The 274,166-nt window shown below is 39.3% G+C and overlaps 7 protein-coding genes across 9 annotated transcripts; 3 read left to right on the top strand and 4 right to left on the bottom strand.

Annotated features, from left to right (window-relative positions):
- Positions 1–31,587: 31,587 nt before the first annotated feature.
- Positions 31,588–100,815, bottom strand: col4a1 (collagen, type IV, alpha 1). The gene is made up of 52 exons (XM_041806255.1): positions 100,603–100,815; positions 65,645–65,698; positions 60,680–60,769; positions 60,455–60,499; positions 60,140–60,184; positions 59,853–59,915; positions 59,667–59,720; positions 59,492–59,518; positions 57,808–57,882; positions 57,641–57,703; positions 57,425–57,460; positions 57,255–57,293; positions 55,212–55,301; positions 55,067–55,093; positions 54,896–54,955; positions 54,724–54,759; positions 54,573–54,617; positions 54,436–54,468; positions 51,340–51,400; positions 51,203–51,238; positions 50,963–51,109; positions 50,744–50,821; positions 50,543–50,626; positions 50,328–50,398; positions 50,013–50,204; positions 49,444–49,612; positions 49,219–49,311; positions 48,981–49,085; positions 48,739–48,836; positions 48,350–48,500; positions 48,131–48,244; positions 47,884–48,051; positions 47,352–47,441; positions 47,075–47,227; positions 46,885–46,983; positions 46,623–46,712; positions 46,294–46,433; positions 44,939–45,065; positions 44,706–44,786; positions 44,288–44,386; positions 43,427–43,477; positions 43,151–43,336; positions 42,902–43,035; positions 42,728–42,800; positions 41,225–41,296; positions 40,050–40,178; positions 39,858–39,956; positions 39,562–39,774; positions 39,300–39,477; positions 37,837–37,951; positions 36,859–37,031; positions 31,588–35,681 (listed from the first exon to the last, which is right to left on the bottom strand). Exons 1-52 carry the CDS (start codon positions 100,672–100,674, stop codon positions 35,600–35,602), a joined length of 4,905 nt encoding a protein of 1,634 aa, XP_041662189.1. The 5' UTR covers positions 100,675–100,815; the 3' UTR covers positions 31,588–35,599.
- A 117-nt stretch (positions 100,816–100,932) lies between these two features.
- On the top strand, positions 100,933–193,638 carry col4a2 (collagen, type IV, alpha 2). Of its 2 annotated transcripts, none has more exons than XM_041806253.1 (48): positions 100,933–101,117; positions 101,356–101,469; positions 101,565–101,616; positions 128,455–128,535; positions 160,144–160,278; positions 160,375–160,419; positions 161,961–162,077; positions 162,163–162,231; positions 162,335–162,370; positions 162,517–162,570; positions 164,412–164,447; positions 164,570–164,611; positions 165,556–165,636; positions 165,762–165,788; positions 165,886–165,933; positions 167,223–167,258; positions 167,501–167,545; positions 169,144–169,198; positions 172,713–172,826; positions 172,935–173,084; positions 173,187–173,258; positions 173,352–173,503; positions 173,586–173,658; positions 173,801–173,907; positions 174,037–174,220; positions 174,627–174,671; positions 174,969–175,043; positions 177,119–177,217; positions 177,931–178,152; positions 180,516–180,677; positions 180,759–180,929; positions 181,027–181,170; positions 181,251–181,376; positions 181,456–181,637; positions 182,775–182,838; positions 182,923–182,997; positions 183,104–183,211; positions 183,318–183,425; positions 183,518–183,589; positions 183,893–184,018; positions 184,174–184,290; positions 184,706–184,867; positions 187,547–187,645; positions 187,729–187,875; positions 187,959–188,075; positions 188,410–188,601; positions 190,081–190,367; positions 192,472–193,638. In XM_041806253.1, the coding sequence occupies exons 2-48, from the start codon at positions 101,420–101,422 to the stop codon at positions 192,724–192,726; spliced, it is 5,016 nt and encodes a 1,671-aa protein (XP_041662187.1). In that variant the 5' UTR covers positions 100,933–101,117; positions 101,356–101,419; the 3' UTR covers positions 192,727–193,638. The 2 variants fall into 2 exon arrangements, with proteins under 2 accessions (XP_041662187.1, XP_041662186.1); XM_041806252.1 differs by having other exon boundaries at positions 174,627–174,674.
- A 54-nt stretch (positions 193,639–193,692) lies between these two features.
- Positions 193,693–202,844, bottom strand: rab20 (RAB20, member RAS oncogene family). Its single transcript, XM_041806258.1, has 2 exons — positions 202,415–202,844; positions 193,693–196,920 (listed from the first exon to the last, which is right to left on the bottom strand). Exons 1-2 carry the CDS (start codon positions 202,602–202,604, stop codon positions 196,319–196,321), a joined length of 792 nt encoding a protein of 263 aa, XP_041662192.1. The 5' UTR covers positions 202,605–202,844; the 3' UTR covers positions 193,693–196,318.
- A 3,550-nt stretch (positions 202,845–206,394) lies between these two features.
- On the top strand, positions 206,395–212,277 carry naxd (NAD(P)HX dehydratase). Of its 2 annotated transcripts, XM_041806256.1 has the most exons (11): positions 206,395–207,292; positions 207,387–207,821; positions 208,070–208,220; positions 208,301–208,346; positions 208,442–208,530; positions 209,545–209,653; positions 210,106–210,156; positions 210,236–210,340; positions 210,428–210,548; positions 210,704–210,827; positions 211,076–212,277. In XM_041806256.1, exons 1-11 carry the CDS (start codon positions 206,779–206,781, stop codon positions 211,224–211,226), a joined length of 1,896 nt encoding a protein of 631 aa, XP_041662190.1. In that variant the 5' UTR covers positions 206,395–206,778; the 3' UTR covers positions 211,227–212,277. The 2 variants fall into 2 exon arrangements, with proteins under 2 accessions (XP_041662190.1, XP_041662191.1); XM_041806257.1 differs by lacking the exon at positions 207,387–207,821 and having other exon boundaries at positions 206,397–207,292; positions 211,076–212,275.
- Positions 212,278–213,544: 1,267 nt separating this feature from the next.
- On the top strand, positions 213,545–218,992 carry ing1 (inhibitor of growth family, member 1). The gene is made up of 4 exons (XM_041806492.1): positions 213,545–213,669; positions 214,805–214,984; positions 217,168–217,316; positions 218,040–218,992. The coding sequence occupies exons 2-4, from the start codon at positions 214,846–214,848 to the stop codon at positions 218,673–218,675; spliced, it is 924 nt and encodes a 307-aa protein (XP_041662426.1). The 5' UTR covers positions 213,545–213,669; positions 214,805–214,845; the 3' UTR covers positions 218,676–218,992.
- Positions 218,993–221,302: 2,310 nt separating this feature from the next.
- On the bottom strand, positions 221,303–228,396 carry ube2al (ubiquitin conjugating enzyme E2 A, like). The gene is made up of 6 exons (XM_041807871.1): positions 228,218–228,396; positions 225,715–225,795; positions 225,570–225,595; positions 225,090–225,179; positions 224,916–225,004; positions 221,303–222,109 (listed from the first exon to the last, which is right to left on the bottom strand). Exons 1-6 carry the CDS (start codon positions 228,259–228,261, stop codon positions 221,981–221,983), a joined length of 459 nt encoding a protein of 152 aa, XP_041663805.1. The 5' UTR covers positions 228,262–228,396; the 3' UTR covers positions 221,303–221,980.
- Positions 228,397–229,039: 643 nt separating this feature from the next.
- ankrd10b (ankyrin repeat domain 10b) lies at positions 229,040–246,532 on the bottom strand. Its single transcript, XM_041807870.1, has 6 exons — positions 246,148–246,532; positions 245,217–245,369; positions 244,205–244,296; positions 232,647–232,912; positions 231,873–231,980; positions 229,040–229,618 (listed from the first exon to the last, which is right to left on the bottom strand). Exons 1-6 carry the CDS (start codon positions 246,343–246,345, stop codon positions 229,386–229,388), a joined length of 1,050 nt encoding a protein of 349 aa, XP_041663804.1. The 5' UTR covers positions 246,346–246,532; the 3' UTR covers positions 229,040–229,385.
- Positions 246,533–274,166: the final 27,634 nt, after the last annotated feature.

Raw genomic sequence — 274,166 nt, 5'->3', positions numbered from 1 at the left:
TAGCAACAGAAGATGTTGGCCAGTGTGGCTCCGTTACAGAGAGCCTAGCAGGATTTCAGGCACTGATGCAAGGCTTTACAGCTCTGCAGACGTGGTCAGGACAGACTGTAACGACATTGTATTCAAATACATGTACTTGAATGTGGAACTATAACCTCCACTCCTCTAGGGAAGAAGGCTTTCAAAAAGATTATGGAGTATTTCTGTAGGAATTTGTGCCCATTTATTCTGTAGAGCATTTATGAGGTCAGACACTGATGTTGGACGAGAAGGCCTGGCTCGTGGTCTCCGTTCTGGTTCATCCAAAGGTGCTCGATGGGGTTGAGGTCAGGGTTTAGTCAAGTTCTTCCACACAGAACTCATCGAACCATGTCTTTATAGTCCTTGCTCTGTGATCTGAGGCACAGTCATGCTGGAAGAGAAAAGGACCTTTCTGAAACTGTTGCCACAAAGTTGGAAGCATAGCATTGTCAAAAATATCTTGGTACGCTGAAGCATTAAGATTGCACTTCACTGAAGATAAGGGGTCAAGCCCAGCCCCCTGAAAACAGCCCCATACCATTATCCCTCCTCCACCTTGGAGGCAGGCATCCGCCAAACCTAGACTCGGCCATCTGGCTGCCAAACGGCAAAGCATGATTCGGCCCTCCACAGAACATGTTACCAGCACTCCACAGTCCAGTGTTTGTCTGGTTGGGTGCCTGGCATTGGACTAGGTGATCAGCCTTTGGAACCCAATCTATGAAACTCCTTAAGTGCAGTTTTTGTGCTTTCAAAAAAATCAGTAACCTTGCTAAGCAGATGGATTTGCCTGTTTCTGTGTTTGTCTCTGGCGAATCCATCTTGCAAAGTCCCCATCTGAACAGATTGGGCCCTGTAAGAGAGTGACAGGACCAATCAGGAGTAAGAGGCAGTACTTTCAGGCACGGCGGAGTCGTGACGTAAGCAAGAGGCAACAAGAGGACGGTGCAATTATGGCAAAAGAGATTAGCATGGATGCTGCTATAGCGTCATTTCTTTTAGAACTTGACAACATTTCTTAGTTAACGAAGAACAAAGAACAGCATTTTCTTTTCAAAAACGACAAAAGTCATGTACTGACATGTCTACAGTCGCCATGGTTCATGTAATCCAGTTGTCTATGGAGTTACTCCTCGGTAGTGGGGCACACTTTTGACGTCACATGTTTTGTTGCTCTGATCGGCCCATAAAGATATGACAGACTAACCCTGCAAAGCAGATGGAATCGCCCATTTCCGTGTTTCTCACTGGCGAATCCATCTTGCAAAGCTCCCATCTGAACCATTTGGGCCTGGTTGGAAAGTGACAGGACCAGTCAGCGTCGAGGGGCAGTAATTTTGGGCGTGGCGGGGTCGTGACATAAGCAACAGCAACAAGAGGCCGGTGCAATTATGGCGAAAGAGATTAGCGTGGGTGGTGCTAAAGCTCCAGTTTTATCAGATCTTGGCGACATGTCGTCGTTAAAAGAAGTACAAAGAACAGCAGTGATTTGTTTTCTTTTCATCAACGACAAAAGCAGAGTACAGATATGTCTACAGTAGCCATGATTCATGTTATACAGCTCTAATAGAGTTTACTCCTTCCAGAGGCGCTGGCGGCTACGTCAAGTGTTTTGTTGCTCTGATTGACCCATAAAAAATGTGCATACACAACATTCATCCAATCACCCTCCAAGTTTTTTTTCAAAGGCTCTGCCCTTTCCCAAACACAATCTATGGGAGGTTTTCCAGATGGATGTCTGACTTTTACGCACTTTAGTAGTCATTGACCCCACTCTGTGATTTTCATGATCTTCTGCATCGTAGCTCAGTTGTTCCTGAACTCTTTCACTTTCTTTTACAATAATATCACTTGCAGTTGGCTGTGGAATATCCAGCTGGGATGAAGTTTCACGATACGTCTTGTTCTAATGATGGCGTACATCACAGTACCACAGTTAAAGTCACTGAGCTCCTCAGACCTACCCATTATGTTTACAAATGATTTTATACACCTGTGTTAACGGGTCTCACTGAAACACCTGAATATGATGTAAGAGGTGTGGCCAAAAACTTTAACTCATAGAGTGCTTGACAAATTCATTAGACCACCTGTCATATTTGTCTCAGAGACCATGCAGCATCATGAAGTGCTTTAATGCAGACTCTTTCATTTTCAGTGAGCTCTCCACGTTTTACCATTTTGATCAGGAATGAGGAATTTCAAACTGAATTCACTCAAATTTGAGTCGGCTTCTCTGAGAAGTCAGAAATTCATCAAGCATAACATTCAACCACTAAAACTAATTTTTATGTTCAGGAATACAAGTAGATAACTCTAATTTGATATATTAATCAAAAAATATTAATGTGCTTTACTATTTTTTCAGGTTTTTTGTAAATCAGTAAATTTGAAATTTCATGAACAACAATAATAATGATATTTTAGCATTAAAAATCTCATTTGGGTTAACAAGCTTCTACAGATTGGTGTATTAACCATTGCAGAAACATAAAAAATTATTTTGGTAATTACCAATGCTGTTAATTTAGGGCAGCTGCGGCATAAACCTTACTTTGGTTAGGGTTAGGGTGGTCTAATAAATTTGTTAAGCACTGTATATTGCATAGCATCCCAGCTTTTTTGGAATAAGGGTTTGTATTTATTCTCGACAAGTACCTTATATAAAACACCACTACCACCACTTCTAAACTATCTTATGCCATTTCACACAAACATAATTAGAAGTATACGACATATTTTAAATTCTGGCATAGCCTCAAAGCAACATTTGTTCATTTTCAACAGTTTTTCCCTCAGTTCTGTTCACTGTTGTGTATAATTATCTGTATTTTCCTGTTTTTCTATACAGTATGAATGATGACAAAATTACATGTAATGGTACAAACTAACCAGCAGGCCATCACGGTTATTATCTTTATTCCTTAATCATTCTTGTTCTGTAACAGTATTAAGATCTTATTAGTCAGGGAACATGGACCTCAAATAACATAAATAATTAGATGATGGCCCTTCACATACACACAAACATACAACTGCCCCATAATAGCATTTATTTGAAGGGCAACATGCTCTGATTTGAGACATGATGTGTAATAAATTGGACGCTGATAGGGGTTGTAATTTAAATCTCTATGGAGACAGAGGGGGACACATGAGCATGCACATAGACTCTGCTAATGAAAGAATCAGTCATAATAGCAGATGCACTTCTATACATTAGTAAAGATTTTCATCCAATGCTGCAGAGAGAATGTTCTAGCAGATAAAATGAAAAACGAGAGTATTTGCTTTTATGCATTCTAAGGGTTATTGATATGAGCACACCCTCTCTTGGTCGTGCGCAATTAAAGTGATAGTGATAGGTATTATGGATGATCACCGTCTGCACACACATGACGCGTGCGCCATTGCATGAATATGTAACGAAGTCTACTCTGAAATTAGAAAGATGGAGTTTCATATCGTCCCAGCCTCTTCTTCATTTTTCTCACTTCCACTTCTCCTCCCCTATCATCTCTCCTCCTCTTCTCTCAATCAGTCACAGGCCTACAGCTCTGAAATATTTAACATTTCAGAATGATCTGCTTCCATCTTCCTCTTCTACGGTGAATCAGACGGCTTTGCTCCAACCCAGACTCCTCGTAGTGAGAAAAAAAATAAGCTGTTCTTGTAGGCTATCTTTATATAGACTGTCAGATTCAGTGGCGTGTTGGAGGCGGTGGTGGGTGGAGATCACAGAGGATCACATGTGTGTTATGTAGTAGGGTGAAATACTCTGTCTGCATGCATACTCATCAGTCAGAGGCTGGCTGTGTGGGTAGTGGCTAGAGGAGTAGTGGAGTGGTTTTGGCAACCACGGGGGCTGGGAGGATGTGAGGAGGTGGACTGATTGCCAGAGAGCACAGGAAATGTTCTCCTGCACTGGACACCCCCTGTGGGACAGACAGCAACCATCGTCTGCATCCTGAATCAACAATATCACTGCCTAACATTTCAACACTGAGCCATCATCAACTGCAGCATCATTTTCGTGAAATGCCTCCGATTATTCATTCTTAAAACATCATCAAGGCCAGATTTCATAATCATTCAGCTTCACACCAATGAAAGAGACCATTTTCAGAAGTAAAACTTAGAATAAATGCACCAAAATCTGAATGAATCCTCCCACTGACACAGAAACACAATAAGTATTAGTGATGATTGTACGACGCCAATTCCAAAAAAGTTGGGGCGCTCTGTAAGATGTAAATCAAAACAGAATGTAATGACTTACAAACTCATTAACCCATATTGATGCAGCAGATGTTTTCTGTTGTTATAAGGTCTGGACTACAGGCAGGTCAGTTCAGCAACAAGACTCTTCAACTGTGATGCCATGCTGTTGTGATGGATGTGGTATGTGGTTTAGCTTTATTTCGCTGAAATAGTCAAGGCAGTCCCTGAAAAAGACATTGTCTGGATGGAAGCATATGTTGCTTTAAAATCTCTATACACTCTTCAGCATTAGTGGTACCTTTCCAGATTTGTAAGCTGGCCACGCCATATGCACTAATGTAACCCCAAACCGTCAGAGATGCAGGCTTCAGAACTGTGTGCTGATAACAAGCTGGATGGCCCCCTTTAGTCCAGTGGTTTCCAGAAAGAATATTACATTTTTCATATATCTGCTCACAGTACAGTTTTCCAGTTTGCCTCAGTTTGATAATCTAATATTGACCTTCGGCCTTCTCCTTTGCACACAGAGGTTTCTCCAGATTATCTGAACCATCTGATGATATCATGTTATAGTTTGGTGAGCCTCTGGCCATCTTTACTTCTGAGAGACTCTGCCTCTCTAAAATGCTCCTTTTATCCCCTGCCATGTTACCGACCCGTAACCAGTTAACCTAATAAGATGCAAAATGCTCCTCAAGCTGTTTTTCATTAGTGCCACTTACTTTTCCAGCCTTTTGTTGCCCTGTCCCTCCTGTCTTGAGATGTGTTGCCACCATCAAATTCAAAATGAGAAAATATTTGTCATGAAATGGTAAAATATTGCAGTATCATCTATTAGTGTAAGGGCAGGGCACCTTGCTGACACACAAGAAATTCGAGAGGAGTCTGGCTACAGACTGTCCATCTCTGATGTTCACGAGACACTCTTTCTCTTTCAGAATGTAAATACACGCTAAAACATTTAAATTAAACCCCGGTTTTAAGATTAGGGTAAGGGTTAATGTAATACTTTTGGATACCAAAGTTAAAAGTTAAAAACCTGACCTGATGACAAAACGTTTAATAAAGCTGAGTGTGCAGTATGTTTACAGGTAAAAAGCTCCTTGAAAACAGTCTAATGCTCTGTTGGCTGCATAAGCTACTTAGGTAACGTAGCTACATAGCTGACATAGCTAGAGCTAAGCGCACAAAGCAGCAACTTAAGCTATGTATCTATGTCGCTTAGCTAGCTTTCTCTCACTTGCTAAAGTTAACTTAGCTATGGCTATGGCTTATGCAGTAACGTTAGTTACGTAGCCAGTGTAGCTATGTAGCATTAACTAAATCCAACAAAGTAAAAGAAGGCCACAGTTCATGTAACAACTTCCAAAAAGGCTCTACATAATTTAATCTTGCATAATATTTCTGACTTTTTCTCTGTTTTATTTATGAAATGTTGCTAGGTCTGTAATATTTGCAGCTTGTTTATTTGATGAATTCAACTACCAGACTTTGTTTATGGATACATCTGAACTTTTTAAATCTAGGAGTGGAAATATGTTGTACCGGCAAATTACAGCACTTCTGTTGTGAGATGCACGGTGCCCTAGATGAACTATCTGAGAGTGGTCGTCGGTCTGCATCTGAATAAAATCGTCCAGCAAGTACCTTTGTTGTAACAAAATAGAACTTTCAAGACATTTTTACAAACACAAGTGTGGAAAATATTCAGAGTGGGAACCAAATCTAGAAAGCATTAATGACCAATTTACTATCTTCCCTCAAATCACGTTAACGCATTGGTTCTCAACTGGTGGGTCGGAGGTCAACTGGTTATTGGACATGCATCAATACCCTTTCTTTTACCCTGTTTTACTGTGAAATTGTGCAAATTTAAATGTTTGATCAATATTTCAACATCTCCTCTTCTCACAATAAATGGCCACTTTTCCCATGATAATGAAGTAATTTCACAAGGTCTCTGGAAATTTGTCAAAAAAAAATTGGCCCAGTTTTTGTTTGTTTGTTTGTTTGTTTGTTTTTTTATATCAGGTGTTTTGGTCATGCTTCAAACCACTTCATGTACAATGAACTTTGTCATGATCTGTTGTAAGACAGATTGGTGGGTCCTGTTGAGAACAACTGCATTAAAGCATATGCTTGTGTCATATTCTACTTAATTACATTATAAATGAACTAAAACATGCAGTTTACTTTTAAAGTCAGTTAACTGACACATTTGTGAGCTTAAAAACAAAAAAATAATCCTGACAGCTGAAATTGGCTCTTACTAAATGGGCATTGAACTGCATCGACAATTGAACTCTAACCCTGCTTTGGCCCTGGAGCGTCGACTGAGGACCCATATAGAAGCTTTTCTGCTTTTTTTTCTGTTGGAAGACAAAGGAAAACAAAAATGGAAGAAAATAACAAAATACAAAGAGAGGAGAGGAAGCGAGGTGAAAAAGGGAGGGAGTGCTATGCTGCACTCTGAACCTTTAGTTTCTCAGTGATGATCAAACGCAGACAGCATGAAAATTTTATATTTGTAACTTTCTAATGTAGCTGATAAACTTGAAATAAATGATGAAGAAATAAGCAATGATGCTTGATTAGCACTACTGAGCAAATTTAGCTGAAAAGGAATCATATGGAATAATAATAATAATAATAATAAACATCAGAAAATCAACAGACAGAGAGAAACATCTTGAAACAATAAAAGGACACCATGTTCTGCAGGTTTTTATGAATTTTTCATCCTTTAGAAATCACATACTGGAATGTTTCAACTATACAGTGTATACATGATATTAATGATCATTAATCATCATCTCTGTTTTTTAGTTATTAATTGACTCATTTTTGTCACTTTAAAGGTTTTGCACAGGCCTGGACCAGCATGTTACAGCTCGCACTCGCTCACTAGCCTGTAATCATAAACCTGTGCCATATGACCAGCCATTTGTACCACATAATTTCACATCTATCATCAATACTTTGAACACATTAGACCTCCAGCAGTGAGGCAGAGAGGGTATAGAGGGTATGGAGAAGCATGCAGGTCTTGATCATTAACTCAATAATGAAGCCTTGGTTTAATTTAGATGGCCCTAATTGATCGAGATGGGATCTAATTGCGCATACATTAAGCACAATTGTGAATTTCAGATGTAATGGTTTTGTTACAGAATTAAGTGCTATGAACAATGAAATCCTCATCTGACGGTTTGACTCGAGGGGGCAGGGAGCCAGGGGACTACACCACTGAGGTTTTTTACCCCCTTCCTGTAGCTAATAGTGAAAATGTGTCGCCATCGAGTGTGACTGCCTGTGTAGCAGAGCTCTTTATTTGCATACATTTACATTCCAACATTTCACTTGTTCCATTCTCTGTTTAATGGGGTTTCAACCAGACGCCAAGAGTGAGAACTGGTCAGTGAATACCGTATAGGTGGGTAGAAACGTAATATTTTGCATAAATGTATGGCCGTATGTTTGCCTATGTTCATGTGTTTGTGGGTGGTAGAATTTGTATTTGCATATAATGTATAAAGTGCCAGCACGTGATTAGCAGATGCAGGATTTGGTGGACGCATGATCGCCCTTGTGTGCAGAATGAATTATACAGTGAAAGGACACATAGGGGAGTGTCATTAGATACACATTTCTAAGAGATCTGAGAAAAAAAAAGTGGTCTTGCAAGGTGCAGGTTCATGAGACAGGCCTTGACAGTGATGGTGTGCGAGGGCGGCTTTGATATGAAAGAAATTGGGTGGCTGATGATCAGAGCTTTCATGTGTGACGTCCCTGAAATGGGAGGTTTCACCACCGCCCCTCAACGGATACACTTGTCTTCATCAACAGCAGAGCTATTTCTTCTGTTACACGCTGTCACCCTTTAATAAATACAGACCAGACACAGCACGAGTCTGTCAGCGTCAATTCACATCATTTGGGAACTTTCCATCAAAGCTCAAAGCTCATCATGCAGGCCTATGTATGGAAACAACAAAGCAAGTCTCATAAAATGATATGGACATCTCTTAGGCTTCCATTTATAACAGAGGACATTTGGGGAATGATTATGGTGAGAACAATAACCTGGGCCTTCACGATAACACATGGTACAGGAACTGGAAGGAGTAAGTGTAAAAGGAAACCAAAGAAACGTTCACACACAAAATAAAATAGGTGTAAATGTTCAGCATTTGATTCAAGATCCTGTCATTATTATCCAGCTCTATCACCAAACAGCTAACAGTGAGTTAACTGCATCACTGTCTGACCTTCAAGTGTACAATTCAACATTCCTTTAGTTGAATAGGCATTCTCTCCGTTGATGTTGATTTATCAGCTGTAATGTCGGCCCTGTTTCAATCAGTTCAATCAAACAAAGCAGACAAATGGTGCATTCAGGAACTATTCAGACCCCTTTCACTTTTCTCAGTTTTGTTATGTTGCAATCAGCCTCACACACCTTGGGAATTTTCTGCCCTTTTTCCTCAAATTCTGTCGTCTTGGGTGGGGGGTGTGGGGTTCAAAAAAGAAAGTAATGAGAAAGAGCTGAGCAGTGCTGGTCTCAGCGTGCTGGAAATGCAAAGTTTGGGGTGTGAGTTTGGTTGATTGAACTCACAGCCTTTGCCAGCCATGAGAAGACACATCCTGTTATAAAAATGAAGAATTTCTCTATATATAAAACTTTAGGAAGTATTTGAGAATCTGTGAGAGGTTTGAGTTGCTAGTTCAATCGCCCAGACTCAGCCCTGTTACTCCCTACCTCCTGCCCTTAACGTTCCCCACTAGGCATTTCAAGGTCCAGAGATTTCAAAAGTATTCACATTCATTACTCAGGTAGGAGTATAAAGTATCAACTCAAGCTTTTTACTCAAGTAAAAGTGTAAAGGTACTGGTTTAAAACTACTTAAAGTATAAAAGTAAAAGTAATTTAAGGGGGAAAAAATAAAAAATGCCATTAAGGACAAAAGCTTAGGCAGTGCCACAGGGGCCTATAGTGCACTACCCCCCCCCCCCCCCCCCAATTTTTTTTCTAAAGGCCACAATGACTATAATGTTATATTAAAATGTTAATGTTGAAAAATTTGGGATGCACCTGTTTCAGCCGTATTTATGGTCATTGAAAATGAACGCATTTTTGTACAATGCAAAAACATTCAAGAACCATATATGTGGGTGTCGGAATGGTATTATGTTTATACTTCTCAGTAACGAGGCTATTTTTAAAATGTAATGAGTAGAAAGTACAGATAATTGAGTCAAAATGTAAGAAGTAGAGGTAAAAAGTCAGCTGAAAATAATTACTCCAGTAAAGTATAGATACCCAGAATTTCTACCTAAATAAGGTAATGAAGTATTTGTACTTTGTTACTTGACACCTATGTCAAGGTCCCACTGCTCAGTTCGCCAACCTGCATGGTATACTTCCTATTTTATATCTAGGATTATGCTGAGCAAAAATTCTATTCTATTAAGTGGATTTCAGGCAGGACCACGTTATCAACAAACACACATTTTGTGGTTATAAATATTCATTTTATTAGCAGGCACTTATTGGTATTATTCATTTGGCCATGTGGCTGCTCTGGGATCTCCCTGCTCTTCTACGAGCCTCAAGCAACAGCACACATTCCTGCCTTTCCTGTGCCTACCAGGAAAGCCTGAGGCAGTAAGAGAAGCAGCAAAAATATTCAGAGCAGAGCAGGCATCAGTGACAACAGAATTATATTAATAAAGTCAGAAACAGAAAAAAGGAGGAGCTGGGGTGGAGGAGGGTTACAAATAGTAGCTTTCAGAGGGAGACGTAAAGCATAGCCAGGCTAGAGCAGTTAAAATATGGCCACATATGGCTGTCTGCTGATGAGAAGTTGCATAAGATCAGCTGATCTGAATTATATGGTAGCGCTTGACTCTGTGGCCTGCCTAAACTAACACTACGTATATGCTTGATTTACTGAGCAATAAGTGGAAGTTGTTACATTTTTAAATTTTTCATAATTAGGGAGAAAAGCTGTTAAAAGAGGGTCTTTTGATTGATTGAGTTGATATAAAAGTTTTTTAGAAGCCTAAGAATTGAATGAATGTTTTAACAACATAAAGTACAAATTTCCATTCCCCCTCATTTTACAAATTGCAAAAAAATACTAAAATGTCAGCAAAACGTCACTTTTGCTTATTTTAGAGCAGGGGTTCTCAACCTTTTCAGCCCACGCACCCCAAAAATAAAGGTGCCAGAGACCAGGGACCCCCACTGTCCCCAAAGGTGGTTGAACAGCCAGGAACATTCAAGAAAAGTCATGTGCAGACAAGGCCGCTCATAAGGAGGCATAAAGGGGGAGGTTTCTGGGACCTAGCCAAACTGGGGGCCCATGAAGGTCAGCGAAACCATGGTCCGTTGTAAAGTTAAGCTGTGAAAACCATATTTTATATTTGACCAGAATAAAAGCCACTCTTTCCAAAGAAACAAATATCTTTAATTATTCATTTAGCCTTCTTTAGGTGAAAAAAAAACTTAAAGTTGCTAAAATTGATTAATAATGGCAAAAATGGTCAAAAGGCGGTGAAATTGGACTTTTAAAGAACATAAATGGGTTAAAAGTGGCAAAAAATTAGACAAAAGTGGCAAAAAAAATCATCAAAAACTGGTTAAAATGGCAAAAATAGTCACAAAAAGTGGTACAAGAGGATTAAATAGTGTCTGAAATGGCTTTAAAGTGCAAAAAATTGGTGGAAATTAGGTGGAATGGAATGATATTGATATAAAGTGGCAAAAAGGGTTTACTGTGGTTAAAAAGGGCACAAAGGGGTGTAAAAAGTGGTTGATAGAGGCAATAATGGGTCAACAGAGGCAATGATAGGCAGAACCTGGCAAAAATTTGTTTAGAAGGGGCAAAAACAGGTAGTAAAAAGTCATGGAAGGGGTTTAAAGTAGACAAAATTAGATTTTAGGTGGCAAAAATGTGCTTAAATTGGCAAAACCGGTTTTAAAAAGTGATGAAAAAAGGTTTAATATTTGATAAAACTGGTGTAAAGTGGTAACAGTGTTATCGAAAAACTATTCTTGGTTTTTTTTAAGGTCCCTGGTGACCCCCTTTCAGTGTCTCGCAACCCCAAAGGGGGTCCCAACCCCAAGGTTGCAAACCACTGTTTTAGAGTAGTTCTGCAGAGTGTAATGCTTGTTGATGTGTAAATGTGATGTTATTGTGAGCAGACGTAACCCGCACAAATACAAGCAGCAGGTGTGTGTACGAGTGTGAGTGAAATGATGAGGGTGACCGGGTCACTGAATGAATCAAATAGTGGTAAACGGTGTTGTTGTTGATTTACGTAACAGTTAGTCAGCTGATGGAGGAGTCAGTGACGAAGACTGTAAACATGGAAGTTTCCAGAGAGCCGTGAAAGGCCAAAAGTGTCCCTGATCTCTCCAGAGGGGTTCACAGTTACTCTTTTTATAGCTCCCCCCGACCCAGACGCCTTCGATGATGGAAAAGACTCACAGCACAGAAATATAACAGGTCAGAAGCACGCACAAACAAACAGGAGGTAACCAAGACAGGCTGAGTCTTTAGCGCCGTGTTACATCCTTCACACACGGCGTCGTCAAAGGGCCCGGCGTCTGTGATTGTGTGTTTAATCTGGAGTCTCCTGAGACGTTGAAGGACAGCCACGCTCCATAATACTGTTGAGCCAGCATGTGTTGCCATGGTGTAAGCACATTTTCTGACGTGTTCAGGCCACTGCTGAAAAACAACCAACTCCCATGAGGGCCAACCCCCCCCCCAGCCCCTGCCACACACACCCATACACACAACAACTGTGTGGCAGCGTGTGTGCACGGACGTGTGTTTTTGTTGATGCAGGTGTTACTCCAGCCTTTGCAAAGGCTAATGGAGGGGCCCATTAACACCACAACAAGCCTAATAGTACTGTAAATACTCGCTGTCTGCTGGTGTGATGATAGCTTTCCTCAATAATTCAGCAGCTGCACAGAAAACCAACAATCCAGTTTTCTAAAAGAACCGACGACATTGTGAACAATGTCCTTGAATGACCAGGGGCACTGCTCACACCAGACACAATTTATTATGTGCATAGCTTTACTCAGACTTTCACCGTGTGAGCCAGTGAGAGGATAATGGGTTTGTTTGCACTTGTTTGGCCATTTTTGCATTTTTACAAAGCTCTTGTGAGGGGTTTGAGGCTGGTTTTGAAATTCACTCATGTCACTTGGCCTCATTCCCCATTCACCCTTCCTATGAAGGAATTTGGTCTTAGCTGAGGCAAAAAAGCTTGATTTGACAGAATTTTGTTGACATTTTTGAGTGATTTTTTTCCAGGAATACGTTCGCGACCCACTGAAAAGGGTTCCAAGGCCCACTTTTGGGTCCCAACCCATCTGTTGAGAGCCACTCCTCTAGAGCAGGTCTGGCTTTGGGTTCCACCACTAGTTCCATTATGAGGATTCAAGACACACATTTCTGATTTCTGATTTGTCAATAAATCTGATTTATTTAAAAAAGTGACCCCAAATAGAAATATGACAAAGAGACTGAAGAAGATAAGACACATTATATATATATAATTAAGAATAAAATATCAGATAAATTTGAAAATCTTTAGCAAAATTCTCTAATATTTGCTTTCAAAATCCCTGAAATATTACTGGACAAGAATGGTTGAAGTCCCTGAATTTTTTGACAGAAAAGTCCCAAAGAAAAATGTCAAATATTTCTGATGGAATGCCCAAAGAAAAAAAAATCATCATCATGATTAATCTGATTAAAAATTTCAAGTATTATGTACATTCTGCAGAAAGGAGTTTTCTTTCCACAGAAAGTACTTTGAGTTTAAAATACCACATTAACACAAAGCATACATTCTTCGGGGATTCTGCTAGCTCTTTGGCTAACGCATCGCCAAACTTGCAAAATGAAACGCGATCAATATAGATTAAAAATGAATGCTATTTAATCATGATTAATTGAAATTAATCCACAGCAACCCTGTGATTAATCTAGTTAAAAATTTTAATTGTTTGACAGCACTACTTACTTATTTAAAACAATTAAAAACTTTCTCCACAAACAGGCATTTAAATTTGTTTAAATTGTGTTCTTTTATTTAAAGGCATCAGGTTTTATATTCTGTGTGTTTTTATATATATGTCATTTAAAAGCCAACGCTTTTAAAAGCCAGCAAGATCAGAGCAGGAAGTGGAGACGCCGGGATGGAGGTAATCTAAGCTAAAAGTTCTAAAATATTCAGTATTGGCACAAAATGCCCCCCAAAAAACTGAGGGAGTCAAGTGGCCAGTTTCACCAGAGGACGCTGGAAGAAACTCTAAACTTCTGCATGAGAAATCGGTTACTCACTGAAACCGACAGCGAATCCAGCGCGATCAGCGCGTTCATTCATCTGCCCCGGCTGGGCAAGAGGCTAAAGAATGCCGAGAGGTCTCCCTCGTGCGTCGGAGAGAAACAGCACCTGCTATCCAGCTGGATGCATACAGGAATGGCTGCCGAGTGAGCGGTGTAGACCTTGTTCTCCATCTCTGAGTGATGGAGGTAAGTTAACGTTAGGAACCCACTGATTTTTCAGCCAAATTTATCGAATGAAACTATCACTCATGCTCCTGTGATTTCAGAAGCAGACTTGAGAGAAGAGGAAGCCCCATGCAGTTCTACAGCACCGTCTGTTGGCAGAAAAAGAGGTAAGAACAAAAAAAATTCTATATTATAGATATTATTTATAATCTATATAACATATTTCATATTATGTTCCTTCTATAATTTACAGGCAGTGCCAGGGGACACGTAAGTAGGAGAGGACATGGGCGTATAGGGGGGTCACGCGGAGGCCGTCCAGTTGTATTGTGTTGTATTTTGTATTTATTTTACAATAAAATATGTAATACAATTATCAGATGTCTTTTATGCCATTGAAGGCAAAATTCTAACATGACAGACTCTCTTTCACAAAAATGCATTTTTCTCAGCTTTCCAGAAAAAAAGTGGTCTTTTTGGTGAAACTAGCCTCTATTCAACTTTAAATAAATCAAGAACTGAACAAGCTGCAAACAAATGTTTTTTTGCTTGATAAAATAGAGAGTTTCTTCTTTCATTTGAGCTATTAAGTGTTTTCAGAGTCATAGTACAAAATATTCTGTGGGTCTTGAAAGATGACTCAAAATGGCGAAAAACGCTGGCACAAGCCACATTCCATTTTATAAAAGGGCTGGCACTCAATGAGTTAAAAGCCAACTGAAAAGTGAAACCAAAGCAACAGCAAGAACCAATGCAGTAGATTTAGCTGGTTAGCTTTAGCATGCTTGGCTGCTCCTTTTGTTATCACTGTGCTTCTACTTTGCATGAACATCTTTGTTAATGATGCCTGAGGTAAGTGATGACTTCACTCCAGTGATCGAGAGATTCCTGGATCCAGCGTGTAATATTAACAGAGTTAATTTAGCATAAAACACAGTAAAAGGTTATTTACTAAGTATGCTGTGCTCTTATAGATTCATCTGCTGTGTAAATGAGAATGTAAGTTAGGGTGTAGTCTTTTAAACACAACTAGTGCGTGCTGATCAGTGAGCCGAGAACTTTCCCCCAACACTTTACACGCTGGTGTGACATTAAGACAAATAGCGTTGTCACGCATAATCAATTGTGCATTTCTTCCCAACATAAGGTTTAATAATCATTAGTTGGTCATTTACATTATGATGTGACAAGACAATAACAGCTGAAGAGAGTGTAGCCATCAATTTGGTTCATCATGACTGAAATTCTGATCAGTCACAGATGAGATATTCCAATCAAAGGTGCTCACACCACCATGCTGATCATTTTTAGTCCTTTGTGTGTGATCTTTATTCAAATGTTTGCTTTATTACAAGGAGAAAAGTTGTGTTTCACTGGAAATGTAATTTTAACTACGAGTCTTCACACCCTTAGCAGCTAATGTTCACACATCACCCACAATCCTCCTCTTGCACTCTGGAAGAACAGTACCTTATCACTGCTCCTCTTTGGTGTGAAGACTGGACTGTACAGCGTGTACCTTTTCTCTGTGTGCTTAAACATCCCTCATCAAAGAATATAGATGGATACATCCAGACTCTTGAGCTGCTCTCTTTGTCCAGCACCTCCTTCACAGAGCAAATGCAGTAAAGTCCACAGAAAAACAACTCCATGCTGCTTCTCCTCATTTAAACCAACTGTTCTATCCTCCATGTGTAGTTATTCTACTGTGCTGAGGACATGTCATTAATAGGACAGGTATTTCTTGCACCTCTCTCCTCTGTCTGGCACTTCATCCTCATCTCTGTGGCTGGTTTCTATGGTTCCCTTTTTTGTCTGACTTCCACTCTCACCATGTCCCATCCTCAGTTTCACTTCCCAGTACTAGACATGGACAGTTCCACAAGTGCCAACCATCTGATGGTACTAGCGGTCCAGAAGGACTGGGCAGACCATCCTGTGGAGTCTGCCAGACAGTTTACTACAATAATTGTCCTGGAGGATTTGCTTCTTCCTGCTGCAGCTTAGAGGCAAAATGGGTGGGATTTTAGGACAGAAAATGTAAAAGAAATCATTAAATAATCCATTCAATTATCAGTTTAGAGCCCACAGAAGTGCATGCATGTGTAGGGACCAGATACCTTATAGAGAGCATCCATCTAAGTATAAATGATTGGTGTAGCCTCTGCAATGCCGCCCTGTGATTTCTTGAATGCATGAATATTTAGCTACTTCCATGATGGGTTTCTGGAGTCAGAAGTCACCCTAGCCATTGTTATTTAGTTGTACCACTCTATGAGTGGGTGATAAAATGGTAAAAATAGTCTCTGTATTGCCTTAGTTAGTCATGAAGATGATCCTGTGTATTGAGTGCATGTTTATATTGAATGCCTCAAGAGTGTGTCTATTTCTAGCAGCACTGCTGCCTGTGTGTGAAAATGCTGTTAAATAGAAAGATCTTTTAATTACATCAAGCTTGTTTACCAAACAAGAAACCTGTAAGAAAAAAGACTCAGACATGTATCATGGTGTGGCACTGTATATGGAACAGCACGCTGGTCTTCTCTAAAGTCAAAGTGGTTCATGGTTTTAAGGACAATTTAGTTTTTTTTTCTGGGGGTAAATCAGCAATGAGAACTGATCTGAGGTTTTCCCTCGGAGACCGCCGGCATTGTCGTATACAACAAGAAGTGACACAGGTTATTGAAAGTTAAATAACTTTTCAACCATAAATTATATCCACTTCCTTTTAGAGTTGTTCTAATTCCTAAACCACTATCGGAATTACGTCTTATACTGCTTAAAATACAGGTAATGGTATCAGCGAGTACAAGTGTTTATGCACCGAACGATACTGTTTTGTTGAACTTTTTTGTGCTTCATTTAACCATGCTAAGTGTTGGTGTTAAAAAATGGTAATCTATTCTCCTTCGCTGCCAGAACACACTGCATGCACAAGCTACCATGTTTAGAGGAGCAAAGAAGAAGCAAAGGACCCACTGCAGCAGTAAAGAATGTGGCTACGTGGCAGGTTTTCTCTGTATGTGACCGGCGTTGTTGTAAACGACAAGAGGTGATACGGAATCGTTGTGTCTTACTTGTATCTCTTCTTGTAGCTAGCTGGTGTGCAGTCCCATTGCCACTACTGATGCCTTTAAATCCTTTTGAACCGCTTTTAACTACATACTCTAATGATTAAATCCACACCAGTAAACCCGATATTGAACACCTTTTTATCCACATTAACCCAGCTTTGATCATTTGTTACTGTTCGCTTGAATGCTAACATATTGTCTACCCTTTGTGAGGGTCTGTCAGGCAATGGCAGGTTGTTCCGTCATCACGTCTGCCTGAATAGAGCATGATGGAGAGAGAGAGCCTGTATGCAGCCCCCTGTGTTATTGTTAATTTAATATTTAGCAGTAAAACTCAATTATCAACAGGATAAAACTTTAGGGTGCTGTACATTATAATTCTATTTGGTGAGCCATGCTCTGGGTCAAATATAGGTCTAAAATAATTTGCTAGTCTGCACAGTCAGTCCAGAAAGTTCACACTGGTATTGGATTGGTACTCGGTATCGGCTGATACCCAACACCTTGGTATCAGAATCAGGAAGGAAAAATTAGTGTTTGAACATCCCTGCTTCATTTTGTTCTGTGGGAGCCCTCCATTTTGTTGTTCTAATGACATTATCCATGTCTTTGTAGCTCTTACTGTAGCCTTTCTTGTAAGCCAGGAACTTGGGTGACTTTCCAGGGCATTTAAAGATGAAACCCACACCATTAACTCAGACATTAAACATCTTTTTATAATTTGTTTTTTGATCGTTCCTGCCATTAGCTTTAGCCCTAGCCACCATAATGTTTCCTCACAATGCATTGTAACGGGTGACAACCAATGGCAGCCTGTTCTGACTTCCCGTCATGCTATGTCGAAGTGCGCATGCTTCAGCACTTTGAAATCGGACGAGACAGCATGAGGATTTTATAATGAAGAGAACGAGACACAGAGAGGCTGTGATGTGTTCCTCTGTGTCTCTGCAGACAGGAACTCCTCTGAGAAATCCCTTAAAAGAAGTCAATTTCAAAAAGCTCAAGGACTTTGTTTGCAAATAAGTGAATATTTTATGTATTCAAAATATATTTATTTGTTATACTTAATCAAAATCATGTAATTTAGCCCCTTATTTATAGATAATATGAAGTCTCAAGGCCCCCAAAATTCCTTTTTACATTCAGAAATGTATTACTAGGCCTCCTGAGAGTTGACGACTTTATTTGAATTGGTGTGCAACATTCACAGGATATCTCTACTCACAAGGAATTTCCTACTGGTGCATCTTTTAAACTTCCTTTCTCCAAGACAAATATATGTTTTGCTAAATAAGCTTTAGTTGGGTTTGTAGGTTGGCTTTGTTACCTTCAGATAAGTGAGGCTGTAGCACTTGTCTTTGATTTAAATGTTCAACATTTAAAAAATGAAAACATAAACCCTCATATGAACAAAACTCACCTTCGTCTGAATTCCGGAAAATTCACACCAGCAGGAGCAGGTGACCGTAGACAGTGCAGAAAATGACTGATGCAATCTCCTTGCACATAATTAAAGTGCTTCTTATGTATTTCCGTTTGTTAACACCCAACCTTGTCAGGAAAAGTCTCCTGCTGTGGGGTGCATGTGCGGACAACTACCCTGTTTAGACTTGCATTAACATGGATTAATGTCCATTTTGAGCGTATGGATACCAAGAGTTAATCCTTGATGCTGGGTGAGGACACACCTAAAAGCATACAGACAGGCTGAGGTGATCGATGGTATTCCACCAGTAAACAAAACGCATGGCGTTGTTAATGTCCATCCAGGCTCAGCTCTTCTTTTGTTGCTCACCATTTTGAAAAAGGTCTGGAAGCAGACTGTTCATCTCGGACAGCCACACACACTGTTCACCTAACACACTGTATGTCTAAAAAAGGAAGTGCTGTAATTTACCGCTACAGCGTTCTTCCAGTTTCTTTTTTTTTTGTTTGTTTGTTTTTTTTCACATTCAACTTTTTTCATAAGCAAAGTCTGGAAGTTAGATTCATGAAAAGAACACATTGCAAACCTTATAGACCAAGATACAGTTAAAAACTAAAACTGAGAAAAAGGTCAGAGGTCTTAATAGGGATTAAATTATGTATAGACCTGTTTTAGAAGTAGTTACATTAACAATGGCTTGCTTTGGCTTCATTCCCTTTTGCTAAAGCTAACTCAGCTACACTTTCAACGTAATTACAGCCAATGAAGCTAAGTTAGCTTTAGCAACACAAGCTTTAGGAAACATTGCTAAAGCTAACTTAGCTATGCAGATAATATATCTAGCGAACATTGCTACTTTGTGAGCTTAGCTTTAGCTATGTAGCCATGTAAGCTACATAGCTCTGTTATCTATAGCTGAAATAGCTTTAGAAACATGAACTTTAGCAAATGTAGTTAAAGCCAATATGACAATGTATATAAAGTATCTACATAGCTTACAAAGCTTCTTTGTGGGCTTAGCGTTAGCTATGTAGCCATGTTAGCTACGTAGCTCTGTTATCTACAGCTAAAGTAGCTTTAGAAACATGAGCTTTAGAAAATTAAGTTAAAGCTAACATAGCTATGAATATTAAGTATCTACATAGCTTACAAAACTTCTTTGTGAGCTTAGCTTTAGCTACATAGCCAAATTATCTATGTAGCTCTGTTATCTATAGCCAAAGTAGCTTTAGAAACATGAGCTTTAGCAAATGTAGTTAAAGCTAACATAGCTATACAGATAACACATAGCTACTTTGTGAGCTTAGCTTTCGCTACATTTGTAAAGTAGTTCCATCATCTACATATCTTAGACAGCTGCATAAGCTACACTTTTTGCGCTAAAATGTTTTCATGGTGGAAAAGCTTTTTTCTGCAAGCAGACTGTTTACTCAGCTTTATTAAACATTTTTAATCAGATTTTGCTGGTCAGGCTATAACTTTTAACGTTTGGTTTGCTAGCTCTTACATTAACCCTTACCCTAACCCTAAACAGAAGTTTAATCTTATTTTATGTCCTAAGCTTTAGTGTGTATAATCGTTCTGAGATATATTTGGCATCTCAGATGAATGGTCTGTTATCAATGAACAATGAATGATCTGCAGTCAGACTGTGGCCATTTTGGCTTTTTATACACACATTAAAAAGAACTACCTCATTTTTGAGCCATGTATCATTACCTTCTTATCAACTGTCATCCTGAAATCACTTATTTAAATTCAACAAGCACACACACGATTTATTTACTAAATAGCATGTCTCTGTTTCCTTTAGAACATTTTTATCACAAAATCAAGGTGAAAAGCTGTTAAAGAGGCACCATGTAGGGATACCAAGCCATGGTTAACTTAAGAACCATGGAATTTACGTGGACAATTGTTTGCCAAACTGGCGGGTAAGTAAGTTCAGATTGGAGGTCGTCACTTAGGTTACAGTATATTGTTAATGCATACTGTGAAAGCATACAAGTGCTGTCAACTCTGTGTCCAAATGCCCAAAAATGATTGGTTATGCGAAATTTAAACAGGGAAACTATTCCGGGAAAAGTCATGAATTTTTCCGTGAGGTCTTCTCGAAAACTGCTATTGGCCACAGAATGATGCATGGATACTGCCTGCTGTGCAGGCATTGGCTTTATATTTAACCCTCAAGCCCTCCTAGAACCCTTTTAGAACCCTTTTAGGGCACTTTGGTTGTATTTTTTGCCCTTACTTTGGTAGTTATCATGCTAAGATGATGATATTTGACAAATATGTTCATATTTAGTGAATTTTTTAAAATTCATTATCCACACTGTGTTGACAGAATTTTCCACTGTGTAGACAAAAAACTCACACTCCCTCCTAAAGCCCTTTCAGGCCTCACTGACTGCCATTAAAACCACTTATTTTCATTCTACTGCCACTGCAATACAGAAATAAGAAATCCTGTTAATTCCTCTGTAATTCAGTCATTCAGAGGTAAAAAAAAAAAAAAATACTTGCACACCAAAAAATGCTGCCTAATTTTGCCTTTTTTCAATGTTTGCAGAGAGGCATTGTGGGAGATAATGACCTTGTTTGAACTGATATATATATCAGTGACTGTAAGCCATTGGAATTAATTATTTCAACTAAAACAACTTTGGATGTTTTTTATGGATGTCAGAGTCTGGTGAAAAATTAAAATAATGAAAATGAATTCAGATTTGCTATACATGATGAGGACTGGAGTTAAGGACCAAATATTAAAAACGGTGTTTCATTTTTAATACTTTTAAATATATCCAATGTCCTAAAAGGGCTTTAAGAGGGAGAGTGTGATTTTTTTAAAGGAGGGCCTGAGGGTTGATGATTAAGTCTGGATTACAAAGCACAAACACAGGAAAATTCAACAGTGCCAGTTTTACCTGCAAGAGGTAGCAGTCAGGGATGAATAACGTGTGTTTTAGAAGATTAGGAGGGATGTAGTCGGGATGAATCAAGAGAAAAGACAGATTGAGAGTTACACTGGAAGGCCTCCCACAGATTCTCTCCCACTCTTCCTCTCGTGCCCACGCACTCTCTGTTACTGTGACGTCCTCTCTTCCTTTTTACTCCTCCACTCGCCTGTGGAGGCGTTCTCCTCTCCTCTCATTCATTCACTGCCACGTTATTTCCATATTTCTGAGTGGACACTGGACTGAGCTGAAATTTCTGTGGAGGAAGAGGAGGAGTAGGAGGAGGAAGCACCATGTTTGGCTTCATCTGAGCACATCAGATTTCCGATCATGCTGAGATCGTGATCACAGATCACATCCAGGCCAAACTCTGCAGATGGTCTTATGTCATCTTTATGCATGGGGAATTAGGGCAAAAACATGATACAGTCACAGTCTTTAATCACAATGACAGTCACTTTATCATCACAATAGAAGTACAGCTTTGTTGTTGGCCCAAATATATATATATGAAACATTTTTGTTTAAATATGACTGAGTGACAGTTGTCTATTTTGTCGCTTTTGATGCTTGAGACTTGATTTTCAAAAATTATCTTCAGATTTGTTTGTCTTACTTTAACACAAAAACAACTATAGGGCAGGACCAGGGTGATCTCCCCACTCTACAACTGGGCTCCAGAGGTGCTCAGCAGGAACTGTTGGTGGACATTGCACTGCTAGGTGGGGGACGCCACTCTACCTTGACCAGTTTGAGACACATATCTGCTGGGACTGGTGGGAAAACCACTTTGCTGGGACTGGAGCACTGGAAGGCCTAGGTTTGTGGTATGGCACGGCCAAGGCTCCGGGGCAACCGAAGACAGAAAGCTTTGGGGCACCTGAAAGCCAAGGCACTAGGGCAGCAGAGGGCTGAGACTCTGGGGCACCTCAAGGCTCTTGGGCACTGGAAGACCGAGGCTCTGGGACCAGGGTAGGAAGAATTTCTGGGGCCAGGGAAGGCCAAGCTTCTGGGCACTCTGGAAGGTGAAGGCTCAGGGCACTGGAAGACAGAGTTGCTGGGTCACTGGAAGACTGAGGCTTTGGGGCACCAGAAGGTCGAGGCACTGGGGCATCAAAAGGTTCAGGTTCTGGGGACAATAGGAGGCCAAGGCTCTGGGGCACTGGAAGGCAAAGACTCTGGGGCACCAAAAGGTCGGGGTTCTGGGGACAATAGGAGGACAAGGCTCTGGGGTGCTGGAAGGCCAGGACTCTGGGGCACCAAAATGCTGAGTCTTTAGGGCACTGGGATTCCAAAGCTCAGGGGCACCAGAAGGCCGAGGCTCTGGGGCAGCAAAAGTCGAGGTTTTGGGGACACTAGAAGGCCAAGGCTCCCTGGCACTGGAAGGCCAAGGCTCTTGGGCACCAAAAGGCTGAGGCTCCGGGGCATCGAAAGGCCGAAGCTGAAGCTCTGGTGCTCTAGAAGCCTAAGGACTGGGCTGGTCAGCTGGCTGCTGGGTCTTGGGCAGGGAGGCCAGCTGCTGAAGGCTGTTGAGGCACTTGATTGGGCTCAGGAGACAACAAAATTGGGCAGCGTTGAGGCAGGAAACATTTAAAAAAAAGGTTCAGTAGCAAGTTCTCTTCTCACCCTACTAAGCGCTCGTACCTCGTGTCGTGTATGGACATTGCTGCTCCTCCATAGTCCATACAACGTCACTGAAAAATTAATCAACCCAATAAGCTCGTCAACAAGAGTCCCTGCTGGGTTTCTTTCTGAAAACAAAATTATTTGTATTTTAAGTCATTTTATGGTTACAGAATAACAAACATAACACTCTGCTTTTTAACATTCATAAAACAAAAGACAATAGAGAATGCATAATGAACTTATCAGTCCTTTGAAAAATTCTGTTCTCAGTTCCTAAGCTTTAACCACACAGCAGAGCTTGTTACCATCCAAGCAGGCAGACTTGTGAATTAGTTGTTCAACAGCACTGCACTGCAGTCAGTGTCCAAGGCCACATTATGAAAGACTATTCCAACATAAAGAAGAGCCAAAAATAAACCCTCACCATGACGTCTGTAGCCATTCACAACTTCTGCACACATTCAACTGTTTTAGAGAATTGCTGCAGCTATCCTGCAGGTTTTATGATAAGATGTTCTAGAAACTTAATACAGTCGGTAAGGGGCAGAAAATGATGATGAACTAAATGAGAGTCCTTCATGAGTTCAGTCTGTTAAACATTTCAACAACAGTCCTCAAAACATCAAATGTGGAGGAGAGAACAGGAAGGATCCTGTTCTAAAGGTGCTGTTAACCTGCGTCAGAGACAGTAGACAAACAGCGGGGAGATGACAGATCAGTCAGATAGTGAAGACAAGGTTTAAAGACAACCTTTTTTTGTTTGTTTTTTTACCTTAAGTTCAACAAACCATTCAATACTGTATTATCTAGATCAGTGGTTTTCAAAGTGTGAGGCGGGCCTCCCCTGGGGGGCGCCACAGAACCTCAGGGAAGGCGTGGAACCATAAACCAGAAAATAAGGTGATTTGGTTTGCTAACTTCTGCTGTGCATGGAGCAAAAATGGCTAGACTTATACGTACTTTAGGGAATAATGCTTTAGAGTCAGCTGTTCAAGTTAGGATTTTCCTGCATTGGTCCCAATGATGCTCAAGTCACAGTGTTTAATTTGCAAAGATGTACAAGCTAATGACAGCATAAGGCTGTGTAAACCTTGAGGTCATCTTAAGACTGAGCAAAAAGTCTAGTGACCAAAATCAGGGGAATTTTTAACAGGACGTGGATTCACACATCCATCTGGAAAACCTTCCATGGACGGTGTTTGGGAAAGGGCAGAGCCTTTGAAAAAAAACTTTGTGATTGGATGAATGTTCCGTCCGTCACATCTTTACGGGGCAGAGCAATAAGACATGTGACGTCGTAGGTGTGCGCCGCAACTGACGAGTAAACTCCATAGAGAACTGCATAACGCGAACCATGGCGACTGTAAACATCCCAGTACACGACTTTTGTTGTTTTTTAAAAAGGAAAGAACTCACTGCTGTTCTTTGTTCTTCATTAAAAGAAGAAATGTCATAAAGTTCTGTTAAAACTGACGCTATAGCAGCATCCACACTATTCTCTTCTGCCATAATTGCACCGGCCTCTTGTTGCTGCTTGCTTATATCACAACTCCTCAAATGGCGCTTTGCAAGATGGATTCACCAGTGAGAAACACGAACATGGGGCGAAATCATCTGCTTTGCAAGGTTAGTATTCATCCTGTCTTAAAGGATGTAATTTTTGCAAACAATTGAAGCATTGATTTCAGGACAACAAGACACAATAGATTGGTTCCCTAAATTAAGGACAGTGATAGGAAAAAGTTAATATTTCACTGGTATCATCCATTAACTTGCCTTTTGAGTACTATCCCAGTATTCTGCTTTAAAGGAAGATGATTGACAGACAGTCGTAAACAAGAGTTACTGAGTAGTATTTATCCTGTGTGTAAGAAAGCAAAGCCTTTCACTTAATCTCCACCTGTATTTACTACTGGTTGTAGCTGTTTGTGTGTAATCCCCAGACTGCTGCGAAAAGCCCTGGCGTGCATCCTCCGTCTCTACATGTTGCGTGTGAGTGTTTGTGGGTTTTCCCTGTGTAGCTTATGTTGCGTTTTTTGTGTTGCATGCCATGTTGCAAGCTAATCTGACAGGCTAACCAGAGGTCAAGGGGGTATGCCGGAGGTTGCGGCCTCTACGTTTAATCCACACAGAAGAAAGGTTGGGGTCGTACTAACCTCCTGACGCATTCCCGTGTTGTATCGTAAACACATTCTGAGAATGGATTAAATTACAGGAACTTAGATAGAGTCTCCTCATCAGTTTGACTTATACTAATGAATCCTTTTAGATATCAGCCAGGGTCAAGGCAGGTTTCTGAGTAGATCCAGTTTGTGCCTCGAATGCCCTGAAATGTCATTAATTAACACAAAACATGCAATTAGTTGCTCAATTTGCTGTTAGACTGCCAATTTGCTCCCAACAGTCTAGGCAGAATATTGCACTAAAGTTCCCAGTAATCCCAGGTTCTCCAAAGGTGATTGAAAGTCTTAAATCAGGTCTCAACCTAGCAGTGTTAGCAAACAACCAATAGGATTAAAACGTTTAAAGGGGTTAAAGTTTTAACTGAAAGCCCCTGAGCAAAGCTAAGCATTGACCCCCAAACACATGGTGTTTAATGTTGTGTGTATTTGCATGTGAACAGCTGGGCTTATGTATGAGCTTAATTTTTCCTCCGGATGAAAATCACATCCTCGTGCATGTGTTTACAAACAGATTTTAAAATTCCATCCTTTAAATAGCCTTTTGGAGTTTAATTTAAGCTCCTGTGAGGAACTTCTAGTTGTGCTGATTATGGTGCCTTCATTGTCAGTAGTGTTTTCTGATTATTTTATCATAAAAAAAAACAGGCTTTTGTACAGCATAGTGTTAACTAGATCAAAATTGCAATGTCAGCTGAAATTGTGTGGGGATGCTGAGAGTTGAATTGTGGAAGAACTGCTGAAAATAGCCAAAAGCACAAAAATAGCTGAAAATAGCATAAAAATAGCATAAAATGACATCAAAGAGGCTGACAATGGCATTCAATAGCTCAAAAAACGACAAAAATAGCTGAAAGATGATCAATATCCTCACTTGTCACATTATATGACACCTACCCTGCGTCACCAGTTTAAAATACTATTACCATAATAAAACGAAACCAAAAACAATCATGTTGACGGGGATGATCTTGTGTGCTTTGGTAAATCGTACAGAGACATCATAATTCATTTCAGTATTTTTAATTACAAGCTGAAAACTCCTCACAGGAGCTTTAATGTGATTCAAACTTGCCTAACTTTAACTTTAAAATACATCAGGTAGCCTCACAGTCACATTCTGGTGCTAACCGTAGCAAGTAGTGGAATTTACAAAAACTTTATCGGTTATTTGGTCCCTTCTGGGCTACTGTAGAAACATGCAAGATGAAAAAACCAGGATGGCCATGGAGGAGACCCTCCCTATGTATAAACAAAATGCTTATTCTAAGTAAATAAAAATTGAACTTTTTATTTATTCAGGTGATTAATACCTTGATGTTTGATTTTATTTTTGCCAAGTTTGTCATGCTAAATGCTATCAGGCTAAATATTACACAAGCACCTTTATAGAGCAGTGTGTAATATTTTTAGAATGTTTAAGTTAGTGTTTAATCACCTGGATATGTAACTGTGTTAATTTCGTTGACTAAAACTATGACTAAAACTATTCATCGACAGCCTTTTTTTCCATGACAAAAACTAGACTAAAACTAACAAAAATAGATCTTTGATGACTAAAACTGACAAAAACTAAGTTTAGTTTTCAGCAAGATGAATAAAACTAGACAAAAATGTAATTTATTTTTCGTCAGACATTCAGAATCTATGATATTTCTCCACTTTGGGTAAATCTGTCAAAATTCAATGCATCTATAGCTATTCTGCCTCTCAGCTGTAGAAAGCAGGGACCCCAGGTTTGGCAGAGTGCAGAGAACACACTACCATGATTTGGTACCAGATTTTAGAGAGTTTTTGTGGACTAAAACTACACTTAAACTGAAAGGGGTTGCAATAACTAAAATATGACAAACTAAAATGCATTTCATTTGAAGACTAAAACTAAAACTAAAATGAAAAATAGCTACCAAAATTAACACTGATATATAAAAGTCATTTTATGCTTATTAATGTAATGTAAGCCTTTATTCATACACAAAGCCTGACATCAGACATACATAAACAGATGCGCAATTGGACGTCCCCAAACGCTCTTTTAAGGAAAAACTGGACTCGATTATGTGTATCATCCAATACATAAAGTACAGTTGTCAATTGATAGGTTCTTTGCAAATGACATCATGCAGCAGCAGAGAGCAACTGTTGGGGGGCAAGTAGTGATTTCTGCATGGAGAAAAGTTACCAACATTTTTTTGGAGGTTTTCAAGAAGAGGCCAAGCATTCAAAGTATAAAAATATAGACATTCCTAATTCTTAAACTACTTTTGTATACTGAGAGTTGTAAAATATTCAGGAAAAAAATCAACAAAAAAAATAAAAATTTAAAGAGAAACATTAGCAGACACAAATTAATAAAGCTCTGTCAGACGCCTAGCACAAAGTAGTGTGGTTTGGTTCAGTGCAGTTTTGCCATGGTTTAGCATATTAAAGACTGTAAAGTGAAAATAGACCTGTATTTAGGTTTGTTGTATGACAGGTCACTGTGTTATGAACCCCCAGGTCAAATTTCAGGCAAATTAAACATCTCTAAGTTTATAAGATTAGGCTTTAAAATCATAAAAAATAAGGCACTAAAATCTGCTCTAGGATGGTGTGGGCATGTCTGTTGAATGAGATGAAGCCACGCCCACTCCTGAGAAAAATGATCCTCTCAAAATGAAGAAATGCTACAATCTGAATTGAGGAAAGCTCTCATGTCGTTGGCCTGCCCCTTGGATTTTTGTTGACCTTAGAAGAAAGGCCGTCTGTTTTCTGGCTTGAATCTCTGTTATGATACTTTCAATGATCTATAGACTACTGTGGCTGATAGATTTGGCAAATTTACCTCAGAATGAACAGAAAAACAGCATTTAACTGATTGTTAACTTTCAATAACGGCAGTGGCATCAGCTAACAACAAACTGTAGTGAGATGAACTGCTCAGTGATTTTATGTTAGGGGCGGGGTCATTCCCCAATGTGGGCTCGTGACATCATGAGCCCACATATTGGCCCCGCCCAAATTAAACCAAGCCAGGAAAGAGGGGAAAAACTTTCCAACAGTCTCAATCCAAAATTCAGTCACATGTAGATCTCAGTGTTTTCACATGTTTACAGCAACCATATTCCAACATATCTAGTGTGTTAAGACAAAAACTTTGGATTTCACTTTACAGGGTCTTTAAACACTAATCTTATGTTTCCTCAAATGATGTCCGTCCACTCTACTCTGTTGTGACGGGAAATTCATCCAGATCATTTGGCTCAGTAGAGCTGGTTGTTTGGCTCTCAAACAGCTCTTCCCTTTTTAATAGGTAGACTTTTTAAATGATAAACTAACAACAAAGGATGGAGGAAAGGAAACTGGCATTCAGATGGGAGCTAGCTACCGTGGTTCACATAAAAGAGATGTGATGTAGAACTGGCTCATCATCATTGCTCTGCCGCTCATCCCCTTAAGGTTTATTCAGTTGATAGTTTATATTTACTGTTTCAATTAGAAGCGTGTCAATGAACAAAATTAGGCATTTTTAAAGGTGAGGCAAAATCAAAGGACAGATGAGATCCTAAATCCCACCTGACAAACAAACCAAACCTAACAACAGAATAACAGCCCCTCTTAACCTAGTGTGACTAAACAAACATAAAAAAATCTATGCAAAAGTGTGTGTCCAAACTAAACTATCTGGCTCAGTTAACTGAATCAAGTGCCTTGATGTACACAAATACACAAAACATTAGAAACAAACAAACAAACAAACAAACACACACACACACACACACACACACACACACACACACACACACACACACACACACACACACACACACACACACACACACACACACACACACACACACACACACACACACACACACACACACACACACACACACCCACACAAAACAACCTTCCCAAAGATGATAAGAGACAGAGTGACTAGCTGAACATGGATGAAGCGATGCCCCATACCTCAGGGTCCAGGCCTTTAAATGTGTTGAGTTGATTGCTGCTGTCCACTGATTGGCTGGTTGTTTGACTGCAGCTGCACATCATTTAGTTTCACCTGCAGCAGCAGCAGCCCAGGTGCAAAGAATCATCCTAACATAGACCTTAAAGGGGTTTAATTGCCTTTTAGCTCAGTCTCTTGTCTCTCTTCAGCTGATTAGGTGATGCTAGATGCTAGGAGGTCTGCAGGACTGAGCGGTTCATGATATTGATCACCTCCAAGCCAGATAAATGGGTTAGACTGTGGAAAAAAACACTTTTTTGTAAAGTGCAGGGAACATACTCAATGTATGTAGAAATGTTCTGATGATAATTGCAGGATACAAGTCCATTTAGAGCTTCAAAGTGCTAACTTTCCTCCATTCCTGTTCGTTCTCATGGCAGTCCCTCACTACCTTCCCCTCAGCTGACACTTGGGATCATGTGACTGCAAGCAACCCATAATTTAATTTTTCACATTAAAGGAGAAAAGCATTTTTTTAAATGCCAACGCCTTCTGGCTTGCACTTCCAGGAGACGTGAGCTATATGCAAAGCATTTTGGGAGCCTGGAGAAGAGCAAGGAACTTTTAAATTTCTTTTCTCTATCAATATGTGACATTTATCCTCGAAAATGAAATGTTGGTTTACTTAAGAGTACGTACACCTTATAGATTTTTTTTTTTTTTTTTTTTTTAATGAAAAGACACCCCAGTTAACAAAAGACAGTAGACAACAGATGTGGGCGGTGCATAATGCCTTCAACATGTTGGGTGCATTAATATGTTATAATTAGGGCCCAAGTGCCTACTGTGCAAGAGCCTTACTGTATCTGTAGGCGTTATTTTTATGGCAATTTACAGCCTGTTTTGGGGGCCTCAACATGTCCCAAAACTCACCAAGCTTTCCCCAAAATTGTCCCCCAGAGGATATAGCCATCTAGTGGTGGAATTTTGAAAGTGCATCACACAGGGTCCCCAAAAGTGAGATAGGGGACTGAGTAAAAGCTATGAGCATGAAAATAGGTACACATATGTATCATGATTAGATGAAAAAAAAAGTCTCTTGGGGCCATCCTCTAAAATGTACAGGAACCGCACAACAAAAAACAAAAGTTAAAAAAATTATGGTGTTTTTACACTTTGCTCATTTTAATAAACTAGTCCAAGGGGTTTTATCTGATTGACTCCAGATTTTTTTTTTTTTTTTTTGCTTAAACTAGACAACCAGGAGACCTAAAGCTGTGCGAACTGTAAGTTTTCACCCTAGGGTAGGTTCAAAACTGGAGCCCAAACTTAACCTTCTTTTTTGTACATTTTTTACAGTGAAAATACAGCAATAATGCCTTGTTGGTTCAGTGCAGTTTTGCCGTCAAGTTCTGATAAAACTGGCGCTTTAGCAGCATCCACGCTAATCTCTTCCTCCATAACTGCACCAGATCTTGCTGCTGCTTGTTCACGGCATGACTCTGCTGTGCCTGAAAGTACTGCCCCTCGTTGCTGATTGGCCCTGTCACTTTCTAACCGGGCCCAAACGGTTCAAATGAGCGCTTTGCAAGATGGATTCGCCAGTGAAAAACAGGGAAATTGGCATATCAATCTGCTTCGCAAGGTTAAGGTAAAGTTATTTGAAGGAAAACATCTTGCAATGTTCTGTGCTACTTTTAACATAAAAGGTCCTCTTTTCAATGTTAGGGAGTCATTCTGTTTTTTTTTTCAGCAGTTGACGAAGTCCTTGCTTCTAGTATGATTGTTAAATTTGTATGTAAGCATCTGTTTTTCTGTAGCTTGTCTGTTAAAGGAGTCTCTGTCCTGATGGCAGACATCTCAGCCTTACAGCAAATAATCTTGATGGTGGTCATTAGGCCGTTACACCCACTCGTACCTGCCATTTGACCATTTGGCCTTTGGGTGTTTGTATGTATGACCATCCAGTGCGACTCCCACCTGAGTGACCTTGCACTCAGCGGTCAAAGGTGAAGGCCTTGTTAGACATGTTTATGAAGATAGCCACGGGTCGAGGCCTCTGTTTGTCCGTCTCGCGACAAGAGAGGAAACAAGGGATAGGATTCCGGTAATAGATGAAAGACGAGAGTGGAGATGAAAGGAGGGGTTATCTGGTTCTCTGCAGAGCGTATCGATCTGTTTGTGTTTTCAGGGGGGGTGAACGGGTTTGTTGGCCACGGTCCCGGCAGAAGTGCTGAGGTATCGGCTGCAGCGGCCTGTGGAAGTGTTGGTGCCGAGGTTGCACTTAAATTAGGGTTCAGGATAGACTGGAGGTCAGCTTCTGCTCCCTCTTTTTGTAAAAAAAAAACAAAAAGAAAAAAACAGACAAGGCAGTTACAAACAAGAAACACTCAGAGCTTTGGTATCAGCAGGAGTGTTTGCCCAGGACGCCTCAAGTACTCACAGAAAGTGTGCAGGTGCTGCCCCCTTGTGGTAAAATCTTTTAATTACATAAACAGAAAAAATACACGTTTTCTACATACAGTATCATTTTATTGTAGGAATCACCCATTAAGGTGTCTGTAAAACATACAACCCAGATGGAGTTCTGGAAATTAGCAAGGACTACTTCAATTGTGGTCAAGTTTATTTTGATAGCAACACTGCCTATAATGTAAAAACTTCATGGAGCATTTTAACATGACCAAGCACACACACAAACAAAATACAGTCAGAGGAGTAGAAAACTTTGTGTCTTTAAAAGTTCTTTAAGGGACAGAAGCTTTATTTGTGATCCAAGATGTCATCATCCTGATGAAATTAAGTTGAATTCATGCAACTCAGGAGCTTTAAAGTATCAAAACATGTATAGCAAACATAAATACTGTTCTCCTGGGGCCTGTACTACTAATCCAGTTCAGAGTACCCAAACTAACTTCAGTTACCTGGCCCCACTAACCCTGACATAGGGGATCATAACAAGTGAAGCTGGTTATTAACCTGATACGTCTTTGTGAACATGTAGACACATCGCTACAGGAGACTAAAATCAACACAACTGCAGTCACAAAAGGAAGAGATCTCAGGCAGCCCCTGTAAGAGTCTGCAATTTTTGGGGAAATTCAGCTTTAGTCATAAACAAAGTCTGGCAGTTACATTCATGAACTTACCACAGACTGAGACACATTTCATAAATAAAACAGAATAAAGGTTGGAGGTCTGATTTGGGTGTGAATTATGTTTTAGAAGTAGATTCACAAACGGAAGCTCTCTTTACTTTAGCTACAAGGTTAACATTACTTTGTAGGCCAATGTAGCTAAGTTAGCTTTAGCAATGGGAGCTTTAGAAACATAGCTAAAGGTAATGTAGCTACAAAAGTTATGTAGATAAAGTAGCTTTTGTTGCTTATTTTAGCTTTGTAGCTTCAAGAGCTCTAGCTTTGGCTACGTAAGCTACCTATCACTGTTGCATACTGAGGTAACAGAGCTACAAAGCTACATTTGCTACATTTTAACATTTACATAGAGGGGGAGCTTTTTCTGTAACATATTGATTACTCTTTACATTTTATGATAAGGTTTTACAGGTTTCTAACTTTGAACTTTATGTATTTTCATCCTTACCTTAACCTTGCATCCTTACCTAACCAAAAGCTTAGTCCCATTCTACTTTGAAAGTTTTAGCATGTATTTCTATTCAGACAGATGTGATGTCTGTGAGAGATGTACATTCTTTGGTCTTGACAAAAGAAGGAAGGTCTGACATAAGCAAAATTACCAGGTGTTACTGAGCAAATTAAGGTGTATTTTAAACAAATTGATTCATAACATTTTGGGCTTTTTCAGAGCATATATGGGAAGCTCAAATTGTTGGTCTCTGTCTCCCTTCTCCCCTCCTGCATTCAGCTCTCAGGCCTTCATGACATAGAGATCGATAGGCAAAGTGTCATACAGGTTGCCGTAGGGTGAGTTATGCATTACAAGATAACTGGGCTGATTTTGAGCCCTCTCCTCTGACCAATGTCACAAAATGCCTGGTTATCTGATAGCTCTAAGGATTATTGTGTCAAATCATAATTTTTATTCATGTTTAACACTTTCAATATTTACAATCAGAAATCCTGTTGTTTGGTGGAGAACACAAAGCATGCATTGTGTGGTGTGGATTGTAACATGGAATGTGATGATAGCCAATCAGGGAGCAAGCTGACTGAAGAAGGAAGCACAACAAAGACAGCCATGGCAATAATAGTAAACACATTAAGTCCATTGGAATCAGAAATTAAGGACTACTTTTTCGATTCACGGTAACAACACGTTTGTCCTGTCAAACATGCCACATCTGAACCGCTGAGCAGAGAGGAGGGTTAGACACTGTAGATACAGCATGGAGCTAACAGCTAGCTATGTTAGCTTCTTTACTCTGCTTGTCATCTTATTGGACATTATGCTACCAGAACAAAACTTTTAAAGCTTTCATTCTTTGTAGTCATGTATAATAGGTTCAGATTTTAAAACCTCATAGTGTGTGCCAGGCCCCCCATTTGTATCTAAGAAAAGCTAAGTTAGCCCCCCCACCCACTTGGAGAAATTAAACATTAATTTTCAATTGTTTTAATTGGAAAAATCCCAAAATAATAGACCTTCATACATTTGTTCCAGATAGAATATCACTTTAAAAATATTCATTATTACACCAGCATATTAGGGCCACTCTGAAATTTAAAAAAAAGGATCTGAACAAAATTTTCAAGTTTAAAAACTCTTAAATTTACATGGGGTAAAAATTGAATTTTTAACAAAATATTATCTGAACCAAAACGTACAACTTTTGAGATTATGAAGTCAAAAATAGCTGACTGTGTGGACAAAAATCATACCAGATAAAGCTGTTTTTCTTGCACAAGTCCAGTTGAGAGTCTGATTCAATTATACTTCTTGCCGGGAATTAGAAGTCAGGAAATACTTTGGATTTTATTCCAGAATCTTCACATTATCATCTGGACTAAGAGGAGACATTTCTGTAAACTGTGGCCATCAAACCACTGCTTTCAGTCTGGTTTCTCATACGTTTTGACCTACCAGTGTTGTGAAATTATGACTTTAAAAACTTGTCATTTTTGAGTCGACAATGTCAACATGTAAAACTTTTTTCAAAATCACATACGTTGAAATTTTTTCTCGTGAATTTCTTTCCTTTTAAACTCAAAATTTCTTAGTTTGGTTTCCTGCAAATTTACAATTTTTTTTTTTTTTAAAAAGTGTTTTTTTTTCCCAAAAAATTGCAACTTTTTTTCCTAGAAAGTTGGTGTATCCTCATTATCATTTTTAATTTTTGAGGGTGGCTCTTATATGCCATCATACATTATGTTTATTATTGGGATTTTTAAAAAATATATGCATCTAATCTAGATAATGTCAGAGCAGACAGGGCCCCAGATCTTAAGCACCCCCCCAGGAGTGCCTGGACCCATGGTGGAACCCACAGGGAAAAGAGTGATCAATCCTCATAATCCTGAAAACCCAGAGTTAACCCTAAAGTTACTTTGATTACTGAAAATTCTGATTCATAGTACAGGCTCTTTATCTATCTGTGATAAAACAGCTTCACTCTTAATGAAACATGATGGGGAAAAATTAATTCACAAATGGGAACAATCAAGTATACAAGAAAGAGCTACTACATGTTAAGTGTAAGTATATATACATGTGCATTTCTTTGGGATCAGGCAGCTGTTATAAACAATGTTCTGACAGTATTCATGAGCGGAAAATTATCTTTTTTTTTGGAGTTGTGCAACAACACAAATGCAGACATCAGCAAACAAACATCACATCCACACGGCTAAAATCCATTCATTTATGTACACTTACATACACACGCACCCTCATGCATAACCCTGCTATTTCAGTGCTGTACTGCATCTTACTAAGGCGGCATTGTCAGACATGGAAACACTGTTTTTCTATCTTTGAATCTTGGATACAACAAACATAATCTCATAAATCTCATAAATAAAAAAAAGGACTAAATAACACACAATAATAACCTGAGGAGAGTATGTAGAACTATGTTAGAGAGGAATGCATTATATTTACAACAGTGTGATTGTTATATATCTATGTGTCTGGACAATAATGGTGATTTAGGGAATGACATGCATCTGTAGCGAGTGGTAAGTCCCATCCTTAAAATAAGTAAAGAATAAAAAAGTGTGTCAATCTATATAGAGATGCGGCTATATCTTTGAAAGGGGTGGCACTGAGAGAAAGATCGACATAAAAAACAAAAGGGAATAAGGCAGATAAGTAACATTGAGTAGCACCAGACCTACACAAACAACCCTTTCAAAATGAACACCAGTTTACCAGTTTAGGGGCTGTGTATTCAGTGCAGCGGTAAACTTGGTGCCATTCATTAGAGACATTCTGTGATCATGTTAGTAAAGTGTTCTGCACGGAGCAAAAGGCCGCTTGGTCTGGATCGTTGTGTTCAATCTCCGGCTGTTCTTCAAACCAAATCACTGTCCCTTTTCCTCTCACACGTGCAGGGAAATAGCACCATCCTTTGGAAACACGAAGTAAGGGCAAGTGGAGGATGTCAGCACGTGTTGTTGGGATACACAGAAGCCGCTGGTGTTGAGTTTATGTCCTCTTCATACACACTTGACAGCGGCTTATGTGTGTTCGGAGATCTCCTGCTTTTAGTGTTGTTGGGACAGGTTTCCTGGAGGAGGAAGAGAGACAAGTTAAGTGGATATCAGTGAGATGAAATTCCAGTCCAATCCCCTTTATTTATATAGCACATTTTAAAAACATTTAACTTTACCAAAGCGCTGCAAAGTAAAATCACAGCACAAACACCATAGAAGTAAACACATTAGGAGGAAAGAAATACAAGCAGGCAAGAAAAATGACTTTTGATTTCGAGTGGCAATTCGTTTCACAATTTGGGAGCCACTGCAGAGAAGGCTCGATCACCTCAGGTTTTTAATCTGTTTTTTGGGACGACAAGGTGAAGCTGATCAGCAGACCTCAAGGACTGCGAGGGGGCGTTGGCATTTGAAAAATATGAAGGTGAAAACAAGAAAAATAAAATAATAAAAGGGGAGGTCATAAAAACTCGTGAGCTGATTAATGAAGTGATAAAATATATATTTAAATTTAAAAAATGATAGAAATATTGTTACATTTTACCATGCTCATTGTTTTTAATTAATCTAAAGAAAAAGGCCCCAAGGGTGGAAGTCACAAAAAGTGATGATAGAAATTAAGATGATTAAAATGTTAGTGATTTGACTTAAAAAGCATAAAAATGCATTACTAAATAATTACTTTTTATCGTTTAAAACATGTAGTCTTTGTGACTTCCCGTTTGAAAAAACGTTCCACTTCTGCTCAGCTCTGCAGCGATGAGAGCTTTTAAAGACCTTTAGGTAACAATTCAGCACTAAATTACCTTTTGGGAATTTTCGAAGTCACAAATCTATTTTGGATATTGTCTGTATTTACAGTTTCATGAAATTTGGCCTTTGAATCGGAAATATGCACCATTGTTTTAAGAACTGAGAAGCTCCAGGCTCAGCCAGGTGAAGTCCACCAGCAAGCCTGATAAAGACCACTCCTTACCCACAATGACTCAGACCACAGAAGCCAGTAAAAGCATCACAGATCTCAGGCAGGAGGTGTATTTTCACCATAAAAACATCCTTCTTTTGTCACAAGAACTTAAACATTTTATGGAAGTGTTGGTACCGATGCTTGTCTGAGTGAAGAAACTGACATGTCACAGTTTCTTGGTGTGCTCTTGAAAGTCTAACCTCTGTAGGTCAGTGATACTGTAAGTTTCACCTGCCATTAATTTACTCTTCGTAATAAAGAAAACAATGTTTTTTTTGTCTTACGTGAACATCTCACTATCTTCAATGGTGGCGAGCCAGAAGCTGTAGGAGTTAGCGTAATAATTGCAGGTTCCACGACCGTGACACTCGATGAACGGGGCACTGCGGAACTCCTCCAGACAGGATCCAGGAGAGGCCAGAGCCTGGCCTGAACCCTCAGCACCTGCACTGGTGTGCTGCACAAATACAGACATAAAAACAGCTTAATTTGATGCATAAAGGATTACAATAGGTTTTTTCTTTCATTAAAAAATTAAATCTTTTGATAATAATTCATGCACGTGAATGGAGAAATTATTATCGGAGTATGCTTGCACATTTGATCAAACCTGTAGATAAAAAACAAAACATTATGTTTTTTTATTCTAGTAGTTGCTAGGGGTTATGAGAAAGTAGGGTAGTTTGGAGACAGGGGAGATTGCATAGTTATCACTACTTGTACTCAGGGGCGTAGCTAAGGATTTTGGGCCCCCGGAGAGAATGTTACACAGGGCCCCCCCTTAACAAGATTGTCAAGAAACAAATGTTGCATAATTTTTAAAAAATATCTCTGCATCTAATGGATTTTTGAACCATAATTCCCCCATCAAAATTAAATTTACTTGCATTATTTTGCAGTGCTGGACATTTTTAAGGGAGGAGCAGCACCCCTTCAATACTTTGTTTTACACTATTTTATATAAATTTCAGTCTGACCAATTCATTTATTTGCTTTTGATTCAAAAATGACACTATTCACTAAGACAAAAACAAATAAAAACACACATTTCATTGCAGGCTTCTCAAGGGCCCCTCCCTACTGTGGGCCCGGGTAATTAGTACCCTTTTTCCCCCCTGTGCTACACCCATGCTTGTACTCACAGTAACTCTTGTAGGTGGCTCTGATAAAGTCAAACAATACTTCGATAAACAAAATATCAACAAAGGAAATAAAAAAACTGCACTGAATGTGTATGATCAGCTTGTTTCTGTTTTTCTTACCATGACAAAGGAGTAGCCGATCCACAGAGAGTCCCAGCCCTGAGGGCATGATGGGATCATAATGGTCTGACTGTGAACCGCTATCACCATGGCTGGAGCTTCACAAACAGCACACCTGCAGACATGAAAGACAGGGAAACAGTGTGAATGTCAGATGAGCTGTTTATATTAAAAGCATGGCTGCATGGAAATAATACAAACTCTGCACTGCAGGAGAAGTGATGCTCTGTTATCTCTGGTTAAAGTATCATTTAAGTTCAAATTGATCTCTGAATAGCAGACCACAAAACCATCTTGAATTCTTGGAAAACAGCTGGACAGAGATAATAGATGCAGCTCCCTGCTTGAGTAAGGTTCACCCCATAACTGAAAGAAAAAAAACCTTCCCATCATCTTTTATGAATTGTGGTATTCCCCAAGGCTCTGTTTAAGGGCCTCTTGTATATGTGCTGATTCCTTTGTTTTTTTGGTCTGTAGCTATTACCAAAATGGATGATATATGTTTTTCTTGTTGACAACAAACAAAAACAACAACAAAAGAAACTTATTGAATATGGCCTTTCTGGCACAATCACCTGATTAACCGATCTTGGCCTCCTGGCAACAAATTTGCACATGGTCAAAAATCTTGACGCGGGTTAACCCCATGATTATTTCACGCCATTGCTATTTCTTGCTTGAAGTGGTTGTAAACAACATTAGCATTCAGTGGGGGAAAATGCAGAATAGCCAGAAGATACTTGTTTAAAACCTGACTGTTGCTAAGCAGCTCAGAATGTTATATGAACAGAATGTTTCATTTAGTTCAGAAACTTTTATTCACCCTGGAGTTAATTCATACTGAGGTACAAGAAGACTGTCTCCTTGCTCACGTGTGCAGGCATCTCACTAGTTCAGATTCCATAAGATGCCTATAAAAAGTTTTCACCCCCTTGGATGTTTTAACCTTTTATTGATTTTATATATATTTTATATATAAATCATGGTCAATATAATTTGGCTTCTTTGACAAAAAAAGAAACAAACAATTCTTTAATGTCAAAGTGACATTATACACATCTGTGTCTGGACCTTCCAGACACAGGTGTCTTTATACTGCAGTCACTCGAGACACATTCACTGCACTCAGGTGATCCCCCATTTCTCTAATTGTAAGACTACTAGCACCGATTGGCTGGACTCCCGGTTAATTGGGCGAGTCACTTTAAAGGTGGTGAATATTGATGCAGTTACTTATTTCATCTTACATATCTTTGTTTAATTGACATTGCTTTGTAGAAATCTGTTTTCACTTTGAAGTCAAAGATTTCTTTGTAATGTTTTGTCAAAAAGCCCAGTTATATTGAGCATGATAGTTTATAAAATCAATAAAAGGGTAAAAACTCCAAAGGGGTAAGTCGTTTTTCTGCCAGTGTAGTGACTTGTGTTTAAACAGATGAATAAGGATGAAAACATTGATGTACCTGCTGATGAAAGGTTTGATGCTTTCACCAGTGATAGGTGCCATGCTCATAGGCATCGGCTCAGGGGAAGTAAGCCAGTACGAGTAGTCATTGCGGGAGGCAAAGTTGCACACGTTGTTGATGTTACAGAACAGGAATGGCATTGGGCTGAACTTCCTTAGACAGCTTCCTGCTGTACCTAAAACACAGGTAGAGATGACAACTAATAAATACTTTGAACTTTCTGCTTTTTATTCTGTAACATTCTTTGATCTTTTCTTACCTAAGTCCTGTCCATGAGCCCGCTCATTTCCTTGCACATAAAGCAAGGAGTAGCCATCATATATGAGCGATGTTCCCTCTGGACAATAAGGAACCTCCTCTGATTGACTATGACGGGTTACCAGGAAACCATGCTCCATGGAGGAGGGGCCAGGTGGGCCGACTTGACCTGGAACACCATCAGGTCCTGGGGGGCCGGGGTGTCCTCTTGGTCCTGAAGACATAGGGTAATTAATAAGATATGACACTATAACAAACAGCTCCTTCCAACATCATTCATCCCTGTGAGAGTCTCACCCTGTGGGCCCTGCAGACCAGGCTCTCCTTTGGCTCCAGGCCGGCCGTTATATCCAGGAAGTCCATCATCACCTTTTGGCCCTGGGGATCCTATCAGTCCTGTGAGAAAATAACAATAATGGTGAAGTGAGAGAAGACTGAATAACTAGAGGGGATTATAGGACAGAGCACTCTTATGAGCAAAAAAATCACCTTGTTGTCCTTTCAGTCCAGGGAACCCACTGGGTCCTTGAGGTCCTGGTAAGCCTTGAGTTCCTGGGAACCCAATGTCTCCCTTGATGAAGATAGAGGGGCCAGGGGGGCCAGGTGGGCCTACATTACCTGAAATACAAAAAAGAGATGTTTTTATTTGTGCATTTGTCTAATCTCTTCTCCACACATTAATTTAACCCTTAAGAGTTCCTTTAATACCCTAACGCATTTTTCCCTAAAGGACAAGAAATGTCTGCTCCCCTAAAACTGCAGTAACACTTTGAGCAAATCAGTCTTTCAAAACTACTTCAGCCTGAAATATACATATCAAATATTAATCATATTTTTGGGGTTTTTAAACCGTTAAAGTCCAATATGTTCACACAACTCCAATTGTTTTAACAGAACAAAATCACAAAAACTCATATAAAATACACACACACAAACCTACGCTTTTTTTGGGGGGGGGTTTGTTTACACACACACCATTATCCAAAGTCAGTAGTGACACATACTTGCAAAAATAAAAATTTTTAAAAAGTGTGAAATTTTTTGGCATGTTTTGAATGGGAAAAAGTAGCGCCATCTGGTGGACAAATATCAAAAAGAAAAATTGAAACTTAAAATGAAATCTTAACATAAAGAAATGCATTGTGGGATTGTGGGATCAGAAATCAAAATCAAAATTTTTAGTGGTTTTCAATGGGACATTTTTTGTTGTAAGGACCAAATGTGTTGTTTTTTTGTGTAGCCTAGCCTTTTCAGGCTAATATAAGGAACTGAGTCAACAATTCAAATATTCAAAAAGATGATATATCCTCTGGCAAATGTGAGATGTACTCATTCAAGGCAGCCAAAATGGCTTGAAAATAATAAAAAAACTAAATGGAACAAAATGTCCCTGACATCTCTTAAAGGGGAAATTTAATTTAAACCACATTCAGTCCAGGTAAAGATTATCATTGACGATATGGCCACAAGAATATGGCCAACAATAAACAATAATTAAACTTATTTAAATGGTTAAATTCTTTAAAATTACATGCACTGAATAAATCAGTAGTGATATATGGAGGTCAAAGAATGAAACTGCAACAGATGTAAGTACAACTAACAACCATTATTCCAGTTAATTAGAAAGAGATTGATTTAATTTAAAATAAAATGAAACTTACCCTTGACTCCTGGGAATCCTCTGTCTCCAACTTCTCCTTTGAATCCAATTTCACCACTATCTCCCTTTGTACCTGGAGTTTGCAATCAAAAATGCATGACATTTTTAATCAAACACATAAAAATGAGATATTTCCTCTGTCTAGTATGCAAATTACCACACAGGTTTTTCTTCACATGCTCACCATGCACAGTGATTTCTTTATCAATGAATTTAAAATAAAAAAAAAGAAAAATAACTGTGAAGTAAGTATTTAGACGCTTTGCAACAACACTTAAATTTATCTCAGGTTCCTCCCATGTCTCTTGATCTTTGCAGAGATGTTTTCACACCTTGACTGGAGTCCACCTGAGGTAAACTAATTGGATTGGACATGATTTAGAAAGGCACACACCTCACACCTGACAGTCCATATCCAAGCAAAAACCAAGCTATGGGGTTAAAGGAACTGCCTGCAGAGCTCAGAGACAGGAATATTACAAGGTACAGATCTGGTGGAGGCTACAAAAAAAATCTGCTGCACTAGAGGTTCCCAAGAGCACAGTGGCCTCTATAATTCTCTAATGGACACAGTTTGGCACAACAAGGACTCTTCCAAAGGCCAAACTGAGCAAAGGACCTCAGTAAGAGAAGTAACCAAGAACCTGATGGTCACTCTGGGAGCTCCAGAGATCCTGTCTGGAGATGGGACAAATTTACGAAAGGGCAGCCATCACCGCAGCCATCCACTGATCTGGGCATTAAGACAGAGTGGCTACACGGAAACATCTCGTCAGTGAAAAAGACATGAATTGACTTGGATTTTGCAAAAAAAAAAAAAAGCACCTGAAGGACTCTCAAACTGTGATAAACAAGATTCTCTGGCCAGATGAAGCCAAGATTTAACTGTTTGGCCTACATTCTTAACATTATGCCCAGAGGTAACCAGGAACATCCCCTCCCCAATACCATCCCAACAGTGAAACATGGTGGTGGCAGCATCATGCTGTGGGGGTGTTTTTCAGCGGCACCAACTAGAAAACTGATCAGGGTTGAGGGAACGCTGAATGAAACAAAGTAAAGACATATCATCAATAGACACATGTTGCCCAGCACTCCGGACCTCGGACTGGGCTGAAGGTTTTGAGTTTGAGAGGATTTGCAAGGAAGAACGGCAAAAAAATCACCCAATCCAGGTGTGCAAAGGCTGTTGCACAATATTTACAAAGACTCAATGCTGTAATATCTGCCAAAGGTGCTTCAACTAAGTACTGAGTAAAGAGTCTAAATACTTTTGTCAATGTGATATTTCAGTTTTTTCTTTGTAATAAATTAGCAAACATTTCCTATATTCTGTTTTACTTTGCCATTATGGGGTACTGACTGTAGCTTTATGAGAGAAAAAACAAATTTCAGTGATAACAGCATCAGGCTGCAACATAAAAAAACTGAAAAAGTGAAGGGGATCTGAATACTTTCTGATTGTTTAGTACAAGTGCACACACACTCTCTTTGCTGTTCTCACCTGGAAAGCCGTGGACACCCTGCAGTCCCTGCTCACCCTTCTGTCCGTCGATACCTGGAAGGCCAGGCTGTCCCTGTAACCCATACAAAAGAAACATTCAGAGTAACCCAAGATGTTTCTAACCCACTATGTCAGTAAAAATCCTGATTCACAGCAAGAAGTGTCTCGACATACAGGCAGACCAGGTACTCCTGGGTCACCCTTGTGTCCCGCCTCTCCCTGGAAGCCTGGGTTTCCCTGGTTTCCTTTCTCCCCTTTTAGTCCATCTCTGCCTGGCACACCAGGGTGTCCCGGTGCTCCTTGGGATCCTGTTTAAGAATCACAACAAGAACATAAAATGTCTCTCCTAATGGTGATTCTTTATGGTAACATTATGAGCTACAAGCACAAGATCATAATCTGCTGAGTCATATTTATGTTCACCTGCTTCTCCAGGTTGTCCTGTTTCTCCCCTCTCCCCCTTGGGTCCCTCTAGGGAGTTACCTGGGAGACCCCTCTCTCCTTGCTCACCCTGGTTTCCCTGTGGGCCTGGTAGTCCTTTATCACCTTTGATACCAGGGACGCCAGGGTGACCGGGAGTGCCGGGGAAGCCGGGACTGCCTTTATCACCTGCAGAGGCAAAGAGTAGGCTACATGATGAAAGTCTGATTGTTTCCAGTGATTAAAGATTTCACTAATCAGTGATGGTGGAGATCTGACCTTTGATACCAAGAGAACCAGGGGGCCCAGTGAAACCACGACCAGGTATACCTGCAGGAAAGGACAAACATGACCACTTTAGAGAGTTTCATTGTTTTCTGGACTGGTCCAGAAAGACTGGTCTGCATTACTGCTTGTATCGTACATAGTTAAACATTCTATTGACAATCTCTGATTTTAGGCGATGAAACATGTTTGACTTCTCGCCCGAAAGATTTTGTATCCCAGTGTTTAAGTGCCATAAAACCTAACAACACACAATTCCTTAAAATGTTTGTGGATAAGAGTTATAAGAAGAAGCTTAATTTGGTGGCGTGAAGGCATGACTATCCCATTTTAACCCCCTGAGACCTGAGCTTTTGTTTTGAAGGCGTGTTTAGTTTCTTATTTGAGATAAGTAGGGTTTTAGAGTGTATCACTGGTGTTGGGCTTGAAGCTCCCTTTTTTTTTTTTTTTTTTGGATGATGGACCACAAGGACATGTTTAGGCCTAGTATGAACAAAATTTCCAATAAAATGTCTGAATTTCTGTGAATTTTTTTTTATCCCAGAATCTTCACAACTTCTGCACTAAAATCTGACTTTTAGGTCACCCAGGCATCAGTGCAACAACCAACATCAGGGTTTCAAACTTGCACCACGATCGCTTATCATAGCTGCTCTCCATCAAACATGGTCTATTCACAGGAATCACATTTGATTGAGAGTTGGGAGAGAAGGAATCATGTATTTTGCATAATTTATACAACCTGATGTCCTTCACATGTTCAATGTGCCATTTTATCAAGCAAGAGGAAAGATTTATTTTCCTAACTGTGCAGAAACTCAACCATGTTTGATTCCAGCACTCTCTGAGACTGACCTGGCTCTCCTCTCTCCCCTGTGAATCCAGGGATACCATCCACTCCAGGTTCTCCCTTCTCTCCAGGTGGTCCAGGAGGTCCCTGCAAGCCAGCCTCACCTGTAGAAAACATATTTGACCACGAGAATTAATGTTAAGAATGGTCACTGAGCCATAACTTGTCATTTATGATGAGATGGGAAGCCAGTCTCTGTGCCTTAGGGTACCGTTCCCTGTGCTCTTGTTAAAGTTTAGGCTGATCTTGACACTTTCTCACATTTTATCCAAAGAGACACATTTCTGAGACAGTTTATTTCATATTTGCTGCTGCTTTAGTAGTTACTCTTTATACAGACAGACTTTGTGAAGTGGCTTACTAACTTTGACATTCTAAATAAAATGAATGATAAATAAATAGATAAATGATCTTGTTACTTACCAGGTCGACCATCACGTCCAGGTTCTCCTGCCGATCCTGGTAGACCAGGTGTACCCTTCTCACCAGGTCTACCAGGCTGACCTGTGCCATACATAAACACACATAAAATACAATGAGAAATCATTAGAAGATATATTTTAACATAATTTGTAAAGAAAAATTTTTTTTGTTTGATTCCAGATTTCCTATATATATATATATGAGAAAGATTGCAGCGTAAACAAAAATCTGACCTGGATACCCAGTGGTTCCTTTTTCTCCTTTGGATCCCTGCAGTCCGGGCTTTCCGGGCATCCCCTCCTGACCCCTCAGACCCTTCTCTCCAGGAGATCCTGGGAAGCCAGGCTGGCCTGTCTGGCCCTATCAGGGTACAGGGAGGGAAAGTGATAGTAAGTAAGGACTAACAGGTGCTGAGTATTACTCTGGAAAAAAACAGTCAGTAAAGAAGATGTCCATCAATGACATAATCAACAAAAACATTTCCATTACCACCTGTCTCTTTATTGAATTACAGAGAAATTGATTCTGCTCTTCACTGTAAACTTTTTCAGCTCAGACCCAAATAAAATGCTTGGTCCATCACTGGGTCCCAAACTCCCAAAAATACATAATCTATTGCAGAAACCTATATATATTAAAAGTAAAAAAAAAAACTGTCATTATGCTTCTTTATACCCCTATGTTGTGATATTATATATCATTTAATAGTAACAGTGGAGTTTTAGTAATGTGGACCTTGTTTTGACCTATTCTATTTTGCAAAAAATGGTTACAGCTGTTTTAATTAGTAGATGAATCTTTGTACTGTTTAACATTTGGTTTGAGAAAAAGCTGAACGAAAAATTTAATTGGTGCAAAAGGCAGTCAAACTAAGATTAAAAAAACAATATTTTCAAGCAACAATTTATTTTTCGGGAAATTTTTGGTTTATGTTAATTGTTACGTTTTTTGCACTGTCTTGAGCTAAGGTTACTTTCTTACCTGTTTGGATTAAAACAGACTTTTGTTTTGAAAGAGGATCTTGATTGAAAATTTTGACAGCAACCAAGTAAAGACAAGCTTTTACAAAGTTACAGTGTAAATGTAAAGTGTTTAATTTTAGTCACCCATGAAGAGGCATTAAGCTTATACAGCGAAGTTAACCATGAAATCATCAGGTTAAGAGTTGCTTCAATTTGAGATGTTTGTCCATTTTGTCTATTTTCAAGCTTTCATTACTGAATATCTCCACACATAAAACACTGAGGTTTCTCTTCTGCATGCATGTCTGAAGGCTTTGGTGAATCCAACATTTATCAAATCCTCATATTTTCCCCTTGACATCATCGACAAGTGTCACTCAAAGTCCATAGGACGCGACCTAACCACTAGCCTCATCAATTATATTTTAATTAGGAGAATGAATTTTAGGCATTTTACTCTGCCATAAAAACTGGGTCATGTCTTTTAGTTTTGGAAAACATGCTTTACTGTATAGAAACACATCTGTGGATTACAGCCAAAGCCTTGCAAAGTCTTAAGAGCCTTTGTAGAGGTTTTTCTCTCATAGATTTTGTACATTATATAAAAAAGCCATTGTTACAGCTACCTTTTCTCCTGGATATCCTGGGATCCCAATACCTGGGTCACCTGCTGTTCCCTTGTCTCCTTTTGATCCATCAGTGCCTCTGAATCCAGGATGTCCAGGTGTGCCATAGTCTCCTTTAGTACCCTTTGGACCAACAGGACCTATAAAAGCACACAGAGACGCATGTTAAGCAGATATAAAAGAACATGTTTGATAAATTAAATTACATTTTCTGGCAGTTTAAGCTGTAACTTATCTTGAGATATTCTCAGCTCCTCTCCCTATGAAGGAATACATGGAATCTTTTGAAACTAGTTTATGTTCTTGATCTTTTAATGTGAATTTCTTACCTGGTACCCCCATCTCTCCTACACCACCTTTATGACCAGGTGGTCCCATACTGCCAGGTTCTCCAGGAACACCAGGGTCTCCTTTCTGACCTGAGACACAAGAGATATAAAAATATTTTTCATTGTCCCTCCTATGTCACTGTATGGCGAGTTAACGGCAGAGCATTAATTAAAATCAATGTATATTATGAAATAAATAGGATAAGGCAAACTGAGATGATCATGTTTCTTTACACATATACAGTGCAGCACAGTTACTCACCTGGTTGTCCAGGTAGTCCAGGTTCTCCATCTTTGCCTGGCAGTCCAGGGTCTCCAGGAAGTCCACGGTGGCCCTTCTGCCCTGTGTATCCAGGATCACCTGAAAATCAAATGACAATTCATAACATATGTGTAAATGTAAAGAAGGGATATAATCTTATAGCACCAAAGAGTGGTATCCTGTTTTATACCTCTATCTCCAGTGTCTCCCTTCTCTCCCTTCATGTGCTCCATATCATACTCTGTCATGTTTCCGGGAGGACCTTGAAGACCTGGCTCTCCTCTTTCTCCTTTAGGTCCAGCCCCCCCTTGGCCACCTCTTGGCCCAGTAATACCAGGATCACCTGAATCAGGCGTAGGGGGGTGTTAATAGTAACCATAATGCTCTTTGAGAAGAGTTTAAAACACACACATGGCTAAAGAAGTTTGAACTCTAAAAAAAGCGGTGTGTAATTGATCACTTCTTACCTCTAAGACCAGGAGATCCTGGTGTACCAGGTGGTCCTGGAAATCCTGGTACACCAGGTGTACCAATGACTCCCATTTCACCTTTGGGACCTGCCAAACAGAAAAAAAATGAAATCCCTATGACAATGGTGTAAAAGAGAGCAGTTACAAAGCATAAGAAATAAAACATCTAAACTGCCTCTAGAGAGAGGCATCACTAGAAATGAAATATGAAACTTTTAAGGCAACTGCTGCTACTTATCTATTTTTCATTATATGGTAAGAAATTACACCTGAACAAAGTAAAATTACTTCCAGTGATCACAGGATTCTCGCAAAATCAGGAGATCAAATATTTAAAATTGTGAGGATAATATGATGACATCAAGCAGAGTAATTTATTGTTGAAACGTGCTGATTTTTTGTCATATGGTTTATTCCATTTCTTTTATACGTCAATTATATATGACTATTAAAAAATCCACAGACAGACAATGAAGAATTCCAAAACATGGAAAACTGTTTTTCTGAACTTCTTGCAGTTTGTTGTCACCTTGGTTTCCAATCAGCCCATCTCTGCCAGGTAAACCTGGTGGCCCTGGCAGTCCTTTAATTCCTGGTGTGCCTGGGAAGCCAGGGGGGCCCTTCTCTCCCTGAGGTCCTGGCATGTCCAGACCAGGAGGACCTGGGTATCCTTTTTCTCCCTTTTCGCCTCCCCGACCTGTTCAACACAACCATATACATTCGATCAGGATATCAGGTACATAAAGCAAAAGTACTTAAATTTAGTTCTCTCTTACCGAATGGCCCTGGCTCTCCAGGTGGTCCTTGTGGTCCAGGAGCACCGGGGGAACCTTTTCCTGGAGGACCTGGTTGGCCAATTAGTCCTGGAAGCCCTGGTGGTCCCACTTCACCTAATTTAAAGATGAAATAAAAACAATGATGTAGGGAGTTTCAGAGCAGTAACAACCATTTTGACCCTCACTTCAGTCTGAAGTTGTTGCAGTGTTGTGCTGTACCTTTGATTCCCTGAGCACCTGGAGGTCCTGTCAGGCCTTCTCGTCCAGGAACACCAGGTAAGCCAATGTTTCCTTTCTCGCCTGGGAAGCCAGTAATTCCTGGTTGGCCCTGAAGACCTTTTGGTCCTGGAAGACCTCTTCCAGGTTCACCCTACAGTAAATAAAAATAAGCAGAGATTTTCAATGAAACTCAACAGTGAAATAATTATTCTCAAAATAGAACTAAAACTAAAACGGCCCAACTTTTAGGGCGTGTATGTTTACTTCAACACGTCAGTACAATAAGATGTTGAGTCATCTCCAGAAAGTGTGGGAAATTTACCCAAATATCTACCTACTGTATATATAACAAGTTAATACATTTAAATAAACTTGCAGAAAATACAAACTTTTTGTCCAGGTGAACCAGGTTGTCCTGTCGAGCCATCCACCCCTGGTCTTCCTGGCTCTCCTGGTAATCCTGGAGCGCCCGGAATTCCACTAATTCCTAGAAACATAAGTCAAAGACTGTTCATGTGAATGCAGTCTATTATAAAATCATTTTTCATTCATTTTCTTTTGGAAATCTATGTTATTTAATGTCTGCGGAACACTGAAGGAGAAGAGGAATAAACAAGATTTGGTATCCTACCTTTGGGACCAGTTGGACCAGGAAAACCAATACCAGGACTTCCTTGGTCACCTTTAGACCCAGGAAAACCTGGCAGCCCTTGGTCTCCAGGCAGGCCTCTGTTGCCTGAAATCAACAACAAAATTTATCAATATCAACCCATCACTGCAATTATGGTATTTCATTACTGAAAGACAAGATAATGTTCAGATTATGTACTCAGAAAGTGTAATAAGACAATGCAGACACTAGTGTTCACCTTGAATTCCAGGTCTGCCAGTTTCTCCTCGAGGTCCAGGTTCTCCTCGAGGTCCAGGAATGCTCTCACTTTGACCTGGCTCTCCTTTAGCACCTGTTGAATACCAAGGGAGTTATCAACAAACAAGCATACAGCCGGTATATGCACTATGAGCATTTATCTACTGAGTATCAGTAAACATGTGTTTGCTATCTGTGCATCTTTGTGTATAGATATCAGGCCTACCAGGTGCTCCTGGTGATCCAGGGTGGCCTGGTCTACCCTGACTGCCCTTCTCTCCAGGCTCTCCTGGTCGACCATAGCCTGGCAGTCCAGGTGGACCCCTCTCTCCTGTAATCCCAGGGCGACCAGGATCTCCTTGTGGTCCACGTTCACCTTTAATGCCCTCTTTGGCCTAAGTTAGACGAAGAAATGTTCAACTGTTTTCTTTAGTTACAAGCAGATGTTGACTCTTGGGAATGCATTAAAAAATTATTAGAACAAGGTTTGTCAAAAAATGTACCTAAAGCCAGAATTAGGTATTTTTGTCAACTGGCACAAAATAACAGTAAAGAATGCAAAATTATCCTAATAAAAATTGCAAATTACCTGATGAGTATTCATTCTTTTTATTAAGCTTTGTTTTGGGTCTCCTCCAATTTTTCAAGATAATATCTGACTCTTCAGTTGTCAAATGCTTCTGTATGTTGATTTTTTAATAATGTTATTATTATTTAACCTTGATTCAATGCCAAACATTACAGGATCAACAATTTCGCAGCTGCCAATCTTGCAATAGTTTGCCACACACTTACAGGTTCTCCTTTGAGGCCAGGTAAACCGGGTGACCCATCCCTCCCTGGCTGTCCATCCAGTCCAGGCCGTCCGGGTGAACCGGCAAAACCAGGCAGACCTTTGTCCCCCTTCAGACCAGGAGCTACAAAAACATCTCCCGGCTCACCAACAGCACCAGGAGCTCCCATCAACCCAGGGGTACCGTGAGAGCCCTGTACAGAGGGGCGGATTACAGAAAAAGGGACATTGTCTTTTTTGCTCGACATAATAAGGGACAAACTGTGCAAAACATTAAGCTTAGATACACTTCTTTACATCTCACTCATTCTACTCACAGGTCTTCCGGGTTCTCCAGGTGAACCAGGTCTACCTTTGTCTCCCTTGCTGCCTATTTGCCCAGGAGGTCCTGCAAGAGGATACCAATGTTAACTCCTTATAAATCTAGGTGATATCATATTTACACTTTTATTTAAAATGTAAGGTTCACATTTCAGCATTTCAAGTTTCAAACAGAAAAGGAAATTTTGAGATTATAGCCCCAACAACATACCTTGATCTCCTTTAGGACCCTGAAGGCCAGGTGATCCAGGTCGGCCAAAATCTTCACATTGAAGACAGGTGTCTCCTTTGTCACCTGAAAGTAGAGTCATATGGGTACATTAACAATATGAAAACTTGATATAAAATAGTAGATGATGGATTCAGGTTCAGACAACTTGAACTGATCAGCATTAATTGAGCTATTTATTACCTTTCTGTCCCAATTCACCCTGTAACCCTGGAGGTCCAGCTGGACCAGGAGCTCCTTTCTCCATGTCACATATACCGTCTGTATGGTCAAATTATTGCACACAGACACACAACAATTTACATATTATGGAAAATATTTGAATACAAATTCTAAATGTAGGTTTTTTTGTGGTTATTATTTTTGTATTTATGCTTTACTATTAATAAAAATCAGACATACCTAGTGGTCCAGGGGGTCCAGGGGGTCCAGGGGCACCTGGTTGACCTGGGGGACCGACCAAAGACTCTCCTTCTACACCCCTGTCTCCTTTCTCTCCGACGGTTCCCTTCTCACCCGTCTCTCCTCGAGGCCCTTCAATGTGACGGCCTGGTGCATAAAACAAGTAAGCCAGTCAGTGTTTTTCATATTTCTAACTAACACCTGCTGCCTATAATGCAATGAGATATTATGTTATCTGACCTGGTGGGCCGGCATCTCCCTGTGGACCAGGAAAACCTGTGGATTGATGAAAAATAACAAAGAAAAAAGGCATGGATATACTAGGAACACATGGACATGGATATTTGTTGCCATGTTACACTTTGTCCTCACTTTACCTTTGTCTCCTTTAGGCCCTGGGAGACCACGAGGACCTGGACGGCCCGGAGCACCGCCCCCCTAAAAATCACATAATCATAGACATCAAGAAGGAACACTGGATTATAGATAAATTTTAATGTATGATTAACCTAGACTCAGATTAATGAGGATTTTAATGTTAGGGCAAAAGCTGGCACCACATAGTCGCCTGCCTGCTGATCAGCAAATAGGAAAATTCAGTTGCAGTATCTGACTTCAGCCAGTAGAGTGCAGTCACTAGGCATATTCCTGACAATAATTAAACAGTCATTGTGCAGTACATTTGTTTTTCTGTCTCTAGCCTTTACTGAAATATTTCACATGAAAAAAAGAATGAACACATTTTTAAAATATTTTAACAAAAAACTATATGTTATTTGAAAAATTGTCTGCGGTGTGAGAACTGTTTTTTAGGTGAAAACATGTTTTATTTTTCTTTAATACACCAGCAGATATATAAATAGAAATTATAAAAACCAACATAATGTCAAATAAATACTAAAAATCATATTGTGAAAGGCGCTATCCCTTACAGTAATGGCACTAGTGTTACCAGTGTTCAAATAGGTCATTTATTTTGAAACCCTGGGGAAGTGCTGGTTTCTTGCTACCCATCAGTCTTCATAGTTGACTTGTGGAGGCAAATAGCTGGGATTTCTTGACTGAGTCCTGATCCTCTTTGCTGGGCACAAGTATCTTGTGTTTACTCAGAATCTTAAAATCAAAATTACGCTGAGGATTTCACTTGACCTACTCTCCCTTTCTCAAAAAGATCTAAATTTATATAGAAATGCCCTCTAACCCTTCAACCTTTGGAAAACATTCTCAATTATCTCTTCATTTCACATGAAGCTTTTGGAATCATCATTCATGTGACCTCCTTTTATTCTTCAATAAGGGAACTGTACAAAAAATGATTTCACATGGATTAAATGTCATCATTTTGTGAGTATATAATGATGATCAATTTTGTTGGTTACTAGGAAGCGTCATCTGAATATTTAAGGATATACAGACAGTCACATTTGTTTGAGAAGAATGAGGCGTAGTGTCCAACACAAGGGAATGTATTCTTACAGCTGATAGAAACTATCTGTAGCCATGAGGGAGAGGATATTTATTCAATTTTTTGCCAGAACTTGGAAAATGTGTTTGGCGAGTTACCAACACATAAACAGGACTAATATTGCCTCTCAAGAAATAAGTGAAGAATTATGCCTGTCCAAAACTTTTGCATATTTTTGGAGATGTTTTACCAAAACGATAACCTTGCAAAGCAGATGGAATCACTTGTTTCCGTGTTTCTCACTGGCGAATCCATCTTGCAAAGCTCTCATCTGTGACAGGACCAATCAGAGGTAAGAGGCAGTACTACCGGGCACGGCGAAGTCATGACGTAAGCAAGCAGCGACAAGAGGTCGGGGCAAAAAAGAAGAACAAAGAAAAGCACTGAGCTCTTTTCTTTGCGGAAACTAATTCATGTTTTTGCCCTTCTCCCAACTGGATTCAGCAAGAGTTTAATTGTCACGTGTTTTGCTGCTCTGATTGGCCCATAAAGATGTGACAGATAGAACGTTCATCCAATCATCCTCCGAGTTTTGTTTCAAAGGCTCTGCCCTTTCTCAAACACTGTCTATGGGAGGTTTTCCAGATGTATGCGTGAAACAAATCCATCTGGCGTGTCAGATATTAGAAAGATGCATGAACGACAAACCAAGCCAAGCCAAGCTCATTCACTAAGCCTTTCAAATATTTGTTTTTGTATGTTAACAAACACTACTTTATTTAATTATGCCTTCTTAGTTTTCACTCAAATGCTTCTTATCTACTGACAAATCATTTTTTATTTCATATCAAACAGATTAATCTGACAGTATTTCATATCAAGCTGGTAAAAATGTGGCTCTTTGTAGCCTATTAGTTAATTAGCATTATCTGCTAGCACACTATCGTAGGATCTCTCCAAAATCCATTGCAAAAGTTTACATTTACATTACAATATGACTAGACCAGACATGGGTCGGTCAATCAGTTTAATATGAAATACAGCATGATTTATCAGTGGATATGATGTGTCACATAACTTTGACATAACACGACCATTATGTAAAATTTCTTTATTCTGCTTTTGATTTTTCTATTTTCTTGTCCCTATTTGAAATAAAAATAAAGCTAAACATCTATATGTTCTTAGACCGTAATTACCTTTATTGCTTACATTATATACCTTAAAAGAGGTTTAGCTGTTTCTAAAATCAGATACATGGGTTTTTTTTATATGCATTTGTAGAAATGGCTAATAATTATAGAAACCTTGCTGTCTTGTTCTGTAATGTTCTGCTTTATACTGTCCTTGTATATTTAAATACAGGAGGATGTATGGATAGTGTTCAAATTATGAATTTAATGAGATCATTATTTCTTTCAGTTTTGTCTCTTTGGAACATGCCACGCAACAACCCCCCTGGTGGGTTTTGAGGCAACTATCCCGAGAGCTCTCATAGAGCTGCCAGACCCATTTTTGTTGTATGAAATATATATATACATTTAAATGTTTGAAGGTATAATTAGATAAAAACAGATTAGTTGACAAACATCTGAGTGACTAAACAAAGTAGCTTCACTTGGCTTGTTCTGTTATTCTTATATCTTTTAAATAAAATATCTGACAAATATGTTCCTAGCAGGAAACCTTCACTAATTTGGTGACATGTTCTCTTTTTGTCCCAGTAATTCTCCAAAACATTATAAGCAACTGAATGGCAAAAACAGACAAAATGATCTTCTACCTATGGCTATGAGTAGTTTTTATCAGCTGTCTATCAATCTGTAAAAGAGTGCATTTCCAAGTGTTGGACAATACACCCGTTTCTTCAAACATATATTTGATATGTATATCCTTTAGGGGGTCTGATTTAGTCCCACTGAATGGTTATGTGCTGATATCTGCTGGTAGTTCTTTTAAACTCACACTCTGTCGATTAGCTAATGAGAAAAAGACTGAGTGAATGACAGAGGCAGAGAGAGAGGCCAAGAAGAAAAAGAAGTTGAGAGAGAGGAGATAGACTACTTACATGACCTGGTGGTCCTCTTTCTCCTTTTTCACCCTGAAACATGCCAGATAACTCATTATACTTTGCTTACACCTCCAAGAATTTGTCTTACAAAAAGCTCAAAATATGTGCAGAATACAAAAAAGTGCTTTATTTACAGGGGAACCACCGTAGCCAGGAGAACCAGGAAAGCCTTTTTCTCCCTGTGTAAGAAGAAGCATGGACTTTAGTGATAAAGATTTGATTTGATTGGAGAGACAGTTCAATGACAAAGCTGATAAGGTGGATAATAAACTAAGATATAGTTACCTTCAGCCCATCTTCTCCATCCTTGCCAGGTTTACCCTGCAATAACAAAGTCAGAATCACTTTAAAAATACTGTTGACAATATAATCCAAGAGATTTCAACATAAAACTTACTTTGTAACAAATAATGAGTTTCTTTCTTGGACAAACCACTGAGCCATCTCAGAGACTTACCGGTGGTCCTGGTGGGCCGAGTTCACCTTTAACGCCTGTCTGACCTGGGTCACAGTAGCCCTGCATATGAAATTAGAGGTCTTAATGAAGAAGAATTACAATATAACAAACCACCTTAATGCTGTCTACAATCTAAGACAAAATACTCAACATTGACAACATAACACTTACTTTGTCTCCTTTTAGTCCTTTGTCACCCTGTGAAAAACAATGATAGGAAAATCATCAAGGTATTTACTTACAAATAAACATCTTTAATGGCATGAAAAAATACATTAGAACAATAAAATTATTGTTTGATGGGCTGAGGGCATACTTGTGGTCCTGGCAAGTACACAGTGGTGCCTCCTTCAAATTCTTCTGGGCGCCCAGGTGGACCAGGGGGGCCACGATACCCTCTCTCACCCTGCATAGTTTAATAATCCAAAATGCTATATTATCAATTTAATACAGCACACATCAAATGTATCAAAACAAATTTTTTTCACTAAGTTACAACTTTTGAAAAAAAGGGTAAGGTTACACTCCCTGTGGATTTGCTGTTCAGAGCAACAGGATAGCACTTCTTTTAGCTTTTTCTTTCTTTTAGCATAAACCTCTCCTTTACCAACCATTAGCTCTGTCATCCTGTCCTCAGTACCATTTCATACATGGGTTCAATAATAACTGTAGACAAGATACCTGTAATAACATCTTTACATAACCTTGTGCAACAGCTAGTTGTGAGAGAGTATTCTGATTGGACGAGAGACATTCCGTGACTGCTGATATATACAGTGCCTATAAAAAGTATTCACCCCCTTGGATGCTATACCCTTTGATAGATTTTATCAATGAGTCATGGTCAATATAATTTGGCCTGTATGACAAAAACATCAGGATAAAAAACTCTTTAATGTTAAGTAAAAACAGACTTCTACAAAATAATGTTTATTAAATAAAAACATGTAAAACATGTAAAAGTGACTGACCTTATCCAACCAATTTATCATGATAGTCTCACAGTTAGTGAAATGGGGATCACCTGAGTGCAGTGAATGTGTCTAAAGTGACTGTAGTATAATGACACCTGTGTCTGGAAGGTCCAGTCACTGGTTAATCAGTATTCCTGGCTACCATTACATCATTAAGGCAAAATAACACTCCAAGCAATGCAGAGAAAAGATTATTAAGATGTATAAGGCAGGTGATGGACATTAAAAAACCTCAAAGACACTGAAAATCCCCCAGAGTTCATTTAAACCCACAACAGAGGTATAGAAGGAACATGGCACATGTGTAAATCTGCCTAGATAAGACCGTTCTCACAAACTAAGTGACTGTACAAGAAGAAGACTGGTGAGAGAGGTCACCAAGACACCTATGACTACTCTGAAGGAGTTACAAGCTTCAGCAGCTGAGATGGAAGAGACTCTGATATATAACATCTGTTGGCCATGTTCTTCTCCAGTCAAAGCTTTATGGAAGAGTGAAAGAGAAAGCCACTGTAGAAGAAAACTCAAACTAAATCTTGACTGGAGTTTGCCAAAAGGCATGAGGGAGACTCCATGGTGAAGTGGAAGAAAGGTCTTTTGTCTGATGAGACCAAAATGGTGCCTTTTGGCCATCTGATAAGATGCTATGTTTGGCAGACACCAAAAACACACCGTCGCCACTCTAAAGCATGATGATGGCAGCATCATGCTGTGGGGATGCTTTTTTAGAGCCGGCCCTGGAAGGCTTGTAAAGGTGGAGGGTAAAATGAATGCAGCAAAATATAGGAAAATCCTGGAGGACAATCTTTTTAAGTCTGCAAGAGAACTACAGCTTATATTATTATTATTTTTCCAGCAAGAAAAGGTGCATCTACTAAATACTGACTTCAATGGGGTGAATATTTAAAAAGTCACTTATTTTACATTACATTATATTTATAATTATATTGCGTTTACTTAATTAACATTATTTTGTAAAAATCTGTTGTCACTTTGATATCAAACATATTTTTAGTAATTTCTTTTTGTCAAAAAAGCAAAATCACATTTATATGACTGATTTATAAAAACAATAGAAGGAGAAAACATTGCAGGGGGTGAATACTTTCTAGGCACTGTAGTTCAACATCTCTGAGACCTTTCACAACGTGTATAACTACACAGAATCTAGTTTTCCTGACTACAGTCCTGACTACTGATTTGTGTTTCTGGTACTTATGAATCACAAAACAGACCCATATTTTGTATAATGTAAGATATATTAAACATACAAGCAGACAGCAGCTGGTAGCATCACTTCACTTATCATCATGTGACACTGTTCATAAGAACATATTGTACATAAAATATAAAAAACAACACACATGTAAGAAGGAAAAGCTCACCTTCTCGCCTTTCTCACTCACAAAGGCCAGCTTGTCACCCTACAAGAGTCCAAGAAAAATATTTAAATCCCAGCAGGTCAGCAGGAAAAAACTTTAAAAAAAATTTCTTGTCTGTGTAAAATAACAGATTTTAAAAATTAAACAGTTTTGTGTGCTTTTTTCAGTCTTGCCTTCTCTCCAGGGGGGCCAGGGGGGCCAGGATCACCCTGTAAAAAAAATATTCAAACTGTCAAACTAACTGAAAACAGCAGTTCTGATCAGCGCTCTGTTCAGCATAAACAAAGTTTTATTCAACAATTAACATGCATTCATCAGTGTGCCTAGATGTATAAAGTTGATCAATGTATGTAGCATTATAAACAGTTCATCACTGTTGATTTACTCACTTTGGGTCCGGGATAGCCACGAGGTCCTGGTGGTCCAATTGGTCCAGTAAGTCCATTTGATCCCTAAGAGAGTAAGACATGTAGTTGGGGCAAGATTAAACGAAATTCCGATAATATTTCCCCAATTTGGCTCAAGTTACACACATTAAACATATAATCAAACATACAGGTAATCCAGGTGTGCCAGGGAAGCCTCTGTCTCCTTTAAGGGGAATAATCCCAATCACACCACCAGGGTCTCCCTGTGGGAGAAACAGAAACAGAAATAGTTCAGAGGAGCGTTTGTGTCATTCATCATGCAGATAGATAGGGTATAGTCTTAGACTGGATGTAGGCACTGTGTCTGACTAGAGAAGCCAATAAACATTTGGCTTGAAGCTGGTGTCTTATAATGGGAAGCAGGGGGAAACTATCAGTCTGCTATCAGTCTGTATTTAACGACATAAAAAAAATACTCCACATTTGATTTAGGACCTCAGTTAACATTTCCAAATAATTTCATGCTGTCCTTTCAATAGATCTAAGCCCACTTTTAGTAAAACAGGCCGTGTTGCAGGGTGTGATCTAGCTTGTGACTGAGAAACCACTTCCTCAACAACTTTAAAAATGCTTTGTTCAGAAATCAATAGAACTAAAGACAGGACAGTTATTAGATTTCAGGTAGATAAACTTTGTTTAACACGTTTTTGCTGGCTTGTTGGTGATAGAAAACACGGTAATGTGATTAAACACTGGTGTGTAACATTTTGTCCATCAGACAATAAAAAAAAAAAAAAAAGAATTTATTGGACATTTTTCATCCTCAAACGATGAAAGAGAGTGAAAGAAGAGTTGTGTGTCTTAGTGCCAAAACTATTGAGGAGTAAAGTGGTTAAATGTGAGGCCTGTGTTGTGTTCCAACAGTTTTCAAGCCAGCTATCGCTCTGTTATCAGCTGTAATTAGTCAAACAATCTCAATAAAGAAACACTATATCAGATCCTCTTAATAGAAAATGAAAAGTTAAAAGTTCGCTAGCACAACACAACACCCTCTCAGCATCATCATATCAGAGCCATAATCTCCAGTCATTAATTAATAAATAAAGGCATTAATACCATCCAGCTTGCACAACATTAATTATCTTCTATAACAACTAATAACCCAGAGTTTTTGTCAAAACTACAGCTTCATTTCACGCACTGCAGCCCAGGACATCAGTAAAAAATATTACAAAGCAATTCTATCTATTCTGGGGTCCACAGAATAAATTAATTTCTCTGAGCTGAGGCCCACTCTCCAACCCTTTGCAAACCCCTGGGCTAAAACACATACATGGGTGCATGATCTGAGTTTATGACATCTCTGGCCACAAGGTGGAGTCATTTTGTCATGTATAATGGAGAAAGCCTGAACAGGCATGTTTAACTTTATTTTACCATGATGATGAGCTGTATTCAGAAAGGTCATTTTTTTATGTTTGCCTCACTGCTATCAGACGATGTCTCCAAATAGTATTTAAATAGTACTTGGTTATATTATTTCAAGCTTTTAATGTTACAAAGACAATGTTTCAAATTTAGCCCATTCATTTAGATAGTTTTCAGCCAGAGAGGGATGGGGCCTGGATCATCTGGATGGGTTGTTCTTAGCAATAACTTCATGGTGTTACAGGAACTGTATGGCAATGTTTTCTCTACATTTTTTGTACATTAAAAAAATGTCACTAATGAGATCTTGATTAAAATAAATAACCTTATATTGGCACATTCAAAAGTAAAAATATACATATGAATGCATATACTGTAGGTGTACCAGAACTGCTTGGCATCATATAAACACAAAACATGATAGCGTCATTAATGTCTACTGACCTTCATTCCAGGGACTCCAGGGGGGCCCTACAAGAGGAAAACCAGGGTCACATAACAATAATGTTACATGCTCTCATCACTTTTGGAAACATCAACAAGGGCAATTATTGTAGAATCATTCTAATTTAAACTGTGCTATTTTGATAGTGGTGTCACGTGTGTCCTGGCTGCTTACAAGAGGTCCTTGAGTACCAGCAAACCCCGGAATACCATCTCTTCCTCTGTCTCCCTGAAACAAACACAAAGATGCACAACCAAGTCAGAAAAACACCAACAAAGTGAAGAAAATCTGGTATATATGTAGCAGACCCTATAATAAATCTGCTATGAGAACAAAAAGGAAGTTTAAGAAAACGCTTACTTTAGTCCCGTTGCATCCTGGGATACCTGGCAGACCAGGTGGGCCGTCATTTCCATTGATGCCCTGAGAGTGGAAGTGCACAAATTGATAAACTGAGAAACAATGTTTCTAATGTTTCTAAATTCCTTCCCACAAAAACAATCCAAATTTTAAAAGCAGCATTAAAAGAAACATCATCTTTACATTTTGTTTATAAGGTCATATTTAAAAAGGGGTAACTGCAACATTTCTGTTGACATGAAGTGAATTTATTGGAAAAAAGACTGCATGAATTTGTGGTAACTTACTGGCAGTCCTGGGTTTCCTGGGAAACCGGGCAGACCTGGAGGACCCTGCAAAATCACAATGACCACGCCATCAGTGAAACAAAAATCAAAGGATATTTATGTGGTTTTTGCAAAGTTTGTGCATTTGTGTGTTTTCAGAAGCCAAATAAGTGTTTCATACTTACAAACATGAGGGGCATAATGATATATCCTCAATGATATATCCTTAGGGTTTATTAAAGTATATCTTCTAGAACCATCCCAGAGTAAGATCAATTCTGTAGCTGGGCATTCATTTGTAAAAGTTTCACACTGTAACGACCTTTATCTACTTACCCGCACTCCTTTTAGCCCAGGAGCTCCATGTTCACCTGCATCGCCCTACAAGAAATAAATGTCATTACAGAAGAGAAAAAATAAACAATGCCTGCGATTGTGTGTCATGCTGTTCATTTTTTAAAGGGCTATTACCACTTACAATGTCACGTTTGGACTGCAGTAAAAAAATGAAGGTAAACTGATTGTCACTCATGTGTTTTGTTTGTGTGACAGTTCACTGACCTTGAAGCCCATCGCCCCTGGAGGCCCCTCAGGTCCCTGCATCCCTGGGAATCCCATGTTACCTTGAAGACCTGGAAATCCACGTTCACCCTGTCAAGATGCAAAAGTGAAGATGAACCTCATTGTTTCACAAAGTTGAGAAACTTTACTCAGGATCTTTATTGATGCTGAAGCCATGGAAAGACAACATTCAACGTCACACACAATAAATATGAGGCACTAACACTGGAGTTTAATGACCAAAAGCCATCGTAATGATAAGATTATTACTGTACATTATTACATAAAGGAGCAAGAATATTAGCAACCCATTCTGAAATATTTTAAGGTCCAGAAAATGTTGTGAAAGAGGCCTGTTTTTTCCTGAGAGGCCACTGGTCATTTGAAAGATTGTTGTGATTTTCCTATGCTGTGACCGATGTGCTATTCTATATGACTGCAACCTTGGTCAGGTCGCTCTTGTGAAAAAGATTTCAAATCAAACCACATTTGTTATGTAAGTATTTTAACATTGCTGTTTTTGAAAAACTGCAATCCATAAGTTGTATTTACTAGACAGTAAACCACTGTTTTCATTTCAGGGATGAATGCCACATCAAGATGGTGAAGAGCTGTTAAAAGTGACCTTTCTGTATCGTGCCATGAGCAATCCCAGAATGCTTTGAGGGAGCCTTGCAGTATTATTGTTTTTATTAAAAAGACCCCTACGTGTCTTTAATCCCCCTTTCTGTGAAACAGTAGAAGTACGATTGTTATAAAAGAGTATGATTGTTCTCAGCCAATAAGCAGAGATCAGTCAACAACATGGAAAGGGACATCACAGCATTTGACCAATCAGCAGAAGCCCAGAGCATCTCAAACTTGCTTTTTTCTTCAGAACTCACGAAGTGCAGTTTTACATCTCTTTCAGATCTACACCAATAAAAATCAACAATAACTGTGGTGGGTTAAAAAAGTTCTTACATTATAAAGGTAAATAATGGTGATAACAGTCATGATATGTTGAATGATTTCTAAGAATTACTGTCATAGCTTGAAAAACTGAGGCATCATATTTAATCATGTTTGGGGTAAAATTGTACGTATATTTATGTACAGACATACCCAAAGGTTATAAAGTAAGCCATTCTAAAGCCTGCCTTATAAAACACTAATTATAATGTAGAATAACAGTACTTAACAGTGTTATCAGATCTTTCCACAGGTATGTATAACATTATAAAGACATCCAATGAGAAATTGTACCAATTTATATGCATTTCAAAGGTACAAAAGGCTAATTATGTGTGATTTTTGGCCAATTCTAAAACCCGATAAGAGTTTTATTATATGTATATGGCATATATCTGTTTTAATTTCCACTGTGAGCCCTACCATTTTTTAAATCGATTTAGTAATTCAATATTTATGGTTTTTTTATTGTGTTCTGTTGAAATTATAAGGAAAGGATAAACGACATAAATAATGAAATATGTGTGATTTAGTAGCTCAGCATCTAAACCTCAACCTCAACAACTTCGATGTCTCCAATCCTGTCAAAGGACACAGCAACCATCCCAAAGGACTTTAACTTGTATCTTTCATGATTTATGCCTTATGTTTTGTCAAGAAGGTGCATTTTAATTTGTCTTTAAGGTGTCATTATGTACCTCAGGAATAATTACTTGTGAAAAATAGTATTTCTATATTGAAACAAAATTTCATAGAGTAAGAATATACTCATTTGACTTCACCAGTGGGACATAACCTCCTATCTCCAAAATCACTACTTTTCGGAGAACTTTAACCCCTTAAAGCCTGTTGTATCATATTTGATACATACTTTTACGATACCTCTATCTAATCAATATGATCATAAATTACAAAAAAAACCTTCTGAATACAATCTGAAAAATTTTAAAAATGCCCTCAAGTGGATTATCAGTTACCAAAAACACCTAATGTATCAAATGAGATACAAAAAAAATATATGTTATATTTTATGGAAATTTTGATTTTTTTTTGGATTTCAGTAGAAAGTAAAATAAACATTTCAGTTCCAAAAAATTTGAATTTTCTGGCTATAATTTGTGTTTTCAGGCTTCAAGGGGTTATAACAGCTGTATTATCCAAATAATTAAACACTGAATGGTCGTATTCAGCAGATCTTTGACACTTTTTATTGGTTTGAATTAAAAACCCACTTACAGGTGTAAAATCAGACCAATATTAGTGATTTATGAAAAACATTATGAAAAATTGACATCTGACACCAGTGATATGCTTATTTTGCCGTTATTAGTTATTACTGGTCACTTTGTTAAACTTGATTGGTAACATAATTACAAAAAAGTAAAAAAGATCTCTTTAGATGTCTGCCAATAATACTCTTGAGTTAAAATGTTGAATTTTCAAATATTTAATGAGTGCCATATAAAGGGATATTCCACTCCCAAGATGCCTTGGTGAGCTCATCTTCTTTAGTATTTTAATTGAAAGTTCCCTGGCAGTGGAATTTATGTGTCTTAAGCTCAAGTAACTTAATTGTAATTATTTTAAATTGATTTAAAAAAAAACATGCAGGGCTGGCATAGAAAAAGCCTAATCCATGACCTCACCAGTGACCTTGAATTGACTCAAAAAATGAAATGTACCATTTGTGTTATTTGCAAAATTGTCCACCAGATGGCAGCCATGCTCTGCAAGAGGAAGTCTTGCTCCAGTTCTCTCCTAACCCTCTTTAAGATGTCAGACTCTGACAGAATGATGTGATAAGCTCAGCAGCAGACTAAATGAAACCATATTGAACATTAGACTGATTTCCAGTCCCTGCCCACTGAACACCTGACTCCCATCAGTCAAACCAACACTACCTCTTGAACCATGGGAATTTTCAGGGTTGCCACAGCAACTCCTGTTTTGCAAAGTAGGGAAGTGATGTCATTGTAAAAAAAAAAAAAAAAAAAAAAAGCTCAGAGGAGATATTTCAGAAGACTGGAGTTTTTCTGCAATTCTTCTGAACACAGGGGGCCTTTGAGTCCACTGTGGATTTGGCGTGGCTCCACTGAACACAGTCAGTACATGTGTTGTTGTCGGGTGTGCTCAAAGTTTGGCTACTGTTGCTGTAGGAGTGAGCCATACAAGGCCAGACTGTTGCACTTAGAGGAGAGATAACACTCCGCAGTCGTCTGATATCGCTGAGCCAATAATACACATGTGCACTAAAACAGCTGGAGTGAAAGTGAAAAATAAACCCACCCAAACTGTTTTTGCTTGTGACAACAAAATGTAGTCTTCCTTAAGCCATCTTTTTTTTTTATCTTCATTTGGATCTTAAAGCTCCTGTTAAAAGGATTTCACCAGCTATGAAACATATGAAATCAAAATTAATGCCTGTATATGAGGTACAAAAGCTAACAAGGCCTTAACACTTGAAATCTAGCTCACGTTCCTCACATTTATCTGGATCATTGCTGAGATATTTTATCACACCTTGATAAAGAAAGGCACACAGTTTTATTTTCTTTTTCTAAGGCTTTACAGCTGACAATGCATGTCAGAGCAAAAACCAAGCCATGAGGTCAAAGGAGCTGCCTGCAGAGCTCAGAGACAGGATTGTTGGAAGGAACAGATCTGGGGAAGGCTACAAGTTCATTTCTGCTGCACTGAAGGTTCCTGAGAACACAGTAGCCTCCATAATTCTAGACCAGAATAGGTCCGGTATAGCCAGGACTCTTCCAAAAGCTGCCAAACCTTGTCCCATTCCATGTAGGATCCCTGGAGCTCAGTGGGTTCTTGGGCCCCTCTCTTACCAAGGCCTTTCTCCGCCCATTACTCAATTTGAGCTAAACTTCCTCCATTTGAGAATCATGGAGGCCAATGGGAACTTGGGAACTTTCAGTGCAGCAGAGATTTTTTTGTAGCCTTCCTCAGATCTGTGCTCAGTAACAATCTTGTCTCTGAGCTCTGCAGGCAGTTTCTTTGTCCTCATTGCTTGGGTTTTTGCTCTGATTGGCCCTCCATAGAGAGATGGATGCCTTTCCAAATCATGTCCAGTCAATTTAGTTTACCACAGGTGGAGTCCAATCAAGGAGTAGAAACACCTCAGATCAAGAGAAACCGGAGGAACTTGAGCTAAATTTTAAGTGTTTCTGCAAATGGTCTGAAAACTTCTGTAAGTGTGATATTCATATTTCAACTGAAGGGGGTCTGTATACTATACAGCCTGCCAACAGAACAGGGTGGGTGAAGATCAGGCAGGAACTGAATGTCAGTAAGACACCAGGGAAGTAGAAGTATAAGTCCATGGAAGAGTGCAGCCAATAGGATAGATCAATTGTCTTTCCATCTACCCCAGTGTTAAGGATGTGGGTAATTTTGTGGCCAGTAACTGATCTATTTTTGAATGTAAAAAGGGATGAATTTAGTGCTGGATTTGGTCGTCATCATCAAATTTTGCTAAAAGTAATGAACCATCAGCAGATAAATCCTTAACTGTCTATCTGCCATTTGTTTAGGGGTTTTTATCCGTACATATACAACCAAACTGACAGCTAAAAGGTTTATGGAGAAGCTTTTAGATCAGTTATTAACACCCATGCTCAAGTGTTGACAGCTCAATGGCTGATATCCAGTTCATGGCTGGAGCATCACCACTTGTACATCTGTATCTCCGACCCCCCCTACCATCTGATGGGAATAAGACCATAAGCCCAGCTGTGTGTTTGGACATGCTCTAATTCAAACTGATCTTTGTTCCCGTCTTGGTCTCCGCTCCGTGACTGAGCCTCCTCCTCTGCTCTTCCACCCAGGACGTGCTCCAGTGTTTTCCACTGAGCTGACCCCATCACTCAGGACATAGAAAGAACTATCATGCCTGTTTTTGGTCAGCTATGAACTTGTAAAACCATCATTTGCATGTAGAGTGCGCTGATATGAAAACTAAAATAAGTGAGGTTAATTGACAATGATGAATTAAAATCTTACCTTTGCGCCTTTTACACCACTGCAGTCACATTTTCCACAAGATTCTCCGCAACCCTGAGAAGAAAGAAAAACACAAGCATAAACCATCTATCTCATAAAAGGCAAAACAGCAAACCAAGAAGAAAGTAAACAAAGGGAAAAAGTCCAAGAGATGAAAGTGTTCCTAACTCAATAGAGTGGCGTTCGCCAGCTGAGGGTCATGTAATGTCATCCATCATATGTGTATAAAGTGTTACAAGCTCTTCATTCTTTTATAGCATGCTAGGGCCTCGCTTCTTCCAGATGGCTCATAGATATCCCACTGACACTGTAAATCATCACTGTGAGCTCGGGACAGACTTCTGCTCTGTTTTCATGCACACCTGCTGATCTGCTCCACAGACGAGCATTTATAGGTCAAAACTGTACATTGAGTATAAAAAAATCGGAGTCAAAGGGGGAATCAAGAGAACACCAGCTTTCCGCACTCAGTGGCCTATTTAGAATGTGTGCAGAGGATTTTTTTTCTTGCCTCAAGGGGGCAGCAGAACAAGCTTTGAACACATAAATTCACATATCAATCCTTTTTAGGTTACATGACAAAATAGTTAGCCAAAATCTGCTGAGTCATACAACCTTTAGTTAGAAAGAAAACTTAATAACTCATGTAAAACTTAATTTAAAGCTCTATTTCTGGCCATTTGAGCCATTGAAGATCAACATTTACTATATTTTGACTCAGAGTTTTGTCCCTTCTGATGACTGAGGTAATTACCTTTTAGCCACTTTATGCCAATTTGAACTCAGTTTTGTGTCTAAGTTATAATAACCCTTTTTTATTGTTTTTCATTGACATTAAGAGTCAAGTACAGGATTATTTTGCCAGGTGTGCAATTAAAACTATAAGACAACAGACAACAACATTAAAACATTTAGCCAGAAGGTGCGAGCATGCATATGTGACTCATGGAGTACTTTCACATACTCTCAAACTCTGCAGTTTTGTCAAGCTGTAAGAATGTCTTAAAAAATCTGTAGAACAAAACTGGTGACAGTGTAAATCACTAAGACTAGCTTACTGCAAAGCTAAGAGATGAAACAACAGAGCTGTACTGTACATTCCTGTCACTGAGCGCTAGCTCTGCTAATATTAGCAGCAAACCTAATAAGTCAGGACTGATGAGAGGGTCTGACTGCAGACTGTTCATCTCTAATGTCTAAGAACAGAAATACATGCTAAAACCAGGGACATCACTGGATTGAAAGACAAAGGGAGCTTAGCCACAAGGGTTGCAGGTAATGTGTTAATGTGCACCAAAGTTCTAATTCAATTTAATTAATTTTTTATCAGTTGCAGAGCAATTACTGGGACCTATGTTTCAACTTCTTACCCTACTTTCTTTGGAAGACCTCTATCCTTTTAAGGTGGTCTTTTTTAAAATTTATTTAGTCCAAGCAAGTCAGTATGAGTTTGTGTTTTTGAGAGTGTATATGTTGGCGTTGGTTCATGGAAAAGATGTTGGAAAGTATCCATTAATACAATTAGTACAATTCAACAATTTCAGCATCTACGTGTATAAATCTCTCAGTCTGACTCATGTTTTCCTGATGCCTGACGTCTTTATTTCCTGAGACTTCTGAGATCTAACACCTTAGTCTGAGACAAGAGGATGTCCTTAAATGGACATCATACAGGAGAGGGCATAGTGGCAAGTTTAAGAGTCTGCAGATTCACAAGACATTCACACAGAAATTGATCAAAACATCTTGGAAACCACCTGAAAACATGGTTTATCAAGCCCAGAGGGTTGAAAAAAATCTGAATATGATTTTTACTGTGATTATTGTTGAGGAGGCTAAGGAACATTTGAGGGGTGGTTTAGCAGCCCCCCAAAAAGCCTAACAACATCCATGGTGAAAATGTTCAAAATAAGATCAGATAAAACTTCCGTTTAGAAATAGTGTCAAGGTAAGGATTATGATACCACAATTTAAGTTAAAACCTGACCTAGAAAGCTAAATTAGCTACATTTGCTTCAGTAATAACATTAATTATATAGCTAGCATAGCTGTGTAAGCTTTCGCCAAAGTTAACGAAGCTAGAGTGAGCCACCATTCATGTAACTACTTCCAAAACAGATTGATACATGAATAAATTCAGGATTAGACCTCTGACCTTTATTCTGTTTTATTTCTAAAATGTTACTTCATCTGTCATGTTTGCAGTGTGGTTATTTCATGAATGTATTGTCAGACTTTGTTCATGAAAAACTTGAATTAAAAAAAAGAAACTCTAAAACTGGAAATACTGTGTTGTACTGGCAAATTACAGCACTTCCATTTTTACAGGGACAGCGTCTCACTTAAACGGTCTGTGAGAGGGGCCGTCACAGATGCATGGTCTGCAGCTAGACCGTCTTGGAACTGGCAGGCTGGATAAGCTACACAAAGGAAAAAAAAGCCAGAAGTATTAACTGGTATCACTGAGAGTCAAGAGTAAGATTAAATTGTGTTGTAAACTAACAAACGTGTAAGAATGAGTTTTAAGGGACTAGCTTGTTAACTTAACATGGCTTAAAACATGCAGTATATTGGAATCAACACTGAGGTGCCATCATTAGCCTAATTAGAACCTGAAGCAGCTATAAAGCAAAATGTTGCCCTTTTTATCTTATATCTTCTAACTATCTGAGTGAGTTTCGAGGGATAAAAATTGCCTGCAATTGTTGCTCATACCATTAATGTCTCTAGGGCATCTTAGCTTGCATATCAACTAGCAATGACACCAAGTGCAAAAAGCAAACAAGAGCATCCTGACACGTGTAGAGGATGTTAGTGACACTGGCAGATTTCAGACTGTTTTGACTGACTTTGACAGTCAGTCATATCTACTCACGCAACAAGAAAGACATGCTTTATTCTTTTGAACCACATGAAGAGTCCCTTATTGGCTATGTATAACTATGCAGGCAGACGGACATCAATGCAGCTGTTCTCAGCCCATTTAGTTCCCCCCTCACTCCCCCCGTTTCCTCTCCTCTGGGGTCTCCAGAGGCCAGAGCCTGGGAACTGGCCTGCACTGCTTTGGCTCTGTCTTCCACTACTCTTCTCTTTTTTTTCCCTCAATCATCCAGCTGTTTCCAGACTCACGTGCGAGGCGTTGTGCCAAAAGCCTGTCAGAGCTTTGGACGGGCCTGTTCAGAGACTGAACAGCTACTGCCCACAAATACTTCTCTCTATCTATTTCACGTTCTCACACAACAAATACATTTCTCCGTGACCATTCATCAAAATCAGTTCCCTTTGACATCTCATGCATTAGTCATTCTTTATCCTACATTTTCTATAGCCCATTATCCTGTCTTTCTTCTTACACGCCACCTCCAACATACCTGATAACTGACTCAACATGTGGCTCTAAATCCATGGGAAACAACCAGACCTTTGGCTCTGAGTGCCCCCACCCTCCTATAATGCACTTGTTCTTCACTATTTGTAGTATATAACACGTGTGGTCTGCTAGAGTACGTCATTTCCCATGCTTGCTCTCTTTAACACCTCTACGTCACTCCATCTCACCTCTCTGCTTCTGCTCCTTCAAGTATTTTTCTTTCACAGGATTAATTCCTGTTCAACCACAAGTTAACGCCAGGAACACCTGCTGCGGATCAGATTAGTGTCATAAGACTAACAGAGGAAAAGGGATATTGACTCAAAATGAAGCACATGTGGGTTTTAGCCTGCAGTAATAAAATCTCCTGGAGCTCGATTAACATGATTTTTTTCTTTAACCTTTCACCACAGCAGTTAAAGCATGTCAACACCACAGACTGTACCTCATATTAAAAAGAACAGCGTGACAGTCAACTTGAAGTGAAGAAAAATATGTAGAGCTCCCCCATGTTAACATATGGGCCAAAGGATCAGTTATTTCTGTGACTTCATGTACATTGAAAGTAACGTCATAACTCAAACATGTCAAATAAATTATGATTAACCCAGGATTCTGTCATCAAAATTATTATAATGCTGACTCATGTTATAGTGTTCATTTCTTGGAGTAGTTTTGCTTTGACTGGTTATTTCAAGGTCTCATATCATACCCCTTTAAGACAAGTTTATATTGCTCTCAGAGGTCCTCAAAACATGCCTGTGAACTTTATTGCTGAAAAAACACTCCGGTATTGCATTTTTGCAAGTCTAAAAACCCCTTTGTTTCAGCCCTGCTCAGAACGAGCTTTTTCTGTGTCTGTGGCTTTAAATGTTAATGAGCTGTCTGACTCCACCCCTCCCAGGAAATGGATGTGGCTTAATGGATGTGACTCTTGATCTGAGAGGATCAGGAGAGGAGGGCGTAACTTTCTTCCAAGCAGGGAGGGGCAACCAAACCTGGGGGAGGTGCAAACTCCACACATGACATCATGAGGGGAAAATCTGAGAATGTGTAGTTTCAGCACACATTTTCTGAAAGAGAGGTATAAAAAACAAACAAAAAAAAAGGTGTATAGTGACTACCCTCTACAGGTTAAAACTGTCTGCTGCACCCACTTTTCCCACAACCGTTAACTAAACTCATAGCAGCCAAAACAGAATTACAGGGCTCCACCAATCAGGGACATCACTGTGACACTCAGGATTATGGGTATAAGAGCTGTTTATTGAGACTTTTAACACTTTGTTTTTGTTAAAACACATTTTTTAATACACTAGCATGTTTCTTACATCAGTTGTTCCAAACCATTTTTCATTAGAAAAGAAACGAATAACAGCCTTTTAAAAACGGCTACCTGCAGCATTCTGTCATAGTGGAAGAGGACTTAACAAGAACTGCTAATTGAGTCACTAAACTTTTTATAACTGTCAACGTACGACAAAATAATCTGCTCTGTTGTAGACTGTGGTGAACTAAAGGGTTTCTGATGTTTAACCATTAAGATAAATGTTTGGGTCTGTTTAGTGGAAGGGGTGTGACAATGTGACAATGACTAGTTAGCTCTCATCTCAGCATGTCTTGCTCTATCACCAGCGCAATCACAGCACTGGATGTGGAGATATTTTGGCTTTACTTTCGTACGGAGGAAGATTAAGATATATCGTCCAAATTAATAATCATTAAACGGTCAGCACAACTCATGTCTAACACCAGCTTATGTTTAAAATTGCACAAGTATTCCCTGTTTCACCTGTTTCTTTCTCGCTCAGGTGTCTTTTCTTCTTCTGCAGGTTTCTCCGTCCTCTTTGAGGTGCAATTGAGCTGAGCAGACATTCCTGCATGTTTAAGGGCAAAACCATTAAACCTGAGCCTCTAACCAACACGCTCAAAGATGACCCTATGTGTTCCTGTGTGATGAAAAGTCAGCCATCCTGTGATGTCTACCTCTCCTCTTTCAAACACAGCAGAGTAATCTGCAGGTAGATCAAAGCAGTGCTTCTTTGATTTCTCCTGTTTGTTTTCATTCTGGGCCCGTTACGCACCGACGTGAACCCAAACACCAGATGGGAGATAAAACACAAAGACCAAACTGACATCTGCACAAAAAGAGCATCTTGCTAATGAGCCTTAGAGCCAAATAGTGGATATCAGACTTAAATGTTATAAGGGCTTTGTGAGAAAAAAAAAGAGGGATCTTAAGAGGATTTTATCCTACAGATGATGGAGGCTCTTATTATACAGGTAAACCTATCAGGGAACCTTTTCTGACATTAATTCCATTTCTTAGGCTCATGTTATGAGGGCAAATACAGTGCAACAGCTGTACTAGTTCACAAACAAGCCTAAGATTAAAAGAAGCCACAGGGTTACCCTTTTTATTTGAAATTATATTGCGTGTCTGTTCATCTTTGAAGACAAAAGCTCTTTCAAGTCTCTGCTTTTGTTCTTGCTATAGTTACTTTTTGAAGGGTTTAGGGCTGTCCCATATCTGAATCAAGGGGCATTAGCCCTTTTCACAGTACGTTTTGGCTACAGTGCCATAACAAAACTCTGCCAAAACTAGGCCTAAAGACCTTTATATTGATTCCAGAACATTGGCGTCCCTTTGGGCTTTTCCACTTTAACTTTTGGCCACGCTGATCCAAACCAAGCCGTCATCAGTTTGGCTGTGCTGGGCTATGCTGAGCCACACCCACATCACAGTGGTTCATCATCATCTGGGGACGCCTCACATGCCTGTTAAAGTACACCAAATTCTGACACCTGCCGGATTACCAATGAAGGAAGAAAAAACGTTGAAATAGGAACGATGACCAACTCTTGAAAAAACGATGCTTAATGAAGCACAGCTATTCAACGTCATCAACTCAAATTAGAGCATCACCATGCTCAGTTAAGGTGACAAAAAAAAGAGCTTTTGTGCCGAGTGAAACTGAGTAGAGCCAAGCCGCTCAATATAATGGAAAAGCCCTTCCTGTCTGTTAATTCAAAGTGTGTTACAGAGTTGCAGAAGTGTGAGTGAGCACAGCGCAGTGGGAGCACTACATGCACACACAAGCTGCCTTTCCAGTACCCTTAGAAAAATCTTAATAGCGCAATAAAAAACAGGTTATGGAAACAACTGAAAAACCTCTTAAATGTCACTAAAAATTTTGTACGCTCTCATGAGGAGGTTTTTCAGAGGTTTGATATAGAAATATATCACAAAAGTGCAATGGAAAAACTTTTTCCGCATTAACACGCCACAAGACTTGACGTACTTTGTATACCAGTTTACTCAGAGACAACATGGCAGGTTACGTGTGGACAGAAGAGGAGACCGAGACTTTTCTTAACATCTTACTTATACCCTTACATGTGGCTTTTGCCATACGCACGCACTTTGCCTCTGAACTATGATCTGTTGCCTTCGTCTTTTGTTTAAAATTGTCAGGGCAACCCCTGTAGATGTAATCATAACCATACCAACATGCAACAGGTTTTGAGCATCCAGCTTCCTTGCAGTGGAGTCATGCGAGATGTAATCATAACCATACCAACACGCAACAGGTTTTGAGCATCCAGCTTCCTTGCAGTGGAGTCATGCGAGATGAGATTTTACAAGAATTGCGAGGCTCATGCCCCAAACTCCCTTTAATGGAAACACATTCAAAGCGCAATTGTACTTAGTTGAAATCTAAGAAATATAGCTTTTAATTTGTGACAAACTGTAACCCAGCAAAATTCCGTGCCCCAAAACAGTTGTGCCTATAAACAAAAAGCTGAAGAAGAGGCAACCACTTGGGTCAATATTTTTTATGATCTGTGTAGAGAATGAAGTCCATTCAGAAGGGTACTATAGAGGTTTTTAGTATTGTTAAGCAGCTAACAAAGCCCTCTTCCTATGCCAACATCTACTGTGTTGCATGAGGATAAAACAGGCTCATGCCACATGGAAGTTTTTAAAGAGACAGGAAATGTGAATCAACTTTAAGGCTTTACCTGTGCCTGGGAGAACTTGAGAGCTCTTGCTTGCCACATTCTGCAACTATGGACAGGAATTTGTGTTGTTAAAAGCATAAAGTAATCTGATTAATGCAGTGGTGTCCAAACTTTTTCCACCGAGGGCCACATATTCAATTTATATAAGAGTGGTGGGGCCACTTTTATATGCCACACCTTGATATTAAATCTATGAACCAGTCAAATGTGGATTAAGATATTCTTAGTGATTGAGTGTGCTCACAGTAGTGGCTGACAAGGTAAACAGCCAATCATTTTAAGATTTTGGGGAGGCCAGTCAGATTTCAGGGAGGACCTGGTTGGCCTTGGCTATGCACCTAGAACACTATTGGTGCTACTATTAAGTGGGGTAATTAATTAGAGCATTATAAATCAAGATAATGTTATTACTTCAATATCTTTATCATAAACAGTGTTGTCTTTGTGGAGTCACAAATTAATAAACACATCACTAAATTCTTCTTGTCGAAATGTTTGTTTTCAGAATTAGCATGGTAGCACTGCCTTGTGCTGAAACTAAGAGGTACAATATAGTCAAGCAAAAGCTTCATGTTCTGATTTTATTTTATATTCAAAATTCATTATATTGCTGCTAGCCCATCAAAAGTGGGCCACAGGCCGCATTTGGCCCCCGGGCCATAGTTTGGACACCCCTGGATTAATGCAATGTTTTTGTTTTACAATTTACATATGTTCTAATCTTCAGTTCTTTAAAATAGAGGCTGCTTTTCTTCAAGCTAATCAGAAATCCTGACGGTAAACTCTATTTAAATGCTTGGTCTTTCCTTTTAAAATAGTTTTTTTTAACACTGTGGCACAGTCTGCCTGCACAGTACCGGGATTTCACATGTGAGAGAAGGAGAAGATAAAGATGATGTCACTTGGCCAAACATCCTGATCTTCTACAGAGTAAACACTGAGCAGAGGCCTGAGAGTGTGCAGTCATGAGTGCTGATGTCTGCCTTGTGGATGCACAGAAGCTGGTGAGTCACAGAGCTCTGGAGGATCTGTATCTGATCCAGTAAAGCTCACGTGTTTCTGGATGAGTGTTTATGTGGCTCCTAAGTCTGGATGGCAGGTTTGAAAACCTCCAAACTGTGAAAAATCAGCATGACGTACAGTGGCAGAGTGTTTATGCTAACAGGGCGCCGCACAAAAACAGAGACTTATCATAACCGTGTGTGTATGACAGTGTGTTTGTGGTTGTTTATTGCTGCTGGGGCTGGAAGGGAAACTCAGACCAGAACGTTTGCTTTGACAGAATCTGAGATAAAAACAGAAGATGCCAACAAGGGAGGAGCAGGAGGTTTTATGCACACAGAGGCTTCATACTGTGGATCCATGTATTTCAGTGCTTGGTGTGATGTGTGTGAGGTTACATCAGTTTAGGCCTCATCCCAGAAGGCCCTGAAGTTTCAATAACACCTGCTTGATATGTCTGACATCATCTGAAACACAAGTCCAGCTTTGAGACGAGCCCACCAGAGAGGAAGTGATGACTAACATTAACCCTGGAGAAATCAAGAGATCTAGACATTAACACAAACACTCTAAATGTAAACCAAAGGCTGGGTTAAAGAGCTGTTGCATAACTGGATCCTAGAAAGAGACAAAACAATAAGAGAAAGATTATGTCTGAGAGAAGCATGAAAAAGTCTGCATGGATCAGGCTTACTTATTGTATATTCGCTAAGGAATTTCTGATTTTAACTCAGTGCAGACATTAAAGCTCCTGTGAGGCGTTATTAGCAGTTAAGACTGAAATTTACACTGGCATCTTGTGATGACTCGTAAAAGCATAAAGCCATCAGGGTCAAGATTAAGGGGTTAAAAGTGACACCAGCTAGCACCAAAAGAGCTATTATTTTGAAATCCTGTTGGGATTTGGGCATAGCTCCAAGAGGCTTTATGAAGGTGTAGTCATGATACATATGCATCAAAGGTAACAGATCTGGGCTGGGCAGTTCATTTTTTGAAGGAAGAACAAATTAGAATGAATTCCCTTTTGCCATATAGTGGTGCTGTATCAAAAAAGAGGATTTAGAGGGATGAAAGTTGTACGGAATCTTCGGTATAGGAACAGTACAAAAACAGTGGGAAAATGTGGCCAAATTTGGCCCCTGTCCTGTGGTGAAAAGACATGGGTAGAACAACATTACATTACCAGTTTGTCTACAAAAAATCAGGTGTAAATTGGATAAAACCCCTCAGAAAAGTTCGTTAAAATGTGAAACTTGTGAATGTTAAGGTGTCTGTAGTGCTTCCCTGTGCATTTTAGAGGATGGTCCAAGCAGACATTAACCTTTCAAAGCAGATGGATTCGGCCGTTTCCGTGTTTCTTTTTGGCAAATCCATCTTGCAAACTCCCATCTGAACAGTTTGGGCCCGGCTAGAAAGCGATAGGACCAATCCTCGCGAGGGGCAGTACTTTCGGGCGCAGCAGAGTGGTGACGTAAGCAAGCAGCGAGAAAAGGCCGGTGCAATAACGGCAAAAGACATTAGCATAGATGCTTCTAAAGTGTAAGTTTTATCAGAACTTGATGACATTTCTTCGTCAAAAGAAGAACAAAAAGACAAAAAAGACAAAAGCCGTGTACTGACACATCTACAGTCCCCATGGTTCACGTTATGCAGTTCTCTATGGAGTTTACTCCTTGGTAGGGGCGCACCTCGGTTTGGGGCTACAACATCACGTGTTTTGTTGCTCTGATTGGCCTGTAAAGATGTGACAGACAAAACGTTCATCCAATCAACCTCCACATTTTTTTCAAAGGCTCTGCTCTTTCCCAAACACTGTCTTTGGAAGGTTTACCAGATGGATGTATAAAACAAATCCATCTGGCGTGTCAGGTTAGACAGACTTTGTTTTCCGTGTCATGATACACAGGAGCAGGCCTGCCCACTGATTTGAGTGGGCCCCTGGCAAACCAGAGAAACGACCCTCAGCCATGATCTATCAATAGTATAAATGTAGCATTGGTGCTAGCATGTGTCTTTCCTAACAGTTTCTTCATTTTGGAGCTGAAAAGTGTGTCAAGCTCTTATTGGGTATCTGATTTGAAATTATTTATTTGTGCCATTTTTTAACCCCTTTTCCTTTGTTCAACCATTTTGCCACTTTCCACCCGTTGTTTCTCTTTTAACCCTTTAGCCACAATATAACCCTCTTTTGTTATAAAATTATTTGTTGCTTTAATAAGAGTGGTTACTATTCAGGTTAAATATAAAATATGGTTTTCACAGCTTAACTATGCAATGGACCGTAATTTGGCTGACCTCTTTGGGGCCCCAGAAAGCTCTCAGCTTTATCCCTCCTTATGGGCAGCCTTGCATGGGTGTACTGATTTTCAAGCTTGTAGCACTTTCCCAGTCTCCTGGATGATGTCTGCAGGCTCTGTGTGATAGCCTCATGGCTCTCATTAAACTTTCTGTTAATGCCGTTGTGCACCTTCACTTAATTCTTCTTTTAAAAAAGCTCAACAATGTATGACACCACCGGATTTTCACAAAACTTTCAGAAGTCTCCAGTTTCTAGTGGACAAATGCCATTCTCATGTACAGACAATATCTTACAGACATGACAAGCCTCGCTATGTTCCCCTTAAAGCTGAACACTTTCATCTTGTGAGGAAAAATTACAATATTTCTATCAAATGTCACCCACTGGATTAATTTTGCATACAGCAGTCATGATCAGTGCTGCAGCAGTATGGGCATTAACCACACGGTGGCAGTAAAGTTACCGTCGATGCCTCTACTTGTACAACATCTGTAGCTTTTTTTTTTTGCCTGACTCTATCCTACCATGTTAAGGCAAACTGAAGAGCACACAAACATCTGGTCAATGTCATCTACAGAGCCCTCTGAAAACTACATTACATTCCAGACACATTCCTGCAATAACCTCCTGCTTCTGCTGAAATGTCTAACAACCCCCCCGAGAGAGACTGTGTGGGAGAAATTCATCATATAACATCCTGTCCCTTCTTTACATACGTATGAAGCAAAGGCAGAAACAAGACACGCTCTGACCTGAATATGTTAAAAAAAACCACTTCAGATACTTTAACATGCCCTCTGTAGAGACCTAAGGCTGACATCCTTAGACAAATCATGCAAAAAATTCCCAAGTCCTATTATCAGTACTTTGGAAGACTGAAGTTTTTGTTTTCCAAACAAAAAACTCAAGTTTCCCTTGCCCAGTAGTGTTAAAATCCATGAAGCCAGGAAAAATGATTTGACTGAAGAATTCCCTCTGAGTTTATCTCCACAGAGGAGCCTTCCTTCCACACTGATATGAAAGAGGAAACTAGATAACAAACTCAGCTGTAAAGTTTCCCTTTCTTGACATTCTGAGCTGAAGCTGCATTTTTTTTCTCACACTTTCAATGAGGCTTCGGGCTCTGCAGTACATAGCCTCTACAGAAACCCACATTGAATTGATATATTCCCACAGACAGTGGTTGTACTTCAGACAAAGTTAATGTTCCTCTGAAGGTCATTGTCCATCTCTTTTGTTGGGTGCAAGTTTAAGTTTCTCAAGCTTTAGGACAGCCGTGAATGTAAGGGTCAAGTCACGCAAAACAAGCTACAATGAGTGAAAAATGTGTTATAGGTGATTAAATGACTTACTGCAAACAATAAGGAGAGGGCCCCCTTTTGCAGCTATAGCAATCTCCATATTTCTTGGAAGGCCTTCCACAAAACTTCTGAGTGCTTTTGTTGGAATTTGTGCCCATTCATTGTGAAGAGCATTTATGAGGACAGGCACTGATGTTGGATGAGAAGGCCTGGCTCACCATCCCCGTCCCAGTTCATTCCAAAAGTGCTTGATGCGGTTGAGGTCAGGGCTCAGTCAAGTTCTTCCACACTGAACCCATCAAACCATGTCTTCATAGCCCTTGCCTTGTGCACTGCGGCCCACTTATGTTTGACTAAACTGTTGCCACAAAGCTTGAAGCATAGCATTGTGCAAAATGATAGGCCTCAGGGCTAAAAGTGTAGGTTTTCAGTGGAGCAGAGTGAATCGAAGTGGGAAATGGAGCTCAGCAGAGGCTCAGGCAAGAAGACTGTTTCTACTCATGCATTAGTCACCACTTGTTCATATCTTTCCCCCTATTCCTTTAATTCTCTGGTGATCAGGTAATCATGAAGTTCACTCTCTTCAGCTAATCAGATTCTGCCTGCCTAGTTTGACCAATCATCATGCACCTGTCATATTTTGAATCCGTCATTCCCTCTTTCACAGTCAGCCTGTTGTTTCAGTGTGGACGCTGCAATCCTCCTCCACCCCAGCTACCTCCTTTCAGTTCATCAGTATCTAGTCCAGATTGCTCACAGATCCCACTTCCCCACAACACTGACATGGCTCAACAGATCACAAGGTGTATGGGTGAAAGTATCCCCAAAGATCTACAGCCATTTTCAGCGGTTGATGCTGAAGGTTTGAGAAGGATAGCAAAAGCTCTGAGTCAAGGTATACTGTTTAAGTTGTTCATATTATCTCATTAAAAGTGCAATTGTTGTTTAATAAATGCGTACAGCACTTTTACCGTACTATGGACTTGTTACCAAGGTATTATCCTACCATGAGATTTTGATAGTTACACCTAACAAAGACCTGACATTAATCTATCATGAGCTCAGCACTAAGCAAGATTTAGCAGTTACGTTGTCAAGGAAAAACCTCCTTTAAACAGGTGGAACCAGCTGCTAACACTGTGTTGGGGGCTGGGAGGGGAAAGGGAGATAGAAAAAGAGGCAAAGACATTACATTCAGACCAATATGACTAGTAATACTATTATTATTAGAGTTCAGGTTTTATTGTCACCACCAGTGCAACAGCACTGCTTATCATTAATCTAGTTAGTTGGAGGCCTCCAAAGGGTATCAGTGTTTTTCATTTTCTCACATGGGTTGATACCAATAAAAGCCCTAAATCCAAATAAATCTGAGGTTTGGACAGTCACTCTCTCTCTCTGACTCAGTTGTTTTGAAAAATATCTCCAAACCTCATGACTTCTCCACCATGTGTCCTCCAAAATCATGTGAAGAGAAGTACACAATCTAGCCATTTTGTTGCATCACTTATTTTTGTGTTAACACTATGTTGTATGGTTTGGGGGTTTGGCTGTTTGGGTTGATTTCAAGTGATGCAATTACTCTTAAAGACGTGCAATGAGACTCTGGCTCTGTGTCCCGGCAGTAAATATTGTGCAATGTTGTTAAATTGGATGTATCCATGAACTTTCTTCTAAACATCTGGGTTTCTTTTGGGACTCAGAGAAACAACAATAGCTCTTTCTTCCTTGAAGTGTTTTAAAGGGAGTTTCACAGGCTCCTGTGCATCTTCACTAATGTAGCATAGTTTCTCCTGGATGTTTAACCTGCATTCGTCACCACGTGAAGATGTGCTCATGGTGTTTAACCACAGAATATGGCTTCCATATGGAGACAATCAGGATAGTTTTACTCCATAAATGTCAGACAGTTCACGTTCGGCGGCAGAGCTAATTAGATAAATATGGGCCATATCTGAATGCAGAAAAGAGAATATCTTGTTAGACCTAGCAGCAAAGATACATGTGCAAATGCACCTACACTAGAAATACTCCTGCTAACACTCAGCTGATTCTGATGTCATAAGTCCTTGGCCCTGTTGGTCTATTCCAGCTTCTTTGTGGTTTTGTACGATTATTTGTGGTTTCTGTTCATGGTCAGTGGGATCACAGGTGCTTCTGACCACAGGTATGCAGTTCCCACAACCCTCTGCAGCAAAGACAGAGAAGCTACAATAATAAAAGATGAGTGGAGGAGGATAGATTTTTTCAATGCTGCTCTGACATTCCTATCCTTCTCTGGTACTGTGAGGCTGGGTGAGAGAATAGAAGCGGAGGAGGGGAATATTTCTGACAGACTGCCATACTTGGAAGACGAGGATCCTGGTGCAACTTGCTCTGTAAACAGCGCCAGAGAGAGTCTGTGTCAGTGTGAGCTGCACGTGCAAAGGCTGGGATAGTTTATTTGAAACAGCAATACTAAATGCCAGGACTAATATTGTATAAAGTCAAACTGTTTCTAATGTTAGCCACTCCTGTCAGCTTGATCCTCTGAACCTATTTCATATGATCTGGATCTTAACAGGGTTGTCACAATACTATAATTTAGATGACAGTAAAAATAAAATGACTGATCAATGTTTTGATACCACAAAACAATTGAAGTCCAAGGCCCCTAAAGTTAGGTAATTCATTATTAATTATCCAAGAATAATATCAGTATTTTGCAAATGTTTTGAGCAACTTAGAGAGTAAAGGGGTTTGCTTGCAATCGTTTATAACTGTACATTTGTAATTCTAAACAACACTGCATCAAAAAAATGGATGTATTGAAAATTCTGATGAACACAGTTTTCGTTTTGTTTAAAAACCTATCTTTGACAGTGTCACTCAACTTTTGAGGAATTTAATGGCGACTAATCCTGTTCAGAACTTTTTGGCATGTTTCAGCCAAAAACTGAGGTTGAGGTAAGGCATGTAATGGTGAGTACCATTACAACCCACCTGAGGGTATGATCAGCAGGGAGAATCAACACAACCCTGGTCATACTACAGATGTCCTTGCAGATTACAAGGAGCATGGGAAAATGAGCTATTGTAAAAATAATAAAGTTCACACCTCTAGGGTGGATGTGGTGAGAAAGCATGGGCTAGTGTACTGTCCAAGTGGATAGTTGGGTTGCTAAGAGCCCCTGGTTGTGCTGTGGATGTCCCAAGGGCTACCAGCGGTCTCTGAGCGTATCATCAGAGCTGAAAAGGCCCAGACGAAAGAGATGCCAGATGCCATCGAGCTTGACCTTGGCTGCCAAGCAATACACACGTGTCTACATGTGTTGAGCTTGACTCTAGCTACGATCCCTGCCTCCAGCCCTGGATTGTGACATAGCGGGCCCCATGATGAATCCTTAGTGCCCCACATGACTAAAACTTATGCACATAACTGTACCTATCAAAATAAAGTGTACTGAATCAGCAAGAGTAGTTACAGTAGATTAACTTCCAAATTCATATTGAAACATTGGTTTTGGTAGATGTCTATGGAATAAGTTGACATTTCAGAGAAAAACAATTGCTTTTAGGCAAAAGATGACTAAGAAGATCATCATCATCTCAGTAGCCATAATGTAAAATCAGATGTTAGATGTAAAGATGTAAAAGATTAAAAGATGTAAAAGAAGATCAGATGTAAAGACAACTCGTTACTCATTTCTGCAGAAGTGTTAAATCCCTGTTGAAGTTACTGGGACTGAGTAAATAAAGATGGAAAATAGCATAACTGATTTTTTTCTGCCTAATTTTTTTTTACACTTTTAAAGTAAGTATCTCCTGTGTCACCGACATGAAATATTGTCAACATACTGAGTGTGCCTTGTTTGCAGTAAAGTTCTGTGTTTAGAGGAACTTTGGTTTTTGACATCTTTTCATTCTACTGGTTGTGGTCCAAGTTGTGTTTTGTTCAGGTGAAAAAGATTGGGCTTGGTAGTTTGCTGTGATCTGTGGGCTTCAAACAGTGTGTGACGGGACTCTGTAGATGAACTTTGAGACTGTCCTTTAAAGGTTTTCCTCAGAGGAGAGCTAGCCCCAGATATGGGGCCTCTAGGGATGAGAGGGTTAAAGTGACTGACCTAATTCAACAGAGGTCCAGCCAATTGTTGCCAGTAGTCCCATTATAAGTGAAACAGGGATCACCTTGGTGTAGTGAATGTGTCTCATGTGACTACAGTATAAAGATGCTGTGTCTGGAAGGCCCAGTCACTGATTAATCAGTATTCCTGGCAACCATTACACCATGAAGACAAAAGAAAACTTTCTCAGTACAGTGCAGCCAACTGGTTTTATCTTCTTATGTTTACCTTTCTTAAATATCCCTGAATCAGGCAAATGTCCAGAACATAAAATAATTAAAAACACACTTATGAGTCAGTATAAGGCAGGGGTGTCCAAACATTTTCCACCAAAGGCCACATACAGAAATTCACAAGGATGATGGGGCCAATTTCATATACCTCACCTTTATGATACTGAAGTCAGGAAATCAAGTTTCATACAGGTGAAGATGTGCGTCGTGATTGGACACACTAATAACAGCTGACAAGGTAAACAGCCAGTCATTTTAAGGATTTTAAGGGGGTCAGGCTGGTCCTAGCAATCACTGACTCCATCTTAGTCAGAATGAGAATGACACCGGTCAGACCAGATAATTTACAGTGTTGTCTCAGTTTAAGTCATGAAAAAAGCACATCAATTAATTGCCAAATGTTGTTTCATCACAGTAGTGCTAACTGTGATGAAACTAACATATACATTCATCCTCATAAATACATACCATCTTCACAAACTATAGCTTCTTGACAGAAGAGTATAGTTTTGTGTTACCTTCCTGGACGAGCCCCCAAGGTAACATGTTTTTCAATTATGTCGTAGAATTTGCTGCGGGCCAATTAAAAAAGTGGCCAAGTTTGCCCACAAGCCACAGCTGGGACACCCCAGGTGTAAGGTAAGTGGAAACACCATTGGATAACTTGCAAAACCTGTCAATAGTAAGAGCTCAGAAATCAGTGTCACGATCACTCCCAATGCAAAAAAATGCTGGTAGTGGAAACAGAAGAATGCTAATAAGCATATTCTCCTGAAAATGTTTAGCAAGAAAAAAAAGATTGATCTGATTATAAGCATTACATACAATGGTCACAGTTAATACTCAAGGGGAACCCCAGGCCAGTCTGGGTCCCATACCTTGAAACAAATCATATATACATTGTGCAATAAAACAGAGCAATGTTTTCTGTTTCCTTTATTTAAAGAGTCCTGCAGCGCATATTTGCTGAGTCTGACCTGATGTAAAACATGTCCTGTTCTGGCTGCAGGCAGCAGGTTTTCATCAAAACCAGGGAAATAATTCAAGGCTTCTGTAACCAAAAGCAGATGCATCTGCAGAGGGCTGTTCACACTCACATGGCCATGCCAAGTTATGTTGGTGTGTGAGCAGAAACAAGCAGATGCAGTGGATGTCAACTCAGAAAATAAAGAAAGAATGCAAAGAAAAATAACACAGCGAGCTCTCTGAGGTCAAATCTTCAGCTTAAAACCCTTGAAATGATTCAGCAATTTTCACCCAACATGGAAGCACACAAAAACAAACAGTGAAGTTGACCTAATGATGGAGGTTTATAGAGCGCTGCCTCCCCCAGTCTTCTCATGCATGACCAAGCGTGACTAGGTTAATGTTGCTTGTCATCAAATTTGGAAGCAAGAGAGCGGAACAGCTTTAAGAAGTGAGGTCCTAAAGTTAACAAAACAACATTTCAACCAAAAGAAACATCACACTCACTTGCAACCAACATTTAGGTCTGTGCTAAACTCCAGAAATTTACTGTTACTCAGGGATGCAAAACATGGTGAGATAATCAAGTTTACTCTCTATATGTCTGCAGAGATGGTTGAACATACCAGTGGACATGCAACATAAAACTAGAACACTACCAGTCCTTTTCCAGAGCGGTACCAGCCGTGTAAACAGTCTGACCATGAATTCTCACGTGCAAAATTAGGTCTGCAAATGGGAAAATTGATTTAGACAATTTCTCAGGCCTTTGCTGCTCAGTGAAATGTGTGTTCTGGTGTTGGCTGATCTTCAAGTGCCAGAGGAATAACCCCAGCTGGTGGAAATTAGGCAGAAGAGGAATAAAAAAGAACCCCAAATATCATTTCTCAACTTCAGTTTTCCCAATCAAGAACAACTGGCTACTTTTCTCTCAGTTATAATTAGGTAAATCCCACAGCACATTAATGCTTTTAAAACATCCAACACAATATCCATGCTTTTGATTACAAAGGTCACTGACCTGCCATTCAGTCACATGACCCTCGCATGCTCATCCTGTCGACCTTTAACCCCCGGTCAGACCATTAGGGGGGATTTAGACTTTAAACAGGGCTTTGAATATAAGGGTCATCTTGATAACTCGGCTCGTCCTCAGAGTCTGAAAGGATGTGCATGTGAATGAAATGTTACCTTGTTAACAAATTAGACCAGACTCCGACTAATCTCTCTGCCTAAGAGGGGGACTTTCCGGCGATGACTGCCACACAAACATTCAAGCACTCTATCCAAGAACAGCTGATTATTGTCTTGCCCTCTTGCTGGCTGTGGAGGATAGAGACTTTTTGTTTCTTAAATGTTGGAGATGTTTGGTCTCAGTCACAGCCCACAGAAGTCTAGGAAGCCTGAATTCGGCAATTCATCATGTTTCAGTAGGGGTTAGTCTAAAGTATACAAAAATTTCAGTACTTTTTTGGTACTTTTTATTCATAATGGTATGGCACCAGAAAGTCCTAACATTCGGTACTATTTAGGACAAATCTGGCTCTGGTGAAAGTGACTGATCAAGTATTTACCAGACTAGGAGAATCAGAAAATATCATTTGGAGTTCCACAAAGTGGCAGTATGAACACATCTGGAACAGTGTCAATAGTGAAGTAGACAGCTCAACTTATAAATTCAGTTCACAGTACACAGTACGAGCCTCAGCCATACGACAACACCAGTGGGTTATCCACCATAATATCTCTGTGTTTTTTACAGGAAATAGAATTGGCTACCGACATCCCCCGTGGAACTACTTTACCCATGAAGCTTACGCCAATGACTAACCAGCGGACTTGTTGAACCTGCATGCTAGAGGTGCTACAAAACACTGTTATAACAGCAAATGCTTAAAAGCTTACTAGGCAACTCCTAGACTTATAGAATCCTCCAAGGAGCACAAAACATCACAGGTTAGTAAATGAGCTGAATGACTCTCAGTGATTTCCCTCATTAAATCATAAATTAACTGTGATTAACCACATATTTTGAAAAGCTAAGTTCCATTTCTGGTTACTGCTGGACCTGCTGAATCAACAAATCACTTAAATAGAATCGGTCTGACAAAGTGAAGTAGGCTACAAGATCTTGAAAAGCAATACATCATGCCGCCATCTACAGAAATTCAAGAACATAAGAGAAACAAAGTCACAGACATCTATCAGCCTGGAAAGTTATACAAAACCATTTCAAAGACTTTGGAATCCAGTGAACTGCGGTGAGAGCTATTATCCACAAATGGAGAAAACTTGTAACAGCAGTGAATCTTTCCTAGAGTACCTGGCCTGTCAAAATTACAACTCACTCAGGAGGTCACAAACAAACCCAGAACACCATCTAAAGACCAAGATGTTTGAAGGCCAAAACCACTGCTGACTCAAAAGAAAACAAAGGCTCTTCTCACGTTTGCCAAGAAACATCTTGATGATCCAGAAGAGTTTTGGACTGATTAACCAGTGATATTCTGAAGAAGGTGTGTGCCCTGTTATATCTGGTGTAAAACTACCACAGCATTCCATAAAAGGAACATCATACCAACAGTCAAACATGGTGGTGGTAGTGTGATAGTCTGGGGCTGCTGTGCTGTTTCACGATTTGGTGCACTTGCCGTAATTGATGGAACCATGAATTCTGCTCTCTACCAGAAAGTCCTGAGAGAGAATGTCTGGCCTTCAGTTCCTGATATCAAGCTCAAAAGCAAGTCTGGCTTAAAAAAACAAGTCAAAATCCAGACATAAATCCAATTGAGATTCTGTGGCATGACCTTAACTACATCATTCATGCTCAAAAAACCTCCTAAGTCACTGGATAAAACAATTCTGCAAAGCAGAGTGGGCCTAAGTCTCTCTACAGTAACGTGAAAGACTCATTGCTAGTTATTGCAAATGCTTGCTTGCAGTTGTTCCCACCAGGAGTGGCACAACCACTTACTAGATTTAGGGGGCAACTACATTTTCACATATGGGACAAATGGTCTTCTAATGCAAAGGGGGAAAAGGTATTGATGGTAGCTTTGTGGTTGTAGTTCACTCATTAGAAAAAGATAAAAAAAATACCCCTGTCTTTCTCTTTTCTACTGTGTAGATGCTCAGGATGTGGATTTTGCTGCCCCAAAAATCTGACAATAATTTAGATTTTTGCACAGCTGCTCTCCTCAAACTTTTGATATTTCAGGCAGTGAGAGTGAGAAAATATTCAGCGGAGGTGAAAACAGAGGGGGAAATGGGGGTTGAAGGACTCTCAACAATGACTTTGTTAGGACGTTTGTTTTCTCTGAAAAAGGGCCAGTTCAGCTCATGAGAGCGGCTGCGGGGCTCCGAGTTCTTCAGCTCTGCCTGGGGCTCCTCGGTGAATGTGCAGCACTGTGTTACAGGATGTGGGGTTTAGGAAGCCATTCTTTCTGTAAGGAGGAAGGCCTCTTCCTTGCCTTTTAAGCTCACAAAGACAAGAAGGGGTTGGGTCGGCCTCGCGTCTCCCTCAAGAGCGCTCTGGTATCTGGGAATAGCATCAGCACGTGAGGACAAGAATGACCTCTGTGACTTTTGGACCAAATACTTTCAAGCCAGTATAGTTTTACAAATGCATCCCTCTAGTTTTGTCACTTTGCTTTTGAGTTAGTAAACTAAAAGAAAGAAAAGAAGTCATTTTCACTCATTACTTTTATGGTCTTTAAAGTTTAACGGGACCATTCTAGTACCCATGCATCAATTTACTGAGTTTTCCAGGAAAAGACTCAAATGTTTGTACAAAAACAGGATGTCTGACTATATCCTGTTTTTCTTTGTCTCTAACAACATTTTATATCTTCAAAAGCTGCATTTAGACTATTCTTATGCTAACACACAGCAGAGGAAGTGTCACAATTTTCACTGTAGGTGAAGTATAGACTTTGGGAATGCTTGTCCATTCTATATAAAGACAAGATGCAGTTTGTAGCACAGAGTACAAAAGCTAAATGTCAATCTCAGAACCCTTTCTTCAAAGATCATCTACCACTGTTAGACAGAAATTTTGTCTCTTCAAGAGGATATTAATAGTCTGTTCTTCTAGTGTTGTTCTCTGCAACATAAATGCAGTCATTTCATGGTTTCATGGTCCATAATATCACAGAGGACACTTTTTTTGGGATATTACATCTACAGTTCATTTGCAATCATCTATGATACAAAGTGGATTGTTCTGAAGAGCTCAGTGACTTTAAATCTTTTACTGTGATGGATGCCACCTTTGCAATGAGACGGTTTGTGAAATGTCATCTCTGTTGGACATTCCACAGTACAAAGTAGTGATATTACTAGAAGTGGAAGCATTTAGGAACAACAGCAATTCAGCCAATGAAGAGTTCTGAACTTCCACTGGCATTAATATAAACACTGTGTGGTGGGAGCTTTGTGGAATAGGTTTCCATGGCGAATTCTACTGAGTTCTCTAAGTCCAATGCTGAGCATCAGATGGGGTGATGTAAAGCACACTGACACACTGACTGGGTGAGTCTGGGTTTTACAAATGCCAGGAGAACGTTACCTGCCTGAGTGCATTGTACCAACTGTGAAGTTTGGTGGAGGAGGGATAATAGTATGGAGCTGTTTTTCAGGGTTCGGGCTAGGCCCCTTATCTCTAGTGAAGGCCAATCTGAATGCTTCAGCATACAAAAACATTTTGGACAATGCTATGCTTCCAACTTTGTGGCAACAGTTTTGGAAAAGCCCTTTTCTATCCAAACATGACTGTGCCCCAGTGCACAAAGTTAGGACTATAAAGACATGGTTTGATGAGTTTGGTGTGGAAGAACTTGACTGGCCTGCACAGAGATCTGACCTCAACTGCACTGAGCACCTTTGGGATGAACTGGAACGGAGATAGCGAGGTAGGCCATCTCGTCCAACATCAGTGCTGACCCCATAAATGCTCAACAGAATGAATGGGCACAAATTCTCAGAAAAGCACTCAGAAATCTTGTGGAAAGCCTTGCAAGAAGAGTGGAGGGTGTAATACAGGGGTGTCCAAACTAATATCCCAGAGCCAAATGTGGCCCATTTTGATTGACCCACAGCAAATTTAAGAGATAAAATGAATAATGGCACACATTAAAACATGAAGCTTGTGCTTCACTGTAATGTATTTCTTGTTTTCAGCAAACGGCAGTAATACCATGTTAAATCTGTAAACAAACATTTTGACTAGAAGATATCTTGATTAATAATGTCCTGATGGATTATCACAGCAAATAGCAGCATCAATAACTTTTCAGGGGCAGAGCCAGTGGTAGCCAGGGCTAAACAGGGTCCCCTGAAATCTGATTGGCTCCCCAAAATCCTGAAAATGACTGTCTATTTGCCCTATCAGCCATTAACCAGCCATTTAAGCATACTTAGTTGCCAAGCATGTAACTTACATTGGATTCGTCTTACTAACTTTAAAATCCTCATGGCGAGGAATATGAAAACAGCCCCACCATCCTTATATATTTTTATATGTGGCCCTCTGCTGAAAAAGTCTGGACACCCCTGGTTTAACAGCTGCAAAGGGAGGGGGACTCCTTGTTAAAGCACATGTATTTGAATATAATACAGAGATACGTGCTCTAACTCTCTCAAGACCCACTCGTGTTACATGAAAACACCTGTGAATAAGTCATTAAGCTATACAAAGAATAGAGTGACACAATGCAACCATCAGGGAGTGTTCTTATACAGGAAGTGTGTGTGCATGTAGCTTTATTTCACATCCTTTTCAACAAAGGCATTTTAGTTTAGGCGTGCTGCACACTTGTTGATGCTGTTGGTTTTGAATGAGGAAATTTCCTCCTTTTAAAATTATCCCTGAGCTCAGAAAAACAGCTGTTATACATGATGTATGGGCAGTGTTTAAGCAGCCAACAGGACTATAAGAGAAAGAATGGACTGAAGTTAGGCAGCTTTTATCACTGCACCTCACTTCCAAGTGTGCAACACTAATGGAGCTCTTAAGCCTCATTATCATACCATACACTTGTTATGATAGCTATCTAATAGGCAGAGCTTCTCTCTATTGTTCTCCTGCTTCCATACTTAAACTTATCTCCAACTTCGCCATTACGTCACTGCCATTGGAACATATGGAGACTTTAAGATGTTGCCGCCCTGAGGTCTGAGAGATGCCGAATCCTGACAAAAGATCTGCTCTCATATCAGTTTAAAAGTCCTAATCTGCCCTAGACTTAGCTACGTATTGAAAGATTAGCATATCTCCTCTCGTCCTTATGGGAACAAAGTCATGTGAACACGCCTAGCTTATTTCCTACTCAAAGTTATCAGATAAAGCCGTTTTTGTGACATACTTTAGTAGAATAGCAGCTACATATGAATGAACAATCCTCACTGTCAGAGAAAAACCGCCAGTAGGAACATAAAGGAGCAGCAGAGGAGGAGATGGATAAAGCATCTGTTCCTCCAGGAAAGCGGTTCAAAGTTTAGGTTATGGATACACAAGCAGCGCTCTGAATTATGGTCCGATCTGACTCATGATCTGCTATTTCTATCAGCCCGCCTCTGTAAATTTGAGCAACAACAATCCAGTGTGACCTTTCCCATTTCTGGTAAAAATAAAACTCCAGTTGGTCAGGATGAAAAGATAGTGGAAACGTGAGGTCTGAAGTGGGAGGTATGAGACAAAAACAGAGTTAGAAACCAGACAAGACCACTTCAGTTATCTCGGTCATGTTGAACTGATGGAGCAATAAGAAACGTCTCAGTTTATCTGAGGCTTGTTGAAAGGTTCTACATACCACATATTCCACATTCTGGCACAAGAATTAATCGGTTAACATTTAATAGGACAAATGTGAAGCATGTGCTTGTGTCTCATCCATATTATCATGTGGTCTGACTGTAAGTGTTCCTCTTTCTGCAGTATTGTTGGCAACCCTATATGAATATAAATACAAGCACAAGCTGCCTCAACTTACTCCATGAAATACATGCTCTCCAGTTAACCTCAGTGTCACTGCAAATCATTTTTCTGCATTCTGTATTCAAGAAAGTCAACTATTAGTATACATACATGTGATGCTAATTACAGGACACATCTGACTTTAACATGCCCCTATGGTCTATTATTTTCAATCTATATCAGGGGTACAATCATTTTTGTGCAGGTCAGTTTCATTAGTTTGTTTTTTAATGATTCTGTTGATTTTTTTGTTTGTTTGTTTATTTAATTTTGATTTATTAAAACTTTTGTCAGTTTCTAGGGCTGGGCAATTAATCGAAAAATCACAATTTTGCCTCCTGCAATTTTGCTGCTCTTTTACCTGCCACAGCTGGCTGAGTGTTTTCCTGGGAGAAAAACGGTTTTGTCCATCTCAGCTGCCATAGTAGCAGCTCTGCTTGAGAACATAGAAATGGAAATGTAGTGCCATCTTTTGTTAGAGTGGTAGAATTAGTGAGAGTCCTCGTCTGCTGGTGAAATACCACTATTCCCATCGTTGTTTCACGTACCCCTTAAAGCGGTATCAAGGGTATCAAGTTTGATAGATAGCCTCCTTTGTCATTAAGAGGATTTTTATATTGATTCAAACTATCATGTACCCTTCAGTGACCACTTAAAATCAAGAAGGGTTGAGACTTCTGATTTCAACTTTGTCAACAACGATGGAAGAGAAGAAACTAATCTGACTGGTCTTTTTAGTGACAAATATTCATGTCTGGAGCTGCTTAAGAAAGGTCACGATTCCATGACATTATTTATGTGTTTTTGTGAGATGTCCTTGAATAAAATCATGATAAATCATACAGTTCAATGTAAAACAGCCTTTACATCACTACCAAGGCTGGTGAAAGTATTGTGAAACAACTTTTGCACTCTGGTAAGAGTAAACATGTGGAAAGCACTATGAAATTTAGACTTGGGATGTTGCAAACAAAAACATAAATGGACAAAAGCTGCCGATGGATCTGACCAGATGTCACCAGATGAGTAGACGTGAGGCAGTAGGACCCTGCTTTTGTGTCAGATCACTTGCAATAGTTGTGCTATGTTTTTAAAGGATAATTTTATTAAATGCCAGTCATTCAGTCAGTCAATCCATTTTTATTAGAAACCTGTGAAAGACAGCTGGCCAAGCTGAACTCTGGTATTATAGTACTCAGGCTACAAAAACCCAACAGTAGTCCACCATGAGCACAACACTACGTGAGTTTTTGTGGCAAAGAAAGCTGACTTTTGCCTCCTGACATCCCTCATTCAATCCTTGTGCTGTGTCAGGTACAAAATAAGATAAGAAAAAACAGACAAAAACCAGAAGTCTTTCTTTACAGCACAAGAGATGATTCATAGAGGGAGCCATCTTTGTTTCACAGGGATTCCTCCATCGGATGCAATAACCCAGACAAATCAAGCTTATTTGAGCCACTTAAGCCACTAAGTGACACTCTCAATACTGCATTGTGAAACAACACAAAGAGTAATCACAGGCCTAAACTCGTCTATGTTGTCTAGAGTGATTTTAATGAAGTAGAGACATTTGCATTCACAGGAAGACTGAAAAAACACTTTTTTCCCAGTGCTGCACTTATGCTTTGTTTGCTAAGTAGGGCACTAAAACGGAAGCTTTTCAGGCCAAAAAGTCACTGAACAAACAGCTGAAGGAAGAGACAGCCAGGACTTCACTCGTTACTCCATTCAGTCACACACAAAAATACATGGAAGCAGTAAATCAAATGTAACTGCCTTCACAGTTTTATGATTTACTTTATTAGCCTCCATCAGTAGGACAGTTTGTCACTAGTGGGTGGAAGTGCAGGTTAAGGGCCAGCATGTGAGACTAAAAGATTTGATGCGGTGTATCATCGCTGGCTCTGGCCGACATTCCTCCACCTCTGGGGGCTCCTAACCCCATCATCTCCATCTCCCTGTCTTGTAGCAGTCTGCTCCTACATCCCTCCATCACTCTCCAACTCCCACCTCCCTGTCAGAAAGATGTATCCATTACACCATCGCAGTCCAAACCGCAAATGACACGTATGACTCACCGATTTCACAGGGAAAGTGCTTAACTGCACTTTTTAACTCAAAACACACCTCCAGGAGAAAGTGAGATCTAGGATAACACAAGTTGATCTGTAGGAAGTTAATGGGCAGAACATGTGGAGGGAAAAGTTTGTTAATACTAAAAGCAGTATATTAAATGTCAATTTCAATAGTGCTTGAAATGGAGTGGAGGGTATCCCAAATGGCTAGTGTGAAGGTGTAGTATTTAACTGTGTTTACATTAGCTTAGCAAGATTCCAGTACTCTCTGTGTTTGTATATCGTGGAGTAATTTTCTTCCAAAAAATGTGAAGTCAAAGTCTGTGTTTGTTGTTCTTAGATCTGTATTTAGGCTACACTGATGGAACAATAGTTCCCTGACCTTGTTTACGTCTTGCTCAGAAGTAGGGCTGAACGATATGGGAAAATAATCTAATTGCGATGTTTTTATCCAATATTGCTGTTGCCGCTCCAAAACTATGAAACGATTTACCTCAGCCTTAACAGGCCTCTTCTCTGCCTGCTTTTAAATCTCTTCCCAAGGCCCCTCTCTATTCCTTGGCCTTTGACACTCAGTAGTTGTCAACTTTATTTATTTATTTGATTTCTTTTATGCGTGCCTTTTCATTTCACTTATGTTTTATGTCTTTTAAATTGATTCTGTATTTTATATGTAGTGTTCTTTTATCTCATATGAGCTGCTATGTATTTTAATGTATTTTTATCTATTCTCCTGTACAGCACTTTGGTCAACTGTGGTTGTTTTAAAGTGCTTAACCAATAAAGTTGGATTGGATTGAAATATTGTGATTGCGATTTACTATGCGATTATTTCTTAAGTTCCTCATCTCATGTATTTAAACACAAACAAGCAATAATTCATTCTATACTATAACCAGCACAATACTAGGTTAAACTAGGGCTGAACAGTTCTGAAAAAATATCTAATTGTGATGATTTCAACTCATTTTGCAAACTGGATATGAACTGTTGTATCAAAGGGAATGAGCTTTTTTATGCAATTCTCATATCTAACAGGAAAACATACAAAATGAAGAAAATAGGATTTTTTTTGGTAGATTATTCTAAAAATATGCCACTAGAATGTCTGCATAATATGTAATGCATAAAGTCTCTGCTGCAAAAAAACCTTAAACCGGTATTTTGACACAAATTTTAGGTTAAAGAAACATTGCACCTTTTTGCGATTTGAAAATTGCAGCAGGTCATATTGTGTTTTAATTTAATTTGTGATTAATTGCCCAGCCCTACTCTCACTCATTTCATTCTTTTTTTTTTTTGGCATGAGCATCCCCATTTCAAACCCTTACCTCTGCTATCACCTTGGGGAAGAGAGACGATCCCATTTAATCTGGCTGCACCAGACAAAAAAAAACACAAAGAGAAGCTGAGGGGCTGAGGAGGCGAATGCCAAAGATTTGTTTTAGGCTAAAAAAATGAATTTACACTGAAAGTAGCATATAAAAGTGTTCTTCTCAAAAGAGAAGATGCAGCAATAATAAATAATTCTGCCATTAATCCTTATCCCTCTGAGCAGTATAGAATAACCAATTCAAGGGTATTTTCATATGATGGCAGCAAGTACCAATAACATGGTGCTAGCAGATGTTTTCAAATTACTTGCTTCAGGGGATATATTTTTGTGTTTTTAGTTCATATAAATCTGACCACGATATAACACAACAGTTCTAAAGTTAAAAAACAAGAAGACACAGAACCCAATGTTCTGCCACTTGTATTTAAGAATGCTTCCATGCACTGAGCCACACCATACAACAAAGACTGCAGTCACATGTATGCAAAGTAAAATGCATAGTTTAGAGCTGTGCATAATTAAAAAATGCTAAAGTAGAGAGTAAAATAAGCTACAGCTAGCGAGCAACCAGTGATCTGGAACCGCACATTTTTGGATATTTTTCTGTGCAGAATTTAGATTTAAAATGTAAAAAATAATAGCCATACAATCTGTTTAATCTTTAAGAGCTTCTCCAACCCTCAATGTTTTGTGTTTTGCTTGTTTCTATCAGCTTAAGCAGGGTGCATACTACAAGATTGTCCTATCTTTTGGCCCACAGTCTTCCTTTATACCCAAGTCAGCAAAGGCCTGATTATTGGGTTGTTCTGAAGTTTATCTTACCAGAACTTGCGTTGTGGTAAGAGCGATTTTCCTTACCCAATCCAATCCAATCCGATTGAGATTGTGTATCTTAAACATGTTCAATATTTAGGATCAGAGATCCTGTTTTGTGGGGTGAACACCAAAAACAGCTAAGCATGTGCTCTGTGGAATGCCAGGCAGAATGGAATCAGGTAATAGTCTAATCCAATCAATTAGGAAAGAAGCTCAACAATGAGGAAGCACAACAAACACAGCCACTGCAATGATAGTAAATGTGAAACATAAAGTTCAATGGAGCAACAAGAGGAGTATTTCTACTAAATGTCCTGTAAAACATACCACAGTCAAACACAGGGGGCGGACTACAACTGGTACCACAATGGATGGTAGCAAACAGCTAGCTTCATTTAGCTTTGTTTCTCTAGTAACGTTTGACTGCACAATTTCTCCTCGTTTTGAGAGTGCAGACTGGTTGTTGGTGAATGAATCTGTTAGTGAGAGGTGTGCTGTGTTGGTCATCTGTTCATAAATCACTGCTCCTCAGAACAAAACAGCTAAAAATGTCCTCACCTGTCATTGTGTGTGTGGTCTCTTATGTTGCCAAAATTGCTTTACATTTTTACAAATCTTTAGGTTGCCAGGCTTTAGGTAGAATTCCTTCTGTGTACTGAGGTAGGACATACGAGAGTATTTTCAATCTTCTAATCATGCACTATGAAGCATGTAGACACAAGCTTTCAAATAAAGCCTTTTTAATCAGCTGATCTCCTTCTCAGTAGTGGCCTATACCTAGGTCTATAGGAGTCATTATGAGGAGAAAAAAGGGTTTTCAAAGAAATGCAGCTGTGACAAATTTACATGTTGGTGACGCTTGGACCACAGGGAAATGAGAAGAGCTTCTGCCATGCTTAACCACTCTTTAATCCTCCTCTCACTTAGCAACAACAGGGAACACACACAGAGAAACACACACACACAGGCTGAAAGTGGGGCATACCTGCCACACTTTCTGAGTATCAAGGTCAGAGAAGTATTACTTTTGCCACCCAGCAACTCCTGTCAAAATACAAGGAAACAAACACTATCACAACTCTTCCAAATGTAGGCATTTTTACGACTCTGAGGGACATGGGGGGTCAGGCAGGTTGTGCTTTCCCAGGGTGTGCTGCTTGGTTGGTGGCCAGTCACGGTAACAGGGTCAGCTGTCGTCTAAGTGGGGGGGTGACGGGGAGGAGGATCCCGCCTAGACCAAACTACAAGCTGCCTTGTCTGCACTTTGGGCTGCGTGACCAGGAGATCAAGTCTTGATAGTGATGCTCGGCTTTCAGCAGACAACCTACACACATTCCTCAGGCTGCGTGGGGATTAACAGCTCCCAGCACAGCCTCCTACATATCGGTTCATCCTCCCTGGGGTTCACCCTGTCCTGGGACATTCTTGTCAGGAGCCTGGAAGCACAGGGAAGGTCATCTTTCCCACCAGCTAACGCCTTTCCAAATCCTGCCATCCCACACACCAGCTCTCACTCCAGGAATCTGCTAATCTGCCTTTCCTCCTCCTCAGCCTCCTTTTTCCTCTTCTCTAGGAATTACGAATAAGTCATTCTGACCAAATAAAACAACTGCAGTGTGAAAGAAACTTGACTCTCTTGATAATAAACAAACCAAGTAGGAGCAAAGGTCTTTGAAAATCTAAATATTAGCTCGTCGCTACATCCTCCTGTACGGTGTAAAGGGTAACGGCAAAGTAATCATACATTATCTCTTCATTATTGCCTTTCTTAAGCCAGCCTGACCTTTAGGTTATCACATTTGCTTGTGCTCCTGTGAGTATGTGCCTTACGCTGAATTGTTTACACTGTAAATTCACTCCTGGGCTCAGTTTGGCCCCGCTGATTATGACGGAGCCCAAACAAGAGGCACTGATACTCAGTCAATGTCACATCTCCAAGTATGTGGAGACAAAGAGGAGGCCTTTGGAAATCAGCCAAACTCAGATTCTTTTGACCAAATTTACATCCATAAAGTTGCAGGATGCAAAGACAGAATTTCAGAATAAAAGTTTGAACTTCAACCTTAAATCTGGGTCATTGTTCTCAGGAAAGGCCCGTCTAGCATGGAAGAAAGCTATCGACAGGATCAAAAAACTTCCTTTTGTGGACCTCCTGTGGAAGGATGCTGCAATAAACTCCAAACAATACATCCAAACTTGCAAATTAGTCATGTTTTATTGGTGTCATTTGATCAGTGACAAGATGTTCAGCCAGGTTAACACCTCCTCACGCATCTTCTTTCCAGATGTTCAGGCAGTGGATAAAAGCTTCTTCGTTTCTTTGTTCAACCTGACACCCTGTCTCTTGACATCATATCCTACGCATCTTTCTGAATCAAAGCTCAGCGTGAATAAATAACAATGAATGAATCTGCAATCAGAGCAGCTCTGAGAGGCAACCACAAAACAGACAGAAATTCAAAAAGGTCTTTAAGGGGAAAGCTTTTGACATGCTCTTGAGCTGGCACTTCTTACAAGTATCCTAAAAAGCCTCCCAAACTATTTTTCCCTCTTTATGACGACAGCTCACAGCTTCAATCCATCACAGCTGACAGCAAAATGCTTAAAACCGACCCCAAATATGGAGAAACTCAGCAGGCTCCCTTGAGAGGTGTTATTTTTTTCTCTGAAACATCACACATTGCTGCATTGTGCAACCATACCAACACTCTGTTCTTCCTCATCATAACATCTGATACACTTAACCAATGTTTCCCACCCCTCACCTAGAGTTTGGCTTGCATTGAGTAAGACATATTTTGCTGGGACTCTTGCTTCATAATAAAGCCACACACGTGACGGGCCCCTCGGCAGAACATGAGCACTTTTGAAATGAATATTGCGCCGGGTTGACCTAGCGGTTATTGGCTGAGACACACATGCAGAGGCAGTCCTCATGGTTAGGCCAGAAAGTCTGATCCTCCACGTTTGCCAAAATCACACCCTCCATTGTCTTCTCCAAACATTTCCTCTTACACTTCACTGTCCTGTCAAAAAAAAGCCGGGGTCAAAAAGACCCAAAATCTTAAAACTAGTTGAAGTAAGATGGTAGAGTTGCACCAATTTGATCCTGGACAGCAAAAACTGGTGTTGAAAATTTCAGAGTTGAACTCCAAAAGTGTAAATCTAACTCAATTCTGAGTAAGATGGCCTTCAGTGTTGGAGTTCTTGACAGTGTTGGTCCATCTCTTTAGAGTCAGTTGATTTTAGCTCATTTAAAATCATAAGCCATTTCAAATCTGGGAGGATATGTGAGCTGAGTTTTCCCATAATGCCCTTGGGTAGTGTTTAATGTGTTTTAAATGTGAAAGCCAAGTTCAAATGTTACCTGTTGTGCAATGATCACTCCTTGGATTCCAGTGCAGCTTGTAGTCAATCAGGGTTCAGTGTGACAGCAGAGGGTGAGTGATGCGAAACCTAATGTTGCCTTGCACACAGTGTTAATTTCGCTGTCTAAAACTATGACTTAAACTTTTCATCAACAGCCTTTTTCTTTCCATGACAAACTCTAGACTAAGACTAACAAATAGAAATCAGTGAAGACTAAAATTGACAAAAAGTACGTTTAGTTTTCATCAAGATGACTAAAACTAGACAAAAATGTTATGTACTTTTCGTCTGACATTCTAAATCTAAGATATTTCTCTACTGTGGGTAAATCTATAAAAAAAACAATGCAGTTGTATCTATTCTGCCTCTAAGCTGTAGAAAGCAGGGACCCCAGGTTTGGGCAGAGTGCAGAGAACACACTACATTGGTTTGGTACCAGATTTAGGCAAGTAAATAAATGCTTGGACTAAAAGCAAAGAGTAAAATGTGAGGAGTTTTTATGGACTAAAACTAGACTAAAATGTTGGAGTTTTCGTCGACTATAAAGGGTAGAAATGACTAAAATGTGACTAAAACCAATATACATTTCATCTTAACACTAAGACTAAGACAAAAATTAAAAATAGCTACCAGAATCAACACTGCTTGCACATGAATTATTCCCAGTCTCATCTTCACTTTGAGGACTATACTTTATAAATCTAACTCTAGTTTCAGTTTGGATTTGTATTGGTATCAGCAGACACACCAAGCCCACGTACTGCAGCTTAAAAAATGGATTGGTACATCACTAGAAGACTGAGCTGGATAACATGAGCATTTATGATTTAAAAAAAAGTCTTGAAATGTCTCTAAACTGAGAGAAGTTATATTAGGTATCTGCGTATGTTGAGACAAGCAGCATGGACATCAGCCAAACTTCTTTGGTTCTGTTAGACTCATATTTATGAAGGTGCAGGTTACACAAGCAAAAGTCATGAAAAAATATGAGGACTGGTATTTGGGTCATTGTCTTAGGAAAGCCCCCTTTTGTTCCCTTACCAACTTTGGATAAAAAAAGGACATGAATAACAGTTTTTCCTTCTATGGACACACTGATGGTTACTTATTACCTAAATCTGATCATTTAAATTTGTGTAGGAGGCTGGATTTGCAAATGTTTTCATACAATTACGGGAACCACCAATCTGTGGACGGTCTAACAGACAGCTTAAAAAGAGGACAGCTTGGTTTGACCAGACAGGGTCCCATATTATCTCCATTGTGAGTAAGCTTAAGAGCTGAGCGATACTGGAAATAAGTAACAGAGATAATTGAGATATCTTTCCTTTCAGTGATATGAAGAAACACACAAAGTTATTCTAAACTTGGATCTTGTTTTTTTATGAATTTTAAAAAACTGAGCACTTTTAGCTCTAAATTTGCAACAGTTACTCTGAAGGTAGCTGAAATGATCTTGGGTTTCATCTAGATGCATGAAAATGTCATGTCAGCCTTGGAGTTGAGGTGATTACCTCCTGGTTACCTCCTGGCCACCTCCCTGTGGAGGTCTTCCGAGATGGCCCAACTGGGAGGAGACCTCGGGGCAGACCCTGAACTCACTGAAGGGATTATATATCCCATCTGGCCAGGGAATGCCTCAGAATCCCCCAGGAGAAGCTAGGAAACGTTCTGGGTAGAGGGGCGTGTGGCCTGGCTGGCTTAGCCCATTCCCACTGCAAGTGGAAGAACACTGATGGATGGATAGTGCAGCCTTAGTGAGGTTTCAGTTAAATGAAACAATCCCTTTCATTCATTGTGGTCGATAGTATATTTATAATTCATGTAAATAAATATTTCAGGCTCTTTTCTGTTTGAAGTTGTCAAAATTAGATTTACATAAAATGACTGAAACCATGCTCAATCACTTATTAGATTGTTTAAACCAAATTATTTTGGTCAGAAAAACATGTGCAGGCATATTTTACCTGTCTTCAAATCAATGAAACAATTCAAATCAAAATTGAGGATGATTCACTTTTTTCTTGGGGGTCTCAGCTCTTCTCAGATACATGTAAGGGGGACTTCAAGGCTAAATAATGGGAACCACTGCTCTAATACAATCTAAACTATGAGGTACAGCCTACATATCAATTCAGCAAAATAAAAGCACTTACTTCAGATGTCTTATTAGGATGAAAGCAGCTAATTTAATCACATTCATACTAAAGCTTCTCTATAAATTGTTAACACTCTAATTGTCATTCTTTTAAATTAATGAGTGCGTGTCAAACATCACACAAACGCTGCCTTGTATAAACACAATATATGTTTTTTCCTTCCTCGAATAACAGTCCTATCTCATCATGTTAAAATATTCCCTTTATAACAGGAAAATCAAGACACAAAATAATCTGATAACTGAAAAGGGACAGTTATGAAAGAAGATCTTGTCTGGCTGTGGAAGATCACAGGATCTTGAGAGAAAAAGTGTGTTTATGTTTCTTAATATCTTAAATATGTCTCTTCTTAACAGAGACACATTCTCTTCACTTTAAGAGTTTATTAGATTATCTTAGCATACCAATAATTAACTCAATTGGTATCTATTTCTCCCCCATTAACTCACATACCACTGACACACACAGTCACACACCAACTTCAGCTACTGTAGGCACTCTGCCCCACCCTCCCTCTCTCTCTCTCTTTAGCAGAAGTGGAGGAGGCAGGACTGAGAGTAGACTCAGCCAACTTTATTCAGAAGTGCTGGATGAGAGACCATGCAGCTCCCAGCAAGAAGAGTGAGCCCAAAAGCACACAACACTGACTAGACACAACAGAAATAAACAACTCTTGTATAACTTATGTGAATTTGAAGTGGCACTGAAACACTCAATGGTCCTTTCCCATGCACTTGAGAACTATAAAGCAGGACATGGTAATAAAAAGGCTAAAATCATGATTAGCTGCTTTAAAGGGATACGTGCATGCATGTCTTGTCAGGTTAAGAGGAGAGTGTAGAAATCTACGTTTTAGCTCAGTAACTTCACATTACTTCTATTTTCTGCATGAAAACACATTTAAGTGTAATAAATGTTAAATTCACTTACCTCAGCCTCTGTCAGGTCTAAGCTGGAGTACAGAGCCACCAGTAGCAACAGCGTGCCGCACGGCAACATCATCTTGGCGGCGCGCTGAGGAGAGTTCAGTGCCCGCTACTAAACACCTGTTGGCCGCTTCTCGTCTTCTTTTTTTCCCGGGTAATTCACTGTTTCTTAGCGGAGCTCGGGCAGCACGTTTGTCCGCATCTTTTGTCCGAGACGATATGAAGCTCTGATCAATGCAAGTCAGTCTTGTTTCTTCTGCACCACACCCCCTCCCAAAAACGACCACCCTCGCCCATGCTAACGGACTCAACCCTGATTTTTACAAACACTTTGACTTTTCTCGGTAAGGAGAGGGACTACTCGGCACACTTTGCCGTTTTCGTGCGAATATTTGAGGAGGTTTTGGTGCCACAGGTGCCTGCTCTGACACTTTTTACAAGTCGGGAGCCCGTGCGCATCTCTTCCCTCGCGACAACTCTTCCCTTTCATCCTACCGTTGCACACGCGCCTGGGAAACAGTAAGTACTGCTAGCTTAACTTATTTAAGTCCTAAAAATGATAATTTATGCTTGTAAATTCAAAATATTCAGTACAGCTCTGCCGAGAGAGCAGTCATACTGTGCACCTGACGTCGAAGCTGTCGTTTTGCAGTAGAAATATCGTGATTAAAGTTATAAATCACTTAACATACCGGTGAAACATAACAGCTAATTGTTAAGCTAGCGGTTTTTAACGTTTGGGGGGCTTGTTGCTTAGGTCTGACAGTCATGCTGTAGAAGACAAGCAAAAAGAGAGGAGGAACTGAAGTTTGAGGGAACCCATGAGTCGGACAATGACAGGACAACGCAAAATAGGACTGAAGAGCCTGAGGTGAGGAGGCAAAGAGAGACTTTCCCAGCACAGCTTTATTACAGCGTTGAATTATTGATTAACAGTTTCAACGCTTTCATTGTCATTGACTACAGGCTGCTGCTCCTGTGCCTCTTCGTCGCCATCCTCGCCTCAGGAGTGCACGCGGTAAGTTTCCTCTCTCACGTGCTGTTGATTTTAAACAGCAAACTTGAGTCTTTTAACACTTTATGCATTAAAATGAACCTGCCAGCGTCTCCAGACTTCGTTTGTCGCTCTCGCAACTACTCTGCAGGCACATGATGCAAACCGGAGTGTCTGCAGTTGGGAGTTCCTGCAGTAGGAGGGTCTCTGGCTTTGCATGCTGGTAAATAGCAGCGAAGTTTAGAGCAGTTTTGTTGTGAAATGGGTCATGGTGCAAGATTTCTGGATGAAGTGAGGATTTTTCTAATGTTTTGACTTCCCAGACATGAAAAGTAGACGCTGAATTTCATGTTGGGCTATGATTTGTTGTGTTTTGCTCGACCCATGACCTGGCACAGATTGAGGGGTGGGGTCGTGACTTCTGTGTGCATGATGACAAGTTGATCTTTATGAGTGAAGATTTGCTTTGGTACTCTAAAATGTTACTCAATGACTTTAACCTTTACTCTCCTAAATGAAAAAGGCATGACCTCTATCCTTGTATGATATGGGTCTGACAGGCCTGTCCATGCAAGGTGATATACTGTAGGCCAATACATGTCAAACTTTATTTGCCCAAGACATACATAGGATCAAACCAAAATCTCAAGGAACACAATATCCATGAAAAATATCCTCTTTAACAAATTTTACAGCATCTTTAGTTCATAGTTATAGCTATGGTATATATAATTGCACAAATTTTCACAGCACACACAAACTTACTCAGTGCTGTAGGCTAATGCAGACTTCAGTAGTGCACTTTACCAGTTATTTCTTTATGCAAATTAATAGGCTGCTTTCTTTGCACATAATTCAACGTCCTTGGCTTCAGTCACCTTGGCCCCACACTCAGAGTGTCTCGGTTGAAAACATTTTCAACTTTTGGAACATCACTGCACTTAATCAATGTCACTTTTCTTTCCCAGGCAAGCTAAAATCAAGATGAATGGGACTTCTGATAATGGCAAAAGAGGAATTTCCATGAAAAAATGAATGAAGCACAAGGAGCTATATAAAACAATGTTAAAGGTACTACTGAGGAAGCAGATGCCAACTTTTGTAACCTCATGACAATAAACTCCAGTGAGAAGTGCTCTGAAACTGAGGTGGTTGCCGCTGCCAGCGTCAAAAACACCAGCTGTGGACACAGGTCCTTGAACTTTTTTGCACTGCTAATTACATGCTAAAGCAATGCTGTCAAAATAGCAGATTATACATTTCAACTTAATAAATCAGACTAGATACATTGCTGTGAAAAGTATTTGTCTCTCTCCTGATTAAATCATGAATTAATTCAGAGTAAAATTTTGCCAGTCACACCTAGGCCTGATTACTGCCAGACGTGGTCAAGAAATCACTTAAATAGAATCTGTCTGACAAAGAGGAGTAGGCTACAAGATCCCAAAAAGCAACACATAATGCTGAAATGTAAACAAGTTCAAGAACAGATGAGAATCAAAGTCACTGACATCTATCAGTCTGCAAAGGGTTACAAAGCCATTTCTAAGGCTTTTGGACTCCAACGAGCCATTAACCACTAACAGGGAAAACTTGGAACAGTGGAGAATCTTCCCAGGAGTGGCTGGCCTACCAAAATTACTCCAAGAGTGCATTGATGACCCATCCAGGAGGTCATAAAAGAACCCAGAACATCTGAAAACCTGCAGGCCTCACTTAACTTAGTTAAGTCCAGTGCCATGATTCAACCATAAGAAAGACATTGGGCAAAAATTGCATCCATGGGAGCATTCCAAGGCCAAAACCACTGCTGACCAAAATGAAAACAAAGGTTCGTCTCACATTCGCTAGTCAGGAAGCACTGTACATGCCTTTTTTGGTACCATGGCAGAGAAGGAAGTCTTAGGCGCCCAGTCTTCAACAACTTCTTGCTTCCAATTCCCAAGATGCAGAAAAATACCTGAAAACGGTCAATTTTGCACTAATATGTTGCCGTTCTTTTCTCAGTGCTCTTATTTTTGAGGCAATGACAGCTTTGGGCTAGAAAAATGAGTTGTTTTATGCTCCACTTCATTTAGATTCTACAGCTTATTAAAAAGCACAGTGTTTTGTTTAAAAATGTGGAGTCAATTAGTTTTAATACAGCAGCCTTTTTACAGCCTTTTACTAAACTGCATTTTGTTGTTTAGTACATGTATTTCCACAGTGACAAAGTTGAATATGTCTTATCTACAATATTTAAATGTGGCATTAATCCATGTATTTAACAGCTTCCTGTGACAGGATAAAAAGATTATTAAGCATGGAGCATGCATTTGTAACTGTGACATTTTTATGATTTAGAGTTGGAAGATAACCTTCCAAAGCTGATGGATTGATCTAATTCCAAGCATAACGATCCTGCAAATCTTCCAGTTGAAATGCTTGTTCCTAGTCAGAGAATTGGACCATATACAGTGTCCTATATATGTGGCAGTTCCACAAGTACTGGACATTTGTTTGTTTGAAAAAGAGCAAAGAACTGCACTATTGTTCCACCAATAGTGAGCAAATATAACAACTTCCGGCTGTGCACATTATTCACATTATGTATGGCTACTCCTCTGTGGCACACACCAACTACTATCTTATATCTGTGGCTCAAAATTAGCCTATTATGGTTGTGAGAGAAATCACCCACCAAGTTTTTTTATTGAAAGGTTCTGCCCTTTCCAGACACCATCTATGGGCTGTTACCCAGATGTAAGTGAAATATAACCCATGCCATGGATGTGTGACATGTTCTATCTGATGTGTCGCATTATTTGAAAGATACACTATATAGACAAAAGTATTCGGCTGCCTTGCCATTACATTATACCACTGTAATGACATTGTATTCAAATATATGCACTTTATTATGGAGTTGGCTGTCCTTATTGCAGCTACAACAGCCTCCACTCTTCTTAGAAGGCTCTGGGTCACAGTCATGTTGGAATAGAAAAGGGCTTTCTTTAAGCTGTAACGTTCTGCCAGCAACCACCAAGCCTGTGATTGGTCACTCCACAGAACTTGTTTCCAATGCCCCGCCGTCCAGTGTCAGGGTGCTTGGCATTGGACTTGGCGATGTGAGGCTTGCATGCAGCTGCTCGTCCATGGAAACCCTTTCTATGAAGCTCCTGCAGCACAGTATTTTACTTACATTAATATCAGTGGAAGTTCAGAACTCTTCAGCCATGCAATCAGCAGGGTGTTGGCAGGTTTTATGCACCATGTGCCTGCACAGTTAACCCCACTCTATGATTTTACCTGATCTCCTACTTCATGGCTGAGTTGCTGTTGTTCCTAAACGCTTCCACTTTCTAATAATATCATGCACAGTTGACTGTGGGATTGGGAGGAAATTTCACAGAGCGACGCTCTTCAAAGCGACCCATTTAGTATCAGTGTTTGCAAACTGAGAGAGTATGGCTAGATGCTTTATTTGATACACTTGTGGCAATGGGTCTGATTGAAACACCTGAATTCAATAATTAACAGGTGTGGCCACACACTTTTGTTCATATAGTGTACTTTGATTTTAAAACTACACTGACAGAGGTGTTCTAGTCACTCCTCTTGTTCAGGCTGTCGATCTTGCACTGTGGAATTTAAATCCACACTCCAAATATTACTCTACCTTTTGAAATTCTTTGAGCAAAAATGAGATTTTAGCAGTTTCAGTTATCAAATAAACACCCGCTGAAGTCGCTAAATGTTTTGTATTAAATTCCTAAACTCTTTCCAGGTAAAAACAAAGATGGGTCTTGTTCTAGAGTAGATAAAACCTTTAAGCAAACGGCCTACTTTAAGCCCCTGTTGTCATGTGTTTCTGAACAACTGGCTATTTAAGGCTTTTGGCTTTTTTTCTCCACATGTTGACTAGAACTGGGCTGTGGTGTTTCCTCCTCAATCAAGCATAAAAGAAGTTTTGGACTTTGCCAAGGAAAATCTGTTAATGCCTTTCACACATCAGAAGTTAATTAAGCCAAGATAAAGTTTTTTTCAACCAAGTTATCTTTACACACCATCTGCTTAAACTTGTGATAAAGAATCGGAGTAGAGGGCATAAAACAAAGGTTTTATTAAATGAAACTAGAGCTTGACTTGGCCCAAGTTACAGCCTATATGAGTGGTCTAGTTAATCACTCAGATGCTGACTTTTATTTCCTTCTTGCTTTGTCAAGATCTGCTTTTAAAAGTTCATAAATGTGACTGTGTGCAGACATGACCATGAGGCCCATGTGTCTTTGCAGGACTGGAGTGTTTCCTTCTGTTTGTTGCAGCTTGTGTGGACGTCAGATGCTCAGTGTTCTGTCAGACATTTAATATCATACTCAAGGCTCTGGGATGAAAAGTTATTTTCTCTCTAAGCAATGAAAAGAATCGTTGTCTCCTTGCTTTTATCAGATTTGCTCAGGCCTCGATTAAAAGCGTGTGACACAGCAGGACTCCTCTGTTTATTGTGCAGCTCTGCTCCAAGGCGATGATGCTGGAAGACAGCAGTTTTATTTTACTTTAGACTCTTTTCCATGTGCTTAAAAACAGCTCACATTGATTATACAAGTAAACAGAATCAAAACAAAACAGCCTTTCATGGTTTGACGCAATACTGCATCTGATTTCTCATAAAATCTATTTTTGCACATAAGTGATGGTGTTCAAAGGACAAGGAACCGACCCAAGGTGTAGGTAATGAGGCATTTAAAATGTTGATTCATCCTGTAATCAGACTGAATGGAGCAGTCAACAATCAGACATCACTTTGTGAAGTTTCCCATCAAACACAGAGTTTCTCAGTATGCACTGTGATTCAGAGAATATGTTTCTGTTTAATATCAGTTCCAAATCTGCCCCACAGGACTGTTTCTATTATTTGAACCAGACCCCAGCCTCTCCGTTCAACAACTTTTTCCCACCATCTGTCTCCGTGTGACGTTTTGGAGTTCCCCCTTTTGCAAAATGTAATTCTCAAGATATTTTGCATACATCTTTAATTTGTTAATTTCAGAATTTTCACATTCCTCTTCTTTTGTAAACAGAGAGTCTCAAGGGGTGCAGTGTGACTCATTATGGCAACAAACTGAGTTGCAAGAGCTTTTGTGATTAAAACCAGTCCTGTTATGATAGAAAATGATTGTTTTGTCCGAACTCATCAGAAGACAAACGTGATGCACTACCACACTCAGAGATTGGTTATAGCTGGTTGTTTTTGGATGATGGGAAACCATTTCAGTCTTTGCAAATAGATGCTGTGATGAATGAAAGGAAGCTTGGGAGAGAAGTTTAAACCTTTGTTCTTTTCTCAACTCCAAACAGCTGAATTATAATGGCTTTAGACTTTCTCAAGGTTTGGGTCAACAAAGTTTCAGAAGCTGCTGGACCATCTGAGGAAAAAAAAACAACTTTTATGTGCCACAAAAGCCTCAGTATACTTACAGTTTTTGTTGGATGGTGGGGCTAATGAAAGAGAGAGCCATTTAAGCTGTTTTGAAAAAAAGTTGAACTTTTCAGATATACTGCAGAAGTTAAAAAACAATGATCAAAGTTTACAAAAGCATTTTTAAGAGACTTTTGACATTTTTTTTTACAAGAGCTTGGAAAAGTTCAAATATATAACTCTTGAAAAGTTTTTTTGAAAAAATATTTGAATAATGAAGGTAAACCCTTTCAATGCGTTCCAATTTTTAGGGGGAACATTTTTGATAAGACTTTGAGAGAAGTTCAGAACAATTCATGAAAAAACAGGGGGTTTTTTTCAACTGATGAGGGCTTGAGAAATTTTCACAGAAAGTTTCTTGAAAAATGTTGATGATTTTGAAAGATTCTTTTCAGTAGTTTAATTTTCTGAAGATGATGAACGTTTTTTTAAAAACCCAAACATTGAAAAAAAGAAAAAAGAGTTTTCACAAGTTTCTAACCTTTTGACAAATGTTTACAAACATTTTTGGCAAAAGTTTTGACAATATATCAAAGAAATTCTTGACAAAATTTTTATTTCAGAAAATGATGAAAAGTAAAATATTCCAAATATTTTTAGAAATCTTACTTTTTTTTTTCTTAAACTTTTAATGAGTTCCTATCCTTTTAACAAATGTTTTTGAAAATATTTGGCTACATTTTTGACAACTAATCACAAAAATTCTTGATTGAAGTTTTTTTTTTCCCCAGAAAATTTTGACAGTTTAAAAACAAATCCAAATGTTTTAAAAAAAATCTTTGATCAAATTTACATGGAATTTTTCCTGAGTCCCTCACTGGTTGACAAATGTTTTGGAAAATTTTTGGAAAACAATTATGCCATGATTAATTGCCATGATAGAATTATGCCAATTCTTGAAAATTCACTCCAAAAAATGATGAAAGTTTAAAAAAAATTACAAAATGTTTGATTACATGTGTCTTAAATTGTATAAAATCTTCAGGAATCTTGAGAAATTCTCAACAAAGATTTGAATATTTTCTCATCACAATTAGGTGTATCAGTATGGTATATAGAAATGACTGCAACATAATCAGTGCTGTGTAGAATAAGAAAATCAAAAATGAAAGCTGTAACCCCCTGAGTATCACTTTCAATGACTTGATACAATAGCCGGATTTTCATCCTGCCCTGAAGTCTGGCCATGTGCACTGGGCATGCACACCTTGGCCTTTGTGCGTCATAGACCTTTTGAATCATTCTGAACACTGAAAGTTATTTTCTCTGGTCATTTTCACATTACAGGGTCTTGTGGACAGCTTGGTATAACAAGGGAGCTTATTTGATGAAATTCTGCTCTTACTCGCACATAAAATTCCCCAAATTAAGTGGTAAAATTAGACCATTTGGTTAATGAGAGAAAAAACATGATTCTCTGCATAGAGGCATTTATGCTTACTCTTCACACAAAGTCATAAAGCTAAACACAAATACCATTTATCTGTGTCTGTTGGCGGAGGAAAGAAGACTCTTGGGGCTGTAATGTTAACAGGATGTTTTGTATGGGAGCCTTTGAGAGGCTTTGATTCTCTTGTGTTTGAGAATATATTTCAAGATGTGTTTGAGGTCGATGGACTGAGGAGATGATGCTAGCAGAGGAGGTCTTAGTTGTGGGAATTTGGTCTTTGACCATGAAAGAAGCGTTTTCTTGGCTGCAGACCCCTACAGTACCTGGAAACTCAGCAGCAACATCTGCTTTAGCAATTACCCTCTTTTCAGCTAAGTGGATGATTGGGATTAATGTTGTTTTTGCATGTGACTTTTTGGCATTGCAACCTTGTGGTCAAACTAAATCAAGCTGTTTGTTGTGAATATGCACAATAGAACAGGAAAAAGATGTAAATGATGGAAACACAGTTGACATAAGATACACAACCATGCAGCTGAGTGGAGAAAGTTTGGGGTCACCCCCAGGAAAGCCGCCACGTGACTGACCTCTAGAGTGACTTTTTTTTTTCTTTTACGGAAAGTGTGCGAGGAAGATGTCTGCTGGTGATAAGGATGGAAAAATGGCCTGCACATCCCCTGCCAGAATACGCCTGTGATATAGAGAGTGCCTGGATGTAACAATCAGGGGAAGAGCCCATTGTGCTGCAGGAAGCCCCTGCAGCCTCGGATGAGAAGCCCATATGTGGGGTTTCCCTGTCACTGATGTCTGCGAGCAGGGATGTGTGCATTGGGGTGACGCAGAGGTGGCAGGCATTTTCCATTGAGGCGTTGCCTCCACTGAGACAAACCTCTTTGACATTTGACTACGTAAAGTGTGCTGTTTGTGAACAAGTGCTGGCACAGGCATGCATGCTAACATATGAATAGCTTTATACTATGTGTCTTTTGTTTTCTTAACAATTGTTTCCTCAAGAATGTTTTTTTTTTTGTTCAAAAACGTGACTTTGTGTGGTGATTATTTGATTAGTCTCTGCGGTTTGGCATTGTTTTGTTGAGGAAGAGCCCTGGTGAGCTTGGCAGTTTGCCCCCATTGCTGCAAAAATGACCTCCTTAAACAAGCGTGCATGAGCAGTTAAGAATGCCGCTGAAAGAGCATTGTGATGAAGGACTGAAAGGTTGCATGAGATTTGTCAGGAGCTTCCTGCAGGTCACTGAAACATGTCTCAAATTAGTCGGCCGATTGGCCTCCTCTCATTGGCAGGATGTGCAAGTGTGGGTCTAATTTTCTTTCTCGCACGTGCACAGAGCGTGGGCCGTGTTTATCTGTGGACTCACTGAAGTTGGGTTTTTATGGGAAACATCCTGAGTGCAGAATTGCGTGAAGAGAGAAAATAGATGGTCCAGAGAAGCTCTCCAAACAGGAAAGAGGAAACAGGGTGGAGTTAAATGTGTCAAAGTTTCTTTACAAGCCTGCAGGACCCCACATAGCTGGACGACTCCACAGTGTTTACTGGGTTGTATATCCACTGTGTAAACTCAGAGTGATTCATAATGTACACCAAGATACATGAGACAGAGAGAAGGGGGTGTATACCTGGTGGGGTTGTAATCATAATATATGTCAAATTTTAAAGGAACTTTTAGAAAAAGATAATAAGAACTTGTGCATGCTTCCGTCCGTTACTGTGGTTCAAGTAAGATCTCAGTGGGTTGAGTAGTAAGTAGCCCTGCTACTTAAAGAAAATATTAAAACACTGCTCAAGAATAGAGCTCAATGCTTTATGGTCCACAGTCTGCCAAGGAGACAATATTTAAGGGTGCTTTCATACTACGGGCACAGTCCCGGATCTGAGTACACTGAAGCCCCAAGGTCTGATTCGTTTTGGTCTGTGCGAATGCAAAAGAACCCCGCCCATGCACCTGGCCTGATATTGTTTGGAAACGTGGTCTCAGGTGTGGTTCAAGTGGACTCTGACAGTCCGAATTACATGTGAATAGAATCACACCCCGATAAGAGACAGAGAGTTATGACGTCCTCATGAAAGCAAAGCTTCTGTTCCTGGCGAGGCAGTTTATTACCCAATTTTTCGAGGTTGTTCTGATTCAAATACCAGTATCGGAAATATGTCCGATACCACTTAAAATGCAGGTAGTTGTTTTGGCAAGTAAAAGAGTTTATGCACCGATCCAATTCCGTTTGGTTTAGCTTTATATTTTGATTCATTTAGCCATGCTAAATGTTAGCACTACAAACTGGAAATCAATTCTTCTCACTGCAGGAAAGCACTGCATGCATGGGCTACCTTTTTTTTTTAAGATTTATTTTTGGCATTTTTGTGCCTTTATTTGACAGAGGAGGACAGTGGATAGAGTCGGAAACAGGGACGAGAGTGGGGGAGAGACATGCGGTAAAGGGCCTCAGACCAGACTCAAACCCAGGCCATCCGTGTACATGGGGCGCGCCTTAAACCACTAGACCACCAGCGCAGCTGGCCCCGAAGAAGAACCAAAGGTCACACTGCAGAAGCAAATAATAGTGGCTGCATGAGTATTTCTCTGAATGTGATTGTTAAAATGCCATAAAGGACCAGCGCTGTCGTACACAACAAGAAGTAACTCAGTTTATCAAAAGTTAAATAACTTTTGATCCATAAATCCTTGCCTTTTACTTGTTTTTCCTCTTGAAGCTAGCCGTTGTGCCTTCCTATTGACTCTATTGGTGCCTTTGAATCCTGTGGGCAGCATTTTTAGCGAGCCTGGAACTTGTGTGATTTTTGGGGACTTTAATGATTAAATCCTCACCAATCCAATATTGCATGCCTTTTTTATGCATTTTAATCCAGTTACATTTATTATCTCTATCTCGAATGCTAAGTACCATATCACCAGGGTCTGTCAGCCAGTTGCAGGCTGTTCCATAATCATGTCATTCTGTCCGAATAGAGCATAATGGAGAGAGAGAAAGGGAGAGTCTGTGATGCAGACCCCTGTATTAATGTTATTTTAATATTTAGCAGTAAAACTCAATAATTAGGAGGAAAACAACTTGAGGATCACAGAGATACTGTTTGGTAACAATTCTTTGTTGAGCCATGTTCTGAGTCAAATATTTGCTGAACTGCACAGTCAGTTTAGAAAGTTCACTCACAAGATATTGGTATCAGAATCGTATCAGGAAGTCAAAAATCGTATCGGAACATCCCTACAATTTTTCACAATAAACTGAGAAAAATGTTAGAATCAAGTCAGCCAAGTTTAGATCAGCACTTGTGAACCAACTCACTGACTGCCTGACTAGAGGGTAACAGCTGTTTGAGCTGTGAGACATTAGTCCACTCTGCCTGTTTACATCTGGGCAGTAGCACAAGGAGAGAAGGTGCATTAGCTGGAGCTACAGCCCAAGCTAGTGGCTGTTACCTGCATTATAGCTAAGAAACAATACTTATCCTGTGTTATGGGCATACATCACTACATATATGTAATTCCTGTTGCATTGACTAGATGATGTTTTGTTCCATTTATAGACTGCATCCCTGCAAGTTTAATGCTTTGATACTTCACAGAAAAAAATATCAATCCAATGCTCATAATACATATATCTGAATTTTCTCTATGCATTTACACCCACACATTAATGTGCCTTTACGGTCATTCCTGAGCCCACATGCCCCAGACAGTGAATCTGAGATATCAGATTAAATCGAAAGAGCAGATTAAAAGGTTGTCTGCTTATCTTCACATGAATGGGTGCATTTAATAAATATGCTCAGTCAGTATTCTTAGCCTGCCTTCAACTTGTTTTATGTTGGCATGGATACATTTATAAAAATATTATTGTATTATTTTTACATTATAATCATGTGAAAGTATGTAAAAGAAGCAAAGTTCAATATCCAAGGGAATCAGGGGCCAAAAATACCAGTGGTTTGATTGTGGATAATCTCTGTTCATGCTTCATTTTCACTCCCAGTCATGTGTGACAGACTGTAGTCACACACTACCACATGTTTACTGCTGGCCCATGTCTGTACATACTACAATATATGTGCAGACACCAACACAGAAAATATCTCACCGTTTTCTCTGTGTTTCTTAGTTATCCTAATTAGTGTAGATTTTTTACTTTTATTCTAGCATAAACAAGATCTGCCATCTGGCAGTTATGTGCTTCTCCAAGTAAACAAAATGCTGACAGTTAAAGTATAGTGTTAGGAGAAGAAGGAAGGCAGGGTGGTTGTTGCATGCTTTTAATAAGATTTTGATTATAGAGCTAGTTCAGTGTATTAGGGTGGTGGGGGGGTGTTAAATAAATGCATAAAATAATAACCTTTCTTCTTCAAAACCTGACAACTACTCAAGTTCAAGTGTGTGTTAGTGCCAAAGCCGAGAACAATTCCTCCATGCATTTTTGAAATAACTGTTCACAAGGTTTGAAGTCACAGTGACATCGACCTTAGACTTGTATTCAGTTCATTTGTAAGTCAGAGTGGAAGAGGCATAACTACAGCTGAGAAGGAAGAAAATTTTTCATACACCTACAATGGTCCACAGGCATATCAAAATAAATCTGGTAGCACGCTATTGTTAGCATGATTTCATATCAGCAGATAGCCTGAAAAATGAATTATCAGCATTGGCAGATTTCTGTCGATATTTACGACTGATTAGTTTGGCTATAAAATTCTACTATTCGCTTTTATGAACATAAAGGTCATTGGAGTTTTAGTCGGGACCAGCAGACCAACATCAGCTGAAGTGTTTTTTTTTATGGATCATCATTCATTGCACTGAAAAATGTGTGTTATTGTGTTAATCCTCAAACATGAAACTGTGTGTTTTAGGACTGAAGCTTTAGTTCTGAGCTACATTAAAATATTGGCTTTGTTATCAATACCAGCCATAATTAATTTGTAGATATTTGCATATCAGATATTGGAAAAAATCTGATATCATGCATCCCTACCTAGTTGGTATCAAACAAAACCAGAAAAAGAGCAGTATGAGGCATTAACAGCCACAGGAGATAAATCTTTAAGCTAAATAATATTGTCATCTTGTTACAAAAGCTATCAAAGATATTAAAAACATTATATACAATGATATACATATAATACCATTTTGTCCATTAGTTAAAAAAACATCCAAAACCAGTATAACACCAGGTATTGCTTTAATTGTGCTTGATGAAAGAGGAAGGGATCATATGATTCAGTTTTCTTAAAGGGACAAAGAAGGTACTACCTTTCATTGCAATTGCATCAATCATATTCAAGACATTTCAGTGCATGGTGGCACAAGATGAAAGTCAGAGACTCTTAAAAGTAATTGAGATTCATCCACTAGACAGTGTGGACATCAGTACCAAATTTCCTGGTAATCCATTTTAAATGTGCAGAGATATCACTGCTTGGACCAAAGTCCTGCCAGACCAGTGACAGGAATTGCCATCTGTTGTTTTACAAGATGAAAAGATGAGCACAGGAAGAGAAGGATGGAGAAAGAAGTAGAGAAATTGGACATGGTCCTGTTATCACAAAGTGCACATTTAACTTTGTTAACATTCTTCCCATGACAAGGAATAAATCTGTCGAATCAATTAAACCACAGCTGGGATGGAAGTGGATGCTCCGTGTCTGCAATCTGAAGGAGAAAATGTGGCACTATCAGTGAGATCAGCCATGTTTCTGCTCCATGCTTTGGCATTAAGGACTATGAAAGGTCTGCATACCACAGGATATGACTGTTTCCAGTCTGAACAGTATCATCAAAAAGAGAAGCTTTTAATTGATTTTAAATAAATCATGCAAGAAGATCAACCATGTGGGCACCTGTTGAGTTAAGCAGCAGACACACAGTGCAGGGTAGTGAGAGATAGTGTGTCATGTCTTCATGTAAACACAGCTGAAACAATCCTTCTGTCTGAGCTCACTGAGAAAACTCACCACTGCCATGATGAGACAGACGACTAGAGATGCACGTGTAGGAGGAGGAAAGAGGGCAGGATACAAAGGGACAGGGCTGAAACATGAAGGAGACAAGCTGAGAGTTAAAGAGAGGGGGCACAGACTGAAAGATGGAGAGAGAGAAGGGACAGAAGACAGCGGCTGATAGAGACCAGCGGTAGGAGCAAGGCTATAAAAGGAAGTGAGAATAGAGAGACTAGAGACTGGGAGGACTGGGAGGACTGAGGTCTTGGAATTCTTTCAGCACAGCCTGATGGGACCCCGTGTCCCCACATTAATCACTGTGAGATGGAGTAAGGGCAAAGGACAAGGGTGGAGATATATACAGTATACAGGGGTTTTCCACAGACAACGTCCACAATGAATTTACTTCCGAACTTCAGTCCAAGTCAAATAAAAGTTTTGTTTTAACTGCTAAGTTTAATGTTCTTATACAATACTTGGACCCTGGAGATCTTAACCAAAAACATGTTTACTTCTACTTATAAATGTTGGAAGTAAAATGACCTTGATATTCAAAATAATGTAAAATTGCACAACCATAAAAGGCCCTTTCATTCTGTGACCATATTCACACTCAGGTAGCTTGTGGTAACTCTACCATGAGTTATGACATAATGGCTAGTCAAACCTGAATGCTGCATGGGCTGTTCTGTTAGAACATAAAGAAATAAACTAGGATAATGCCATTTTTCGGTTGTCAAAAGTTATGGGGAAAGTTCAGTTTTTCTTTATATGTTTTGTGCTTTAGAAACTCTGGGGATTTGAGATAAATGACTCAAAATCTCTTGAAAATAACCAGAAAGAATTTGTTCTCATTATCACAGGGAAACTGAGTAAACAAAATAATTGATGTCTGCTTCTGTAATCTGTCTAACCCGTTGTAAGTCCTATTTAGGGTTTAGTATTTTAGGATACATCTACATCATGTCTGTGTCAGCTCTCATAGATCCCACAGGTTAGTCCTGATTGGCTTCTCTCATCTGGATGTGATTGGTCATCTGATTAGAGGGCTGGGCAGTAAATCCATCAACATAACATCTGACAGGTCAGTCTCTGAGGTCCAGAACAGAAATGAGTCTAATCCCATGTCCATTTAGCTCAGTCTTCAGCAGGAAGCATTGATTAGACGTGTGGCCCTCTGGGAAAAGGAGTAGGACTGTGTGACCTGAGGCCAGTTCAGGAAAGTGAAGTCCAGCTGTGTCAGGTCCAGGTCTGAAACCAGAGCTGTGTTTACACTGGAGCCCAGCCAGAGGAGCACAGTGGGAGTTTATGCCCTGCCTGGCCTCGCTCAGGTCCCTCTGCTCTGGTTCATGTTCTCCATCAAAGTCATGGTCTGCTCTCAGTAGAGTGACCCTGTCCCTGACCACTTGTCCTTTCCCTTTTAAACACCATTTTTATATTCATCTTTCTCTGAAAAAGTCTTGATGTGTCACTCACAATGTGATAATAGTGCTAAAAACCCAGACTAAATAAAATGTGCATTATAACAGCTGAAACAGACAGTCACTTCTGATGCGCATTTTCTTTAAATTTTTGTTTCTAAAATTTGTCCTGGTGGTTAATTATCTGTTGCATAACAAACTTGTTCATTTTTTTTTCAATTTAATTGCATGGTAAATGGTTTGGATCTCATTGCTACCAAAAGCTTCTTTTTGGTAACTTTCAATGTTGATTTGGTTTCAAGAGCCCGCTCTTCACAATCCTGAGAAATCACATCTTCGTGTTTAGTCTCACAGCTGTTCCTGTGTTGACACCGAGATGTGTTAAATGCTCGCTTTTCTCCACACATCCATGACTCATACTCATTTAAACCCATTCATCACCCACTATTTGGATAGTTGCTTTTCGTTTTCCATTTTTGTGAATACTCTGGCTTGACTGTTTTGTTTCAGGGAGCAAAATTAGCAGTGGAAAGGTAATGGTGCACACAAGCTGTACTGTATATCAAGTAAAAAATCTGTGAGATCCATTAAAGCCAACACGAGAATTCCCTTTATCACTGTAATGAAGACCTGTGGGACATCTGGTGTCACATGGAGACATGCATCAGTTATAAGAACTACGCCAACACAAACACTGCTGTGTTTGATGTTTAGCTTTTCCGGCTTCTGTATGTATATTTTAGTGTGCATGAGTGTGTTTCTGTTTTTGAACATGTTTGTTTTATATCTGGATCTGATTATTTGATTTATTCTATGTCAGACTATTGGCGGAAGCTGCACAGAAAGTATAAACTCTGTTGTTTGACATGCTGGTCTACTTTTTCAGCCATTGTAGTTTGAACTTTTTCAACAGAAGTTTTAGTATAGCTGAAAAATACCCACCATCCTAAACCAAAGAATTACAAGATTAAGCTCTTTTCTGCAGAGAATAATCCGAGAAGTGATCATAAAGTACAATAGAGAAGGAGCAGTTCCATGTATTATGTAGTCTTAAACACACAAATCTTCCAACTTTTTTATGAGGGGAACATTTTCTTCCAGTCCTGTGAGTCACACGGCCAGACAGCAACAAACACCAGCTCTTGTCTGTTAACTCATGCACAATTTTGGGTTTCATGTTTACTTCTTCCCACTCATTCACAATGTTCTTTTAAACACAATTCTTTGCTCTTTTCTGATTGAGAGAGCAAACATGAACTCATCCAAATGTAGGGTACTCTTCCCATGAAAACCATAGGGAGGCTGCAGAAGTCATTTAGAGTATTGTTCATATTTCAGAAAGATCTGGACAGGATGGTGTCCAGACTTGCTGCACTTACGGTGAACACACATCGAACCAAACCTAAACCCTTTTGATCACCTTCCAGTATCCGTGCTTAAAAGAAGTGAGGTCAAACGCTTGAAAAATCACAAAAATTCAGATGTTAAGGTATTAAAAGATTTTTCCATGAGGACTTGTTTGAAAAACTTAGATGATCTATAGCACATCATTTAGAGCATTGACTCCTAATATTATTTCTCTTGAAGCAACCTCAGCTCAATTAAGGAGAACTGAGTCCCTCCCAGGACCAAGTTCAGAGTGGACAATCTTGGAAAGTTCCCGGTACACTGGGCTGGTTTTAGGGCTGGGAGGGCCGGTGTGCAGCGGCATTAAACAGGCTGCACTCGCTAGAATGGACACAGGCAGCGGAAGTGCTCATTGTTCAGGTTGCATTTCCTTTTACAACTCTCTTTGCAAATAGTAGCTGTGTTACAGTGGGCACAATGTTTATCATGATTATCGTGGCTTATATCTAATGTTTAAGCATGCTAGCAGTTGTTAATTACACTAAACACAAAGTACAACTGAATGGTGCATCAGTGGGGAACAGGTACTTGTTCTTGAACCAAACCACTTGATAAAATAAGCAAACATGTTAAAGTTCATCCTGTAGGGACCATGAATGGCTGCACCAAATTTTGTTTGAATCTGTCCTTTTTGGTCAGGACATTTACAAACTTACTTGAAAAGTGTGGTTATGGTGGCACTCAAGGAAAAGTCAGAAGTCAGGGGATCACTCAAATCAGCAAGGCTTGTCGTCTTTGGAGCACAAATCTAACAAGCTTCAAGACAATCCATCAAAAAGTTGTTACTGTATTTGATTGACTGTTGACCTCTCAGTTTTAATACAAACACTAGCTTGCATGCTAACAGTGAATTCTTCACAGAGATGGCTCTCAGCTGGCAGAGGGAGTATCACACACTTTTGTACAATCATTCTCATCCTGACATTGAGATATCCTGCAGCTATGAATGAATGTATAGATTTATCACACAGCATGTTTCCATCACGGATGTTTTTCCATCTTATCAGAGCTTCTTGTTGAAAGAGGACAGGTGTTTCAGTTCTACGAGTTTGCACTTTATCTTTGACGTCCACATTATTAGTGTGCAGAGAGACATCTGTTACCTTGGACAGCATATCAGCATGATGGTGGACTGACAAACAGGGCTTACGATGTAGAGCTTTAAAGAACTACAGTGAGAACTAGATTCAGTTTAGATGCCCTGTGAACTTTGACAGATGTGACTTGACTTATGACTTTGACTTCATGTACTTGCAGGGGTAGTGAGGCAGATGATAAGAGTGGCATACCCCTATGGAGTCTAGACACTGGTGGTGGTGTTAATGAATGATGCAGGATCAGATAAGGTGTAGACTTCTGAGAAGATGGACCAGAAAACCAATGAGGTGGTTTGAAGGAAGAGACTGAGGTATGCAGGATGAGATGAGCAGAAGACCTGTGAGGATCCAGACTGGATGCTGATGAACTGAACAGAGGTGGCTGGGGTGGAGGATGGTTGCTGCGTCCACACTGAAACGACAGGCTAACTGTGAAGAGAGGAAGACAGATTTAAAATAAGACAGGTGTATGATGATTGGTCAAACAAGGTTGTGGTAGAGTCTGAGTAGCTGAATACTGAAGAGAGTGAACACCCATAATCAGTTGATCACCAGAGCGGGACAAGAGAAAGAATGCAGGAAGGGAGAGATATAAACAAGTGGGGACTAATGAATGGGTAGAAGCAGTCTTCCTGCTTGAACTTTCGCCGAGCTCCATTACCCCGATTCATTTAAAAGTATGTTAATGATAAATAAAGAAGAAAGCTTGTAAAGGGGCAGGACTAGCCTCTTAGCTCAGAGCAAGACCCCTCAACACTCTTGTCTCCCTTCATCTGACTAGATGTGGAGTAGGAGGTCTGCAGGACTGAGTTATATGTGATCTTGATTGCATCCGAGTCAGATAAATTGGCTAACTCATGAGGAAAATTACTTTTTTTGTAAATTGAAGGGATCGTATTCCATGTAGAAATTGTCTGTTGATTATTGCAGGGTTAAGGTCCATACAGAGCTTTGATATTCTAACTTTTTCACATTCCCATTCATCCCTGACCGGGTTTTCTCTACTTCCTGCCCATGTGGCATTCACAAGTCTTTAGGATGATGTGGCTGCAAACAACCTATACAAGCAATGAAAATACAAGACCTAAGCACCTGTGTTTGTATTAATTCTTGGTTTTAGATACTACAAAATGCAAGCAAACTCCTGTACATGGTCCAATCTGCACAAAAAAACAATGGCAACGATTTAGTATCTGAATGTTGTCAGTGATTTTTTAAAATGTAGACAGTGGCATCTCAGTTATCACTCATAATCCAGTTCTACAGATCCATGAATTTAAATTGTTGACCGCTGCTTTCCTCCTCAGGGCAGCTCTGTTATAAAAATGTGACTAAAGGACTGTGCTATCTAAAAAACTCGAAACAACTGGTTGTTAGAATGGCATCTCCAAATGAGAAGAATAAGATCAAGCATTCCTCCTGGTTAAGGTCAAAGAGGAAAGGCCACAGGTCAGATTCTTTACTAAAGATGACCACAGCCTACTGATCAACCTCTCTGCTCACTGGTTTCCTTTAAGTAGGATTCAGTTTCTGTTGACTAAAGAAGCCTCATGAAGAGCCTTTATTTATGCATCACTAAAAGCCATATTTTACATCTCTCTGCTTGGTTTCATCTGTGAAGTTTCCCATAGTTTGAGTTACCTTGTCATCACCAATCCTGGATCAAACACTCATCCTGACCTCCACTAGTCTGGGATCTGTTCATCTGATACCTCGAACATGGACAGGGGGTCTCACACAAACACTGTTTATGCTGCACCGTCGTTTTATGTGTGAAAACTGAGAAACCATTTCAAAGAGGCAGTTGTCATCTCCATCACAAGACCTTTCTGTGGCAACGGGGTTGATCTGTGAGCGTCTGGATGTTTTAACAAAGCAGGACGTAAAAGTAGAGCTAAACTTCTATTTCTTGTCATAGAAATGATTAAAAAAAGAGACATTTATTGATTAGCATCCTAAATGTGCTGGTCTCCAGCATCAAAACAACATCTCTTCAGGTCAACCAATCAATCTGCTCATCACACACATTGCACAAATCTTTTTTAGGTGAGTTATTTATTAGTAAGGATCATGGGATATTGTAGTGAATGATATACCAGGAGAAATGTGGAATGTACAGCTGTGTTTCCACATCATATGCTATCATATCTCTTTCTCTGAAGCAATGCCTTTTCTGAGTTCCTTTGATAGTTGTTTTATGTATTGATCTACATGCAGGGATTATTTGTCTGTTTCTTGCCATTTTTGGAGCTTTAACCATGCATGTTTGTTCAGTCATACCATAAATCCTCCCATAATTCTTACAGTTTCGGCCTCTCAAGTCCAGCAGACTCTAGCCCAAGGCCAAAGCCCTCATTAGCTTGTCCATTCCAGTACCCTCTCAAAATGTTGACATTATTCCTCTCCATCTGTATTTATAATCCAAGACTTTAGTGTGTTTTGTCTGCATTTTTCTCCGGTTATGTTCTCATCATCATCCTGTCTTCTTGGGTGAGCTGCCGTGTTGATTTTGGCTCCCTTTTACATTACAGGATGTGTTAGGAAGTGGTTATTTCTGAGGTAAACCTAATGTAAACAGAATGCGGGGCAGCGTAATTTAGGTTGACCACAGACAATTTGCACAAACCAGCCAAATTATGGTGGTTCAGTTCAAAAAGACTTCTCCACATTGGTTGATAATAGATCATAGATAAGTCAACAAAAGCTTGAAAGCTGTCAACCTTGATCATTGATATTTAGGATTCCTTTAAACTCTTGGAAATTGAACTGGACTTTGTGATTATTGATAAGAGAACGGAAAATTTGGTCCTGACATTTGCCCATTTAGATAACTGCATGGGCTCCATCAAAAATAGGACCAGCTCACTGTGTATTATCATGTGATCATGCATTTCTACTTTTGTAAGAGCATTTGTTTGTCATTTTAGAAATTTCCTGCCTGGTTAAAATGAATGTGTTTCTGACTGTAAAGTCAGTGTACTGCTTTTGTATATATACAACAATCCACTCAAGGCCGTGTCCTGATCATAGTCCGTATAAAACCTGGTTATAGTTTTAGTGATGACATCCATTTGTTTCTGAAGAGTTGTTGTGAAGCCCAAAGATAGTGGTTGTCATATTGGGAATGCCAAACCTTCTTTAATCTAGAGTCAGGGAAAGAGTTACAACTGGTGCATCTTATGTCTCTTGGCAAACAGCTTCATTGCACATGCCTGTCAGTCTGCTTTGCACCTTCATGCCTCTTATATACAAGTACTTAAAGGTAGACTGTGCGATTTTTTTTCCACTAGGTGTCGTAGGAGAGCAAAGCCTTGAAAATGTAAACAAAGAGGAGTTTTTGACACACCTCCGCCACTTTGACGCCTCCCCCCTTAGCCACTTTAGCTTCTGTTGATCCTAAACACCGATCATATACAAGTTTATGTGTAACGTTCAAGGCAACCTTTACGGCTAATATCTTTTTTTCAGCTGCAGTAAACCATTTCACAAGCACTTCTTATCCTGGCCGGTTATGTTATAGCACCAATTAAACATGAAAACATCAGCTTCAAACAAGACTTGAGTGATTTGAGATAAACAAAATTTAAGACACTACCTGATTTGAGTAGAGCTACCTCCGTCTGCAGCCTCCATTTATTAGCAGCAGGCTAACATTAGCACACTCAGCTTAAATGTCCAACCATAAGAATAGTGCTGTGTCAATAAATAAACACTGGACAAACGTTGAGACAATCCGCACAATGAATGAAAAGATGTAGCCTACTTACGCATCCACGAGAAGCAAAGCCAGTTCTGAGTCATGCGAGAGCTTTTTAGCGTCCCGTAGGGCTCGCCACCGAGGAAAAGTAAGTCCGATATTAACTCTAGTTTTTCCTTTCACTTTGTCAGAGGGTTTCCTAGACAAATGTCGAGGCTTTTTAGGTGGAGGGGAAGCCGGTGGCAGGCCTTCGGTCGGACGCTTCGGACTGGAGATTTAATTCAGTGTGTTGCTACTGTACTCAGAAAAACATTTACTTAGCATATGTTTGATTTTTATTAAATTTAAGTGTAAAATGTCGGATATTCTACCTTTAAAATGAGTTATACAACAATGTCCTCATACAATTTTAATCCATCAACAACTGCACTATAAGGTCCAAACTTTTTTCCTAACTAGGATGTAAACTGGTTTATTTCTGCAGTAAAAATGGCCATTTTGATACAGGCTGTTTTAGAGATTTCTTGTATTTATGGAGCCAGGCTAAGTGGATGGAAGTGGTTAATGATACATGGATTTTAGCTAGTATTCTACTTTTCTAGTCATCTGACTCAAAGCGTTTTTTTAACACTACAGGTCATACCTACCGATGAACCACCTGATCTTCCACCATCCCAACCACATAATCATAGCCGCTCCAGCACCTGGACCCTTGAGGAGCTTCTGGTTTTGCATTTGACTTCATTTTCCAACACCAGTTTGCTGATTGGTACTATTGCACTATTGCATAAAGCATATTTTAATAACAGAATACAATAAATTGCACTGTGTTAGTCCAGTAAAAAGTGTTAAACTGAAGCTTAAAGTTGCTTCCTACCAAAACCTTAATGAAAAAGACATCAGTCCTGACAAGACAGTGCTGTTGAACTGGTTTTATTTTTTCTACTGGAAGGAGCCAGTGCAAAGACAGACAAAGTCAAGGTTGAGCTGTTCTTCATTAAATGTTCCTTATTAAAGATGGCATCAATCTCACCACTGTGGCTAGTCAACCTTGACCTGCTCCATATTGGCATGAAGACCTCCGTTTCTGAGGGTTTTGTAAGCAATTTATGAAGCACTGTCAAAGGCAGGTGTAAGGGAATTTAAAAGTAATGGATGTGACTTGTTAATAGTCAACATCAGAATCCTATTTGCATGAATTTACGTCCCTGGAATTCATCTTACGAAGATGACCACATTAGTTTCATTGTTTTTCTAAGTAAAAAAACACTACCTTTATGTTTACACTCAATTCTTTCTTTTAGCCACCCTGAATATAGCACAGGATATATGAATATACTTGTGATTTTAAAATGATCTAACAAGAGAAATGTAGCGTTTTCTTTGGCTTATAGGATGACAATTTGGCTCTAAGAGGAAAACAGTTTTCAGTAACTTGTAGTGGCAGGGTCTATTTTTCTAGTCTGTCCTCTAGAGAACATTTAAACTCTCATTTGACTCGATGCATGTGTGGTCTGATTGGCGTGCCATTTATATATGAAGGGGAGGAAATATTTAGTGAAAAAGCATGTTTACTTCCCTGCATGTGACTGCAGTTCTGAGGTAAAGCAGATGACTGCAGTAGTTAACAAGATGTATGAGATGATCAACAGCGGCGAGGTATGCTGTAAAAGAGAAGCCACCAGTGAATAATCACAGCAAACCCGCCCAGAGGAAAAGATCTGCTATGGTCATTTTTTACATAATAAACACTGCTGCTGTATGAAAGTTTTCATAACAGTTCATACTCTGAACCTCAACATGAGACAGTGGAGCAGGACATCAGCTCATGTGTGTGTCTTTAACGGAAATGCACTCAACACCTAGCAATGTATCTTCTGCCTCTGTGTGTCTCTGTGAGTCTGGGGGGAAATGTTGAGTCTGCTTTAGTATTTAGTTCTGTATGTTGAGACTCAGAGCTCGTCTTTTTTCACTGTGACTTAACATCTGTCAGATTTAAAGTCAGCAGTATATGTGCTATTCGACCAGCAGATTTTGAGATGATAATAGTTTAGCTTTTGAGTTTATGCTCCAATCTACATTCACAATGTTCTTTTAAGGGCCGGGTCTATATGAGTTACTGGTTAACCATCGCAGAAGAAATAAATAATGGATATTGTTATATATAAATTATATAAATATTTATATAAAAAGTGGACAGTGAAGGTGGCAACTTTTTCATACCAAAACCCAGATGTCTCTCTTTTTCTTATTACAGCTTCTGCTCAAAAATGACTGAAAATCTCAAGGTTTTTTTGTACATTTAAATGCTTTCAAAGCTGGGGACACAATCTCCTTCAACATTTTCCCACTGTGCTCCATACAGCTACTTTGGAAAAGCTGATCTTGACAAAGAGTCAGTCATTGTGACAGTGCATTCTGAAAACAGGATGCTACTGCACATTCCTATTGTCCTCAGCTGAAACGGTCATCAACTATGTTGAGCCTGTAAACTGTAAAACAGAATTTTTGCATTGCTCCATAATGTGTAATCCCCTTAGTGGAAGCCATTCCTTTGTGTGTCTGTGCAGAGATGACGCAAGCTATTGTCTGGGATTTGGCAGTCCACCTGAGTGAGGGGAGAGGTTGCTGTCACATCCTCATTGGGGAGATGTGATCTCCTGGTTCTGTCTCCTCTCCTGAATCTAAAATACTGCAGACAAATCCGTTTAGATTGTCATTCTTGGATTTGGTGGCTAAAAAATTAGAGGTATAAAAGAGGTATTCTTTGCGTAGACAGAGTGAGCTTACAGGCTAAATTAAACCCATCACAGCATGTTTTAGCTGTATCAAACTGTGGTTTGAAAGGAACCCCTCAGATCAGCTAGAAATGCCGCCTTGTGCATTCCATATGGGAGGGGAAGAGGGTCTTTTTGTTGTGGAGATAGGGGATCATTAAAGGACGTCGTCTCCGTGGTTAAAGACGGTCTTTGTGTGACGAGGATCTCAATGTGGCCTTTGTAAGAGAGGCTGCTGGGATCTGCTGTCAAAATGTGGAGGGAGAATTATTCTGATTCTTAATCTGCTGCTTTGTCGCCACTGTGGGCATGAGAGCTCCTTTTTTCTTTCAGGAGGGTAGTGAGGCATTTGCTGCCTAAGCAGAGTATGGTATGGCTGTGTAGGTGGAGGACGTAGGTGGCCACAAGTCAGAGACGTCATGAACAGCTACTTGGAGACTCTTTCGTTTCTATAATAAAACAGAACTCATACATGCTAATTGAAAGAGAGTCTTTTGACCAGATTCCATGAACTTTAGTGACTGGAATTTTGTGTTTCATTGCTATTCATTCTCAGGCCTTATCATGGAAAGTTTTACAGAGCATGTAAACTGTGCTAAGTCTTTCCAGGCTTTAAAGATGCATGGAAACAGTTCCAGAGGGTCCAAATAGTCACTTATTGACTATCAGATCTATTTAAAGAACTTTGGATCATTGATACATTAATGCAAGTAATAAATTTTACTTTAACACTTTACATGTGTCTGTTAAACAGGATTAAGATTTTGCATCCAACCTGTTAAGTCTACAGTTTTGTTAGTGTTTCAAATTTTTTGTCTTCAGCTTCTCATTAGTCAAAGTTGAGGTTTTAGTGCAATCAGTAATAAAACTGGCCATTTAGATAAAGGTTATAATTATTTTTATATTATGTGGGGGCTTTTATTTTTTTCTTTGACTAAAGTAGGAATCTGGACCACCTGCTTGGACTATAGCCTTAGCACATGGGGGACGACCTAAATACTAGCCAGCAGTGCCCCTAGTGTTGTAAATGTTTGACACAAACTGATGCTGCAACATTTCAGAGTCATGTTGCTGAAGTGGTTCTCAAATTTTCCACACCAAAGTTTCATGATCAGTGATATGATTGACTGCCAAAAGATTGCAGAATGACCTGTTTTTAAAAAGTTTTTTCTTGTTCATGTACAGGACAAAATCAGCAGAGAAGAGAGGCACAGTTATAAACACAATTAACACAAACTGAAAGTTACCACATCAGGAGCTTGAAACAGATTTCAAAGACTGTTATCCCAAGGAGGTTCTAAGTCAAGACTAAGTTCAAAAATATTCTCCAGAGTATTGAAAACAATCAATACTGGACCTAAGAACGACACAAGGTTTTCCAATTTTAATGGATGTAAAAATGTACAACCTGTACACACATCTGCTTATTTATGAGTACTTCAGTAGGGTTTCTCTATGATGCTGCAGATGCCTTGCTTATTTTCTTCTGTTGAACCTAAAGAAGGTCTTTTGAGAGGTTTTTCTTCCAGAGTGGTTTGCATATTCGACCACATGTGCTATATCATTGCTTTTAAGCTGATTGATGTGCACTAAGGCTGTACACACTTTGAATACTTTTTTTAACTACTTGTTTTAAAATGAAATATTTTTAAAAAGTGTGTGGCAGTGGTACTCAACTGGTGGGTCAGAAGTTGGGAACCAAAAGTGGACCGCGGAGCTGTTTCCAGTGGGTCGCAAAAGTGTGCATGGAAAAAAAGATTGTCAAAAAGACTATGAAACACTTTTATTTGTTTATAAATTTCTGTAGTTTAAGTTTTCGACGGAAACTTTCTTGGAAGCATAAAGTAAATTCCCAGGTACTTTTGGTAACATTCTCTTGGAATTTTCCCATAGATCTAAAGATATTCTAACCTTGCAAAGCAGATGGGTTCACCCGTTTCTGTGTTTCTCACTTGCGAATCCATCTTGCAAAGCTCCCATCTAAACGTTTGGACCTGGTTAGAAAGTGACAGGACCAATCAGTGTCGATGGGCAGTACTTTCAGGCGCGGTGGAGTTGTGACATAAGTTAGCAGCGACAAGAGGCTGGGGCAATTATCGCGGAAGAGATGAGCGTGGATGCTGCTATAGCGTCAGTTTTATCAGAACTTGACAACATTTCTTCATTAAAAGAAGAATAAAGAACAGCACTGAGTTGTTTCCTTTAAAAAACAATAAAAGTCTACAGTCGCCATGGTTCGCATTATGCATTTCTTTGTGGAATTTACTCTTCAGTAGCGGCTACGACGTCATGTGTTTTGTTGCTATGACTGACCCATAAAGATGTGACAGACAGAACGTTCATCCAATCACCCTCCAAGTTTTTTTCAAAGGCTCTGCCCTTTCCCAAACACTGTCTATGGGAGGTTTTCCAGATGAATATGTGAAACAAACCCATTTGCCACGTCCAGTTAAGATATTCCATGAGCAGCTGTGAATTTTTCGGAATTTTCAACAGTAATTATATGGACTTTTCTCCAAAGCTTTCAGCAGTCTTTGCCAGGAGGTTTCCAGAAATATTTTGGTATTTTTTCAATGGAAATACTGAGAATATCAAGGAATTTTTTAGGAGCCTTCGTGGAAACTTTTAGGGATTTTTATCAGGAATGTGTCCCTGGAACTTGGTGGTGTGTCCTGAGGCAAGACCAGATGAGAAGCAAAAATCTATAGCATCTAAAAAAACAGAGAGAGAGGGGAATGAATCTATTAAAAAAGATGCAGGGCAACTCTTACACACACAAAAACATCACAAAAACATCACAAAAACATCGCAAAAACACTGAAATACTAACACATTGACAATATTTTTGTGCAATTTGGAGATTGGGCAGAAGCTTGAATGCATTTTTTTGGTGATCAGAAAACTAAAAATGGCCAATATTTGTGCCTAGTGTGTCTATTTTTTTTTGCCCTGTTCTTGAAACAGGTAAAAATGCAAAAATACAAAATACAAAACTTCTTGAAGACCCTAATCTGTCTCAATAATGTCGCCAGCTATCTCAGCTACAGTAGGGTCATGCGACCTCTGACCTGCGTGTTGGGAAATCCCGTCAGTGTGGCAGCTCTCTTTGATGGTGTCTCTTCCACACTGACTGGCTGTGTATGTGTGTGTTCATGTCATGTCTCACACTCTGGCCTGTGATTGTGGGTGGTTTTGTCGGTATGCAGACATTCAAAGACAAATTGTCCCGCGTCACAGTCGGGACCCGGCCCCTGTGATGAATAGGGCTTCCATTTACACATGGCTGTGCATTATGTATGGACATCCTTCATGAGTCATTCCAGCCACATTAGAAACATCCTTCAGCAAAGCAGACAGATACACACAGCAGTGCAGACTACACTGAAGCAATCAGCTTTAGTCATGCAACAGTGCGGCACGCATAAACAACAAGTGTATTACTAAACCACAGGGTACACAAACACAGCCCCTAACACGTACAGTACCAAACAATTAACCACACACTGCGTCACATCTGAAGAGGGAAGAATGCCACACATGGGCACATATCTCTGTTCTTTGTTTATGTGTGCATGAAGAAGTTACTAAAATGTTGTTTTCTATGTCAGTTAATCCTGACTCCCATGTTGTCTGTTTGTGTCTGACAGGGCGGTAAGAAGCACAACGTCCCCTGTGGAGGAAGAGACTGCAGCGGAGGGTGTAAATGTTTCCCAGAGAAGGGAGCCAGGGTGAGTCGAGTGTCATCACCTACTGCACCCACTGCTCCAAGCACCTTTATTAACTCTGTTTCATTCTCCTTCTATTTACTAAGCTCTCTATTTGCTCAGTTTTGCTTAGAAACAACACATGATCACAAATGATGCTATCTTCTTGCATACCTCTGCCTACTTTAAACTACACAATTTGGGCAAATTTAGAAAAAAATGCTTGAAAAAAGTTGCATAAAGAAAACCTGACAGCCTTTAAGAGTAGAGGTTGGTGTTGTCCCAATAACAATGAGAACAGACATATAGTTCAATCATTCTAGCCAGAATTGTCAGTTTTTTAGCTGAAATAGCACTAACAAATTCACAGATTATTCTTGTATGTGGAGTTTTTACAACAAACAATAGCAAGCTTTTATAGAGGGTATGCATTGACATCACTTCTCCACCAGACCACACTCCCTCATTCAGACTGGGTGGAAAACATCTTGCAACATTGCTGTCTTTAGTTGGGTAAACCACTGAAATGGGTGTAAAACAGATACATATTTGATTAAATTGAGGGTGTAACGACTGGATGGAGATCTGTAAAGTTTGCTAAAGACACAGTTGCCCTGTGAACACACATCAGGTCTCCTGGCATTTATACAGTGCATTCAGAAAGTATTCAGACCCTCTTCACTTTTTTCAGTTTTGTTATGTTTCAGTTTTGTTCTCATTAGTCTACTTTCAGTACCCCATCATGACAAAGTAAAAACATAATTTTAGAAATTTTTGTAAATGTATTCAAAATTAAGAAAACAGAAACATCACATTGACATAAGTTTTCAGACCCACTCAGGTGACTATGATTTCTCATGGTCATTGCTGAGATGTTTCTACAACTTAATTGGAGTCCACCTCTGGTAAATTAAATTGATGGGGCATAATTCTGCTGATATGATTCAGCTTCACAGCTGATAATGCATATCAGAGCAGAAACCAAACCATGAGGTCAAAGGCACTGTCTGCAGAGCTCAGAGCAGGATTGTTGACAGGCACAGATCTGGGAAAGTTCTCCTGAACTGAAAGTTCCTAAGAGCACAGTGGCCTCCATAATTCTCAAATGGAAGAAGATGGGCACATCCAGGACTCGTCCAAGAGCTGGTCACCTGGCAAAACTGAGTGATCCATGGAGGAGGACCCTAGTAAGAGAGGTGACCAAGAACCCAACAGTCACTCTGACAGAACTCCAGAGATCCTGTGTGGAGATGGGACAGAGCTCCAGAAGTACAGCCATTATTGGCATAGGAAAGAGTGCCAAGATGAAAGCCTCTCCTCAGTGCAAGCTCTAAGTGGGCTTGAATTTGCAGAAAATCTGAAACTCTGTTTGTTGAGAATAAAATATTTTTTTTAAACTGTAGTATCAGGCTGTAGTATAATAAAATTGAAGAGAGTGAAGAGGATCTGAATACTTGAATGCACAGCCTGTTTTAAAATCCTGGATCAATCATGGATGGATGTGAAACTGAAAGGGAAAAAAGAAAGCAGGAAAGGGTTCCTGTTCTACCTTTGAATTTTAATGAATTCTTTTGCTCCTTTTAACTTTAGCTTGAGTAGTCTGTTTTGCATTTTTTTAATCTATAATACAGTCTGTTACGCCACAGAGGGGTGCAGTTAGTACGTCAAACTGGCTCTATTTTACCATCTGAACTACTTCCTTTCAATTTCTAAGCAGACCAGTTTTTAATTAAAACAAATACTATTTGATTAGTATAATGCATGATCTTGTCGGTATAATATCTGTAACTGCAGACAATGGCTTAAAAAGTGAATAATAGGTATTAGAACATATATGAAAATTTAATGAAATAGTGGATAGATTGGCTGTACATGTAAGCAGATAACACTGCTAGGGCCATATTTGGTGTTTGGCTGATATTGTTAGACACACAAGGCCAAGGCTGAGTGCGACAGACAGGGTTGGAAAGGTTGACATTGTTTACAGAGGGATCAACACCTCTTTGTTTTCGGTGTTATCACTGGATTTGTTTATTGTGACCTGTGAACTTAGCTGTTGATTCTGTTTTCTCAGTGACCAATATCTTCATCTCATTTCTTATCATAGTCTAAGTTTGTAAATGAAAGTATCACAACAATGCAAAGTAAACACATTAGGTCATATCAATGCATGAGTCTGACATGAGCATTCAGCCATATGGACGACTGTGCAGCTGGAAATCATTAGTGTGAAATACTTATCACACTTCGGTACAGTTTAAGCGCTGAAATTCACACCATTAACCTCTGTCAGAGAAGGGGTCAGAGTGTTTGGAGAGTGAGAGAGCCATTAGGAAAGAAATGAAAGAAGACAGAGAGACAAACGGGTGTGAAATCAGAAGACAGACACAGACTAAACATATTTCAGATAAAAAGCTTAGAGTGAATGGCCGGGGGCTTAGCATGAGCTGCTTTCTGCTTCACACACGAGCTGGTGTGATCATCAGATAGTTTCTGTTAGACTGGGTTTCCCCCTGTGTTAAGCTTTTTTACATTCAGCATCAGAGACATCTACCTTCCACAGGCAGGCAGATAAACAATTAAGTCGTACATAAATATGTTACACGCTTTCAAATGAGAACATTGAAAAGTAGTTTCTTGGTTATGTAAGCTTATGCAGGTTTTTAAAGGAGCAGCACCAACAGTTAAATTTCTCTGACTTGTACCTCAGTTGCTGTACATAAAAGAGAGTTGAGTAATGGTTGATCTACACAAAATGCTGGTAGAGTAGGCATCTATATTCAGAGGAATTTTTTGATTTGAAAAAGCTGGATAATTCAAGGAATCGTTTCAGCCCTACATCACACATCTAGCCACAAGACAGACTGAGTTATGATTGGTGGTTTGACTTTTATACCTGCACAGTGGCCAAATTTTAATCCATTCATTTATTCAAAAGAGTGAAGTTTTTCTTCCTCTTCTACATTTAAGACAGTCCTTGGGGAGAGTAAATCAGCCTGTTTTCTTTGTTTCTTTTATTTTGTAAAGAGTCCATAGGGGCCATAAATATGTCTGTTTAGCTGTGTGATGTGGTAAACTTAAGGTCTAAAATTGACTTCTAAAAACTCCTGCCTCACTGCCAGGGCAGCTCCTGAGGGAGGCTTTCATAGGAAACACACAGGTGAGGAAGGAATGGAGAGGAAAGTCCTCCAGCGGTATTTTGGCATGAATTTAGCAGAGCAACTTTACAGTAGGTCTGACCTCTGCCCTGAGCGCTCTGTGGATGCAGGAAACCCGGTTAGGAGGTGTCAAGAGAGACAGAGAGAGGAAGTCTCACATTCCACATGTGAAGGACACAAATATTTAATCCCTTTCTCTGTTGCTATTTTGCTCTTGATTTTTGTGAATCAGACAAGAGTAAAGGAAAGGATTCAATCATTCATTTACAAGAGAGTGACAAGTTTCATTTCCGGTAGACATTAGTATTGTTTAGGGTTTGTCTGTAAAAGCAAGACAAAATAGAAGCAAAAGCATACCATAGTCATAGGTCCATCCTTATCTGATGTGCTTAAAATGAACTGTGCAAACATTAATTACCAACAGAGATCTGGCTCTTTAACTTGCTGTTACTGAAAGATAAGCATCTATTTCCTGTTAAGTGGGGTTCTCTGTATTTGTCTGTCATTTGTTGACTCAAACTTTCCAATGTCTTAGCATCAGAAAAAATTGAATCCAAAAAAAAGGACCTTTCTTAGAAAGGTTACTCAACTCGTTTGAGTTTGGTGGAAAAGAGCATGGATTTTCACAGATGTGCTCACCCCTCTTTTACTCTTGTGTTTCTCTGCCTCCTTTCCTTCCAAAACTTTCCCCGAAGGAGATTCCTGGTGAAGAGCACTTCACTGAATGAGCAAACTGATCCTACACAGCTGTCTGGATTGGCGGGGACTTGTTACAGCTGTGATGGTTAAGTGATGCCTGTTAATGGCTTAATACACACTTTAGTGCCTAGATTTTGTTGTGGATTCTGTAAGTAATACAAGGTTTCTTTTATTTGAGTGGCTTCAACACTGGTTTGGACCTTCCTTGTTGCCTAAATGCCTTTATGTGCAAATATTCCCAGAACATTGAGAAATAAATCAGAGTTAGCCAACCAGGCTCATAGATTGAGTGGGTTGTCTGCTTTTAAATGTTGAAATACTCTTAGCCAAGATACTGAACCCCAAGCTGCTAATGAAGGCTTAGCCACGAGTATGTGGTTGTGACACAAACTGAAGAGTAGAAGGGCACTGAATTGTTTGCTATCAGTGTATTATTGTGTGTTTTAAAGAGTAAATGTGACATGAAGTTAAAGTGTTTTAAATGGTCAGAAGACTATTTTGTATGGCAAATTTGTGCCATACAGTTAGCAATTTATATGACATGATGAATTGGTCATGGAAATTTGAAGTAAACATAAGATACTTTGCCTTATTGAAAAGATAAGCATTTAGTAAAGAAATTCTTCACCCTAGCTGAGCCCTTAATACTGGCCAACATGCCAGTCCAACGTGCAGATCAGTGGATGGTAAGAAGCCAATACTCACCAGGTAGGCCAAGTAGGAAATTCCTTGCCAGTGTTCTGTTTACAAGGTCTGGAGACACCTCCGGAGGGCTGGACAGTGATCTCCAGTCTCCAAAAGCCATCCCTGTCAGGGCTGGCTCTCACCACCCACTATGCCATCATGGAGACATTCTTGAGTTACCCTACCACATTCCCATCAAACCTAAACAGAGTCCCCACTTTCAACAGATCTAGACTCACCTGGATCTTACATGCAAGATCCAGGTAGTGGCAAAACCCTAGCAATCAAAACATACTGTATATTTACACTTTGAAAAATATTAAAGATTAGACATAACCTTGCAAAGCCTATGGATTTACCAGATTCCTTGTCTATCATCAGGCAGATCCATCTTGCCAAGCTCCAGCATAAAACTTGAAGGCTATAGGTGTGGTCAAGTTGTACTGCAAGCTGTAAACAATGGCTGCTAGTGGAATGATTAGATGAACTAAAGCAACAGCAGCAGTTTTATTAGAACTGGACAATATTTCTTTATTATGAATAAAGCAAAGAATCACATTGAATGTCTTGATTAGGAAAGGTGTGTGTGCTCTTCTCCCAACCTCCACAAACTATTATCAATGGTAATGGCTGCCACATTCACACAGAGCTATGCAAGCCCACTATGTCAAATGTCTTGTCGCTCTGATAAGCTCGTAATGAATGAGACTGACAAAATGTTGATGTCATCATCCTCTGAGATTTTTTTTCAAAGGCTCTGCCCTTCCAAAACACAGACTACAGCTAGATGGAGACATACCATATAATGGATATATGTCTGCAGTAGACCACATCCTGGCACTTGGTGTCCTCAGTGAGCACTTTCAGGAATTGAATAGAGGGTTGCTTGCAGCCCCTTTGACTTCCGGAAGACATTCGACTCAGTGAGAAGAGATGCCCTCTGGAGGATCCTGGTGCTCTGCGAGATCCCAGGCTTGCTCATTCAGCTGGTGTCTGCCCAAAGGCACTGACTGACTCCTTTGTGACAACTTCTCTTCGGTGCATCATTGGGTATTGTTGACAAGACCGTGTGCCTAATGCTGACGTGCTCAGGAGAGTGGTGATGGGAAGGGTCAGTTGCTACATACAAGCATTCCAGCTTTGCTTTTACAGGCACCTAGTGTGCTCTCCAAGACTTGATTCAGCCTACTGTATAGTGGGTGCCCAGGACCTGGTGTGCTGGTCTAGATGCTGGGGGGGGCTTCATCTGCTGTGGACATAGCGGTTTGGAGGATACATGCAGAGATTGGGCGTGTGCCTGGCACAGGCCTGGAGGATGGCCATTGGGAGTCCAGAGCAGTACAGGACCAAGGTTGATGTGGCAAAATGCCAAAGCAGTATAATGCTCATGCCCAACATGACCAAGCTAGGAGATAAAAACAACCTTCACATGGTACTTATTGTCACATAATAGGAGTTACTAGCATTTTCATTCAGATCTGCAAGTTGTTGTTTTTCTACTTCTGTTTACCAGCTAATTGTGAAGGCCATAATGCAAAACTGTAGAACATGAGAGACACTTTCCAGAAGGATAATGTATTCATTCAAAATAAGCAAACAAGAGGATACCAAGCATTTCAAGTACAAGTATTTTTACTACGTTTCATCAAGTATGGCATGCTACTTTAACTACACATGACCATTGTGCACATTTAAGTTAAAATTAAAATGTGGTAATACAGGAAGAGCTGGAAATTCATTATGTTTCTGTGGAAAAGGGGTCACATAAGGTTCTTTATGAATGAATGCTGCAGTTCCATTGCCTCATTTTCTTCGCATGGTGGGAACGACAGAGAGAGTGTGACGTTGATGTGTGCAATAAGAGACGGCAGACGGACACCAGGCAGTGTGAGAGAGAGTGAAAGAATGAAACTGCTTGTTTGTGGGAACTTAACACATTAATTTGATGGATTTTCTGTTTGGAGGGGGGAGCAGACATTTGGCAAGCTGACTCTTTAGCTTTACCACCCACTCCTCTGGCAGTAAATGCATCGCAGGCGTTCAGAAAAATATTGAACTTCCACACAGCTCACGTCCAAAACTCCTATTGTTTTTCCATCATTAGTGGATTGTTCTCCTGAGATTTCTAATAAAACAGAACGAACAACCAAAATTGGGTTAACAAGAAAACAAATTAGCTCACATAGAGCATCTGAGGTAGGTCATGAGACATGGGAGGTTCTGAGTTGGCATCTTAATTAAGGGAGTGAAATGAAAGGATAAGAGTTCCTGGTGTTGTAAAACAGAACAGTTTGTGGTTGAGTAATCATGAAAAAGCAGAGAACTGTAAACAGAGCTCCCTGCGTCTAAACCATGAAAACATGTTTAGCAGATCAATGCTGTTCTTGTGCTGGGATTTTTTCCATCATCTGAACTCAGAAACAGGGAGTGGTGTTGGGTTTTATTAAGAAAAGAAACTCATGTTAAAGATTCTAAGCACCGATCTGCATGTGTGGTCTCTCCTTGTCTCATACGGAGAACATGAAGAGAGGAGAGATAAAGAAAGAGAGAAATTGGACATATTAGGGCAATCATTGCAGTAGTTACTGCGATGCTGCCCTCTCTACCATGGGAAAAGCCACCACAGCTGATGCAGAGCAGGAAATGACACACGTCTCAGGAAGCTGAGCACAATGACGGTCCACTGATCTTTTTTTAATATAGACGCTGTCTGTTTTTGTGGGAACAAGATCGTCTGTGTTCAGCTGCAGCTATAAACGGCTGCAGATTTCCTTGTTCCATGAAAACAAGTCGGTACCTACACTCTGAATCTAGTACCCATGACTGTCATGTACTTCCTGTCTGCTTGGAGACAGGATGCCATCGCAGAGAGGGATGCTGTGGAAAGATCAAAGAGCTCTCAAAAATATTTTTTCACTAAAGGGTAGAAGGTCCTGTTGGTTTTAAGGCTCTGGCTTTGTTTGGAGGAACGCAACCTTTAGACTTTTACTGCTGCAAAGCATATAAGACATTTTCAAAGCAAATCATAAAACTCAGAAATGCATGACATTCACTGTTAAGCAAAAATATTTTATACACAATGATAAATGCATGTTTTTCACCTGATGGTAATATAGCAAGGACATTTTGGGTCTGCCAAACCATTTGAACCCTCTCAGTATGCTCTGTTTTTCACATTAAATGAACTCCCTTCAGTGCATTGACTTACAAACCCAATTCCAAAAAGTTGGGAAAATAAATGTGTAAAATATAAATAAAAACAGAATTCAATGATTTGCAAATCTCCTTAAACTCATATTTTATTCACGATAGAACATAAACAACATATCAGATGTTGAAAATTGGACATTTTTCCTTTCATGGAAATTTTAGTTCATTTTGAATTTGATTGCAGCAACACATCTCAAAAAAGTAGAGACAGGGCAATGAAAGGATGGAAAAGAAAGTGGTACTAATGGAAAACAGCTGAAGCAGCATTTTGAAACTAATTAGGTTAACTGGCAACAGGTCAGTAGTATGACTGAGTATAAAGGGAGCATTTTAGAGAGGCAGAGTCCCTCAGAAGTAAAGGTTGTCAGAGGTTCACCAATCTGCAAGAAACTGCACCCAAAAAATGATTGAAATATTTCAGAAAAATGTTCAATGTGAAATTGCAAGACTGTGACTGTGAATATCCCACCATCTACAAATAGACAACATAATCCAAAGATTCAGGAACAAATAAAGACTGTTTGCAAGGGACAAAGCTGAAGGTCCATACTGGATGCTTGTGATCTTTGGGCCCTATGATCTTTGCAGCACTGCATTATAAAAACATGCACAGTTTTGTACTGTAAATCCCTGCATGGCCTAAGGAACACTTCCAGAAATTATTGTCCACAAATGACTGTTAAAGCTGTATCATACAAAGAAGAAGCCACATGTGAACATGATCAAGAAACGCCACTGTCTTCTCTGGTCCAAAGCTTGTTTGAAATGGACCAAGACAAAATGGAAAACTGTTCTGTGGTCACGTAAATCAAAATTCCTGTCCAGCTTGTTATCAGTGCACAGTTCAAACACCTACATTTCTGGTGGTGTGGTGTTGCATTAGTGACTATGGCATGGGCACCTTACACATCTAGAAAGGCACTTTCTATCCTGAAAATGTATAGAGGTTTTAGAGCTCACATTCAGACAACATCTCTTTCATGGAAGGCCTCGATTATGTCAGCAAGAAAATGCTAAACCACATACTACATCCATCACAACAGCATAGCTTCACAGTAGAAGAATCTGGGTGCTGAACTGGCCTGCCAGCAGTTCAGACCTTTCACCTGTAGAAAACATTTGGTGCATGAAAAAATGCCGCAAAGACAACCCAAGACTGTTTAGTAGTTAGAATCTTACATCAGACAAGAATGGGACAACATTCCTCTCTCAAAACTTCCACAACTGGTCTCCTCACTCCCCAGATGTTTGCAGACTGTTGATAAAAAAAAAAGCAGGGATGCTGAACAAACCCCCAGGTAAACAAGGCCCCATCCCCACTTTTATGGGATGTGTTGCTACCATCAAATTCAACATTTTTCATGGTAAGGTAAAATGTCTTAATTGAAACATCTGATATGTTGTTCATGTTCTATTGTAAATAAAATATGGGGTTGTGAAAAGTGCAGATCATTTTATTCTGTTTTTATTAACATTTGACACAGCAGCCCAACTTTTTGGAATTGGGGTTGTAACTCTGGCTGCTCCATTTGGAGGTACATTTCAGTTCGATTAGTCTCAAACAAGATTCAACCCTTTGATAGAAATGTTTTCCCAGGATGGGAGATGAGTCATTGAACAGATTTACAAGCAATGAATGCATTCCAGTTTGTATTACAGGCTTTTTACAGTTCCACAAATCTGCAGGAGAATTAATGTGTAATGGCGGTTTATATTCTGTAAGACCCTGAACCAACCCTGCAATCAGTAGCCTTCATTTCTGTCGTCTCTCTTCAAAGTCTGACCTTGACCATTGCAATTAGGGAAGATCTACTGACTGGAGCAAAGAGGAAAAAAGAGAGCATGTGTAGGAGTCAGTGGAAGCTGAAACCTGCTGCTATCACTTAAACTGTTGGACAAGAGGATTTTCTTTGTCTGAGATTGTTGGATTGGAGAATTCAGTAGGGATTCCAGTCTGGCTTTGTCCTGTGTGAAAATTAAAGCTGGGGAGCAGGAGGAGATGCCTGAGGAGGCTCTCTGATAAACAGACAGTAACCAGCTGTTTGTGTGTATCAGGACAAAAAAGGAGAGAAATGGCATTGATAGTGGGTCCAGAGGGTTAAAGATATCTCGGTGTGAGCCTGTTAAAAATTAGTGAGGCATTGAAGTCGAGCCCAGAAGACACAAAAGTGTTTATTAGCCCTTTAAAGCTCCACACCTTGCACATTCCTCATGCCCTCTGTTTTGGCTTTTCCAGCCCCTCCTAGACTCTGAATTTCTAACACCATGTACATGAGTATAGACTGAAAGGCACAATAATTGAAAAAAAAAAACATTGGAGCGGGATCATATAAAGAAAAACATTTGAAATGGTTCAACATTGACATATTATTATCCCATTAGGTTTTGAAGCAGTTAGAGAACTCTTTCATGTCTTTTACCTCCATTTTGGTCTACACCAACTTCTAAGAAAATCTCTGCCCCCTTTGCGACCAACAGGTGCTAAATGTAGTTCTGTTTTTCTTTCCATGTACCTTGTAGTGGAAGCTTTTTTAAATAGCTGGCTTCAGGATCTCAGAATAAGCCTCCCTCAAGATAAAAAGGAAAAAAGATATAAGGAATCAAGACTACCAGAGTCGTGTGAAGTTACGTACATTTATTATATTTATTGCGACAATACAGTTTGCTAATTTGAATAATCCTGCCTCCATTTCTACAACTGAGATAGGTTTTTGATGTTGCACTTTGTTTTTTTCAAAATAACCATAATACCACAAAATTACTCCCCTGCTATTCCATGTTTGTGTATTGTTGGCTTATTGGTCGCTCAGTTTATTTATTTTCATCAAGCCTAGTGCAGCACAGACCGGTGTTATGGTGTAAAATGCATCTGTTTTACTTGATTACCTTCAGCCGAAGGTTGAGCAGATATTAAAGACAGAAGCTGCCCTAGCTTGTTCGGCGTTCTTACCCTTTTCCACTCAAGAAATATTGGAAGGTGTTTTTATACAATGAAATGCTAGCTTACAACTGTTTGGATTGTTTGCACTTAGTCCTTAACACCAACTGATACTTCAACATAATGCTGAAAGTCACAAGTTAACATGGTCACCATTTAAACAGTAACTCCAGATACAAACGCAAGCTGCCATAAAAGGCATTACTGACTGATTTGACAGATCAAATTTGTTCAAATCAGTACAGTAACAAGTATTGCTCATACTATGAGTGCATAGCAAGCTGACCTTGCTTTTGTGCAAGATGTGATAAATGAACTCCCTTAATGCCTGTGTTATGAAAAATACACCCCTATGTCCCTCTTTCTGTGTGATTACAGTTAGTGTGTCTGGGTGCTCCTGTTTTTATCCTTGGGGATTTTAATCAATGTAAACTGAGATCAACTCTGACCCATTTTTATCAGTATGTTACCTGCCCAACTTGTTTTAATAAGACACTGGATCTCTGCTATGGGTCCATCAGAGACACTTTTAGATCATCCACACTGCCTCCCTTAGGATCCTCAGACCACTACACCATACTGCTGGAGCCTGTCTATAAGACAGTGTTAAAAAGGGAGGCTGCACAATTTGAAACTGTGAAGGTGTGATCTCCAGATGCTGTTTAGCGCTTGCAGGGATGCCTGGACTGCACTGACTGGTCTGTGTTTATTCAGCCAGATAGACCCCAGAGCTCTTCAGGTGGTATGGACATACATGAACTTTGGGTTAATTAAACCAAAACAATGAGTGGAAAGATGCTCAACAGATTAAAACTGTCGCATAATTACAGTGTCTGTAAAAAGTATTCACCCCATTGGATGTTTTACCTTTTTATTGATTTTATAAATCAATCATGGTCAATATAATTAGGGTTTTTGACAGAACAAAGAATATGAAAAGCCTCTTTAATGTCAAAGTGACAACAGATTTTTACAAAGTAATGTCAATTAAACAAAAAATATTTAAGTTAAAGTAAGTGACTGCATAAATGTTCACCCCCTTTAAAGTGACTGATCTAATTCAACAGAGGTCCAGCCAACTGGTCCTAGTAGTCTCACAAGTACTGAAATGGGGATCACCTGAGTGACATGAACGTGTCTCAAGTGATTGTACTACTGGTGTCTGGAAGGTCCAGTCACTGGTTAATCAGTATTCCTGGCAACCATTACACCACAAAGTCAAAAGAACACTCCTATCAACTTGGAGAAAATGTTGTTGAAACGTATGAGTCAGAGGAAGAATACAAAAAATGTCCAAGGCACTGACCATCCCCCAGAGTTCAGTTAAGTAAATCACAAAGAAATAGAAGGGATATGGGACGTGTAAATCTGCCACAGAGTGAATGACCGTGCAAGAAAGAGTAAGCTTCAGCAGCTGACATGGGAGAGACTGCATACGACAGGTTGCAGGTTCTTCATCAGTCAAAGCATTATCGGAGCGTGGCAAAGACAAACAAAGACACAACAAAAAACAGTCACAGCAACATATAGACTTTCATCTCATTCATTTATCAGTGATAGCAGACCACCAAAAGTATGAGTCATTTATGGGGAAAAAAATAACCACTAGAAATAAAGCACTTAAAATGTATAAAAATAAATTGAGACATACAACTTTAAGTGAAATACTGCTGATGCTCAAAAAAAATCTGCTCAAAAATGTCTGTGAAGTGTATATCCACGCCCTTGATATACTAAGAAAGCCAAATTTAATTTACAGGACTGCAAACACAAAAACAGACACATACCAGGCAAAAATGTGTCCCATGATTTACACAATCAACATCACAAGATCGCATACTTTTCCTATGACATCCTAGTCTGTCTCTTCAGTCAAAAGAAATTCTTCTCCTCATCTCTTTCTTTTATTCTTTTTAGTGGAAGCCGAGTTTGACCCGCTGTGCTGCACCCAGCTGTGGTCCGGCTTTAAGGGCCAATAAAAGTAACTCTCCCACATTTTAAGATGCTGGGTGCTGTTTGAGAACAAGAGGAGCATTGTTCCAGAGTTACAAAGGAGACCCACTTTTTAAAGACCCACACTGCCTCACATATGTACTGTATACACAAACCTGAGGGGACTTACTCAACTAGTTAGATACTATAATTAAAGTTATGAACAACTTCTGTCAAGGAGGAGAATATTGATCCTTCTTTGAGCCCCTCAGTCAGATAGCATCCAGCCATTGTTTTGTTATAAAAAGAGGAAATTATCTTTCTGAAACCAAACCAAACAGTAAAGTTTAAGAAGTTTAAAATTTGTTTGTCAGCCAACATTTAAATTATACTCATTAGCTTTGCTAGCTAACTTGCTTTCTCATCATTTAAAAGCCTTTTTATTGAAGATTTGCGATACCAAAGCACTACAGTAAAATGTAGGCCAAGGTGTTGTGTGTTAGCTTGACCAGCCAGCTAACTGTCTTACCATTGTATTTAACCCAGCATTACTAGGCAAATTCATTAACTAGCTAACTTAATATGTTAGGTTAAAGGTGAGGCTAAGTTACACACAGTGTTGTTTGTCCAAATTAGTTTAAAGCTATTTTTAGTGTGTTGCTCTTTATAGGATTTGGGGCAGTTCACAGTCAAGTAAGTAAATGTCAGAGGTTAGCACGAAGTTCATAAACTCAGCTTGTTCTCCTTTAAAAAGCCTTTTCTTTTTCAAAGTTAAGCCAATAATTTCAAAGTAAAAACAATGACAGCAATAAAAATCAAGCAGCTTTCTTTCAAGTGTGATTTTTTTGTGGTCATACAGTACTGGAAAACACCTCTTCAGGTTAAATAGTGAAATGCTACCAAAAAAGACATATTTTGAAATGTTGAACATTATTAATTCTTAAGCTCATTTGTGTCCTGAAAGCACTAAAATATTCAGGCACATATGTAAGTTAGTTTAAAAAACTCACTGGAAAACAGGAGGCAGAAATGAAAGAAAGCCTCTGCTTTAAGCCTGGAGGAAAGGAGTCATGCAATGCTCATGTCCGTGTCCGCAAAGTAGTCCGGTTCGGTTCAGTACAGTTTTGCCGTGGTTTAGCACATTGTCACACTCTGATCTTACCAGTGTTTCTCCGGCTGATGTCCTTCTCACCTATCTTTTAATACCATCATACCCTCCCCAAATTTCACTTGGGTATACAGTATTACCGCCGGCCCCCATGTCTCTGTGCGTAATAACTTAGCTAGCAGTCTAGTCAGACTGACCACATTTCTTTATTAAAATATGAGCAAAGAGCCACACTAAAAGCTTCTCTTAGCAGAGAAGGTGTTTTTGCACATCTTCTGTTAGTCTTTGGCATGACTTTTAACCTCTGACAAGCTTTGTAATTCAAACATATGGTAGTGCCTAGCCTACATATGTAGCTCAGGTCAGCACTGAAGCAGCGCATGTCTACTAGCACATTTTGTTGCTGTGATTGGCCGGTCATGAATGTGACAGACAGAGCGTTCATCCAGTCACTTCCTGAGAATTTTTTAAAGTCCTGCCCTTCTCAGATGCTTTGTTTGGGAGTTTTCCCAGATGAATGTGAAACATATCCATGCAACAGATATCTGAAACAATCTATCTGGCATGTTGGGTTAGATCACATCTTCCACAGGGAGAAATTAGTTAGACCTCGCTACTGACAGAACAGTCATTCAGCTTTGTTGTGTTTGTAAGCCGTTGTGTTTGTTTAGGCAGAAGGCACTGTCCTTTTGTTAATATCTCCAGCCTGGCTGTGTTATCATCAGCTGACGCACACGGTGTGAGTGTAACTAAGGGTACTGTGTTTCATGTTTTGGCAAGGAGCTTGTCACCATGGGACTTGGAACTTGCACATATTTAAACACTGATCACTGAGGACTATTACAACAATAAAACCAGATAAATTATGGCTGATTATATGATCTTTAATAAGCTACTCCACATGTTTTTAATTATTCAATGAATCATCCACTGCCTTTTAGGGAAAAACACGGACACACACCATTTACCCCACGTCAGTCTAACGTGAAAACCTGGATAAGCTGTCAACACTCTACTATATCCGTTGATATAAATACTATGTATATGTACCTGATATTCGGACAGCAGAGGGGAATCGTTATGGTCGACAGAGAGGGTCCTGGGGGTTGTAGGAAAAATGTGACCAGTGTTGTGGGTCACCACAGCAAAGCCATGTGTTCTCCATCAGGCCTTGTTGTGAAATGTACATCAGGGGCCAACTGCAGAGGAAACGATTAGATTTCCTCAAAGTCTACTCACAAATATTCAACATTTTTTAGTAAAACTCTCTTCAGCGTAGACATTTTCTCAGGAGTAAGATCTTGTGGAAATGGTGCAATACATACTTGGCACTCAGTAATTTTGCCAAATTATTTTTGCAATTTGTGGCTCACACAAGGTCAAGGTAAACCTTACCTTCTACTTCTCAAAGAAAAAAAGGGTTATCAGCTTGTACTTTACATGTTTAAGAGATGTTCACCTGAGGAGCAGCTAATTCAGTCAGTATGCCTCATTCATACATGCACCGGCCTTTGCCCTGATTCGCTCCCTTGCAGACTATATAGGAATGTGCTCTGCAGCTGGAATTGCAGTGGGTGTTGCATCCCCATGTGGGAAATGAAAAACTTTTCCAGACTGGCAAAACTGGCCTGAGGGCTGGGCCAGCTGGGTGGGTTGATGGGTGCAGAATGAGGCCTTGAGGATTACAGGGGTATCCCCTCAACTAATGTGACTGGCTGCAGTCCATGTCAGTCATGGCCAAGATCACAGCTGGGTATTTGACACTAAATCTCTTTATCCAGTATTGGATTTTCTCAGTGCTGTTTGTTGTTGTATTTTATACTGGTTTGTAAATCACATTATTGTGTGAAAAATAATTCATACATAATTCTATAAATGGGAAAGTGGGTCAATATGTCCATGTAGACATTTATGTTCTCCATATGAGAAACTTAATGTCTTTGGTGATAAAATAGTGTCACTCATATCTTAGTTTTATGTGTTAATAATCAAGTTTCAGTGTACAGACATGTTTAACTAAGGTAGTTAATGTGGTAAAGATGACTAAGTTAAACTTTGCATTTTTACTTTACTAAATATTTCAACATGCTAGTTAGCATCTATGACAAAAGCAGTTACAGTAACCAGAAAAAAAACTGATAAGACTGGATTCACACTACAAGCCTTGATGCACAGTTCAGATTTTGTCCTCAGTTCTGATTTTTTACTTCTTGGTTCACATTACTCTGTTTAATGGTCTGTGTCAGACTTCTCTATTTATTTCAATAGATTCACATGCAGAATTGGCCTAGATCTGATTGAAAAAGAGATTTCATCATGACTTGTGCAGGTTAAAATAATGAAAAATAAGATCCGAGTCAAAAAGATCAGTTTCAGGTCACTTTGGCTTGCACTATGAGTGCATTCCAAGTCCTTTGTACTTTTTTGAAATAAAAAAATAATCAATTAATCTGTAGTCTAGTCATATTATATGGAAAAAAATCTCAAATGCTGAAATTTACACATTTCAATTTGTGTCTGGTATAGCCTATAACCATTTAAGCACAACATTAGGAAGCATAGGGTCCCTGAGTGGCATACAGGGATGTTTGGTTAAACAATCAAAATAGGTATTGTTGCTGGCTGAGACCAGAATTACAGGTTGTTCAAAGGAATGGTCGGTATTTTCAACAATGCAGCCTGGCAATGCATGTCAGATGTTGCTGCACTAGACAAGGCTGCAGCTACAGTTAATGACATGATGCTCTACCAGCTCATTTTAAAAGAGCAGTGAATGGATGGCATCTTATTTTATAGAGCACTTTTGTAGCATTTTAATCTATACATTAATTATTGGGTTATCTGAGGTTGAAGTCATCATAGAAAAAAGTATGCAATGCAAGTCCAGTACAAAGTAAATCTAAATCTAAACCCACAGGAAATATTACGAAGTCCATTAAACTGAGAAACACAACAAAAAGTCTACGGGGAAATACAGGCAGAGACATATGATAAACAAATATAGAAAGGCAGGAGTACTGAGACTAAATTTAAGGTGGAGAGAAACACTAGGAAGTAAAACTAGACATTAGACACAAGGAACAAGGAATACAAAATTAAACAGGAAACTAGAGAATCTCAGCAAGATACTAATCAGGGAATGGAAGGAAATAAAACACTGAATACCACAAACTAAAACAAGGATAATACTATGAGGAATCAGGAAACACTAGAACTAAATGAGGGAAGAAAGCACAGAAACACACATGGAACACAGGAAACACAAAAGGAAAATGATAAGATGATATCAGGGCTGCTCAGTGCGATATTTATGTCATACATACTGCAAGGAAATTGGTCTATGCTACGAGGTTATTTCATCTTATTGCACTAGTGAGCATATGTCACTTTAAACTGAACTTTAATGAGTGTCTCAAAGGCTCCGGACACGACTTTGAAACTCGTTCTCACTCTTTTCTTTTTCTTTTTTTTTTTTTTTTGTTTGTTTGTTTGTTTGTTTTTGCGGTGCAGTATGAATTCGAGCTGAATGTCATTCCCTCACATCAGGAGTTACACAGCATCTGGAGGGGCGAGCAGTCAAGTAAATTCTAGCCAGTACTGTACCTCTACTTGAATACATTAGTCATGTACTTTTTCACCTCTAGTGCTGGAAAATGAATAAAGTTTAAATTTTAATCAAAATTTTAACTAATTACCAGATAGATTTTAATTTTTGTTTTTCTTCCTTTCTTATTATTCATACTATAAAATGTTTTCAACCAGTACTTTCAGTTAGAAATTAAAAAAAAAAGGTTGGAAAATGTACTTAAATAGCCGAAAAAAAACATAAATAAACTTCAACTTTCTCGCACTTTATTACAGTTCCCATGGCCTGTTTAACTGTTTCGCTCCATTTATTAGTGAACATACATACCTTTGTGCCCTTGGGTGCCATCTATGACGTTGAAGAGCAGCTTTGTTTTGAAATTGAGTCAGAGGGTCGGTGCAAGCTGGGCGATCTGCTGTATGGAAGTTGTAATGGAGTTATAATCTCAGTGATAAATGTAACCGTGGGATTATCGCAACACACCCACGGTGGACTTCATTACGTGCAGACGCAGACTCAGACACCCGATACAGACCTACAGGTGGTTGGTCTCTGAGGTGAGGGCAACACCTAATTTAAGACATTTCACTTGTCACACACAGGCGGGCTGCAGCTGTGTCCTGTTTAGACACACATGTGAGCTTGGGATGTCTCATTCCTCTAACGTGAGGCAATAGCACAGGTGTCCAGCCCCTGAGACCCCCTGGGATAACTAGAAGTCCAAGCTGTTCTGTTCTCAGCCTGGGATCCCGTCTTGAGTCTTGATCTTGAACACGCACCCCTCAGCACATCCAGACCCTCACACACAAACTTCAGTTTGGTCATTAGTCCTCTCTGGATCCATCTGGATGCTGTCCGATCCCTGGCACATGTGTGAGCACGTGATCAGGGAAGAAGACACATGTGCATACAGAAAAATTAGCCCAGAGTCTAAACACATTAATTCCAATGTAAACTCGTCTCAAAGCAGCCAAACGGCTCTGTTCCTCAAATGCTAAACAAAGAAGAGCAGCAGACCTCCATGAAAAACAAAGCAAATGACAAGAAATGACAGATGTTTGCCTGAGTGTCATATGTTTTATCCCACCACTTCATCTCTCTGTCGTTGCACGTGAGAAATTTCATGCAGATGAGTCAGAGTGCAAAGATGTTTTCATAAATTTGGCTGGGGGATTCTTTCCATTTAAACAATCTTTTCACTTCCTTACAGATAATTATTTATTTTGTGCTCTCTTGTCATATTTCGCAGTTACACCTGCACATCGTTATAGTTTTTCTACAGCGTCAGCATATCATTTTATATTCACTCTATCTGAATTTACTCCAGCCGGAGATTCAGATATCTGACCTCCTGAACTTCAGCCAGCAGATCTAAACACACTCTAATAGATATCTAAACATCATCTACAGCTGTTTATTTATTCAGCCTGAGTCCTCCTCGGGGCATCCAGTTAAGGACCCTCTTTGTCCCCCTCAGGCCTTGCTCCTAACCCCTGATATCCCCCCTCTTATCCCTCCAGGGGAGCTGAGCCTTGTTTCCCCCCAGGGTATAATGCAGAGGGGATGCAGGATCCTCAGGAAATGAGTCCAAGCAAAATGTATCCAAGCAAAACATGTGAGCCAGGTCACAGAGCAGTGGGTCCGAATCCACCAGAGTGTCTGAGCCTGATTGTGGGAGTCTGGGAGAAAAGGGCAGACATAAAATGATCTGTAATTTAACAGTATGACCTTTTCTCTGCCTTCCATATGCTTTTATTTCACTCTTTCCTTTTCTCATTTACTTCTTCCTCCCCCTCTAAACTTTCTTTCTTTACTAATACCCATAATTCTGTACCTTCATTGTCATCCACTTCCTCCTTTTATTTCTTTCTCAAATAATTCCTTGGCTCTTCCTGTCCATTTGTCCGCATTTCCTTCCCAAATCCATAATTCTCAACTTGGTTTCCTTTATTTCTTCCTTAGCTTCTGCCTACATCTCTAGTTTAATTCCTGCTCATTTCCTCTGTGTTGTAAAGGCATAGAACTGGGAACAAACATTTGGAAAAAAGAGTTACAAAAAGAAATCAGCAGACCTAAAAATAGGGGTCAGGTCAGCAGAGGTGCAAAAATTTATGTGGATAGGAATGATCAGGACACTATCCAGACTTGAAATTAAAGATCAGGAAACTTGGATTTGATCAACTTTATCTAGGTAAAGTCTTTTTAAAGGCCAAAAAATACTGATTACCTGTGATGCAAATGGGACGACTCACTGCATAGTATGTCCACTATCCTGATTCTGAAATCTGCTTTTTTGAATTTCAGGGGAGATTTTTTTCCATAAATATGAACATAGAACATCACAGCAGAATCTGTTTACATTTTGTTTCCATAACCAGACTGAATCTCACCATCTGTGAGGATCATTCTGATGTTTTGGATGGATGCTGATCCAAAATACTCAACGGGTTTCACAAATACAAAAATGACATTAAATCAGACCAAGACTGAATTCACAGTCTTGTCTGAATTCATAATCTTTTTTCCTTCTAAACAGCTCATTTTCAAGAGTTGATCCAATCAGATTACTCCTGACCAGCTGGACTCAGGATGTTGACTCTTCATACAAGCTCTCTTCATAACAGAGATGCAATCAAACAAGGGTGACTAAGTATCAAAGCTAAGTCGGTGTGATCCTTATTGTTTCTCTTTCATTTGTTAACAGGCAGGCACTTCACAGTCATAAAAACTAGTTGCACATACAGTGCATTCAGTAAATATTCAGATCCATCACTTTTTTCAAAATTTTTATGTTGTAGTCTGGTGCTACAGTTGTGAAAAAGTGGAAACAGAAGTGAAAGGACAAAGTTCAGGAAAGTAGGCACTGCTCATCACCAGCCCAATACCATCCCCACTCTGAAGCATGGTGGTGGCAGCATCATGCTGTGGGGTGAATTTTAGCAGCGTGGACTGGCGGACTGGTCAGGGTTGAGGGAAAGCTGAATGGAGCAAAGTGCAGAGATATTCTCAATGAAACCTGTTCTTCAGACTCAGAACCTCAGGCTGGGCCAAAGGTTCACCTTCCAACATGACAATAACCCTAAGCACACACCCGACAACACAGAAGGTGGCCTAGGTACAACTCTGTGGATGTCCTAGAGTGGCCCAGTCAGAGCCCTGACTTGAACGCTGTCAAATGTCTCTGGAGGGACCTGAACATGGCTGTCCACCGATGATCCCCATTCAACCTGACTGAGCTTGAGTGGATTTGTAAAGAAGTATGGTAGAAAATCCCCAAATCCAGGTGTGCAAATCATGGTTTGTTATATTCAAAAAGACTCAAGGCTCTAAGGCTTTAAGTGCTACCACAGGTGCTTCAACTCAGTGCTGAGTAAAGGGTCTGAATAATAATGTCCATGTGATATTTCAGTCTTTTGTTTTTAATGAATTTTCTAAAAAATAATATAAATGGCTAAAAAAAGGAGAAAAGTGAATACCTTCTGAATGCACTGTATGTTTCCCATAATTTACACACAGTCTTTGAAATCCAAAGTGTAAATCAGCATCAGGCAGCTGGTTCTTAACATGAATACAGGCTCATCAAGAGGAGTCTACACTAATGGGTGTTGTATGAATGTAAGGGCACCCCTCTGGTATGTAGGTGTTTCTGTGATGGTATTTGTCATAGATCTGTCCCTCACTGATGACATCAGAGTATCAGTTTCACACTGTGTAGCATCAGTCTTACCTCACCATAACCCTTTCTGTTTAGATTCCAGTGTTATTTCTTAGGAGACTGAGTATATACAGCCATCAGGAGGGCAAGTGTCTGAAAGTTTGGGTTCTACCATTGTTTAAATGATTGTACGTTAAATATATGTCTCAAGCTGCATTGAATATTCCAGTAAAAAATAGGAAATATTGCTTGAATGTGTGCTCTGATGGTGATGTTTCATAAGTGCATATACCCTCATAGATCATTTTGTTAGATACAACTGTTCATTAATGCAAGTATCTAATCAGCCAATCACATGGCAGCATATATATTTCTCATGCTGCAGCTTCATCATAAAAATTAGAGGAGATACTGTTTATTTTGAGCTTGTTTTATCTAGAAAATTAGTTTATATTATGAACCATTATTGAGTAAGTCTTTCAGCAACTTTATTTGTTTGCCTCAAAGCAGTGGTATCCATTTTCTGTCATCATATCTCTGTTGACCTTCTTTATCTTTGAATTAAGTTATCAGTAACTCTTTCCTCTCTTCCGTAAAAAAATGTCTTCAGTGTCCCAGTTTTTCAAGACAGACAGATAAAAAAAAACGAGGGGGAGCTTCCGGCCATTTGTTTATTGATTTATTTTATTCTATTTGGAGGTCAGAGGTTTCCTCACTGGGCTGTGTGTTCCCATCCTGTTGTTCACGGGTCATTCCCAAACCGTCCACCCCCGGGGACAGTCTGGGTCCAGATAAAATTTATGGTGTCAGGCAGGGGGGACTTTTAATAGATTTGTGTTTCAGGAATGAGAAATGCAAACAAGCCCACGCACACACACTGAGGACAGACGGTTTATGGTTAGTACATTTTATACAGTTAGAAGAGGAGGGGTTTTCTCAGAAAGCTCCTGGTATGGGTCACACATCTTGATTGCTTTCTATAAGTAATGTAGTAAATATGACTCTTAGATATGTCATAAAATATGACTTTTAACTTAAAACCTTAAGGGGATATGGTTGTCACTTCACCTGAATTAAACACTTTGATATAAGTAAAAATCAAACTATATCACGGCTTGTGATATTCCCAGGCAGCTAGTTCCCTATCTTGCTAAACACACATTTAAATGGCATTTAACCAACTGGGATGAGGTTGATGTGCCGAGTAGAGCGTGGCTAAAGTAAGCAGCTAGCTCCACCAGCTTTCATTGACTTCTCATGTTTAATCTGAGGAAGAGCCTTGGAAAAGCTCTGGGAGGAAGGCAGAGGTCATTAAATGAATGCCTAATTTGATGTCCAGATTTAACCGTTTTTCTGGCTAACCATGCACTACCATAATCACGGCATAAAAAGTCCTTGGCTAGCCCTCTATATAGAGCAATTTCTTGCTTTTAAATACTAAAATATGTAGGCAAACTCCTGCACACTGTCCTAATTGCACTGGTTTGTTTGCCAGCATATTTGTGCAATTTCAATACTGCGTTCTTTTCTCTCTCTTTCACTTTACAAAGCTTCTGGTTTAAATATGACTAAGGATCTGTAGTTTTAAAACTACTCTACCACTACAGAACACTTTTAAGAACTTTTCTTTCTGAAAACATACTCCTATGAGGAAAAACAGAGTGCATGTTTCTTTTTTAATTCCTATGTAACTCTAAATTTGATTCTTAAAAGATTTTTTTTTTTTTTTACATTTTGAGGTTTATGAATCTACTTCTTTCTTTGTCAGGGGATGTAGCTAAATATAGCACATAACTTGATCAAAAGCATAACTTTCAATGGCTTTATCTCACTGAAATAAGTTAGGAATAAGTTACAAAAATAAATATACTTTTCTCATGTTGTTTTTTGTTATTTGGGTCAACTTAAGACTTGACTCTTATTCCGTTAGTGCTATCACACACCTGCATCCCTTTTCACATACATTGAATAGTTTTCTTAAGACGTTTTGTTCAAATCAGCTGTGAGCCTCTGCTATCTCTCTCCTCATTTGGCCCCTCACGTGTTAGCTTCTTCTCAGAGACAGTCCAGGATCCTCCTCACACATTCCTGCAGCTGCAAAAGGTGCACCTCGGGCATCTTGTCAGTGATAAATGCTACATAGACGATAGGGCTAATCCATGTGAAAGATAAAGTTTCAGTACTAGAAACAGGAATAAGTAGTTAAGGCTGCTGTTGACGTTCATATCTGCTTTTTTTCTGGCAGGCTTGCAGCAGAAATAAAGGGGATTTCTCGCACTATCAGCATCTCATCACTCCACACCTTAGCCTTACTCGTTTTGTACACCTAGCTAGTTTGTGTATATGGTATTTTATGCCCCTGAATGAGGTGAGAGCTGATGGGATAAAAAGCAGACACCAGTTGGCTGAGCAGTGTGGGAAGGACTGGTGTTTTATTGCTTTTTATAGTCTTTCCCTCAGTCTGCTCCTGGCAGTTCTTATGTTTTGTGTATATACCAAATTACTCTTTAATTTCTTCTTTATTCTTCATCCTCTGCTGGTGTTATCTTGTCATTTAAGTCTGCTTTTATATCCCCTTAATGATCCCCTCTCTGGCTGGGTGCAGTTTAATAAATCCACTCAAAAATCAGTGTTTTTGTGAGTCAGACCATAGATTTATGCTTTAAAATGAAGCCCATTAGGGCTTTCAAATACAGCACTTTTCTGTCCTTAAAAAGGGATTTAAATGCTTTTAAATACTCACTTTTGACACACATCTGATTCAACATCCCCACTCTGACCACAGTTGTGTTTTGTTATTGATTCAGCATGATAATACTGTAATTAATCATTGCAATCAGTCCAGGAGGCTACACAGATAAGGAGGCTTGTGTTATTTTTAATAAAATGTGATTTCCTTTTTCATTAAAATATTAAATGTAGGAAACAACAGCCTGCATTGTTGTCACGTCAAAATTGCACCATAGTCCTGTTTGCTTTTGCCTCACAGTTAATTCCTCTCAGATTTTTTTTGAAAAATGTCTGAAAGTAATTAACTTTACCCTCTTCATTTTTGCAACGCCGAAGATGGAGGTTTTAAATGGGTTTTTCAGCAAATGATTTCAACAAAATTGCACATTTACAGATATAGATTATGAAAATCACAGAATGAACGATTCAGAATGTTTCACTTTTGCACATCTCATCATTTTCATATGCTAAGCTGCTAGTTGTAACAACTGCTCAGAAGTACCTGCTACAATTTCCAAAAGTGCAAGATTAGAATATTAAATCGGGTTTTGAGCTTCCAAAATCAATAAATAACACAAAAAATAAGAACAGGGGTGTCCAAATTTCTTTTCACTGAAGGCCACATGCCAAAAATTTGGCAGCTTTGAAGTTCCTTACCTTTGGTGTATTAGAATGAGTTAAACCAACCCAGTGTAGCTTTAAACCCAATGTAGCTTTAAATATTCTTGGTAATAGAATATATTTCAAGACTAAAACAGCCTACACCACAGTTTCCTATTAATAACTGCTAAGGCATTTAAATGATCATTGATAAGGATTTTAGGGTGGCCAATCAGTTTTCAAGGAAGCCCTGGTTGGTCATTGCTGCTACTGTTAGGATGAGAATGACACTCCATGCAGCAGAGGTGCCGACAGCTCTTCTACACAGGAGAGCTGAAGTGGGTAACTCTTGCACAACCTCACCGACCTCCAAGGTGCTTGGAGCATGAAGAGTCTTGAAAAGAACAGAAATCTCCAGCAACACTTGTAGTTTAGAGAACGACGTGTTTCAGCATGTAGCCTTCATGACCCTGTCTTTATGTTTGTAGTTTACATCCCACACATCAGGTAGTTACATGACCTGAGCTTTGTTGTGTGCATATATGCAAGCATATTTACAAGAAATGCTCATGATGCAGCAGGACGAAAATGCAAATGCAAGGTGAAAAAAAGCAACTGTATCTCCAGCCTAATAAGTGCAACACAGTCAAGCACAATCTTTATACTCTAATGCTGGACATATTTCATTATATTTTCTACACTCCTGGTGTAGAACAACAAACAAATTTGCTGGACTATAAACCTTAGAAGCTTAGTCGTTAGCATCTTGTAGGAACAGCGTGCTATGACAGGTTTTTTTTTTGTTTTTTTTTTTAACTAGAAAATGGAAATAAGGTTGTATGTAGGTTATACTCATGTATAACTACTCCACTGAAGTGAAAGAGGCCATATATCAAAGCAGGATATTCATCTGTAAAGAGGAACATAGTCTGTTGGAGCTAACTGCTAATTTTAGCCTGACTCTAAACTGCAAATCAGTCACACATCATACCTGATGACACAATCACCCTGTGAGGAGTTTGACTGTTTTCTAAGCATTTTCTCCTCTTTAGACTTGTCGGTTAAACACCCATCTAAATTGTGTTTACCCAAATAGGAAAATAGATGCCTAGGAACATCTTTAGTCACGGGTCATACCATTTTCTGGATCAGCTCAGCTGATAGTCATCACAGGCAAGGTGGTACCAGCTGATGCGAACACAATAAACACAAACAAATAAAGACACTTCACTACACTATTTAAACTCTGCTTTCTATTTGCTCATACTGTGGGCAGGATTTAATGGCAGAAAAACTATTATTCTCAATGCTATATCGAGTTTAATCTTTCACTTTTTAAACTATATTTCTACTACCTGCTTCTTTACAATTGTTAAGAGAAAATCGATAAACCCATTTAAGAAAGAAGCTGGACCTTTTTTCCATCTGAACCAAAGCCAGAACAAGAGAGGGTATAAAAGTTTTACATGTAAAATAATAAAACCCATCCCTACTTGACTGTCTACAGTTCAGTAACTAATGTGCTCCACTCAAAGGTCTAACCTTTGGAGATTATGGGTCAGCTGTGATCTACCTCTTCCCTGCCTCATTTCCTCTTCTTCCCCTTGTGGTTTCAGTAGATTGGGCCACTGATTGATGGCCCGACGTCTCCCATTATGAAGCTCACGAGACAAGAGGCTGAAGGTATGACGTTAGCTGGCAGTGACAGGAAGAAAAATAAAGGAGCTCAGACAGCTACGGTTACCAAAAAAAAGCTAGAGGGCAGTGTGAGTCTCCTGAGCTTCATAATCTGGTAAAGTCATGACCGGCCTTCAAAGTCAGAGAGGAACCCAGACCTAAACAGACACGCATGTCAGTGAGTTTGATGCCTTTTAGTGGATTCCAAGACATGTCTGTTTGAAGAGACCTGACTTCCTCTGATCCAGATTTCAGGGTTAACACAAGTTCAGAATTTTACTACTCATGATACAGAGGGTTCAGTGCCTCAAATGATTCGTCCTTTTGTTTATCTGCCTTCTCTTGGGGTTTTTCTAACTATTTTGCATTGTTTCTCCACGTTTGATTTATTAGTTTACATTTAGTCAGTCTCCGCCCATCGGGGGCAGGAAGGGAAAGAATCCTAGCAGAAAAAGGAGGTTAAGAAGAGACACAGAGGGATGTGAGAGCTCCTGAAAGTTTTGAGGAGTGGAGGAAATGCAGTGTGGAAGTAGTGTGAGAAGATAAGAGAAGGGAGGACGGAGGTACGAAGGAAGTGAGGCTGTGGAGGAGTTGCAATTAAATTTTGGGGAGGGACTGAGCTCAGGAGAATGGTCTTGTAAATGATCAGTCATCATAATTGGAATAGGAGGTAACACAAAAAATGTGGTCATTGATTTCTTTCCTTTGTTAAGGGAATAGGCAGTCATTACAGGAATAAAAAAAATGCTGCACAGAGCACTCAGAGTGATTTCAGGAAGGTGTGGGTGTTAGTAACTGGAGTAGAGGAACAGTCAGTCAATCACTTTCCATCTGTACTGCACCAATTCAAGACACTATGAAAAAAACAGTTGAGTCCACATATATACCCACATACACAGACCAGTCTCTTAAAGGCCATTGAATTTACCCCCCCCACTGCACTGTTTAATCAATCTCACATATTTTACTGTTAGTAAATTTAAGTACAAATCAATTAATGTACCATACACAATGGTGTGGGAATAATTTTTTTTCCTATGTATAATGGTCAGTTACCCCTGTATCCTTAACTTGAGGATCCCCACGTTTGACCAGGACACAGGACTAAAGCTGGGCATAAACTGTGCAATTTCTAGACATGAATTTTGAGTTGCACAACTCACTTGGAAGTTGGGCATCATTTTCCCTACAGAGAGCAATCTGATGGCTGACCACAGCCTGACCAGCTGCTCCCAAATGGTCAGTTTGATTTCTGGCACATTTCACACGTTGGTTGTATGACTGCACATACTCAAACCAGAATCATGAGCAGAATCCTCAACTTCAGAGCATTTTTTCTTTTGGAAACTGTCTGGCAGCATCATAAATAAATCACCATGAAATCAGCAGCTATCCAACTATGATAAAGGAAATAGATGAGCAAGAAATAAGCCTACCTGAGGACCTCCAGCTGACACAGAATATTTGTTATTATTAACTGCTAGTTGTGTTGATGGTATTTTATGTGTATGTGGGAGAGAGATGGAGAGAGCTTTTAATGGCTCTGTCTTTAACTTCCAGAGACTTTTCAAATGAAACTTTAGTGACGTGTTTCAGTACTGCCGACTTTACTTACATTGTTAGTGCTTAGACTGTGCATGACCATTGTCATTGTATAGTGTGAGCACATAAATCGTATGTGATGGCCATGCCTTGTAAATCATGTGGATTTGGTGCCCCCTGTGCACTTGTAAGTGGTTTCATTTACCTCACTGGCAATCTGTATTTGGTAATCTTTCAAAAACTGAATCTGAATAAAGTTGATCCAAAAAGTTTGCATTTTATCAAGTTAAGTTTCTAATTTTATTACCAGGTGGGGTCCATTAAAATAAAGTGCCACCAGTTTTTCTGTTGAAAATCTTGACAAATTATACAAATCGTTGTCATATACAAAAAAGTGCTTTTGCACTCACACATATACACAGGCGTGCACAGAAAACCTCCTGGTTATCAGCTCTGAAAGCAGACTGGCATTTATCAGCCCTGTTTTAAAGTCATGCAGAAAGATAGAGACCGGTGCACACAGTGGACCATAAAAGCGCTATAGACAAGGATCTCTGATGCTCTTTCATGTCTTTACTCACACCCATATGGAACTGCACAGAAACACTAAAACACAATGCCAAACATATCGTCATCGAGCCTCTCAATTTCCGACTGGCCCACTCTTCCTTCTGTTTTTATGTATAAATGTAGAAATTCACAGCACACCCAGTAGGACACACCCGCCTTGTATCCATGGAGTTTGAGTTGTTTTGACAGCGCTGTTGTGTCTGTTGTGTGCTCTATAGGCAGCAGCTGCAGGGCCGAGATGAAGCAGGAGACAAAACACACTTGTCTTGCTCTGCGAAAGCCCCCAGTAGACTAAGCTCTGACTACCACACACATATATCACACAACACATATCCACCAGTTATATGAGTTCATCCAAGGCTTCATCTCACACGTGATTCGTCTTGTTTGAATTGTTGTTAGATATTATTTAGGCGCCTTGGCTCTGCAATGTTAGTCATTCCTTCGAGACACTTGAAACAACAAGGCCAAGAGCATTTTTTTCTCCAAGGGGACAAACAAAATCTCTGTTTGTTGGTTCTCACAGGAACTCTGTCAGTCCCCAAAAACTCAGAGGTCTCTACTTACTGACCCCATGAACTCCCAGACCATGCATACTTAACCAATTCCCATGATGGCTTTGACCTCACGTGTTTTTTTTGACCTTTTTTAAAGCATTGTCCTTGGATGCTTCGGGTTTCATTCCAGAGACCCTCCTGGCTGTGTCCAGTTCCTCTAAAACTGCAGTTTTCAAATGGTGGACCAAAAAGTAGGTTTCACTTCCAGGGCCACTGAACACAATGATATTTTAGCCTTCAATATGAACAGCACAGGGGCATGAGGGGGGGTGAGGTGATCACCACTCTGAGGTCATCAGGTCATCAGTGTGTTGTGTGCAGCAAAGTGCTGCCCCATGAATGCATGATGCCATCAAGACTGAGGCAGTATTCAGAAACTAAACTAGCCAATAGGGAGGTAAGATATTGGATTTTTTACAGATATAAAATATGCCAATATTTTATAAACACTGTTTAAAAAAAAAACACCAGGTGTCTCCTGCACAAAGAGAGGCTGAGGCAAACTGAGATGAGAGAGGAGCAGGGAAACAGGCAGTCTGGTGGTTAGGCAACCGCTTATACTGGATGGTGCATTTGTTTGTTTAACCTACATTTTAGGCTGATATATGATTCATACTGCTGATATGTACAGCAGATGTATCATCTGTGAATATCAGCAGTATAGATCATGCTGATCTTCAGTTTTAAGCTACCATATGCAGATATCGGTATCATGCCATTAATATCGTGCATCCCTACTTATTGATTAAACTTCAAAGATATCTGTTTTACTGTTGTATTGTCAGTGTGATAGTTTGATCTGTCTCAGGTCCAAATTGCACCAGTTTTGCTTGAATAAATTCAAAATTATCCAGAAATGTGGGTCATGATTTATCATTGAGGTGGTGGTGTTGAGTCCTAAGTCTACACCAGTTGAGAACCACTGCTCTAAAGATGAAGGGCAAACACAATCTCCTCAAAATGGCTTAAAAAGTCTGTTTTTACTTAGGAGAGGTCTTGATTTTTCAGATGGCAAGTTGGTGGAGACATCTCTGAATACTTAGTTTAACCTACGGTGTCCAGTTAGAGTTTTATGGATTTTTTTTTTTTTTAATCCGTGTAATGTCTTGTTCATCTTGCTGTTCACAGCATTTCAGTGCTGTATTCAGAACAGCGAATGGACACAAAAAGGAGAGTTAGATGGGAAACTTCTGCTTCATTGTGAAAAATATAGAAAAATAAGGGACTTAAAAGATAAGAAAATAGCTTTTAAAACAGGGACAATAGAAATAAAAGCTTTTTAGACCAACATGAAATCTGATATGAATAGCAGGATTTACTGAGCGCATCTTTGTCTGTCTTTGGGTCTAAAAAAAGTATTTTAAGTTAGATTTCTAAAATAGCACAGCAGCCCTGTTGTGGTGTAAGCCCCTTTTACTTTGTCCACCAGTTTTCATTTTTCTAACACCTTTTTGCCCCTCCTGTGCAAAAGGGAACACTACAGTGTGGGGGACATGTGTGATCAACCTACTTTGGAAGATTTCAGGGGTAGGCTACTCTAAAGAATTCTATAAATTTTTAGGTAGACACATTTTACAGCAGTACAATTGTCTATTTTTGGGGCTCTGGTAAATCTACCCTTTAAGTTCATGCCTGTATTAAGTCACTTTTTATCGGCTGAGTCTGCAGATGCATTTCTCTTTATTTTTTTAATGAATTGAATGTTTAGATAATGAAACAGAGACTTTGATAACAGAAGCAGCAGAGACCACTTGCACCCCCCACCCCCCCGCCTGTCCTGCCTGTCCTGCCTGTCCTCTCTTTTTCATCACTTTGAGAATCATAATCTAAGTGTTATATTTAGCCTGCAGATAATTGAGCTATCTGCAGCTTCAAACCAAATGCAATTAAAATTCTCTTTAAGAAGCCCTTAACTCTGACTTCAGAGTTTCCACCTCCACCTCTTTCATCTTCAGTTTTATAAAGGGAACTAGTACAGCATCTAACTTGACTAAATGTACCCTCATCTCTATGTGGCATGTTCTAAAATTCCATACAACATAGATAAATATATTTTTAAAAGCAAAAAGATTTATTCAGTAACCTAGAACCTCCAAATTAATTGTGTGAATCTGTCAATGTTTCTGACCTAGGATGTTTTTTGTATATTTGGCTCTCTGGCCCAGACTGATGCACTTTATATCTGCCAGCTCTTGTCTGCATTGCTGTTGTAACTACTAAATTTGACCACTAGATGGGTGTATACAGTTGAAGGAGTGGATTTTTCCAGGAAACTATGGTGTTTGTCTCCCCCTTGTGAAGCATAATGAAAATAGCTGCAGAAATGGGGGGGGCATGCTTTTAATTGACAGCTGTTGTTTTTTGGTATTTATACTTATTGTAGCATTGTTGTGATACTTTGACTCTTTATTTTCTATCCTCTTTTAGTTCATGATTTCAAAAGATTATTATTTCATGTCAGCCCATCACCAAAGTTGACCTTATATTTCGTTAAACTCCACAGGCACGATGTTATGGATTTGCAGAAATGTAACAAATTATTGATTTATGTCACTTCTGCTTCATGTAGTTTGTCAGATCCTCCTCCTCCATCCACCTCACTGTGCCCTCTGCCCACCTCAGCACCATAGGGAACAGAGCTTTCAGCTGTTCTGCTCCCCAACTCTAGAACTCACTCCCACCAGACATCTGGAACATTGACTCTCTTCCTCTTTTCAAATCAAGACTCAGAACCCACCTGTTCAGGATAGCTTATTCATTGTAATATGTTCCATTTGATACTTTATTAAGCTTCTGTCCCTTGTTTTTTTATTGTAAATGTTTTTAAATCTGTAAAGTGTCCTTGAGTGCTTAGAAAGGCCTTTATAAATAAAATGTATTATTATTATTGTTATTAACATGGAACAGCTGACAGCTCATTTCATGTTCTCCATCATTGAACTGAAGCTAATTGACTTTTTCTTTCAACCTCCTTGTGCAATCCCAGGGTGCCCCCGGCCCTCTTGGTCCTCAAGGCCCCCAGGGACCTCCAGGGCGACCCGGTGATCAAGGTATCCAGGGACATAAGGGGCAGAAAGGTGACCTTGGAAGGAGCGGCCCCATTGGTCCCAAAGGAAATGTGGTAAAGTCCTCCTCCGGTTTGTTTTCTGAGTGATAGAAATGAAACAGTCTTGCTTTGTTTTATTGTTGTTAAAGTGTGATTATTGTGGCTCCACAGGGAATGACCGGCGTTCCTGGATTTTCTGGAAACGATGGCATTCCTGTAAGTACATTTCTGGGTAAAATATAAACAGTATATCATGGGATTCTGCCTTGTACATGCTCTGACATTGTGCTGTGTATTAAAGTGAGTAGAGCAACAGCTGCCTGGGAGCAAAGCCGAAATATTAAGCACTCCCCCTAGCTGCATAATTGTTCATAAACCCAGCCTCCTCTGTGTTAACAAATGGAGCCTTGAGCAAACTATGATGTTAAAATAAGCAACAAATAGTTTTTACCACACCTGGATTCTGTTATCATATTGATTATTAACCTCATGAGACCTGAGCATTTGTTTAGAATGCGTTTTAAGCTTCTCCCACCTATGACGGATCAATAGTACCCTTGTCTTTGAACAGGAAGTTGTTTTTTTCCAAAAAACAAGACATAAGAATAAAAGGTGTTTCTTACTGTACAACACACACAAATGTATTTTTTTTTACTTGGTGCAAATGATTTTCACATAGAATATGGTTTTAAAATGCTAAAGATTGCTGCTCGAAAAACAAACTTTAACAGAACATTGATAAGTATGTTTTTACCTCGTGATGATGGACCATTAAGAACTTGTTATGACTGGTTATGAACTAAATCTACATTAGAAGTTCTGGAGGTCTTAAAAAGCATCCTCTAAAATTATTAGAAATTACCCAAACATGAAAAAATGCACCCAAATTCCCAAGACATTAAAACACTTTAAAAATACTTCAAAATATCCTTAAATATTCCCTAAACTTTCAGTAGACCTTGCTGAAAAAGCCTAAAGATGTGATTAACATATTCACCAGACGTCCCATGCAAATTGCTGAAAGATTTTCAAGCAAATTTCTATCAACATTTCTTTGTCAAATTCCTTAAGATTTACAGATAAATTCCCCCAAATTCTAAGGAAAATAAGGGAAAATGTCCAAACAAAGTCCCCAAAACTTCAAAACACATTCCCCATAAAGATTCAGGAAAATTTTGGAGCATATTCCTCACCCCAATTATCAATCAAATTCTCTGAAATGTACAAATTCCTATGAAGTACCTGAAAGTCTCAAAGCCCCCCCATCCATTAAAATTTCTTAGTACAAATGTCTGAAAATTTCAAAGAAAATTCCCTAGACATTCAAATGTATTTATTTGTTTGTTGGTTGGTTTATTGGGTTTTTTGACTGGGACCGTACTCAGTAATCAACATATTTATAATTAATCAGCACAACAGCGAAATTTAAACCTCTAGAAGTTCTGGACAAGCCAGGAAAGCCAAAATGTAATGTCCTGATATGTATGTGCAGGGTCTTAGGAGGTCAAGTCTTATATCAGGAAATGTGACACCTTGAAATATTCTCAACCAGACTAGTGGACTAGAAAGGCAAGAGAAAACTAAATAAGACTAAAGATAAAGTCATTGAACTTTCCATAAGCAAGAATCTGTTCTGCAACCATACTTCAGGGTATTTTGGCTTCACTTTTGTTCAACAGAAGACAACAGCGGCATATTGTCCATATTAATATACCGTCAACAGTTCTCATTCTTGTTACTGGACGCTCTGTCTTCAGGGACACCCTGGACAAGCTGGTCCCAGAGGAAAACCAGGGGCTGACGGCTGTAACGGGACAAAAGGAGACTCAGGGATACCGGGGCAACCAGGCTATAAAGGCCTACCTGGTTTTCAGGTAATTGCCTTGGTGAATCTGCCTTGGTAGTGGTTTATAAAACAGACAGTTTTGATTTCACATCTTGATTGTTTTTGTCTCTCAGGGACCTCCAGGCAGGAAGGGAGAGAAGGGAGACTCTCTGGAACTGACTGTTTACATGGAGCGCTTCAGGGTGAGGATGAGGAGTCTACAAGTTCTCCTGGCTTCATCATGTTGCATTCGCAGCTTTATGTTAGTGTAAATACATCAGATAAATGATGATGCTCTGTTCACAGGGAGATCCAGGCAGCCCAGGGTACCCTGGAATAATTGTAAGACATACTTTGTTAAACAACTAATAATTCAGATTATTTCTGTGATTTGTTTTTATTTAGCCATAAGTTTATCTGAAGCTTCAACTTAACTTTGTGTGGTATCAGTCTTTGTTGGTTACTCTCTTTTGTCTCATTTTTGTCAGGGGCCTCAGGGAAATCCTGGATGGCCGGGAAACAGTGGCTTCTTAGGGCCAAAGGTAAATGTGACAGTTTGTGTGTATGTGTTTCTGTAAAAGCATTTTTTAAAGTAGAACTACATTTGTTATGGCAAAGGATGCTAGGATACCTAGAAATACAATCCAAACAGTCACGCTCTATTTAAAGTAGTTAGACAAAAAGTACAAAATGCAAGCTTTTTTCCCTTAAAAAAAGATTTAAAGATACATTTTAAGTTTCAAAAAGGGATTTTGGAAGATATTATCAGTAAGTGCTGGGCGATTAGTTGAGTTTCAATTCTGATTACGATTTTAGCTTCCCATTATCATCTAAAAGACAACCACAAATGAAAAATTATTGTGCCACATGCCATGATGTGTTTGTTTTGCATTGTCTGTTAAATGGAGCACTCGCACCCTCCTTTTAACCCTTTTTAATTATTTTTTTTTAATCATTTTATTGTTTCTGCCGCTACTGCTATCCACCATCCTGTCTGTTTTATATCCCACAATGCATTGCGACTGGGCTGTGACAACCAATGGCAGGCTGTTTTTGCAGCGCATCATACTTTGTCAAACTGCACCTGTCTTTACGTTGCTATCATGCAGGAGACGACCTTTAAAGCTCTGATGGAGAGAGAGAGAGACAGAGAGCCTGTGATGTGTCCCTCTGGGTCTCTGCAGATGGGAACTGCTTTGATAAATGGCACAAATAAACAAAACAAAGATGTGCAAAGGTCTTTTTTTGTAAATATATGAATAATTTGTGAATTTTTGTCAAAGAGTTATTATTTTTACACTCCTCAGTCCTCAAGCGATAGGAGGATCGTAAAAGTCGTTGAGTTTTAATTTCTGTTTAGTTTTTTCTTTTGTCTTTATACTCCCATAGCTTTTTAAGAATTCAAGTGACATAACTGCAGCACACATATTCTAAAAGCCCTGGCTGTCCTGGAAAAAGGATGCTTAGAGCTTGACTGTGGACCACAAGGTTGATGTTTTACAAGCTTTTTAAAACAATAGGTCAAGGCAAGACAAAATGTTAAAGCACAGCGAGTGTTTGCTGAAAGAGATTCACTGCGTCATTCTTTCTGTCAGTATGCCTTTGTTAAGAATGTCAGACATGGTGCATGTTGAGAATATATTTCTAAGTAAAAGGGCCTTCAGCTCTTCTAACAATTAAAAACAATGCTCTTATTCAGTAGATGTTTTAAGGAGAGGTATTTCATTAGTGAAGCCACTTTACAGAATTGTCCATACCTTTCTTCAGGTCCCTGTCAAACGTTCTTCTGTCATTAATCCCAAAAAGCAGTTGGCACACATCGTTCGCACATGCTTTTTTAATGATTGTATCATCAGGTTACGGTACTTATTTATGTTAGATTTCACTCTCTACAGACTTTTACCCATTCAGTGCATGCAGCATGTTTTATTTTTTTGCACCTGCATGTTTGTCAAGCTCGTGTTTTTAAATGAAAAATAAAGATTTATTTTCCTGAGATCTATACAGTAACATCAAAACCAATACAATGAAGAATGAATGTCTTAATACCAATCAAAATAATCATGATTTATGAATTATGAAGGTTATTATCAGTGTTTGTGTATGTAAATAAGGTTTGTTTTTTTTAATAACTTTAGAAAGTTAACAGTAAAACTTAAGAACAACATATTTTCATGGTATAATTGAAATAGAAGTAACTATTTTTACCCATAAGTTGGTGTCATTATTTTATCTTTATAGATATCAACAAAATCATTTTTTTTAAATGTGATTAACCGGTATCCCAAACCCAGAATCACACTGTGCAGCATATTGTTATTTGAGTGCTTCATTCCATTCCTATTTTGGCACTTGTAAGGAGCCTGTCTGTGTTTTTTCCTAGGGTCCTCCAGGGCCTCCAGGTCCCCCTGGACCAAAGGTAAAGCAATGCAAGATGCATCTCATACAATATAAAACATGTCTTTGTAAAAATCCTGCAGGATAAAACAGTAAAGTTCCTTCATAAATGTTAATTCACATCTGTTTGATATCTCTCTACAGGGCACTATGACCAAAGTGTTTAAGGGACAACAAGGAGAACGGGTGAGCAATACATGAAAGCTCATGTCTTTAACACTTGTCCTTTTTTAAAAATACTTTAGCAACTATATAACTGGATATTCACTTAGGTCTTAGATCAGTGATAACAAACTTGTAGCCCCAAGGCCACATAAAACCCCCACAGTCTTCCATTCAGCCCTCAAAGATTATTGAATTTGGAAAAAGTGACTTAATTTTCAACATCTCAAACTTTTTTCCTTAGAATTTCAACTTTATTCTTGAAATTCACAGCATTAGTTCTTCTTCATCCTCTCCCATATTAATCTGTCTATGGCCTTTCGGATTTATATTGCTAGAAATGCATCTCTGAAAAAAGTGCATTTTAGAATCTTTGAAGACCCTGTAAAGTGATAATATATCCGCATTTAGGTTTGTTGTTTGACGGGTTACTGTGTCATGAACCCTTAGTTCAAATTTCAGTCAAATCAAACATCTCTCTTTTTTTTAAAGATTTATTTTAACTGCATTTAAAACAGCATTTAACTGACTGTAAACTTTCGATAAAGGCAGTGACATCAGCTAACAACAGACTGTAGTTAGATTAACTGCTTGGTGATTTATGTCATATTTGCCCTGCCCAAATTAAACCCAGCCAGGAAAGAGGTGAAAAACAGACTAAATCCAAATTTCAGTCACATGCAGATCTCAGTGTTTTCACGTTTACAACAGTCATATTCCTTGTGTGTTAAGACACAACTTTTGGATTTCACTTTACAGGAAGACTGTGAAGTCTGTACAGAGTCCAAGTTTTTTTGCAAAACATGCTTGATTTGATACTTAAAGTATTTTTGCATGTGTTTCACTATACTTATATTTTGTGCGATAGTTTAGCTTAAGACTGCACTTCTGTCATTTCAAACTAAATTCTGAATGTTTCTTTCTGTCTTAACATATGAGTTTTGTTGCACTTCTTGCTTACACTACAGGGGGAAACCGGACCACAAGGCCTACCAGGGCGACCAGGAAACAACACTGGTCCCCATACCAAGGCCTTTGTAGGCCCCCCGGTCAGTACATTATCATTAACTGATCATTTTCACTCATGAAGCTGCTGTGACTTTGAAAAACCTTGATGTGTTTGTTTTGTACATTGATTTACATGCCATTAACATTTGACTTGTTGGTTATTTAGGGTGACAAAGGAGAAAGAGGAGATCTGGTATGCCATTATATTTTTCACTTTTCCAAATGTCTTAAACATAACTCCTAAGCTGCATCACAACACCTCATCTGTTTTCTTCACTGGTTTATTTCAGGCTGACAACAAAGGAGAGACAGGTGTGAAGGGGATGCCAGGATCACGGGTGGGTAACGGCACTTTTCTTCCCCCTTTTTAAACCACAAGCTGTCATCCATCCTTGGATTATAATTATATCATTAATGTTGCAGCCCGACTCTGAAACCAAAAAGCAAAATTAAGGTCAAGAGAAAGTTGTCATTCAAGGCACAGTGTTTTACAGTTTATCGATAATGCTCTATCCATAAATAAATAACAAGTTCTATCAAGCAATTTAAAAAATTAATCTAATTCTTTTTTGATCTGTGGGCAATTACTCACAATAAATTGCATTATTGAATAAAATGAGTACAAGTGCATTGCAGGTAGCTTTACTGCATAACCCTGTTTCTAATTTGTTAGATTTTTATCAGGGCTTCCAAAAGATAAAAATTTTGAATCTCAGAATTTCTTGAGTTAATTGCGATTAATCACACCCTTTCTATTGCATTTTAAAGTCCCACTATTTTGCATTTTAAACTGTTTCCTTGTCATTTTGGATTTTTCTGCTGTCTTAAACTAGACTTCCTGTTTGGGTACAGCCCTACTTTTAGAGGTAGATTGACGATTTCATTATAAACTTGGAAAAAGGAGCATGCTATGAATTGAAAATGAAATAAGAGATCATTTAAAAGGTGCAAATGACTTCTGACTTGTCCTCTGAGCTTTCTGAGTTTTTAAGTGAAATGAGACATAGAGGAGCAGTGGTGGACTTATTTTACATCACTGTGACTGCAGGGAGATGCAGCCTTAACCAATTTAATCATGATTAACCCTATTAATCTTGACAGCCCTAATGTTTATAAATTTATGTTTATGTGATTCATTTTTCACTGTCCATGTTTGACTCTGCTTTTCATGTTATAAAAAGTTAATTCACAATTTACTGTATCCGCTCCGTTACCGTTGACACTTTAAATCCTCCTTATCCTCAAGTCAATTTTTGTGTGGTTAATTTATCAAAACTAATGCATTATTTAGCACAACAAATAACATACATTTTACTATGAAACTAGGATTGCCAGCTGTCCGATATTACCCGATATTAGATGTTACTTCCCCATCACTAGACAACAGTTTACTGATCTATGATCAGATCTGACACCCTCAGTAGACCTTCGTGCACTGATTAAAGTCGATCGAGTGAGAGTTGTCATCCAGTCACAGCCTCACTAATGTGCAGTAGATATACCTGCAGCTTCAGAAGTACCAAATCCTGCAGAAAGAAGATTCCATCATGTATGGTGTTGTTTCAGTGCCTTATGTTGACTGCTGGATCCAGGGTGGCCACTTACAAATTGTTTTTAATGTTTTTAGGGTGCATCTGGTGTAGATGGGAGACCTGGACCACGGGTATGTTTGTGTATAAGAGCTGTTGCATCTTTATTTCAAGTATGAAATGATATGTTAGATAATGTCTAAATTCTAATAATGCCAATAGATCCCATTTTTATAACTTTGTATGAAATTATTTGTATATATTTGTACAAGTCTAAAGATCTAAAGCTGCTCTTTTGAACAGTGTCTTTGTTAAGAATAGAGCCAGTAAGACTCAAGGTTGATCAATATACTTCATATTGATGACTCTTTTTCAGGGTGACATTGGCGAACCAGGACCAAAAGGCAGAGATGGTCCTAAGGTGAGAATATTTTTCATCATGTGTTTGAATCGTACATTTTCATTATCATGACAATAAGATTCACAGATCAGTTAGTATTCAAGCCCCTGTGAAGAGGTTTTGTTTTGAAGAGGCTGTGACCGTTCTATATAGAAATCTACAAATTAGAGCATCAGCAGAAAGACTGATTATATCATATTTTTCAGTATTCACAATGAGTGATACATTTGGCTGAAAAAAGAAATTAGGATAGAATTTACAGTAACAAAACACTTCCCATGAGAGTGGCCCTTGGGATGAAATTAGTAGAGACTAGGTGTACGCCTTTGTCCACAGGGGGGCGCCAAAATCTTAACAAACTGAAGGTGCCTCACAGGAAACAGTTACAAGATCTGTTACTTTGTGACACTGTATGGGAATAGATTTTTTAATTGAATTAATAGGTCAGCTTTAACAGTTTGTTGCTTCCCAAAACACATAGAAGATATATGAAAATTAGAAATACAAATTTACAAATATTATTAAGGGTTTACATGTGGGCTAAGTTTCAGGTTATCATGCCCACCTTTTTTACCCAACATATCTCATAGGCAACCACTTAACCACACACTAAAAAAAGCAGAACAATGTTTCATTCAACATTCAATAGACAAAGAAAGCAAAACTGAAGTTCATTCTTTATGTACAAAATTCAAAACAAGACAAAACAATAGGTCCAAATCTTTCAAAAATCCCTGTCATCATTTATTACTTTTATATTTATTAATCATGGCAATTTTAAACATGTTTTTACACATACTGAGTAAAGCACATACTTTTGAATATTTTTTGTTAAACCAACTCCCCAGGTCTGCCTTTAAGAACACTAGTTGTGCAGTTTTTTGCAGTTTTTTTTTAATTTAACAGGAAATTTTGATGAATAGAAATTTAGTATTACAGTATGTTTTTGCTTCATCCCCAGAAGCCTAAACAACACAGATTTGCCTCAAAGTGGCCTCCTTGTACTCACTGTTTTCTAAAACATAGTCACTAGCTTTCAAGTCTTCTTGAATAAACCCATCAAATTAAACTAACCAATCATATATTTCTGTTGGTTTAACATTATATTGCTTCATTTAATTTGTGGTAATCTGATTTTCTTGACCATTGTAAGGCTGCTGAAGGGGTTTAAGATCGCAAGTCAAAAATAGTTTGTTGTGTAGCATAAATATTTCTTCTGATATCTCTTCAGCAAGCCACACTGAGGCTACAGGGTCAAATTAATGCTGACTTGCCATTTTTTAAACTGGTTTACAGTGACACAGACACAAAAATAAATCAAACGTCAGCAGTTACAATCTATTATGGTTTCCAGTTCTTCAAAAATTCTCAGCCAGTTTAGTAATTTCTTTCTCTGGATAATCATATCGAACCTTTGTCAATGTGAAAGCACCCACAAAGTCACGTTATGGGGAAAAAAGCAAACAAAAGCAGGATTTGCTATGACAAAATACAAGAAGTGTGTCAAAGTATGTTTTCACATTCAGTCTGTTCTCATCCTGATACTCCTGCTGTACTAATGATGTTAAAACAAGTGAGACTGCTGCTACTGAAACACTGATGTGAAGTTTGTCTTTTAGGGAATCAGAGGAGATGCAGGAGAGCTGATTTCATCTGGCCAATGGCCTCCTGTAGGTAAGTTAGATGCTGTCAGCCAATAAAAAGAGGGTTTTTACAGGTGACACCCTCTGATTTCTAAAGTTGCCACTATTTCTTAACTGTTGCAGACATGAAGTGAAACTCAGTAGGGAAAGTTGGGACATTACTTAAGTTCATCACACAGAGCACAAAGTCAGATGTTCAAGAGACACTGAATAAAAATGGAAGTGATGATGGCTGATAAAATGAAGAGAACACAGTCAGTGTACTTCAGGAACAAAAGAGCTTCTGTCATCTGGCAGGACTCAGCAGAGCAGCTGGTGAGGGTCAGTGATAATTATAGTGAGTGATAAGTGATTAGACATATTTAGATGACTATTTTATATACAGCACTATGCCAAAGTAGGCCATAAATAACAATCTAAATTAATTACTCACTCTCTTTATGAGTATGAAACCAGATAATATGGAGCAAATGTACCCAAAATTAAAATAAACACATATAATCAATCAGGAATAGTCAGATAGTACAACTTATTTGTGACCTTTGCACATCTTGAACTCTATCAGGATGTCTGCCTTGGAGTTTTCTGTAGTAATCTTTTACTTTATTTACCAGGGTTATTTTAGCACTCCCCTTGGTTCTTCTTTAAATACAGACAGTCATTTATCTTCTTTCCCTCTGTCTATGTGATCCTCTGTAATGTTTATATTTAAACACTGCTGCTTTTTGTTTTCCAAATATGACTTTAACAATTGATAGATGTTCTTGGGATTGTTGTTAAGTGTTTAAAGTTTGAAGTAGATAAAGGTTCATTTGTAGAAAATGTGCCTTAAAATAAATGTTACAGATGCTCCAAAAAATTTTGATTATTTTTTTCAGCTTATATAGGATAATTTAAGGGACAGGAAAGAAGGGGAGGGAGTGGGGGAAGACATGCACCAAAAAGTACTGAGATCCCACGACTAGTGCGTTATGGACTAGAGTCTTTGTAAACCAGCACCCAGTTTGTAGACTTTTATGCAGCGCCAACAGACCTATGGTTTAAAGTGGGTTCTGAGGATCAAAGTTTGTTACTTTGCTCATCTTTCAACTTTATAGTGTGTTTTAAGGACTGAAGTTTTGGGTCTGAACTATTTTAATACATCTGTACCTATATCAGTATCAGCTAAAATTAATTAGTAAATGTTGGCATATCTGCTGATATCTGCAAAAATCAAATAATTTGCATCCCTAATAAATGGAGTCATCATTAGTGAAGTATCAGTGTAAGGTAGGTACAACACTATTTACTCTTGTCGGCATTGCGTCTCAGTTGGAGGTTTCCGTAGAGGAAATGAGTCCTTTCCTCCAACCAGCAATGCTGCAAACACTAAACTCTCGTGCTAATATCAGCCGACAGTGTACGATATGACAGTAAACCTAGCTAAATAGGATTGTTGTCTGTATACTATTAAAGACTGACTGAATGACCCCAATCACTCTTCTGTTTGAATATCCTGGTAAGAGATAAAATCACATTTGCTTTAGATATGAAACAGATGAAAAAATCATAGTTACTACAGCAAATTCAACGATAGTGTAAGACTTTTGAGCTACGCTGTATATTAGACTATAAGACTCTGGTTCCCAACCTGGGGTTAGCAGCTTACGGGGGCACCAAAGATTTAAGGGGGCAACATAGGGCTGTGTTTGCCCTGACATTGTCAGAAGTGTTGTCAATTTTTTTCAGGTCATTAAACCATATAATAACAACAAAATCAAACTCAGTTTTTCAGATTTTAAAATTTGACAATCTTAAAGAATTCAAGTTTTCTGGGTGCAAATAGCCTAGTGGTCAGATTGTGCCTTATGTACATGGGAAGGTCCAGGTTCAGGTCTGGCCTGTGTCTTCCCCTCATTCTCTCTTCTTGTTCCCGGAACTATCCACAAATCTCCTTTCTCTAAATAAAGGTACAAAAAGCCTAAGATTAGATTTAAAAAAAAAGAATAGACAAGTGAAAAATAGACAAGAGCTCCAGCGTTTAGCCTGCCCCCTGACCTTATTGTGACCTGTTATGAGAGCGCAGCTGCCCGGCTCTGAGCCAGAGTAGAGACAAAGTCTGTTTTCCACCTTGAATGTCTCTGTTTGATTTTGATTTGAATTTATTTATTTGATAGGGATGATGCAGTTTAACATAGTTTCATAACAGAGCATGAATCTGATGTGCTGCACAGAGAGTTTATAGCAATTGCTAATTTCCAACTCTTGTCCCTAGTTGGGCCTTTCAGTAAACAGTTCATAAAATGTACAACATTTATCAGCATTAAATGGCACAAAAGTTTACAGAATAACAGGACGGGCCTTTAAATGATCTATAGGCCACGGTGACTGATAGATTTTAAATATAGCTGTTAACTTTCAATAAATGCAGTGGCATCAGCTAACAGCAGACCATATTGAGATGCTCTGCTCAGTGATTTTATATCATTGTAATATTAGAGGGATGGGTCGTTCCCCATGGTGGACCAGGAAAGGGGTGAAAAACTTTCTAATGGTTTAAATCCAAAATTCGGTCACATGTAGATCTCAGTGTTTGCGCATGATTACAGCAACCACATTCCAACATATCTAGTGTGTTAAGACTCAAAGTTTGGATTTAACTTTACAGGGTCTTTAAAAACATCAAGTTTTAAAGTCATAATTGTACAACATTGTAAAGCTGTAAATTTACAAGAATCCATTCTAAAAAAAAAGTGATCGGACAACCACAGTTTATACAAAGATCTCTTCTAAATCCGGATTCGAATGATTAGGTGATGATTCTGGGCTAAAATCACAAGTATTGCCTCATTGATCAGTCCCAGTAAAAAGTATAATTCGCCAAACTTTTGCAAGAAAAATACCTTCATGTGGTGTGAACTTCTCCGGTGCAATCGGCTGTTTTTGACTTCATAATTTCAAAAATTCTAAATTTTGGTCCAAGTAAATGTACCCATTTTAAAGTAAAAAATAGATTTTTTTTCCTTGCAAATTTCTGACTTTTTAGCTTAATAATGTTACGTTTCTTTTAAAAAATGAACAGATTTTTTATTGTTTGTATTTTTTGTTGTTTTTATTGTTTATATACAGGCAAAACCCTGTTAAGTAGTAGACCTATTGAGTTTGGATTATGCCATGAAAGTATTTGAGGTTTCATTTTTCCAATTGGGTCCTGGGGGCTTTAATTTTCTTAGATATGAGAAGGGGACCCTAGGGAAAAACGTTGAGAACCATTGTTTGAAGGCATATGAGAAAGTGAGAAAGAGTGACAATATAGAAATGACATCTTAGAATTATAACTCAGTATAATGGAAAGAAAGCCTTCCCAAAGGTAATTTCTGCTATTATTACAGTATATTTACATGTGGATTAAAAAAGTGGAAACTGTTTATAATTAGTTTGTTGCAGAGTCACAAAAAGATGCAATAAATCCAGGGGTGTTGTGAGGTATGAATAGAAGTTGTCTGAGGAAACCTGTTGCTCTGTTATAACTTACTGTTTATTTTTTTATGCTTTGACTTGAAAAGCTGGTCTCACAGGTCCTATTGGTGAGGAAGGTCCACAAGGAGAAAGGGGGCCTATTGGAGATCAAGGGCCACCTGGACCGCCAGGACGCCCTGCCACTGATTTACAGCAACAAGGTCTGTAGACTGAAGCCTTTCAAAGAGATGCATGATTTAACTAATCTCTTCAGAGCAGCAACAAAATGAAGATTAAATTAAATTTTGGTTTCACCTTGTGTCTGCCAGTGATTTTTTTCATGGGGCCGCTTGGTAAAAAAGGGGAGCAGGGAGATAAGGGCCCAAAAGGAGATCCTGGATTTCCTGCTCTCAGGCCGGGACCCCCTGGCAGCGATGGACGCCTAGGAGAAAGGGGCCCTCCAGGTCCTGCAGGATCATGTGAGTCTTGTAGAGTTTGAATGTGTTGGTAAATGATTTTCTATCTAGCTTCATTTTGTGGTTAATGATCAGTATAATACCTTTGTTTCTATGTGTCTTTAGGGTCTGAGTTCTTCAAAGGAGCTCCTGGAATCAGAGGACGGCCTGGAAATGCCGGCTCTAAAGGACTCAAAGGTGCTGCAAGCTAGTGCAAATTGGTGGAAATCATTTAAATTCATAACATATCCAATGATGTTTACCTGAGGGTGAAATGGTGTCTTTGTTTAGGTGATCATGGGGAATGTGAATGTACTATTGTAAACTCCATACCAGGGCCCCCTGGCCCTGCTGGGGTCCGCGGTGATCATGGAATGATTGGAGAGTATGGTCAGGAGGGAGATCTAGGAGAACCTGGCCCTCAGGGAGACGTTGGAGTCCCAGTAAGTAAAATGGATTCATATCATCTTCAGGAGTCATTTAAAGTCCTTCACTGGCTTCTCTGACCTAACTGTCTTCTAACAGGGCTCTCCAGGAATCAGCGGTGTTCCTGGTCCAAAAGGTCGGAAAGGAGAGCTGGGCGTGGCTACACAGAAAGGTAAAGTGTGCCTATTATCTCATTTCAGACCAGCACCTTTTTGCAAACAAGGGGGGCTGAAGAAGGATGATTACCTCTGTTTTTAAGTGTGTGCTGTGTTTTTACTTATTTGATTTTTTTTTTATCGGTATGATGGTTGCAGGACTTTCTGGAGACCCAGGAGTTCCTGGGCGTGATGGTGAGCCAGGATCACCAGGTGCTCCAGGAAGAAACGGGTTGCCTGGTTTCCCTGGGAATAGAGGTCCTACAGTGAGTCCACTACAGCACTTCTCCAACCTCCAATTTAACCAACTTGATTTCTTCTTTTTATTCAATTTTTCCTTTGACAAGTGATGAGAGTGTCCTACGGTAAACTGATTGTTTTAATGATGCCTTCAGGGAGAAGGTCCCTGGGGAGAACCTGGAGACAAAGGTGTACCTGGTCGGCCAGGTCTGCCCGGTGCAGCCGGTCTAATAGGGCAACCAGGTGATGATGTCAGGGGTATTAAAGGCCAACGTGGTTTGCCTGGTGATGACGGTCTTGCAGGATATCACGGAGTTCCTGGAACACCTGGAACCCCAGGTGAGAGACATCTGTCTGCCCTATTTCCTGCTGTTATTCCAGCCTCAAATTTTATTGCATATTTCTCCTTCAAGACTTCATCTCTTAACAGAAAATTGACCCAATTTCACCCTGAGGTTTTCATTTATTACCTTTCTACTCTTTAAATACTGTGCTTTATGATATCATACAAAGAAGTGAAATTGGAATGAACAATAATGGCTTGTGAGTAAAAAAGGAAGCATGAAGAGTATATTGTGCTGTTTAATTTACTTTTCCCTCTTCACCTCTTGTCATCGCCTCGATGCAGAGGCTGCATCCCTCAAACCAGCTGTGGCGGAGCTTGTTTGAGATAATGCTTATGCTTCTGGATAACTCTGTTCGAATGCCTCTTTTTCTTTCATTCCCTCTCATTCGCATCTGAAAGGCGGCTGTATTCCAAGAGGAGATGGAGGACAGGTGGATGTAACAGGTAGTGGGTATAATAACATTTTCCCCTTATTATTCCCTTTATAACCACTCTTTTGAGCTTTGCTTTGAACTGTATGACCCTTTTGCATGAACACCTTGGATTATAGTTATAATTTCAGATTAAGTTTACTGAGCTAGCAGCTAATATAAAGTTTTACTTGTGTTCTAGTACCAATCCACGCTGGGCAGCAGTTAAAAATCACTTGCACCAATTTTTTTATATTCACCTAAACAGTTTTCCCTTTAACATATAACTATGTTGTTGTCTGAAGCCTGTCTTTTGTAATGTTCATCTTAGGTCCTTGTAGTGCTGTCCCAGGACCTCCTGGACCACCTGGTCCTCCAGGACTAACTGGATCAGCAGGTTACCCAGGTAAACAACATTATACAGAGATGAATGTTGGCTCCAGAGCAGGGGTGGAAAGAGTACAAGAATATTGTGCTTGAGTGAAAATATAAACCCAGTTTCATAAAAGGTTGGGGCACTGTGTAAAATGTAAATAAAAGCAGGATGTAATGATTTGCAAATCGCATAGATCCATATTCTATTCACAACAGAATATAAACAAAATCTGAAAATGGAACTGAGTAATTTCAGCATTTCATAACGGCTCTTTTTGATTTTGATGGCAGCAACAAAAAGTAAGGATGTTGTTAAAAGGTTGAAAAACTAGGGGGTACAACCTGGAGGAGCATTTTAGAAGTAATTAGGTTAAATAGCAACAGGTCAGTAACATGTCTGGGTATGAAAGCAGCATTTTCGAGAGGTAGAGTTTCTCAGATGTAAAGATGGACAGGGGCTCACCAATCTGCAAAAAAGACATTGAATACCCTGCAATCCACAGTGCATAATACCTTCAGAACATTCAAAGAGTCTGAAGAAACCTCTGTTTGTCAACATCTAATATGTTTTTTATGTTCTATTATGAATGAAATTTGGGTTTATGAGATGTGCAAATTATTGCATTCTGTTTTCATTTACAATTGACACAGCTTCCCAACTTTTTTGGAATTGGGGTTTTACTTTGATAAAGATCTAACTTAAGTAGATCTAGCCAGTTACTTTGCTCAAGTAAAAGAAAAACCAAGATATTCCAAGTTTACTCAAAAGTCCTGAGTAGTTGTTTTGGGGTTCAAAAATAAAATATTGTATGTGTTGAGCAAAGTATTTGATGCGCAGCTCAAGGGTTTTTTCCTATTTTCCACCTGACACTGTTGTCAATTTTACACCTAGCACTCAAATTGTTTAGATAGCAAATGAACATGCACTCCTGTTAGGGCCAAGGGGTGTGTTTGTGTGAAAACGGTGAAGGGTCAGACTCAAAGCTGGCATGTTCCTATCTTGAGAACGCAGAAAACCACTTCGCTTTAGACCACATAAGACCTGGTCTAAAGTCTTAAGTCTGGTACAGTGTGTTCCTGATATTTAGAGACGTTAGAGCGATGCATAAACTTAGCTTGTTCTGCACAGACACAGGTTGCACACCACTAGACCATTTGATAGAAGTGCATTTGCATTTGCATACATTCAAATTAAGTTTTTAATGGAACAAAGAGCTGAGCAATAGAAAGCCTTAGTTTCTGTTTCAGTTTGTCACCGCGCTCTGGTTTAAGTTCTATCTAATGAACTCAGATGCAGACACAAGCTCTCCTGCAACTTAGAGTAGGATTTATAAGAAGTTTTATACATAATTGTGAGGGCCTCCAACAATATATTCCACAGATAATACTGATTGTCCAGTGTCCATTATGCACACATTACAGAATATAGCCATGAATGCAGCTAATAAGATAAGTGCATCAATGTTCACAGCCTATTGTTTGTTTCACGTTGAGCTCACAGAAGATTAGTTAACATAGATCTTGTATGATCCTTTTGCTGTGTCCAGAGATTTTGATGATAAGGTTAACTTTTTGTCCTGGTATTATGTCATCTAGATAACAAAATGTAGATGAACATGCCCCCATACCTGTGCACTTTAGACACTGTGATGTAGGCCATAAAAATGAGGCCCAGGATCTTTCCTTCCAAAAACAAGACAATATGAGGCAGAGTCTTTCATTAAAGGCAGAACGTTATTATCATCATCAACGTTATCTTTGAGTGCAGCTTGGATTAAATGTTGAATTACTGTCTCCCAGTGTTACCATCATCATGTGGCAACATCAACCAAATAATTGGCCAGATTCACATACTGTACTTGATGATCAGACCTTTTTTAATCATTTAGCATTTATTTTTTACTCAGTAATGGACACTATGTAAAAGGCAGTTAAGCATAATATTCCTTCTATTCCTTAAGTAAAAGTTAAATGACTCACTTTAATTAAAAAACACCCTATTACTGTAACTCAATTAACAGAAGTTTGTTACTATCCCCTCCTTTTTCAGAGTGCTTGCTTTGAGTCATTTTTGATGCATGTTTACATCCTATTATCCTTTAACAGGTAGTCCTGGTGACAAAGGATCAAGGGGTTCATTAGGACCTCAGGGAGAGAAAGGAGAAACAGGAGAGCAAGGCATTGGTGGCCCTCCTGGACCCCCAGGTGAGGACAAACACATCCAGTTTTATTCATATTTATTGGTTACATGTACATACATAGTACAATGTTGAGGGAAATTTTTCTGTTATGTGTCCTGCCAAGGGATTTCTCATTGTATGAAGGAATGACAAAACAAAAAGCTTTCAAAAATACTGTAAAAGTTTAAAAATATATACAGTCATGTACACACAATTTAGGTACTAAGGCTTCATCATGGGGCCAGATATGCCACAACCCAGGCCTGGAGGAGGGTGGCCAAAGTCAAGCTAGACACATGTCAACACACACTTGTGTCACTCAGCAGCCAAGGTCAAGCTCAACGGCATTTCTATTTTCCTGGCCTTTTCACCCCTGGTGATACACTCTGACAGCACCAGTGTTTATTTTTTGGGCCCTTTGGACATCCAAAGCATGACCAGGAGCTTGTGGCAACCCTTGTACCTCCCCAGACAATACCTGAGGCTGTGTTTACTTGCCAGATCCACCCCTTACCAAACATGCCTAAAAGTTTTGCACAGTTCTGTATGTTCTGTATGTATTCAAATGTTTTTAATAATAAATTGATAGTTAAAATGGATATGTGAATTGTACATTTCATTTCACCATGCATGGTAAAGACTGAAATTGTTGTGTACATGTATTAAAAGAACTCCTGTCCTATGAAAAAGTCAAATAGTTTGGATTTCTCATGACTAACTTTAGCTTTTTCACTGAAGGTTTTTCCGGACCACGTGGAGAGTTGGGAATTCCTGGCAGAAAAGGCTCACAGGGAAACCCAGGTTTTCCTGGTGTGCCTGGTCGGCACGGGTCACAGGGTGAGAAGGGTGTTCATGGAGCGGTAATGGGAGCTTCACCAGGACCTCTTGGTGACCCTGGGCCTCCTGGACTTCAAGGACAAAAAGGCCTGTCTGGTGATGAAGGAGAACCTGGCTACAAGGGTCAGCTACATCTTCATTTTGGCATAAACTTACACTATGTAGTCACAGCACAAAGACTGCCTACACAATCTATGCAATCTGATTCAACAGATATTCTACTTTTACAAAACTTCTCAACTCTCAGTTTTGCTGACATGGTCAGAAGGTTGATAATTCTGAATATATTCATCAATGAAGTTGTGATGTGTACACTGTAAAAACCAAATACCCAATAAACCTTTCTTTAAAAATCATGCAAACCAATTACCTTAAAAGTAAGTAAAAATAGCTTTTTTACCTCCTTAAAGTAAACTAGATATTGTATGTTGCATTTATAGAAGCTTTTTAGTGCTATGCAGTTGCACTGGAGTTTCAGTAACTTAAGATACTTTGTAATTAACACTTGATAAATTAAGGACGATGTACAAATGACTAAGATAAGAGTAAGAGTAATACCCATTTCATACTAATAGGCATTTCCAGTAAAATCATTAAGTGATATCAACTCAATTTTACTTGTAAGTTAAACTACACTGTGATAAATTCTGTTAAACTCAAAACAACATGTTTAAGTACTTTTGTAAAGCTACATTTCTTAATCCACTGCAACTTTCCCTTATTTCTATCACATACTTTAATGTTGAACATTTATACCATTTAAGGTAGGCAAACTTAAGTGACCTCACGTTACAGTAACTGAAACATGCACAATGAAACAGGAAGTCCTCTTCCATCATGTTTAATATACCATCCATTGGGTATTGTGGTTGGACCCAACCAACAGGACTTGTCTAACTGGGTCAGTTACTTCACTCATGGTGCAAAGTGCCCAATGCCCAAGGGCATTCTGGGAAAACTAAGGAAATTAAGGGATGATTGTCAAGTAATTTGAGTAGTAATCCAAAAATTCCCCCAAAAAAGTTGAGCACTGTTTACTAGAATTTAAAAATGTGTTTTATTCACTCAAAAAATAGGGCTCAAATAACTTTTTGGATTTTTAAGTTAGCAGAACTTTTTTTTCATACAACCTTTTACTGTTCTGTCTTACTGTGAAAAACTGACAGGTGCTTTTGATCCAGAAAGTGCACTTTATCAGAGTTCAGTTCATCTTGTTGTAATGTTGTAGTTGCTCCCTACTTCAGGAGTGAGACTTGAACTGAGTTAATAACTTCATTCATGCTGTAAACTTGTTTAATGCCCAAAGGCATTCTGGGAAAACGCTGCAGATTAAGGGATTATTGTCAAATAATTTGAGTACAATTACAAAAAATACTTAGAATGTTTAACTACTGTGAATTCAAAACTAGTGCTGTCAACATGTTCCATTAGTTTCAATTAATTAATCACAGGGGTAAAAAATGCAAAAAAAAAAATGCAAAAAAAAATAAATAAATAAATAATAATAAAAAAAAAATATATATATATATATATATATATATATAATATGCTTATAAATTGCACTCTAATTCCATTGCACACCTTAAACTGTTTGGTCTTACAGTGCAGGACAGTTGTGTGGTTTCTCTAGTACAAGTTAATGTAATTGGATGCATGATTTCTCTTTTACTACTTTATCAGGAAAAGCCAAAGTAGGAAAACAGAAGTTTATCTTGCTCTGCCCACATATGTGCAAATATCACACAGTTTTGTAGGACTTGTACAATATTACAAAGCTGCAGACTTCTTAAAACGAGAGAATGTATGAAATGCTAGGGCTACCTCTAGAATACCTCAGCCTTATCTTATTATTTCAAAAACATCAGTAGAGCCACTCAAAAGTTGAAATCACAGACATTTTGTGTTGTCATCACTTCTGTTTACAGCGCAGGCAAACTTAGCTCAAGTACATGCTCAGACTGTTAAATTTCATATTCTTTTTCTGCTCATTTGAGTGTTGCTTTAATTTGATTACCGCCACATACTGGATAGTGGTGTGAATCAGCAGACTCCCAGCCCAACCCTTAAATGTTACTTGTTTACTTTAATTTGGCTTTACTTGAAACACAATTAAATGGTTTCATTCACCCTGCAATTAAACATTTCTTGATAAAACTTAGTAATAGGTTCATAAACTTTATTATCAAGTAAAGTTAACTTAATTTGTGTGAGTTTGGATGGCTACCAGGGTTTCAAGTGTAGTAGTGGTGTTCTGGTGTGCAATATTTGAAAAGTTAACTAAATACTCTTCTCCAGTCCTGTATCTAAATAGAGTGGACAAACATTGGCAGTACATTTTGGCATAATACACGATACACTATTAGCCTTAGTAATAAATGTAAAGTAGAATCATCCTTGTTTTGATCATGTCAACCATATCTAAATACCTTATAGAAGTTGTTAGGATTGTTTGATTCCTTTATCTTGTGTTTCCTTTCATCCTTTAGGAATGATGGGCATGCCTGGTATGATTGGTTTTAAGGGGGAGAGAGGTCCTTCAGGCCTACAGGGGGAGGAAGGGAGGGCAGGACCAGCTGGCAAGTATGGCTACCCTGGGGATTCTGGGAGAGCAGGGCCTCCTGGGCCACGTGGTGAAACTGGACAGCCAGGTTAGACAGACACATGCATTCAAAATGTCCTCACATTGTCAGACATCTTATTAATTTGTGATTTGACACCCGGCTTGCCAGGTTTCACAGGAGAGAGAGGAACTTTGGGAGATCTCGGTCCTCCAGGTCCAGTGGGGTTGAAAGGTGTCCCAGGGTCATTCGGTGAAAATGGTTTTGTTGGAGAGCCTGGCCCAACGGGTGCCTCAGGGCAACCAGGTGGAGACGGACGCCCTGGACTTCCAGGAATGAAGGGTTTGTTCCATATTTTTAATAACAGTCTACTACTAAAATGTTGTAGATGAAAAGTAACAAGAATTACAGAACATCTAATGGTCAACACCTCTCCCAGGTTACAGAGGGTCTCAAGGTATGTCAGGTTTTGAGGGGGTCCGCGGTGATCAAGGAGTGAAGGGCTTCAGTGGACAGAAAGGAGAACCTGGACCCATTGGACAAGATGGCCCAAAAGGGATTGAGGGTCAGAGTGGAGAGAAAGGTAAAGCTGTTTGGATCATTGCGTCTGACAGCAACTACAAAGATGCACTGACTCATCTAACTATACTAACCGTCCACCAGGTGATAGAGGGCTGAGAGGGCCACCTGGAGAGAAACCTAAGATTCCTGCCAAGATGAAGGTTGACATGAAGGGAGCCAAGGGAGACCATGGACACCAAGGGAATCAGGGTTTCACCGGTCCGAGAGGTGAGCATATCCAATCCAAACCAGTCACTGTCCTCTGCCCCCTCACCCTTCACCCTCTAACATCCCTTTTTTTTCAAAGGTTCTAAGGGTCTCCATGGTGTGCCAGGCTACGAGGGAACTCATGGTCTTCCTGGAGACCCCAGCAATGAAAAAGGTTACTCAGGAGACCCAGGTGCGCAGGGTCTGCCGGGGGTAAAAGGAATGCCAGGTCTGACAGGAAATCGAGGAATCCCAGGCTTTGAGGGAATGTCAGGATTCAAGGTGAGAAGAGTCACAGGAGGAAACTTGTATGTCTCGTGTTAAGGAAGTGTTAGCTTAGCTTATAGACTTATGCTAGCCTTGCAAAGCCAGTGGATCAGCCAAATTCAATATCTGTCATCAGGCAGATCAATCTTGCAAAACTTCAGTGTGTAATTTTTTTTCCCTGGTATCATTCTAGAACAACCAAGCAGTAGCTATTGACATGGTTTAGCTGTGCTGCAAGCTTGTAAACAATGGCTGAGAGACTAACATGGATGCTGCTGTACAGGTGGTTTTATCAGACCTGGATAACATTTATGAGCCAAAACCACTGTTTTGTTTTGTTTTGGGTTTTTTTTTTGCAATTTTTGACTAAAAACACTACAATCTTTGAGTTTCTCATTTTTGCTCCCTCATTTTTTTTTTCTCTCATAAATGTACAGCTTTTTATTCTCTAAAATTCTGAGTTTTGTTTCTTGTAAAAATATATTTATTTATTTATTTTTGAAATTTTCATCAAAAATGAACTTCACCCCTTTATTGTTATTATTATTATTATTATTTTATTTTTATTTTTTTTTCATTTTTTAGGGCTGCCCTAATACACTGTTGTATAATATGTTTATTATCATGATTTGAATTAAATATATGCATATCTAATTTTGACATCAGAGCAGACAGGGCCTTGAGCTTCAGAGATCTTTGATGGCTCCCCTTGGACTGCCCAACCCCAGGTTTGGATCCACTGGCTTAGATGGATGTGAAAATATCCCCCCACAATGGAAAAATGAAACTGTCTGGGGTGTCAGGCTGTGGGAATCTCAGGATTCAAATGCTTTTGTTTCTGTAACTAATGTAAAGGAAAACAGGCACTCATTTTGCACCATAGGGACTCTAATTTCACCAAAATCTCAGGGCACTTATGCATAGGCAGTTTTGCTCTGTAAACTGCAAACTGGTTCAGAGACTTCCTAACAGCTAGTTGAGAACATTGACATTCAAGATTCAGACCTGTTCACTTTGGTGTCTTATTTGTTAATCCACTTCTAATTATGTCATAACAAAAATGTTCAGTGTATTATCTTGTTCTTCATATATTTAAAACAAAAGTGATATTATTGTTCGATTTTTTTCTACTTGGCATTTGCTCTTTTGCAGGGAATCAAAGGGAGTCCTGGAGCCTATGGTGCGACAGGAGAACCAGGGAGGAAAGGAATCAAAGGTACAACCTCAGTTTAGATATATATATAAATCTTTATAAATGAAATTAAAGACACTGAGTGATGATATCTGCTAAATATTACAGGTGACAAAGGCTCTCGCATTGACCTTCCAGGAACTCCAGGGTTAAGAGGAGAGATAGGTGGTGTAGGAGATAAAGGTAAAAATGCATGTATATCTTTTATTGTTTTTAATCAACTGTTTATCAGAACTATCTTACAAATTGAGGGCCATGTTTCTTAAATATTTGGTATCCCTCTTTACAGGCCAGAAAGGGCTGGGAGGACCATCTGGGGACAGGGGCACACCTGGTTTTGATGGTATTGTAGGGAAAAGAGGAGAGCCAGGTGATCCAGGAATATTTGGATCCCAGGGTAAGAGTTGTTAATAAAGTCAAGCTTACATTTGCTAATTATCTAAAAAAAAAAATAAATCTGTGAATAAAACAATAATTTGCTGCTCTGACTGACATTTCTACAGGCCTGGACGGGCAGACAGGAACTCCTGGTAACCAAGGTCAGAAAGGTTTTTCTGGGCCAGCTGGAAAAGAGGGACAACCAGGCCTTTCTGGTTTCCCAGGAAATAGAGGTAGGATGATCAAACCAGAGCTCTCAGTTTTAACTAGAGTACAAACTGGTTATCAAACATTTCTTCTATCTGATGTTTGCAAATATGTGCAGGTTACCCCGGCCTAAAGGGTCTGACTGGATTAAATGGATTGAAAGGACTAAAGGGTCAGGCTGGAACACCAGGTATTTGGCATCATTTCAGATATTTTATTTCCCAAATTATGCAGTTATATTGCTATTAAAATTATGGAATAGATATTGGAATTGGGGTTTATACATTTTCCGAAAAAATATGAGTGATATGTCTGACTGTAAAATTAGAGCAGGATGAGATTTGATATATAGCTTTGACAGCAGAGCGCCCCAAATTCAACTCAAATATAAATTCCTCATAGGAGCTTTAATGTCAATTTCTGATTTTATAGGTTGAGTTCTTGTGGAGGAGAAAATGTGTCTGATGATAGGTTCTTGTCTGAATCCTATCAGGTCTGGATATTACTGGACCTGCTGGGGAGCCAGGACTCAAAGGAGAGAAAGGAGAGGGCGGTGATCCCAACAACCAACCAGGTTTTCCTGGCACAGAGGGTTTGAAAGGTTTACAGGGACCACAAGGTTAGCCACTCCCTTTTTGCATTCACAGTGCTTGATTTACTCTCTCTAAGAGCTCTAAAAAGAAGAACTAGTGAACAGTTACTTTTGATTGCTTTTTTTTTTTTGGAAGTTAACCCATGTGAGATTTCAAATAAAATCATCTTTAACATGTTCAGGTGATCATGGTCAGCCTGGACAGCCAGGATTACGAGGGCCTGTAGGAACAGACGGGATCCCAAATAGACCTGGACCCAGTGGGGACCACGGCTATTTGGGACCTAAAGGGTTACAAGGTGAGAAGAAACAGCTTGAGATTTTCTTTTTTTTTAAACACAGTGCCATATTTTGTCTACTCTTTGTCGTTGAACTGACACACCTTTTATTATAATCCAATGAAACAGTATAGCTACAGATATGAATCACTCTTTTTCACTCAGATAATACTCCATGTATAATGGAAGCTCTTTAGCTTTTACCAATAGGAAAGACTAAATTATGATTTCAGAAAAATGCCTTCAATTTTTCAAAATGTGCTTACTCTATAGCTTCATTGTGCAATTTTTTAGGGCACTTTTGACCCTTTCGAAGGCTAAAACAGAATTTTTCAGACTGCATAGATAAATGACAATAAGCTATTGATGTTGAAGATGTTTGTTTCTCCCACATTAAAACTTAATGTTGTTTAATCCTGTATCATTTTTTCCTCAGGTTCTCCTGGACCTAGAGGATCCCCAGGTTTTGATGCTCCTCCTGGAGAGAAGGGAATTCCTGGAACTAGTGGGTTTCCAGGTTTTCCTGGGCGAAAAGGCTACAAAGGAAATCAAGGTCCATTTGGATACAGAGGACCAGACGGGGTTTCTGGAAAGAAAGGTAAGAAGGAGGTGTTGGATTTTGTTGAAGAAAAAAGGTGAAATATGAGATGTTTGCAGTAGCAAGATGAACTGAACTTTTGTTTCAGGTCATGGTGTTGATACAGATTTTCACAACAGTACAGCACATTCTGTTTTTTTTCTGTTTTATCGTCATGATGATGAGTAACCTTAAGCTGTATGAGGGTGCGCAAGAGTGATTCATCACTTATTCCACCTTGTCGTCACCATTGCAGTGTTGCAGCACAATTTCACATCCCATATACACACAAAAATGTCTTTCTAACTCAGTCTTTTTGTAGGTAAAATACAGTTGAAACCAGAAGTTTACATACACTATATAAAAAGACACATAAACTTTTTTTTCTCACCGTCTAACATTGAATCAGATTAAACTTTTCCTGTTTTTGGTTTTCCTGTTTTACCAAAATTATTTCTATTTTTCTAAATGCCAGAATAATGAGAAAAGGACTTTTTAGACAATTTTTATGACTTTCTTCAAAGTGAGAAGTTTACATACACTAAGATTACTATGCCTTTAAACAATTTGGGAAAGCCCAGATGATGATGTCATGTCTTTGGAAGCCTCTGATAGGTTTATTGACAACATTTGAGTTAATTAGAGGCACACCTGTGGATGTATTTTACGGCACACCTGAAACACACTGCTTCTTTGTGTAACATCATGGGAAAATCAAAAGAAATCAGCCAAGATATCAGGAAGAGAACTGTGGACTTGCACAAGTCTGGTTCATCCTTGGGTGCAATTTCCAGATGCCTGAAGGTGCCACATTCATCTGTTCAAACAATTATACGCAAGTATAAACACCATGGGAATGTCCAGCCACCATACCGCTCAGGAAGGAGACGGGTTCTGTGTACCAGAGATGAACGTGCTTTGGTCTGAAAAGTGCATCTCAACCCAAGAACAAAGGCAAAAGACCTTGTGAAGATGCTGGCTGAAGCTGGTAAGAGTGTGTCATTATCAACAGTCAAACGAGTCCTGTACTGACATGGGCTGAAAGGCCACTCTCCCAGGAAGAAGTCATTACTCCAAAAGAAACATAAAAAAGCCAGATTACAGTTTGCAAATGCACACAGGGACAAAGGCCTTAATTTGTGGAGACATGTTCTGTGGTCTGACGAAACTAAAATTGAACTTTTTGGCCATAATGACCATCGTTACATTTGGAGAAAAAAGGGGGAAGCTTGCAAGCCAGAGAACACCATCCCAACTGTGAAACATGGGGTGGCAGCATCATGTTGTGGGGTTGTTTTGCTGCAGGAGGGACTGGTGCACTTCATAAAATAGATGGCATCATGAGGAAAGAACATTATGTGGAAATACTGAAGCAACATCTCAAGACATCGGCCAGGAAGTTAAAGCGTGGGCACAAATGGGTTTTCCAAATGGACAATGACCCTAAGCATACTGCCAAACTGGTTACAAAGTGGCTTAAGGATAACAAAGTCAATGTTTTGGAGTGGCCATCACAAAGCCCTGATCTCAATCCCGCTGAAAATTTATGGGCAAAGCTGAAAAGGCATGTGCGAGCAAGGCGCCTGACAAACTTGGCTCAGTTACACCAGTTCTGCCAGGAGGAATGGGCCAAAATTCCTGCAAACTATTGTGAGAAGCTTGTGGAAGCATATCCAAAACATTTGACCCAAGTCATACAGTTTAAAGGCAATGCTACCAATACTAATGAAATGTATGTAAACTTCTGACTCTCAAGAAAATAATAAAAAATTGTCTAAAAAATTATCTCTCTCATTATTCTGGCATTTAGCAAATAGAAATAATTTTGGTAATCCTAATTGACCAAAAACAGGAAAAGTTTAATCTGATTTAATGTTAGACGGTGAGAAAAAAAAAGTTTATGTGCCTTTTTATATAGAGTATGTAAACTTCTGGTTTCAACTGTATGTACTAGAAATAATGGCTTTCTTTGAAGGTCGATATCAGCCACTGCAGCCTGTAATTTTTCATTAATTAGCTAGTATAGCACTGTATCTCCTGCTCTTTTTGTGGCTGATTGAGGTGATAGGAGTTTTTATGTGGCTAAAGTTACTGTGTGAAAAGTAAAAAAAAAAAAAAAAAATAGATGTAGTTATTTCCATAATTCACAACATGATTTTATCAAATGAAGTATTCTATTTTGAACAAATATTTGTTGGCATTTATGGCCTTTAAAAATAAGATTTTTTTTCTCATTTATTTGCTTAGCATCATCCAAAAACTAACTGTTTACGATTAGATGAACTGAATCACAGGTAACATCATCAGACTGTTTGATTCAAACTGCTACAGCTCTATCGGAAAGCTGCAACTGCAACTACGACATTGTTCTAAAACGTTCTTGTTGCATCATGAATCTTTGGCCTAAACTAGGCTTTAGGGTTAACGTGTGTTTTTAATTGACTTTTGATTTTTAAATGTCTTGAACTGTCATTTGTTTATACTCCCATTCTTTTAAATCTTTGCTCAGCACTTTGATTAAAAGCACTTCATACATTAATTTATCATTGTGATTATTATTATTATTATTATTATTATTATTATTATTATTATTACATCAAAGTTTGTGCCATGATATTCTCGTAAGCATGGACTTGTAGACATCTAAGAATTGTGATTGTAAGCTACCTTTAGTGTTAATATATTTTTTCTCATTTTCAGGAGTGAAAGGAGAGCAGGGGCTGATGGGAGTTCCTGGGCAGATTGGTTTAAAGGGGGAGAGAGGGCCATCTGGTCCTAAAGGAAACACTGGAATCCCAGGTAAATAATAAGCTCTGATGGAAGAAACAAACTCTGCTTTTGTGTTGTTTTTTCTGCCATTAAGCGATTTTTCTGTGCTGCAGGTTTCCCTGGACCTTCAGGCAACCGAGGTCCTCTTCCAATTCCTATCAGAGTCCCTGGAGAGCGTGGTCCTCCAGGACCACAGGGTGTCAGAGGACCACATGGGACCCAAGGTGAACCAGGACCACAGGGCCCCCCTGGAGATGAAGGTTAGTTATCCTACTAAAACAGTTTTTATCTTTCGAGTGGGCAGTGTGGCTCAGCATCACGTCTGCGTCCTCTCACCTCACAGGTTTTATTGGACCCACTGGACAGAAAGGTATGCCTGGGATCAGTGGTACACCTGGAACGCCAGGCTTCCGTGGAGAGCTTGGATCAATGGGCCACCCTGGTCTGCAAGGCATGGAAGGTGTGTCTGACTCTGTGGGCTAGTTGAGAATTAGTTTAATAATCCTGGATTAGAGGATTAAAAGGAGGTGGAGATTGAAGAGGGAGCCAGCCACAGAGAGGGTTTGATTGTTAGTTTATTTAAGTGGGTTAAATAATTGAATAAGCAAAATTCTGAAAACTGATCCAGGGACCAAGAACATTCCTGTTTGTTTGTTTATTATGTAATAATCTGAGCACAGATTAGGAGAAGGTTTGGAAAGTACTATGTAGCATTTATTGAAAGATATATTTGGCCACTTTACAGTTGCTTTTAATTTGATAAACCCATCTCTAAAGCTCTAATTTCTTAATAGGTCGACGTGGCAACCCTGGTCTCCCAGGCCTACCTGGTATGCCAGGCCGCAGTGTCAGTGTGGGATACCTGCTGGTGAAACACAGCCAAACAGAGGAGACGCCCATGTGTCCTGTGGGGATGTCCAAACTGTGGGACGGGTATAGTCTGCTGTACATGGAGGGACAGGAAATGGCCCACAATCAGGACCTGGGTACGTCTGAGTTAGCTAATTTTAAAGCTTTACATCTGGCAAATGCCCTTACTTTAAATTACAAGTGGATGTTTCACTGATACAAAAGAAGGAAAACAAGCTGCTATCTTTTTTTAACCATCATGGTCTTCTTTAGCATTTTTCAGCTGTGCTACTATACTGCCTTTTCAAGTATAATTCAACTAGGCACTTCAGAACAAGCCTTATTTTAAATTAAAACAGTTTCTGTGTCAAATACCTCCTGGTCTGACCTACTCAGGGGTGCTATGAGGAGGCTTTCCAAATCAGATTTGGGGTGCTGAAATTAACTGTAGAATCATTGTTCTTGGAGGGCGGGAGGAACTCAGGGATGAAGGGTAAGAGAGGACATTTGTTGTGGTCAGAAAATCTGCTCCGAAAGTCACATCACATCTTCAAGTAAGTTGTTACTGAAGATGAGATTACCTCAGCACAAATTGTGAAATTGGGTGAGGCTTTGCAACAAAATCTTAAAACAATTACTTCTTTGTCAAACCAAACAACTGGCCGACATTTCCAGAGGACAAGACACTATGTTGGACTGTAGGTCAAGTCAAATTTGGTTTTGACAAATATGATGCAACATGCATGAAAATGACATAAGAACCAAGTAAATAGAGAGATACAGAGGCAAACCTAGACACCAGCACACTCCAGGAGACTAGAGGCACTCAAATGCCAGTACACAGAAGTGTATTTGCTGAGAAGCATTCCCACAGCATGATGCTACTCCCATTGTGCTTCACAGTGGGGATGGTGTGTTTGTGGTGATGTGGAGTGTTTGGTGTCCAACATAGCATTTAGTCTGTTGGCCAAAAAGCACCATTCTGGTCTCATCAGACAAAAGAACTACCATGGAGTCTCCCACATGCCTTTGGGTGAACTCTAGTTGGGATGTGATATGAGTTTTCTTCAACAGTGGCTTTCTCTTTGCCACTCTGTCATAAAGCTTGCACTGGTGAAGAACCAGGGTAACATCTCAGGGTAATCTCTCACTAGTCTTCTTTTTTAACGGTCACTCAGTTTGTGAGGACTTCCTGATCTAGGCAGATTTACACATACACTACATTCCTTCCATTTCCTGATGATGGATTTTACCGAACTCCGGGGCATGTTCAGTCCCTAAGACTTTTTTTTGTATCAATCCCCTGACTTTTACTTTTTAATAACCTTTTCTCTAATTTGCTGGGAGTTTTCTTTGTTTTCCTGGTGTAATGGTAGCCAGGAATACTGATTAACTGGTGATTGGACCTTCCAGACACAGGTGCCTTTATACTACAATCACTTGAAACACATTCACTTCACTCAGGTGGTCCTAATTCCTCTAATTGTGAGACTAGCACCAATTAGCAGGAGCTCTGTTGAGTAAATTGAGACTAAATTCCTTTCACAGGTTCTAAAGCTCAAACTTTGTAAATATCTTTGTTGCTGTGTGTATAATTGTGTTGATGGTGTGTTTAGGTCTGGCTGGCTCATGCCTCCCTCGCTTCAACACCATGCCCTTCCTCTACTGCAACCCCGGAGACCTCTGTTACTACGCCAGCAGAAATGATAAGTCCTACTGGTTGTCAACGACAGCTCCTCTTCCTATGATGCCCGTGGAAGAGGAGGAGATCAAACCGTACATCAGCCGCTGCTCTGTGTGTGAGGCTCCATCAATCGCCATCGCAGTCCACAGCCAGGATACCAGCATCCCACAGTGTCCTGCAGGCTGGCGCAGCTTGTGGATCGGATACTCCTTCCTGATGGTGGGTTTCTGTTATGAGACCTTGATGCAACTTTGATTAAAAAGCTACAGTGTGTATTTAGGTTGTAAAGACTGCCTCAAACTGAAACTTTTGTCAGTGCTAATGTTTGATATGGCAGCATGTGTGATGATCATCCTTAACCTTTTTCCTTGTGGTTTCAAACATAAGAGTATGTTAATTCAGAGGAGAAAAACTCTTGGATTGGAGATCCACAAAATTCCTGAAATACAAACATGGATTGTACGGACTGAGAGGGGTGGGCGTTAACAAAAAGAGGAGGGGGGTCTCATGAACAGGCACACACAAGCTGCTATGTGGGAACAGTTATTGAAGCTTGACCTTCACTAGAGTCTATGTCATGTTTCTGTAAGCGTGAGATCTCTAAGGGACACTTAAAGCTTACACAGATAGAAGACATTAAGCTCACGTCATGAGAAAGGATGACACAAACCTCCTGGTGCATGTTGTTACTTTTTCGTGGTCACGAGAGACTTTCTCATTTTCACAGGGTAGTAGCTGGTGCATAAGAGTGCTTCCAGTTGCACCTAAAACTTAGTTTTTAAAGAGTATTTTCTGGCTATGTCCCTAAAGGACTCTGTATAAACCCATTAAGGTGTTGTCATTATAAGTTTGATTCCCTGTACCTCTGATTTTTCCTTTATCTGGTCTATTATTGACCATGAGAGAAAATACTATTTCCTTGAAGAGTCTCCTACTTGGTTGTTCCTTAATTTCGTGCTGCTCACAGATGTAATTAATTAAGAACTGCTATAGCACTACTCGCATTGGAGTAGTATTACCTGGGGACCTCTGATCATTTATAGATTACCCCCTGAAGTTAGTGTTTGTTACAGTGCATTTGCACGGGCTAGGCAAAGTCTGTAATATTCTTGAATTTACTGATTTTCTGGAAGAAACAAGGAGATGCTGCATGACAGCAGCGCTAAAAACGCAGTGATTTTTTTATTTCTAAAGTTCATACAAAAAATACAATGTGGTGTTTGCTTTCTGACATTGTCTTCATGTGTCCTACGCTTACAGTTGACCAGAGTTTACGGTAGACAACATTCGCTAAAGTGTTTTATATATATTCATTTTTAACAGTTTTCATGCAGTTGACGTTTTGGAAGTTATTCTGCACCTTAATTTGAGATCGTAACATATGCGCAACAATCCTCCTCATGCAGATCATCTGTTGTAGTCTAATCACTTCATGCTGAGTGAGACATTGCCAAACATTAATGTGTTATGCATGAAAAGTTTAGTTAAATTACTAATATAAGATCAGGAACCTGAGAGAGAAGCTGTCAGAGGAAGAGCAGAAGTGCTGCGCATATTAACAGAGTAGCGGTGGACTGTAGAGTTTAAATAAATAGGTAAAATAAAGTCATTTTTGAACATGAACAACTGAAATTAACTGAAAGAAAAGCACTATTAATAACTTATATAAATGAAACTTTGCTTGCAGTCTCCAGCAACACAGACTCTTTATTTTTATATCAGTCAGATTAACAAGCAGAAAACGCTGAACGGACTGTAAAAAAACTCACAATTACCACCCTAAATCACAGAGATGTCAATATGGGATTAATTGAATTATTCAGTGTTTTTCAATCTTAAGGGACTAGTCATGTACAGACTTCAATTCTAGGATTATCGCTGTTTAGTTTAATCAGGAGAATCTGAGTATAAATATTATTTTATGTGTTATTACATTATAGAGCACAAGACACAGAGAGAGAGAGTGGTTTGACATGTGCCAGACGTCAACAGCTGGAATCAAACACGTGGCAGGAAAGCTGCCATGTAGCCAATATGCCTAATAATTTCTTTTAAAGCCAGCCCATGTGTTAAGCTTACCTTCTTTAACACAAGAAAATGGTGTGTGGTGTCTTCCTATTTCAAAATGTCTTTATATTTTCCCTTTTTTGTCTGTTCTACCATGTTTATTGATGTATTGTTGATTGTTGTATGATGTATTTGTTGGGCCACAGAGAATTAACTGACACTGTCGGGTTGCTGTACTATGTGAGTCTACATCTACTGTTAGTGTAAATTTGATTTCCCACCAGCCTCAACTCTCCCCCTCACTTTGTCCTCACAGCACACCGCAGCAGGAAACGAAGGCGGGGGTCAATCTTTGTCATCGCCTGGCTCCTGCCTGGAGGACTTCCGCACAACGCCGTTCCTCGAGTGTAATGGAGCCAAAGGCACATGCCACTACTTTGCTAATAAGCACAGCTTCTGGCTCACCACCATCGAGCAGCCATTCCACGCCGACCCGGCATCAGAGACACTCAAAGCAGGCCAGCTCCTGACGCGCATCAGCCGCTGTCAGGTCTGCATGAAGAACCTTTGAAAACAAACTCCCCATTTATTGTGGACGGAAAGAAATCTTCACAGTGGTCTGGTGACATCTCTGTATCCATGCCTTAACATTGATGTAAATGAGAAACTGTCCTTTAAAGCTCAGAGATAAAGACTGCTGTGCCTTGAGCTTAGAGTCCCAGATGAGAAGAAGCCATAATGAAGTCAACAGCATTATGGGAAATTGAGTATTTTTGTAATAAATGTGGATTGGTGCTTACTGTTTAACTTATTACCTCAGCTACTATGACACTCATGTTATCATTCAGAGACGTTAAAATACAGCTGAACCAAAGACGCCTTATGTATGCACTGCTTCAGTTTATCTACGTTTTTAATGTTTGAGGCATGCTGCCCAACATAAAGCCACTAACACTGCTGCATTAGATGGTTGAAACATACTTCTGACAGAATTATCTTGCTTTTGAACCTGTTTTTATAATATGAACATATTTCTGATCTAATCTGCCTAGATGAGCTTAAATCGCCTTGATTTCCTTCTTTTTCATACACAAGTTTCATTCACAATGCACTGACTCTATTTGTATTTATATCAGCTGAATAAACTTGACCCCCTCCCCTCTCCTGATGCACTCATTTGCCTTCACAGATGTACTAGTTATTGAACCGCCAACAGGACACAATGTAAACAGTCTGGATCAAAGGTCTATCTGTATCAAATGTCTGCTGTGGTCACTGATCCTGGATCAGATTAGTCTTTTTTTACACAATTAAGAAAAGTAGGTCAAATGGTCTGCTTCACCTAGATTCACATGTTTGGAAACAAACAGCCTGATTAGACTGAAAAGCCACCAAAACATTTGTCTAGCTTGTAATATAATTACAGTAATTTTCATAATATGATCATTTCGTTGGATTGTAAAGATTAAATGTTCTTTGTTTACCTCTGCCTCTGTTTGTTTATTTCTTTTTAAGCTTACCAGCTCAGCAAAAGGAGTGCAAAATAAAAAAAAACTTTATTATAACAGCATATTAAAAGTTCATTATGTGGATACACATTAATTGAAATGTTCAATATGTATGAAGCAAAACAAACAATGCTTGTGAAAGAACAGGACAGAAAACAAAAGTAGTATGAAAACTCTGGCAGTGGAAATGTAAAAAGCAGTGCAATACATTGACACACTAACAGTTAGTGCAGTTTCATTCATGGTTTGAGCTCCAAAACATTAACAAAAAGCAGTGTTTGATTTTTTTAGGGATGCAATGATACCTCTCAATACGATAAAACATCAAAAGAAATATGGACAATTTAAAGCAAGCTGACAAAAATAGATGTTATGCTTTTCTCAACCAGCAGAGGGCACTATGTGCCTTTTCTGCTCTAACTGGATGCCAGTTGCTTAAGCAGTGGTACTTTTATTGTTGCATTTCCACCAAACCTTCCAGATGGTTCAATAGAAATTGATGCAGCCAACCAACCGCACCTTTAAAAGGGGCAACAATAGAGGACATCCAGCATTCTGGTTTTGTTCTTCTTAGCTTTAGCCGTTTATCACAAAAGCAAGATGTCTGTAAAGTGACAATTCTTTTGACCAATCAAAGGACTGCTGCCTGTCCAGGTCCACTCTTCAGGGGAAGAATCGCTCGTTTCCACCAAGCAGACTGGATTGATTCAGAAGAATTTGGCACAGTTTCTTACAATAAACTCTAATCTCTCCTTGGGGTGTAGTGGAGGTTATATGCAGCTATTTGTCCCCCCACTTCTACATCCCCTTAGTTTCACATCATTGAGTAGTATGCTTCTTTTTAGGTGGCAAGCATGACATGAATAGAGCTGGCGGTGCTGCCTTCTATCTTTCTGTATCCCTCATCATAATTTAATAATGACCCTTACTACCTGGTGTCAAGCAGCAGCTGAATGTAAGTGTGCAAAAAGGCCTGTTTATTAGAGAGCTATAGGCTCTTTATCCTTTGTTGGCTCAAAGCACTGCACCACAGATCTTGCCAAAACTACTGTCCTTCATGTCTTGCTGGTGATGGGAATTTCAACTCTTTTTACAGATCTGGATTATTCAGCTCTACTCAGTAATAAAAGTGTTTTTCTGCTCCTAATCAGCTTTGCATTTGGTACCATTTGAGAGGGCTCTTGCTTCAGACTTTCGCTCAGAGACGCCCCTTCCTGCAGACCACCACAGTGAGACACACCACATTACAGATAGTGATGTAATTTGACGGTTTTAGAAGTAGTTACACAGTGACCAGCTTTAGCTACATTAGTGGAGGCCAAGCTTTTTTTCTGCAAGCACATTTAGTCTGTCATATTATGTGGCAGAATTCGTTTTGCAGGTCAAGTAAGCTACTTTATGTGTCAAAGTTTGTAATAAAAAATATGTTACTGTTGTTCAGCCTGTTTCAAACCCACCCTTCTGTAATCCCCCCATAACTTAACCAGAAGTGTAAGTCGATTTTATTTTGACAGCTTTTTCATGCATTCCCATTTTCATTTTTTATATTTTTGCATGCATTTCTGTCCTAACAGTGGTGGAGTCTGACAGCGATAGTGTGCAGAGGCAAGCATCTGAGAGTGGCGGTCTGCAGCCAGACTGTCTTGTTCAATTTTGGCTTTTTAACATCTTTTAAACAAAACAAAATCAGAATAAAGGAATCCAGCTCTTAAATGGGAGCGAACTCCTTTTAATCACATAGAAGGGCTGGCTCTTGTAACTGGCTTGTTTGGAAATAACATCACTAAAATAGCTCATAACTCCTAAATTAAGTTGTCATTTGGTTCTAACCAGTAACACACTGGATTTATTAGCTAAACTGTATATCGACTTTTTTTAATCTAACAGCATTTTATGCCAGATTGAGGAATGTTGCATGTGAAGATTCTTTGCACTAATCAACAGTTTGCAGTGTAGTTTGCAATGTGTAGCCCCAGTATTTAGAGTCTGATGGATATGCTTGGTGCCCCTATAGAAAGATGTTTGAATAGGGATGTACAGATGGGCTGTTTTTGCCAACTTTACACACCCTACTAAACTGTATTGAGCTTGCAACTTGGTATAAATGTGGTTTAAGTGACAGTTATAAAAATGCTTTTTTTTATATCTGCAACCATGCAACATTGAAATTAAAAAGTACGACTTAAATGTGTAAATAAAAACAAGAAAAATGCTTATTTCAAACTTGTACAATCACCTTTTTTCTGAAATTTGCATCAATTTGAAAAAAATGCATCAAAAATAGGTATCATGATATGTTTTGTGAATTGAGTATCTCATTACACCCCAAATTATTATTGCTATGAAATGGAAATATTTTTGGGAGGTGATTGCAGATCAGTCATCTGTGTGTTAGGTTTCTACTCAATCACTGATATACACACATATTTATTTCCCTTCCTCACTTGAAATGTCATTTGACACTATGAAAATGAAGATAGTTGCTTATTCTGGCTTTCTTCACAGATTCGAGAATGTGTGTCTGCAGTGAGAGTGATCCTTAGAGGTCAGTGATGCTGTGGGTTTCAGTCAGAGCATAAAGTATGATCATCACAGTGTGAACTTATTCAGATTGTCTTTCAAAAGAAGTCCCAGCATGTGTGAGCTTCTCCTGTCCTAGCAGCAGGTAGATCTGGCCCGCTTGTTATTTCCCCCTCTGTACTCCTCCAGGTCCACCGTGGGAGACTCCTGGTTCTCATTTCTCTTCCTAAGAATCGAAGGCAGCACAAGATCAAACAGTGTCTCAAATAGAGTGTCCACGTTGTACCCTGTCTTGGCACTCGTCTCGAAGCACATCTTCTCAGCGGGCAGGCTGCTGGATTCCTCCAGGCCTTTGTAGCGCAGGATCCTCCCATAAAGAGCCACTGCGTCGTCGGTGCTGACCTGTTTCTGCAGCGTCACCCCGGAGAGAGATACAGGGGAGGCAGGAGGTGTGGGAACGGCTGACAGCACCTGGGACTCGGCCCTCTCCTCCTCAAGCTCAGTTCGCTCTTTAGTAGCCACATCTGAGTCCTGGGACAGCTGGGCTTTAGTGTCAGTGAGATCCACCTTGTTGCCCACTACAGCGTAAATACAGTCGTGGTTCGCTGTATCCGTCAGGGACAGGAAGCGCTCCTCCAGCTCAGCAAGGCTCTGCCAGTTAGTGACGTCATAAGTGAGGATGATGGCGGCTGCACCTCGGCAGTACATGGAGCCCAACCCGTGGAACTGTTCACGACCTGAGGAGACATGACAGTGTCCTCAGCTTGATCCTCTAGAAACACCCACACTTTAAAGAGAAATACACAACAGAAAAAAGAAAACAGTACAGAGACAAACTGTGCAGGACAGTCAGCAGTCTGAAAACAAAAACAACCTTTGTTGTTAAAATATGCAGGAGTCTGAAAAGAGGCCATTGTGTTTGATTATTTTGCCTCTTGGAGCATTAAACTGACCACACTCAGATCCAGGTTTATAATGCAAGTCTGACGAAAATTACTTTCTAAATAAACTGCATAAATTATCCTTTACTGGCTAGCCTTATCAAATATGTTCAGGAGAGGGGCTGATGCAAATCTGATGCAATTCCTGGCTACCATTACACCATGAAGACAAAAGAACACTCCAAGCAGCTCAGAGAAAATGTTATTGAAAAGTAGGAGTCAGGTGATGGATACAAAAAATATTCCAAGGCACTGAACATCCACCTGGAGTTCAGTTGAATCCATCATCAAGAAATGGAGGGAATATGGCAAATGTGTAAATCTGCCTAGATCAGGCCGTCCTCACAAACTGAGACACCTATGACTATTCTGAAGGAGTCACAAGCTTCAGCAGCTAAGATAGGAGAGACTCTGCATACAATAACTGTTGCCCAGGTTCTTCTCCAGTCAAAGCTTTATGTGAGTGAGGGAAAGAGGAAGCCATCATTGAAGAAAACTTGTATTAAATCAATTTCAACTAGAGATCATCCAAAGGCATATGGGAGACTCCATGGTCAAGTGGGAGGAAGTTCTTTAGTCTGATGAAACCAAAATGGTGCTTTTGGCCATTAGACAAGACGCTATGCTTGGCAGACACCAAACACTGCACATCACCACAAACTCACCATCCTCACTGTGAGGCACGGTGGCAGCAGCATCATGCTGTGGGGATGCTTCTCTGCTGCCGGCCATAGAAGGCTTGTAAAGGTAGAGGGTAAAATGAAAGCGGCAAAATATAGGAAAATTCTGGATGTCAACCTTATTCAGTCTGCAAGAGAACAACAGCTTGGTGGAAGATTTATTTTCCAGCAAGACAATGAAGCATACAGTGAACGCTACACAGAAATGGTTTAAAGACAATAAGGTGAATGTTCTGGAGTGGCCGAGTCAAAGCCCAGACACCAGTCCAAAAGAGAATTTGTGTCAGAGCTTAACAGTTTTGCAAAGAATGGAGTAAAATTGTAGTGTCCACACAGACTCAGTGCTGTGATTGCAGCCACAGATGCATCTACTAAATACTGACTTTAAGGTGGTGAATATTAATGCACTTTACACGTGTTATGTACTTGGCAATACTTTGAAGAAATACGTTTTCATTTTGATATGAAATAGGTTTTTTATGTTAAAAAAATTAAATGATATTGACCATGACTGTTTGATAAAATCAATAAAAGGGTAAAACATCAAGGGGGTGAATACTTTTTAAAGGTATAGTACAACTAACCATTAAGTGTGATGAAAATATTTTGATCATTATCTTTTTGACATAATGTTTTGTGTCAAAAAAACTTATGTTTTTTTAAAACTTACAGCTCAAACTCAAACATACAACCATGTACAACTTCAAACAGAGCAACAAATCAATGCAATTTAAGACACAGTAGCAAGACTAAACCTAAGACTAAAAAATACCCTTGAACTAGAATAAAAGGGGGAAAGATCAGAATAAACCGAAGGGCTGATTTAGGAGGGTTTTTTTTCCACCTTTTTGATAAATTACAAAGAAAACAAAAACGCCTTACTCAATCCTCCATGTGCTTCTGAAAAACACAATTTTTTGTAATTTTGGAAGACATGTTAAAGCAAGGGGAGTCAAGTCTTCCTGTCACGACTCTGTCATGTGACTAATAAGAGGAACAAGTCAAGCAGTCTGAGTGCCTTCATGGGTCTATGAGTCTCCTGTTTAAGTAAAACGAGCAGCATCAGGGGGAAATAAGCAGCTGACATGATGTTTTTAACGTGCTGTGCCAAACATACGACAGGTTTCTCTTCAAACCCACACTCTGAGTTTTATCGTCTCTGCTGTTCAGTCGGTGTAACAGAAGCCTTGACATGACTCAGTGCTGATCCTGCATTTCTCTGCTCTGACTGAATCACACCAACAGCCTGCAGTCAGAGGTCAGAGGGTTTGGGAACAGAGAGAGGAAATATCTCAGTGCTGATAGAGCCGCTCTTCTTATCTGTCTGTGTGTGGACTTTTGTGATGACTGTATTTGTGGAGGAGGGTTTACTGTTATTCGTGTTTACACAACAGTGTAATGTAAAGTCTTTCTCAGCAGGAATGGGATGAATCAATAAATCCTTCCTGTCAGAGCCAACTCAGAGAAAATTCATAGTAACTCATTAGGGATGTTGTAATCCTACATAAGGGCCAAAGAAAAAAAAGGACCTTTTTATATGTAAAATGTGTTCAATTAATTTTCAATATGATTCAGTATATAAAGACATGCACACAGAGCAGCATTGTCCTCTTTTTATATCATGGGTTTTAAACATGTTTTCAATAAAAGAAACATTACAAAAATTAAGATTTCTCAATAAAAAATGCATTGTGCAATACATTAGTTCAGTATCATGATAACAGTTTATAAATACATTTTAAAAATCAAAAGTGATTATCACAGTTTATGTCTTCATGCTCTGAGACATTTACCTCTTCATGTGTTTGAAACATGTTTATCCTAAATACTTTTTAACTTGTAACAATTGATTTGAAGGCGACATTTAAACTAGAATTAATTTTGCTGCTTCTACAAAACGATGTGAAAGTTTGGTAATCATACCCAGGCATCATGGGTAATTTTAGTAATTCACAGGGATACATGATACTGGATTTTTTTTGACAATTTTCAATGTGTACAGATTAATTTTAGCAAATAGCACTACCGATATTCAAATATGTATTTCATAACTAAAACTTCAGTCCTTTGAACAAATCTTAAAATATAAGGATGAACAAAGAAACAAACTTTCATACTAAAAAATGCTTAGAAGTTTAAAGATTGAGAATGAACATAGAAAAACACCTCAACTGGCATAGGTCTGTTGGTTTAGCCTAAAATATTATTAACTTATTAGTACAAATGGCAAAATTTACAATTGAGAAATGTGGATATTCACAGCCAAAGTATCGGTTTTAAATATCAGCAGAAATGTTATCTGCTGATCCTAAGAGTTGCTTTTTTTAGTTAATATCTGCCAATACTGATATCAAGCCAATACCGAGCATCCCTAGTGGTTTAAGATCCTTCCACATTTAGCTAAAGGCAGGGATGCACACTTACTGATTTAAGATTGATATTAGTTAGAGATGCACCCATGCAGAGAATTAGGGCCAATATGGATAGCAATGTTTAAGGTAAAAAAAAAAAATGTCTTTGCTTATTTAAGTATAACACTCCTTGGATTAATTTTACCATGAATTTCGATGACAGTTTTTCACATAAATTTCTTTTCCTGTCTTGTAAAAAATCTCTTATTTGAGTCAGTAGCTAGATAAACCAGATCCCAGCATAGAAAAATTGAGTGGACACAACAGATAAATGTTGGTGACTGATATCTGGTCGTGCCACATAATTTGGCTGATGGCCTATGTTTGTAAACAGGGCTGGTATTGGCTGATAATGATGTTAAAATGATGCATCAGCGCATCCCTAGTACTGACCCTGTTGACAAACACCAGCTTTCGGCAAATAATGTGGCATGAACAGATACTAGCAGCCGATGTTGATCTGCTGTGTTGCTTCACTTTCAATTCAATACTTGAATAAAATGTTGGCATAGTGGGAGTGTTACACCAAAAGAAAGGATGAAAAAGTGTCTAACCTGGCATGCCAGATGGATTTGTTTCACACATCCATCTTTTGAAAAGGAAACAACTCACTGTTGTTCTTTGTACTTCTTTTAACGAAGAAATGTTGTCAAGTTCTGGTAAAACTGGCGCTTTAGCAGCATCCACGCTGATGTCTTCCGCCACAATTGCACTGGCCTCTTGTTGCTGCTTGCATATGTCATGACCCTGCCATGCCAGAAAGTACTGCCCCTCGTCGCTGATTGGTCCTGTCACTTTCTAACTGGGCCCAAAGTGGTTCAGGTAGGAGCTTTGCAAGATGGGTTCGCCAGTGAGAAACATGTAAACGGGCTAATCCATCTGCTATGCAAGGTTAAAAAATGTCAGTATTGGTATGGACAATCGCCTTAATAGTTATTTTAGACATCAGTATCAGCCCTGATTTTCAATCCGTGCATCCCTTGCTAAAAGCAATGATACTTTTTTGATGTTTTTTGATGCATCTCTTTCAGGTTATAAAAGACAGGTACTAGAGGACATGCCTTTGTTGTCATTGCTTCCGTTGCGAAATCCAATTCTGACATAAAGTCTCACAAATTCTTCCTGTTTTGTTTTTTTTTTGGCGTCTGATGGAAGCAATTTTAAGGCAATGAGGCAGTAACTTGTAATGCATGAAGTATATCGCAGATTTTAAAATTCTAGGAAAAAAGATTAAAAGTAATTATGAAAAACTATCAGTCATTGATAGAATTTCAGAACTAATTTGGTTTCTCTCTCTGTTATGTTTGTAGCACTCTCGCTACTGTGTTTCATTCCACTGTGGGATACTTAACACTCAAGTGTCAGTCTTGTCATATTGTTTTTTGAGTAGTTGTTACTTCTGAAGCCTCTATTTCAGACTGGTATGTACATTTAAATGGCTTGGTGTGCTCTGTGTGATCAACTGCAGATTCACAAAAACAGGAATAGCTCTGATGAGTTCACACTGGTCCAGTATTGAGCAATTCAGTAAATGGCAGTGAACAGTGATTGTAACATCTGTGCTGTTCAGCAAACTAGAAACAGAGAAGTGACCTATATTATGTAGCACTTTTCATTTTAATTAAAAAAAGCTGTAGGATCACTGCAGCAAAACAGACAGGAAGCAGATAAGCTTATAAGCAAGGTGTGTGGTTCTTGTCTTTTTATACACGTCATATCATGATTGGACATCTCTTGTATTTTTAAACTCCATACTGAAGTGTAAAAAAATCCTAACAAAAATGTTTTAAATTTTGGCTGTACTTGATGCTTAACCCAGGGGTTATTTGGAAAAGTTTGGGGCTGAGCATAGATTAGGAGATTACTTTTTAAATTGTTTTACGAGTTGTTTATGCTGAGGAAGTGATGGATTATCCTATTTTTGTAATCTGCTTTAACTTCTATTGTTTTGATTCCGCTACTCTTTGCAGGGTTTTTATGTTGTTTTTAGTTCTGACTCTATAATTTGGAACATTATCTGTAGATTACATGGGAACGAACATTCACAAACTGGCAGACTGGCTGCCAGGGCGATCACATGCCTGCGATTGCCTCAGGTGGCGAGTTCACGGCTCGTCAGGTAAACACAGTGAAACGGAGGAATGGAACTTCATGACAGTTGAACAGTGTGTGAAGAAAATCATAAAAACATGATATTACCGGCTGTGTCCCAGATAGAGATATTGTAAGGTCCCCACTGTTTGAGGAAAAACGCCCCTCCGACGGTGCTGACGGTGTCTTTGAACTTCCTCTCCATGTACCTGTGGAGCAGCGACGTCTTCCCCACATTCATGTCTCCCAGGAGAACCACCTTGACGTCGGGCTTCTTCATTTTCGACACTTCGGGCATGGTGCTGGTTCGGTTCCGCTTCGGGGGAGCTTATTTCAGTGAGGAAACGCGGTCTACTTCGTAATATTAACCTCCGATTGATCGCGAATCACTCTGACCATCGCCATGTTACGAACCAACGGTACTTTGCGACTCCATAACTGTCCCTTGCTGGCTCATTCTCAATCTGTTGACTGAATTGAAACTTAGTAAAGTAATTGAGGTGAAACAGGAAGTGCGCGGTGCTAAACGTATTAGGGCGTAGTTTTACCCTGGGTTATGACTGTCAGGTTCATTTACTGGCAGGCTACTGCCCCCACCAGTCTGTTCTTGTTTTTTTTTTAACATCTTGGAAAATATAACCTTTATATTTATAGAACGAAAGGGGGAACAAATACCCAAGATGTGGCCTTCTGACGAGAATAAGGGCAAAAGGCTCATAAAACAGGACTTATCAAACCGTGAGAAAACCTTCAGACTACCAAAGAAACTATTTATTTTTGTATAAATATCGAAATAATAATAAATAAACAAATAAGTAAATGCAATATCTGTTGGTCAGGGACCAGACATGATAAAAGGACGTGTTTAACGTATATTCTGGCGTAAATGAAGGGGGGCTACAAGGCTAAACTCAGGGCCAATTTGTCACACTGAATCTCATAAATAGGTCATAGGTTTTACATGTTTCAGAGCTGAGCTTAAGTAAGGAGCAAACAAGTCGGAGGAAAGTGGGGAAAAATAAATAATGTTAAAGGAGAAGAAAAAAATCCCAGAAAAGCTGTCGTTTTACGGAATTATAGGAGAAGCTGAATTTAGATGAAATAGAAATCCTCGCTCAAACAAGTGTTTAACTTTTAATGAACAATTAATAGTCTTACTGCCATATATTTTCAACGTAGGCTTTTATATTTTGGCGCTAATCTTTAACATTTCTAAACATTTCCAGATTTATTATGTGTTGCATTCAATTACAGTCGGAAAGTAGGACATGTTAACATGCTTAGATAGTAATACTTTAATGTTTCGTTATGTTAGTTTATATTATGTTCATGTTTATTTGGCACTTGAGAAGATAATGAAAATGTAGAGGATTTTGGATAAAAGTAGCCCTGTCACTGTTCATGGTCACAGTGGTATTTTTCCAGAACCTCTATTGTTGCTCTTTTAAAGTAAAATGATTACTTATTGTAAAAATTAGTTAAAACAACAGATTATACAGCTTATTTTAAACAAACAAAAACTTCAAAGAATAGCAACATCAGGAAGATTAAAATCACTTACAGTATAGGCCTTATCAACAGTGTAGTTTCAATGTATTCTTCTCCTCATCTCTACGAGGTGGCAGTGCCAATTTTATTTTAAAAATGTACAAGAAAACTTCCTCTGATGTAGAAATAAATCCAAGCCTTTGTTTCCTAAACTCTCATAGCTGTTCTTGTTATCATTTTCTATATATTTTTTTGTATTTGTCAGGATGTTTCACACCTATTTTTCAGCACAGTTCAGCAAACCTTTTATCCCACAGCGGCGACACCATTGTTTGTAAGGATCAATAGAATTCCTGTTAGGGGCATCAGCATCCCACATCACTATTCAATCCGGCACAACTCCCGTTTGGCAGCTAGCGGACGGTTAAAAGGTTTTAACCTCAGAATTTGACGTTTCCGAGGCGCTCTTGAAGGTAGCACGCTCCATTTCTTCCTGTAACGCTCTGTGGGTGAAGCCACCTCATGATTAGGACCATTTGTGTACAGTTGCCAGCGTTGAAACGCGGGTCCTGTTTAGGTAAGAAGAACTACGCGGGGTTAGACAGGAGGGGTCCACGGTCGTGGAGCAGCTTCGCGTTTCGGTGGCTTTAATGGGAGTGTAAAATGAATGACAACATGCCTACGCTACACATCCAGATGCTCGCGTTTTGCTTGATTACAGTTACGCTGTCGATAGTCGCCACTTTGCTCTTTTTGAACGAAAAAGGTAAAGTGAAGGAGCTGTTGTTATTTTGCCTTTAAAACTAAGCTCTTGTAGCTATAATGTTGGCTAAGCTACACGCTGTAAAGCCTGTTAGTCTGTTATTTTGGTCGGAGTTGACAGTAGTCGTTTGTCCGCGGACGAATCGATTCTATGAATCGACTCTTTTCCATGAACCCGACTCCTGTTCCAAAGCTGTCTTTCTTGTCCCGCTTTAATTGTTATTTAATAATAACAGCTAAGGGATGATCTTGTCTTACAGTGAGATCAATATACATCAGTATTAACACAATGTGGAAAAAAAAAGACTAGGCCTATGTAAAATTGTGTTATTGTGGATGAGGGCTGGGGATTATTAGTAACTCTTATAATTACAATTAATAAAATAAGTAAGTAAAATCAATGCTTTGATATCAATAGGTTAAACACTGCTTATTTTGGCTTTTTTAATCAAAATCAATACAGTAGAACATACATACGTTATTTTACTTCCATTTTCCCAAGACAGCAGGGACATTTGGTAATTTCTCAAGAAATGTCCTCATTATCTTGGGGAAACTAGATTTTTTAGAGACAGAAATTCTGTAGTTAATCACCAGTAATCACACCCTTTTTATGCATTTTAAAATTCCGCTATTTTGCCCTTCTTATACAGCCTTACCCAAGGCTAATTGACTTCCTGTTTGGACACAGACCTGCTTTTTATTGGTAGATCGGAGATTTTAACATGAACTTTACCACAGAAAAGGGAGCTTTTTATGGATCTTAAAGGAAATACATGAACAGCAAAAAGGTAAATGTTTGTTAGCAAAAAGTTTAGACATGTTTTTACTTGTCCACTAAAGTGTCTGAGAATTTTTTTGACGTGAAATGAGACATAAAGGAGCAATGGTGTAATTATTTTACATCACTGTGGATGCAGGGAGATGCTGTTGTGGCTTAACCAAAGTGTGTTGAAGGGACAATAAAGCATGAGATTGATTGTGATTTAAAAAAAAATTGTACTAATTGTGGACCTTGATTAACCACTAATGACTCAATTAATCTTGACAGCCCTATTAAGTACTAATTTTGAAACAAATACTTATATGTGTTTGTCATTATCTGAAAACTTTAAAAATTAATGCATGAAGTGTCCTCTCAGGGCTACAGACTTTTTTCACATATTTTTTCCTGGTACACTTTTATGGCCCACTGAAAAGAGCTTTGCGATGCACTTTTGGGACCTGACCCACCTGTTGAGAACCACCCTTTTTAACTATAATAACCAATGCATTCAGCTGAACGTGCCTGTTAACACAGTAACTCATTAAACCATCAAACTGGCTCCTGTTTGAGAGATGGCTTCCTTTACCCCCTTTTATTTTTTATATAATTAACAAAAAAGGGGGAAATCTTTTTTTATAACAATGTCAGTACATATTTGTAATATTACTCAAAAGTGTAACAATAACTTATAGGCTAACCAAACACCAGGACTAATATTTCTAAGGCCTACCAAACACTGCCCTAAGAGAAAGAGTGTTAGCCCGCATTATGGTAGGGTTATGTAAGAACAAATAATTTAAGTCAGCTGCATTCAGATGTAACAGTCCATTAGGCTGATTTGTTAAAAGCCAAGCTGGTATCAAATGAAGAGCTACTGAGTAGCTAAAAGAGCTGGTTCTTATAGCCAAAAGATCTGATCACTTTAAAGAGCCAGACTGCCCATCATTAGCTGGCAGGTTGTGTAAACAGGGGCTCTAGGACCCCGCAGACAACAATGGGCGGAGGAGCAGGCGGGGAGAGGTGAAGTTAACCTCAGAGGACTGATCAGAGGTCAGTTTTTAAATTCCCCCTCATAACGGTCAGGGCCTTGAGAGAGGCTCGCGGCACTGATCTCCAGTCAGTTTATGTCAAAATGCAGCTACGCACTTGGCTAACGACGCGACAGGATAACTACAGACGGCTAGGCTCTAGCTAGCATACAAATAGTAATATTTTTAAGCTGTTAGGATGATTCCCTAATTTAAAACAGTAGTTATTACCCCTGCAAGTCCTGCTGAGGTACCTTCATGGCAAGTTGTCGTTGTTGACGCTGTTTGCTAAAACGGCGCCCTGCGGCTTTGATGTAGCTCGGAGCACAGACCCAGAGCAGACGTCCATCATAATCCGCAGTGTCAACATCTCTGTTCAGCTCTCTGTGGTGGAGGCTACAACGTGAGCGAGCCTGCGTGGATTCACTATGCAAGCAAACACAACACGGGGCTTCTTGTGGTCGGACATAGAGACCAAGACCTTGTTGAACATCTGGGGGGAGCAGGACATCCAGACGGCTCTGGATGGAAACTTCCGAAACAGCTTCGTGTACCGCGACGTCGCCCGGAGGCTGGGCGTGATGGGCTTTGAACGCACGCCCGAACAATGCAGGGTGCGGATCAAAAGCCTCAAGAGGCAGTATTTATTAGCAAAGGAGGGAAATCTGCGGAACAACGGTCAGTATCATAAGATTTGTAAGTTCTATGAAATCATGGAGAGGATTTTAAGCAACCGGCCGGCCCTTGACCCTCAGGAGTTAATAGACAACGGGGCGGGAGGAGAGGAGGCCGGGGATGGCCTGGAGGAGGATGGAGAGGATGCTCAGGATGGATATTCAGAGAGCACAGGGGAGTATCCTTATCCTGCTGAGACAGAAGTGAAACTGGAATACCCAACTGTTCCCATCTCTGTTCCACTTAAAGTCACAGTGGGTGACAACAGTAAGTTCTTCATTTTGCTTTATAACTGTTTAATGATCTCACTGTATCTGCTGGAAGGTGCATCACAAAATATCTGTACTTCTCTCAACCTCAGTCCCTACAGCAAGACCACAAAACAATCTGTCAGCCAGTAACTCATCAGCCAGAGCACCCAAACGGCCAAGAAAGCGGCGCTCAAACTTCCCCATGGAGAAGCTGATGGAGCAGTTCCTGGAGCAGAGTGCCCAAGCTGAAGACAACTTCTACCGCATGGAGGAGCAGCGCCTGCAGGCCGAAGACCGTCGCAGGGAGGTTGAGCACACAAGGGAAATCCAGATGCTGCAGATGCTTGGTCAGATGTTCTCCAGCATCTCCTCTGCAAGACCGAACTCTGCTGCAACTCCCTCCAAAACAACTCCCCCGGCCCGCCCGCCTGTGTTCTCCAGTGCCTCCCCTTCATGTACACGTGGCCAGTCTAGTCATCTCAAGCACCCTTCACCTCAAAGAGAGTGTTTTACGCAGCAAAGTCATCTAGAGCCTCAGGTTTTAGGTAGTAGAGTCGGTGTGAAATGTGAAGTCTGCAAGTGAAATGTATGAAGACTAAACAGGCTGTTGCTCCAAAGTGTTTTTCTTTAGTGAGAGGGTTTTTGCAATGTGTTTCCATCCACAGTACAGTCACATCTATGTTTTTTATGCACTTGTAAAATATTTTTTCCATGTAAGCTAAAAAAAAAAAAGTGGACTAAGGCTGAACAATTATCCCTCCTTTTAAATTTGTCACTTTGCTTATTTCTTCAGTGTTAGATCGCTACTACAGTCTGAGCTCTACATCACACAGAGGCATGGACGATGACTTTCTCTCACTTGTAAAGAGCATAGTTCCTCCGCTGACATTGAAAAAGCACAAGGGACAAGATGGACGGATTGGAATCATTGGAGGATGTCAAGAGTATGATTCATGATTTGTCCTGCACAATAGCTTTCTGTCTATGGAAAATCTGCCCTAATTCTTTTAATCTCCCTCTAAAGCTACACAGGAGCTCCATATTTTGCTGCCATCTCAGCACTGAAAGCGGTAAGCAAAAACTGTGGTCAAGCTCTGACAGATGAACTGTGACATCAGTCTAAAAAGCACCATTTTTGTGTTGTTTTTTTGTTTTTTGTCTCCAGGGTGCCGACTTGTCCCATGTATTCTGCACAAAAGATGCTGCAACTGTGATCAAATCATACAGCCCAGAGCTCATCGTTCATCCTGTTCTGTAAGTAACCTCCTACTTAGACCAGAAATTTTTATTGATAGTTCTTCTGTAATTTTGATAGGACATCGTAATTTTGCAATATTTCCATCACCAACAATAGTCTGATCATTTATAAGGGAGAAATATGTGTCATTGCTATGTTTAATCGATAAAAGTCTATTTACAGACCAGCACCATTCAGCTATAGAGCAACTCAAAGGGCCTTACACAGTTTAAGAATAGCAGCATTAAGGCATTATTAAGCAAAATAAGGCATTAAAATGCAAAACACATTGAAAAATTGAAATTAAATTAGCAAAACACCATGTACTTACCACAAATACCCCTACATTGTCATAAAAGTCCATTTCAGTCTAATAGTCAGGCATTGGAATACTTTATTCCCTATAATGTTGCATTGAATGTAGGAAAGATTCATTCGACTTCATTAGCTGCAGCTCAAAATAGCTAACAAAGTTTGTTTTTGTAAAAAAATTCTAGGTAATGCTCTTGTTCAACATAGAAGGTAGCATTGATTTTTGGAAATCCAAAAACTATGGGAAGGAACACCATCTGGACAAAAAAAAAAGTTTATTATTGAAGTGTTTTTTTACTGGGATATGTGCAGTCATAGAAAGCAATGAAAACGCCAAGGTACTCCCTGATACATTTGAATTGCATCATAAACAATTAAAATGCTTTTATTTATGGCTTGCTTGTGTGGACCTTAAAATGATAGTTTGGTTTTATTAATGCAGAGTTGTATGAGGTACTTGACCTGTGAATAGTAAGTACAGTGACAGGAGAAGTTGGTCAGCAAGGAGAGAAACAAAAATAAAAAAACAAGTTATCCCTTCCAATGCAAACTTAACTGTGTTAAAGCATCAAGCTGTAATCAGGAATTAAACTACAGTTTAATTCTCTTAAAGAGTGTGCTTCTGAGTTTTTCTTGCTCTCTGTTTTGTTAAATATCAACACAAGTGTCTGACCTCGTTATTTGTGCAGTCAAACACATATGTCTTTGTTTTTATCAAGGGACAGTCCTAATGCAGTGGAGGAGATTGAAAAATGGCTCCCAAGACTCCACGGCCTTGTGGTGGGACCAGGACTGGGTAGAGAAGACTTGCTACTGAACACTGTAAAGGTATGTGGAATACATTCAGTCACTCCTTTTTGTTTCTTACTCAACTGATCTTTCATAACCACAAAGTCAGATTTTTAACTTTTATTTAAAATAAAACTTAAGAATTTTGGCTGCACAGAAGACTGTAACAAATGAGCTTTTATGAGAACACATGACTTGTTTGAATACCACAGAATGGATAAGAATCTCATAACGGCGATTAAAACTTCATTTCACTCATGCTTTCTTTAAGGCTCAGTCCTTTAAGGGTTAAAGAAGACCATTCAAAAGTAGAACACCTTTTTACTAAATATGGTATTTCAGCTGTGGAGTTGCAGCTTTACCCCCTTGAAATATTTTGGCATGAGGGAAAAGTTTTTATTTTGTTTACCTTAAAGAGAATAAGTACTAACATTGTGGTGTCTTTTGTTTGAAATTTAACTTCTAATGATGCTTTTCCCTTCTTCTCTCAGGAGGTGATAGAGAAGTCTAAACCAAGGGACATCCCTATAGTCATTGATGCTGTAAGTTTAAATTTTCAGCTGTTGCACAGATTTGCAAAGATATTTAGTCTCTAAATATGTGTTTGTTTGCTTTCATCAGGATGGATTATGGCTAATTACACAGCAACCATCTGTTATCCAAGGGTACCAAAAGGGAATCCTGACACCTAACTTCATGGAGTTTACACGACTGTATGAGGCACTGGTGGGTCTTACTGCAGAGTCAAGTCAGTCATAAAACTGATGGTATATAACGCAGAAGTATGAATGTTAGTGTGTGTTGTCATCTCAGCACCATGAGCCTATGGACAGCAGTGATCACCAGCGCAGCGTCCTGCAGCTCAGTGCAGCCATGGGGAACTTGACTGTGGTGCTAAAAGGAGAACATGATCTCATTACAGATGGCAGTAAAGGTTTGTATCAAGCTCATATGCAGTATAAAACAATATTTACAAAGCTTTTTCAGCCAGTGTTTCACCTTTCCCTCTTTTCTGGTGTCTGAGAAACTTTGGTGCTCTTTCTCTTTTATTGATTTTGACAGTTACTTAATAAAGCTTCTTGTTTTCAGTTATCTCATGCAGTGTCATGGGCAGTGGGAGAAGATGTGGTGGGCAGGGGGATCTTCTGTCCGGATCTATGGGAGTTTTTGCACACTGGGCTTATGCTGCCTCTGCAGCTGGAATGTTCAGAAGGTGAAGGCATTTAGAGAAAGATGTATTTTACAGACAAATCAGTTTATTTTTACTTGAAACATTAACTTAGTATAATATGCGACATTTCCTAAATATGAGAGGTGTAAGGAGTAATTTGTACCTAAGGCACACCAGTGTGCATTGCCACACCATTTGAGAACTATTGTACTACTGTATCAGTTAGCCTTTAAAGTATAATGTTATAATGTCTGTCTGTTTTCTAATCTATCTTTTTTAATTGCTCTCAGTGTAAACCCATCACTGGTTGCAGCATTCGGGGCCTGTTCTCTAACAAGACAGTGCAACAGTCAGGCATTCCAGCGACATGGCAGGTCCACCACCACATCGGACATGATCCAGGAGATCGGCTCAGCCTTCAAAAAACTATTCGAAAGTTGAAAAATGGAACATTTATTCAAGTGTTGTTTTAAAAAGTTAGACTTGCACTTAAGTTCTGCAATTTGATGCCTTTCAAAATGAACACTAGAAAAATTTAAAGAAAAGCACTTCATCTTGGGTGACCTGGATCACATGCTTTATTTAACTTTTTTATCACATTTTTAAGTGCAAACTGCCCACAGCTTAATGGTGGTGTATGGTGAAGGGCAGTGATTATCTAAAAAGGCTAATGTACAAAAACATGATTAAAATGTTATCGTATTAACCTGTCATATTGACTGAAAATACTGTTGCAGATATATTTAAAGCCTCCAGGGACTTATACCAATTGAGGATTTTTGTGCAGCCCTGAAAAACAAAACGCACTGACTTATCTACACAAACGCACCCCATTCCAACATGAACTAGATTGCCGTTTATGATGGAGGTAGCATTTTTCCCCAGCCTACCAAAGAGACTGAGATACTAGGAAAATGGATCAATGAGAAACTTGTTTCAGTTATGTAATAAATAAGACTATGTACAAGTTACTTCTTGAATGACTTCTTTATAGCAGTCTACAGCACAGAAATGTGCCTTAGTTGTCATAAGTGGAAGACAAATTTCAGTGTTTTGCCACAACACAGAAAATTGCCTAAAACCTGTCAGACATAACTTTAATCTATATTAGCATGTCAGTATGTAACATCTGAGAATTTTCTTTGAAGGGCAAGGTTGTGGCATCGCTGCAAATAAAGATTTTAAAACTGCGCTCAGGCTTTAAAAACTCAAACTTCTATACCTCAACTTCATGTCATATCTTCACTAAATTTTTTTTTTAATTGGAATTGCATGCTAGATCAAATGACCCTTGCAACATTTTTCTCTAAATCACAGCGCCTCCCACTGGCAGCAAGAAGTACTGTTTTTTGTTTATTTTTCTCTGATTTCAACAAATTTGAAGGTATTGCAGACAATATTCATAACCTGTATGATTTCCCATCTGGATATATATGCGAAGAATTATTAGCCATGAAACAGGTAATATTACCATGATGTGCTTAAAGGGGAAATATTATGCAAAAATCTTTTTTAGTCTTTTCTATCAAAAATATGTACCCTGGCCTGTCCACAATTCCTTCAAGTACCAGACCCCCCCCCCCCCCAACCCTCCTTCTCCATCTTTCATGTGAGAAACAAGAAAAGAGATAAAAGATGAAAACAGTTTTGTGCTAGAAGAGGCATTAGCGAAAAAAAAGTTCCCCTGCTTGTGTACAAAACTAAAAGGGTGTAGCCATGGCAACTCGTCAAACTTTGATATCTCAAAATGGCACAGACACAAGCTTTTTTCAGATTTGACAAAATCTGCCATAAATATGATGTGAAACATCCTGTAGTGGCTAAGTTCTAAGTGGCTTAGTAGTGACCTATGATATTTTTAAAAAAATCTGCTGGCACATTCAGCCTTGAATTTTGAAATTTGGTAAGCACGTGTATTATATCAGAACCTACAAAAAACTGTAAAATTGTATTAAAAAATGAGGAAGTACTTAATTTATGGGCTTAACAGCATTGTACAATCACTAAATTACCCACACATGATCCGTAACTTTTACAACCCATATGATTTTCTTGAGTGGGCATGGCCTAACAGGTCAGTGGCACCCCCTACATTCTTTCAAAACATCAACCCTTGCAGCAGGTTAAACCTAGGATTATCAAGATTGGTGGGCATATACTTCTAGTATACTAGCCATACAAAAGAAGCCTCCTGGAGCAATGCTGAAATCCAAACAGCAACTCCACCATTTTCATTTTAATTCCTTTAAATGCACATTTTGACTGATTCAAAGGGTCTATATCACAAAAATCTTCTAGGTACTTCATCTGATTGACTCCAGCGTTTTTATGCTCATTCTAGACAACATGAAGATCTTTAGTTGTGTTCTGTTACCTCCTGCCGGATGATCAGGGGGCCAAATTTGGTCTACTTTTGTTGCAGTGTGCAAACACTTTAATTTGTAAAGTTTTGTAAAAGTATTTCAGACTTTGTAATTTTGTATTGCACACTGTATTTTCCAGATGAGAACATAAAGTAAACTTGTTGCAAAGAGTGGTGAATTCTGGCATGCTGAACCTGCCATATGGTGTATCTATTACTATGCTAATAGTATGTTGATATGATAGTAGTTGTGCCCCTCTATGAGCCAAAATACCTGCGTTGTGGCGTGGATAGAAACTTTACTATTTACTGTGATGAGGATTTAACTGTTAACAACAAAACCGTTGAATGTGTACTTCTATAAGACTGCGTCAAATCTGAGGTGAATACTGGCACGTTTAACCTTCCATACAATGCGGCGGTCGTCAACTCCACACACGACCTAGCGTTAGCCACGACAGCAAGGGCAGCATCACGGTGTGGGCAACGTTTCCACAGAAAACCCGCATACTATCCATACAGGTAAGTTCTTCTACAAACATCTTTGCTGCTAACTTGATAAGTTGTGTGACATTTCGTTAAATGTTTGAATTTGCAGTGATGAATGCCGTGCCACATTAGTAGCGTTACGTTTGAAGAGCTAACAGAAGCTAACTGGGCTAACAGTTACATTTGAGCAAAATTATTAACCACTTAAAAGTGGCAAAATGGTTGCTCGTAGCCCAGTAATCGTTTTGACTGTACTGTTTTGGTAACTTATTGATTAGTATGTTATAGGGATAGCGTAGTGTGTGAATGAAGCGCTTGTTTCCTTGTGTGGAAGGTCCGTTAATCTTTGTTTTTGTCACAATGTGACATCTTTGCCTTACCCATTAGCCTTACCAGTTGGGTTGAGGCTGGTTCATGTCATCGGACAAAGCATATCATGTTATGTAATGTTATCTCTCCGTTAAAGAAAATTCCCAAACTTGCAAAGCTGAGAGCATCGGTTAACGTTGGTTAACGTTACTTGACGTTGGGCGTAAAATCGCGACTAGGATACGTTAGCTGTAACGTAGTTTTCTTTATAATTACTAACATTAACGTTAAGTGCTAGAGCCTTTGCCTGATTGATGGCAAATAAGGTTACGCCTTTAAGAAGTCAACACTGTAATTGTGTTTGGGTGATTCTTTTATTTCTATATGGTATACACTTTCCAAACGTTGACGTCAGTTAACCGGGAAAACTAGCTAGCTCACATTCACTTTATGTTAAGCTAGCTTTGTTGTCGGAGGAGACCTCATCTTAAAATCAGTACCTTATAACCCCTTTATGTATTCTGATATCTGCCAGTCGTGTACTCTTTTACCTAAATCCCCCTTTCGCGGTGTTTTTCTTATTAGTCTAATATTGTTAGCTCTGTAGGTAGATTCTAAGCACACGTAGCGATTACCAGGGTGGCTGACTCCAGACCAGTCCCCCTTCACCCTTTCTGACTTGCATCTGTTTTTGCATTTCAACACAAGACACAATGCAAATGAAAACAGAGTGGGGTACGTGTAGTTTAGTATCCAGATGACATCCACTTTTATCAAATGTATCTTAAATGATACCAGATGATTTATTTTGAGCTCTGCAACAGCATGGATTAAGCTAGTGATGATTTATTGTTTACAGGTGCAGGTGCCAAAATATCCAAGGGCAGAGAGGGATCCACAATGTTGAACCCGACCAATGGCGACCCCAGCCATGTTGTTGTGAATTATGTTGAGGAGTATTTGGACCTGGTGGAGTCTTTGCCTTTTGATTTGCAGAGGAGTGTGTCTCTCATGAAGGAAATTGATGCCAGGTATCAAGGTAAGGAAACTGGACATGATTAACAGTGAAGTGCCAGATCCACATCTGTCTGTAGTAAATAAGAGTAAAATATTCAAGTGAAGTATTTGCCACCTGGCTGATTTCTTTCCTTTTTTTCCTATATGTCAAGCTTAAATGGTTCAGATCATCAAAATAATTATGATATTTGACAAAGATAACCTGAGTAAATACAAAATTCTGCTTGTAAAAAATTACTTTATTTATTTAGGGGAAAAGCCATCCAGACCTAACCTGGCACGCCAGATGGATTTGTTTCCATCTGGAAAACCTCTCATACACAGCATTTGGGAAAGGGCAGAGGCTTTGAAAAAAAAACCTTGGAGGGCGATTGGATGAACGTTCTGTCTGTCACATCTTTACGGGCCAATCAGAGCAACAAAACGCGTGACATAGCCACTACCGAGGTGCGCCCATAGACTGCAGAAAGAACCACATAACGCGGACCATGGCGACTATAGACCTGTCAGTACACTTTTGAAAAGAAAACAACTCAAAGCTATTCTTTGTTCCTCTTTTAACTAAAAAATGTCAAGTTCTGATAAAACGGACTTGAGCAGCATCCACGCTGATGTCCTCTGCCATAATTGCACCGGCCTCTTGTAGCTGCTTGCTTACGTCATGGCTTCTCAGCGCCCGAAAGTACTGCCCCGGTCGCTGATTGGTCCTGTCACTTTCTAACCAGGCCCAAATGGTTCAGATGGGAGCTTTACAAGATGGATTCGCCAGTGAGAAATATGGAAATTTCATTAAAAAAGAATATCACGCCAGCAGTCAAACATGGTGGTGATAGTGTGATGGACGACCTGGATGACTTGCCTTAATTAATGGAATAAAATTCTGTACTCATCCACCAGTTTGTGACTTCAAACTCAAGCCCACTTGTTTATGCAGCAGGACAGTGATCCAGAACACTTCAGAAAGTCCACTTCTGAATGTCTTGAAACAAATAAAATGTCATTCTGGAGTGGTGTGACCTTCAACAGGCCGCTCATGCTCAAAAACCCTTGAATGTGGTTGAATTAAAACAATTCTGCAAAGAAGAGTGGGCCAAAATTCCTCTTCTGGGATGTGAAAATCTAACTGGCAGTTATTGCAAATGCTTGCTTGCAGTTGTTGCCGTCAAAGGTGTGCAACCAGTTATTTGGTTTGTGGGCAGTTACGTGTACATATAGGGCCAGGTAGGTTTGATGGCTTTTTTTTCCCTTTATAAATGAAATCATTATTTAAAACCTGTATTTGTACTCACTCAGGTTATTGTTCTTTGACATTTTTTGATGATCTGAAACACTTGAGTATGACAAATTTGCAAAATACATCAGGAAGGGGGCAAGTACTTTTTCACAGCATTGTATGTAGAGGTGTTAGTTCTTAGCACCCCTTTTTTGACGGTGCATTGTAACTTGACAGTAATCACCATTACATATTGACTGTCAAGTGAAATGCCTGCATTGTACTAATTTTGTTTTCTGAGCAGATTTGTGAAGGTTTTTGGGAGGATCTCACATATTGTGTGCATACAGTTTGTTGTAGCTTTAGTTAGCAATCTCTGAATTGTATGCAGGATTTGCGTTACTGTAATTTGCACTATAAGGTGTTGTATTCTAGGGCTAATACCTTCCAGTCAGTCAGTTTGTTGATGAGCTCTCATTTGACCAGAATGTCCTTGGTTGGACAATCACACTTTTATTGGCAAAGGCATAAGGCATTATTTGCAGGTATGGGAGGGAGACCGGATTGCGTTCATTTTTTATACTGTGTTAAAAAACAACATTAACTCTGAATACAGCTGGTCAAATCAAGTTACTTAAATCTCTGTGTTATTTTGGTCATATGGTTCAATAGAAAGTCAAACAGCCGTTACAACTTTGGACTCTCCCATCCATGGGTCTGAATACTTATGCTGATGTGATATATCAGTTTTTTAATTTTTTAATACATTTGCAGTTTTTTTAAAATTCTGTTTTCGCTCTGTTGTGATGAAGTACTGAGTACAGGTTAATGGGAATAAAAATGATATTTTTCTACTGTACTATCAGGCTGCAACATAAAAAATTGAAAAAGGTGAGGAGGGTCTGAATACTTTCTGAATGCACTGTACGTAGACTTTTTCAGTTTTTTCCCACTCATGGATGGTTTCGTACTGTATGACCTTTCTTTGACAGACGTCCTGAAGGAGCTTGATGACTGCTATGAACGATATCGCAGAGAATCTGACACACTTCAGAGGCGAAAGCTTCAGTTGTCCATTCAGAGAGCGCTGATTCGCAGTCAAGAGCTCGGAGATGAGAAGATCCAGATTGCTGGTCAAATGGTAGGAAAAAAAGTGCACCGATTGTGCTCATTACCAGATTTCTTAGTTGTACTGTGTGTAACTGTGAAGTGGAATGCTTTTAGGGAACATTTACTACAGAAATATAACCTAAATAAGTAAAACGTGTGGTAAAAGGCTCTCTAAGCCTGCTAAAAAGCCCTCATGTACTTGTATAAGGTTTTCTGTTTCATACAGAGTTTGACTGAATTTGAATCAGTACCAGGAAATCCTGTTATTGGATGCCATCAGTTAACAATAAATCCTCTTATGATATTTCCACGCTGAAGGGTTACCAGTAACATAACACCATATTTAACCTTTCTTTTTCAACTTGTATGTGGTATGTCTCTAATGAAAGACGATGCACCTCTTGTATAACAGGTGTATACAATGGATATTTTTAAACATTAACCTTTGGTTTTTAATCACCCAAAGACATGGCAAGACCTACTTACTTGTGTCTTGGGATCTAATCAAAATTCTTGATATAACAAAACACTTGGATAAAGGCCTGCCTTTGCTTTATTTTTTCAGTCAGTTAAATTAATCTGAAAAAACTGCTCAAAAGCTAATTTTATGATAGATCTAAGATTTTTAAGACCAAACTGAAAAAGTTTAACTCTTTTCATTTGTTTTCTTTCATAAGCTCTCAGTCTTGCTCATGTGCCTCAGACATTAGCAGGCAGTGCTTTGCAGTGACTTTTCATACGCTCTTTGTTTCAGGTGGAGATGGTAGAGAACCGAACACGACAAATCGACTGGCATTCTGAGCTTCTCCTCTCCTCTCAAGAAGTCCCTGAGAGTCACATTCCCACAGCAACATCTATGACAACCACCGCAGCCCCCATGATGTCATCTGCAGCAGCAGCCACTATCACTCCAGGCAAAACCAGCCACCACGACAAGAAGCGTGAAGAGGTCACCCCAAGCTCAGGCGGCGGAGAAAAGGCCGGAGGCAAACGCTCACGCCGTCAAAAAAATGGAGAAAATCGAGAAAGTTACGGTGGTCTGGAGCACGTCGAGGATGTTGGAGTCGGGGCATCACGGGAAAAGAGGGCCAAAACGTCCTCAAAGAAGAAGAAACGCTCAAAAGGGAAGTCTGAGAGAGAAGTGTCTCCTCCAGACCTGCCCATCGACCCAGATGAGCCGACATACTGCCTGTGTGAGCAGGTGTCGTATGGAGAGATGATCGGCTGCGATAACGACGAATGTCCCATTGAGTGGTTTCATTTCTCTTGTGTCGGGCTCCATCATAAGCCTAAGGGGAAATGGTACTGCCCTAAGTGTAGGGGAGAGAATGAGAAGACTATGGACAAGGCTTTAGAGAGAGCCAAGAAGGAGCGAGCATACAACAGGTAGCTCCGTCTGTTTTCATGAACACTATTGCCTAAATATTCATTTTGTCCTGGCGATGTTTTATTCACTGTCCGTGTGTCTAAACGCAAACTGAATTGATGAGAGGGATCTTGTAAATAGTTATTTTTGTAACTGCTGCATATCTGAGAAACAAGATTGCTCCTTCCTGGTGTGGATTATTTGTAACAAATGAACACCGAAAAATACAACCTGCATGTAACCAGCTGCCCTGCCCTTACATCCCCTTTGTTTTACATCATGCATGCAACAACAACCAACTCTAACTGTGCTCGATTAGCAAATAAACATTTCTTAACAAATATGTATTTCATTATTGAAGCATAAAGGGTCAAGTGAGAGAGGATTAACTGTTCACAACCTGTCCTCTATATCCAGGTGTTACAAACCCAGTAATGTAGGTTATAAGGCCAGGTTCATACTCAGTACTCAGATAGCCACTGGCCCAATTGCTCTCTTTGTAAATATTGGCCTTGATGAGTCACCTCTTCTAGTGATTTTGGTGTATGTAATGGGGCACAAAGTCCTCCCATGACATGACTGCATCAGTTCAGGAAGAGCTAGTATTAGGCTGCAGCAGTGTGAGTTACACAACGCAAGCAATAATCCTCAAAGTCTGAATCTCATTTGATGGACATGCTTGCCTTCTGGATCTCTGTATATTTATAATTTGCATTTATATGACTTTATCTTTGAGAAAAACAAAAATCAAATATCAAATTTTAAAACATCAATCATTTGTGTTTAGAAAAAGGTCTGCCCCCTGGATGCCTTAAGTAGACTCAGTTTTTCCTCAAATCAATCTCTGGCATCTTCAGATCCATACTTATTTTGTATTCCCAGAGTTTCTAAAGCACAAAACAAACATTGAAACAGGCTTAACTTAACGAATTAATTTAAGCCTATTTTATGCATGTCATGGTCTGACCTATTACATGTGTCAAAATCTCAAAGAGCAACTAGGAGTTGTGGGAAATGGAGCAAATAAAATGCCCACTTATGGCTTCCATACTTCCCCTCTATATGAATGTTAATTTAAGAATGGATATGTTGGTGGAGACTGTAGACAGCAAGCATATTCTCCATTAAGCCCCTCTACTTGTTTAAAAAAAAAAAAATCCCTCTTTCCTCAGGACAGACCCACATGGAAAATGTATGTATGCATTGTCAAAATTAATCATAACAGTGAAGTAATCTAGGCCTTCACACACTTATTGATCCCCAGGCATTTGTATAATCCAGTGTCTTTAAAACTTTTTTTTGCCCAAGGTACTCCTAAGATCAAGTCAAAAGACTGAGGCATGCCATAGTCATATCCATGCAAAACAGCCTCTTAAACGTGCTACGATTTTTTTCAGTACCCGTGTACAGGTTCATCTAAAACAATTAGAATATAATGAAAAAAAGTCTTGTTTGCTATGATTTAATTCAGGATGCGAAACTTCTGTATATTCTAGATTCCTCATGACAAAGTGAATTATTTCAAGACTTCTTAAAATCTTGATGATTACAGCATTACAGCTCACAAAAATGAAAAATCCAGCATCTCAAAATATAACACAAAACATCAGACACAAAAATGATTTATAGTACAGCAATGTTGACCTTCTGGATGATCATGCTCATTTTTGCACTCAGTGCCTCGTTGGAGCTCCTTTTTAACAAATTACTGCATCTAATTAGGTGATGAGGCATGGAGCCAATCAGTCTGTGGCTCTGCTGGGGAGTTATGAAGCTCTGATGGCAGCCTCCAGCTTATTGGTACTATTGAGTCTGCTGTCTCTCATCTTCCAAATACAATGCAAAGATTTAGTTTAATCTAAAAAATAGGAGTCAGACCACCGAGCAACAGTCCAGTTCTTTTTCTCCTTAGTCCATATTGTCTGCTGTTCAGGAGTGGCTTGACACTAAGGGCAACACTTGTAGCCCATTTCCTGGACCCGTTTATGAATGGTTTCTCTTAATTCTCTGACTCCAGTGTCAGTCCACTCCTTGAGAAGCTCCCCTGAGTTCTTCAATCTGCTTTGTTTGACAGTCCTCTGAAGGCTGAGCTCATTCCTGTTGCTTGTGCACCTCTTCATACCGTACTTCTCTTCCAGTCAACTTTACATGAATATGCTTTCACAGCCTCTGACAGCCATCTCTTTCAGCAATAACATTCTGTGGCTTACCCTCCTTGTGGAAGGTGTCAGAGATTGTCTTTTGGACATCTGTCAAGTCAGCAGTCTTCCCCAGGATTCTGGTTGAGTGTACTCAACCAGAGTAAGAGATTGAAGGCTCAGGAAACATTTGAAAATTGGACCTTTCCACAGTATTCTAGTATTTTGAGATGGTGGATTTTTGGTTTTAGCTGTAACCAAGATGTCTCCCTTTAAAGGTCAACTATTGTGCAAAACACACTTTTAAAGGCTTTTCTTGCAAAAATATGTGCCCCTGACCTGTCCACAATTCCCCCCAAGAATCAGAAAAAAACTTCTGTTACACGTTACCATGATGCCTCCTCTTTGTTTCCATACAAAAATCCTTGCAGCACAATTACTAACACCTGGTTTGTTTTTTTCTGAAGTACTTAATAACCATACAGTTACAATAACAAACTTCCCACCTCAGGGTGACTTTGCCTTTTTTTATTTACAAGTGCTGAAAAAAATGACATGGGAGACAACCAGTGCAAAATCTGTACATAAATTCAGTTGCAGGTTTTCTTTATATACATGAGTACTGAACAGGAACGTGAATACACTCTTTCTGTCATGCATGTAACAGAGTTCACAACACAGCAAGAGACACGGTGTAAAGATGTCTGATTTGAATTAAAGTCCATGATGCTTGGGGCTGCTCGTTCTCCACAAGAAAGGTGGGACAATCGAGAGCCCAGTCAAACCACCTCGTGGGAACAAACTGACAGAGGATAGGGAACACAACAGAAGAGGAGCCATGACTTAACTGATAAACCCTCTTTCACATAATTAGTCATGGGGAGATATTACAGCAAGTTTGAACACACCAGAATTTTTGGGTAATGGCCCACAAGTCCATACTGACAAAACAACAAGGCAAGATTCAGCACATTTCCCCTGACATGGAAAAAGGGGGGAAGTATAGAAAAAATAAATCCCTCTTGATGGCCAAAATGAAAAACATTCTATGAAGGGAAGTTGGAGGTAAAGTGCATAAAAGCTTAAAATCAAAAAAAGGTGGGGGGGGGCCCAAAAATTAAGAGGTACTCCACTAAAACTTGCAGCACACACAGCTTAACAATGGAGAGAGCAGCTACCAGGACTGTCAGGTCAACTGTCTCTCCAGCTTTGTTCTACGATGGCCGACACACGCTTCTCATACTCCCGCTTGTTCTCCTGGTACAGCTGAGCTGCCTGACTGTTGGCTGGACTGTTGGGGTTTGGCTCATCAAGCAGGGACTGGAGGAAAGAACCACAATGCTCATGGTGAGAATATTTCATTGAAATACATGAAACACAGACATGCAACATTTTTATGACAAAAAAAATTTCCAAAAGTCTGCTTCAAAGTTTTTCATGGTAATTATTCATCTCTAGTATTCGATGATTGTTATTGAATGTGTTCGATTTTTGGGAGTGTGTGTTGGACAAAACAAGGTGCCATTCTGGCTCTGACAATGCAACAGTTCAAGTCATTGTAAGGTCAAAGTGATTGATATGATCCTAAAAATAAACCTCAACACAGCCCTGGTAATGTTAAGGTTCAGGCTATGAATGTTCAAGCAATCAAGATGGACTATGTCAAACAAACTATATCTTCAGGAAGTCTTAAACTAAACAAAACTATGCCAGAAAATAAACCATATGGGAAGATTTTGATTTAGTCATCGATGTAGGAAAACGAAGCCAAAACAGCACGACTGCAGACTGCTTAGTGATAGTAACACTTATGCAGCAGCAGCTGGGGTGAGGCCGAGACTTTGTTAGACAGTTGCTGTGGACTTGGGCAAGTCTACCTATGGACAACTCTGATCTTCCAAACCCAAAGCTGGGTGTGCATGCTCAGGGATCTCTGGCTACTCCAGCAATCAGCAGCAGCGAATGTTACTTCAGCTGCAGGAAACACCAAAACAAGATGACAACAGCACTGAACAATCAATAATGGATGCTTTTCTTTTACTTTTGACAATTCCAAATGAACCACAATGGTTGGATTTTGTAGTTTTAAATTAACAGTGGTTACACTTGAGTTCATAAGTGGACTAACATTAGACAGACATCAAGGGTAAAACAAATTTATTTTGAAAGGCTGAGTTTTAATGTGGTGTCTAAACATGAACAGACAGTTGGTTAGCTATTCATTGTGACAGTTTGTTGGTGTTTTTTGTGGATGATGTTATTTGGCTGTTGTGAACTGCTGGGTTATGGTTGTAGCTAATATGATAAGAGGCTAACTGAGCGCTAATGTGTAGCTAAGTGCCTCTTTTTTTTTTTTTTTTTACACAGGCATATATGGTGCAACTGACTGCATACAGTCATACAGATAATTAAAATAATGACTTAACTAAGTCATTTGATAGACTGGTTTGGGTGTAATCTATGTAAACAAGTCGGTTGTAACGGGTTTATGACAGCTATGGGTTTGTTGTCAGGCTCTGTTTCTTGGACTCGGGTCAGGTTAAGACAAAAATATATGTGGTCCAGACCCAACTCTGAAGCAGACATGATGCTTGATCAGTGTTTCTTGTGTTTTATTGATGTTAAATTCAGGTAATTAGCAATGTATGATTATTACAGGTTATACAAAAATTAGACACTAAATTTAATACTGTGGAAGAACTTTTTCAAGACCCTCTTCATACGTTTTAAGACTATCGCATTGTCAGTTTTTAACCCAACATATTAACAACACAGCTGTGTTTGTTCATATGTCTGTGACAACACTAAGACAAAAAATATGACAATAAAGGAAAGAAAATGTCGAAAGTATTTCCTACTGTAGAATGTAAATTGGGCTTTCTTGAAGAATTTTGAGATTAGACTATGAGAAAAAAATTGATGCCATAAGGCAGCTGAATGGATTGTCTTTTTTACTTAATCAACCTAAAAGTAGTTAAACCACAATCTGAAAGTACCTACACTGCAGTTAAAGTTAAAAAGTAGAACAGCTTACATTTAGGTTTGGAAAAAAAAAAACAAAAACAAAAATTAAAGACATTATAGTCTTGTATTGGAGATGTTTTAATACTTTTCAAGAGGCATAATTTTTGCTAAATTGATTTATTAACTTTTAATACTTTTTAAAGCCCTGCAGATAAAAAGTATGTCATGTGCATATCTGGCTGGTATTCTAGAGGAAAGCCAGCTATACTGACTGGTTCATAGAAATTCTTGCATTAACTTTGCTTCAGTATTTTTACAATTAATAACACAAAGCATGTGGCCAGCTTTTTCAGTGCCGGCAACACCTATACACTAATTTTCAGAGCACTTCTCACCCGTGTTCATTGTTGTTATGTGGCAAAAAAATGAATTCCACTTTCCTTGGTGTAATCTGTAACACTTGAAAAATAGCTGTGCTTCATATTTCTGTAATTCCAGTAAATACCTCACAGAAAACATTAATATGTAAAGGAATACTGTCCTGGCACAGGCAGAAGCTGCAGACCTGAAAACTACCCTTGACAAAAATCCAAGTTTCTTTTCAGCCATCGCCAGAAGTCACGCCCCTTCTTTCTTTCATTTGGCAAGTGATTTAGAAGTGACATTGATGTGTTATCAACAGAGAGCGCAACAAATACAGACCATGCCTAGGGCGTTTTTGCTAGTTTTTTGCCAGCGCTAAAATATACAGCTGTGGACACAGGCCCTCACTGATGTAAAATTGATATTTTTATGTATATTTTTTATGAGCAGATTAAGATATTCCTGAATTTGTAACTTCTCTATCTTTTGTTCACGAATAATAAAACAGTAATTGGTTTTGATCATGTAGTCTGGGGGGGCTCGTTCCACTGGTGCTGATATTGAGTAAAGCATTACTGGGATTTTCAGTCACCTCAGCCTGGTGTTCTGTATATACAGAGTTAAAATGACAGCAGACAGTAGAGCTTATACCTCTGAAGCAGACTTCTAATCAACATGCCACATATTAATTGAAATACAAATAAATGGAATAAAAACTATTGTATGAAAAAATGGCAGTGACTGTCTTCAGCAGCTGGCCTGCATTACTTTCTTTCATGTGATGTAGTTAAATTCTTACCTGGATAGACGTAAGGATAGAGGACACATCATAAGTGGGACTCCAACGGTTCTGTAGGATGTCCAAACATATACTGCCATCTGCATAGACTGTGGGTAGAAGCACAATTAAAATGCTACCCCCAAACAAGAGCTTTTCAGTGTACCACAAAGGTAATAAGAAAAAAAATCTTACCATTTGGATGAAACATCTTTGACACAAATCGTACTGTGGGGGGTTTGTTGGGGTATTCTTCTGTGAACTCTACAATGAGTTTAAATGTACCTGGGAAAAGAGAAACAGGGAATAAGACACCTAAACTGAACGTGTTTGTGATGATAAACATTTACTATAAGTCCTAACATGAGAATAAAAAACTACCCACATCAGCAGGTAAAGAGAGACTGGAAGTATCTTTAAAGGTGAAAAGAACAGGATTTCAACAGGATGGTATGAAGCCACACTTCTGAGAAATCATCAGTACTTTAGATGATATGCAAAACATCCTTGATAAAATACAGTATAACAAAGCATTTTGTGTAAGCTCAAAAAACGAGTTGTAGTGTGTGTTTAGCCTGAAGTTATGATGATTTATCACTGTGTGTGTTCTATGCAAACTAGAGACAATTCATTTTACTACATGAACTTAGAAATTAGACATATTGAACTACTTACCATCTTCAAAAGGAGTTCCTTCAGGGCTGTAAGGTAAGAGGGGAAAAAAACGTTATTTTTTTGTCAGCAATTCTTCCCTACAACAAAAAAATTAAGACATCTGAAACTAGGAAGAAATGTAAACATCACAGTTTCAATATCATACCCAAATATCACTGCATTCCACACCATGATGTTGTTTTCAGATGGGGCACCACTGACACCAGCTGGAGGGTCCTCTTGTAGCCTTTATGGCAGAAAAGCAGAAAAATTTACATGTATTTCTAAACCCAGCTGTTTCTTTCAACACTAAAATGTCAGATTAACTTGACCCCCCTATCATGGCTGCTGCTTGGTACTCTGCACTCATGACTAGATTAAGTAGGCTTCATTCTATTGAATATATATTTTAACTTCTTTCCACTTTCTTACACCATATGGATATCTCTAGGAATGCTTACAACCTATAATTTGACTTTAAAAATCAGCCTGTGTCAGCTATAAATTTTGGCAGCACAAACAAGTTTGTGGAATTTCAGGCTGGACAAACAGACCATCATCTTAAGTCTTTTTCTTTATTCATCATCATTCCTTACACCTAAAAGTGCATGTTCAGGATGGAAATTTCTTAATATGTTCATGCTCAAACTTTAAATTGGGTTTTAATGACCTACATTTTAAGTCTGAACTACATTTAAATATCAGTATTGATATCAACTAAACATTTAATTGTAATTATTGTCATATCTGATATTTGCAAAGATCCAATATCGTGCATTCCAAACATCTACCCCTGTTGAAGTCTGCAATCAAAAATTGCACAACAGTCATCATCAACTTTGACAAATAGCTATCATAAGATTAACAGTCTCTAAAAACCAATCAAACCATGGAAAAGAAAAATGCACGTTGTCAATTATTTTTATTCTGTTAAAACAGCTTTTCCTCACACTAAAGGTTCATTGGCTGTGTTAAGCATTAATGTCATAACAACTTAATATTTACCTGAGCAGCTAACAGAAACCCTGGTATTGTTACTCCTTAAAGTCTGAGTCAACTTTAAATAATTTAAGAGGGAAACTTACAGTTTTAAGGTTTATAGGAGCAGCTTTCTTAACTATAACAATATTTTTTCTGAGGGATATATCATCACTGACGATACTGAGCAACAATAGAAAACTAAAAAGGTACATAATGTTCATCTATTACTCTAACATACCTGTTGACACATTTGGTCAAGGTATTTTTAAATATTTTAGACAAAAGTCTATATTAAAAGTTTGATAAGGGTTTTAATATAGAAATGTTTATCATGAACTCAGAATCAATCAAAAATCTAATATAAATCCACACACAACTTATAACCCTCAGGTGCTGTATGTAGCTGCACCTACCTAGCCACTCCCAGTACCTGAAAACTTTCAAGGTCCTTGCAGGTCCACATTATGAAAAGGTGTAGAAGAACTCTAAAGACTGATAAAAAGTATCTCTTCTGTGTAAGTAAGGGCTCTGGAGCTAGTAGGGTATAAAATGAGAACAAAACGTGCAATAGTACTCTTAAGTAGCTAGGTTATCTTGAACTGACGAGTGGATGTTTGTAATATTTGCATGGAGATCTTGCTCCAGATTCAAGGGCAAAAATCATTGGACCAATCGAAGATCAAGACCATTACGCCCTAATTTTCTGTAGATAGAGAATGAATTTAAGGACATTAAGAGTGTCAAAATACCAGAATTTAAAACGAATATAATAGTAAAGGTCAAACAATACAACAGCAACAACAAAAAAAACTTTCCCCAAATTGAAGGCCTTCTGGTTTTAATGACCAAAAATAGCAGGTCAACTTCAGCACACTAGCTAATTGTATAATTAGGCACCAGGTACAAAACGATGACAACGTACAGTATCCGTACCATTCACACAATGTGCATGAGCTAGCTTACAATTATAAATCGTGTCATTTCTCTACTGTCTTTTCTTGCACAGTGCATCTTACAGCTTGCTAGTATGGTAAGATTTTGACAACCTGCTAAGACTTAATGCTGGTCTAACGTTGATAATAATATATTGACAAAATGCTTCATTAATAAAGCTTTTCCCCCGCATTCAACTTATCAGTTCCTAATTATTCAACACTTATAAAACTTGAAATTACAAGACCGTTTATTCGTTGACAGTGTACCACATCTAAGATAGCTGATGTTGGTGAGCAGCCTGCATTGTGGGATGCCAATTAGGTTTAAATAAATAACAGGCTTAAATCCCCTGACCACTTTCGTCTGGTACACTGAATTAATGAAATTTACCCAAGAATAACACACGCCAAACTGGCCCCTTAATGTGGGTATTTACGAGTTAGCTAACAACCCACACTACTACAGTAACCCAAGTCGACTAGCTTGTTAGCACGTATCAGCTAGTTGAGTTAGCTTCTAGCTACTGGTAAAACTCTCCCTAAATAAACATAAAGTGTAATGTTTCAAGTCGGTAGAGACTAAATACCTAGTTAGTTGTGTGTATTACTGTGGACATAGGCTAACTAATCCATTTACAGTTGATTAAAAATCACTGTTTAGCTCCGCCAAGTCGACGAGAGCTAAGCTAATGTTAGCTGTTTTTTGACAAATCATAGAATCGGCATCGGCAAAATTTTTGACCATCAACTCACCGTTTAAAATCTCTCATAAGTCTTCTTCTGGCCGGGGTTGACATGATTTAACTAGCAGAAGACGTACTGAAAACACAGTTGGGTTGACGGGAGTCGAATAAAAATGTTATGCTGAGTTAAATGGTTATTTGACACCGTCACAGTTACTCTGGTCACGGATGCCCTCCGCCTCCTGTCGTTCTCTCGATAATCCTGAGTCTCTGGTTAGCCCAGCTAGGTTTACAGGACGATACCAAGTCAGGCATACAGCGGGGGACAATTTATAGTTATTACCTCAAGAGAATTTCTAGAAACCAAACCTTTAACCCAGATATTAAAAGTTATTAAATAAATCTTAAAAAATAATAATCTGTACGTATGATCGACACCTTATGTGCACCAACACGACGGTTTATTTAACGAAAAAAGTTTTTCTCCCCTATTGCCGTCAAAGACGTCTTCCTCACGGGGCGTGTTCAAAGTGACGTAGTGTTTGTGCATTGCACATGAAGGTCGCTTCTTGTGACAGGTGACTGTTGAGCACCACTGAAACTGTGCCCATACACGTGAGGGTAGACTGGGGCCGCCTCGTCTGCTCCATTTAGTGAAACTGTGGATAAACATGGCCAACCAATACCTGGATCCATATTATAAGGTCCTTAACGCAAATTGACGCATTAAAACGCGGTATTTGTTATGAGGTGGGATCCCAATACATCTACAGAATAAACTTAAAGGAAACACTTCACCTTTTTTTTCACAAGATAAATATGAAAATGAAACCATCCAAAAACACACAACTTTTGAATTTTTGCAGAACCTTTTATTATTAGTGTGTAACATTAGGTTTACTCAAACTTTTAATCCATTTCAAGCTGATACAGAAACAAAATGAAAATTGGCAGTAGTTCCATACATATAGTCAATTTAATAGTTTAAGTTATTCAAAGCCTTACAAAAAATTAATAAGCTTGACAAAAACTGTCTTCAAACACAAAGATTCACTTCTTAGTCAGCTTTAGCTATGAAAACATCTTATCCATCCATAACAATGGGCCTGCCCTTTGCAACAAAAAAGAACTGATTGAATAAATTGACCACACAATAACTTTAAGGCAAATTAATTCACAATAAGCTGAACACAAGATTCAGACAGAGACATGACCTATTAATAGGTCTCCTTTACACTTTATGATCCATGGTACAGAAGCATGGTGCTAAAGAAGGCATGGTCATACAACTGCTCTGCTTTCACTGACTTCTGGTGCTCCATCTGGCTACCCGCAGTGCCGTTGTTGTCTGAAGACTCACTGTAACCAAGCTGCCCATGGAAGATTTCTGCTACTGGTTCACACCCAGATGGAGGCTGTGGTTGATTGTGCCCATTTGAGAAAAAATCCTCACAAGGTCTCTCGCCTGCCACTGGAAATGAAACACATCATCAAAGGGCATATAAATACATTTGTGACCATATTCCTGCCTTTGGTGAGCACAAAGAGGGGCAAAAAAAAGTTTATTGATTTTGTTTTGCACAACTAAATGTCGAAGTTGCCTCTTCTTAGACAAGAAGCAGACATTTTTGTGACCACATTTCAACACTGCAGAGAGAGGATTACTCAAAAAGGTAATCGATACAGTTCAAAATGCATACTAGCGCCTTATGTAATCTCATAAGTTTTGACCCGAGACCTTGTTAAAAATAGGTCACACCCTGATCGGTGGTTACTTAGTGTTGGAGTTACTGCTGTATGACACAGTGACCTAGTTCTGTTTCCACAAAGGTATTTAAGCTGTTGCGCCAAGTCGAGGAATCTTAAATCTTCCAGACCTGTTGGCATGAAGACGCACAAGCCAAACTTTAAGGGAAGAAATGATTTAGCATGAGTAATGTAGTCTGTTGAAAATGGTTTTATATCTTACTCTTTCCTTGGATTTCAACTCAAATTTGCAATTTTTTAACAGGGCAGTAAAAATACTAGTCCTAACCCCAGAGTCAGGAATTAAACAAGAAAACAAAAGTCCAACACAATCACATTTATAAAATTTAACAACATTTAATGATTCACACATAAAGTACAAAGCTAAACCTGCTCAGTACTAAAGCACTAGATGTTTCAAATTTAATTGCTATACACTCAAACGTTCCGGCATGAAACACAAAAAAATGCAACATGAAATTCTACAAAATACAGAAATAAGAAATCATTTCCCTTACTTGTTTATATAAAAGTTGAAAATAATGTACTTTAAGTTAGCTGTTCAATACAGCTCAAGAAAGAAGGCGTTTTGCAAATTCATGCAAACTTTCTTGAGCAGTACTGTTTATTCATAACTACTAATTGTAAAAGGGGCGTTTACTTTTGTTCAAAATCAGAAAGGGTAGAATTAAAGAAACATAGAGATGTGCAAGCCCTGTTAGACTTTAAAAATGAAACAGCTAGCACGCTCAATAAACATTCAATACACTTTAGAGGCAGACAACCAAAATAAATGCAAAGGAAACAGAATAAACAAAATTCAAGCCCATGAACCACTATGTCTTGTTATGTGACATCTACAAACTACAACTAAGCTGCACAGTGAGTCTTTTATACTTTATGAGCTACATTCAAGTTGGGATATGCTTTGGCATAAAGGTAATTATTGAATATAACAGCTTTTGTTAATATGTGGTAGCAGTTAGCATTGGGAAATAATACTTAAGTATATGATCATAGTGCTGAGGCACTCTATTGAGCCACATTTAATGTCAAATAACATTGTAACATCAGTAAGAGCAAAAATATAAATTGTTAGAATGCCATTCAATCACAACTAAGGTGTTACATTTTTTGTACATAGTTATTGCGGTATTTTTTAGCAATTTTTAGTATAGTTGGAAAAAAATGACTACTTTCTAGCTGTTTAAATAAGCAGATATCTAAATAAGCCAAATCCACACATTAGATTCACAAATTGCATAGAACAAGATCAACAGAAGCAACTTGGGGTGGCCTATGAATAGAGCTCTTCTTGTTAAGCAACAACTGACAAGCATTGGGTAGGACTGATATGAAATTCAACTCTTTTTCCATTGAGTTAATATGGCTGACACTTTGCACTTGTCACGCTACCATGTGAAGGGAATGTCAATAGCTAAATACAATGTTTCTGTTTAATTGTGCAAAACAAAACTTATTATAAACCTAAAAAAGGTTTACACAACAGTTATTTGTATAACTGGACGGCTGCATTAAATAGAACTATCAAAAAAAGACATCTCAATAACTATCCATCCAAGCAGAATCAGGTACACAGAATAGTAGAAATACAGAACACACACTGCTATTCATCTCTCAAAAGTAGCTTCATAACACATCAGACAAAAGTATTCTCTTGTATGCATGTAATACGCAAAATACAAAAGCCAGATGCTACCAAAAACATAAAAATAAACTGCACAAATGGAAACATTAGTGTTCGCCTCTACACACACACACACAAGCACTCTACAGGTAAGCATAAGAGTTGGTGCAGCGGCAGGGGGTCTGCATTGAAGCCACAGTGATGACCTCCAGCTCTTTAGTTGCCTGGCTGGGTTTGTCCTGTCCCCCCTGGTCCTCACACTGATCCATGGGCCCTGGCCCCTGTGGTGGTGCAAACCCATTCAGCCCAAATGCAAAGGGTCCTGGCCCACCTGAGGTAACAGTCGATGCCAACTCCATGCTCATGCTTTCCATCTTGGCCTCTCCAGCACCACCCAGTGGCCCATTCCCATTCAGCAATTCTGGTGGCATGCCCAGACCTAAAGGAAAACAAAAATCAAACACACAAAACAATTAGTGTTATTCAGAAAAAAAGAATGATGTTCCATTTCAAATTATACACAAACACCAGGCACAGGTGAGTGATAACTAGCACTAACATTAGCTTGTTCATGTTATTTAATGATAGGACAAGGATCCCTGTTGGTGTTCTGGGGCTTTAATGTAAGTTTTAAGCCAGTCATATTCTGATCCTGTTCACATAACAATGTACGGCAGGATTAGGAGATGTCTGTTTGGTGTTTCTGTCTATTATAATCTACAGGGACAGCAGAATGTCAAACGGCATTAATCTGTTATTTGCTCCTCTGTGAGTCTTCTTGCTCTGATGGGATTCAGTGCAAGTATAACACATAGGTGGCAACTGAGACCGTCAACTTCTCTGTAGAAGTAGGAAGCTGTTCTTGGCTGCCAGGAGGCAGAGCCAGGAGTGCGTGACGTCAAGTGAAAACTATGAATAGAACCCATCCCTACCCATCCCTACATCTAATATTCTAATTTTAAAATAAGCAGATCAGTGCAGTGAAGTCCCATCAGCAGCCATGCCCAGTTTTTTATCCAGCAGGTCTGACCAGGGAGTAACTGTTGTATCGATATACATTTTCCCTTCAGAGAAATATAAATAAAATCTTGAACTGTTAACCTACCATTAGGCCGAGCCTTCTTCACTGGGTTGGCTTCCATGCCATCGAACGACCTCTTTCTGTTGGGAGCACCATTCAAGAAGCTGCGTCCCTGGATGTTGGGGTGAACGTGGCCCCCGTTCTGGGTCATGCCATTCAGAAAGGCCCCGTAATGGGACTGAGCCATGTTTTGTTGGAAGTTCTGGGCATTGGAGAGAATCTCAGCGCACTCCTGGAACCCTTGGGCGTGGGCCAGGTCAGCAGCAGTCAGCCCACTGGCATTCCTCATACTGCACAACAGGAAAGAGGAGTGTTAGAGACACTCACTGTACGTTTGGTTTACACAAACAAAAAACAAACAGAAGACACGCCCAAACGTACATACATACAAACAAGCATACACACATACAGACTCATTAGGCAAGTGTTCACACAGACAGACACATAGATGTACAGAAACAGCCTGTCCTTTTCTACTCTCTCACATCATCTTCGTCATCTTCATGTGAGATGACGACTGATCTCTTTGGATCAATTTCATCATATGTACAGCTTTAACCTGACAGTTTCCAAATCAGTTTTGAAACATATCTGCTGCAAAAGGACATGATTAAGACACCAAAAGCACTGTGACTGACGCAGACCTGAGAGTATCTGAAAAACTGGAGGGGTTGATTAAGGGGTTTCTATGAAAAGATGCACTGAATCTACATGAGAAGTTTCAGCATCTGATGTAACAACTTGTCTTCTTTGCAAGGAAAATGAGACATCCAAGAAGAGAATTTGATTCGAGGCTGCTGGCATCCAACATTTCCAAAAGTGATGAAAGGATTCCTGCATTTTGGCATCTGATTTCCAGAGAATGTAGCCAAGCTCAAGCTGGAAAGAAAACTTGAAGTGGTGGCTATTTACTGTACATAAGTGTGTGAAGTGGAAAACCAATAAGAAAAAGCAGAATTCTTCAAAGACGAGCAATGGATCAGAAATTCTCCATCCAGAGGAAAAGCAGTTTGTCTTCTGAGCAAAGTCCACAGAATCAGGTTTCAAGTAGAATCACACACGAGCCTTCAGTCATCTTCTCCTGGAACGGTAAAGCTGAAGCAAGCTTCATCGTGTTTCAAGAAATGATGGCCAAGAGAATGAAACATAAGAAGCGACTGTAATCCATGGAGATGCATTTGTGCAATCATTCCTAACTTGTGAGGAGTTTTTTGTGTTAATCATGTCCAGTTGTAGCAGGAATAAGTGACTTTCTGACTGTATTAATGAATGAGCAAACAGTGCCATATTTACTTTTCTATTAACAGACTTAGTTTTTGCACTTTTGTGTGAAAGTAATGTCACTCAAAAATAACACACTGTTGAATAACGTGCCTTATCTAAGTTAATAAATAATACTAAGTAAATGAAGGGTTAATCTTATCTGAATGTTGCTGAAGTTAACTGCCAGTTATGACACAGTAAATTTCTGACTGGTCCCCTTTTTACAATTACGGGCCCTTTCAATTAATGATGAGAATTTCTGTCCACGCCATTGGCCGATTAGTAAACAATGCATCACTTGTTCGGTGTCCAAATGTCATCACACAGCTAAATGAGTTCTGCAAAGCAAACAGCCACGTCTTTGTCAAAGAAGTAGGACTCTGGCTAAGATCCAGGCTTGTACCTACTATTACACATGCAGCAGAAAAAGGAAAATGTCCCCATCTGCAGGATATAATATATACATAACCAGGCTATCACTATGCTAATCACTTTAAGAGGCAACAATGATCTCCTTTGCTACTTATTATACAACTAAAGGAATATTTTTTTCATTTTTATTAGGCCAAATTTGTGGAGTGACATTGACTCCCACACAACAAGGCTAAATTCAAAGTTAACTGCTTCTGTTTGGTCATTCATTGTCTTAGTAATTGTTCTTGCCTTTTCATTTTTACATCTAAACAGAGCAAAAAGGAAAAACTTCAAGAAAATAGTGCACATGATAAACATTTTGTAAAGAATTTAAGATTGAAAAACAAAAATAAAAATCACACAATAACTTTTTGAACAATACCCGTCCCCTTCAAAATTAACGCTTCCAAAAAGGTTGATTAAAGAGACTACATCCATATTAAACCATTTCATTATAGGATTTATGGTTTGGCCTCACTGCAAGGAATACAAATTACACCAAAATACCAAAAATGAACTATTTACACCTAAGTCAAAACAAAAGGTTGATATTTTAAGTAGTTCTTTCTGAACATAACTTCTTAAGCAAATTCACAAGAGTATCAGAGGCATTACTTCATAAAAGTAAAATAGGCAAACTAAAGCCTTAAGTTTTTACTATATTTATTTAGCAACAACTTCCTCTTATTTCAACACTTTCCCTGTTAAATATTACATAGCATAGTACTTATTATCTAGTAAGTATCCAGGGTTAATTCTTTAACCCGAAGCTCCAGAAAAAAACTAAAGGTTACTGTTCAGATATCCAACACTCTATAAAACATGATCCTCACTGCCAGACTGTGAAGGTCTTTCTGCTTTAAAAGCTTTTATAGAAACCTCCCACCCATTTTTAAGGGTTGAAGGTAAAGTGGGTTTAAGTGCTGTAGAGTTAAAACAGCAAACTTTATAACTTTTAAGATCCACAAAAGGAGAGCTAAATGTCCTGAAGTTGGACACAAACTGTTAAGAGTATGGGTATTTAAAATGGCAGATTAAACTCCATTCCAATCAAGTGAAGTAAGAAAAATCAACTATCAATTTCCTTTATTTAGTTAATCCAGGACCATCTTCATCCTAATCTTCATTTCAACCTCCAATATTATTCTGTCTTTACCCACCTCAGAATATCATATAAACACCAAATCCATTTTCTTTTACAATGACTCACAAATGTATTCCTTCAGTGAGACCTTACATCTAGAGAAAGCACAGAGCTGCAAAATAATGAAGTGCTTTTAAAAAAATAATTTCACCCAACAATGGAGGGAAATTTGTAAGGAAGCGTTAATTCTTTGTAAATGCCTGGTATGCTTTGCTTTTCCGTCCTAAGCACACAATATGCATCTTCTCTAGCTATCGTCTAACCTTCCTGAGGCAGCCTATTATCATGCTACATGTTGACATGGGACTCACGTGATTAAACCTGTCCATATAAAGGGCTCCTATGGTTAGTTGACAAATCAAAAAACAAAAAAAAAATCATAAAATAAAAAACAAAAGACTAGATACAGGAACAATCATGGATAATAAGCAAAGCATGCAGGTCTAAAACTTTAGTTTTGATTCATAAAAAACCTAGCATTAAAACCAATCACCGCAAGAAATACCTCAACAGTTTGCCAGTGTGTAGATAGGAAGCGATAGTGAGAACACTCAATGCCACAACAGTGCGGCTATCCCAGGGAACGGGGCAGACTCAGCAGTGTCTATTCTCCCCCTTTCTAGGATTACTTGAAAAAACCAAGTCATTTCCAATTCATTGGCTGCAAAACATTAAGACGTATGGTTCTGGTTCTGTTAACAGTATAGCAAAAGTTTTTTTTGTAACTTATTGTCACTTTCATAAAGGAAAAGGTGACAAAGATTAGATGTCAAAACAGACTATGATATTTATAGGGTTAATACTGTGACATACAAAATAAAACATTTCTATGTGAAAAGTAAATATCTTTTAACAGTGAAATGACAGTGAATAACCATTGCAACAGGATGATAGTTAGCATTAAACAGTTCAGTACATGATGCTATGCTAATCTAACCCATCCCACTCAGCTGCTGTAAGCCTTTATGTCTGCAGTCTGCTCTGCTCTCATCACCGGCAGCCTCTAAACAATCTCCTACCTGCTGCTAGCTTGCTAATGGACCAACTGATCGCTCTGAGGCTCATGACAATCAACAGAAACTCTTTTTAAAAACCTGAATGTCTGACCGATTTTAAATCTTACTTTTATTTTTTTCATCTGACGCTGCTAAAAATGTGGGGTTATATTTGGTTGTCATTACTTGCCAGAATTATTCACACCATTTTATTCAATATGTTAAGATTCTGTAGTCTGTACACATGAATTGAATATATCGTTTATTCCAAGTATAATATGTGACATCTTTTTAAACATTTATTTTTGGTCTTTTTATACCTTTTTCAGAAAGGACAGTAATAGAGCTGGAAACTAAAAGGAGTGGGAAATGACTTGAAAAGAGCCAAAGGTCAGCTTTAAGGACAACAGCCTCTTTGCAAGAAGACATCATCAGTGGGAAGTTTTAAACAGTAATACAGCAGACATAGAGCAGAATATCTCTGAAACAATTAATTGCTGAGTGTTGACTTTTCAAAAAAAAAAAAAAAGTCAACCTCCCTCTGTGTTCGTTGTTCTCAGCTCTGAGTTCACATGCATGTAACAGCACTTCTTTTGACCTGTTTATGTATTTGTTTGGAGGCCCAAACATGTTTTTTTTTTTTTAATTTTTTTTTTTTTATGTGAACACCTTACTTCTCCACTGTCAGCCTTATCGCCACCTGGAGGAAGAGAAACAGCCACTCGTGTGGGACGAGAGTTTTGACGAGAGCAATTCAAGGACAATGGTCTGACTTTCCAAACTTAAGTGAAACCTTTGTTCGGTGTAAAATGCTGAAATGAAATAGGAACTGTAAATGGCTATGGGTGAGGTAGGGGAGGAGAGAAAGCAGTAAATTGAGGGACAGTAGAGGTAAAGCATGGCCAAAGAAAAGCCTTGTTTCGGTCAGACAGACTGGTGCTAAAGTATGGCATCTGTTGGACATCTACTCTGAGATAGATTTATTATAATTTTGATTATTAATTCAGGAAAAATATCCTTTATGTTGTTTATTGGAAAAGTAAAAGATGTTGGTTTTCAACTTGGATAGGCTTCAAGAAACATGAAGATCAACTTTGACCTTAGAAGACATTTGATAATAATATGCAGAGGACAAATGAGACAAGTTTCTTCTTCAAAGATTAGACATAGAGAATTAGGGGTGGTGCTTCTGTTCCAAAGAAATGTTTCTGTACTTTGTATTGGGTCAAAGATAAGAAATCTCTTCTTCTTGAAATATGTGAAAGCAAACATTTGCAAGGCAAAATCCTGATTGTGAAAATATAAATATTAGAAGGGATATCAGAGCAAAGGGCTAAGAAGGTAGAAAAAGGGAAAAATGTATTAAGCTTTCCTAATCCTAGTTTTATGAGATATTCCCGATGCTCTCATTTAGACAGCTACACAGTCAGAGACTCATGAAAATGTTTAAAAGCCTCTGAGTGAAAGCTTTCAAACAGACCACAGTCATTAGACCCATGTCAACCCCACAGGCAGCCATCAGAACCTGCTGGGTGACCATTGATCATCTGTGACCTGTAGTTGCTGTGGTGTCCTGAACCGCAGTCAGCTTTCAGTGGCAGCCATGCGGCTCACTGACTATGCTGAATCAGAGGTGGGGGCAGATGGTGAGAGTGCTCTCTGTGCACTCTGTGCAGTCCTGCCTAATGAATCAGAGAGGGATCCATTTAGTGTTGTTTCTCCTCCTTGTTTACCTCCACTTCTTCTTGTCTTCTCAGAGAGCAGGAACGCCAACAACACCAGGGAAAAGAGGAGCAGGAAGCAGACTTATAACTGCTTCTCAGTTGAAGTAGACGGAAAATATAAGGGAGCAGAAGGTGACGAAGAGTGTTCCATTAGGAGACCAAAGATCCTTCACACAAGAATCATCGATGCAGAACTCAGCAGGATGAATGTTTCCAGCAACACAAAATATAATTTGATCTTGTAAGAAGGAGAAAAGTGCATTATCATTACCACTGAAGATTAAATATTGAAGTCTTTTATGCCGTATATTGATGGGTGATCGTACTTGTTAACAGTCACTTCTAAAGTTAATTTGTGTCTTTTGGATGGCTTTGCAAAAGTAAGGTTGGGCTCCTTTTCAGAAATTTGAAACTAATAATGCTAACACTTCACTGGAAGTTTGGTTTATTATGTTTGTAATCCAATCATCCATTGTTTTTTTTGTCTCGCTTTCACCCATGTAACAATCAGGTATGGCAACATTTTTTGTACTTAATTATAGCTACGTTTAGCTTTTACTGTAGACAGTCCAGAGCTGTTTGTGCTTTGATTTAGACAGCAGCTATTATGAGACAACGGGAGGCTTAAAGACATTTACAGAGATGAAGAGAAACCCCACTTATACACATCACAATAAAGAAGAATTCTTTTGTTCAATTTTTCCCTGGTTGTGGGGCTAAACAGTCAGTTCTTTGACTGGCTGAGCCAATGTGGAGTAAGAAAGAAGAATTAAATGGATAAAGCAGAAGAATTAAGGTTCCCAATGAAATTACATGTTCCAGTAATCTTCCATTAAATTGCATCCAAGCCACAATATTCATAATTTATAACATATATAAATACTGGGTTTTATTGTGTTTGAACATCACATTTGTATACAGATGAGGGCGAAATTATTAGCCCCCTATGAAAATGTCATTTCTTAAAAGTATTTCCCAAGCACTGTTAAACGGCAACACTTTTCCAAACACCCTAATTTTATTTTGGATGTGTTTATTATTTTACTTCACTCACAGAAGCAAAACCATTTCATGAAAACCAAAAACTACCAGGGTCTTAATTATAAGCCCCCTTTGAACGGAACTTTTTGTTGAGCTGTTGCACACACCACTGATGTTCAATAGTTTGCTTTAACTTCGTAATGCTCAAAACTTCACTCAAGTTAAAAGTGAGGCCAACCCTGCATTTTTACACACAGTATAAAAACATACTGTCACTTGAGAAAGCATCATAGCAAAAAGAAATCAGTTGAGACTTGAGAAAAAAAAATGTTGAAGATCACCAAGCAGGGGAAGGTTTTCCAAGTTATCACAGCATTTCCAAGTGTCAAGAACTGGTGTGAGAAGAATCGTCAAGAAAATCAAAGAGATCCACATAGTACAGAACAAGCCTGGCAGAGGTAGAAAGAGAAAGATTTCAAAGACTCCAGAAAGAAAACTAGTGAGAGATGTGTCGAAAGACCCCAGAACAACTGGCCACGACAGTCCTGCACAGGAGTGGACTGCAAGGTTGCAGACCGAGAAAGACAACCTGGAGGAAGATTATGCATACTGGAAGCATGTCCTCTGGTCAGATGAAACTAAACTAGAGCTCTTTGGCCATAGAGATGTTTCTTATGATTGGAGAAAGAAGGGAGAGGTGTATAGCCCAAAGACACCGTCCCAGCAGTGAAACACAGAAGTGGGAGTATTATGCTGTCAGGATGCTTCAGTGTTTCTGGAACTAGGAATCTTGCAAAGGTTGAAAGAATCATGAAGAAACAAGATTGTGAAGACTTTGAAAGAAAAACTAAAAGAGTCCGCAGCAAAACTGTGTCTGGGATGTCGCGTTGTCTTCCAATACCAAAGTGACCCAAAACATACGTGGCTCCTGGTGAAGAACTACCTCCAGAAGACCAAAGTCAACCTTACTGACTGTCCTGCTCAAAGCCCCGACTTGAATCCCACTGAAAATCTGTGGGGTGAACTGAAGACCAAGATCCATGCCAGAAGACCATCAAATCTGGAGAAGCTTGAGAGACTGGCCAAAGAAGAATGGGCTGGGATTCCTCAGAAGACGTGTCAGACTGGTTAAAACCACAACAAAAGACTGAAGGCTGTTGTCCAGCAAAAAGAATACACTCTTGACTATTAGCGTCAGGAGGGCTGATAATTTAGACCCTGGTAGATTTTGGTTTTTGTGAAATTATTTTGTGTCTGTGTGCGAAGTAAAATATTGTAAGCATCCAAAATAAATCTAGGATGTTTGGAAAAGCTGTTGTGAATTCCTTGCTCTGTTTAACAGCACACAGGAAATACTTACAAATTAAATTTTCATGGGGGGGCTAATACCTTTGTCCTCATCTCTATATATCGTACATAACTACATGATTTGCTGAAACTTTGTTGCACTTGAATAAGAGTTAGTTTTCTGCATTCATCTTACAATCATTTTTGTCAAAATAAAAGATCTTCAGAATATGACCTGTATTTATAAATATGATTGTGGATTTTAAAAGAACTTTAAAAGAACTTCATTGAAAATATTTAATCCAAGTAGAATTTTAATGATCGAACATTTCCTGGTGCATTTTTCAAATTCTACTTAAAACACTTTTTTCAACTAAATTTAGAGCATTTTTTAAATTGTTGTCTCATGTGGAGTCTAATATGGATTTTATGTCTAAGCATGTATGAGGATGATTTATTCGTGGCAATTCTGATTTTATTTATAAGAAGACCATTAAAGATTAATGTATTATTGAGATAAAAAGTTTAAAACATGATTTTATAGGAACAATTACTTAATAGTTAAATTAGGAGGATAAACTACAATAATTTTGTCATGAGCCTCATTCCCACATTATGTACCCTAGTTTCCCTCCCCTTACATTTCTGGGTCATAAGTTAAACAAAATAACTTGATAATAAACTAAACTAAATGAAACATCTGTGATCTGCAGGGGAAAAAATATACATAGTTTTCATCATAAACATTCCTTATGATGACCAAATGCACATTACTAGATCTACATAAAAAACAAAAAATCAGTTTCTTTAGAAATGTCAGTAAAAGTTGGAATTGGATTTGTTGAAACAGCAGAACAGCTGGGGCATTCTGATGCACACGTTTAAGATGACCCAAGCTTACACCCTTGTAACTAAACATCTGACTAACAAAATCCACGTGTATTTCCTGTGGGGATACAAAAAAACCCAACCTATTAAAAAATTATTTTAATCTTGTTCATGTTAATGTCATTATTTAACTGAAAAAAAACAAAGAAATCATGTATTTTTAAATCATTTCACAATCAATTCAACAACCCTGTTAGCCCTGACAACCAAAATATAACTGGGGTTCAAAAGTCACAACATTTAAAATACAAATGCCCTCTTACTTCCTATTAACAATTTAATACAGAGGTACAAATTGCACTAGAATCACTGATTAACCTTTCCTACATGTGGCATTTGCTGTTGTCAGATTTTCTAAGAACTTAAAAGTACTGTTTTCTTAGTAGATTGGATGAACACATCCTCTACTTGAAAATTGTGCATCCTAAAATACCCCAGTTGTTTTGAATTTCTGAAAATCAAATGTATTAGGGGAAAAAGGCAGACACTTTGTTGCAAAAAATGAAATTACAAGTGTATTTAGGAGAGGAAACTAGAACAGTTTTCATGTAAAAAGCTGATCTTTGTATAAATGTAGTTCAATGTCTAAAGTGAGCTGATGAGTTATTTTCTCCTTTAAATGTAGATCAACATGCACATGTTCTTTGCTTATTTATTTAAACTGATTTATGATCCTCTGATAGAGCACTCAGCAGGTCAAAACGAGAAACCTGCATATTTCTAGGGAACATTCTTCTGGTAGCAGTCACACTAAGTGTTAGCACATGAGGTTGACTGACAGGCTTGACCTTAGAGAAATAATAGCTGATCTGTTTAGACGTGTCAAAGAGAAAACTACCACAGAAATTTGTCATCATTTCATTCTCCTTAAGGTCTTGGATCTATTTTAAGAAAAACAATGGGTGGTGTCCTTTTATGCCTTTGTTCATGCTTCACAAGAAGAAGCAATAACAAAAAGAATTCTACAATAGGAAAGGCAAACGCCGACATACAAGGTGTGGCTTTAGGTCTTCAGTAAGGCAGATTATTCATACATTTCTTAAGACACAACCTAGAGACAAAGTGGTCTGAGCTGGTTTAACGTCTTTTTCTTATGCATTTATCTTCAAGAGAATTTTTACAATGAAGAAAATTTTTCCCATTTTTTTTAAAAGTGAAAGCACCCAAAATGGTACTGAAAGAAATCTGATTTTGCAGTTCTTAAGTGATGTACCTAAAAAAAAAATTGCATCTATTTATATATAACCTATGAGGTTTCATTTGATGCAACAAAAATATAGCCTTTTCATACTGACATTCAGAGGGCTTCTTTAAGAGTGAACGTGCATTTGGTCATCAAGCCAAACTGTCTATGTAAGACACTAACCAAAACAAATGTTAACAAAGAAAAGCACACTCTAGACTTAACAAATATCATGCAATGTGGCCTACAAAGCTAAGAACAGTTTATCAACTTTTACATTAAGTTGTCCTCTTGTGTGTGTAATAATAAATGTGCGTAAAAAATGTGCTGCATTTAAAAAGCTGTTAGTTATTTTTGAAAAGGCAAACATAACTGGTTAATCATCTACTTTTAAAGAAAAAAACAGTTCTTCCTTAATTCATAAAAATATAAGAATGACAGTGTGGTGTAAAAGAACAAACAATGCTAATAAATCTTTCTTTATGAAGCTAGTATTCCTACGCTAGTCTTATTACACATTGAGGGCAACTTAATGCAAATTGTTGCAATGAGAAACAACAATTTCAAGGATTATTAAAATTATCATACACATTTTCAAGGGAGCACCACCAATTGAATAGCTATTTGCAGCAGCATCTCTTTGCGGAAATTCTTTAAATCTAAACAAAACAATATGTTTATTAATTAGCATCATTAGCATTTGGTGAAAAAAGTTTTATGCAAACTACAATCAATCTTAAATTCATGATCTTTACATACCATTACCATGGTTACAGGCATGGAGGATATGCTGCTGTTCCACCTGACCAAATTATTGTTATCATGATAAATGTTAAAGTGAACTGAAATGCAGATCAACTTTCACTCCTATAATTACTATAATGTCCTCTTCATTTCATCATCAACTTAGTTGCAAATGCTAATATTAGAATGTTCAGATCATAACTGGCTATGAGCCACATACTAAAAACACTGTTACCGGTAAAAGCAGAAGTGTAGCCATATAGATAAAAATAATATTAAGGTGTATTTATGGTTTTGTTTATCTCTACCAATCTCTCTTTCTGCATATTGCACACTGTGATAAATGTTGCTATGTGCTGTGCACATGCTGGATTAATGTTTGTTTTTGAGACTAATACAACAAATAGGACAGTCTAGGCCTACCTACTTGTAAAGAGTCTTGAGACAACATTTTTAATGAAATGGCTCTGTACAGATTAACATTTTATGACTGATAGTAACTGAATGAACAGCTATTAATTAAAAGCCCTGGCAGGAGAGAAATCAGTGTTTCAAATTATTTACTGATGCACAGCTTTAGCACTAGAACTGATCACAAATCAACCATGGTGTGTTATGCAGAATTCCTCCTATAAAATCTAGAATGTTATGTTCTAAGCTTTTGCCACATGTCTGGCTCTGACTACAGTTATATGTGGTATAAAGCCTTAGGTGATTCAGCTGAAGTTAAGCATCCTTCTGAGTATACTAAGACTTCAGGATTATCCTATGTTTTCAATTTTTGATTATCTGAGCATATCTTACATCTGTTAAGTTACAATTCTTGTGTTTTTTACATTAAAAAACATCTACACTGCTCTGATTTCAGTTTGGTGGTGATCCCTTGCAAAGGTAAATCAGAGGTGTTGGATAGTACAGAAGAAAAGAAATGAAGACAGAGATCTGATCACAGGACTTACTCAGCTTTCGCTCCCTGAATCAAGAGAGCGTTGATGCACTCCAGACTGCCCGCACGAGCAGCCTTGTGGATGGGCGTCTCGCCCACATAGTCCTGAGTGAGGATAAGACACTGCAGTTACACACAGAAACATGGCTTAAATGCACACAGAAACAAGTAGGAATGAAAGAATGTGTTTGGATATACTGTGACTCTACAGGGGAGAGCCTGAACTTCTCACCCAGATTCAACCACTGCCCACACAGAGTTATAACTGTGCATAAGAGGGAGGGTAGGTGAAAAACACATTGAGGAAAATCATCACACTGAAATGTGGGCTGTGCTCAGCAACCCAAGACAGGTAAAACCCACACACAAAGAATTTTCTCAGCCGTTTATTACAGCATATGCTGAGCAGATTCAATTGAGTGTGTTTCTCTATGACGTCAAGATGTTATGTCATCATGACCCACTAAACTGAATTTCCTCTGTAGTTCAGCAGAGCATAAAGCAGAGCCTGCAGCATCAGTCTACAGATAGAAATTCATGTAGAGGAAAAGACAGTAGGAATAAAACACTCTGAGACCAAGTGCAGTATCTGAAAAAGTGGCATAAGCATAATCCAGATATGTGTGTGGTGGAGGCGTAAGTCGCAACAGCGCATTGAGGGTCGTGACCTCACTTAAGAATGATCCTCCTTGATAGGATAAGTCCTGAGCTCAGCCTCTTCCAGTATGGAAGTGATATTTTTTCCTACCTAAAAATAGCTGATTAATTTGCTATTGCATGATCATTTGCTGAACCAGTAGTCTACACAGTTCTGTTTGTAATGGGATGTTTTTCTTTTAGTGTTCAGTGTACTTTGTGCAGGATTATGTTTGCACCCATCTCTCCAGGAAACGTCAACAAGAAAAATTCCTGTAAACCTACACGGTCAAGTTAGGTGATATTTTCAAAGCTGTGATAAAACTGAACTGCTTGACAGCTATATGCAGTAAACAGTGTGCAGTCAAGAACCTGAATGTGTGACTCACCTGTCTGTTAATTTCTGCACCAGCTTGGAGTAGCCATAACAAGCACTCAGGGTGGCCCCCAAAAGCAGCAATGTGAGTAGGCGTTTGTGCAAACCTGGAGGTCACAGCGTTCACACCACAGCCCACCTGAACCAGACGCATCACACACTCCAACTGGGAAGAGATGAGCAATACGGGAACAGTCAGGCTGATTGTAATGAGTTGTGTTGTGATTCATTCATTGCTTTTATCCAAAAGACGCCACGCAAGGCAGGTAAAAACAAGTACAGTGCAGTAAATGCTAATGGGAAAGATTCATCTCTATAGTTGGGCCTGGCTCCGATACTTAATGGCTCTAGCTGTGGGCTCACATCCAATGTCTGTACAAACAAGAGGCCTGTCCTTCCCATGCAGCCGTTGAGCACAACACTAGAGCGGTTAGAGGAGGGCGGCTTGTCGGAGTAAATAACGATGAAAGTTGACTATGAAGTTGCACTCGTTTTATTCAAGCTTTAGAAGAAAATGCTGTTCAGTTAGCCTACAATAGTTCCATATTTAGACATTTTTATCTAAGTTCTGTACCGTGTTGTCGTCTAAATATGCTAGTTTATCAAATCGTTTATCAAATGGAAAATTTTCTTGTAACGTTCTTATCTTCGTCTCTGTGCTAGTTAGCACTGTTCCCGGTCAATGTTACTTTATGAACTACATTATCTTAGCTATAAAATACGTTATCAGCTGTTTCCCTGGGTAGACAGTTATCTTTAATGGTCCATTGTCTGCTTCCAGTTAATGATGGCTGCTTTTTGAGCGGCTAACAGTTAAGGCAAACATCAGGAAATGGCCGAGACGGGGCTCACGTCGGCGCTTATTCAATACATACTTTCATCCATGAAACATTAATAACGATAGGCCCGGTCGTCTAAAAGCACAACTGAAGCTTGTTGGGTACCTTCCCAAAATGAGCGGCCCAGTGTATGGGCGTCCAGCCGTAGAAGGTGTCCTCCACGGTGAGGTCAGCCGGGTTTGAGGTGCATTGAAGGAGGGAGCACAAGGCACCGACATCTCCATCCCTGCACGCCCGATGGAGAGGGAAGCGGCTGTTTAAGACCTCCTCACTAGAAAATCCAGCCTCGACTCCCACCGACATTGTTGGAAGAAAAGATGGATGACACCCTACTGCTATTAAACAATATAATAAGCTATTGTTATATTCTTGAAGCTGATGGGGGTGCCTGTGAAGCAGGACACACGCCACCCTGACTGGTGTGCCTTTCTGCCTGACAACACAAAGGAGACAGGTCAGAGCACGCGCCGGAGTGAAACTTGAGAAACGCCGAGCAGACAGTAAACTGTGGACTGGACCAGACTGGGCAGCAGCACATTCCTTCCGTTTGTTATTTTCTTCTTCTGAGGTTTGACGGCACCGAGCGTCTTCTGTGTTACATTACTGCCATCTAGTGGAGTTAGCCAACTACTACAGGGAGAAAGCCTTTTCACCCACGAACATTCTGGCATGCCAGCTCTCTGATCTCTCTAATCCCTCACAGCAGGAAGTTTTCCTTCAGTTTGCCTGTTTGTGTGTGAAAGCGTAAATACTTTAGGGCAGAGGTTATTGGTGGATATAACTGGAATGTTATTGGTGCTGTCGTGATCTGTCAGTGTTTCATAAATCAAGATATCTTTATTGTTTTGGTTGCCAACATATTTAGCATTTTCGGTGTTGTCTCAATTTAGTCATTTAAAAAAAAAACATGAACAAATTCATCTTGTCAGAATGTTTGTTTACAGAATTAGCATGCAAGCACTGCTTTGTGCTGAAGCTAAGAAGAATGATGTAGTCTAGTACAAGCTTCATAAACTAATGCGGACCATATTTTATCTAATTTCAACAATTTGTTTGAGGGCCAGTCAAAAATGGCTCACGGGCTGCATTTGGCCCCCGGGCCATAGTTTGGACACCCCTGCTTTAGGGTTAAGTCTGGGTGATAAACGCTATTTATGTTCACACAGTTCAACCTGGGAAATTCAGGAAATTTTCAGTAGTTTCAAGAAAAGTGTTGTAAAAAAGTATTTGCCCCCTCCCTGATTTCTTTTCTTTGTTTTGCATCCATCCATCTTTTGCTTTCCAAGGCAGGTAGCAGGCTGAGCAAGCCAGCCCAGACATTCCTCTTCCCAGCAGTCCTTTCCAACTCCTTCTGGGGATCCCCAAGCATTTCCAGACCAGACAGGATACACAAACCTTCTAGTGCATTCTTGGTGTTCCCCAAGGTTTCCTCCTAGTTGGACGTACCTGGAAGACCTCCACAGGGAGGCGCCCAGGAGGCATCCTGATCAGATGTCCAAACCACTTCAACTGACTCCTTTCGATGCAAAGGAGCAGCGTCTCTACTCCTAGTCCCTTCTCGATGTCTGAACTCCTCACCTTTTCTCTTAGGCAGAACCCAGCTACCTTCTAGAAAAACTCATTTCGGTTACTTGTATCCACAAACTCATTCTTTTGTGTCATTACCCAGAGTTCAGCACTCTAGGTTAGTGCTGATGCTGCTCCAATCTGCCTGACAGTATCATACTATCATGTGTTCTTTTTGGTCAGCAGAGGTTTTTGCCTTGGAGATCTCCCATTGATGCCACCTTTGCCCAGTCTCTTTCTAATTGTTGAATCATGAACACTGACCTTAACTATGTCAAGGGAGGCCTGCAGGTCTTTAGATGTTCTGGGTTCTTTTCTGACCTCCTGCATGACTCTTTGATGCGCTGAACTGCAATTGTGGATCAGCCCATATGAGACCCATATACAGTAGGCCCATTCTAGAAAGCCCTGCAATCGCCATGTTTACAACAAGTAAGATCTATCTTGTATCTCTTGAGATGGGGCCTATAAGGGTCTCATATGGGCTGATCCACACTTGCAGTTCACATGGGCAATCATAGGAGGGGCCACCATGGAACCCATGGACAAACCCACATGGGACCCATATTGCAGCCCACATACTGTATAACCCATACGGGGCCCACATTGACATGCTGGCTGTCCTCCATGAAAACATTCCAGTGCAGCAAACGTAGTTTATGCAGCTCTGTTAGCTGCGTAAGCTACATAGGTAATAGAGCTACATAGTCAATATAGCTATGTAGCTTATGTGGCTAAAGCTAAGCTCCCAAAGCAATTACAAAAGCTACATAGATACACTATCTACATAGCTATGTTAGCTTTAGCTAAAGCTCACATTGCTAAAGCTAACTTAGCTACTTTTGTTTATGTATCAACTACATAGCTAGTGTACCTGGGTTAGATTTGTGTTAGATTTGTGTTAGCGTTACATAAAGCTAACAAAGCTAAAGTGAGCCAATGTTTCTGTATCTACTTCTAAAATGAACCTATACATAATTACCTCCGCCAAGGAGGTTAGGTGATCGGGTGGGTTTGTTCGTTTGTTAGCAACATAACTCAAAAAGTTGTGGACAGATTTTGATGAAATTTCCAGGAAATGGCAGAAGGAAGAACTGATTAGATTTTGGGACTGATCCGGATCACCATCTGGATCCAGGAATTTTTTAAAGGATTCTGTACTATTGGGCAATGGGGCTAATGGCGGAGGTCTGCGCTGTTACCACTTTACACCAGGAGATGGCGGACATGAGTAACTTCAACCCCAGCAGCATTTTTGGGTGTGTTTCTATTCAAAGTTTTGGAGTTTATAGAGTTTGAAAGACGCATGCTGTCGAGGAGACGAGTCGGAGCATAACAGAGAGAAAGACAGCACACCGTAGCAAGAATACTCACAATGCTGGGAGGAATAGAGGAATATTCACCCTCTGCCATGACTTCCAGTCGTCCAGTGAGTCTGTTGGCATCGGCAGGCAATGCTTCAACCATGACAGACCACACATTGCAAAGCCAATACTTCACTACGTGTGTACCCTATTGCATAGGGAGTAATCAGTGAAATCTGTGGTGGAGGGGCACATAGGGATGGATCCAGGAAGTTCTTAAAGGATTCTTCACTATTGGGAGATAGGGCTAACGGCAGAGGTCTGTGCTTTTGGAGTGCTTTTCTAGTTTAATCCTGGATCAGATCTCTGACCTTTATTTCTTTTTTAGTTATGAAATGTTACTTGGTCGGTAATTTTTGCAGTTTGGTTATTTCATGAATGTTACTTCCAGTCTTTGTTTTTATATAAACAAATCTAAACTGGAATTACATTGTAACAGCAAATTACAGCACTCCCGTTCTGACACAGACAGTGTCTCAAATGGATGGATATCAGAAATGTACAGTCTGCAGCAAGACTGTCTTGGTTTAATCAGCAATGTGCGTTCTAACCAATAGTAAGGTGAAATTGACCCTCTCGCAAAGCGAGAAGTGGGAAGTGGCTAAATCTGACTTTCACAACACAATGTCAATCAATTTTTTTTTTTTGAGTGTAGAATAGATTGTTAGCTCTACTTCAGCCTGTTAACCAAGATACATCTCCCTCAGGATAGTTAGAAAAATCTTGAGTTCTTGCATTTTACATATCACCTGCTAATTCAATCTAATAAGATTTTTTTTTTTTTCATAAATGTGAAACCTGCTGATGATTGGTCATTACTACTGGAGCAACAAAAATATACTACAAAAGGAAAGGAGTCCAATTCCTGTAATAAAAATCCAGACCCCCAAAGTACAGAGTCAACATTTTTATGTAATGTCTGCAAACAGAGATCAGCTGCAGTAGAATAAAGGAGCACAGTATATTTGCTATGAACAAGAATATGGCTTCTGTATTTTATGTTGTAATGTTTCTTCTCACCACAAGAGGGAGGTATCAGACAGAAAATGCACAACTAAGGGCAATGTCTGAACCTGTGGGGACGTGAAAGAGTGATTGGACATGTTAGTCTAAAAAGCCTTTTAATGTGATGACATGATCATTTTTGGCATTTTTCCTTGTGGTTAACTTTTTGAATACAGCATGTCCAACTGTGGATTTAACAGTACAGTGCATGGCAAACCATTTCAGTCAAGTTTTCAATCTTGAGGTTTTATTTCTAGACACTAGAGGGGGGTGCTGACCACAGTAGGTCACCTTTATTCTATGATGTCATGTTAATTTCCCTCCTTCCCACAACAGAAGAAAAACTGTTTTCAGGATCAATCAATATCATTTTAGTTTGGACCAGCAGCAGTCTTAGATATAGCTCAGGTTGATATATGAAGCTATAGCTGTTGTTTGTTGTAGTTTCAGTCTCAAATATAATGATTTGACAACCCTTTTCATCGGTATTATAATCATTAATGACAGAAAACCATCATGCCATTTAACTTCCCCTTCTTTGACTTCAACACAGCACCACCCAGTTTTCTAAACCAGCTTGTCCTGTTTCTGTGTGTGTGAGGGGGGTCACAGTGGGCCATAGCCAATCATAGCATGCACTGGGCAAGTTCCAGATCTGTTTTCTGTTCTGACAAAGGCATTGGAACGAGAAGAATGTTAATGAACCTCGGCGAAATGCGTCACACTGATATGACTGTCGTGATGTCGTGCTCCACTTCACAGGCCAACCATGACCTGGCAGGCACTTCATTACCCAGATTTGCAGAGTTACCTCCTTCACCTTTCTTCAACAATTGGCTGATCTGGGTCAGTGTGTGTGGTTATGAACACTCATTAGCACAAGAAAACACAATAGACTGTACATAGCACTCGCTCTGATGCCGTCTATACACAAAGAGGGAGGAGGCGTTTTTCAGCAGTAGGGGTAATTAAAAAAAAAGTGAACTAATTTGAGCAACATGCCCACATAAACACACACCTCTAATTTCAACTTCTGGGCCTTGAACCTAATGCACTCAAGACAAAAATACATTTCCCCACACATTAACAGTGTAACAGAGACACTTGTAAATCATGCACAGCCTATATTTGTGTTATGACGTCCACAGAGAAGTCAAATTCACTAGTGCATGAACATTTTCATTGACATAGAAGCATTACTGGATTTTGGCTTTATGCACCATGGGGTGCCTTTCTTACAACTGAATAGAGCCTTGCATCTGAGGCATGTATGCAATTTACTTGTTGCACACTGAAATTATATTTTGCATGTGTAAAAGTTTGCATTTTTTTTCCTTTTTGGTGTTTCTTGCTGCTGATACCACAGTGAAAGGGTGTAGCGTTACTCTGTTGTTGTGATTGGTAATTGGTAGATATATTTCTCTAATAAATCAAAATCTTAAAACAATGAAATAATAGTTTGAAGTAGATAAGTGGATGAGACAAAATTGGTAAACTTACTCTGCTCTAATGTTTCTATTTGCTAATACACACATGCTGGATGTATAACCCCCTGCAAAAGTTGTTTCCCATCATGGGTCAACCCAATTAAATAAAATAAAACATTTAATAAAATCTTTACATGGTTTTTGGATAGTCAGAGTTTCAGTCTTGTCCTTTTTTACCCTTTTCTGTTTTAAAATGTTAATTCCATATTAAAGGCCACATATATAACCCTAACAAAACCATGTGCCCCTGGCCTGTCCACAGTTTCCCCAAGAATCAGATTTTTTTGTTAAGATGCCTCCTGTTTGATTCAAGGTGATCAGCAGGTATGATAAGATAAGTAGCCTGGTGTCTCTACATTGCAGGAATATTCCTCACAAACAGGATAGTTTATAATCAGATAGTTTAGTTCATAATCCCCTTTGAGGTTACATATTCAGTCAAATTTCTAAAATGAGATTTTGATTCCAAAAGAACAATGTTCTAATATAACACCACTCTGTGCAAAGACGGCAAGAACACACTGTTCATATTAAGTGCCATTACTGTGTCATTTTAAGTCGCATTGTGTTGCACCCTTTAGATCGGTGGTACTCAACGTGTGGCTGTTGAGAACATGTAGCTCTTTTGTGATGATTTGTGTCTCTTTCATGTCTTAATTTGAATTATTCCCCCAGAAAACCGTTAAAAAGGGAAACTTTGACCTCAGAAATTATCCATTGTAAGTCGCATTAATCAGTTTGTTTCTCATAAATCAGGGATGTCCAAACTTTTTCCGCTGAGGGCCACATGCAGAAAATTTTAAGGATGGTGGGGTCACTTTCATATACCTCCCCTTTATGCTATCAAAGTTTGTTAATCCAGTCAAATTTAGGAAAAAATACACTAATTGATTCTATATGCTTTAAAGTTTATATCACGACTAAAAGCACATTAATTAATTGTCCTGTCAAATGATAGCACTGCCTGATGTCGAAACTATAACATGCTAATCCAAATAAATTCATACCATCCTCACATACTGGAATTTTTTCCCGTGTTTTCTTATTGACAGACAGGTATAGTTTTGTGTTATCTTCCCGGACAAGCCCCCAAAGTAAAAAAACTATACTCATCTGTCAATAAGAACTACAGCCAAGCATGAGCTTCAGGTTCTATTGTGGGCCATTTTCATTTGTGTTTTAGAATTTGCTGCAGGCCAATTAAAATCGGGCCAAGGTCAACATTTGGCCCCCGGGCCATAGTTTGGACACCCCTGCCATAAGTATACAGTTAGCTTTAATTGCGAACCAATAATTTTGTCTGTATATTTCCATTGCCCTTATCTGCCATTTTTGCCCCCTTTTCCCATTTTTTGTCACTTTTAATCCATTTGTACTGCTTTAAGCCCACTTTTGCCCCTTTTATCCCGTTTTTGCCCTTTTTCACCAGTTTTTTGTCTCTTCTGTGCTGCTTTTTGCCATTTTTTCCCTTTGTTACATCTTTATGACACTTTTCACCCATCTAAGATGCCTTTTCCCATTAAATGCCATCCCCCCATTTTTGCCATTCTTTGCTGCTTTTTGCCCATTTCCCCCACCATTTCTTGCTGCTTCTTGCCTGTTTTAGTCACTTTCCACTAATTTTTGCCATGTTTTTGCTGCTTTTTGACCATTTGTGCCACCGTATACTCATTTTTTCTCACTTTTCGCCCATTTTTTTCAGCTTTTTGACCAATTTTTGCCACCTCTAACTTATGTTTATAGCACATATACCCATTTTTGCCACCTTTCATCACTTGGACTGTGGCTCTTACAAAGGTATTTTTCAACAACGTGGCTCTTTGGTTGAGCAGGGTTGAGTAACACTGCTTTTGAGGAATCCGCCAGCACATGTTTGGATTAACTTTTTGCCATTTTTATTAACAAAAACTTGCCCACAGTTCAGCACAAGCTACTACTGTTTTCAGCTTTCTTTGGCAGAATCTCAGAGAATAACGTTTCTCTGTTTACTTCTCTTAAAGGGGGCAGAGTCCTTTTTCTTTAAGGGAAAACAGAAACAATTTTTCCTCTACAGACAATATGTAAACATCACAGTAATGCTATTTTTAGCTGTCTTTAACTTTTTGTTGACTAAATGTATTTCAAATATGAATTTACTCTTTTGTAGGCAAGATTATTTTAACTTCACACACTGATATAAGGGTAAACAAGTAATTATATATGAGCTTTTCCTGTGCGTTACAATTATCATTAAATAACCAACTGGTTTGATACAAACTGACCGTACAAACAGAACATTCTCTAATCTTCATTGTGACATTAGATCATTTTGTCAGCTTGAAAGTGTTTGGACTCTTGAAGTTCCTCAGAAAAAGGAAATGAGTTGTTTATAGTTTGCAAAATGAAGAAGCTGCCTTGACTCACTGGGGCGTTTTTGCATCCAGATCATGCTGTGTTCTTGTGAGTGTCAAGTCATTCTAATGAGTTATTTTTCTATCTCTTCATGCGTCACTCTGAAGCCAATTTATGACTGGCTGCCATTCCCCAACTGTTTGTTTCTGACCTTGATTACACATCTACACAGGAATGCCCGCTGATAGCTTATCAGCCTGGGTCAATATCCCAGCGCACTGTTTGTTCAGGACAGAAAGGATGACCAGAAACGCGGTCATCAGGACCCCTTCAGTCAAATTTACATCCAGTGATCGTCCACGAGACAGGGTGATGAGTAAGTTTGTCTTGATGCAATCAGTCGTCCCTCCGTATGCTTCACCACGTGTTTTAGGAGTGCAAAGGATTGTTTGCTTACGTCTGATAATACACCTCTGTGTTAACACGGTGCACATGAAAGGCAGATGACGCAGAGAGCGGGGGGATTGAAATGGGTGAGATCATTTAGCTGAACCTTCAATACACAGTGTCACAGCTCTTTCTCAATCTTAAAGCTGTCATCTGCATTGTGTTTACACAGTTGTCAGCATTCTGTCATTGTATCAACAAAGTTTCAGCCATCCTAAAGCTTTCAGTATCAGAAAGGTGCTGCTGCAGGCTGTCCAGTATTTTCCTCTCCCTGCATGTCTTTATCTGGGTCAAAGGTAAAAATAATTCCCAGAGGACTACAGCTTCCTCTCACTGTAAATCCTTTCCCACCCCCCTACTACCACCAACCTGTATTGTTGCAGTCAGCATTTACTAACACGGCAGAAAACAAGCTCACAGGGGAAATCTGTCTGCTCAGGCTGAGACAGAAAAATAACTTTAATCTGCACATTATTCATCAGTTCTGCACAGTAGCAATGGCAATGAATCTTCTTTCAAATTACATGTTGAGAATTCACTAATTTTGCATTCCCTCAACACAGTCTGGCTGCAGAAAGCAGGTCTAAGACCACTAATGTAAAACCCACTCTCCATAAGGACAGAAATACACTCTGAACTTTCAAAATAAAGATCCTTGTTCTCCATTAAAACACTCTAACATTGCTAGCATAGCAAAGACTTCAGCTAAGGAAACTACATTAGCTACATAGGTAATGTAGCTGAAGACTGTACATATTTTACATTTTTGCAAATATCATACACCCATATCTTATTCACATAAAATAGCTTCATTCCTAGTGTAGCTGAAGCTAACTAAGCTATGTTAGCTGTGTAGGTGTGTTACCTATGTAGCTAACATAGCTACATAATGAGGCTTTTCCAGCACAACTGAGCTACCTGTTTCTAGAGCTGATGATGGCAGGAATTTCAAAGTTTGCTGCAGCAGCTGCTACTTCAACATGTTTGCGAGAGGTCCCTGAATGATGAAGAACCGCTATGATGTCACTGTGCCGTGCTTGGAGGCGGGGTAGGCACACTTTGGCCTTGCTCCAGAGCGGGACCGTTCTGGGCAAGAGCTGGTGTGGCCCGGCGCGGCCAACGTGGTGATAGAAAAGTGAAGCAGCAAAGCTTGGCATAGATCAGTGCGTCCAAAAGTCATAGTGATAAAGTCCCATAAGTAAGAGCTACACTTAATAAACTCACTAACTCACGTTGCTAAAGCTAAAGCTAATGTAGCAACATTGCCATACAAAGTAATTTTACCTATGTAGGTATTGTAGCTTTGTTAGATTTAGCATAGGCTAATAAAGCTAAAGTGAGCCACAATTCACATGTCTACTTCTACAATGCGACTATACATAATTTAATCCTGGATTGGTCCTCTGATCTTTTTCTTGTTTTATTTATAAAATGTTGCTTAGTCTTTAATTTTGCAATATGGTTATTTAATGAAAGTAATTTACCTGCGATACAGGTAAATTACATAATTTCCTTCCTGACAGTCTTACAGTCTATAGTCGTCTGTGAGAGGCGGCATCTGTGTGCTGTGGTCTGCAGCCTGTATACTCTCAGTCCCTCTGCAATAACCACCCTGAACATTATCAGATAGAAACTATAAACATGTATCTATCTAGCTATCTGTCTACACCGTGTTCCAAATTTTTATGCAAATGATTTTCCTAAATAGTTGATGCAGATGACAGTTAGTATAATTTTCAAGTCATCAGAGATTAGAGTTGTAAAGAACTGAAAATGGTCATATGTTGAATTTGCAGCATTAGGAGGTCATATACAGTGAAATCAAAAGCTAATTAAATCAAAAACATCTTAACCAGCCAAGTTACATGTTAACATAGGACCACTTCTTTGATATCACCATCACAATTCTGGCATCCATTGAACTTGTGAGTTTTTGGAGAGTTTCTGCTTGAATTTCTTCGCAAGATGTCAGAACAGCCTCCCAGAGCTGCTGTTTTGATGTGAACTGCCTCCCACTTTCATAGATCTTTAGCTTGAGGATGCCCCAAAGGTTCTCAATAGGGTATAGGTCAGGGGAGGATGGGGGCCACACCCTGTTCACTCCTTTATGCCCACAGCAGCCAATGACACAGAGTTATCCTTTGCAGCATGAGATGATGCATTGTCATGCATGAGGCTAATTTTGCTACGGAAGGCATGGTTCTTCTTTTTGTACCATGGAAGAAAGTGGTCCGTCAGAAACTCTATATACTTTGCTGAGGTCATTTTTGCACCTTCAGGGGACAGATAGAATGTTATTTATGTGTTGATATGTTAACAATTATTTCAATTAATTCTGCACTGCCACACCAGTGTGGTCTAAAAGCCTCACTTACAGTTAGGAGACGGCTTCAAAGTGCTCACTTTGTGAAATGCGGTGTTGAAACACCATGAAAGAATGCATGTACAAAATGACTCACTGAAGTCCAGTTTACCCACAGCATTTGCAATTCTCACTTCCAGTAAAGTTGCATTCTCTGTGTAAATAATCTAGTTAAGAAGCAAGGTGAGTGATTTTCTCAAGAAACTGTTCTTTGTTCTGCTTTAATTTTTGATTCATTCTTTCATCAGATAAGTCAACTTTAGTTCTTTTTCTGATTGAAAATAAAACTGCTTTCTTGAAGAAAACGAGGAAGGAAATGACCACATTAAAAAGATGCTACAGAGCAAAAAGCAGCAAAATGAACAATAAGGACATATTTGATATCACAAGGTGTACACTGAGCTGTTTGGGAGTTTTTAAATTGTAGTTATACATTCAAAGGGGCAGTGGTGTCCTGAGTTTCCCTCACTGTGGGGGAGGCTGGTTATGCCTCTTTGTCACCTAGCCCACCACAGCAGTAACAAGTAGGGCTGGGGATTTCCCAAAGCCTCATAGTATATTATGTATCACTTGATACACAGCGTTTTTTTTTTTTTTGTTTTTTAAATACAACAGGAAATATTTGAAAGGTCCCACACTTTAAAACACTTAATTTCAGATCCTTAGAGATCCAGGAAGTAAATTAAAATGTTACGTGGTTTATTGATATTAAATTACAATAACATTGAACTTTTTAAATTTGTTTCTTTTGCTGGTGTTTTTATACTACAATAATATTCTGGTTTCACCCAACTATAAGCCCAATTGTATTTCACTGGCATCAGGCCAAAACCTTGTATCTCAATTTTTCATAGTTTTACATTTTTAATAAATCTGTTCTAATCATCACCCTTTATATCTGTCAGTGGGTTGTTACAAATTTTAAACCAATATAAATTTTCAAAAAGATGCTATCACAGTTCAGCATTAAAATTAACTTAAAAGCACAGCCTCATTTCATCCACTGAGAAGCACTGATCTTGGAGATAGTAGTTGTTGAGATAGTTGATAGAGGTTGTGGCCCAATGGAAGCGATTTGCAGAAAAATATCTTTGCTTTACATCTCTCTAAACATAAGCACTGTAGTCTTTATAATGAACCACAAAGTGCTGATTAAACAGCCTGACTCACACCCTTGAAGATAAGCCTTCATTATCAGCTACACTGTATAGAAGTTGTGACAGATAAAGCAAAAAGTGCTACTTGTGATCTTCTCATACTGTTTAGAATTTGAGGGAAGCATTAACTTTGCAGAGTCATTCAGTGTTGATGTGACGGCACAAACTGGCCTGGTGTAGTGTACCTAGCTGTTGGTGGTAATTACTAGGCCCTGTCCACATGGAGACAAATTCAGGAGTATACGCTAAAGTTTGTTGTCGTACGACATTTCATCCACATGGAAACTGCGTTTTTGGGAGGCCGTAAAGGCTACTTTTTAAAACTGGGTGCCAGAGTGAACATATCTGTAAATGCTTACCGTTTTCACTCCATGTGGACAGCCAACTGCATCTTTCCTGAAACGATTACGTCATACATAGCGTAGCACATCAGCGCTGCATGCGTAAGTCAAACCAAAACAACTATGGTGGATTACAGGGTTGTGTTCGTGCTGCAGAAGCTATTGAGCTCATTATGGCTTTTACAGCAAAATCTGATGCTCCATTTCCACCACTGAGAACAGCAGACACCAGATGTTCTTAAATCCACTGGGGAGAACAACCAGAAGGGCAACCAGGAGAAAGTTTTGAGCAGTTTTCTGTAATCTTCTCTCTTTTGGTGCATTTCTGTGAAAGCAACACAACGCCACGTACAGGCTTGGCATATATACTACAGCATTTCCAGTTGTTTTCAGAGGTTCCGTGGTTGTTTTCATCTCCGTGTGGACAAAGCCTAACCTTGAAAAGCAGATGGATACGCACGTTTCCTTGTTTCTCACTAGTGAATCCATCTTGCAAAGCTCCCGTTTGAACCGTTTGGGCCTGGTTAGAAAGTGACAGGACCAATCAGCGACGAGGGGCAGCACTTTCAGGTGCAGTGGAGTTGTGACGTAAGCAAGCAGCAACAAGAGGCCGGTGCCGTTATGGCGGAAGAAATTAGCATGGATGCTGCTAAAGTGCCAGTTTTATCAGAACTTCACAATATTTCTTCGTTAAAAGAAGTACAAAGAACAGCAGTGAGTTTTCTTTTAAAAAATGAAAAAAGTCATGTACTGACATGTCTATAGTCACCATGTTTTGCGTTATGAAGCTCTATATGGAGCTAATTCCTCGGTAGCGGTGACGACATTGCATGTTTTGTTGCTCAGATTGGCCTGTAAAGATGTGACAGACAGAACGTTCATCCAATCACCCTTTGAGTTCTTTCTTTCAAAGGCTCTGACCTTTCTCAAACACTGTATGTGGAAGGTTTTTGTGTCAGGTTAGACAAGACCCTAGTTGGCCTGGTGTCTTGTCATGTGTAAATAAAGACTGGTGTTTCTACAGTATTTTACCTTGTTTTTGCACAGTGTGCATGACTAATGTGCAACCCCCTGACTTTCTTGTGCTTGAAAAACCTGAAATGATCCAGGTCTTTGCTTTCTGTTTTGCTGTCAGCCACTAGACATTATTTGGCAAATTTTTCATCGGTGCAACTCACATACTCAGCTCTGCTGCTCATCCCACAAATGTGGCACCATTTACAAGGGAAATATCCAGGCTTTCCAGTGATATAACATCATTGCAAGGAAGCATTATTACAACAAAAATGACCTACCAAATACAAATTTCCTTACTTTTAGAGTTAAGTTTATGAACCTTAACAACATTTTGAGCACAAGCATCAACAACTACTCAATAGAAATAATTAATCTTCTCATGGTCTTCCTTGCTTTTCCGATCACAAAGAGGAAAAAGCTGCCCCGATTGCTAAAAACTCCTCATTGTAGCTTTAATAAACTGCAATAACCCAAAAAATTCAAGAAACTGCTTTGACTGATATCGGACTCCATCTTTTTATGCAGCCCTGTTTTATAGCGTTTTATTAGGCTTTATTTCCACTGAGGTTTGACGTCACTGGGAATAAAAATTCCTCCTCTGCAATCGTTATATGTGATATAAAAATTGTTAATGACATCTGATTCAGTCCTGTCAGCAGTCACAGTTTATAAGACTGCAGGGCCCACTCAAAAGCAGTGAGTGCACTGATGGGAAGATATTTGAAAGACCCTGTCATAACAGAAAAAATGATTCTGGTAGCTTACGTTTGTTTACACAGTATCCCTACACGATACATCTATTATTTTTCTTCTGTCCCAGTTACAGTTAATAACAATCTTAAGAGATTCCTCTCTTACAGTGTGTGGTTTCTGTGTGCATTTGAGCTTTTTTCCTTTTTCTTTCGCTTTCGTATCTCATTGCTGCACCTGCTGAAACCCATTCAATACCATGTTTTCAGAGCAAAATAGGGAACCTTTATTCTCTCTGACACTTCTAACCGCCCCCAACGTCACTGGCTCATACATATATGTATTATATTTCACGGGACTGAGGTTTATGTGCTGTGTCGATTGTGGTTTTGTGTGATTCACTGCAGAGAGGAAGTACGCTATTGTCACACAAACACACGCTGGTATACCATCTGCTGTTTAAAGTGTTCGTCATACTGTAGAATATTGTTCTGTGAGTACGTCTGCATTGTTCTTTGTTGGCTTATTATCATGGCATGAGTCTTTTTCTGTGATGCACTGTGGAGCACTGACGACTGCAGCATACGTGGATTAGATCATGGCACATCAGGTGTTTCTACTTTTCACAGACATACAGAGGTATACCTGTCCAGTGAGGTCATTAGTCACTCATGCCCTCAGTGGGAGCCTCCAGGGAGACGCAAAGGCGATCATCAGGCCCGGCAGTGATGCAGTCCTTCTGGGCATGCTGGAGAAGGAGGGGGATTTGTGTTTGTGTGTAGAGGCAGCTTTGGAGGTGACATCAGCCACGTCTGACGCCAGCACAGCACACAGACTCTTACACAGACAGATTATGATTAACAGCTTTTTCTGGCTCTTTCTTTCTTTGTGAAGTCTGTTTTAAAAGGGTTGTCTCTTAATGTAATGGTCTAAAATTTCATCCATAACTTGTCTCTTTTTAAAAACCATTTGTTTATTCAAAAATCCTACAAAGATTAAACACATAAGTCTTCTCATTGTTGCTTTTGATTGATGCTGGTTGCTCAACTTTGGTCCCTGAATTAAATATGTTCTATTTAAAATTTTGTTTCACCTATGAGTTAAATGAAATAAACTTATGGTCCCACATTTGTTTATCCAGTCTCAATAATTGAATTAGCCAAGATGCTTAGGGTCATAGCTGGGTTTGATGGTGATGCTCTGTGATGTGCAAAAATGTTTTTCTATTATCCATATTCTAATATTTTATTTGACTGTTCAGGATTATATAGCCATTTCTTAGAGTGTTAAAGGGATATTTCCGTATTTTTCAAGTTGGGTTGAATAAGGTACTTGGTAACAGTGGTGCCATTAGCATCCAGGGATTGAAGACAGCATTCCTCTTTCAAACAGGACGTTCTAGCATAGCAGATGGGTATAGTGTCTCCTTGTAATTTAGTGAGTTTAAGATAAAAATGGGCCAAAAATTAATGCTGGTAGAATCGTACGCTTTAGCAAAAATATTTTGGAGCATTTTATTTTTCCCCCAGAAAGCCTCTGTGTTTGGCACTATTCTGCAATGTGAGTTTCAGCTCCTGGCTCCTGACTATGGGCTCTACCGCCTCAGTGTCTCTGAACAGCTGTTTGGGTCTGGGGGCTTTGTTAGAGGAAACAAGAAGTCTATAAATATCTGGGAAGTTGGGGGATCAGTTGCGTGAGTTTTGGGAGAGGTACTGTATGTTTTCCCATTCTTGTCTGAAGTAGCTGCTCAACAGGTCCCCCCTAAGGGGGTCTCGGACCCCAGGTTGGGGACCAAGGCCTTAAATGTTTCTTTTATACCCAGCTATGTTACTGACCTGTTGCAAATGAACCCAATTAGCTGAAGAATGCTACCACTCACCTTGTTGCCCTGTCCCTACTTTATTGATATTGTTGGGTTCAAAATTTGATTTTTTCATGAAATGGTAAAATGTAACAAATGTAATGTATGTTTATGTTCTGCTGTGGATACAATATGGTTTATAAGAAATGCATATCATTGTATTCTGTTTTCATTTGCATCTTGCACAGAGCCCAGACTTTTTTGGAATTAGGGTTGTAAAAGGTACATTACCTTCAACATAAGATTTGCCTCTTAAATAACACAGTTTTCAAATATGCAGTGATTACAAAATTACCAATTTATTGTTGACACTAATAATGTTGCAGTTGTTAAGCCAATCACCCATCCTTAAGTCAGGACCCCTACTGTGGGAAAAGTTAGCTAGATAGACAGATAGTCATTTACTGTCATTGCATTGTAAAAACACAACAAAATTACGTTTGGCAGTCTCCTCTGTAGCAGCAAACACAGTGGCCCAAGCGGTGGTTAGAAATCTGCAGCCTCACGTCATCCATCCTCCTGTAGCCTGGAATCTGCTACAGGGGACCTTATGTCTTGATGAGCTGGTCTCTTTAAATCTTTTTAAATGATATAATAATAATGCATTTTATTTACAGGCGCCTTTCAAAGCACTCAAGGTCCCCTTACAAGAAAAAGTTCAAACATGAAAAATAAATAAGACCACAAAATATACAAAAGTTAGCAATAAGCTTAAATGATGAATGAAACAGTGTACGTGGACTGAAAGTAATCAGTCAGACTGAATATGGCAGTTTGAAAAGATGGGCTTTTAGAGGGGATTTGAAAATGGAGGACTTAATGTTACGAATGTCTGGTGGGAGGGAGTTCCAAAGTCGGGGAGCAGAGCGACTAAGGGCTCTGGAGCCAGTGGTGGTCAAGCAGGCAGGTGGGACAGTGAGGTGGAGAGAGGAAGAGGACCTGAGAGTACGAGAGGGGCTGCAGATGTGAAGAAGGTCAGAAAGGTATGGAGGGGTGAGGTTATGGATGGCTTTGAAGGTCAGGAGCAGAATCTTGAAATCAATTGCTGACCGGGAGCCAGTGTAGCTGCTGAAGAATGGGAGTGATGTGGTTGCTGGATGGGGTTCTGGAAATGATTTAAAGATAGACCGAAGGCATTGGAGGATGGTGTGTCAGGTTGTAGATGTTTTAACTGGTGACCTTTAGGTCTGTGACTCTTGATTTGGTTTTCTGTGATTGTAACTGCTTGGTTTTTTATGTCTGTGCCTTTGTCAACTGTGCTGCTGCCTATCTTGGCCAGGACACTCAGTAAAGGAGATTCTTAATCTTAATGAGGTTTTCCTGGTTAAACAAATGTAAATAAATAAATGAAATAAATACATGTAACTTACACAATTACCCTTTTAGTATCAAAGCTGCTTTGGATTAAATCATTTAAAAGTGTTCAACTTCTACCACATTGCAGCTGTTTTATGAAAAAATTGGTTGAATAATCAACTAAAACTAACAAATGATGCATGATAGTCACACTAATCACTACTGTAATCTAGACAGGAAGTTATCCGTACCAACCCATTTCCTTATTTTTATCAAGTTCCATTTATGCCAAAAGTGTGTCGTTACTCACACTTCCATTTTTGTCTGTAAGAGCAGTTTGCAGCAGCCTGATGTATTCACAGACTTATAATGTGACCTGACGTCCCAAGTGGAAAACTGAAACCACAGAAGTGATGAACAGACAGAAGTGTGAAAGAGCGTCAGCGGCAGAAATGACGACATACATCAGTCTTTATCACACTGAGCAGTAAAGATATCAGACAAGTGATGTGAATGGGAACATTTCTGAACAGTTAGAGCACTTTTTAAAAATTCATTCTCTGATTTTTACACTCTGCGCCACTTCCTGGAACAGTGCCAAAAGAGACACAGGCCCATTTAACACCACTTTAGTTATCCACTCTGATGAAAGGATGATATGATCAGACGTTGGAGGTCAAAGGTCAAAGATTGAGGTCATTAGGGGCCACATGTTTATCCCTTGCTTGTGGGAGTGAGATCTCAAGAAACCTACAAGAAAACAAAACATAAAAAAATCAGCCACAATGTTCATCTGAACGGTCCTTTTATTACCATGAAGATGGGCAACGTGGATTATCTGACTCTTTCATGTAGCACTATTGTATAGCTTATACTGACAGCACAGTGAATATGTACACACAGACAACAAAAACAAAAAAAGCCACCCAAAGTACACCTTTGTACTCTTGTTGAGTTATTTTAGAGTCCAGGTGTTTCTGGAGTTGGCTCAACCTTTCTAAAATCACCATGATGAAACATCAGTGTAGTTAGTGTCTCTTTCGCTCTGACCTTTGTGAGATTAAATGTTGTCCTTTAATTCTCTTGTAACATCAAAGGTGCATGTAACAGAGTTATAACTTTGCATAACTATAACACTGAACTACACCCTGCATTAAGGCAGTTTGACCTACTTACTCAACGGCTATCGCCCTTGGATGAATACACACATGCTCACGCACAACAAAAATGCAACAACACTCAAAAACTCAGACACGCCATGAAGATTTGCATTAATGTCCCAAATTAAAAGCTCGCAATGTTAACATCATTCAGTCAGACTCTGATGATAAGCTGTGTGGCTGTAATCACAAAACACAATTTGCTTTTTTGCAGAGAAAAGGACGTCTCATGTCTGTTAAAACAAATACAGTCCTCTTTCCTCTGCTCTGTTTCCTTGAGTCTCTCCATGCATCTCTTGTGGGAGCAGGGCTGGATCAAGCCATTTTGGTGCCCAGGGAAGATTACAATTTAGTGCCTCCTTAGTACTTCATCACGTCAGAGAAAAGTAGGTAAAGCTTGCTTCCTCTTTGCTAATGCTGAAGCTCGCCACCATTTGCATAACTACTCCTAAAATGGGTCTAGCTTTAGCAAACATTGCACAAGCTAATGTAGCTTTGCTGGTTATACCCATAGATGTCTGTATGTGGATATCTATGAGTGTTAGCTATATTAGCTATGTAGCAACATTACATAGGCAAGTAATGTAGCTTCGTTAGCTCTAGCCTTAGCTATGTTGGCTGCAGATCTGAGGTCTGAAGCCATGTTCTTATATTTTTGCTTTTTTTAAAGACATGTCCAAGTAAAGGACTTGCTCAGTAGTGATGGGAATTACAGCTCTTTTCAGTGATCTGGGTCATTTGGCTCGGCTCAGCAAAAAGAGCCGGCTGTCTCGCCTCCCTAATGGCTCTTCATTCGGGTTCCAGTTTGACTTGATTTGACCTGCCAATTTTAGCAATGTCATACCATATGATTGATATTTGGGCCAGTATTTGTCCTCCAACTGTTCTCAATTTTCAAAATTGATGACAATGTCATGTAATTATTTTTCAAAATGCACTGTCTCCCAAAAACACCTTGCACATGAGATAAAATCTGTTCATTGGCTGGGCTGGGCTAATGCATGGTGTACCTGAGGTAGAGAATAAAAGATCATTCCTACTAATCAATCAAACAACACACAGATACACACAAATCTATATAATAATTATATTAATAATAATATTAATATTATCAGTATTATTATTGTATGAATAATAATAAAAATTTATTTAAAAAAATAATAATTAAAAAATAGTTCTTTGAACTGGCTTGTTCACAAAAGACCCATCACTACTGTTGTATCACTCTTGATATAGTTCCTAGCCAATTTCACCCTTTCATGCAAGTTCTGGGGCACCCAGAAAGCAGTGATTTGCTCTATTCTGAACTTCCTCACAACTACAGTAGATCGATGATGGTAACCCCAAACCCGGCATCATAATCTAAGACACAGGTGTCAAACTCAAGGCCGGGGGGCCAAATGTGGCCCGCAGTGCAGTTTTACCTGGCCCGCAAGATCATATCTAAATTAGAATTGGCCTGCTGCTATGAGGTCTGCAAATTTCCTCCAGTATTAAAATGTAAATTTAACCTTGAAGAAAAAAAAAATCCTTGTTAAGTTATAAAAATCTGAAAAAGTAGAGAATAGAAATAATTAGATGAAAAGTAAGGAATGAGGAAAAGATATAAATTTGTGTTTTCATTTCGTATTTTTATTTTGAATCCCAAGATTATGACTGAAACTTAGGATTTTGAATTTTTATTTCATATTTTGACCTTTTAAATTCATAATTTTGACCTTTTTCTCATTTTGTGACCTTTTAGATTCACAAATTTTCATTTCAAATTAAATCTTGATCTTTTAAACTCCTAACTTTGACTCTTAATCCCATGTTTTCACTTTTCAAACCCCTGATCGAGAATTTTATTTCATATTTTGACCTTTTAGAGTCACAATTTTGAATTTTATCTTCTATTTTGACTTTTTAAGCTCTTGATTTTGTAATTTATCTCATAAATTTACCTTTTAAAAACCTTATTTTGACTTTTAATTTTGTACTTGGACCTTTAGGACTTATATAGTTGTTTTTGTCTCAGATTTTGAGCATTTAAACTCATTTTTTAATTAATTTATTTAGCATTTATTTGACATGGACATACAGTAACACTGACGCTGTGATATTTAAATCATGTTGACTTCTTTTTTTATTTTTAAAAAATCTTAATCATTTATCATCACTGTTTAATTTCTCCCAAAATTCATTACCTGTGAAAACACAGTAAACAGTTTTGGGTTAAATCTTTGGCCCCTGCTGTGATTGAGTTTGACACCCCTGATCTAAGACTTAATTTAAGACAGCTCCCAGAGCTCTACCTGCAGACTCTGATAAAACTTTGACTTCTTCTTTAAATGTAAAGGTGTAAAGTTGTTCATCTACAGTGGGTCTGAGGTATTTGTATGTCTCACATACTAAACTCTTCAGTGACGATGACAGCAAACCCAGTGTGCTGGTTTCTCTTTTCTTAACTGATTTTCAGCAAAGAAAATAAAGGCGGTACTACTTTTTTCCCCTCCATTTAAACTTTTTCCCCCAGCACGTTGTGTTTTCTCAGCTTTGTATTTATGTTCCCCTGAATCAGGAGTTCAGAGTAAAAATGTCAAACAGTAGACGTCACCACTGTGACTCCCTAATTAAAACAATAAACACCATTTATGAGTCTGCAGCTGGGAAATTTCACACCCTCATACACAGTTACATTTTGAGCACATGCAGACTAAAGCCGGCATAATCCTGACTTAAATATGACATGACACCTGCTATAATAGCTCAGTCGTGTGTGCTAAATGCCAAGGAGGATTTTAGCAGATGTCATGCCATGGATTAGGAAAGCTTTATGTATGTATGTGTATGAATCTTTTCCTCTCACCTCAGTGGAAATGACATGGGATACCACTATAATCTCATTTGTTTGTCTGTGTGCTGTGTGTGGCTGCTGAGCTCTAACAGCTTGTCCACTAAAGCAAACATACGGCTCCTTGCGGTGTTTTCTTTCCCAGTCCTGAAGCCCGGCTGGCTGACTCTCATAGTATTGCATGGGGGGGGAGGGATGAACCGCAGCTGTCGGCTGACGTAAATGCACCACAAACGCTCTGTTGGTGCGGTCACAGCCCCTCTGACAGCTCCAACCGGTTAACAGGTTACCTCACTCTCCCTTCTCCCAACCCTCCAACTCTGCAGTGTCGCCAAAGCTTGTGATGAATGCTACAGCCAAGTCTGAGCAGATGCTGCATCCCCATTGACAATTAGGGTTTAAAATTGTTACGCACCACGATCAGTCTGCAGTGATGCTTGTTAAGGCTATTATGTACATATGTGTCTCACCTTTGACGTCATTGCAGGCAATGCAAGGGAAGAAGCACAGCGGGAGCTCAATTAGTGCTACTCTACTGACTCCAAGTGAAGCATAAGTTACGGCTAATGAGTTTCCCAACTGCTCTACAATGTCTTCACTGGCTTTAGAGATTTATAAAATGTCAAAGAAAACCTCAATTAAAATGATTGAGCTTGGGTCGGAGAATTTCTTTTGCAGTGGCGGGGTTACTAAAGAGACAACATGTCCAGTCAGTAAGTCTATCGCTTTGGTCACAACTGAAAAGTCGTGATAACAGCCTTATTGATTGTCATTATCTCTATAAGAGATATTTCCTCTTTCCATACAATGTATCTTCATGGTTTTGATGATACAGTGAGTACACTTTGGCACAACCAGTAGGCCAAAATAGCTCACTTATCATGCCAAATATTTTAAAACTTTATAATCATTTGGTTTGATTTTGGTTCAAATCTAGCCTGCTGCTCCTTTCTCACATGGCATCCCCACTCCCCTCTCTCTCTCTCTCTCTCTCTCTCTCTCTATCCACTGTCCTGTCTCTACAACAAAGACATGACACACCAAAAAACCTATCCATCCATCTGTCCATCCATTATTCATACTGCTTGTTACATTCAGGATCCCAGGGAGCTGTAGCAGATCCCAGCTGCCGTTGGGCGAAAGAGAAGGTGCGCACCCTGGACTGTCCGACTGTTATGTAAACAAACAAGCAGACATAAGAGCTCTTTCACCTACAGCCAATTTAGAGCCATCGATTAATCTAACAGGCATGTTTTTGGACTGCTGGAGGGAGTTAAAGAACCCACACATCTAGTGAGAACATGGAAACCAAACTAAACTGACCTGTCCAATGGGGAGTTAAACCATGAACCTTCTCTATACAGCCTGTCCCATTAAAGGGTCACGGGGCCTGGAGCCTATCCCAGCTGTCATTGGGTGAGAGGTGGGGTACACCTTGGACTGGCTGCCAGTGAATCACAGGGTGGACGTATAGAGACAGAAAACCGGGCATGCTCACATTTACACCTACGGCCAATTTAGAGTGATCAGTCAACCTGATGAGCATGTTTTTGGTGGTGGGAGGAAGCAGGAGTACCTGGAGAGAACCCATGCATGCATGGGGAGAACATGCAGACTCCACATAGAAAGGTCCTAACCTGGAGGCGAACCCAGAATCTACTTGCTATGATGCAACAGTGCTAACCCCTGTGAAGCCCCCAAAGTTAATGTTACGAAAAATAAATATTTATATTTCAAAAGCTGTATGCCTTACTTGCCTGAATGTCTTTTATTTTTTTACCCATTTAGTGCATTCCAAATCTCACACTTCTGTTCTTAATACTTTGAGCGCATAAGTGCATGCAGCATAAGTACTTCACACTGAGAAGTATGCTCAAATGCAACGTACTACTTGCACATTCAAAACCATCCAAGAATTGAGAACAGAACAATAGACACACTCCGTTAATGAATGCCGCATTGGCAACGTAGCCAATAGAAAGGGGTCTAGCTGCAGAACTTAGCTCTCAGACCTCCCCACTTGCAGACTTTCACTGTGAGACACCCCATCTGTCAGAACAGAAACACAAGCTAAAACATTAAAAACAAACCAGGTAAAAGTTTAAGGATAATGGTTAAGGTAAGGGTAAGGATGTGAAAGTTCAAAGATAAGCAAAACAGCAAAGCATTTGATAAAGCAGAGTGTGCTACAGGAGAAATGCTGGTTCTTCATGAAAACATTCTCACATAGCTGCGCAAGCTACATAGATAACAGAGCTACGTAGCTAACATAGCTAAAGAGACTGCTCACAAGTCTTATGCATATAGCTGTTATCTACGTAGCTAAGTTCTCTAAATAGCTTATGTAGCTATATTAGCCTTAACTATGTTTGCTAAAGTTCGTTGCTAAACCTAACTTAGCTACATTGGCTTACGTGTAATGTTAGCTATGTTAGCTTTGGCTAAAGCTAGCTAAGTTAACCTTGTGTGTATCTACTTCTAAAACGTTCATTATTTACCCCCAGGATAGACCTCTGATCTTTTTTTCTGTTTTATAACTGAAATATTGCCTAGTCTGTAATGTTTGCAATGTGGACATGTCATGAATGTAGCTGCCAGACTTTGGTAATGAAGAAAGCTGAATTTAAAAAAAATAAAAAATACACAACTGGAAATAGATTGTACTGGAAATTGACGGCGCCTCAGTTCTGACAGACGGTGTATCACATTAGCCCCTAAACTCTACCAGAAGTGTGTTTGGTCTGTCTCTCGCTCCATCAAGTCTAAATGGAAGGACAAAAAAGTCCTCCAACTCCTGCAGTTCAGACCAATACCTTTGTTTGCTTTGCTGACTCCTCAGTCTCACATGTAGATCTGTCTGACGGTGCAAATCTGGTGCTGCTCACTGAAAACCCAGTCACTGTTTTGACAGACAACAGGGCATGCAGTCCAACCGCAGACTGGAGATGGATGGAAGTCTGAGGTAGCAATCTGCGAGGTGTGTCTGAGATCTACGGTCTGCAGCCAGACCTTTTGGAGCTGATATGGTACCATGAGCGTGCTAGCATGCAAGCTAAAGTAAGTATCCGCTAGCTAACTAGCTTGTTTCTAGTAATGATATTTTAATCTAACAAAAAGCATTCAAGGCTAAATAAATTGATTTTCTTTGAATAACCTTAAAATAAACTACAGGTTAAATGAATTTAACCTTTTAAAGCCTGAATACACAAATAATAGCCAGAAATTTCAATTTTTTTGGAACTGAAATATTTATTTCACTTTCTACTGAATTCCAAAATTTTTTATAATTTATCAGATTGTATTCAGAATTTTTTTTTTTTTTTGGTAATTTATGATCATATTGATTAGATAGAGATAACATTTTATCATTTTTAGGATCTCCAGTGTTTCCTCTGGGGGAGCCCTCTGCACCGGGAGCGGTGGTCGGCTATGGCTGCAGGGGTCTGTCTCGTGGGTTCCTGGTGGAGGTTTGGTGTCTCTGCCTCATCCCTCCTCTGGGTCCTGCGTCGGTGTCCTGTAGCTGTGGGTGACTCGCTGCTCCTGGTGCAGACGGCCCCTCTGATGGCGCTTTCTCAACTGGTTCATCTGTACTCAGCCTCTTGTACTCAGCCTAATGTCCACTATTTTTGTGTGTGTTTGTGAAACAGTGTGTGTGAGTGGGTGTAAGTGGGTGCACATGTAACTGTTGTCTGTAGGGTGGTTGCGGGTGTGTGGGTGTGAGGGAATGACTCTAATTGTCTATATTACGCAAAAGGTGGGGGTGGGTGGGTTTGAGGGAATGTTTTTAATTTGTCCATGTACAGCACTTTGAGTTACATGTCATGTATGAAAAGCGCTTTATAAATAAAGTTTGATTGATTGATTGATTGAACAAAAAAGTATGTATCAAACATGATACTTTAAGGGGTTAAAGGTGGGTGAAAGTAGTTTTCAAATTTTGATGGTAACCTCCAACGGCTTTTTGCAATTTGCTGTAAATGCAAGATGTCAGTGCTTGATTTGCTTTAAACCTCGCATATTTTATCCTTTTAAGACAAGTTTATATGATCTCAGAGGTCCCCAAAACATGCCTGTGAAGTTTGTTGCTGAAAAACACTCCGGTATTGGATTTTTGCATGTCTAAAACCTTTCTGTTTCAGCCCTGCTCAGAACGAGCTGTTTCTGTGTCTGTGGCTTTAAAAGTTAATGAGCTGTCTGACTCCGCCCCTCTCAGGAAATGGATGTGGCTTAATGGATGTGACCTCCTCTCAGCTGGAGGATCAGGAGAGGAGGGTGAAACTTTCTTCCAAGTGAGGAGGGCCAACCTAACCTGGAGGCGGTGCTAACTCCCCACATGACATCGTGAGGGGAAATATGAGAACGGCTTGTTTCAGCACACATGTTCTGAAAGGTGGAGAAAGAGAGTGGGGGAGGGAATGTATTCTTCTGATTCTTGGGGGGATTGTGGACAGGCCAGGTGCACATGTTGTTGTTAGAAAAGCCTGAAAAAGTGTATTTTGCATAATATGTGACCTTTAACACTACCTTGCATTGAGCAAGTGCTGTGCACCGCACTGAAGTATACTGATATAAGATATACAAAGTTAACATAATATTAACCAACAGCCGTCTGGGATTTGGACTAAATGTCTTACATGCTATCCATCATTTTGTATGTCCCTATTCTACCCTCATCCATAGTTTGTGCAACTCAGAGAACTTTGGCCAAGCTCAGCCAAGGCTAACAAGCTAAAAGAACACCAAGCTGATTACAATATGAAACAGAAAATGAGCCTTTTTTTTCTTTGTGTTGACGTACTCCAAACCACCCTTTGTCTCCACTAGTTTCGAAACCAAACCTGTGCCCTTGCTCTGAGGTTGGTATTTATGCAATTTTATGATGCAGCCATGCATCAATGCGAACCACAGTCCAGCTGACTCATTTCACTGGCAACCCAACACAACCAGCTCAACAATCCTGCCTTATCTGTGCCTGTGAACACAGTGAATGTTTAACTGTAAACATTATCAGCCTGCTCTTCTGCACAAAATTACTGAGTTTTATTTTTTTGTCTTTCTCAGCAAAAGCCATGACCCTTAGGGAGAACTGTGAAGGGCTGGTCCACCCTTTAAGGCTTCTGAGGAATTGATGAAGTAGAAAATGTTTTGATCATTCAAGGTAGCACTTTGTTTTTTCTCAAGGACTGTGCATGTGCGTCCTTTGACTTACAAACACGTCAGGAGTGAAGCACCTCTGCTCACTTCTTTGTTTCTTGATGAAAATGAGGGATTGGACTGGACGTGCATACACAAAGACGCACAGTGCAGATTTGATTAGTGCACAATGAACTCTAGGGAAGGCTCAGTTAAGCTTAGGGGATTGCAAATGTGCCCCTGAGACTTTGACGCAGGCTGCTGACATCATTGCACATACCTGCGTTTGACCAAACAGTCTGCTCTCTGCGCGGTGCCACAGAGGAGGAGTGGGGTGGAGGTGAGGGCGAGGAAAAAGGAGGGGAAAATAGTCACAGAGGCATTTATCTTTATAGACAGGCACTCTATGCAAAAGAAAAGACTGAAATAACTACATTGTTGCAACAGAAATATGTGAGACTGAACTTAAAATGACATAAAGAGTATTGCATATAGAGGAAGGAAGATATACTGTGGCTGATTTGCAAAGCATTCAGCCGCCCACTTGACCCAAGCAAACAGGATATTTATACAATGACTCCTGCAGGGAAATAATACCACCACCTTCATCTGCATGCCCTCAGAACATCATTAAGGCTTCAAAAATGTCACAATGCACCTGATGTTAATTATACACTGAGCGAATCATGCTGAGATAATGATATTTGACTCATAGCGTGGGAGGCATGGGCACTATTCAGAAGAGAGGGGAAACTTTCCTAGAGTGCAGCATATTCTGCCTAGTTTCAGGCTGATGACATAGCAGGAGGTGATGCAGGCCAAAAGAGAATGCAAAGAAATGTTTTTTTTCTGGCACAAAGAGTACTTAAAGGCAAATAGTGCCGATTTAGAGTCTGGCAGCTCTCTTGTCACTGCTGCTAAAAATGGCATATGGTCTGACTGTGGATTGTGCGTGTTAAGATGGATGAGCAGATGCTGCTGTGCGGCGTGGCAGGTGACTCCTCTGGCTGCTCAGCTTGCTTGGATATTTATTTTCCTGCCCTAAGTGGCGGACATTCACTGGCTGAGGAGAAAGGTAGTGGAAGGAGATAAACTGAAAAGGGGAGGGAAAAAAAGAGCAGGTGTGGGAGGACAGAATGAGATGGAAACAAGAGGGGTCTTTGTGATGCAGTTAATCTGAGGTTAATGATTAAAGAGAGCAGTGGGTGGTCTGGTGTCGGATGAAGAGAGCAGGTCAGGTTGGACGAAGAACAGAGGAGATGTAGAGTCAAACTATCTGTACTCTGCTTTTATCTCACAACAGCCCTAGCAACTAAAGCGTACACAGGGCAAAACAGTGTGCAGTGAGGATGATGTGATTTTGTAAGCAAGCACAGAATTTAGCATCGCATGAGCCTGTGGGTTTTTCACATTATTGCTGGAAATAAGCTCTGCAGTGGGAAACAAGCTAGACACTTTAACATTTTGTTATTCTTTTCCAAATATAAACCCTATCGGTGAAAATAAAAAGTTAATATTAGGCTATTGAATGGTAGAATAATGAGTCCTAAAACATGTGAATGAGTAAGCACTTTGCATGACTGGTACCATTGTGTCGGAGTCTGTGGGAATTTTGAATACGTTTTCAGTCAGATGCAAAAAATAAGTTACCAAGCATGCCAGATTCATATGCATTGCATGGATACAAGGGCACCCATGAGTGGGTCTAAAGGGGAGAGCTTGCTAACTGGGGGCCCATGGAGGTGAGCAAAATCAAGGTCCATTATAAAGTGAATCTCTGACAACAACTGTTTATTTCTAACCAGAACAATAACTGCTCTTATCTAAGCAACAAAACATATCCATGTAGCCTGATGTAAACCTCTTTTCTCAAAACAGAGTTGACTTTTTATTGGTAATGTTAACAATGGATGCTGACATAAACCGTTAGGGAAGTAATGACATATATCAGAGCTAAGCCATGATGTGCACAAACGTCAGGATGCCAGAAAATAAAGTAGAAGAAACAGAGACTACTTTAACAGAAAATAACAGAATAATTGAGAAAGGGGGAAAATGGGGTCAAAGTGGCTAA

Source organism: Cheilinus undulatus, linkage group 15 (assembly GCF_018320785.1).
Source record: "Cheilinus undulatus linkage group 15, ASM1832078v1, whole genome shotgun sequence".
NCBI classification, from domain to species: domain Eukaryota; kingdom Metazoa; phylum Chordata; class Actinopteri; order Labriformes; family Labridae; genus Cheilinus; species Cheilinus undulatus.
This window is presented reverse-complemented; position numbering and strand designations above follow the sequence as displayed.

Coding starts and splice junctions, on each gene's coding strand:
- col4a1 (XM_041806255.1), bottom strand. CDS start 100,674: ATGATGTTGCCGTGCGGCACGCTGTTGCTACTGGTGGCTCTGTACTCC. Junction 57,883..59,491: donor CTGGAGTCCCTGGAATGAAG/GTCAGTAGACAT, acceptor TTTCTCCCACAG/GGAGACCCTGGTGGTGTGAT. Junction 48,052..48,130: donor TGGAGAGCCAGGGCCATTCG/GTAAGAGAGAAC, acceptor TGTGTTGAACAG/GTCGGGGAGGCGAAAAGGGA.
- col4a2 (XM_041806252.1), top strand. CDS start 101,420: ATGAGTCGGACAATGACAGGACAACGCAAAATAGGACTGAAGAGCCTG. Junction 167,546..169,143: donor AAGGCAGAGATGGTCCTAAG/GTGAGAATATTT, acceptor TTTGTCTTTTAG/GGAATCAGAGGAGATGCAGG. Junction 187,876..187,958: donor GGGCCCCCCTGGAGATGAAG/GTTAGTTATCCT, acceptor CTCACCTCACAG/GTTTTATTGGACCCACTGGA.
- rab20 (XM_041806258.1), bottom strand. CDS start 202,604: ATGCCCGAAGTGTCGAAAATGAAGAAGCCCGACGTCAAGGTGGTTCTC. Junction 196,921..202,414: donor CTCTATCTGGGACACAGCCG/GTAATATCATGT, acceptor ATGTCTCCTCAG/GTCGTGAACAGTTCCACGGG.
- naxd (XM_041806256.1), top strand. CDS start 206,779: ATGCAAGCAAACACAACACGGGGCTTCTTGTGGTCGGACATAGAGACC. Junction 208,221..208,300: donor ATCATTGGAGGATGTCAAGA/GTATGATTCATG, acceptor CTCCCTCTAAAG/CTACACAGGAGCTCCATATT. Junction 210,828..211,075: donor GCAGCTGGAATGTTCAGAAG/GTGAAGGCATTT, acceptor AATTGCTCTCAG/TGTAAACCCATCACTGGTTG.
- ing1 (XM_041806492.1), top strand. CDS start 214,846: ATGTTGAACCCGACCAATGGCGACCCCAGCCATGTTGTTGTGAATTAT. Junction 214,985..217,167: donor AATTGATGCCAGGTATCAAG/GTAAGGAAACTG, acceptor TTTCTTTGACAG/ACGTCCTGAAGGAGCTTGAT. Junction 217,317..218,039: donor TCCAGATTGCTGGTCAAATG/GTAGGAAAAAAA, acceptor TCTTTGTTTCAG/GTGGAGATGGTAGAGAACCG.
- ube2al (XM_041807871.1), bottom strand. CDS start 228,261: ATGTCAACCCCGGCCAGAAGAAGACTTATGAGAGATTTTAAACG. Junction 225,180..225,569: donor AGGAACTCCTTTTGAAGATG/GTAAGTAGTTCA, acceptor CTCTTTTCCCAG/GTACATTTAAACTCATTGTA. Junction 225,005..225,089: donor AAAGATGTTTCATCCAAATG/GTAAGATTTTTT, acceptor TTCTACCCACAG/TCTATGCAGATGGCAGTATA.
- ankrd10b (XM_041807870.1), bottom strand. CDS start 246,345: ATGTCGGTGGGAGTCGAGGCTGGATTTTCTAGTGAGGAGGTCTTAAAC. Junction 232,913..244,204: donor ATTCAGGGAGCGAAAGCTGA/GTAAGTCCTGTG, acceptor CCTGTTGTGCAG/TATGAGGAATGCCAGTGGGC. Junction 229,619..231,872: donor GGCATCGACTGTTACCTCAG/GTGGGCCAGGAC, acceptor TTTCATTTCCAG/TGGCAGGCGAGAGACCTTGT.